The sequence below is a fragment of the Pinus tabuliformis genome, chromosome 2_1, assembly GCF_031772625.1.
Source record: "Pinus tabuliformis cultivar Carrire ecotype Pingquan chromosome 2_1, CPIR1, whole genome shotgun sequence".
Lineage (NCBI taxonomy): Eukaryota > Viridiplantae > Streptophyta > Pinopsida > Pinales > Pinaceae > Pinus > Pinus tabuliformis.
The window spans coordinates 728,216,215-728,504,572 of NC_142299.1; the positions used below are offsets into that span (position 1 = coordinate 728,216,215).

The 288,358-nt window shown below is 38.5% G+C and overlaps 1 long non-coding RNA gene across 1 annotated transcript; it reads left to right on the forward strand.

Moving 5' to 3' along the window:
- Positions 1-31,311: 31,311 nt before the first annotated feature.
- On the forward strand, positions 31,312-180,060 carry LOC149202660 (uncharacterized). The gene is made up of 3 exons (XR_016253558.1): positions 31,312-31,432; positions 31,529-31,646; positions 179,642-180,060. It is a non-coding gene; the product is annotated as an uncharacterized LOC149202660 (long non-coding RNA).
- The last annotated feature ends 108,298 nt before the right edge of the window (positions 180,061-288,358 follow it).

Below are 288,358 nucleotides of genomic sequence, written 5' to 3' on the forward strand. Positions count from 1 at the left end.
GCTGCTGCCAAAACTCCTTCCTTCCGGTCGAGCATTCTTAAGTTCCACCCTTTACAGGGGGTATATAAATATGGCCGGTTCGACTCCCCATCCGAGTGAAATTCGGACAATCTTCATCGTGATCGAGTTCCAAAATAGTTTCTTTGCTGTCGGTCCCCTGCCCAACACGCACCAACTGTTTCTCCGGAAGGAATTTGTTCATGCATCCGGACCTTCCTTGCCGATTAGTCTACTGTTACCAGGGGGTGTGGGTAGGCAAGCAAGCAAGCGAGTAATGCCAGATCTCGTTGTACCCGTAAAGCAGAAGGTCGAAGAAACAAGAAGAGGGTTGGCATCTCCCTCGTCTGTCACTGACACAGCAGATGCGGCGGTAGGGGATTTATTCATTCACCACTCTAAGTACGGAAATGCCAAAATAGGTGTTTTCAGGTGGCCTGCCCGCTTCAAAGCAAGCAGACAGAAAAAATGGCAGGTGCGTCTCTCTGCTTTCAGCATCGTATATTCTCCGCAGAAATAGAATAGAATAATGAGCAAGCAGACCTCTCAGCAGCAGGAAACTATCTGATCTGAAGCAGGGGTACCTATCCGCAGGCCTCTCTTCTGTCCATTTTCTTTCTTATGATACTAGGGATATGGATAGATATGGGAAATGAATATCTATCTTTTATAAAGAAACAAATTATTGTCACCATCGTCTTCCTGACTGGGTCTTATAGACCCCTTACATTCCAGGATGTAACCTTCATTGGGAACCTAGGAAGCGATCCTGGGGCTTGGAGGGAGCACACTCGAAGTGAGTGGAATGTTGGCATGTCCAGAAAATTCTGAACTAGGTCGAAAAAACTTGTTCGGTAGTCACAAAACTCCTCAATGGAAAAGCAGCATCAAGCGAAGATTGTTGCATCGGCTCGACCACTTCCACTTCATCAACCAATGGTTGAATGGTCTGTTGGAAAACTGTAGGTCGTTTTTAGGAGCCAAAGACCCTTCACCCGATCAAATAGTAAATAGGAACCCAGAGCCTATGCGAACGAACCAACTCTCAACTGGCCGGATCCTGAGGGCACGCATCCAATGCATGCACGTATAAGTGGGTCGAACAATGAGGCCATCTCGCAGCTGCATGAAATGCTCCTAGTATAAGGCCATCTTAGGGTGGTCGAGGCCCTCCAGATAGGACTTTCCCTGTTGATGCCTATATCAAGGTCAAGATCAAAGTCGAGCAAGGTCCGAACCCTGACCTTTACGAACGAACCCGGAGCCACGACTTAAGCCGGCTTATTATACTTATATGAATTCTTGGAGGTCACTTTGCTTACTGAATTTACCACCTTATTCTAAGGTCTCGTAAGTGAAGGGTAACCGTTGCATCATTGCTGTGTGAACTGTACCTCGTATCGCACCTAAAGCAATCAAATACTAGTGCAAGCAACCTTACCGGCATACAGAGATTGATTGAACCAACCATCCAACCTAGCTAAACTTACAAGCCATACTGCAAGCTACTTACCCCCATACTCACACCCATCAATCCACGCATACCAGACATACAAGCTAGCTATCCTTATTACTAGAACTACTACCATCCTTATTACTAGACCTACTCACAAGAGCTATTCTCCCTAGCTAACTCAACCAACCCAATCAAACAGACATACACTTAGTTACTGGTACAAGGAGAGCTCAGGAAAGCTATAGGTACTAGTACTGGTACCTTTGAGACTGGTACAGCTACTGCTAGTTAAGGTCAGATGCTAGGAAATCTTATTCTGGTAAGGTGAGCAAAGAAAGGTAGCTATTGGTTGTCCTGCAGAGCCCGGCCCCCAGGAAACACTCCTTTTAACCTAATGATGCCTTCTTTATGCCCTAATAACCGATAAACCTCCTTACCTAATGCCCCTAATTGAAGGTAAGCTTGCCAAGAAAAGAGCTAGCTCTCTTGACTTTTATGGGTTGAAAGGCTTATGTCGGATTTGGTGGGGCTGGAGACTCTTTCCCCTATAAGCTCCGGTCAGTGCTACAACTCTTATCAGTGCAGAGGAATGGAACCTGTTGTCCATGCGGGTAGCTCTTTTCTATGCAGGAAGCTCTAGACGACGGTGCATGAATGATGCTGATTCTCGGTCAAACTAGAACTCTAGTTAGTGCACGAATGAAGCTCTAGAACGTGCCCATTACTCATCCAGGAGTCAATGACAGGAATCGATGCTGATACTCAATCAGTTGATGCCAAGAGTACATCATTCAGGAGGTACCGATTAACGGTTGCCCATAGATTGATTTCCGGCTGCCGATACCCGGGAGACCGTGCCCCCCTCATTCCGGTCAGTGCCAGTTGTTGACGAGTTGAAGGCCCAGTGCATGTAGAACAAAGACAAGTTGATCGCTTTAAAGACTTTAAGTTCTTATTGGGTAGGGGGCAGACTAGTTAAGCCAGAGTTGGCCGAGGTGGCTGGGATTGAGAGTAGTGATAGATTGGATAGCCCACATCTTCCGATAAAGGCGTTCCCACGGGCAACAGGCAACATCTTCCGAGAGAGGCGATACCTCATCTCGGGATAGTTATTGGCCTGATAAGCCGTGAACCACACCTCGGGCTAGTTGAGGAAGAATATAATATAGACAAGCAAGTTGGTCCTGTGTGACCTAACAAACAAATGGAAAGGATTACTTTAGGCCGGAAGCCGCAAGCTGGAAGCGGCATAGAGATTCTGTTATCGAACAACAGGGAAAGGGACATAGTAAAGTGAACACACAACAGCCAATTGCAATCTATAAACCCCCAAGGGACATTAGGCCGGAAGCTACAGGCTCAAAGCGGCATAGAAAGGCAAAGATAAGAAAAAGGATTGTGACTGAACAAGGGGAAGGAGCTTTTGGTCATGGTGTGACCACACAATAGTAAGCTTTAGGCCTGCACGAACGAAGTGATGCAGCCAAGTAAATGGGTGCGAACAATGAAATGGGGCCCACCAAAGTAATGGGATCATGGGTGCACTAGACCTGTATCGACTATCGGCTACCTAAATGGGATCCAGTTTGATCACTCTTTTTTTTTGTGTAGATTAATTTGCCATGCTGACAAGTGACTATATTTTTTTTTTCATTTTATAATTTCCATCTCTTTTAACCTGGAAAGTGACTATATTTTAGTCATTCTATAATTTCCATCTCTTTTAACGGAATAAAACTATGAAATTGTTTGTCTTATGTTAATTTCAGGATGTCAGCTACTATAGCTTAATTGGGGTGGGGAGCGGAGCGGGAGCCGGAACGCGTCGGGACGAGGATGCCATGCTCACAACCAACCAGCGATCGACATCCTTTGTATGCACACCAATCAGTCTTAGCCAGGCTTTGAACCTACGAAGGCCCGGGTCTACTACACAGGATGATGCATGGCCACCTTCTTTTATGCTGAACACGTTCACAGGCGCTCTGACATGCAGAGAGACATATGTAATCCTCATTTCTCCTCCATCTATCTTAGCTAACTCTTTATATATAGTTCTCCGTGGAACGGTTATCGTTTTCCTCCCGGGCCGCTCTGGCCAGATGGAGGAGAGCTGATCTCTGGTTTTCTTTTGCCTTCCCTGCTGTTTCTATGCTGGTTTTTTCTGTCTATACTGGATCTTCTGTCATGGCTCCGTGGTCCCTGGACGTGCTTCCGGATCTCTCTCCCGGGTTAGTATTTCTTCCTTAGTTTGGTTCTTTTTTTTTTATCATTTTTATGACAAGGATATGAGATAGATATTTACAGAGACTAGAAATGTCTGTATTAATCTCTGTCAAAATGTCTTTGATATGTCTCTGTAAATTTACTCTTTAAAGATGCTGAAAGCTATAATAAATAAGATAAAGGCGTCTATTTTTATTTACAGTCCTTGTTCAGACATAAGATTTCGCATAGGGAGGTGGTGGTGTATTATTCACGTCTATTGCTGCTGTATTGACTGTCAAAACGAGCCTATAGAATAGGTATCAAGTTCCTTTGTTTCTGCCTGTTCGATTCCTGTTAGGCTCTCAGGTTTTTAGGAAGGTAGGTTCGCCGGATTTTTTTGCCGGTTTTCCATTATGGTCCTATTTTCAAATGCGTTCTCCGGCGACTGTGCAGTTCATAAATTCTAATAGACGCCAATTGCAGATTTCACATCATTTCTGCTCAGAAGGTTCTCGATCCCATGCAATTTGACATTTTGACGGTGGTTCTTCTGCCATCACTCTTAATTCTAGATGATCCTAGAATTGCTACTCTCTCTGTCCTGATGTTTCTTTATCGGGTCTTCGGTACTTTTTACCAGGATAATCATAAAGTCCATATCTAGCTCTCCTGACAAAATCCATCGGAACCTCCACGCTGTACTTTCTCCAATAGGTTTTCCTTCTGGGCATCTTGTCATCCAGGCTCTTATCGCAGAACGTTCTCTTTTGTCTATCATATCATCATATCCGTATCGTCCCTCTTCTTCAGTAACATCTGAGCATTCCATCTGTTCCATTAAATGTCGGCCGACAGTGATTCCCCTGCCACGCAGGCTCTTTTCAGGGCTGCCATCGAGGCGGAAAAAGCACGTGAATCTGCCACCCTTGACCCGAGCTGGCATGCCTCGGTGGAAGAGATGATTCATCCTTCTTGTCAGGCCTTTTCCCTCCATGCTGGACCGATGCTGGCATCGGACAAAAAAGATCCTGCCTCCCCCAAATATAATATAGAACTAGGAAAAGGGGACCGCTCTAAGAAATCTTGGAACCCGGTCAAAACAACTCCACCTCCTAAGGCGGTTTCTGTCACAAGCGCGACTTTGTCTGAACGTATTGATAGCCTTCAAAAGCTAGCTCTTATTGGGAAGTGGCATTTTCCGGAGATGACAGAGGATGAAATGAGAACATGGCTATCAACTAAGTGGATTCCTCTGATTGGATATACTCCAGTCATCTCTCGACTGATGAAAGACTGGTTTTCTTTTCACTTCTTGAAATCATCGGATCTTGAAATGATTCTCAATAAACCTTGGGTTTTTGGCAGGAGCTTCTTGTCTTTATCTCGATGGTATATGGGTTTCGACCCTCTTAAAAACACTCCATCAAATTGTATGATCTGGGTCAAGTTACCCAATCTTCCGTTGGAATTATGGTCTGTCGAAACCCTCATGGATATTGGTAACTCAGTTGGTAAATTTATTTATGTTGATCCATGGGTCAGAGGGGAGAAAGATAAAAGGATAGCATGGATATTGATTGAAAAACCCTTCAAAGGTGGTTATCCGGAGCACATTGAGATAACATGGGAAGGGACCACGATATGTCAAAGACTTGACTTCTGGGGCATCCCTTTTCGATGCTCTCTCTGTCATCGAACAGGCCATCTCATTAATAATTGCAGGCTTCGTTTTAATCGGAAAATAAAGCGTCGCCCTCTCCATAGGGGAAGAACCTCTGCCGCGGAATCTCTGTCGGAAGACGCAGGTATCATTCACAAACATGTTCCTTCTCAGGTAAAGGCCTCCTGCCATTCTCAGTTCTTTTCTCATGATCAATCGGATGAACCACTCTCTCCGGTCATAGAATGCCCTCTCATTCCTGAGCCACTAGATGATAATCCGGTGCCCTCTCCATCTCCCATGAAAAAAGGGGATTTTGTGGTGGGGTCACACCCCATTTTGCTAAGCTCATCGACACCTTCATCGGTTACTCCCCCCGCTGGCCACTCTAGAGGTAAGGAGCCTATGCCATCTCCTACTCCTTTTAACTCACCGACGGAATCCCCGGTGAACAAATCTGATAGCGATATCGATAATCTTCTCCAGAGGAATCCCCCAGTCCTTGAACCTTTAACCATCCATAAACCCTCCTTCCCCTCCATCAGCCCCAATTCTGCAAAGAATATCACCGTCCGGAAAAAGCAGAGAGGAGGATCTCGCCATTTTAGAGGCAGAACAATTGTTTCAGATTATGGTATCACGAACCTCTCCCTCGTTGAAGTTCCAATCGCTGATTCCTCTGCCCCCCAGCCTCTTAGAGCATGTATGGTTGGTCAGCCTTCAACATGACTTTCTTGACTTCACTGAATATCAGGGGGTTGGGCGCCTCCCCAAAATTTTTGGCGCTAAAAGAGATATTCGTATCAGCTCATTCACATATCATCTTTATACAGGAAACAATGCACTCTAGTAAGGCTGCATTAGCCTTCTTCAGAAGAATGTTTCCGTCCTGGTATATGGTTGCTTCGGATGCTGACGGTATGTCGGGTGGTCTGGCAGTCTTGTGGGATCCGACATGGGTCAAAGCAAAAGCCTATAAATGTTGTGCAGGCATCCTAATCTCAGCTTCGGTCAGAGGTCGGCCCAAGATTTTACACATTTTGAACATCTATGCGCCTTACAGGAACAAATCTTCCTTTTGGGATTTGTTGTTTGCATCGAAAATCCTTGACATTGAATCTTTATTGATTGCCGGGGATTTTAATGTCACTCTAAATTCTAATGAATGTTGGGGCAACTGCAGGAACTATGACTCTATTGCTGATAGACTTTGCCTGGAATTTCTAAATAGAAATCTGGTTGATGTTATTCCCCTAAAGATGTCTCCAACATGGGATAACAGCAGAACTGGTCTGGCTTTCATCGCTAAAAGACTCGATCGTTTTATCATCAATGCCAGTATTATAGAGGAATGGGGAATGCCAGTCGCTAGCACCGGAAGTGATTATACATCTGATCATCGTCCCATCTATCTTGACTGGAGGGAATCGGAATCTAGGCTGGGATACTCCTTCAAATTCAACAGAATCTATCTGTCTGACAAGTCCTTCAACGAGCTCATATCAAAAAAATGGGAGGAATTAAAGCAATCGGAGAGGGCTCCCTTCATGACCTTTCGTGAAAAAATCCAATCCTTGAGGGAGGCGGCAAAGGATTGGATAATCAAAAAGAGGAAGCAGGACAAACAGGAGCTTGATGATATAAAAAAGGAGTTAAGTTTTTTATCTGCTACAGTCAATTTTGACTGTATGTCTTTTGATCAAAAAAATCATCTCAGAACCTTGGAGAGAAAGAAACAAGCGTTGCTGCAAAAGGAAGAATCATCATGGAGGCTTAAAAGTAGAGCGATTTGGCTCAAGGAGGGCGATCGAAATACAAAGTTCTTCCATAATTTTGCAAATGCAAGGAGGCGTATAAATTCGATCTGGAAGATAGAAGATGGTAAAGGGGGCTTCTTATATTCTCAACATGATATTTCGTCGGAAGCCACAAGGTTTTTTCAGGAGCAATACAAGCGGCGGACAATTGAGATAAATGATGTCTTCTGGATGATTGATCAAGTTCCTGTTATGTTTGATGAAGTTGCTAATACGGAATTCTTTAAGCCCATCTCGGAAGTGGAACTTCATGAAGCCATTAAGAAATTTAAAAAGGACAAAAGTCCTGGGACGGATGGTTGGCCGATTGAATTTTTCTCACACTTCTATGATTTATTCAAAGATGAAATGCTGGGGATGGTCGATGCTACTCGTATGTCAGGGAATGTAAACAGCGCTCTTACAGCCACATTTATAGCGCTTATCCCCAAAAAGGATCAGCCTGAATCGTTTGCGGAATTCAGGCCAATTGCTTTATGTAACATTCTCTTCAAAATCATATCTAAAATCATTGCAGAGAGAATGAAATCGGTCCTCAACTCTTTCATTTCCAGGGATCAGCATGCGTTTTTAAAAGATAGGAACATCCTCGATGCAGTTGCCTCGACTCAGGAATGCTTATTCTCAGTCTTAACAAAAAACATAGATGCTGCTATTCTAAAGATAGATCTGGAAAAGGCATATGACTGTGTGGATTGGGGGTTCCTTCGTATCCTCCTTGCAAAAATTGGTCTGAGATCTCATGGAATTAACTGGGTGATGGCATGTGTTGAGAATGTCAAATATTCTGTTATCATTAATGGATCCCCCTCATCTTTCTTTCAGGCGGAGAGAGGACTCCGCCAAGGCTGTCCGCTCTCCCCACTTCTCTTTATCCTGGTCATGAATGCTCTCAGTACTCAGATAAACAAAGCAGTGGCTGATAATCGATGCGCTCCTATCAAGATTTGTAAGAATATTTTTCTGTCTCATAACTTGTTTGTTGATGATATTCTTATATTTGCTATGCTCTGCAAATCAAGCTGGACATGCCTCAATGGAATATTTCAAAAGTTTCAATCGGCATCGGGCCTTGTCATCAACAGAGCCAAATCTATGTTATATCATAACGACTCAAATGAGGAGTTAGCACAATGGATTGCGGCATTATTTGGTATCAATCTGGCTCTAATTAAAGACGGCTTTAAATATTTGGGCTTTCTCCTCAAGCCTAAGGGGAATCGCAAACAGGATTGGACTTGGTTGATTGACCGCTTTTACAAAAAAATTTCAAGATGGGAGATGCGATTCTTATCTCTAGGTGGCAGATTTATCCTGGTTCAGTCTGTCCTATCTCAGCTTGCGGTATACTGGGCTCACCTTTATTATCTTCCTTCTTCTATTGTTAGCAAAATGGTTTCTTTATCTGCTAATTTTCTATGGGGTGGCAGATCTCATCTTTCTAAGATTCACTTAGTAAAGATGGATTCTATCTCTAGATCAAAGAGGTCTGGCGGATGGGGTCTTTTACATATGAGATCTTTCGGCAAGGCCCTCCTCTGTAATTCTCTTCATCGTGGCATCTTCGGTGTTGGCAAATGGAGTTCCATTATCAATCAAAAATATCTGAAAGGAAGGTCTGTGGTATACTGGTACAGGAGGAAGTCTCTGGGCTCTACAAGGGGATCTGCTATATGGCTCGGCTTCAGAAAGATTCAGGATCTCTTCTTCGATTTCCTTAGATGGCGCATCAATACTGGCTCGAGTATCCTTATCGGTCTGGAATCAACCGTTCTTGGTTTGGAAGATTCTCTCACTCCCGAACTAATTTCTTTCCTGCACACACGGGGTCTCTTCACATGGAATAAACTGATTCAGTCATGGTCCTCAACGACGCCAACCTGGAAGGATGCAGAGGATCTCGGTATGCCTCCCTCTCTGCGACATATATGGGTGTCCGCGGTAAAGAGTTATGCTGATAAAGGTATTAAACAGTCAGGTATCAACGATGAATTGGTATGGTCGAAGCCGAACTCCTCTCAGCCTGTTAGTGTAAAAGATTTGTATGCAGCTGCCTCGACTATTCTTCCGCCGCTTCCCATGCCCATCTTTCCTTCCAAGCTCTGGAAAGCAACATGCCCGCTCAAGGCAATTTTATTCTCTTGGTTGGTTTTTTCCAATAGGAATCTCACATGGGAGGTCCTTCAAAGAAAAGGATGGATGGGTCCAGGTAGATGTGTCATGTGTTGTCAGGCGTCCGAATCAAATGTCCACATGTTTTTTCAATGTCCGGCATCGGCCCAAATCTGGTATGATCTCTCCTTATCTCATGGTTTTCCTCACCAAGTTTTCTCCTCTGTTCAGGACGGCTTCAAGTGGTGGAGTGACCAACGTCCAGCATGGAGATCGTTATTTATCTTCACGTGTTGGTTTCTCTGGAAATGGAGAAATGCCCGTATCTTCCAGGAGTCCAAGGCTCCAATTGCCTCTGTGCTGGTTTATATATCTGCTTTGGTTGTTACGGATTGATAAGTTTTTCTTCTCTCTCCGGTTTTTCTTATGGTCTATGTGGAACTTCTCTCATAGGAATCATCTCTCCTTTTTTGGATGGTTATCATGAACATGTTTTGATTTATGTTATGGTCTTCTGGACCTCTTTTGTATCAGCTCAAATCTTATTATCTGCTCAGAACAGCCACATCTATATGTCCCCATCTGCTATCATCTACAGCATTATCATCAGGATCAGTCGGCCGGAATGTTTATGGCCTTTTATGTTACAGCTCATTATATTTTCTTAATATAATATACATGATGATTTTCTCTCTGAAAAAAAAAAAAAGCTTAATTGAATTCCTATAATTTCAGAATTTGCAACAGATTTATACTGTATTTTACATTTTTTCTTTTTATTATTATCAACAAGTGAGCATTATTTTTTCTCTAAAATGATTGAACTTCAGACTTTTGCATTCTCTTATATCAAAACATAATCAATTTTTTCTAATAGTTAAGTTTACAAATTCTTTGTAAAAAATAAAACTCTATATAATATTTTTTTTTATAATGTGATTAAACCTCATACCAAAATATTGAGAAAATTAAACCTGACCTTTCAATAACAGATAGAACTCGTGACATATTAATAACAAAAACACTTAACAACTCGTTAAACTAATCCCTAAGACTCAACCTATTTCTACTTTTGTACTCTATTTTGTATTTTATACTTCGTCGCAATGCTTTTCGGTCTGGAGTAAGCAGAAAACCAGAGCTCCAGCAATGAAAAGAATGATCGGATTATGCATATTTGCTTCTCTTAGTTGATTAAATGTTGTATATGGTAGTTTTTTTTGTTTGTTTTACTTTTCCATTGCCGGCTGGCCCTGTTTTCTTTTTCGTTTGTTGTACAGTAATTGCCCTTTTTTGTTCTCTGTTTATCTCAATTAAATGTTAATTTCTTTTATTTACATACGGAACTTGTGGAATCCACTCTAGCCTCAACCAAAGCCAACACCTAAACTCTGATCAGGGTATTATTTGATTTACTGAATTGATTAAGATTTAATATAAATATATTTTTCGTTGGATATACATATGGTACGCAAATTGATTCTGTTAGTGCAACACTATTCGTACTCAACGCAGTGATATTCGTACCGGTGGCACAATGAATGAATTAATTGAATTGAGGGTGAATTCAACTTCCAATCTTGTACCAGCTGAAGACAAATTCATTTCACAGCATTAGTGTAATTTCTTTGCATATCGTGTACATAAACATTGGCATTCACTCACACAAGGAACACATCATTCAGGATTATGCTTCACTAATCGAGAGATAAAAGAGCTTTGACTGTGTTAGATTTAGTTAATGTAGGTTTTGTTAGTACTCTGTTTTTATAATTTAGAGCAATTATAATGGGAAGGATTTTAGGTCAAAGTCAAAACCATAAGGGAAAAATTAGTATAGTTTTATTGTTTTATATTTATATAATTTTTTATATCATTAGCTTAACACATTTTCTTGCAGTACGAAAAAAGTTTGATTGTATTATTCTAGATAATCATAGAAAGTCCAAATACATCTGAATAGTCTGATACGAGAGATACTCCTTAACCTCTACAAAACTGTAGAGGAAACAAAAATAATGCAGAAGTGTCTGAAAGCCAATATTCCACCAGTACTAGTGAAGAAAATGAAGTATATGAGCTGCTAAACAGCTACAAACCAGAGGAGAAGACAATGCTTAATCAGATAGATAGTCTAGATAAGTCAAAACCCCATTTAAGGGCATCTTCTGTAACCGAGAGTAAGATATAAAAAATGTGTAAAAAAGTGCAAGAGAAAATATTAGTTTGAAAACATAACTGGGAATTTTGAAATGAAGAATGTAAGATTATGTGCCGGGTAGAGAAAAATTGTGAATCGAATAAGTTTCAGCTTCTATTTTTATATCCATTTTCCATTTGCCCATTTGAGATAGGAGTCCTTTCTTTGATAAGACATCAGCTTGGGTATTTTGAGCTCTGTTGACATGCTGAATAGAATAATCATTCATTCTCCCCCAAAGAGAGTCAATTCTGTTCATCCAACCAAATAAATGTTGTTTTTTAATATGATTCTTTGTTGTGACATGATTTATTATGATTTTGGAGTCACCGAAGATCTGTAGGGACTGTATATCGAGGAATATGCTGAAAAAAAGAAGTTCTGATAGCGCCATTGCCTCTGCTTTGTTATTAGTTCTTTTTCCCCCATTCTAGTAGATTTCAAACCGCTGATCATCATCCATGACAATGAGGACCCCACAAGCACATATACCATTTTGTGCCGCCCCATCAAAATAAGCTTTTGGGAAAACCATGTGATCTGTCGATTGCTCTTTTGATATCTCCTTTTTGTTCAGAGAAGACTTATAAGGAATAGAGTTATAAACAAAGATAGTGTTCTCAAAAACTAACCCAAAACCTTCCTTTTTGTTTTGAAACAAAATGTTATTCCTCCATTTCCATATAGATCAGAGAACTAGTAGAGGAATTGGTTTCCAGGATTCTTTCTGGATACTCCACCAATTAAGTGCTTCTTTTAGTGAAGATTGTAGAATAAAATTAAACCCAAAATAAGAAGCAAGGTTTCTCCAAAGTTGTTGGGTGATAGAACATTGTAGAAACATGTGAAGGTTATTTTCTTCTGTTGTTTGGCAAATTAAACATATTCCAGGTCCTGACCACGTCAGATTTTTGTTATGAAAAACTACCCATGAGAATATGATAATTTTATGAGGACAACCAGTTTTCCATAATGATAAAGGAAAGATGTTAAGTGATTGAGAAATGTTAATACCGATAAGATTTGAGTAGATATCTTTAACACTAACTGTGTCCTTTCCACTGATTTTCTTCCAAATAAGGACATTATTATCTTCGATGCGAGAAAAGCCTCTGTTCCTTAAACACCACTGAATCTGAGTCCACTGTTGTGTTAAGGATCCTATCAAGCCCATAGACGAAGCATTTTTCCAGGTGGGGAAAGGGCCCTGCCAGTCAGCAATGACCTGATTCCAGGTAAAATACCCTTTTCTATGAAAGAACTCCATTAGCTGATGAGATATATTAATGTCGTCCCCCCCACCCAAAATAGGATCAAGACCAATAAAAACCTTTTTACCTGTTTGAAGACTCCAGACAAGGTTTTTGAGGAAAATAGATTCAATTTTACAGAAGCTCATCCATATGGTTGAGCCCTGTAAAGACTATCTTCCCCTTCTTGTACCAATATGAGATATCTCTGTTAGCCATATATTTCTTTTTGATAGTTATGCTCCATGAGCTATCCCCAAAAACTCCCCTCCATAAAGACTTACATAGCAAGGCCTTTCCAAATGTCCGGAGATCCAATATTCCCCCTCCGCCTTGTTTCTTTGGAAGGGTGAAGTCAGATAATTTTGACAGATGATATTTGCTTTTCTCCTTATTACCTCCCCAAATAAAATTTGCAGTCATTTTATTCAGCAGATGAATGATACTCGCTAGAATGTAATAAAGATGAGCCCAATACATTGCTAATTGGGCCAGTACTGATTAAGCTAATACCGCTCTACCTGCCATTGGGAGACATTTATATTCCCATCTAGATATCCTTTTGAAATATCGATCCGAAATCCATAGCCAGCCAGTTTTATTATATCCCTTTGGTTTTAGATGAAACCCCAGGTATTTCATACCATCCTTTATGGGCTTCGCTTCAATCCCAAATAGTTGAATCAGAGGTTTTATAAATTCCATATTAACTTCCCCATGATAGAAGGAGGATTTTGAATCATTAATGAGAAGACCTATAGCTCTTTGGAATTTATTCAAAAATCATGTAAACATTTCCAAGTAAGTCGAGAGAGCATTCCAAAGATCAAGATATCATCCACAAATAAGTTGTGAGAGATGAAATTACCCTCATTGATCTTCAAAGGCCAACATCTTTTTTCCATGACTGCTCTATTAATATGAAGGCTTAAGGAGTCCATAGCTAAAATAAACAAGAGAGGGGATAGCGAACACCCTTGTCTCAAACCTCTAGCAGCCGAGAAAAAGGTGGAAGGCATACCATTTATGATAATTGCATAATTAACTTTTTCAACGCAGGCCATTATCCAATTTGCACACTGAGAATTTAAATCAATTTTTATAAGAAGACATCTTATAAATCTCCAGTCAAGGCAGTCATAAGCCTTCTTAAGGTCAATCTTCAATATGGCCGCTTCAATTTATTTTGTATGCATAGAGAATAGGCTTTCTTGAGTGTTTGCCACTGCGTCTAGGATATTCCTTCCCTGGAGAAACCTGTGTTGATCCTGAGACAAGAACCTGGATAAAGTACCGCGAATTCTGCCCGCTATAATTTTTGATATAATTTTATAAGAGATATTACAGAGGGAAATAGGTCTAAAATCTAGGAAAGAGGATGCTTCCGTTTTTTTTGGAATGAGAGCAATATAAGTAGATGAGATGAGTTGATGAATTTTCCTTGAGATTCTGGACTCCTCTACCATCCCCAATAATTCATTTTTTATCAGGTCAAAGAAATGAATGAAAAACTCAATCGTCCATTCATCAGGGCCCGGACTCTTGTCTTTTTTAAAAGACTTCATTACCATTAGGAGTTCCTCCTTAGAGACAGGTTTGAAGAGGCAAACATTTTGTTCCTCGTCAAACATTTGTGGGTATAAATCAATTCCCCAGAGGATATCCTCAATCCCACAGTCCCCAGATCTTTTGTATGATTTTTCAAAATATTTTATTGCCTCTTTTGTGATGTCTTCCTGTGTGTGAAGAAAATTACTCTCTTCATCATTTATCCCCCAAATAGTATTTATTTCTCCTAGAGTTTGCAAATCTATGAAAAAATTTGGTGTTTCTATCACCCTCTTTTAGCCAAATTGCACGACTTTTCAGTCTCCAGGAAGCTTCTTCAATGTCCAGAAGATTATGTTTTTTCTTTTCCAGCTCCTTTATACGACAACGCAATTCTAATGAAATGGAATTTTCTGACAATCTTCCAGCCGTCCTGTCCAACTCCTTTTGAATGACATCAAGGGCTTTTCTATTCAAGAGCCTTTTCTTGTATTGCCAATCTTTTACACTCTTCTTGAGAGATGTAAGCTTATCTATGAAGGACTTAGAGTGAGAAATTTGGACCTGAGAAGGAAAATTAATCCAAGATTTTTGAATAAGTTCATTCAATTCAGAATCCTCCAGCTAAATTCTGTTAAATTTAAAAGGATAACCTTTCCTGAAACCCTGATTCCTCCATTGAAGAGAGATTGGTCTGTGGTCAGAGATGAAACATTTTTCAATATTTGATACTGGTAAACCTAGTCTATCTAATATACTGTCATGGATTATAAACCGATCTAACATTTTTGCAATATATGTATCTTCAATTCTACCGTTGTCCCAAGTTGGTTCCATCTGGGAGGGACAAATATCAACAAAATTATGATGAAGCATCGCATCTTTTATGGGGCCTGCCAAAGGATCATTTTTCCTACCTCTGCCCCAAATTTCGTCTGAATTCAAAGTGCAATTCAGATCACCAGCTATCATCAAACATTCAATATCCAATAACTCTGATGCCAAGAGTCGGTTCCAGAAAGTGAACCGATCTTTATAAGGGGCGTAAATATTCAAAATATGAAAAGATCCAGTATATCCCCGAAAGTTTTTCAGAAGCAGGATGCCGACAAAACATCTGAATGCTCTTGTTCTAATCCAACCAGGATCCCATAGAACAACCAAACCCCCCGATTGACCATTTGCCTCTGTAGCCACAATGTGCCAAAAATGAAACATCATTCTAAAATAAATTATGGATTCAGGAATACCATGCATAGTCTCCTGAATGAGGATAATTTTGGACTGCGATGAATAAAACAAATTCTTTAGGGCCAAGAATTTATGGTCTGCCCCTAGACCTCTTATGTTCATAGAGAGGATGAGAGTCATGATGGCCTATTCTCGCGCTGGCTTGCTCTAAGAGGCCCATTTACAAACATATCAATAATAGGGATATCAATGAGAGAGAGGTCACGAATCTCTATGCCAGACATTTCCTTCCTGCCCCTGAAATGCCTATTGCCCCTGTTTTGCTTTCTCCTTACAGTAATGTTCTTTGCCGAATTAGGACTAATAAGCAGAGAAGATGGCTTATCAAGGTTTGTGATCGTAAGAGGATGTAATTCAAGTGATTTTTTCCTCAAAATAAAATCAAGGTCACTTCCCACAGAGTTTATGGGGGATGAGACAGACGAATTTTGTAGAGTGACAGTCGTGCAAGGTTCTTTTCCTTTAGCTGATGGTAAAATTTTAACGGGGGATGGAGAACATGAAGGGATGTAGGTGATGTGAGAAGTAGATGGAATATCATAATAAGGAGGAGGAATAGGTATAGGGGAGCGAATTTCTTTATCAGCAGGAGGCTCCGGGGGATATTGGTTAAAAAGGTTGTGATCCACCCTCCCAGATGGAGTGGCCGACCTTCGGGATTTTTCAGATGAGAAATCATTCTTCAGAGATTGATTTCTAGGAGAGGAATGATTCACTACACAATTCTCAAGAGGAGATATAGATTTCTGTGGAAAATGAACATCAGAACCAGTCTTCATGGATAGGCTTCTAAACAATTTGGGAGATGAACCGAGTGGAGTAGATAAAATAGACATACCTGTTGGTGAAGACCTCTCCTGCTCTTTTTTTGAGGATTTAGTAGGGAATTTCTCCTGTAAGATTCTCCCATATGGTCTATTACTAGTACGACGAGAACAATTTCTTTTTAAGTGTCCTATTCTGTGACAAGCCGAGCATCTGAAAGGGACCCCCCAAAAATCAAGTCTCTGTGTAATATTTAAATTTCCCCAGAATAGTTCAATATGATCAGGAAATCCTCCTCTATATACTTTTTCAATTAAAATCCATGCTACTCTTTTGTCCTTTGCCCCGAGACACTTCGGGTCCACATAAACAAATTTACCTATAAAATTTCCTATGTCAGTCAACGTTTCCTTCGTCCATAATTCAATGGGAAGTCCAGGCAACTTCACCCAAATTAGATTGTTTGATGGAGTATTCTGCAGAGGGTTATATCCTATATACCATTTATGAAGAGCAAGAAAACTTTTTCCGTGAACCCATGGAAGAGTCTGGATAATTTCCAGGTCTTCAGCACTTAAGAAATGAAAACTATATCAATCATTCATTAGTTTGACAATCGTTGGAATGTATCCAAGTAAAGAATTCCACTTAGTGCCAAGCCACTTTCTCATCTGATCCTCATCCATTTCTGGAAAAGCGAGCGACCAACAAGTGCTCAATTTTGAAATTGGCTATGCGGTCCGAGAGAAAAACGCTGTCCAGGTTAATAGCAGAGGGTGGCAGGATAGTTTTAATGGGATGCTGGTTATGTTTACGTCTCATGGGTTCATGTCCGCCACCTCTTAACTCATGTCGCACGAAATCCTGGCTACCACCTTCCCCTCATGTGTCGGTTGAGTAGGAGGCATTAATAACTCTGCCAGGGTGGATTGCCAGTCACTTGGGGGATTCGATCTGCCGTGGATCGCTTCCACCTGGATGGTGGCTCGCACCATGGTGGACGAGGCAGACACGTTCGAGGAGATTCCCATGAGACTGGAAAGGACAGAGGAAAGGACGTTAGCCACGCTGAGCTGTGATGAGATCAATATCCGGGTGCTGATTACCAAGGGCTAACGACTTAAATGGAAACTGACAGATCTGAGTACATCCAGATAAGGGATGATTTGGCCAGGTTATGCGAGATAATTCCCATGACATGAGGACTGACAAATCTTTGCATCGGAGAGTTAAATACACACCTTTCCAAAAAAAATCTAGGCCAAAGTGGACTTATGCTGACAGAATTTTAATATGAAAATGACATAGCGTCAGAAAAGGATACGCTGCAGACTGGAATGTATAAAACGACGACTACTTTTTGACATTACCAAGACATATCCCTCTAAAGTCTACTTCACACATCACCAGGTACCGGAGAAACAGAGATTTGAAATTTTCAGATCCTGGAAAAACCAGATAGTAAAGTCTACGTCACAATTCACCAGGTACCAGAGAAACAGAGATTTTAAATTTTCCGATCCCGAAAAACCAGATAGTAGGGAAAAACAATAGATCGGCCCTTAGAGGCTAAGACTCTAAGGATGATTAACGAGCTTGATGATAGAAACTCCCCTAAAGATTTCAGGAAAAACTTGATAAACTTATGCAGCAACAGTGACAATCTTTGCATTTACACCACCAATTTCCAATTCTAAAACTGAAATCTACACATGGCCTAGATATTACACAGATTTCTGATATTTTGAAGGGAGAATTACAAAAAGAATTTAAAAACGATGTTTTCCTGACAAATATAGTTTTCATAACCTCAAAGGAACTGTTAAAACATATCAGAGACATCTACAAAACCCTTTGCTTCCCCTCAGATACGGAAAAATAATGGTAAGCATAAACAATAGAAAATAGGTTCTCCTTTCTTCTTTTTCTTTGTATTATTTCAATCTGAAACTATACTGAATTCACTAAGATGTGGGTCTATCTTTACTTACCTTAACCCCATGAACCCCACGAGAAAACTGAGCCGTCCCGAGAAACTGCCGTCCTAAACGTACTTCTACAGATCAAGAGACACCCACAGGAAAGTAGCCTCCAAACCTCAAACCAGACTGGTAAAGATGGGCGGAAGACCTCTGATAGTCCAGAATAAAGAGGGAAAGACAGATGATAACCATGCAAAGGTGCTGATCTAACTAAGTCTGAGAAAAAACAAGACAAGCATTTGCCTTAGAACTAATAGATACCAAAGGGAAGATCTTCTGGTAGGATATCTCAGAGACTCGCGGTAAAAAGATATAGAGACCATATCTGTAGATGTATATCTTTGCCGGGACCATACTGTTCTAGGGAAAGTTGGTCTGATTTATTTTGCATAGAAGTCCTGTAGGGGTAACCTGATACCAATCAGTCTATCTTCATTTCCCTGTTTTTCTGATCTTCGACATCAGCATTGGGGTTTCTTAAGTCTATATCACTTGTTTCTGGTCCTGGTTGGTCTGCATAAGGATATGCATCTGTTACTTTCGAGGAAGGCTCGTGAATGAACGAAGGGAGCGTGGGTTCTTGGGGTGGCTCGGTCGCGGCTTCTTCGTGGTAAAGAGGTAAGCTGTTTACAGCCATAACTTACAGTTAAATCCTGGGAACTTCGAAAAGCTTAGTATATATGGAAAAATCTATCATGGTTCCTACTTGATGTTTCATTTTTTCTATTTGAGACGAAATTTAGAGATCAGCGTATGTCACTGCTTTGTTTTAACAGTATCTTTGAGGATATGAAAGCATTTTTTATTAAGCAAGCAAAGTTTCTTAACTCAATCTTTAAGATATCAGAGTTTTGTTTTATATCTAAGCCATGTAAATATTTTAGTTTCAAAATTGGAAACTGGTGGTGCAAATGCAATGGATGCTACATTTGTTGCATAATACTTCCAAATTTTCCATAATCTGGAGTTCAAGTTTATTCTTAAGAGACTTAGCTACTCTATTGGACTTGCCTCCTGAAGGCAGTACTCTCTGGTTACCTCCTCTTTGGTTTCTCGACCTATCTCCTGAAGGCAAACCCCTCTGTTTTCTTCTCTCTGGTTTTTCCGGGGCCGGTTTCTTACTAGCCTCTATTTTTCCGGGACCGGGGGGGTTCAGTGATGTAGGCTTATGTCCGATATTTTCTTGGGATCTGTCCTTTCTCGCCATCGTTCTCTTCATCTTAGTCAGCACCTTCCTTTCTTTATTAGTCGCTTACGTCATTACCTTTTCACTTCTGTCAGCCAAAGTACTCTCGGACTTGTCCTTTTCTGGAAAGGCTGAGTTCCGTTTTTCCAGATTCATCGATTTTTGTCAGAGTTCAGGTAATGGGAATATTTCCCATAACTTGGACAATCCTTTCCTGATCTGGATCGTACTGGGGTCTGTCAAGTTTCATTAAGATCCGGTCGCATCTTTGTAATCTGTTCGTTCAAATTTCTCACATCATCTGTCAGTGTGGCTGACGTTTTCCGGGAGCCTCGGTCTTATGGAAATCTTATCGGATGAGTCTGACACATCCGCTATGGTGCGGGCTGCCATTCAAGCTGAATCAATCCATGGGGGATCCTATCCCTCATGTGACTAGCAGTCCACGCTGGCGGGTTTATTAATCTCTCCTTCTACCTTGCCGGCATGTGAGATGAAAGGTGGTGGACATGAAAACATGCGACGTGAGCCGAAAGGTGGTGGGAATGATTTCACCCGACGTGAACAGATTGACAAAGGGCATGATTTCCCGCGACGCAAACAATCCCAGCGTCCCATTAAAACTATTCTGCCACCCCAGGCTATCAACCTGGACAGTGTTTTCCTCTCGGACCGTATTGCCAGTCTTAAAAAACGAGCGCTGGTTGGTCTTTGGCATTTTCCGGAAATGGACGATGAGCAGATGAGGAATTGGCTCGACAGTAAATGGAATTCCTTATTGGGATACATTCCCATGATAGTCAAGCTCATGAAAGACTGGTATAGCTTTCATTTCTTAAGCGCTGAAGACTTGGAAGCTATTCGGACCCTTCCATGGGTTCATGGTAAAAGCTTCTTAGCCCTTCATAAATGGTATATAGGATATAATCCTCTGTTGAATACCCCGTCAAACAATCTTTATTTGGGTGAAGCTGCTGGGCCTTCCAATTGAATTATGGACGAAGGAGACGCTTACCGACATTGGTAATGTTATAGGAAAATTTGTTTATGTTGACCCAAAGTGTCTTGGGGCAAAGGACAAAAGAGTGGCATGGATATTAATAGAAAAAGAATATAGAGGTGGATTTCCAGATCATATTGAGCTTTTCTGGGGTGACTTAAATATACATCAAAGACTTGTTTATGTTGACCCAAAGTGTCTTGGGGCAAAGGACAAAAGAGTGGCATGGATATTAATAGAGAAAGAATATAGAGGTGGATTTCCAGATCATATTGAGCTTTTCTGGGGTGACTTAAATATACATCAAAGACTTGATTTCTGGGGGGTCCCGTTTAGATGCTCTGCTTGCCATAGAACTGGACACCTAAAAAGGAATTGTCCTCGTCGTCCGGGTGGTAGAATTAAAGAGAAAAATCGGCAGGATAATTTCTTCACTAATCACTTGAACAAAGATCTGAATGGGAATGGGGGCAATAAATCTCAGTTTATCAGAAAGACAATTCCTTCAGGTATGTCTCATTTATCATCCTCACAGGTCTCTTCTCTTTTATTGTCTAAAAGCTTATCTTTAAAGGAAGGGTCTTTCACTTCCTTTCCCACGATACCAATATCTCCTCAGGCGAATTATGATAAGCATCTACCCTTTCCTAAAACTCAATCTTTGAAGAAAGTCTTCTCGGTTGTCAATATCCGGAGAGCTGTTACTCCTGCTGGGAGAGTAGATCATCTTAAACCCATTCCGTATCCTCCTGAACCATCTGCTGATAAAGGAATTTGTTCCCCCTTACCTATTTCTCCTCCTTTTCTTGATGTTCCATCTACTTCTCATATCACTTACATCCCATCTTCATCTCCATCTCTTGTAAAAATTTCATCTGAAGCTAAAGGGAAGGCACCTTGTATCTCTGTCAGGCCTCAAAATTCTCCTGTCTCATCTCCCATAAACTTTGTTGGAAGTGATTTAGACTTTTTGTTGAGGAAAAAATCACTTGAGTTGCATCCTCTCACTATCCACAAACCTGATAATCCTTTCCCTATTATTAGTCCTTCCTCCGCAAGGAATATTACTGTTAGAAGAAAGCAAAACAGAGGTAGTAGGCATTTTCGAGGCATGAATGATAATTCCCAGATTGATTTCCGCGACCTCTCCCTAATTGATATTCCTATCATTGATCTTGCTGATAACGGGCCTCTTAGAGCAAGCCAGGCCGGGAGTAGGCCTTCATGATTCACATCCTATCTATGAACATTAGAGGTCTAGGGGCGGACCATAAATTCTTGGCCCTAAAGGATCTATTTTTGTCTTCTCAGCCCAAGATTCTCCTCATTCAGGAGACCATGAATGGAGTTCCTAAATCCATATCATATTTTAGACGTATGTTTCCTTCGTGGCATATTGCTGCTACTGAGGCAAATGGTCAATCTGGGGGGTTGGCTGTTTTATGGGATCCTGTTTGGATTTTGGCAAGGGCTTTTAGATGTTTTGCGGGCATTATACTTCAGGCAAATTTTCGGGGTTATTCAGGCTCTTTTCATATACTGAATGTATATGCACCATACAAGGATCAGTTTTCCTTCTGGAACCATCTCCTCACTTCAGAAATTATGGAGATAGAATCAATGATGTTAGTTGGGGATCTAAACTTCACTTTGACCTCAGACGAGGTTTGGGGATGTGGAAGGAAGGATGATCCGCTGGCAGGATCCATAAAAGAGGCTATGCTGCAGCAAAATTTTGTGGATGTTTGCCCTGCACAGATGGAACCTACTTGGGATAACAGTAGAACTGGAGCAACATATATTGCAAAAAGATTAGATCGGTTTCTAATTCATATCAGTTTATTGGACCGACTAGGGGTACCTTTTTCGAATATTATAAAATGTTTCATCTCAGATCACAGGCCCATCTCACTTCAATGGAGAAATCAAGGTTTCAAAAAAGGCTATCCTTTCAAATTTAACAGAGTCTGGCTGGAGGATGTAGAATTTAATGATCTTATTCAGAAACATTGGCAAAGTAACCTTCCTTTGGACCATCCTTCACCCTCTATGTCATTCTTGAGTAAGCTTGTGACTCTTAGGAAGAGAGTTAAAGACTGGCAAGCCAGAAAGAGACTCTTGAACAGGAAAGCACTGTCTGACATACAATTGGAATTGGATAGAACAACTGCGAAATTGATTGATAATTCTATTCCTCTAGAATTACGCTGTCATATCAAGGATCTGGAAAGGAAAAAGCATAATTTACTGGCCATAGAAGAAACGACTTGGAGACTCAAAAGTCGTGCATTATGGCTTAAAAGATGGTGATAAAAACACAAATTTTTTTCCATAGATTTGCAAACTCCAGGCGGGAAAGGAATACTATTTGGGAGATAAAAGATGAGGAGGGTAATTTGTTTCTCTCAGGAAGACATCACAAAAGAGGCAATATTTTTTTTGAAAAAGCATACAAAAGAAATGGGGACTGTGGGATAGAGGATATACTTTGGGGAATTGACTTATTCCCTACTATGTTTGACATGGAGCAAAATGATAGGCTTTTCCAACCTGTCACTGAGGAGGAGCTCCTGATGGTAATGAAGTCTTTTAAAAAAGACAAAAGTCCGGGTCCTGACGGATGGACGATTGAGTTTTTCTTGCATTTTTTTTATCTAATGAAAAATGAATTATTGGGTATGGTAGAGGAATCTAGAGTCAAGGGTAAAATTCACCAGCACATCTCATCTACCTACATAGCTCTCATTCCGAAAAAGATGGAAGCCTGCTCGTTTTTGGATTATAGGCCTATATCTCTGTGTAATATCATTTATAAAATCATATCCAAAATCATTGTGGGAAGAATTAGGGGTACTCTATCCAAATACTTGACTCAGAAACAACATGGGTTTCTTCAGGGAAGGAATATCTTGGAGGCGGTTGCAAGCACTCAGGAAAGCCTGCATTCGATGCATACAAAAAAATGGCAGAGGCCATTCTAAAAATTGATCTCAAGAAAGCTTATGATTGCCTGGACTGGGGCTTCTTAAGATGTATTCTCATAAAAATTGGCCTAAATTCTCAATGTTCAAATTGGATAATGGCTTGTGTGGAAAAAGTAAATTATGCTATCATCATCAATGGTTTGCCATCATATTTTTTCTCAGTTGCTATGGGTCTGAGGCAGGGGTGTTCTCTATCTCCTCTCTTGTTTATTTTAGCTATGGATTCATTAAGCCTTCATATCAAAAGAGCGGTCATGGAAAAAAGATGTTGTCCACTGATGATCAGCAGAGGAAATTTCATATCACATAACTTGTTTGTGAACGACATCTTGATTTTTGGCATGCTCTGTCGGCTTAATTGGAATTGCTTAAATGAGAATTATGTTATCATCATCAATGGTTTGCCATCATCTTTTTTCTCAGCTGCTATGGGTCTGGGGCAGTGATGTTCTCTATCTCCTCTCTTGTTTATTTTAGTTATGGATTCATTAAGCCTTCATATCAAAAGAGCGGTCATGGAAAAAAGATGATGATCAGTAGAGGAAATTTCATATCACATAACTTGTTTGTGGACAACATCTTGATTTTTGGCATGCTCTGTCGGCTTACTTGGAATTGCTTAAATGAGATTTTGGAAAAATTCCAAAAAGCTACGGGCCTCTTTATAAATGATAGGAAATCCTCTTTCTATCATGGAGAAGTTAATAGAGAATTTATAGAATACCTGGTTCAACTATTCAAGATTAAAGCAAAGTCCATAAGCGATGGCATGAAATACTTGGGTTTTCATCTAAAACCAGCGGGCTACTCAAAATCAGATTGGCTATGGATTACAGACCGGTTTTTCAAAAGGATAAATGAGTGGGAATATAAGTGTCTCTCCATAGCAGGAAGAACAGTTTTAGCTCAAGCAGTGCTGGCTCAGATATCAGTTTACTGGGCTCACCTATTTCATATTCCGGCCAGTGTCATTCATATGCTAAACAAAATGACTGCAAACTTTATATGGGGAGGAAATAAGGAGAAAAGCAAATATCACTTGTCCAAACTATCAGACCTTACCCTTCCTAAGAATCAGGGGGGATGGGGAATAATGGATCTCCGAACTTTTGGGAGGGCTTTGTTATGCAAATCATTATGGAGGCGTGTTTGGGGACAGTATATGGAGCAGATCCATTAAGAAAAAGTATATGGCAAGTAGAGATATCTCGTTTTGGTACAAGAAGGGATCGATAGGGTCTTCTCATGGTTCTGCCATCTGGATGAGTTTTAGGAAAATTCAATCTTTTTTCCTACAGAACCTGGCCTGGAGCTTTCAAACAGGGAATAAGGTAATTATTGGACTTGACCCTATATCGGGTGGGGAAGATGATATAAATATAACAAGACAACTAATGGAATTTTTCCATCGAAAGGGGTTTTTTACATGGAACCAACTCATCTCAGATTGGCAGGGGCCTTTCCCCATCTGGAAATTTGCTTCGTCATTGGGCTTAAAAGATTCATTAGCTCAACAGTGGACTCAGATCCAGTGGATTATAAGGAACAGAGGAATCTGTAGAACTGAAGCCGAGGATATTCTTATCTGGAAGGGGAATGGTGGAAAGGACATGGCTACTGTTAAAGATATCTACTCAACTCTTATCAGGTTTCAATCTTCGCAATCACTTAGCATTTATCCCTTATCTTTATGGAAAACTGGAAGCCCTCATAAAATCATCATTTTTTCCTGGTTAGTATTCCATAACAAAAATCTAACATGGGAAAACTTGCAAAAGAGGAACTGGTCAGGCCCTAGAATATGTTTAAGTTGTAAAGCAGAGGTTGAAAACAACCTTCACATGTTTTTGCATTGCATTCACTCTCTCCAGCTTTGGAGGAACCTTGCTTCCTTTTTTGGTTTCAATTTTGTTCCGCATCCTTCACTAAAAGAAGCTTTGTATTGGTGGAGCAACCAGAAAGCAATTTGGAGACCTATTCCTCAACTAGTGTTTTGGTCTATCTGGAAATGGAGAAACAACACTTTGTTCCAAAACAGAAAGGAATCTTTTGGATCCATTTTTGAAAACATCATCACTCTTTATAACTCCATCCCTCTCAAGGTTTCTCAGCATAAATCGGAAAAATCAAAGGAGCAGACAACAAGCCAAATGAATCTCCCAAGAGCTTATTTTGATGGGGTGGCACAAAATGGTATATGCGCATGTGGGGTTTTCATAGTCATGAAAGAAGATCAACATTTTTCTATATACTGGAATGGGAGAAAAGGAACTAACAACAAGGCTGAGGCTATGGCGCTATCAGGGTTACTATACTTTAGCTTATTCCTAAATATTCCGTCTTTAAAGATCTATGGAGACTCTAAAATAATTATTGACCATGTCACAACAAAGAGTATTATAAAAAATCAACACCTTTCTGGATGGATGAACAGAATTGACACACTATGGAAAAGGAGGAAGGATTATTCTATTCATCATGTCAACAGATCCCAGAATACACAAGCTGATGAATTGTCAAAGAGAGGACTCCTAACTCAATTGGGAAATTGGAAAATGGACATAAAAATGGAAGCTGAAACATATTCGATTCAGGACTTTTCTCTACCTGGCTCATAATTCTCTTGTTTCATATCATCTCCCAGGTATGTTTCAAAGCAATCTTTTTTGTACATAAGGCATTCTCTAGCCCAGCTAGCAGTTATCGACCTCTATTGAGGTTTTTTCTTATCCAGGCAATCAATCTGGTAAAAGCACTGCTTTTTCCCTTTGATGTATTGCACATGAATATTTCCTTTTTTCGGTACACTTGGGTACTTTTGGCTTTCAGGGAATTTTGCTTCTCACTATTCCCAATCTGGTTGTACAGCCATGTTATTTCTCCCATCTCAGACTATACTCATGTATTTATATGATTATTGGTTTTTAATACTATCAAGCTTGGTTTTTAATACTATCAAGCTTTCTTCGTACTGAAAAAAAAAAGTTCTATTTCGTTTCTGAGAGTTCTGACGAGTCATATTCATTAATTAGGAGTGACACTCTGGCTCAATGTTGCATTAATTGTTATCGGGATAATATTGGCGCGAGGAAAAAATCGGGAAAAAATCGTTTGGCACAAAAAATTCATCTTTTTTCATTTTTTTCAATTTTTTTAATATCTAAACTATCTACAACATAAAATAAATACATTGACACATAATATGATAAAAGAATTAATATATAAGATGTTTAATATCATTTCTAGTGCTAAAATCACACATAACAGTGAATCATGTCCTGAATAGTAAGTCCTAACTCCTGAATCCCAAATCAGCTTCAAAATATCAACAAAAAGTATAATAATGTATCTCATGAGTCATAATGTCATATACAATAAAATGAAGAAAATAACTAAAGTCTAGTACTATTGATTTCCTCTGCCCCTCTTGCGAGAAAATGCCACAGCTTTCCCTTTCCCTCTAGATGTAGATGTTGGTGCTGGTGGAGTTGGCAGTGGAGTCTGCTGTGCTCTAGAAGCTGAATAACTAGAAGTAGGAGCTATAGGAGGTAGGCCACGTCCTCTACTGGTGGCAGGGGTAGCCCGAGCAGGTGGTGTCAATTCCATCCAATGAGATGGCCTCCATATCAGGTGTCCTCTCAAGTTGCCTCACCCACAATCAAAGATTGTAATAGATGTAGACCATGTCATTAAGTCGCTTGGACTCCAACCTGTACAAAGATCATGAAATAGTAATTAATAATTATAAAAAAATATTGTTTAATGAATTCAAAAATTTATTTGGAAATTTGCAATATTTTAAATGTTTAAGTGTTAACCTGTTGCGCTTCTTGTTGTGTATTTTTTCAAATACACTCTAGTTGCGCTCACATTCTGAGGAGCTACATGTTTGGCTGAGGATGCGAATGGAAAGCTTTTGCAAAAGGGGTACCCTGCCACCATACATTCTCCACCATGCATCTACAATAAAATTACAAATAAAATTTTAAATAAACATAAGAAAAAATGGAATTTGAAGAGACAATGAAATTTAAAACAAAGTTACAAACTAAAAAATACATGGCATTTTAATCGTCCTATCAGTGACAACCATTTCAAAGCCAAATGTGCCACCTGTCATCCTATATGTCTCAATTTCTTTAGAGATCTCTATACGTTCTGCTGGAGATTGCACCATCTTCTGGACACAGGATAAGATAGACAGGATAAGAATCTATCTATGATCTCAACATCAAATACAAACCCACATGCGTAAGAAAATGCAGGGTTCAGGAAAAGCCTAGCAGCATGAATGGGACGATGGAGTGTGTTGTTCCATCGCTCATCAATCACTCCCCATAGGAGTTGTCTCTGAAACCCATCATCTCGCTTATCATCATAGTAGGCCCGAATGGCTTCTTTGGCCCTGTCCATGGCCTCATATAAATAGCCCATTGCAGGCTTCTCACCATCAACTAACCAAAGAACCTTTACCAAAGGTTCAGTAACGACGCACACCTCCTGCACTCCTGCCCAGAAGTCTTCCTGGCATGAAACTAGTCTGCATACGGTCTCTCCCTCTGGTTTGCGGCTCATTGGCAAAGCACGCCACTCCTCTGAAAGAAAAATTCTCTTCACATCCCACATAGAATTCAAGAGGGATTGAAGAGATATGAAACTGGTGGCAAATTGTGTAATGGCGGGGCGCACTAACTCTTTGTTGTTGGTGAATCTTCTCATCAAGCTAAGCATAGATGTATGGTTATATATAAATTTTGTAATGCTTTTGGATGACTCAACAATATCTTTGACAAAGGGAATTTTCCCTATGTCCTCCAACATCAAATCAATACAGTGTGCAGCACAAGGTGTCCAAAATAAAGTAGGATGCCTGTCCATAAGCATCCTGCCAGCAGCAACATAATTTGCAGCATTGTCCGTTATGACTTAGACAACATTTTCTGCACCCACCTCCAAAATAAACACATCTAGCAAATCACATAAAGTTCTTGCATCTTTGATTTGTGCAGATGCATCAACAGATTTGATAAACATAGTCCCCTTGGGACAACTAACCAAGAAGTTTATAAGGGTTCTCCCCTTTTGCTCAATCCAACCATCTGACATAATACTGCATCCTGTTTGTGCCCATGATGCCCTAAAATCCTTCAATTTTTGGGTGCAGTCAAGCTTTTCATTTTGAAAAATCCGGCCTCTGAAATCATGATAAGAAGGGATTTTGTACCCTGGGCCAACAGTTGCAATAGCATCAATAGTAGGTTGGAAAAATGGATTATTCCTTACAATGCTGAAAGGAATATCACTCCAAAGGAGAAATTTTGCCAGCAACTTGTCAGCTTGTTATTTCTCAGTTCTTTTTAGCATTGAACTGATAGATGGCTATGAACCAGGTGTGGTTCGAGGAACAAAAAATGATGTGGCAGCTACCGGATTGGTTGATGCTGCAGTAGAACCAGTGCCACTTGCTTCAGCTGACTTTTTTAGTTGCCTCTTCACTTCTTCTTTGGCCTCTTTATTCTAGTCTAAAGCTTCCAATGCTTTCATGGCTCTTTGGATGAGTTCGGGATTTGTATTTTTGCAAGGCCCTATATCAAATCCAAGTATTTTTGCAAGGTGATACTTCAATCTGTACACTCCTCCGGACATATGGAACCCACACAACTTGCAAGTCAAGTTTAGTCTATCATTCGAAGCATAAGGTTCACCAAATTCCCAGAAAGGGTCCAATTTCCTTGGCATGTTTGTTTTTGAACTTTGAAGTTGAAAACTTGAATGGTGTTTTGGTGAAGTTGTGAATCTATGGAAAAATAAGGATTACAATTTAGTATTTACAAGTTACAAACTTACAAATTAGTATTTTAATTTTTACATTGTACAAAAATTAAAAAAAATGACATAAAATTTAAGAAACCCCATTCCAAATCCAACCAAAAAAACTAAAAAAACAATACATTGGACAAATGTCAAAAACCCCATTCCAAACCCAACCAAAAAAACAAAAAAAAATTACATTGGACAAATGTCCAAAACCCCATTCCAAACCCAACCAAAAACATTGAAAAAAACAAAAACAAAGTTTCAAAACAATGAAAACAAAAAAAAGTTGGTGCCCATACTGTTTTTATGGAGATAATCGGTCTCCTCCTTAGCATACTCTTTGATTTTCTCCTCCACGCAGTTGATTTAGCTCCAAAACGACAAAATCTCCAAGCCTTTCCAACTCTCCAAGTCTCCACAGCCCTCCGCACGCTCTGCTGTCCAAATGAAATAAAAAAAATTCGTGTTTTTGCTTATAAAACCGCGCTGCCCCGACTCTCCACGATAAATTCTGAAAAAAACCGCGTATAAAAAAAATGCGAGTACTACTCGTGATATTCTCGTTTTCATTAAAAAATCGCACTACAACAATAAAATTGCGATTTTAACAACACTGCTCTGGCTAGTCACTTTCAGTAATTAGAGTGTTAATTTTCCCGATTTAAAGTGCTATTTTGTTTCTAAGAGTTCTAGCTAGTCATATTCATTAATTAAAGGTGACGCTCTGGCGAGTCATTTTCATTAATTAGGGTGTTTACAAGATAGGTATGTCACAAAAGTAATCTAATCCATTCGAAGTGAACTGGCAATTTCTTTTTAAAGAGTTATGGCTAGCCATATTCATTAATTAGGAGTGACAATCTGGCTAGTTTTGCTAGTCAATTTCGTTTTAAAGAGTTCTGGTTAGACATATTCATTAATTAGGAGTGACACTCTGGCTAATCTGGCTAGTCATATTTATTAATTAGGAGCGTTTAGAGGATATATATGTAACAAAAAGGAATAGATTCGATGAGAATGAGATTGTTGGTATCTCATTGAGATTGTTGGCATCTCATTTCTTCCGGTCTGATTAGTAAATTTTACAAGTACGGGCATAATTCTGTATAATTTTATTTATGTTGTTATATGTTAGAGAATATGTATGTAACAAAAAGTAATCCTTTCGATGAGAATGAGATTGTTGGTATCTCATTGAGATTGTTCGCATCTCATTTCTTCTGATCTGATTAGTAAATTTTACAAATACGGGCACAATTCTGTGTAATTTGGCTCAATTTTACGTTTAAACTTCAACTAGAGCTCATGCAATGTAACCGAATTTTTGTGGTTTCGAATAATTTGCTTCTGTCAGTTGATTAATTTGTGGGTGAGAGTTGTGTAGGGTAGTTTGTTTTTTGTTTTGTTTTGTTTTTTTTTTAATTTGTAGTTGTTAATAAATCAATGAATGAGATTTTAAAGTTTATTAGATTAAAAATAGATTATGAGACTATTAGTTTCTATGTTTTTTTGTCTTTTGCAATTCAATTATTTTCTTATTCAAATTGATGATGAGCTGATCTATCTTTCTCAAAGTCCTCTCAATGAAAAAGAAATGCCAAGAAATCATTGCTAACATATTGCCATAGCTGTCCCTGATGTCCTTGAAAGCATTACATTCCAAACTGAAATGTCCAAGCTTTTTTAGGTATTTTCCACATATCGTTTCACACAGAAGTTGATGTCAGCTAGTTATTAATTAATCAATAAGAGTCTTTTCTCTCCAAGGAATGTTAGCTCCAATATACTCTTTTTCCCATATATGCTTGTAGAACTTTTCCATAACAAAATTCTTTAACTACTTGCTATTTATGAAAGCCGCATTAAAATAGATATTCCATTTATGCATCCATTTGTTGTTTTGTCTTATCCATATTTTCTTTCTTTTACATAACTTCAATGAAAACTGCCCTATTTCACTCCATTTATCTCATTAAAAAAAACCAAAAATTTTGTCTGAACTTACTCTTACTGATACTCATGTATATGGTTTTAATACGTTATCTCATAAGAAACCAAACATTTTGAAACATTTTGTCAGAACTTGCTCATGCTCCTGTATATTTGTTCTTATTAAGAGCTACTTTCTTTAGTTGACATCTGGAACTATATCTGCGGGGTCCACTCCAGCAGCAACCAACATCAACACTGAATAATCAGGTTATTAGTTGCTGTCCTGAGTTGTTTAAATCTTATATAAATATATATTTCGTTGAATATACATATGGCTCATCTTCAATTGATTCTGTAGTGCAGCACTATTTGTATTACTGACGCACAAGGATGAATTAACTGATTTAACAATGAATTCAGTTTCTAATTATGTGCCACTGGAACTAATGGGAAATTCATTCCGTTTCTTCTGCGCTTTGAGGTAGGCAGCTCGATATGTCATGACCTTTTATTTTCAATATTAATGTAATTTCTTTGCTTTCATTTACATGACATATTAGACGCCATTCATACACGGAATACAACATTCTGTATGCATGTTTAATTGCCATAAGGAGTTTTGATTGTGTTATGCTTTGTTAGAGTTTCATGGGTTTACTATAATTATGATTTTAAGGTTTGAGTGTTTTAATTCAAAGTTTAAATGGAAAAGGCACAATTAATACAGTTTTATTTTTTCATAATTCTCTTTATATGTGTATAATTTATATTTTTTTTATAATTTTTTATATGTGCATAATAAGATTCCATTTAGAATTTAATACACTGAACACAACATTTTGATGTACGAATAGAAGGAAATTTGATTAGGTTGGCCTGTTTAAGAATTTGTATATTTTTATTATAATAATAATTATAATTTTAAAGGTATTTTTATTATAATAATAATGTATAAATATAAATGTGCAAATATAAAAGGTATAATTAGTATTTTAATATTATAGGTTTATATATTAATATTATTTTAGTTATGCAAACAATATTGGTTTGTTTTTTGATATTATTATTAAAAACACATGAGTAGAATCACATAATCTTATCTCGAAATAGTGGTTAGGAGACTTAATGAATCTTAAATGTATAATTTGGTTTGTTACTCAATCATTATAGGGTTCATCTTCTAATTTTTCCTTGATAGATTAATTTCTAATACTACAAGGCCAATTTCATTAACTTTTATAAGGCTACTTTCTTTAGATTTTCTAGATAAACTTGATACTTATGGTTGTCAATTGGGTTTAGCCTTTGCAATGGTGAAAATGAGTGTTATCCTCCCCACCCAAGTTCAATTTTCACAAGTAACATGTTGAGCTCTTAACGAGTATAGTGTTGTAATGGCCTTAAGCCTTGTGTCGACAAAGCTTTGGGCTTCTATAAAATGTAGTGATACCATCATCATAAAAAAAAGAGATTGATTTTATGATACTTGTTGCTTAATTAATTGTGTGAATATTATTCCTCTATATTATAATTGTTATAAGATGGTGTAGGAGTTTATTTTGGTAGCTAAGTTCAAGTGGTGAGTTAGATAAAAACATGGTTTTGACCAACAACTTAGCAATGGTCTTCGTGGGGATCCCAATATTGATGGTTGGACCTTTGACTGACTTTGCTATGCAAGACCAATTAGAATATTGTATTTGATTACTTTGTTCAATGTGTAGGACAAAAACCATTTAGTTAACTTAATTTATGGGAAGATCCATTGATTTATTTTACCTTCATGTTTATTAGTGAGCACACTCCTTTACCCTTGACCTCAATTTTAATTTTTTGAGTTTTTCCATCCTTTGATATTTCTGAATTTGTAAATTGTTCTACACTATTTTTCTCCTTTTTTTTTCTTTTTTTAATTTGTAAACGTTTTACACCATTTATATCACATTAATTTGTGATAGTCTATTGGTTTCTCATGGAACATAGAATTGATTTTTTTTGTTTTTCACACTATTGGTTTCTCATGGAACATAGAATTGATTTTTCTTGTTTTTCACACAATAGAAAGTGGTTTTTGCTAAAACTTGAGATCCATCCGTTGCCACATTTTTCTTTCCATTTTCCAATAAATTAGGCACATTTATTTTTAATTTAAGGGTATTTTTCCTTGTCTTGAGCTAACTCATGTTCTGAATCATTTCCACCCTTTGGGGACTTCTAATTTACTTTTTCTTACATTTTCATTATTGTTCATGGAGCTCTTACTCCTTTTTTGGAACTTTTTCTCCTCCCTTTTGATTTATATACTTTTGTAGTTTAATTGGTCATCCATAGTCCCTCCACTTTGCTTCATTGCTTTATTTTGTAGTTTTAGGAGTGAAGGAGTGGTGTGGGGACCTCCATGGCTTCCATCATAACAATTTTGCACAAGGATCCATATTATCCACCATTTACTTAAGGTCATGTCCATTGTTTGTTTCTCTAACGAAGAGAACCCTTTATTTATGGAGGTTCAATTAGGGTTCTTACCCTCATTTCTTGTTTGTGGTTTGAAACCTAGCATCCTTGCACCATGCTAATGCTCCTGCCAAGCGCCAACAATTTCCGACACATTTACTTCATTTTAGTTCTCTTATTTCCTTCTCCTTCTCTTGTCCTTAGTCTCCATCCACCATATCCTATAGGTCATATCCATTGTTTGTTTCCATAATAAAGAGAATACTTTCATCCCCTTATTTGTGTTGTTTAATTAGGGTTTCTAACCCTCATCCCCTTGTTCGTGGTTTGAAACCTTATCGTTCACTTTCTCCTATTTCCTTTTCCTTCCATTGGTCTTAGTCTCCATGTCTTGGAGCTATAAGCAACATGTGATGAGAACTGAGAAGACAACATTTCCATTAAGCAGACAAAGGAGGAGGACTAGTGCATTAAAATCTGGCATCCTTGCATCATTTCTATGCTCCTCTTACCCCCTTCCTACTTTGGGTTGCATCATCTCTTGCCTACACATATACTTCATTCACTTTCTCCTATTTCATTTTCCATCTCACTGCCTTTGTTTCAATGTCTTGGAGGTGGGAACAACATGGAGTGAGAAGACTATATTTCCAGCAAGCATCCTAGAAAAGAGGATTAATGCGTTATGAGTTGGGGCATCCATAATTTTCAATTGTAAGGGAACTTTATGGATACCCTCTCTTTGTTTTTCTTCATCTTAAATCTAGGTTTTTATTTATACTATTTTACTTTTCATGCCATATCATTTCACTTTATTTGCAATATTATGGAGTCGGGGAGACTCACCCTTGTTTCCCCTCTCCATGAAAAATACAAGTGCACAATAGGTCCCTACCCCTTTTGTTTATTTTACTCATTGTGTGCCTATGTTTGGATTACTTACTACTTGTTACAATCTAGATTCTTATCCAACTCATAGCCAACCCTCTCTTCCTTAACTCCTCATAGCTTAATAATTTTTATTTTGCAAATGGAAATCAATTAACATGTAGGAAACAACATAGCTATCTATCTCACTAGATACGGTGGGTTGAAGAACTATTTTTTTTGGGGGGCGGGAGAGTATCACTCTTTTAATTTCATGCACTAGTCCAAACAAGCTAAAGGAACCATTTTATCTTCTTTTGTAATGGCACATGGAAAACATATGAAGCATGAAGCTAACTCCTTTCGATCAAGCATAAATCTATCAATCTAGATCAACAAACCCTCTCTTCTTGGTATATATTTTCTCTTTCCCATTCTTAGTCTTAGTTATATCCTATGGGACTCAAACTAGCTCTTAGTCATTTCACTCATTTGAGGTGTGACAAGCAATTTGGTTCCCAAAATATTTGTTACTTTTATGGTTTTTGGTGGCTTCATCATGGCCCAACACCAAGTCCCAAGCTAGTTCATACCTTTGATGGTTTCTTGTGGTTTGAACACACAATTCATGGGTTGTATTTACATTTTTATAGAAAGGATTCCTTCTTTGCTCCCTTTTTTGAGTGCAAGTATTCTTTTACCCACTTCCCTCCTCTTTCCCTTCCTAGTTCCTTCAGTCTCCCTTTTCATCATTGGTTTGTTGAATTTTGTAGCTATGGCCAGTTTTCATAATTAATATTTTAGCCTTTTGACTATGTACGACATGTTATTCATGTCATTTTTAATTTAGCCCTTGAAATACAATTAATATAAGACATGTTCTTCAAGTCGGTTACAAAAGAGAAATTCTGAATTTTCAAATTTGAATTTTTGGCTCCAAATAAGGTCAAGTCGGCTCTCCTTAAAGTCAAGTCAGCCCTCGACAGAGGGATGCCCATTTGGCCAAGCATAATCACTATATATAAGACGTTCGACCTCCTTTTGGGAAATTAAGATTACACAAGACAAAAGACGTTTTCTGGGCATCTAAATGAAGAAGAAGATAAGGAGGACAAAGATATCTCCTGCATTCTCTCTCTTTTGAACTCACATGTGTGAGTTTCTAAGGGTTTTCTGGGCAACAGTTTTTGGTCAGTAGTAGGGCGAAGTTTCTGGGCAATTCTGGGACACTGAACTTTAGCATATACAGATTAGACTAGGCCAAGTTGATTGGGCATTTTTGTGACTTGACCTAAGGGCATTTTGACTGGGATTGACCATAGTGACATTACTAGTCTATTTGACCTTGTTCTTGGCTAGAAGAATTAGATGTATCTTTGTTGAATTGAATAATTTCTCTAAGGAAAAGTTTGTTGGGGTTTTCCCCCTTGTGGGTTTTCCAAAGGTAAGCTCGTGTGTCCTTTGTTTGTTGTCTCTTTGTGTTCTTACTGGTATTTTGTTTCTACTATTGAGATCTTCTATGTATTCGATTTATGATGAAATTGAATTCAATAAAATATTAATGTAAGAAATCATAAGAAGTAATTATTAGTTAGAAGATCCTATGAAAAATCAACATGGCCGCCTCCTTATCTCTCAGTTAGGCGTTTTCCATGAACATTCACCTATCTCCTTGAGCCTCCCTTAATCCTCTCTCAAGTATACGATGAATTCTCTTGGAAAATAATCCCTATTATTCCTTGTCTTTTGAGAACTCTATCTTCCTCATACCTCCATTAGGCGGTCCAAATTTCTTGTGGCAACCTTGTTCTTGTAGTTAGAATCGTCATTATCTAAATAATTTTCATGGGTTGCTTCCACCTTTGATTTTTTTTATCAGTTCCTTTTTATTGATCTCTTAGACCTTACGATGTAGGTTTTACTACAAGCCCTCTCTTGGCCTTTCTCTTTTAAGTGCTCTTTCTTTCCCCTTGAATTGCTCTCTGTTTAGACTTTTCACTTTTGCAAGTGAACCCTTTGTTACAACCAAATTTTCCCTCTTAATTTTCTTTATTTTACACATATTTTTGGGAATGGATCAACTTGGTAGCTTTCTAAGTCCGTTTTATTGTAGTGGTGGATAGTTTTCTCTTGAATCTTCTACTAGTGATCTTGTATTCTCCTATCAATAGTTGTCTTGCATCTTCTTGAGTATGTGTTGATTTTTCTTAGAAGTTAGTGCTTATTGTTCTTTGGCTTTCGGGGGATATATTTCCCCATACCTCCCTTAGGTGGTCCACATTTCTTGTGCCATCCCTCTTTTGTAGTTGGCCATTGCTGTAGAAATTTTGCTCTCTACACATCTTGTAGAGAAACTGTAGATTAGACTGATTATGCAATGTACTAAAGCAAAATACTTAATCTTCTTCTATAATCAAACTTACATAAGCTTAATCAATTTTGAGCAAGATCAAATAGAACACATATAACAAAGAAGAAGATTCAATCACACATGAAACATAGAAGAATACTCTGGGGAAAGCCTCAGCTAAAAACCCCGCTATTTGTATTATCATATAAGTGGAAATATCTTAGGATTACACAAAGCTTTAGCTCACAAGCTATCCAGCTCTCAGTACAATCCCTCACTACAGCTCATAGATAGAATAGACAACACGTATGCCTTCCTTCAGTCCTCCAAGCCTCCTATTTCCTTTCGCAGTTTCTCCTGGGTCCTCTAGCTGCAACCTGTGTGATTCTCACCTCACACACAACACTGACCTCTGAAATAACTGCGCAATCTTGAAGGAGATAATTCCTTTTGCATGGATGAGTTTCCTTTATAGGAAAGTTCCTCCAACTGATAGAACAATGTCCCTGTCTTTAATTTCAGTCTTTCTCTGAACTGACATGCATTGGTTATTTATGAGAGAATATTCAGTTATTTGGAGAACACTAGTTGCATGCATGCATGCATTAACTGACTGAACTCACAATTAGTTATTCCAATTGTTTGGAACTAATTTAACTAGACTTAACTCAGCTAACTGAGCTAACTAATTACAACTCAAATACAACTCATCCTTATCTTCTTAATTAAGGGATAACTTTTTCAATCAAAGGGATAATTGTTGCATGTCTTCACAAAGACTTCATGTTTGAATTTCTCCAACTAATTAACTCAAGGTGAATTAATTAATTATTTTTCAAACAGCTAGTGAGACTAAATTCGAATTTTAATTTTCAATTTTGATTCAAGGACAAATCAAAATTGGAATATATCTCGAAATGCTATTTTTAGCATTTCTATTTTTTGCTATTTCCAACAGAGTTGGAGTATATCCTGAAATTCTATTTATATAAATGCTATTTTTAGCATTTATTGTTGCTATTTTCAACACTCCCTCTCAACAAGAAAGACATTCAACTCGTACCCGATCCTGAACCTTTGGAATGTTCTGCATGCAACACTTCTCTCAAGTGTTGTTTCTCCAGCAACTCCAGAAACAAAAAATATCCAACCTGAATCAGTATGATGCATCTGTCATCAAAGTCTCTAACTGCTATTGTCTTTGTCGAGTGATTGCTCTAGCCTCTGTCACTTTGATCTCTGACTGCATCAATCACACTGATTCCTCCTACTGCATCCACGCTGTCGCTGGTCCTATCTCCCAACACTGCATCCACACTACACCTCCTCTCATCATGTTGCATCGTGCTGCCCAATGCTGCACTGCAACTCAATTACTGAGAAGTAAGTATCTGATCTAATTATTGAATTTAGGCTTCTGTGATCCATATCAATTTAGAGAAGAATCTTCGGCGAAAATCACACAGAGATAATTTTTTGTCAACTGACTTCCCTGTTGGGCTAGAAACACCCTCTGATGTTGAAGCTCCATCTGCCGCTCCATCCGCGTCTTTTCTACCCACTCAGCAAGTCCTGCTACTCCTCGTCGGGGCTCCCGTAGCAAGGTCTAATCAAAGAGGCTGGGTACCTCAAAGATCCTGCCCCTATTGCAGCCTTCTTGGGACTATCTCTTCACATCGCCCCACCTCACACCTGGAGGTATCATTGCATGTGATCCCTCTGCCCACTTGGCTCGAAATTTCCCCCTACTGGAGGTCTCTGCATGAGTGGATGCCTCCACTCGATCTCCTCTCGGCTTCTCCAGTTGTGGCTGCTCCACAACCTCCTGAAACTACTTCACCAATTGTGGCTCCTCCACAATTGTCTGAGACTTCTTCTGAGGCTGCATGTTGAGAGGTAATATATTCTCGCTTTCAACCACCAAGTCTCCAACATTTGCCTTGCTCCTCAAGGTTTTGCATGCATCTTGAATGTAAGGCTCTGAGTTATTTTGCCAGAAATGTAAAGCTCTAAAACATAATATGTGTTTTCTTCAAATCTGTTTGTAGCTTAAATGACTTAACCAACATTCATATAACTAAATTACTCAGTTTGGTATGGAGTACCTACCTGATTCCTGCGGTTGATGATGCCTCAAGCTACTCCCGCTTCTATTACCAAAAGACAGAAACCACCCAACCAAACTGAGCATAACCTCGATACTCAGTCCAGTAAGCTTTTCAATTGAAGCAGACTGTTCCCCCGTGCCCAGAAACCTCATAACAAGGCTCTCCTTCTGTTGGTAACTCCGGTTTATAAATTTCGCCCCTCTTCAGTATGTCTCTTCCCTTGGTTCTTTCTTCTGCTCCTGATGCCCCTCCAAAATTGTTCCCTGCCCCCTATATGTTATTTCTTGGCGGTGGGTGCCCCCTCCACCAGCAACCCAACGCTTCTCCTTATGGTGACACCCTTACCATGTCACGTGATATGTATTTTATTTTTAAAGGTATATTGATACGTATTATGGGTTTTGGTTTAATATTCTTTTTTATTTGTTTTTAATATAAAGGTCCTAGGTTCATACTAGGTACCTTATCTTTAATATATATATATTTTTTTCATCTTATAATCATTTTATTAATTTATTAATATTCTAAGATATATTATGATATAACCATCTTTTAAGATTAGCTTAATTTTTAACATCTATCTCATTATAATTATTTTTATGTTATACATTTTAAATTTATATCATTGTTATTTGCCCATTAATCATGATGCATTAAGCAATATGGATGTTGATGGGTGAATATAACTTCTATTTGAAGGAATGTCGTTATATTTTATACTTATAGTTAATTTAGTATATAAATATTAGTGCGTTACATGCGATACATGCATATGTAGCTATCATATGCATGCTAATATTCTTGTGTTCTCTATATTATAGATAGGTCGTTACATACACCCCCCCTTCTGAAAACTTCGTCCCGAAGTTGGAGTTTTTATCTTATATGAATACTTATGATAGCAATTACTACATTCTTCTTAGGATTTTGTATCGAGGTTAAATTATCACTTAATGTGAGGACACTATAAAATTGGTGTTTTGAATACTTCTAGCTTTATAGCTTTAATGATCATGCCTTACTTCAATCAGGTTCCCAAGCTATTACAAAATCATCCTATCCTTCCTAATCTCTTCCACCCCCATCCTATCCGTCCTCTACTAGAGTATGCCATGGCGTCAGTTATACTGACCTAACCATTCATAAACTCTAAGGATGGAAGCGTCGACTATACCGACCTGATTCCCAGAGGGCATTCGACAGTCATCATCACACGTCTAGGGGAGTGTGATTCACATAGTCCTTTGATGACTCTAGGGTTCGGAGGATAAACGGTGGGCAACACCTCCACCCCTCCCAGTAGAATCAGGGTTAATACCCTATCATGGAATCTCTTTGAGCCTTAATTGTTCTGAAGTTTCTGTCATCACGTGGTCATTTTGGTAACGGATATTATCTGCAATCATAAACACTTGTCCATGCATTTATAAAATGTGCATTAACATATTCAAAAACAAATAGCTTATGTATAATTCATACATGTCAACTACAGTATAACATACTTTGCCATATTCTATTCATGTCATTAGCTTTCATATTAAAATGTAATCATTCTTTGATTTCTATCTCATCAATCATATTGATATGCATAAATGAAACAAAATTTTAATATCTTAATTCCCACCAGAAGCAAAATTACTCAAATATGTAAACTTTACTTTGATACCTATAATTTAGTAAGATCAATAACATATTCCGTCTTGGTATCCACGTACTAGTGGGATTAAACAGATAACATATCATAAAAAAAATTCACGTTTATATGTGATCATTCCAAAATGGTTCAGAGTCTCTAATTTAAAGTAAAGTAAATATATACAAAACATGGTTTAAAGTTCTTCAAAATTGACACAAGTTGGGGTATTTTTGACATATGATTTTCGTATCTTCCCAAGTAGCCGATCCAGGACTATACTTGTCCCACTGGACCTTAACTTGGTCTACCAGACGATTCCTGAGCTGTCGAACCCTATGTTCTAGTATACGTAATGGTTCGACCGATATGATTTCTTCGTCCGATACCTGCAGTTCCTTCCATTGAAGGTTATGAGATTGGTCAGCTATGTAATGCCTTAATACAGATACAAAAAATACATTATGAAATTTATGCAAGTGAGGTGGCAGTGCAAGACGATAGGCGACAGGTCCAACTCTTTCCATGACTTTAAATGGTCCAATAAATCGGGGTGATAACTTTGTCCCTTTTCCGAATCGAATAATACTTTTATTCGGTTTGATGCAGATGAAAACCTGATCCCCTACCTCATACTTCCTATCAGTTCTGTGAGTATCAGCATAACTCTTTTGTCTATCCTGTGCTTCTTTTAACCGTTGTCTAATTTGTTTTACTTGCTCTTCCATTTGTTGGATTAATTCTGGCCCTACTATCACTCAATCTTCTAATTTGTCCCAACTTAACAGTGTTTTGCAAGGTCTGTTGTATAATGCTTCAAATGGAGGCATTCCGATTGAACTGTGATAACTGTTATTGTATGCAAATTCGACTAAGGATAAATACTTTTCCCAGTGCGATTGCTGATCCATAACATACATCCTCAACATATCTTCAAGTACTTGATTTACCCTTTTTGTTTGCCCATCAGTTTCAAGATGATAAGTTGTGCTTAAATTTAATTGAGTTCCTAAGGCTGACTGCATGCAAGTCCAGAATCTTGAAGTAAACCATGAATCTCTATATGATATAATCTTCTTAGGTACTCCATGAAATCTGATAATTTCATTTATGAATATTCGAGCTATGTCAGCAACTTCGTAAGTATCTCTTACAGGAATGAAGTGGACGCTTTTCGTTAATTTATCCACTACTACCGGAATGACATTGTGTCTTTGAGAAGTAAGAGGTAGCCCAATGATAAAATCCATAGAAATGATCCCCCATTTGGTCACAGGAATGTCGTGAGGTTGTAAGAGACCCGCTGGATGACAATGATCTGCTTTTACTTGTTGACATTCCAAACATCTTGCAACGAATTGAACGATATCACGTTTCATGCCCGACCAGAAGAAGAGTTTCTTGGTATATGTATACATTTTCTTTACTCCAGGATGTGCACAATATACTGCTCTGTGAGCTTTCTTAAGAATGGTGTTTCGAAGATCCCTATTATCAGGAATATACATCCTTCCATGAAATCGTAAGATTCCATCATCTTCTAGTTCATATTCTTCAAACTTAGATTCTTTTGGCTTTTTATTTGCAAGACTAGATCTTACCTTTAAATATCAGCTATCTTTTATGAGATTTTCTAGTATTTGTTTCCTTAAGTCTGCTTTGATAGGTATGAGGGAGAATGTCTGGGGTCTTCTGCTTAAAGCATCTACCACTACATTTTATTTTCCTTTAATATATGATATTCCAAAGTCATATTCACTTCGGAATTCACTCCATCGTCTTTGTCTGGCATTTAAGTCTCTTTGGGTGAACAAATATTGTAGACTTTGATGGTCACTTTTAAGTGTAAAACTTCGCCCCACTAGATAGTGTCTCCAAATCTTTAAAGTTAGTACTACGACGGCTAACTCTAAATCATGAGTAGCGTAAAGTTCTTCATGATGCTTTAACTTTCTTGAGACATATGCTATTACTCCTCTATCTTGCATTAACACTGCACCTAGCCCATGTTTGGATGCATCAGTACATACTGTAAAATTTTTGTCCATATCAGGGACTTTTAAGATTGGTGCACTTGCACTGGTCAGTGGTCTTTTGAGTTCAGAGAATGATCTATTACATTCCTTAGTCCATTCATACTTAATACCTTTACGCAGGAGGGTTGTAATCGGCTTTGCAATTTTGGAGAATCCTTTCACAAATCTTCGGTAGTAATCGGCTAAACCCATAAAGCTTCGTACTTCATGTGTGTTTTTCGGTATTGGCCATTCCATGATTGCTTTTACCTTCTCTGGGTCTACTGAGATCCCTTCATTTGATATGATATGACCTAAGTAATGAATCTTTTCCTGAAAGAACAAACACTTGCATAGTTTTCCATAAAATTGGTGTTTTCTGAGGCAGGATAACACTATCCGTAAATGGTTTTCATGCTCTTTCTCATTCTTGGAATAGATGAGTATATCATCTAAAAAGACTTGTACAAATTGATCAAGATATTTGCGGAAAACATTGTTCATAAGATTCATAAATACTTCTGGTGCATTTGTTAATCCAAATGGTACCACAGTAAATTCATAATGTCCAAAGCGTGTTCGGAATGCAGTCTTAAAAATATCGCTTTCAGAAATCCTTAGCTGATGATAGCCTGATTGAAGATCAATTTTTGAAAAGACAACAGCTCCTTTCATTTGATCGAAGAGATCATCAATTCGAGGCATAGGATATCTCGATTCAAGTCTCGATAATCTATGCATAATCTTAAGGATCCATCTTTCTTCTTGACAAAAATTACAGGAGCACCCCAAGGTGATACACTGGGTCGAATATGTCCTATATCCAGTAGTTCCTTCAATTGAATTTGTAATTCTTGAAGTTCCGGAGCTATCATTCTATAAGGTGTTTTAGAAATTGGTTGAGTACCAGGTTTCAATTCTATTGTGAGATTTAGCTCTCTTTCAGGGGGTAATCCTGGTAGTTCCTTTGGAAATACATCTGGAAATTTGGCTAACACCAGATATTGTTCTAAGGATGGTCCTTTTTCCTTACTTTTTGAATTACATATGCCTGACAACCTTTTCTTAAGCAACGCTTCATTTTCATTGTTGATATGTAGCGTAAAGATACTCTTCTCTTGATATCTTAAATTTGGATTGCTTCTCCTTCATCATTTATACCTAGAATTCTTTTCCCATAACAGTGTACCCAAGCTTGATGAATTTCTAGCCAATCAATACCTATGACAAGATCATAAGTCCCTAAGGTTGTGACAGAAACTTTCAATTTAGTTGAACAGACCCTTAGTGTTGGGTTGTGTTATATTCTTTCCACGTAGTTAATAGGGGGTTTGAAGGACACCCGTAACCCCACTTTATGGGGTCCGGGGCAGCGCCCCAGAAAATTTTGGTTTTGGACCATATGTTAGGTTGGGCGGACCCACCTATGGTTTTGTGCATGATTTTCGCACATGTTTTTTGGACGCAATGGTTTTCGGTCCATGGTATTGGACGCGATGGTTTTCGGTCCATGGTATTGGATGCTTCGGCATGTATAAATATGTATTGTAACATTGAAAGGAACATAATGAAAAATCAAGCTGGTAGTCCCGGTTTTGGGATCCAGGGAAAAATCTCTGTGCATATGTGTTTTATGGGTTATTCTCTCGCATTGTTTATTTTCTTTGTTTAAGAATTCGTATGCAGGTAATTTCTGTATAGGGTTAAAACCTACATTTGGTATCAGAGCTGTTTTGGCTTCAAGGGGACGCCTTTGTTGCTGAGGGGTTTCGCTCGGGCCTGTGGTAGACCCTGTTCAGTGGGAGATCTGCGACATCGATTCTGGTGGTGAAAGAAGATGGCGAGCAGTGGAAAGATAGAGATTGAGAAGTTCAATGGTCAGAATTTTGAGTTGTGGAAACTCAAGATGGAGGATCTGTTGGTGGATAAAGATCAGTGGATCGCGGTAGATCCGGGTACTAAACCATCGGGAGTGACCGATGAAGAATGGAAGAAGTTGGATCGGAAGGCAAAGAGCACAATACGATTGTGTGTCTCGGATTCAGTATTGCTGAATGTATCAGGGGAAGCTACGGCAAAGGCTTTGTGGGAAAAGTTAGGGACTTTGTACCAATCTAAGTCTCTGGTGAATAAACTGTTCCTGCGGAAAAAGCTGTATAACCTGAGGATGAAAGATGGAGACTCGGTGACAGAGCATCTGAATGCGTTTAATACTGTGGTAAGTCAGTTATTATCTGTTGATATTAAAATTTCAGATGAAGATAAGTGCATCAGTCTGTTGTGTTCTCTACCAGATTCGTGGGATAGTCTGGTTATTGCAATAGGTAGCAATGCAACTGCTTTGCAGTTTGATGAAATAGTCTCAGCCTTGCTGACGGAGGAGATGAGACGGAAAAATATGGACAACCAGAATGGTGATGCTTTGTTTGTACGAGAACGGTCCCAGAACAGAAACAAAAATTAGTCATCGAGTGGGAGATCTAAATCTAGAGGGAGATCTAAATCTCCAGGAAAACCTACAAAGGTGGTGTGCTGGAAATGCGGAAAGGAAGGGCACTTCAGAAGGGATTGTAAATCCAGGAAAACCTACAAAGGTGGTGTGCTGGAAATGCGGAAAGGAAGGACACTTCAGAAGGGATTGTAAATCTAAAGCTCCTGATAAAGGAAAGGGATCTGATGATGCTCCTTCTGCAGAGGCGAAAACCACCTCAGATGAAGGTGGGGATGTGTACCTGGCTTCTTCAAGTACACATGTGGATCATGAGGCATGGTTGATTGACTCAGGTGCATCCTTTCACTTCACTCCCCATAGAGAGTGGTTCTGCGAGTATATGGTGGTGATGTCTTCTTAGGAGATGATAGGAAGGCTAGAATCATTGGTTGGGGAAAAGTAAAGTTGAAGTTGCAAGGTGGAAGGGTTAGAACACTTCCGAGTGTTCTACATATTCCTGCATTGGCCAGAAATCTGATTTCTGTAAGCAAGTTGGATGATGCAGGTGTAAAGACGGTGTTCGGGAAAGATACCTGCAAGATGGTTCGAGGAGCACTGATATTAATGCGGGGAGTTCGGATTAGAACTCTGTACAAGCTGCAAGGTAGCACTGTTGTTGATGGGTGCAATAGTTCTATGGTTCCTGAAAATGGAGTAGAGAATCTAGTGGTCTCTGGAGAGAAGACCATGTTGTGGCATCAAAGGCTTGGACATATTGGAGAGAAGGGCCTTCAAATACTTCATGGTAAAGGTATGGTAGAAGGTATGAATAATAGCTCTCTGGATTTTGATTTCTGTGAAAATTGTGTGTATGGGAAGCAGAATCGGGTGAGTTTCCCCTCTGGTGGTAAGAGGACGAAACAGATATTAGAGCTTGTGCACAGTGATGTGTTTGGACCTGTGAAGGTTCCATCACTGGGTAAGTCTGTGTACTATGTATCATTCATAGATGACTTCTCAAGGAATACATGGATATATTTTCTTAAGAAGAAATCTGAAGTCTTTGATAGGTTTAAAGAATTTAAGGCTCTGGTGGAAAATTAGACAGAGAAGAAGATAACGGTGCTGAGGACAGATAATGGTGGAGAATTTTGCCGCAAGGAATTTGAAGAATTTTGTAAGAAGTGTGGTATAGCACGGCAGAAGACTACTACATATACACCTCAACAAAATGGAGTTGCAGAAAGAATGAACAAGACGTTGATGGAAAGGGCAAGAAGCATGCTCAGTGGTGCCGGGTTAGGACATGAATTCTGGGCAGAGGCGGTGGATACTGCATGTTACCTGATCAACAGATCACCTTCATCAGCGTTGGAGGATAAGACTCCACAAGAAGTATGGACTGGTAAGAAACCCTCTCTTTCACATCTAAGGGTATTTGGATGTGATGCATATGTACATGTTTCAAAGGAGAAACGAACCAAGTTGGATAGTAAATCTGAAAAGTGCATCTTTATTGGGTATAAGGATGGTTTAAAGGGTTATAAGCTTTGGAACCTAGTCACACGGAAGGTTGTGTACAACCGAGATGTGTTGTTCAGAGAGGTAAAAGATGTTATTCAACATGAAGTCCAACGAAAGGAACCTGAGAAGATAGAGTTTGAGCCAAAGGAGGAAGAATCAGACTCTGCAGCAGAGGAGGAATCAGAAGATGAAGAGCCACAAACTCCGGCTGTGAGAAGATCAGTTCGAGAAAGAAGGTAGCCAGAAAGGTATAGTCCATCTGCTTTCAGTTCAAATTTTGCTTTGTCTGTTACTGATAACGATCCCAGAACTGTGAAGGAAGCAGTGGATTCAAAGGATGGAAAACTCTGGAAACAGGCCATGGTCGATGAAATGGCATCTTTGCACAAAAATGAGGCTTGGGATCTGGTGGAGTTGCTGGCTGGAAGGAAACCCATTGGCAGCAAATGGGTGTTCAAGAAGAAGACAAATGCAGAAGGAAAGGTGGAGAAATACAAAGCTCGGTTGGTAGCAAAAGGTTATTCCCAGGTGCCGGGAATTGATTTTGGTGATATTTTTTCTCCTGTTGCCAAGGTAACTTCTATTAGATTACTTTTATCTGTTGCTGCTGCTTTTGATTTTGAGGTAGAACAGATGGATGTGAAGACAACATTTCTTCACGGGGATTTGGAAGAGGAAATCTACATGAAGCAACCTGAAGGCTTTGCGGTGAAGGGTAAGAAAGAACTGGTATGCAAGTTAAAGAAGTCTCTGTATGGGTTAAAACAGTCACCAAGGATGTGGTATCAGAAATTTGATACATTTATACGGGGACTTGGCTTTGCCAGAAGCAAAGCAGATCATTGTGTGTATTTTAAATTAATTGGTGACCGTATTATTTATCTGGTCTTGTATGTGGATGATATGTTGCTGGTTGGAAATGACAGAAATTATCCAGGATTTGAAGACCCAATTGTCCTCCAAATTCGACATGAAAGATCTTGGTGCTGCAAACTATATTTTGGGCATGGAAATTAAAAGAGATCGGTCAAAGAGGAAGCTCTGGTTAAACCACAGGAAGTATGTCGAGACAATACTCCAGAGGTTTAATATGCAGGATAGTAAACCGGTGAAGGTTCCTATTCCTGTAGGTGTGAGGTTATCTGCTGAACAGTGTCCCAAGACACAAGAAGAGGAAGAGGACATGTCCCGTGTTCCATATGCAAGTGCAGTGGGTAGCCTGATGTATGCAATGGTCTGTACTAGACCAGACATTGCACATGCAGTGGGAGTATTGAGTAGGTTTATGTTAAAACCTGGGAAGGAGCACTGGACAGCAGTGAAGCGGGTTTTAAAGTATTTGCGTGGCACTAGTGATTATGGTTTGTGCTACCAAGGAAGACCAGGATTGGACAGAGTGTTGGATATTCATGGCTTTGTTGATGCAGACTGGGCTGGAGATCTAGATCAGAGAAGATCTACAAGTGGGTATGTGTTTAACCTATTTGGAGTTGCAGTCAGTTGGATGAGTAAGAAACAATCTTTAGTGGCACTATCAACTACAGAGGCAGAATACATGGCAGCCACTCATGCAAGCAAGGAAGCAGTTTGGTTGCAGAGATTGTGTTCAAGTATGGGGTTAGTACAAGGAGCTATAAGAATAGACTGTGACAGCCAAAGTGCAATTTTCTTGGCAAAGAACCCTGCTTATCATTCAAAGGCAAAGCACATTGATGTTCAGTATCACTTTGTGAGGGATATGATAGAAGACAGAAAGGTGTTGCTGGTAAAGGTGGACACTTTGAAGAATACTGCAGATGCATTGACAAAATCTGTGAGCTCTGAGAAGTTCTCTTGGTGTAGAGAAGCAATGGGAATCTCAGGGCTGAAAAAATGACTAAGCTCCCCTGTGGCCCCCTGTGGAAAGAAAACAACAAGTGGGAGATTGTTGGGTTGTGTTATATTCTTTCCACGTAGTTAATAGGGGGTTTTGGACCATATGTTAGGTTGGGCGGACCCACCTATGGTTTTGTGCATGATTTTCGCACATGTTTTTTGGACGCGATGGTTTTCGGTCCATGGTATTGGACGCGATGGTTTTTGGTCCATGGTATTGGATGCTTCGGCATGTATAAATATGTATTGTAACATTGAAAGGAACATAATGAAAAATCAAGCTGGTAGTCCCAGTTTTGGGATCCAGGGAAAAATCTCTGTGCATATGTGTTTTATGGGTTATGCTCTCGCATTGTTTATTTTCTTTGTTTAAGAATTCGTATGCAGGTAATTTCTGTACAGGGTTAAAACCTACACTTAGGTTAATTTTGCATTGATCCACACTTAAGTCTACGGATTGGAGTTCTCCTCAGGCCATTTCTACCTGTCTGTAATCATTTTGTCTGCGCGCTGCCAACCCATATTTGTTTAATGCATATGACGAAATGAAACTATCTGTGGCACTAGTATCAATTAAGATTTTGAGTTTTATACCATTAATAATACCTGAAGATTCCACTATAGTGGATTGATGTGTTGCTTGATTGTTGTTGACTAATGCATGAATTCTATGATTGCCTTGGGTATTTGGTATTGGTTCCTTTACAGTCCTATGCAATATATTTGATGAAGTTTCTGGACAATCACATTGAAAATGTGGTCCTCCACATCCCCAACAATTAACCTGGGTCAGTCCTCTTGAATCATTTTGTGAGTTTCTAGATAAAGAGCTTCGCCCTCTCATACTGATTCCTCTCGAATTTCTTCCTCTATTAGTAGTACCATGAGATTTCCATGGACTTGTGTTTGATGGTTCAGCGGCTATAGTATTTACTGCCATGGGAGCTCTTGTTCCTACATTTCTTGGGGTAAATCTATTACCATAAGGTGGTCTTGAGTTACCTCCCCTGGAGAAATTTCGGGGAGTCTTTCCTGAAAATCCTGATTGTGGAGGTTCTGCTGGGCCAACATCCTTTTTGATTCCTAGATGTTCTTTTGCATAGCGGCCACATTCTACTGCCTCGGTTACTGATGATGGTTTCCACATCCTAACCAAGGCCCTGATGTGAGGATTTAACCCAAATATGAAGCGTTCAACTTGACGTTCATCAGAATGTAAGTAGTGAATGTATTTCACAAGCTCCATAAACCTTATCTCGTATTCCTCCATTGTTTTATTACCTTGCACTAATGTATGAACGGCTTCGGCTTGTTGTTCTTGAAAATATGGAGGTAAATACTTCGCACGGAATCTTTCCTCGAACAATTCCCAAGGAACATTATCTGTTGTGAGGTGTAGTTGTTTTTCCAGATTTCCCCACCAAATCAAGGCACTTTCCTTTAATTGAAATACAACAATTTTTGTTTTTGCAGAAGAAGAGTATTCTCTTAATTTAAAACATCTATTCATTCCTTCTAACCATGCCTCAGCACGTTCTCCAGCTCGACCTCCTGAAAATTCTGGGAGTTTAATTTTCTGAAGCTCCTTAGAAATATCTTCCTTTGATCTTTTATACTCAAAATTCTTTGGTTCTGCTGAATTGGTTGCTAAGGGTTGAGGTTCTTCTTTGGTCTTAGCCATTGTTGACCCTTTTAATGTTTCCAATAAGGCTTCTAATGAGTGCATTATCACGGTCAACTCTGGTGCTGGAGCGATTGGTGTTGATGATGGTCTTGATGGAGGCGATGATGATGGTGGTGGCGATGGAGATGGTGATGACAACGGTGCCGGCATTAGTAACGGGGATGCTGCCCGATCACGTCGTTGTCGTTGGTATGTCCTTACCATCGTAATGTTTCCTGTATACATAATAAGATTTGTAAAAAATTTGAGGTATACATTCGGATTTAACATATAATTTTTTGCAATTTCACATTTACAAACGGGTATAGTTTTTTTCTATTTGTATCTGCTAGGCAGATCTTATTGGTATCGGGGTCAAGGAAGGTGGTCTTGTGACCTCCTTCTCCTAATGCAGGGAATCCTATCTTAATGCATAATAATACTTATTTTAATGCATGAGTCATTATAGACCTTGGTTTTTTTTTGTTTTTTGTTTTTGTTTGTTTGTTTTTTTTTTTTTTAAACATTAAACTAAGAGAACATTGAGTATTTGAATATAATCATTTTATTGTTAGAGGCCAACTTAGTCTATTTTCTCTTTATAGTAAACAATATACATAATATCACTACTTTACATAATCTAAAAAAATAATAATAACTAAAGTTCTTTACTGATTAATCTAACAATATTTTTCTTCATTAAAATGAATAATTTTCGTAAATGGAATGTGGCCCATTAAATTATAATTCATCAAATATAATTCTTCATTATTATAAATTCATCAAATATATTATATATTACGATATATAATATATATCGTGTATAGTTTATATGATAACCACGTATTTAACATGTTTCGGATTCTGTTCAGCGGGCTTACGCTCCTTAATAAAAATATGTTGCAAAGATAGAAATCCATAGAAGGCTTGCTAATATTTGAATGGTTGTTGAATAATCGAAGTTCTTATGTAGGTGTATGTGATAGCGTGATAACGAGGTTTGGTCTAAGGTCCATTTTTAGACTCTGGTCCGAAAAAGGTGTGGCCATGTGGGTTAATGGCAGTGCCCGATGGATTGTGTGGAGGTGGTTGGGTTCCAACCAGGCCTGTTCCATTTTAATACAAATGTGGGCATGTTTTGATATGGTTTCGTGTGGAGTGTAGCGTTTTATATAATGATTTTTTTGGAAGGTTGGTGGTTCAAACCTGTTATAGACATTTTTGTGCCTTACAACTCCAAGCATGAAATGTCCATAAACCAAGGGCTCCTAAGTCCCTAAAAGTGTTGTTCTAACCCCTAAAGGAACAAGGTCAACAGATTACAGCTTCTCCCAGAGGTTTTCCACCAGAAACTGCTCAAAATAAGTCAAAACAGGATCATTTCAGCTGCTCCACTGGCTAGGTGCATTGCATTGCACCTAAATACACTGGCTGGGTGCGTTGCAATGCACCTAAATACACTGTGAGGGTTCGTTGGGCGAGAAATGACAAATGGCAGTGTCATTCCGCGAGGTGGAAAGACAATGGAAGCTTCCAGAATCTTCTCCTGTAACACTTGCCTCACTGAATTCGACCAAGGATGAGTAAGAGGCTTTCAGTCTCCAAGTGGAAGCAAGAACTGACAGAGAGAAGACACTAATCAAATCACAAGCTGACTCATCCTCCTTACACATATCTATATATGGATCCCTCATCCCAGAGATCTAGAGGTTGGAATTTCGCATATTGTAAGGAATAGCTGTTGGTTTTGAGGCAAACATCAAAGTATTGGGTGATCTATGCTTTGTTGGAGGTGAAGATGGGCTTCTTTGCTGGGAGGTTGATGCTGGGTCAGGAACCATCGATTGTAACTCCTCCTGGATCTTTTCTTGTTTATCAATAAAAACTATTTGAGCTTTTCCTCCATGCTTTTGTATCATTGATGCTTGTTACGTTTGTATGGTTAACTTAAATCTGATCCTAAGTTGTTTATGAATATAGATCCATGTCTTTGTATAGTGTTCTTCTTCTGTGATCTTATAGGTACTTGGTGAAGCTGGGCAAGTAAGGGAGCAGGTAGTTGGAGACTGTCAAAGAAGAGAGGGATTGGATCAAAGGATTAGCGCAAGACACAGGTTGGTTCTTTCTATTCCTCTCTATCTATAGTTCATAAAGGAAATACAAAAGTAGTTTTTCTCTATTTGTTTCTAAGGCAGCTGTCACACCTTAGTGGGATAGAGCAGTTCTAAATAGACACTTTTCCCGGTAAAGACTTAAGGCACAACATTTATAGGTCTAGGCTAGAGACGTATTCCGGCGTCGTAAAGCCTGGTAACTGTTGTCCTCACTGATGGTTGGGTGATTCCTCCACTTTGAGACGATAAGTGCCAGTACGGACTTGTGCTCCCACGTATCGTCGAGTATATTTTGGGAGACCCCTACAGGCTTAAATCCTTTATCCATAGGAAGCCGTGTCTGCCGCCCTATCGATCGCAATGCACTGAACACAGCATTCGGGAAGATTGACTGCCGTACCGTAAAAAGTATTCTGCAGTTTTGCGATTGGTTTGGTACTCCCTCTACCTAGACTTCCAGAGCAGTCTGTTTCGTTCCTTTTCAGACTCCTTAACGGAAAAGGTCTATCTGAGCACTTGTCACTTCAGGCTCATTAAAAATCGAAGGAGACTAGAGTCATCTTTTGTTTTTTCTCGACTCTTAAAAACTGAAAAAACAAGTTGTGTCAAAGCGTCTAAAATTTATTTTAAACGGAATAATCATCACCTTTCCCTCGTTGGTCTTCGAAGTTAGTCTCCCTTCATCGCAAGTTCTTGTAGAATCGTTAGGAAATCTTTTGGATAGACTACATATGTCTGAACAACCGTCGACATCTAGGACTGTGTCATAGAACCTCCTGCTGCTACTCCAACAATGTTCGCCGGTATACCATCTGTCCCGGCAAGTTATCAACAACAAGCCGGAGTCCAATCAGGGACTGTTTCGACGACATGGTCTGTTCCTATTTCTTCATCCAGATTATCATCTGGTATTTCTTATGTTGAAACTCAACAAATTGATCCAATGTGTCTTCAAAGGCCAATCTACCCTTTAAGTACTGGATTTCCACCATATGGAGGGCAGTATGCCTTTTCATTGTTCCCTCCCAGAGAACAACCATATGGGAGTTTACAACAAAGTTCAGGTCAAACTGGAATTACATCCAGCGGTTGGGTACCAATACTGCCTCAGCAACCAAGGGTTGTATATTCAATGCAACCAGTCCACCCTGTGTCGAATATTCCCACTATACCTGCTATGGTGACTTCGTCGCAAGTACAAGCACTACCTGTTGTATGTCAACCCCAAGTTTCTCAGGGTGTAATACAACAGCCTCTTGTCTCAACGACTCAATCACAACCTCAGGTTAGTGCCTCCTTATCTATAGCGACTCAGGCTCAAACAAGTACTGTGACTCCTCATCTTGGTCAATCATCCTGTATTGGTCAACAACAAATGGTCCAACAACCAGAGCTGGTTCAAACTCAACAACCCCCATTCCAGCAATCATATCGAGGACCTGAGCAACAAGTCTTTGTAAGTAATGGGCAATCGCATTTCCAAAGCGGTTATCAACAACCATATTATAATGGTTATGCCCATCAACCTTGTGAAAGTTGCCAGCATCAAATACATTATGCTGGTATGCAAAGACCCACTGCTCAGGTGATTCCATCTTATCCTGGGCATGCTTCGCCTAACTTGAATCAACAGTTGCCCTTTGTAGCAACTCTAGAATTACCAGATCTAAACCGACTGACGAATGATCCAATTGCTTATGCCCCTTGGTGGCCAGCGATTTCGCATAAACTTCCGTCAGATATTCCTAAATTTAATGGAAATCCGGGTGAAGACCCGTCGAATCATGTGATGACATTCCATCTGTGGTGTTCATCAAACACCCTAAACGATGATTCGATTAGGCTTCGCCTTTTCCAGAGGACGTTAACTGGTCCGGCAGCAAAATGGTATATTATTAAGTCATTATTGCCTTCCATCACGGAAGATGTGGCAAAAGGAGGAGTCGTCACCGAAGAGCAGGTTATCGCTCGTGCGCAATATTTGGACTTGATTTACACTCAGTCTGGCATGCTCTACGATAAAATACCTGACGCTCCTAGACCAGAATTCTCAGTCCCTCCCCCTCCTAAATCAAACAATGACTCTCATGCCGGCGATGGCGTGATTGGCGCAACAGACACGAAATCGACAAAGGCTACATATAAAAAGGCCCGTAAGATTTCTGGTCAAAATGCAAAAGAGGAACTTCTTGCCTCGGAGGTAAATGTCGTGTCGACCGACAAGGGCAAACGACTGAAGCAACCAGGGGGCAAGAAGAAAAAGAAAGGGAAGAAGAAGAAACGGGATGAGTCATCTCCTGAAAAACCTTCTGCAAACCCTTCTGGGCAAAGGAAACCCCCTGCAGGGTGTCATATATGCGATGAGGATCATCGGACAAGAGATTGTCCACATAAAGCTGAAGTTAAGAAACTCTTTAAGAGTTCAAAAACCTTAGCAGTATTGACTGATCCGTTTCCAAAACCGGGAACCAAACTGGTTGCTAATCAAAATGCTTTCCGATCCCAAGTGCTTATGTTGTCTATCTCAAAGTAGCAAAATGAGGCTTTGACAAGGAATAAAGATTACGGGAATCCACAGCTGTCGAATAACAAGGCTAATGAACAACCTAGCAGTTCGACAACAACTTTAACCGAAGTTGTGCCACCCATCATTCCTGAACCAATGATAAAATCGCCAAAGGGAGTAGTACACAAATCGACATTTAATCCTCGTGCAAAAGTAGCACAGAATTATAATATAGTAGAGGACCTAGCCCAATCGCTGTCTGCTATGTCGACACTTGAGGTGCCGCAAAATTGCCCCTCCCAAAAGCAAGCTTTATTATCAGCAATAGGTGGGATTGGTCCAATGGATTCCAATCTTGTGGCCTTTGATCATAAGGGATATGACCCTCAGTTACCAGCTCAACTAGCTTTCCTTATTCAAGTGAAAGCCCTCAACAAAACTGTTCATCGAACAATTATTGATGAGGGGGCATCTACATGTACTATGTCAATGAGTTGCTGGAAAAATTTAGGCTCACCACCCTTGTCGCGATCATCAACAACGTTAAAAGCATTTGATGGGCGATCATACACTCCATACGGGATTTTAAGTAACTTGCAAGTTGAACTGGGGGGCAAAACAGTAGAAATAGATGTTGAAGTAATCGACAGAAACCTCGATTACAACATCCTATTGGGAAGGCCCTGGATATATGCCATGGCCGCAGTTGTGTCGACCTACTTCAGGAAGATTGCATTTCCCTTTCAAGGAGGAATTACAATCGTCGACCAACAAACATTTCTCCCCAACAGTTCACAAGTTACAGGAAGCATTCCAGTGATCCATGGAAGCAATCATTCGCTTCAAAATATCGGAGTAGGCCTCCTAAAAGACCCTGCCTTAATGGGTACTTTGGCCCTACCGCCTCCGAGTAATCTGGCGGAAGTGGCCACAGTGGAAACCTACAATATGAAATCTTCTATATCTAATGGATTCAGAAGATTCCTAAACATTTTGTCAGCATGGATTATCGCCATTTAGAAATATTGTAGCAATCAATTTTCTTGGCCTGGGGGCAAACCCAAATCAACGCTCATCGAGTGTTTGGATAGATAGGTCTAAGGAATATGGTACCTCTTCAGATCCTTGGTCGCATGTACATTCTATAGACGAAGGAATCATTCAATCAATGATGATAGGAGAGGCACCTTGGGAAGATTACCACCATCTCTCCCATCTTCCGGATTACCACGAAGATTATTCCAGCAACCTTAATCATCCATCAGTTTTTGATTTCCTATCAAATACTGTAAATATGGTGGATTTCGAGGATAGTTCTTATTTCGTGTCGACCTCGTTAAAAAAATGAAACAAGGAGTCATGAGGATAGTTCTTTTAAAGTGTCAACCTCATTAAAAAATGAAACAAATCCCCTTTCCAAATCTCAAAGGTAAACCTTCATTCCAACCACTGAGTTGAATGCAATGAAGCTTGGGGGGCATGCACCTCGATTTGCGTTATTATGCTGGGGGCATGCAAACTTATCACGAGCAGTGTTACTGCAGGGTTCAAGCTCGTTAAAAAATAAACCTGCCACGAGCAGTGTTACTGCAGGGTTCAAGCTCGTTAAAAAATAAACCCGCATCGAGCAGTTTTAGCACATAGTTCAAGCTCGTTAAAAAATAAACATAAGACACGAGTAGTGTTACTGCGGGGTTCAAGCTCGTTAAAAAATAAACCCGCCTCGAGCAGTGTTACCGCAAGGTTCAAGCTCGTTAAAAAATAAACCCGCATCGAGCAGTGTTACCGCAAGGTTCAAGCTCGTTAAAAAATAAACCCGCATCGAGCAAATGTTTCCACCCGCGTTTAAGCTCGTTAAAAAATGAACTATTCCCCGGTAAATAACCACCGTGAATGTAGTACTTCAGCCATTAAATCCTTGGTCGTGTTTGCACCATCACCTCCACTTTTTCATTGGCCGATCATTCACCCCCATTTGATTGTTTACCCATTTTGAGGAACAGCTGCGAAGAGTGATTTCACTAGCCATCCTTGTGACACTGCCGTGATTGGAAAATTCCAAACCTTACCTGGAATCAGCTGCTACCCGTTTTATCACTCGTTCCTCAAAAGACGAGTCTACTTTAAGCTCTTTTCAACTGACTCGTAAAATACGAAAAGATTGCCGAGTCCTTGGCCTTCCAGCTCGTTAAAGTGCTATCCCTCCTCTAGATTTTAATCTTTTTGGACCTGAGGGATTATTACACAAAAAGATCGAGCGCTTGTTTTGTTCGGCTCGTTAAAACTATTGAAAATTCATCCCTTCTGTGGATTAGATGACGAAAAAGCAATTTTGGAGTTACCTTTACGTACCTTTTCAGACTCTCTAAAATCGAAAAGGACCGAGTTATCTTTGTCGTTAAACTCGTTAAAAAGATTAATAGCGACAAACTTGTCTTTAGACGAGAACGAGTTTCACTATCGCTAGGCTCATTAAAACATAGCGATGGGTTTGCCCGAAGGGCAAATTATAGAACAAGCATATGTTATCCTCCTCAAGCTTGACAAAAATAAAGAGAACTGGTCAGCAATGACTGGGAAAAATTGGGAAAAAAACTCAAATAATCTTTATGGGTAGCAAGTCACTCTTGAACATGACACTTCCACTCCGTGTCTGAGTCGGGTTGGGTTGTTTCATCCACCGGTCACATCGCCATGGTCACACCATACCATCCACATTTGGGGTTAATGCTACCAATCCATCACATCAGTGTCGCCGACATGTTCAAGAGAAGTCATCCAGAGAAGCCACCTGTGTCTCACCCACTACCATACATTATACTCCATTCTTTCATGACCGCCACCCTGAACCGTATATCATCAGATCGTTTTCACCTCCATCAAAATCATTTGCTCCGTTCCGTGTCATTGATGTGGGATTCATTAAGGCCCTCCTTTGACGGATCACTTCTTGTCGACATCAGCTCATTATCCAAGAAGTTGGTCTAGGAACACCCCATTCAGTACTTTGAAGCTTGCATGCCTCAATGGCAAGTTTCTCACTTCCGGCGACAGGTTTACATCAATGACCTTCGACCGAAAGATTTTGCGTGGTGTTCGACGCCAAGTCCTTTATTCACACCACGTGAATTGTACGACAGTACCCTTGAGGATCATTATCATTATCGGTGATTGCTCTTGCGCTTGTTAACAGTTTACATCATTGACTGGTAATCAAGCGATGTCTTTCCATGTTCGACTTCAGAACATTTCTCACATGGATTGACTTGTACTTCGAGTGAAGATCGGGCGAGATTGAAGACCCCGGATCTAGTTTCATCCATCCGGGCTGCAATATATATTCAGGGAAATAAAGACATTAAATGTACAAGCATTGCAGCACAGATAATCATCCTACCAAAAGGATGATGGCTCTATCAGAATCATCAGTCTACACTCAGACGATTGTCTGTCCTATGTACATAAAAATGAATTTATAAAGCTGAGCATGGGAATGCCCGCCTCAGCTAGATCATGAAAACGTATGAAGATAATGTATTGTATTGTATCTTATTACAGGTCCCCTCCCAGCATTGAAAGAACTTCGGATCCTCATAATAAAGCATTTCACCCGACACCAAAAGGTTAACGGCCTCATACTTTAGGGGGCAACTGTTATAGACATTTTTGTGCTTTACAACTCCAAGCATGAAATGTCCATAAACCAAGGGCTCCTAAGTCCCTAAAAGTGTTGTTCTAACCCCTAAAGGAACAAGGTCAACAGATTACAGCTTCTCCCAGAAGTTCTCCACCAGAAACTGCTCAGAATAAGTCAAAACAGGATCATTTTAGCTGCTCCACTGGCTGGGTGCGTTGCATTGCACCTAAATACACTGGCTGGGTGCGTTGCAATGCACCTAAATACACTGTGAGGGTGCATTGGGCGAGAAATGACAAATGGCAGTGTCATTCCGCGAGGTGGAAAGACAATGGAAGCTTCCAGAATCTTCTCCTGTGACACTTGCCTCACTGAATTCGACCAAGGATGAGTAAGAGACCTTCAGTCTCCAAGTGGAAGCAAGAACTGACAGAGAGAAGACACTAATCAAATCACAAGATGACTCATCCTCCTTACACATATCTATATATGCCTCATCCCAGAGATCCAGAGGCTGGAATTTCGCATATTGTAAGGAATTGCTGTTGGTTTTGAGGCAAACATCAGAGTACTGGGTGATCTATGCTTTGTTGGAGGTGAAGAGGGGCTTCTTTGCTGGGAGGTTGATGCTGGGTCAGGAACCATCGGTTGTAACTCCTCCTGGATCTTTTTTTGTTTATCAATAAAAACTATTTGAGTTTTTCCTCCATGCTTTTGTATCATTGATGCTTGTTACGTTTGTATGGTTAACTTAAATCTGATCCTAAGTTGTTTATGAATATAGATCCATGTCTTTGTATAGTGTTCTTCTTCTGTGATCTTATAGGTACTTGGTGAAGCTGGGCAAGTAAGGGAGCAGGTAGCTGGAGACTGTCAAAGAAGAGAGGGATTGGATCAAAGGATTAGCGCAAGACACAGGTTGGTTCTTTTTATTCCTCTCTATCTATAGTTCATAAAGGAAATACAAAAGTAGTTTTTCTCTGTTTGTTTCTAAGGCAGCTGTCACACCTTAGTGGGATAGAGCAGTTCTAAATAGACACTTTTCCCGGTAACAAAACCTCTGCCCGACCCTTCCGCCTTCTACACGGTTATCATATGACATAAATATTGCATATTTTTATATGGTAAGTTTTATGCTGGATATGGTTGGATATATTTCGCATGATATATTTACGATACATAGTTGCGGGGGAGTGCCCCCCCCGAACTCGCTCCTGAATCGCCCTCCGGGCGGGAGCGGCTCCGGAGCGTGCTCCCGAAAAAAATTTGCGCTCCCTGCCACTTTCGGGAGCGCTGTAGGGAGCGGTCGCTCCATTGCTCCCGGATCGAAATTTTAAACCCGGGAGCGATCGCTTCCGATCGCCCCCGGGCATTAAAAAATCGCTCCGGGAGCGTTTCGGGCGGCGCTGGGAGTGATCCGATGGAAAAAAATTCCGCGGACCTAAAAAAAAAATTAAATTTTAATTAAATTTTTTTTGTTTTAAAAGCCCAATGGGCCTAAAAAAACTTCATTATCACTTCATTGAGTTGAGTTTGTTGGAGAGCAAGAGCAAAGGAGCAAGGAGAAGCGAGGACCAAGCCTACAGAGGTAAGTAACTTAGTAATTTAATTAGTTTAGTTAGTTTAATTTAGTTAGGTAGTAATTTAGTTAATTTAGTTTAAAAATCATGATTTTAACTTAAATTAATAAATGAAATTAATTAATCCCAATAAATTAAATTAATTTGCAGATTCAAAACCCTAACAAACATGAAACACCATGGACCTGGCTATATTTCTTGGCATTTTCCTCTTCTTGGTCACTTTTATGGTTATTATGGTGCTGGAGAGTAGGAAACGGAGGGGCCAAACTGAAGAGGGGGATGAAGAAGCTGGAGAAAGTCGAATTGGTGAAAACCTCGGTGAGGAGGAGCTGGAGGAGGGTGAACATGACCCTCAAAAAACTAAACAAGACCAAACCCCATTGTGGAAATATGTTAACAGGGCTGAAACAGGGAGAGGGGGTGGAACCACTAAATTTCATTGCCCCCATTGCAACACTGATTACACAGGTTCATACACCCGTGCTAGAAGACACCTCTGCGGGAAAAGGGCATGGGATGGAGACAAACAAATAGGAATCAAAACTTGTACAGCGGTGTCAGCAGCGGATGGAACCAAATACATAAGGGAAGAGGAGGAAGCCCAATACAAATCAAAAAAATCAAGGGGTTTCTTTGAACCAAGCTCACAATCACAAAGAACTCCTTCAGCATCCTCCCAAGGCAGTGGATAAGGAGGCACAGGGTCATCATCTTTAAGGCGTAGAACCATATCAGATTTCCTTGATGAGGGGTGTAGGAATGATGTGGATTCAAAGGTTTACAGGTTTCTCTATGCATGTGGGATACCATTCAATGTTCTTTGCTTACCTTATTGGCACGAAATGGTTTCTGCCATAAATGATGCCCCTAAAGGATACAAGAGCCCTGGGTATGACAAGGCAAGAACCGTTGGCCTTGATCATGAAAAAGGAAAAATATCACATTCTTTGAATAGAATGACAAGTTCTTGGACTGACCATGGGGTGTCCATTGTATCTGATGGATGGACAAATGTAAAAGGCAAGCCATTGATAAGTGTTCTTGCTGTGTCTGTTAGTGGTCCCATCTTTCTAACTGCACATGAGTACTCAGACAAGTTCAAGACCGCCATCAACATTGCAGAAGCATTACTTGAAACAATTGACCGTATTGGGCCATACAATGTCATCCAAGTCATCACTGATAATGCTCCTAATTGTAGGGCAGTGGGAGCAATTATTGAGGATAACTACCCCAACATATTTTGTTCTGGATGTTTGGTTCACACATTGAACCTTCTGTTGCATGATATTGTCAAGAACAAAAATGAACAATACTAATGGATTGGTGATTTGTACAAGAAAGGCAAACAAATGATAAAATTTATTAGAAATCATAGCAATACCCATGGCCTTTTCCGCAGTCACTCGAGATTGGAGTTGTTGAAGATTGCGAAGACCAGATTTGGTAGCTATTACCTCACCTTCATGCGCCTTTTGAAGGTAAGAGAGTCATTGGCTAGCATGGTATCAAGTCCACATTGGCAGGTATTAAAGGAAAGGGCTACAAATGTAGCTGACAGGAGGTTTTGAAATGGTGGAGGAGGTCGCTCTTGATGGTTAGTTATGGACAAGTGTGAGGCAAGTATTGGATTTCACCAAGCACTTTTATCACATGATTCGGTTTGCAGATACAGACAAACCAGTGATTGGCGAGGTGTATGAGCAGATGGATACCATGTTGGGGCAAATAAAAGATATTGTTCATAACAGAGATCCCGACTTGTACAAACTGATTCACGATTGTGTGTGTGAACGGTGGAATAGACTTAATCTTCCACTGCATTGCTTGGTGTATATCCTTACGCCAAAATACTACTCTACATCTTGGTTGGGCCAACCTGCAGCAGGGGGTGGGGTTAGTACCAAACCCCATTTAGATCCAGAGGTAAGTAGAGGATATTTGGAAGCATTAGAAAAGTTGGTGCCTGACAGGGAGGAATGTGCAGCTGTGCGCCTTGAAATAGGCAGATAATTCAGTGGCACTGGTTTGTATGGTAACTTCCATGCAATGGACGACAGAGATAGATTTGATACTCTCACATGGTGGGAAACATATGGCGGCCAGGGACTTTTTGCCAAAATTGGCAAAAAAAGTTCTTTCACAGGTTGTAAATACTTTTTCTGCAGAGAGGTGTTGGAGCACCTACAGCTACATACATAATGTGAAAAGAAACAGACTCAATGAAAACCGAGTAGAAAGCTTGGTTTATGTGCACTACAACTTGAGGTTGTTGAGTCATTATTGTGATCGGGCTTATAAGGATCCCACATATAAAATTTGGGACAATCACCCAAAGGATGACAATTTGGAGGATGGCATTGTACATATTGAAGAACTGGAAGAGGAACTTGTAAGGGATGAAGATGAAGCAGCTGCAGCAGCCATGCCACCTCCACCTCCACCTCCACCATCCAGTAGCAGTGCTCGAGGTCCGAGTTTTGTTCCTTTGTTGTCGCCAACTCCATCTACAAGACTACACCCTCACGTGGAGGTTCTAGTTTTGGTCGTCAGTCTGTGCGGGAGACTCCTAGAAGACCACCACGACCTGCTTATACTCCTGGAGACTCTCGTGGCAAGGGCCACATGTAGATTTACACTTTACTTGTCTTTTTTAGTTTCTATTAGACTTTAGTTTTCATAACTGTTGAGTTTTGAGTCCTTGACTCTTGACTCTTTCATATCATAATGATATTTTTTGTAAACAATATATCACTGTGACGATGAAAATTTGAAGTTTGAAGTTGGGCCTTGGCAATTATAACTCATTGGTAATGATTGGGAATTATGAATATGATGCTTCGTGAAAGACTAAAGTTGTTTCATTCCATTTCATTATTCATGTTTCATTTTATAAATTTATAACATTTCATATCATGTTAACAGTTAGAAGTTAGGACTTAGAAATATCTAAGATATTACTTCTTGTAATGGTTAAACTTAGCTTACAAGTACAACTTTGGTGATCAATGATGATAAATGTTATTGAATTTTCAATTTTGAAAGCTTGAAGTTGAAACTTTAAGATTGAATTTGATGAATCATGATTCATGAGACTCAATATGTTGCAGTTGTAATATGTATTTTACTAACTTGTGGACATGGTTGATGACGATTATAATTTCTAGATGATTGATGTGATATGGTTCAATGATCAATCCATGTTTTTTTATGTTTTTTATGTCTAATTCATCATTTTACATGTTTTTGTTGACATATATGTATCAAAAATTAAAAAATATAAAATATATATATATATATATATATATTTAAAAAAATCGCTCCCGGATTCGCTCCCAAACCGGGAGCTTCTAAAAATGGTCGCTCCCGCTCCCCGCTCCCAAGCAACATTGTTACGATATAATATATGATATATGGCATATAACATTACCACGTTAACATCATTCTTATTCCCAGTGGTTACTTACATATATTTGACACCTGAACCTTAATAAAGTTATTTCCTCGGCCACGATAATCCAAGTTTGGTACATGCGTCTACATAATAACACGCTGGCATATTTTACAAAGGTGATTGGCGTCTGGTTGTTTTATGATATTTCCTTGTCGCTGAACGCTTAGTTTGTTAACTGGATACTTGACACCGTACCCAAAACATTTATAAATTTTCAGTGGCCCGTATTGTTGTAGAAACATAACGCATCCACCTTCACTACTTTGCCTTATTGCTTGGAAAATGGTGCGAGTAATTGAATCTAACGTGTGATCTTGCAATCTCACGGTGCAGTGGAACTCTCTGGCACCCAAGACTTTGTTATATTCCATAAATTGTGTGAGAAATTTCATTTCGGCTCTGATGATGATGGCAACAGGAAGAGATCTTACTGCTAGACTGTCAAGCAATAATTGTCAAAGGCATTCTCTATCTGGAAATATATGCCATAATTTGCCATTCAAAGATGAATTTTCACACTGGGAATACTACAAAGGCCTCATGAAATCATTGCAACAAACTGGCTGCGGTCATGTGCTTGATCTTTATTCTCAGGGCCTGGCTTCTCAAAAGGACTTCCCATAGCTAGATTTGGAATTTATCGAATTGCAGTATGAAGCAGCTTGAGCAGGAAAGTGGGATTTCTATCGATTTCCCCTGAATTTAATTATGTCCAATGTGGTGGCCAAAGCAGCAGCCTACGAATTACTTTCAATGCAAATTTACATAGGTCTACTAATAATAGATTGACTATCTTCTAGCGGCAAAACTGCAATACGATGTGCTTCATATTTCACTTCTGTTTTATATGTTGAGCACTGGTGTGAAGAATATTTTGGATCTCTCACATTAGGTGATCCTGAATTTTTTCTCATCATGAGCAGTTACCAGATCATATAGCAGTGCTGATGGCAGCAACCACAAATATTAATGAGCCTGATGGTATCTACGGAGTTCGCTCCCATAAGTTACCTCCGATGTCTATAAGAAGGTGATGTTTACACGTTCAGATTGAAGCTAAAGAATCCAATAAGATAAACTCTACAGTCAAGAAAGTACAAGTTCTGTTCAACTTGTGAACACCAAGCGGGATAGGGATGACAAAAAGGAAGATTGTCATCTAACCATATTGCACCTATGCTTAGAAGTTGCTGCTGATGGTTTTGAATCATTGGACAAGGATTTGAATTAGTTCACTGATGATGGAAGGCCATCAATGAATTAGTTATTCAAATTTTTAGCTAACTTGATTAATGATGCACTCTTCTTTTAGATAGAGTTCATTTTAAGGACTGTATGTTTTCCGAGTGAACTCTTTGTTTTTAGAGATTTTTAAATCAGGCACCCATATCTTTAACAAACTTAACAGATCCGAGAGTTTGAACCTCGCTCTGATACCAAATTTAAGGCTCTGAGTCATTTAACCAGAAATGTAAAGCTCTAAAACATAATATGTGTTTTCTTCAAATCTATTTGCAGCTTAAATGACTTAACCAAAAGACCGAAACCACCCAGCCAAACTGAGCATAACCTCGATACTCAGTCTAGTAAGCTTCTCAATTGAAGCAGACTATTCCCCCGTGCCTAGAAACCTCAGAACAACAAGGCTCTCCTTCTGTTGGTAACTCTGGTTTATAAATTTCGCCCCTCTTCAGTATGTCTCTTCCCTTCGTTCTTTCTTCTGCTCCTGATGCCCCTCTAAAACTGTTCTCTGCCCCCTATATGTTGTTTCTTGGCGGTAGCAGCCCCCTCCACCAGCAACCCACCGCTTCTCCTTATGGTGACACCCTTCCCATGTCACATGATATGTATTTCTTTTTAAAGGTATATTGATAAGTATTACGGGTTTTGGTTTAATATTCTTTTTTGTTTGTTTTTAATATAAAGGTCCTAGGTTCATACTAGGTACCTTATCTTTAATATTTTTTTTATCATTTTATTAATTTATTAATATTCTAAGATATATAATTATATAACCATCTTTTAAGATTAGCTTAATTTTTAACATCTATCTCTTTATAATTATTTTTACGTTATACATTTTAAATTTATATCATTGGTATTTGCCCATTAATCATGATGCATTAAGCAATATGGGTGTTGATGGGTGAATATAACTTCTATTTGAAGGAGTGTCATGATATTTAATACTTATAGTTAATTTAGTATATAAATCCTAGTGCGGTACATGCGATACATGCATATGTAGCTATCATATGCGTGCATCGTATGCATGCTAATATTCTTGTGTTCTCTATATTATAGATAGGTCCTTACATTGAACCTCAAGAACATACTGATTCTTGACTCATGAACTGATCTGCTTCACCTGTCTTGTGGTGATGTGTCTAAGGAAAACCTTTCCTTTACTGAAGACAACATCATAGCCTTTGTCCTCCAACATCGCGATCGATACCAAGTTCTTCTTCAGTCCAAGCACATAGTTCACATTTGTCAAGGTAATGAGAGCTCCATGCTCCCTCTGAAAAGCAATCGTGCCCACTCCTGAAACACTATACTTCTCATCATTACCCATCTCTATGTGCATCTGGAGGTCTTTCTCCTCTAAGGTACTAAACAAACTCTTTTCGCCGGTCATGTGGAATGAGGCTCGACTGTCAAGAAACCAACCGCAACCCATCATCGATGAAGCCATGCATGCGATGAGGGTAAAATCCAATTTGAACTGAGAGGCCAATGCCTCACCTGCAGATCCTTCCGAGGATCCCTTCTTGGATTTTTTCAATGGACAATTAGTTGCATAATGGCCCACCTCATGACAATTAAGGCATCTCACTTTAGATTTGTCAATCTTCTTCCCACCATGGGAAGAACTCGATTTGGAATGAGAATCCTTCTCCTTCACTTTCCTTGCCTTATTGGCTAAGGCTAGATTTTCTTCATCCTCCTTAGCTGAAGAACCATCTCTGGTGCTCCTCCCAATTTCCTCCTACATCAGATCCGACCACAGTCGTTCCCAATCTGGCAGTTTCTCTCTTCCATTCATTGAGTCCTGGTAGCTATGCCAGCTCTTAGGAATACCGAGGAGAGCAAGACTCACCATGTCATCATTGGCTGTCGTGATTCCTACACTTCCAAGCTCATCTCTACAGGTGGTGAGTTTGTTCAGATATGTAGAGATCGTGCTGCCCTTTTCACACTTGATTTTCCGAAGCTTGTCCTTCAGCGCCAGCTTCCTCTGGTTGTTGTTGTTTTGATATAGATCCTTCAATGTCTTCCATATTGATAACAAAGTCTCCTTCCCATGGAGACTCGAGACAATGTGGTCTCAAACTCCCTCCAGAAGAATCCTCCTCGCTCTCGCCACACCGCCAATTCTTGGGCATTAGCTGCTGCTGGCTTGGGGACTTCTTGATCAATGAAGTCCTTCAAATCGTAGTCCTCTAATACCGCTTCCATACGATCCTTACAGGCTATGTAATTCGAGCTGCCATCCAGGGCATACTCGAGTCTCAAGCCATTGAACACCATTGGTGAACTTTGAGATGTGATAAGAAATCGATTATGTACCTACAATCAAGAACTTCAAACTTCGAACTTCTCCCTTCTTTGTACACTGTTCTCTGCTTTCATCACCTTTGCTCCGATACCATGTAGAAATTTTGCTCCTTACACATCTTGTAGAGAAACTGTAGATTAAACTGATTATGCAATGTACTAAAGCAAAATACTTAATCTACTTCTACAATCAAACTTGCGGAAGCTTAATCGATTTTGGGCAAGATCAAATAGAACACATATAACAAAGAAGAAGATTCAATCACACATGAAACACATAAGAATACTCTGGGGAAAGCATCAGCTAAAAACCCCGCTATTTGTATTATCATACAAGTGGAAATATCTTAGGATTACACAAAGCTTTAGCTCACAAGCTATCCAGTTCTCAGTACAATCCCCCACTGCTGCTCATAGACAAAATAGACAACACATATGCCTTCCTTCAGTCCTCCAAGCCTCCTATTTCTTTGCGCAGTTTCTCCAGGGTCCTCTAGCTACAACCTGTGTGATTCTCACCTCACACACAACACTGACCTCTGAAATAACTGCGCAATCCTGAAGGAGATAATTCCTTCTGCATGGATGAGTTTCCTTTATAGGAAAATTCCTCCAAATGATAGTACAATGTCCCTGTCTTTAATCTCAACTGGGTCTTTCTCTGAACTGACATGCATTGGTTATTTATGAGAGAATATTTAGTTATCTGGAGAATACTAGTTGCATGCATGCATGTATTAACTGACTGAACTCACAATTAGTTCCTCTGACTGTTTGGAACTAATTTAACTGGACTTAACTCAGTTAACTGAGTTAACTAATTACAACTCATCCTTATCTCCTTAATCAAGGGATAGCTTCCTCAATCAAAGGGATAATTGTTGCATGTCTTCACAAAGACTTCATGTTTGAATTTCTCCAACTAATTAACTCAAGATAAATTAATTAATTATTTTTCAAACAGCTAGTGACACTAAATTCGAATTTTAATTCTCAATTTTGATTCAAGGACAATCAAAATTGGAATATATCCCGAATTTCTATTTATAGCAATTCCATTTTTAGCATTTCTTTTTTTTTGCCATTTCCAACAAAGTTGGAGTATATCCTGCAATGCTATTTATAGCAATGTTATTTTTAGCATTTCTTGTTGCTATTTTCAACAATTTCCATTGCCTAAATAACTTTTGTGGGATTGTCCCACCTTTATATTTTTCTCTAGTCCTTTATCTTGATCTCATGGACCCTACAATGTAGTTTTCACTACAATTCTTCTCTTTGTCTTTCCCTTTCAAGTGCTTTCTCTTTCCCCTTGGATTGCTCTCATCTTAACTTTTTCATATTTGCAAGTGAGACCATTGCTACAACCTATAATTCCCGCGTTCTTTTCTTTATTTTACAATTCTTTTGGGTAATGGATAAACTTGGTAGCCTCTTTTTTATTGTAGCGGTGCACTATTCTCTCAAGAATATCCTAGTGATCTTGTATTCTCTTATCAATAGATATTTTACATCTTTACTCAATCGTGTTGCTCCATAAGGCCTTTTGTTTTTGCACTAATCTCTTTTGGCTATTTTATTTTTTCTTTGTTTTATTTCATAGGTTCGTTGACTAATGGAGCAATTTGGCATTCTCCTTCAAACCTTTTCACACTCACCAAGCACACTACCTTCATGGAGGTATAGTAGAGGAATCCTCTCTCCTCTTTAGTTTCTCTAATTATCAAGGTTCTTTTTTGATTCCTTCCTATTGTGGTGATGTATCAATGGTTAATGAAAGTTTTGTTGGAGGATTTGTTTCTTCTTTTTGTTCCATGTTGTCTTCATCCACTCCTCCTCACTATATTTTAGTTCCTCCTTTTGGTTGCCCCTTTCTGTCAATATATTCTTAACCCGCATACCCTTCACGATGCACCACACTCCAACTAACCATAGCTCTAGAATCATTATATGCCTTACCTTTGACCCTTTTGCATCCTTAACCCCTAGTATATTTGTCTTGCTCTTCCTTTATAATTTTCGTAGTTTTTCCTACAACCTACTATATTTCCCTAGGAAACGCACATTGCCATGTTTGTATCATTTGTCACTATTGTATCCTACCTTTTCTTAGCAAGTAGCCGCATCCACAAGTCATTTCCCTCTACCATAGATAGTGTGTTCATAGTCCATGGCTATCAAACCCTGCTTTGGTGCTAACACTGATTTGATTAGCTGGGTTGCTAAGGTCCCGACAATTTGCTAGATGGGCGCACATAGGGTGGGGGTTCATTATGACCTTGGCCCAAGCCCCCACTGTTTAGACTGAACAACCTACTAAATGGTGAAGGGAGGAGACCCAAATATCATCCCAAACCATCCCAAATAAAATCAGTGCCTTAATGGGGTCACTTGGGGTAGAGGTAATCTCTCAAAAATTGTTTAGCTGCCATTGATTTTACTGTACAACAGAAAACTAGATAGGAGATTTAGCAGAACCAAAATATAGAAGATACATAGTGTAACCAATCGATTCTGATCTACAAAATTTTTTCTAACCAAATATGTAATTATGTTCAGTTTATGCCACTGTTTAGAGAGTTATAGATCAGAATATTTGCTTCCCTGTAAGTTAGACTATAAAGTCTGCGTAAAATCAGATGGTCAATGACCTGTTAAGTCCACAACAACCACCCTACAAAACTCTAAGCACTTCCAAAGTTTATGTGTAGGGGTGGAGAGGTATGAGGATCAATTTGAGTTGTGAGGCCCCTCCTCAACCTAAAACAACTAAGAAAGGTCAATTTCCAGCAAGCTGGATATTCTTCTCAAAATTATGGGTGAAACCCTCTTGGGCAACGTGCCAAAGAATATATAGATTTTAAATTGTACCTTTAAAGTAGTTGGAAATTGCATGAAATTTACTATAAAATAATTGATGATGATGTAATTAGGTGCAATAGAGTAAATAAACAGGTTTATGGAACATATGATTTACTTGGAATGCTAAAACCCCTGATTTTGTAGTAGATCCTGTAAGTTGTACAAGTAATTTTTTGTATTTGCAAGACAATTTAACTAGATACAAGCATAAAATATGCACAAAAAGTTACTTGTAGCTGTCCTTCATTATATCTATATCAATTTTACCATTTTTCCACAAGGAGGTGCTTGCTAAATAAAATAAACAATGAAAAATCAGCAAGCAAATTAATTGTAAACTAAGTGCTGAAAATAAATAATTTTGAATGTTTTAAGAAAAGAGTGGTTGTTGACTTTTACACATGTGCCTTACTTACCTCATCTTTGTGGGAGCGCGGAATTGACACCGTAATTTGATATTGATTTGTGACTCAAACGAGTGGGTTTTCTCTTGACAAGAATTCACCCCCACTCTTGACTTAATTCCCTTGCTAATTTTTGAATTCACTTAGGAACAACCCCTTTGGATATCTTCATATCTATTGTTATTTTAGGATTTTCTAGATTGATAATTACATCCAATGAATTCTTCATTAACTTATCTTGTGTCAAATTCATGATTAAGCAATTATACATAGAAAAGCTCAACTGTAAAACAATAATGACAATAGGATCAAGAAGAGACAACCAAATACAAGGGACACAAAAAATTATCTCGGGAAAACCCTACGTAGGGAAAAGCCAAGCAACCTCTTCTTATAGAAATTATTCCAATTCAACAAGAGTTCTATAGAATATCCTAGAAATTCCTAGGGCTAGACCAACCCTTCATCGGTGTCAATAGTCCCAATGATCTTGGCCTTGCCCTTTTTGTCAAACAAAAGATACAAGGTTTCCTTCGAGGGTTTCCTTCTAATTAGGCCTCCTTCAAGCAAAACCTTCTTCCTTCAAATCTGCCTCAAGACAAATACAAAACAAGTTCATTCTTCAATATCCCATAGATTCATCCTTTAAGTCTGCCTTAGATTTGTCCTCTTATTCTACCTCAGATTCGTCCTCTTATTCTCACACATGTGAACAGAGACAATAGGAGATGGTCATCCGAAATTTGTCTTTTGAGGGGGAAATCGAGTGGCTTTATATAGTGAACTAATGAACCCGAATATGTGTGTCCTTTGGGGGTAGCTGACTTGAATACCGATTGAAGCTACAATAAAATAAACACTTTGTCTTAGCTAGGGAGGTATTCACTCTGACTTCGTCAGATGATCTCTTGTTGAAAAAATTCTCTATCCCAAGAAAAGGTTGAATGAGATAGCTATGTTAATGATTCCATCCACCTCATTTTCTATACCAGAACCACATGGAAAGGATCTCACATCAACATCATGCAAAGGAATCTAGTCACCCACTAGACATATCCCCTTTGCAAAGGATATAGTCACTCACAAGGAAATTACCCATTGGCTAGTTAGGCACCCCTTGACATAAGACTAGCCCTTGTTTCAACAATCCACCAAGTCATCACTTGGAATCAGGCACTTCTGACACATGGTGAAACCCTGGGCCCATTTACCATTCCCACATACTTGCCTAATAATATAGGCACTAAATCAACCCCCTAGCTAAGTAACCCTTGGTAATATGGTCAGGTAACCCTTGATGGGGGGAGCACTCCAGGCCGTCATGCTCATTGGGCCAATCTCCCTAGCCATCTTACATGGCACCTGATCATTACCCATGACTTGTCATATCTTGACCTACGAAGAATCTTTGCCCCTTGATGCTACAACATCACCACTCCCTTTAACCATGGCAAGCATTCTCAACCACTCCAAGCTTGTCCTTGAAGCATACAAACTTCATCCCAGGTAGCTCCCTCTGCCACTCAGCGTCTTTAAGTTAGTAACCATGGGAATTTCCATGGACTGGCTCTTCATCATCCCAAATATTTGAAGGGTATGCTTCCTTAGACCAAGGAAGATCTCACCTAGGCCTTGGCTTTTGCCACACTTCTAGTCCCAAAAAGTAATATATCCAACCAAGATCCTTCATCTAGAACTTAGAGGTCAACTCCATTTGACATTGAAGTAAGGCTTCCTGTGGTAATCCCAATTACTCCCTCTATCACGGAAGGATATCCTTTTGTCATTTTTGATTCCTTTGTCATGTGAATCATTCTGCTCCTGTAAAAAACAATTCATATGGTAACAAGATCAACCAAGACTCATCAGATATCCATCCATCTGGGAATACCTTGCCCGAGGTCTGTGAAAAACCTTCTTTAGTCTGCAAACATGAGAATTCCCTCCAATGTACCTCAAATCATTGAGGTAGCTCTATGTACACTCCTTCTTGTTCAATTAGTCCATTGAGGAAAGTTGTTTCCACATCCACCTGATGTAATTTCCAACACAAAATAGAATCAACATAATTAATAGTTCTAACAGATGTGTACCCAACAACTTGAGAAAGTGTCTCTTCATAGTCCTCTCCCTACTTTTGGGAGAATCCTCGCTTTGTACTTCTTTATGTTGCCATTTACTGCATACTTCATCTCGTAGATCCACTTGGAAGTCACCATTGACTTCGCTCTGGCATAATTTCCTCCATCACGACATCCTTCAAACTTGTTGGCTTGCCTGCTTCCTCTAAACTAGGAGATTTTCTGTTCACCAGACACGGTTTTATATGTCAGTACAATTTCTCCCTCTTGAACAAAAATCACTCTGGGAGAATCCTCTTGTCACAAACTTTTCTTCGTTCTTCCGAATGCTTCAATTTTCTACCAGAGCCTTGGAAGCCTTTATGATGTACCTTTTGATCTGAGGATTGTAGGGAATCTTCATTTCGATCCTTGCCTTCTTGCATCCATCTGTGAACTCATCATCCTTGTTCTCATCATCAACGTGTTGCTTTACTTTCCGTCCTTGCATGAGCTAGGGTTTCTTCATTAAGTGGAATCAATGATTTAGGTCTAGCTCTAAGGTTTTATCCACAAACCTTAGTGATTTCATATCCATGACTTCCAGTCTTCTAGGGTTTACAAACACTAAGATTTCCAAATTTCATCTACACGTTTTGTAAATCCAAAAAACGTTGTGATGTGAAAATTATCCTTCTATAATGAAACCAATCATTGTTCCATGAAAAGAATTTGATGCAGGATGCCATCATATCATTTTGAACCTTTCAGGATCATAGACCACCTGTGTATCTCATCATTGGAATTTTTTGCTTTATAGATGAAGAAACCTTTTCTTCTTTGGCTCAATTTGTTCTAGTAACAACAAAACTCAAGTAATGGCACCTTGGAAATATATCTTTTCTACCATAATCTCAATAGTACAATATATGTAAGGCTTCTTCCTACAAGAAGATAATTTGATGGCCCTGTATACTTCTTTCCCTACAACTCAACTTTCTAAGTAGTGGTTCTCAATCTAAGATTACTTTCTTCAAGCCTTATTTCATTGAACTAGAAATTTGCAATAGCTCCAAACGAAACTTTGGTACAAGCTTCAAATAAACAAAATAATCATCTACCATGGCACCATATCTCAACCTCAATATATACAAACATGAACATCATTCTTGAAACTGGTTTCAAATTTTTCCTAGAGGCTATCTAATGAGCCTTTATATAGGGCTAATTTTGGCCCTAGCTATTAGGGTTTTGTTCATATTATCAATCTCTCAAGGATGTTTACATTTGATCAAATTCCATTATTAGTCAAATGTATCAAGATCGATGATAACCTTTTTAATATTCCTATTAGGGGAATTAACAATGATATTCAAGCAAAGTACACACGCAACACAAAAAATTCAGATAACAATTAGCACCCATAAAATATGCCAAAATTGTGCCAAGATGATCCATTTTATTATCAAGAGGAGTGAGTACAAAATGTATGTAATGTGTGCACCTGGGCTTGCCAAAGCAAGCTAGACAATCCCAAGTGAGAATGTGTGTTGCCCGGATGCAAGGAAGTGTTTTCTCCTCTAGCTTTGCGCTAGCCCTGGAATTCTGCGATTGCTGATTGGAAGAAATCCCTGTTTTAGCCTCCTAGAATGCTCAAAAAATTCAACCAAATTAATCCGAGGCTACCCACCATAAACCCAGAAAAACATACAAAGGGTTGGGTCTAGTTCCAACCTTCCAAAATCATCCACAATTCTAATGAGCTCCTCCACCAACTGGGTAATTTGCACCACAAGAAATTAGCACTCAGGAACCCCTCCAAAATGTTGAGCAAGTCCCCCAATAATCCTCCTTATACTCCCCTAGCAAGCCCAACCCCAAACTCTCAGCCAAGTCTCAAACACAAGCAACCTCTTCTATGAACTGCGTAGGTCCAGAAGCTCCTCTATGCAGGCCTAGGAAGAATAATTCGACTCGGGTGATGGTCACACCCTCAGTCCATAAATCCACTAGAAAATTATTGCAAAAATGCCCAAGAATTGAGCCTACAAAGCCCAAAACTAGCTCAGTCTGTAACAACCTCTCCCAAGAGTATGTGGTCCTGTTATGCACCCAGATTGCTCCACAGTGTAGCTCAAATTTACCTGTAATATCTCTAGAATGCCTCCAAGGATGTGTCAAGGCTCCCCTAGGGTGGCACTCAAGGTCCACCGAAAGAGTGAGATTTCCCCTTAGAAATCTCTTGTGCTGAACAACACTTTGTGACCCAGCTAAATAGCTTGAGCAACAATGGTTTAGATGTCAAATTAGCAAAAGGTCCCAAATGTTGCATTCCATCCTCTATTTATAATTGTTGCCTCACCTTTCCCTTGTGGGTCCCTCATCCCACTATTTCGACCTCCCTACCTTACCTCATTTCCACAAATTCGAATTTCCTCCAAGGGGTGTGTATTTCCTTGAGGGGTAGCCCCCACAACCCACCAAACTTTTAATTTTTACCCACTTCTCCTAAATCTGTTAACTCCAAAATTTGCAAAATTGTGTTAACTCCAAAATTTGCAAAATTATGGAACTCCATCAACAATTTATTAAGAAAGGACATTATAGTCCTCCCCTCCCAATTTTTGCTTGTCCTCAAGCAACTGTAACGCGGGATATTGCAAAATCTGTTCACCCTCTCATGTAGCGTCCTAAACTAACAAGTCCTTCCACTTATTAACTATTCTTTGATGATCCTACTCCTCAACCTCCTTTCCTTGGTCTCCAAAATGGTATCTGGTGTCAGTTTCAGGTGCCCCTCGTAATCTAAAGGAGGCAATTCGGTGGCCACTGTAACTGGCTCTCCCAAAGCCTTTTTTAGACACCAGACATGAACCAAATTATGGACCTTGCTTCCTAGGGGAAGCTCCATCTCATACGCTACCTCCCTAACTCTCCTGGTCACTCTGTAAGGCCCATAGAAACGTGGTTTGACTTTTTTTGTGCCCTTCTGTTCGAGGGTGGACTGCCTATAACGTTGGAGCCTCAAGAAGACTAGGTTCCCAACCTCGAAATGTCTCTCAACTCGGTCCCCGTTTGCATAAATCTTTTTCTGGTTTTGTGTTATCTGTAGGTTATCCTTGAGGGCTCTAAGGATATCCTAGCTCTCCTGTATCTAGTCCTTGGCCCTTGGGGCCCTTCTGTATCCAAAAACCACGTCAACAAATGTTAGGGCATCATAACCATACAAAGCACAGAAAGGAGTCATACCTATGGACATGTGGTGGGTGGTGTTGTAGCATTTTTCGCCCAGATGCAGCCACTTCACCCATGCCCTTGCTGCCCAGTCACATAATTACGCAGGTAGCCCTCTAGCCATTTATTTACTATCTCTGTCTGACTGTCCATTTGGGGTGGTATCTCGTGCTAAGAGTGACATCTGTCCCCACAAGCTTAAACAACTCCTGCCAAAAGCCCCCCATAAATCTGTTGTCCCTGTCACTCACAATGGTCTTGGGGAGACCATGGAGCCTAAACACCTCTCTGAAAAACAACTCGGCTACTTGTGAGGCTGAATACCGAGTCGAAATAGCGAAGAAGTGGGCGTACTTAGTTAACTGGTCCACCACCACATAAATACAATATCGACCTTGTACTTTTGGCAACCCAGTCATGAAGTCCATTGAGATGCTCTCCCATTTCCTCTTAGGAATAAGGATTGGCTGCAACAGCCCCGTCGGATGCATCTGCTCCACCTTGTTCCTCTAACAGGTATCACAGTCCTAGATGTGCCTCAATACGTCCTCCTTGAGGCCCTTCCAAGTGAAGCATTTGCTAGTGGCCCGGTAAGTCTTTAGGAACCCCTAATGTCTGGCCAAAGGTGAGTTGTGAGTTCCCTGTAAAATCTTCTCCTTCAGCGGGGATCCAGGCACCAAGTAGATGCCGTCCTTGTAGTAAATCACCTCATGCATCACCTTGTACTGCTCATCATCTCCCACACCATCAAGGATATCGTATGCATTCTTATCCTTGGAGTACTCAACTAATAGTTGTGCTCTCCAGTCAGGGGTGATACTCATGAATGAGAGGGTTGCAGTCCTCCTAGACAATGCATCTGCCACTGCATTCAGTTGGCCCTTGACATACTCTATGGCAAAGTCATATGCATGGATCTTGCTGACCCATTTCTGTTGCCTTTCCTCCAGCTGCTTCTGCTCTAGGAAGAATCGAAGACTATTGTGGTCAGCCTTCATCTTGAACCTGTTACCCACTAAATACTGTGTGAACTTGGCAAACGTCTCCTTGTCATAAATGGAGTATAACCTCTCATGTGATTGTAGCTTATGACTCTCGAAAGAAATAGGATGGCCACGCCGTGTCAACACTACTCTGATGCCCTCCCCTGATGCATCACACTCTAACACGAAGTGCTGAGAAAAATCTAACAATGCCAAAATTGGGCAAGTGCTCATGACCACCTTGAGGCGCTCAAAGGTATCCTGTGCAATATTTTACTAACTAAAAGCCCCCTTCTTTGTGAGGTTTGTAAGGGGAGCGACCAACTAGGAGAATCCCCTCACATATCACCTGTAGTATGTGCATATGCCCAGGAACCCCCTCAGCTCCATAATGTTCTTGGGTGTGGGCTAATAAATGATGGCGCGAATCTTCTCCTAGTGGACTTTGACTCCATCCTCGCCTATCACATGCCCCTTGTATACCATCTGAGTCGTCCCAAACTCACACTTGGACATCTTGGCATAGAATTTCTCCTCCTCCAAGATGCTCAAGACCTTCTCTAAGTGCTCCTCCCATATCTTGTTGTAAATGAGTATATCATCGAAGAACACTAAGACAAATTTGCGTAGGTGCTTGCGGAACACATGGTTCATGCAAGACTAAAATGTGGCAGGAGCATTGGTGAGTCTGAAAGGCATCACCATGAACTTGAAATGGCCATAATGGCGTTTGAATGTTGTCTTCAGAATATCCTGCTCATGCACCCTGATTTGATGATACCCCGAGTGAGTCTATCTTAGAGAAGTACTTGACTCCTCTAAGCTTATCCATCAACTTGTTAATCCGGGGTATGGGGTACCGGTTCTTCAACGTCTTCTTGTTCAATGCCAGGGAGTTAATGCACATATGAAGAGATCCATCCTTTTTCTTCTCCAGTCCACTGATGAAGCAAAAGGGTAGTACTCAACCTAATATGTCCCAACGCCAACAACTCCTAGATGCTCAATCTCGTCCTTATATGCCTTGGGATGTCTGTACATGGTAGTGATAACTGCATGAACCCCTTCCTCCAGCGCGATGGTATGCTCAAATCCCCTATCTAGCGGCTTTCCTAGTTGGATCTCCCCAAACCCCTTGATACCTAAGTTGCCGGAAACATCAGTCTGCAACCCCTGAAACACTGGATCCTGTTTCGGATCCGGATCCTTGTACAAAACGGGAAAAAAAGGTCAAAAAATGTATTCAAGCCGTTTTGAATTTTCGGAAACGACGGGGTTGGGTCTACATCGTTTTTGAAACGTCTTTTGAAAAAGACCTCCCGGATCTGGTTTAGGGTAAAACGTTTTCCATTTTTCGTAATCCGTATTACCATAAAGAAATACGTATCCCAATCTAAGTCCATCTCTTCCAGTTGGGAATGTTATTTGGTTTTTTTTTTTCTTGGTTTTTTTCCATAATTCGTCAATCTAATCTATTAACTTAAGTTGTGAACTAACCTAATCTATTATCATTTGAGTGTTGGAGTTTGACTTTTCGGTTTTTCCGCCAACTAGAGTTTATACTTTTCACTGCCCGCTGGAGTGGACTCTTCGACTACAGATTGTTGTCGACTGGGGTGAGCTGATGTGCTGATTGTGCAGAGACTGGATGAGCCACCGCGCTGACTTCGCAGAGACCGAGTGAGTCGCTTGTCAAACTCCTCCTTTCTTTAACGCCCTGGTGCAGTAAAACAATACTCGTATTCATTATACTCATCTGAAACTAATCCTGATAGGCTTAATGGATTCTTTCCATGCTCAAAAAAGTTGAAATTCGTATGTTATTACTCCAAAAAAATTCTTGAAATTCATTCGTAGATTTTTATCTTAGTTTCCCTAAGAATCTACGACCATTGTGAAGTGCGTGGGCCTTTATTGTTTCTCTCACAAGGTCGGTTTTACCTTTGCGGGTTTGTCTGCAGTCATAATATCTTTCCCCACGAATTGCTATTGAGGGCCAGGTCCCGACATTTGCTGTAAAATCTTAAGATATTGTGACTAGGTAATGCAGGCCAGTTTAATAATTTTATTACCATGCATTCCAATTTCCAACTCCTTAGGATTAATTACGTTTTATTATTAATATTTTAATAAGAAGTTTTATTAAATATGGTATGCTAATAAAATTCAATAATGACATTATTGATTAGTAATATTAATAACAACAAAAAGTTATATTAGTAATAATATTTGTCTTTAATATTAGTAATAAAAACTTGATGATATGTTGAATCATGAATGTTATAATAATCATTAATGATGATGATAATGTTTATGCTGAATTGATGATGATGAATCATGATAGATCATAGATGATAATTGATTATGTATTTTTAGTCGTCATATCTAATCTAGATTCTAAAATATGAATGTTAGTATGAAATTTTTATTATATATATATATATATATGTTGTTTCCTGCCGTATCGTATCCAGATTTTTTGAAAATTTTCCGTATCCGTTTCAAACCTTGTATCCATTTCAGTGCAACATAGTTTGATACCCTCTCCAACAAGGCTAATATGTCAGGATGCACCGGTCGGGCATGTGTCTTTGTCTCTGAAATCCTGAGCTCCATTTCCTACTCTATATCTCTGTGCCGCAAGTTTGCCTCCATCCGGTGAGCTGACACCGTTTTCTGAGGTCAGTAGGAGTGCATACCCCTCAATACTACCAACTTCCTATCTGGGCTCGTGAACTCCATCTCCAACTTCTGCTAGTGAGTGGTAACCCGTCCCAATGAGTACGACCATTGGACACCCATCACCACGTTGGTCTCTGGCACATCAACTATGAAGAAATGGTTAGTGACAGAGTAGTTCCCTATAGTTAGGGTCAAGCTAGGAACATACTTTGTGCATTGCAACGTCCTGACTTCGGTTACCAACACAAAAAATCTGTCAAATGTCTCTATGTGTATGCCCCTTTGCTCCACCATCTTGGCATCAAAAATTGTGGGTAGCCCCATTGTCCATTAGCACTGATACACACTACCCCTGGACTGTGCCTCTGATCAGTAGTGTCAAGTACTTCGGGACTCCCTGAAGTGGAGCTAATACATCCCTAGATGGAGTGAATGGTTCTCATCCCTGAGGTGGTGGCGGTGCTCCTCCTACAGACTGTGGCCCCTCATCTCTGTGGCCTACGTCTAACTCAGTCTCCTCCTCCAATTCACTAACTGAGTACACCTCGATGTAATGGACCTTCCCCTTGGTGCACTTGTGCCTTGGTGCCCAAGGATCCTGGCATGTGAAGCATAACTTCTGCCTCCTGCAGTGCCTCCTAGTCTCCTCATCCAATTGGCGACGTCTAGTCTCCCACTGAGGTGGGTGAATATCTTGGATCCCTTGAGGAGCGGTAGGTCTAGTGGGTACAAAGGTCCTAGTTTTGGGCACTGCATCAATCATGTCCCACTTCCTGGAGATAATGTCCATTAATGACGTGGGCTTGGAGGCCCTCACTCATCCGCACACGGGTTGAGCTAACCCTTACATAAACAACATAATCAACTGAGCCTCTGAGATATCTGATACCATCATGACCAACCTCTAGAACTCTAAGATGTAGAACTTTATGCTACTTGTTTGCCTGATGTGGGCCAACTCCCTGAAATGTAGCTTAGGGTCCTTCCTTTCGAATCTCTCAATCAGTCACCTACTAAAATCGGTATAAGTTATATGGATGTGCCCTAGTGTGATTAGGTTGTGGTACCATCACTCCTGTGCATGCCCCTCTAGATGCAATGTAGCAAATCGAATAACGTCCTTCTCTCGCATGGGGTTCAAGTGAAAGTAAGTATCTAGCTTATGAACCCATGCTCTGGTTAAATTTTTAGCAGACCCATCATAATCGAGGAGTGTAATCTTCCCTGCTATCTTATGCACCTCCTGACTAGACTTCCCTCCTCTGAAATGATTCCTAGCTCCTGTGGCACACCTCTCCTTAGGTGGAGGTATCCCCCAAAGGACTTCACCCTCTTGATCTTGGGGTCTAGACTGACATACTCTTCAATACCTGAGGCTACTGAGTTCACCAGATCTGCTGCAGGGTCAGGCTCCCTCTCCTGCTTAGGCTTGTCCACAAAATGCGGCATCGTAGGATGGCTTGTTTGGCCACGCAGAGGGGTATGAGGTGGCGGTATGTATGAATTCCTCCCTTGCTCTGGAACCCCCATCACCTTGGGGTTCTGCTCTTGGCCTATCATTCACACGTAAGCCCATCACTTGCAACATCATGTCCATCATGAATTGGCCTTGCTCAACATCTACTAGTTGGTCCTCAGTTACTCCTCTAGAATCTAGTTATATACTCCCTATCTAGGTTGTTTTGTATGCAATGAGAATGTGTGCTAACTGAATGCAAGGAAGTGTTTTCTCTTCAAGCTCTACGCTGGCCATGGAATTCTGCAATTGTTAGCTGGAAGAAATCCCTGTTTGAGCCTCGTAGAGAGCTAAGAAAATTCTACCAAATAAATCTAGGGATCTCCAACACAAACCCAAAAAAACCCAGAAACAGCTAGGTCTAGTTCCAACCTTCCAATATCACCCCTAATTCTAGTGAGCTCCTCCACCAACTGGATAATTCACACTATAGAAAATCAACCCTCAGGAACCCCTCTAAAATTTTGAGCAAGTCCCCCAATAATCCTTCTTATACTCCCCTAGCAAGCCCAACTCCAAACTCCTAGCCAAGTCTCACCCACAAGCAACCTCCTCTATGAATTGTGCAGGCCCAAAAACTCCTCTTCACAGGCCTAGGAAGAATAATTCAACTTGGGTGATGGTCACACCCTTAGCCCACAAATCCACTAGAAAATTATTGCAAAAGTGCCAAAGTGTTGAGCCTACAAATCCCGAAACTAGCTCAGCCCAGAACAACCTCTCCCAAGAGTATGTGGTCTTATTCTGTGCTTAGATTACTCCACAGTGCAGCTCAAATTTCCCCGTAATCTCTCCGGAATACCTCCAAGGATATGTCAAAGGCTTCCTTAGGGTGGCACTCAAGGTCCACTGAAGAAGGAGTGAGATTTCCCCTTAGAAATCCCTTGTGTTGAACAACACTTTTTGACTTAATTAAACAACTTGAGCAACCATGGTTTTGATGTCTAATTAGCAAAAGGTCCCAAATGCTGCGTTCCATCCTCTATTTACAATCGTTGCCTCACCTTTCCTTTGTGGGTCCCTGATCTCACTATTTCGACCTCCCTACCTTACCTCCTCTCCACAAATTCGAATTTCCTCCAAGGGGCATGTATTTCATTGAGGGGTGGTCCCCACAACCCACCAAACTTTAAATTTTTACCCACTTATAAGTTTGGCATCCAAAATTGTGTTAACTCCAAAATTTGCAAAATTGTGGAACTCCATCAACAACTTATTAGGAAAGGACATTACACCTTTGTAAGGCTTGTACTTTGGCTCTTTAGGGAAACAATGCCTTCCAATTACCATGAAAGTATGCTTTATAAAATTACTGAAGCAAAGAGAGAATATGGTATTTCAATATTTTAAAATCTTTCAGGAGAACATTCTTCATCAATTGATCCTTAATAGATGTGTAAACAACAACCTTCATATGAAGATAAAACATACCTTGTTTGAATTTAAACTTGTTGAAGCCTTACTTTTTAAATAATGATAAGAGCAGATGAATAACCCCTTTAAACTAGAATTTTTTCATTGACAACTTCCATCCACCATTCTGGCCTTCTGAGGCATTTCGGTCTTGAATTGAAAAAAGGTTTAAGGCCTCTAGTTCTGTGGCCTAGTTTGCCCAACTTTTTGGCCTTGATCAATTTGTCCTGAGGTTTCTTGGCCCTTTCTTCTACCTACAACCTTTCTCAAATAGGCTAAGGCCTTTTTCAGTCTCTTCTAGTTCTGTGGCCTAGACCTGAGGCCTTTCAGCCCTCCAACACATGGACTGAGGTCTTTTGGCCTAGAATTTATACTTGTCTTCCATAGATCATATAGACAAAATATAACATAGGTCTTCTAGGGCACAAACAAAAAGGCAGATCTAGGCCTCTTTTGGATTATTCTTTTAACTTATTTTAAATTGACTTGGACTTGGGCTAATGATAGAATAAACCTTTGGTGATAACTTGAAACAAGGTGGCTTCTTCAAGGATGCACTTTAACCCATGCTCTGATAACAGTTGATATTTCATCATTTTCTATACTGATAATTACTTCCAATGATTTCTTCATTAATTTATCTTGTGTCATATTCATCATTGAACAATTATACATAGAAAATCTTAACTGTACAAAAGTAATGACAGTAGGATCATGAAGAGACAGGGAAACACAAGAGACACAAATTTATCCTAGGAAAACCCTAAATAGGGAAAAACCCAACAACCTTTTCTTAGAGAAATTTGTCCAATTCAAGAAGAGATATAATCTAAATTCTATAGAATAACATGGAAATTCCTAGGGCTAGACCAATCCTTCATCCATGACAATAGTCCCAAAGATCTTGGCCCTGCCCTTTTTGTTAAACAAAAGATACAAGGTTTCATTCTAATTAGGCCTTCTTCAGGCAAAACCTTCTTCCTTCCAATCTTTCTCAGGACAAACACAAATTCATCCTTCAATCTCCCATAGATTCATCCTTCAAGTCCACCTCAAATTCATCCTCTTATTCTGCCTCAGATTTGTCCTCTTATTCTCACACGTGTGAATAGAGACAATAGGAAACGATCATTTGAATTTTGAGTCCTTTGAGAAGGAAGAGGAAGTCAAGTGCCTTTATATAGTGAACCAATGAGCTTGAATAGGTGTGTCCTTTGAGGCTGGCTAACTTGAACAATATGGAGCCGACTTGTATTTTTGGATGTGAAAATTCAAAATTTAAATTTCATTCTTTTGGGCTGACTTGAATACCGACTGAAGCTACAATAAAGTCAATAATATCCTGTGTGAAATGAATACAAATTCCTACACAGATTGAAGCTTCCCTTTGGAATGGTCTGGTTGCTTGGATCCATTTACCTGCAAAACAAAATCGTTAAGTGGGGTTGCCCCCCTATTTGGCCCTTTCCATGGGACTATGTAGCTCCTCAATGGAAAGAATTTTTAACCTTTGTGTAGTTTTACTTATTAACAAAAGAATTATACTACACCCAATAGCCTATAATTAGGATAAAGGATGAAAATAAAATACACTCCACACAATGTATATAAAAAGAAACAAAGTTTTGTAAAAAGTGAGCTCATTCTATCAATGATGGCACCAATGTCAATTGACAACAACAATACAATGAGGAGAGGCTAACCTTTAATAGAGAAATTTGTAACGACTAGAAAATGGCTAGAGAACAGCTAGTTTTGACGACTCCTCAAGAAATTATTTTACTAGTCATCTGCAAGTTGGAGATGTTGTCTCTCAAATTATACACGAGAATTCGACAATGCTCAAGGCATGCTCTCTCACTCTGATCGTTGCCCTTTTCGTTTAAGTTTTCTCCTAATTGCAGACTAAGTGGGGTAGTCCCTATGAAAGAAAAGTGAACTACTTGTTGGAAATCAACAAGTAAAGGAGACAAATCTGAATGGCCTAGCAACTTGGTTAAGGATTAAGTAGCAAGTGTGATTATTAAGCACAATTTGATTAGATTTCCCAAGATTAAATTTAAAGACCAGTGCCTTAGGATCATTTACTTGCTTAAATTAAATTTAGCTTCCAAGTTACCCGATGAACAGTTGCTGCAGGATGCAAATTTATCCTAGATGAATTGCAAGTCCTAGATCTAAGTGAAATGCAAGATCTTGGTAAATTTTAGTTAAATTCCCTATCTAGATGAGTCCTTACTCTCTACTGTTTTGAAGTTAGTATCAAATGTAGGTTGTAGAGAGATGTCCAAAGGAAGGAGGCTAAGGCCTCATTAATGATACCTCTCATGGAGTTCTAACCATCCAACTGCTTTCGTTCCTACAAGGGACTGACCGTAAGGGAACTGCAAGGTCACCTAAGTTAACCACAAATGAGGGTCTAAACTTCGCAAGTTGGGTGAGAAAGGTTGTCCTATCTTCTTACAATCAAGCTTATTCTTGGAGGTATATTTTAAATGTGCACTTCTAGTCCTAGAATGAAATGAAGGATGTGAGTGAATGACTTAATGAAATTATTAGCCAAAACAAAATGCCTCAATGTGATTTATTTGATTCCAAACACTTATTGTAATGCATGATTAGCAAGAGGAACTTGAAATCACAATGTCTTAAGATATGATGCCCAATTTGCAAAGTGAAAAGATCTTTCAAAAGGAATATACTTTGAATTTATCCAATAAATCAATGCTTATCAATGATATTCAACCACTTAGAAATCTTGCAAATGAAACGACAAATGACAAGATATGTTATGAGCACAATAACAATATCCAGTGTTGTTAAAATCGCGATAAAATCGCGATTTAATGAAAAAATCGCGATTTTTTCAGCTTGCCGATCAAATCGCGATTTTTATATGAAAAAATCGCCTACTTTTTTTTTGCCGATTTTTACTGAAAAAATCGCGCTTTTTTCAAAAAATCGTGATTTTTTCGAAAAAAGCGCGATTTTTAACGAAAAAATCGTGGGGGCTCAGGACAGCATAGTTTTATAACTTTTTTTGGGTTTTTTCATGCAATGTTTTTTGAAAGAAACAAATAATTTTTGAGTGGGGTAGCTTAATGATCAAGTCTAGGCCCTAGTATGGATATGCTATTCATGGTAATGTTAAATTCTTAAAGTAAAAGTGACATTCTCCTTAATCTTCATTTTCATCCTTTTACTTAAATTTTTAACATTACCATGAAATGACTCAGGATGTTTGAGAGTGGTTCCAGCCTCATTGGATTTCATATGGAGAAAGTAGAATTTTAGATTTCATTTAAAATCCAGCAGACTTATCAGTTTTTCAGGATTTCAGGATTGGGAGATTGTAATGTTTCCAGGTGACACCACCTGCCCGGGCTACCCCTGCCACCAGTAGAGGACGTGGTCTACCTCCTATAGCTCCTACTTCTAGTTCTTCAACGTCTAGATCACATCAGACTCCACTGCCATTTCCACCTGCACGGGCACCAGCATCTACATCTAGAGGGAAAGGGAAAGCTGTGGCATTTTCTCGCAAGAGGGGCAGAGGAAATCAATAGGATTAGACTTTCATTTTATTGTATATGACATTATGACATGATGAGATACATTATCATATTTTTTGTTGATATTTTGAGGCTGAGTTGGGACTTACTATTCAGGACATGATTCAATGTTATGTGTGATTTTAGCGCTAGAAATGATATTAAACATCTTATATATTAGTTTTTTTATCATATTTATGTGTCAATGTATTTATTTTATGTTGTAGATGGTTTAGATATTAAAAAAATTGAAAAAAAATGAATATTTTTGTACCAAACGATTTTTTCCCGCTTTTTTCCGATTTTTTCCCGATTTTTCCGATTTTTTCCGATTCGTTCCCCGCGCCGATTTAATCCCGATCGCGCTTTTAACAACATTGACAATATCTCTTCAAACTTGATATATCAATTAGAGGCAAAAGACACAATAATGAAATTCACCACAATGATTATCCAAGATTATTATTTATGCCAATTAAGATTGCCTTCTTGCAATAATGAAACCAATGCTTATTATGATAACCAATTAGGGCACAATTATATTGAAATGAGATTGCCAACAGTGATTTTCCAATGTGTAATGAGATTATTACTTCGAATATAAACAAATTTTCATAGGAGCAACAAATTCGACATTTTGCCACAAGCTTAGAAAAAGAGAGATGCTCTCAAGACTTAGAAATACGTTCTTATGAATGTTAAGCCTTAGCAATGTGTTTCCTTACCACTGTTAGCTTATATGTTAGAATTTTATATGCTCATATCAGACCATAGAAAAATTATATCAGACCTCAAGAAACATGTAGAATGTCATCAAATGAAAAGCACAAATGTTGCTTGGCTTATACAATGTCTTAGATATATCTTAGAGTGATTATGGATGATTAAAATGAGAAATTATACCGCTCTTAAGAGCTACTTCAGATCTGATTATGAAAACAGACAGGAGAAAAGGGGATAAGAGGAAAACCCTTAGGCCTAGAGGCCTTATTGGATGGGTAGATGAAATTCTTATATGCACTAGAGCTCCTTCAAACACTTGCAACACAAATTTTAGTGTGATAAAATCCCAAGATGATAGATTGACCCTCTTGTGATTGAAGTTAGGGCTTCTAAGGCTGATTGATGAACAAATGAGACTTCAAACCCTTGAAATCCTTCCTCAAATCAATGGTAGGTCTTCAAGACAAAACGTTAGCTCGAAAATACAATAGATCTATGGAAAAATGATATGAAAATCAACTCCAAACCTTTGCCAAGCTTAGCATAAGCATTCAAACACAAAGACTAGTGCCAAAATCAAATGCCAAAGCCACAAATAAACCCACAAATCACTGCGGCTAGGGAACTAAGGGTTAATGAGGCTTGCACTAGGGAGAAAAGGGACAAATAGGCATGCAGCCTAGGGCTAGAAGTCCTCTAAGGCCTATGACCATAAGGGAAATTCCTCAAAAGGACTACGATGACCAATAAAAGCCCTCAAAGGGCTACGACTAAGGGAGAAAGGCCCCTTGGGGGCTGCAGCCAGGCCTAAAAGGCCTTAAAGCCCTTACAGATAGCCTCCAAGAGGCTTCAAATCCTCATAACACCCCTGCAACAACAAAATTAGCCCAAAAAATGATGAAAGTCACATCCAAAAACCCTCCAAGGGCTGCAGCCTTTCTTCTTTGGTTGAACGTTTAGAAAATGGAGCTTGGGAAGGCTGGATCTAGCCCTCAAGACCTTGGATCAGGGCCTCACACTTGGACGCTTTGCTTCCTTGGGCTAGGCGACTTCTCTAGAGGCCTAGAAACCCTCAAAACCCTAGCCGTCTAGGCTAGGTGAGGCTAGGGCTTTCCAAAAACCAATTTTCACTTCAATTCCTTGAACTAGCACCATCATAAAATTGAAAGCCCAAATACCCAATATATACAAAAATTCAAACAAAACCCCAATGCTATACAAAATAGAAACAATGGGTTAGTATTAAAATACAAGGGTTAGATTAAAAAAGATCTATTCTCAAATATTTACAATATTTACAAAAAATAAATTGCTCTTATTAGCATATCAAATCTTTGTAGCACGAGTAAGTAGATGAGAGAATTTAATTAAGTTTAAATTTTGGTAAAATCCCTCCTGTATCAAATATTCGTTAGATCAAGACTTGGAGCCAAACAAAATGTTATCCCCTCACGGTTTGTGAACTTGTGGTTTACAAGGGTTGGAGCAACCTGTAGTTCAATGCACTTCGAAAAATATATTATTAGATCAAAAGGGGTCCGATTAACACAAGAGATCTAGAAATCTGGAGATATTTGCTAGATTTAACTAGAGTGTTTACTCTAGCCCAACACCTAAAGCAAGATACCTGTGTTAATAGATGTACCCACTACTAGAAATTGAAAAAATAATCATGCAATATGATAGCTCAAAGAATATAAAAATAAATCTTTCAGCACATACCACAGATCGACAAATGAGAGACACCACGATTGAACCCCAAAGTCTTATGCTTGTATTACAAAAAATCTAGCAGAGCCTTGCTCAGTACATCAAAAGATTTCCAATTAGTACATCACGATCCAATGAGGAGCTCAATAGCTTCCTTATATAGAAAAATAAGAGAGAAAACCCCTCCAAGTGGAAATAACGACTAGTTCCCTTGATTTGTGGCATGATCCTTGTCAAATAAATTTGATCCCTTGATTAACTGACACAGATCTCTAAAAGAATTCGATTTCCTTGACTAATGGGATGAAAATTCGTATTTGTTGATGAAGCCCCTTTCTGCTGGTCTAGAAATATTATATTGACCTTTTTTCCTCAAAAATTTACTTTTGATTCAACCACCTAGGTCCCAAAGGTCGATTTCTCTTAAAAATTTGTTTTTTTCCTTGGTGGGAGACCTTAAAAATTTAATTCCTTTTGGACCCATTTATTTTTGATGATTTTCCACTTGGAGAGAATTTAATTTCTCTTAAATTAATTTTTGACTCAAAATTAATTAATTTTCTAGCTATTTTTTTCTTTTTATTTTGCCAGAGAAATTAATTAAAAGACTCAAGATGGGAATAAATATTTTTCCACCCTCTAAGTGGATCTAAAAAATAATTTAGCCATGGTGTCTAATTATGAGTAACCATGCACTAAACTATTCCTAGACACATTTTTACATCAAAATATTACAATATCAACCCTTAGAAGGGGAAATACACATTTGACATAGACCCTTAAGACTTTACCCAATTTTGTGACAAGACACATAATCTAGTATGAAAAATACATAGACTCGATAAACATTAAAACTCACCTAAGACCTTATCAACGAAGTTCACCCTAGCTTTGTGGTATATATGGGAGAAAAACTCTACCAATTATCTGTGTTTACAAACACAGATAATTTGGGGAGTTTAAAAATCTCCTTTGGATGAAACCCTTTGACAAAATCATAGGCTAGGTGTTGTTACATGACTTAATAGTCATACTAGAACCATTTACAATATAAAAGCAAAACTTGGGCCTACAATGATAAACTAAAGCCGAACGATGACAATGATCTCTGAATTTTTTTTCCATTGCTTTGTATCTCGTTTCTTGGATCGTTGACACATGTGGGGTCAACAAGAGACTTAGTAAATTATTCATAAAATATTACATTAATTTTTAATTCATCCACTAGGGGGGTGACTTAAACAAATTCCTTCGATTTAGCCAATGATTCCCTTTGCGAATGGTCGAAAATGTTCAATATTCAAAATAGTACAGTTAGTTTGCTCAACATTCCATTCCCTCATTCCATGAAGAATTTGACTTGGTCCTCTAGTTGGTGCAACTTGGACAAATAGATTCAAATTTGGTCTTTGGTGGAGAAATTCATCTTTAAACAACTAATTTATTGGTCCAACATCTAACTTGGTCCATTACCTGCCAATGGATAGTTGACTCATCCCAACAGCTACCTCAACTTGACCTTTTTCCCTTTTGTAACTTGACTAAGCCACCTATCTACTAGATCTTCAATGCTCTTGCCCTTTTGGACATATTGGAACCTAGGCATTGCTATGCTAGCATGGATCTCTAATGGGTATCTCTTAGATTTTGCATATCCTACAAGGTGTTGCCATATCATCACTTGCTCTACGACATCATCTGCTCCATTTACTGCTTCTCTAATGCCCTAGTTTATCATTGAAATTTGGCACATGGGTATTGTTTGTCTCTTCTTGTTGATCATTTTTGAAGTAGTGCATGTCTGATTCTACCCAATAGTTCACTTGAATTCTCACTTGGAAATATGCTTTGACTTGTTGATGAAGTTTTACCAAGTTGTAACTAGCCACTGCTTGCTTTGATTGGAAAACTTCCATGTGGCATGGAATCCTCTCATCCAATTGCACAATTTGAGACCAATTTGACTTTTTGAACGTCGAGACCACTTTGCATTGGTAATCATGAACTCCTCGGGAAAAGTGAAAAGTTTTCAAATGAGACTGCCATGCTCTAAGAGATTTTTAACGAATCTTGCACCAAGGATAAGGCCACCTACAAACACTATAGACCATAACCATGTGAAATGACATAAGTGCACCTTGATGTTGACTAGACTGGCTCATACACCAATGATCAATCCTACAAATGCAACCACCCTCCAATAAAACCATGTGTCCTCAAGAGAGTTCACTCAAGGCCCTCCAATCCTATACTAGACAATAGTAACTCGAAGTCAAACTTTGAGGGACTGGTCGTGATCCTAGAAAGACAACAAGATAAAGACTCATAAGACGCAGGTCTAGGATACCTAATATAGGGCCTCACATGGTTTTTATGTCACTTTTGACTTATGACCTCGGGCGTATACTTGTGGTGATAAATATTACAAAGTGTTCATATGTACCCTGTTGACATGATGGGTAACAGGTGCTTTACTTATTTTGTTTTAAGTCATCCTTAACACTTGTCCTTTGTGCCTTGAGGTAATCCTCCCTACTTTATCTACTTTACTATTTTTTCTTCAATCCATTCATTTTATTTCCTTCGCTTGCTCCTTGAGGGTAATTATTTTTTTCCTTATTAAGGGACAAATCCTTTGGTTCTTCCTTGAAGGTTTTCACAAAAAAACGTTGGGGTTTAGTGTTGTTGTTTGCTTCCTTTGACCTTTCAACCTCCCTTCTTCCCTCTTCACTCTTGTTTTGGCCTCTCCTCCATTTAGAATGTTGACCCTTCTTTGGCCTTTTCATTTCCCTTTTGGTATTTTCCCCCACTTTTAGGTCTCTCGATATCACTTTAACCTCTTGGCCATCCTTTTTGGCTTCTTGGTTACTTTATTAGCCTCTCATCCTACCTTTGATTATAGTTAGCTTCCATCTCTCCTTTTCTTCTCGTGAAGGTCTTGCCTATAGCCTCTATATTTTCCTTTTTGTCCAAGGGAAATTTTTTAAATACTCTTTAGTGAAAAATGCTTTGGCTCTTGCTCAAAAGGTTTTCTTGAAAAATCTTGGGGCTTTGTGTTGTTTCTTGCTCCCTTTGACCTCTTAACCTTTGTTTTAGTCTCTTCACTCTTATTTTGGCCTTTCATTCCCAACATTTTGCTCTTAGCCCTCTCTTTGCCTTTGTTGTAGCCATTGCAACATGCCCCCAAAATTTTTACCCTTTTCAAAATTTAGTGACCCCTACTCCAAGTTTGTACTTTTCTCTCACCTCTCAGTCTTGCCTCGACATCCTGGTAGTAACTCAAGTCTCTTTGAGCCCCCCCAAAAAATCCAATTCTATAAGACTTAAGGTTCATCATTTGTTTAAGTCGCAAGTCGCACAAAATTGGCTCTCATTTTGTTAAAAAATAGCAACCTGCAACCTGCCTTTTCAAAGCTATTCCTCGATTAAGTGAAGTTGCAAGGTTGCACCTGACTAGCCTGAACTTTCGCGACCTTCACAGTCTTGTGACTTGGCGACCTCTCACCCCGAGCTCGCCGGGTCGTGAGGTAGTACTATTTTCGTCCTAAAAATGCAACCCTTATTGTTTTGCAACCTTGCGACCTTGACCTTAGATGTTGCTAGGTTGCGAAGTCGCACACGACTTTAAGACATTCTTCGTGACCGGTACAACCCAACGACCTATAATGACCTCGCATGATCCAGATTTATGCAGGAACACAATAAAGTACAGAAATTACCATAAATACAAAATGCAGCAGAAATAATACTTCATTTCATTAATGTAAAACACTGAAATATGCTTACAAACAAAAATGAAAATAAACTAGCTTGGGTGATGGTAGCTTATCTCTGAGGAGAGATGTCGTAGCTACATGCCTCTGAACTGCGTTACAATGAGGCTTAAGGACCTTTTTATTATTGAACAATAAGAGCAAACCCTAAACAACCAAAACCCCAACGCGAGGAGATGTAACACCAAGAGTTTATGGGCCCTGTTGGGGTTAGTTGGGCAGTGAACTTCCCGGGGTCGTGACTTGGTCATATTATCTCCGTTTGACATGCATGATACCCAGTTGGAAAGATCTCTCGGAGGACTATGATGGAAAAAATGACTTGTAATAAGTCCTTGGTGGTAGATTGCCAAAAAAACATCGTTTTGGGCCTCAAAACGGCTCTGAAAGTTTAGGACTCGAAAAATTGCTAAAAATAGTAAACTATGCTACAATTAAGGAAACTGAAAAACTGAAAGAAACAATGGTGGGAGTCCAAGTGGAATTGGCGGGTGGCCACCAATATCCACCTGGATCATTCCTCCCCCCTTAGGAAGAAATGGTCCCCATTGCGTTGAGTGCCTCCATGAGATGGGGAAACTTCTGCTAAACTTGGTCCCTGGTGAGCTGTTCTGCAATCTCTGATGTGTCCAGTAATGGTGGGAAGCATGGTCGAGGGCGGTCCACATTGAACACTCGGTGCAAGCCAAGGAATGGGGGAATGTTGTGCTCCAAAGCATTGTTTCCCACATCTTTGTTAATGGTGTAAGGACCATATCAGAGTGGTCTAAGCTTCCAATGGGCTCTGGTAAGGCATTCTTTCTGCAAATGCAACCAAACTTTGTTGCCCACCTGAAACTTGTGTGACACCTGATGTTGATCATGTTGCTGCTTGTACTTGGCATTTTCTAGAATGGAGCAGCGATATATCGGCCCGTTGGGTAGAGGTGCTTCGGGAGTCAGATCGAACGAATGCTTGACTTGACAATGTAACAGTACCCCTGTTGGTGAGGAGAATATGTCCCTGTATCCTTTCATGATCGTATCCACCTACTTCTGCTGCGTGGAGGAACCCTTCCTGGGGGCCATGGATGTGGCTATGATCTTCCCCTTACTTTGAGAGCGAACCAGAAAGAAAATAAATTTCCTAGTCTGGGAGATGATCTTACTGCCTTTCTTAGCAGAGATCAAAGAAGTGGCGGTAGGTGGGGCTACCTCCAGTATCCTATATAATGTATTACACAAAGAAATAATAACAGCGCGAGGCCTTGACTCATACACAACATGTCGCTTCCACAAGTATGGTTGGCCTAATAATACATCACAAACATCAAGAGGTGCAACATCACACAATACCTCATTTGTGAAGGGCTTGATGTTGTAGGGAAGGCGGCACTGTTGGCGAACTCGGAGATCTCATCCTTGGTGAAGCCACCCGATGTTGTACGGTTGCGGGTGTGGTATGGTCGGTAGTCCCAGCTGCTTCACGACCTCTATTGAAATGAGGTTCTTTTGGCTCCCACTGTCAACAATGAACTGCAGCGGCGAACCCTTCACCCACATCTGTGAGTGGAAAAGACGCTCCCCCTCCTCTGGATCTTCGGGCTCATTCTTCTAGATCTTAGTGGTGGCAACAGTGGCGCTGGGCTTCGCATCAATGATTTGCTTCCCTTTGTCATTCCTCTTGTCAGGTTCTGACTCAGGGTCGGAACATGCATCTGATTCTGAAGCCTTCAACTCGACCACCAGCGACTGCTTGGCTTGGCACTCACTCGTGCTGTGAGTGGGGCTCTTGTGGAACTCACACCACTTTCCTGTGTCCTCCTTTGACTTCGTGGTGTTGTTCTTTTCTTCCGGCTTCGACGGGTTGCCTTGGGTCACCCCGCCTTGGATTTGTCTTTTGTTCTTTGATTTCATAGATCCAAAGTCCCGCTTCTTCTGTTTAAACTTCTACTCGATCTTGACGACGTATCGGTATGCCGTTCCGAGTGAGGAGATGTCGAGGAACTCTGTCTCATCTTGGATGTATCTATGTAGGCAGTCGTGGTACTTGATGAGCCCCGAATTGGATAACTTATTGGGCTCATTTTGCCTAATTATCCTTGTTCAATCCTCCATTTTTCATAGATTATGCATGTTTCTCTAGTATGTTTATGTTATTTGAACGAATAAGGGTTGTCACTCTACCTAGGAGGCTAATACGTGGTCATCTAAGGTTTTTTGGACAAATTTTGGAGCAAAACCAAGCAATTATGGCCCAGGTGACAGCCAAGCTTGAGGTGAGGATTCTGTTGGAAATAATACTGAGAGGGGGGGTGAATCAGTATTATCTAGCAATTTACCAAATCTTCCTTATTTGATCTTTTGAATTATTCTTGCATATCAGTACCATAAAACAATGAGCATGAATAAAGAAAATAGACAGTCACACCAAAGAACACAAGATGTAAGGTGGAAACCCAATGTGGGAGAAAACCACCTGCTGCAATATGTCTCTATCTTCTTTCAAGAAATTCTTTTTACAATGATTTTGTACTGGTGCAGTCCTTTACCAGCACGCAGGCTGCAACCTGCAGAGAGCTACAACTCTCTCTCGTTTTCCAGTCTGTCCTGGAAGGGAGCTACAACCCCCTACTTCTTTTCATGAAGAATCAAATGATCAACAAGTATACAACAGATACAGTCTATTACAGATATCAGATCAATAATTACAGAAACAACCCAGAACACTTTATGAACAGAAATATACAGTCAACAGATCATCTTAAGACAGGGACGCATATTTTCTTTCTGTGGCCTGCGACTGGACGCAGTCTACCTTCTGCTGTTCTGCGTGCAGACGCACTGTTCCTCTATGCTTTGCTGCGACCGACGCACCCAGCATAACTATCGCGCCGCGTCTTTTGCTTCAGAGACGCACCCAATAACACAGTCGCGCCGCGTCCTTTGCCTCAGAGACGCACCTGAGCCTTTACTGTACTGCGTCCCGGCGCACTTGCCCTTCACTGAACTTGCGTCCCTTCAGATATAAGAAATATGAGGACTTCAGAACCAACCCAAACTCTCAGATCCACAGATCTGATCATGCGCCATAAAGATCATAGTCCATTAGAAGATTCGCCCTTATAGATCTGGACTAGATCTCACCAAGAGATATTCAACCAAGATGATACTTAAACCAAATGAATTCCTCTGCTTTATATAGGCAAGCTTCTCCCCAAAACATGGAACAATATCACGAGCCGACACCATAGAAACACAAAACCGTCGGCTAGATACCACACAAGAAACCCCCACGTGCTTTTCTCTGCCTTGAAATGTGTGCACTGGGCGGACGCACCTCCTGAACGGCTGGCCTGCGTCCCTGGACGCGGGTTCTGCATGGTATGCCTGCGGGGACGCACTTGCTGAACATATTTCCTGCGTCCTTCTTGATTTATCACCTGAAAGGGTTTGCCATCAAGGACAACACCTGAATCATAATGCCAACAATCTCCCCCTTTGGACTTGATGGCAACCATATAAACTTCAGCTTCATTCTCCCCCTTTGACATCAAGGGCAAAGGGTATGCTCCCCCTATGCTCATGCTTCTCCAGATCTGTAACCAGAAATCCATCATGAAGGAGATAGAGACATATTGCAGCTATTTCCAAGATCTCCTTCTCCATAATGCCAACAATGCATTATGTGCTCCCCCTGAGCCTATACCACCAATAGGAAGATGATCAACAATAGGATGATGCATCAACAACCCCCAGCTTTTGCCTGAGGTATTCAAAAGTGTCCCTGGGCAACGGTTTGGTGAAAATATCAGCAACTTGTTCCTTCGAAGGAACATACTCCAACTTGACCTTCTGTTCAAGTACTTGTTCCCGGAGAAAATGGTACTTGATTGGTATGTGCTTGGTTTTTGAATGCATAACCGGATTCTTTGAGATGCTGATTGCACTTGTGTTGTCACATAAGATAGGGATTGGAGGTGTACAAGTGATTTGATAATCCTGCAAAGTCTGCATCATCCAAAGGAGTTGGGTGCAACAAGATGCAGCAGCAACATATTCTGCTTCAGCTGTAGACAAGGCAATTGAACTCTGTTTCTTGCTGAACCAAGATACCAGTCTGGGACCCATAAAGAACGCACCACCACTTGTGCTTTTCCTGTCATCCACGCTTCCGGCCCAATCTGCATCTGTATAAGCATGAAGAGTGAGATCTGTATCTCTAGGATACCATAAGCCATAATTTTGAGTCCCTTGAAGATATTTGAAAATTCTCTTCACTGCTTGAAGATGAGTCTCCTTTGGATTTGCTTGAAATCTTCCAACTATTCCAACTGCATGCATGATGTCTGGTCGGGTACCTGTTAAATATAGTAAACTTCCAATCATAGATCTGTAGGTTGGTTGATGTACTGCTGCAGACTCATCATTTGCACTGAGACTACATCCTGTGACCATGGGCGTACATACTGGTTTTGCATCTTCCATGCCATATTTCTTCAAAATCTGGTTGAGATACTTGGTTTGAGATAAAAGGATTCCTCCTTCCTTTTGTTGGATTTGCAAACCAAGAAAGTATGTCAGTTCTCCTAGCAAGGACATTTCAAATTCTTTCTGCATGACTGAGGCAAAGCTTTGACTCATAGCTTCTTCATTGCTGCCAAAAATAATGTCATCTACATACACAACAAGTATTAGCAATTTGTCATTTTCAATTTTTATATATAGATTGCTATCTGCTGAACCTTTTGAAAAACCTTGTTGATGAAGATATTTGTCCAACCGGTAGTACCAAGCCCTTGGGGCTTGTTTGAGACCATAGAGAGCCTTTTTCAATCGGCATACAAGATTTGGATCATTTCCAAGAATGAACCCATCTGGCTGTTCAATGTACACTTCTTCTTCCAAGTCTCCATTCAGAAAGGCTGATTTTACGTCCATTTGAAATACTTTGAAATTCTGAGAACTTGAGAGAGCAAGGAACATTCGGATGGCCTCAAGTCTTGCAACAGGAGCAAAAGTTTCTTCAAAGTCTATTCCTTCTTGCTGTGCATACCCTTTACAAACAAGTCTGGCTTTGTTTCTAATTACTTCTCCATTTTCATTCAATTTATTTTTGAAGACCCATTTTGTTCCGATAACATTCTTATCCTTTGGTCTAGGAACCAGCTCCCAAGTGTTGTTCTTTTCGATTTGCTCAAGTTCTTCATCCATTGCTTTCACCCAACATTCATCTTTGCATGCCTCTTTCACATTTTGTGGTTCAGTAGAGGAGAGTAATGCCAAATAACTTGAAGCTTCTGCAACTGTTCTTCTAGTTTGTATACCTGCTTCTTTCTGTCCCATGATCTGAGATTCTGGATGGTTCTTTTGAACATATCTGGATGGAGTCTTTTCTTCTATTCTTGTTCGTTCTTCTGCTTCTTCGTGAGGTTCTTCTTGAGATTGTTCTTGCGGTTCTTCTTCTTCATCATTCTGTCTTTGAGGGTAGCTTTCATCTTCTTCGATGTCTTCACGATGTATTTGCCTAGGAATGTATCCCTTCTCATCAACCACTACATCAATGCTGTCAACAATTCTGCCAAGTCTTTTATTGTAGCATTTGTATGCTTTGCTATGTGGAGAGTAGCCAAGAAGAATACCTTCATCTGCTCTAGGATCAAGTTTGCCAAGCTGCTCCTCAGTATTCTTGATATAGCATTTGCTCCCAAAGATTTTGAAGTGCTTTACCGAAGGAGTTTTACCACTCCAGAGCTCATGAGGAGTTTGAGTGCTGTTCACTCGGACATTTGTTTTGTTGAGAATAATAACCGCAGCATGTGCAGCTTCACCCCAGAAAGTTGCGGGAGTTCCTGATTCATCAAGCATAGCACGAGCCATTTGTTGGATTGTTCTGTTCATTCTTTCAACTACTCCATTTTGCTGAGGAGTTCTAGCTGTAGAGAATTCTCTCCTTATCCCATGTTCATCACAGAAATCGAAAAATTCATTTGAAGTAAATTCCCCACCTCTGTCAGATCTGAGGCACTTAATTTTGTGACCTGATTCATTTTCAACCAAAGCTTTGAAGGATTTGAATTTTTCGAATGCTTCATCTTTGTGCTTCATAAGTCCTAACCAAACAAACCTGGAGAAATCGTCAATAAATAATATCAAGTATTCCTCTCCTCTAGGTGTTCTTTTTCTGAATGGTCCACATACATCTGTATGTACTAGCTCAAGAGGCATGCTGGCTGATCCTTCTTTCTCTGGAAAGTTAGTTCTGGTTTGTTTTCCAAACTGACATGATCTGCATATGGTGTTGTCAGGAATTTTGATATCTGGAAGATCGCGAACTGCCTGATATTTGCAAGCTTTCCTTATTTGTGAGAAGCTTAGATGTCCCAACCTTCGATGCCATAACCAGTGCTCTTCATCCTTGCTTAGATAGCATTGTTGTTGTCCTTCATCAAATATGTATAGATTATTTGGAGTTCTTTTTCCTTTGAGAACTGTTTTACCTGTATCAAGATCACGAACAAGACATCCATTTGATCTGAATATAACCTCGGTTCTTTGATCACACATCTGGCTGACACTTAGTAGATTATGCTTCAGTCCATCAACAAACAAAACATTTCCAGCCTTAACATCTTCTTTTAAAGGAGCAATACCTTTTCCTTTTATAGTTGCAGGAGTATCATTTCCAAAAGAGACTTTCTTTCCCTTTTCTAAATTAGAATAAGACTCAAGTTTTTCTTTATCACCTGTCATATGCTTCGAACATCCACTGTCAATGTACCATAGATTTTCTTGTCCTTCTGCATAAAATGCTATCCCACATCTTTCTGTTTGAGGTTCCTTTATTCTCCATGTTTTGGTGCCTGAGGCTTGTTCCTTTTTCTGTTCTTGTACCTTTCTTTCCGGAAACCTGCTTCTGCATTCAAAGTCTTCATGTCCAAAATTATTGCAAATAGAACATTCAACTTCATTTTCAAGAGCTGAAAAGTTGTTATAGGTCCTTTTTGCAATCCCTGTCATACTTCTTTGTTTTTGAGCTTCCCTAGTCATGATTGTTTTATACGCAACACATTGAGCTGCTTTGTGACCAAAGTTATGGCAAGAAAAGCATTGTCCATTGAAGAAGCTTCTGCGATTATTGGATCTACCAGCCAACTGATTGTAATTTCTATTTTCATCTATTCTTGAACCAAATTGAGAAGATTTTACCTGTGGCTGGTTGTGGCTTTTGTTCACCCTTAAGCTGGATTGCCCCTGATAGTTTCTGTTTGACATTTGTCCCTGCTTTACCTGATGATCTTCCTTGTGCTCTTGCTCATTTCTTCTTGCTGCATCAAGATAACTTTTTGAAGTGGATGCTTGAGAAGTTTCTCCATTATAGCCCAAACCTGTCTTATTTAGTGGAGACCGCTGCACACTGATAATCTCATCCAAAGTTTTAGATCCTTTGACAAACTTGAGATTAATAGTTTTTGTTTTCTCAATTTCTTTTCTAAGACCAACAATTTCACCTTCTAATTTTTCAAGATGTTTTTCCTTTTCATCAATTTGGAATTGTAGAGTATCAATAATCATGTTCTTTTCTTCTATACATCTCTTGAGTCTAGTAATTTCATCATAAAGGTTATCCACATCTACAGCATCCTCATAATCATCATCTTCAAATGCCATTAACAGTCTATATTTATTACCTTGTTCATCTTCATCACTGTTTGATAAGCCATCACTATCTTCATGGGTGTAGTAGCTTTTCTTATTTGCACTTTGTTTCTTGTTCCATCTAACTGGTTCCTTTCCTTTATCCTTATAAGAGCATTTTGCAGCATAATGACCTACTCTTCCACAAGCAAAGCATTTGAAAGGTAGCTTACCTCTGAACCTTCCAGAACCTCTTTGAAGATTTCTGACAAAATTTGATTCTTCTTCTTCTTCTTCTGGATCATGGCTTGCTTCATAGTAATCTTCTTTGCCTGATGCTTTAAAAGCAGCCTCCCTTCTGTCTGATGGTCCTCCCTTTCTCATTTCATAAGCAGTTAGAATTCCATGTAGCTGAGACATAGTAAGAACACGGAGATTTTCTTTTTCTTCTATTGCAGATACTTTGGATTCAAACTTGGGGGATAATGATCTTAGAATCTTTTGAACTACTATAGACTCCTTTACTTCTTCACCCAAATTTTTCATACAATTTACAATCTCATCTACCCGAAGAAAATAATTAGCCACACTTTCATCATTATACATCTTGAGAGTCTCATATTGAATCCTGAGAGTTTGAAGTTTAGCTTGTTTTACCTGTTCATCTCCTTCATAGCTTGTGATCATTTTGTCCCATATTTCTTTTGCTGATTTGAAGTGCATTACCTTCATGAATTCTGTTTGGGATATACTTCCTAATAGAGTACTGACTGCTTTTGCATTTGTTTCATACTTCTTTTTCTCAGCTGGATCTGTAGGAGTAGCTGAAGGAAAAGCATAGCCTGTTTCTACAATGTCCCAAACTTCAGTACCAAGAGATTGAAGATATGCAGTAACTCTTACCTTCCAATAATTGAAGTTTGTCCCATCAAAAACTGGTGGCCTGATTGATGCTTCTCTCTCGTAGTTGCTCATGATGAACGATCTACCTTCAAGCGATCAAGCTTTTCTGAAGGACCTGCTCTGATACCAATTGTTGGAAATAATACTGAGAGGGGGGGTGAATCAGTATTATCTAGCAATTTACCAAATCTTCCTTATTTGATCTTTTGAATTATTCTTGCATATCAGTACCATAAAACAATGAGCATGAATAAAGAAAATAGACAGTCACACCAAAGAACACAAGATGTAAGGTGGAAACCCAATGTGGGAGAAAACCACCTGCTGCAATATGTCTCTATCTTCTTTCAAGAAATTCTTTTTACAATGATTTTGTACTGGTGCAGTCCTTTACCAGCACGCAGGCTGCAACCTGCAAAGAGCTACAACTCTCTCTCGTTTTCCAGTCTCTCCTGGAAGGGAGCTACAACCCCCTACTTCTTTTCATGAAGAATCAAATGATCAACAAGTATACAACAGATACAGTCTACTACAGATATCAGATCAATAATTACAGAAACAACCCAGAACACTTTATGAACAGAAATATACAGTCAACAGATCATCTTAAGACAGGGACGCATATTTTCTTTCTGTGGCCTGCGACTGGACGCAGTCTACCTTCTGCTGTTCTGCGTGCAGACGCACTGTTCCTCTATGCTTTGCTGCGACCGACGCACCCAGCATAACTATCGCGCCGCGTCTTTTGCTTCAGAGACGCACCCAATAACACAGTCGCGCCGCGTCCTTTGCCTCAGAGACGCACCTGAGCCTTTACTGTATTGCGTCCCGGCGCACTTGCCCTTCACTGAACTTGCGTCCCTTCAGATATAAGAAATATGAGGACTTCAGAACCAACCCAAACTCTCAGATCCACAGATCTGATCATGCGCCATAAAGATCATAGTCCATTAGAAGATTCGCCCTTATAGATCTGGACTAGATCTCACCAAGAGATATTCAACCAAGATGATACTTAAACCAAATGAATTCCTCTGCTTTATATAGGCAAGCTTCTCCCCAAAACATGGAACAATATCACGAGCCGACACCATAGAAACACAAAACCGTCGGCTAGATACCACACAAGAAACCCCCACGTGCTTTTCTCTGCCTTGAAATGTGTGCACTGGGCGGACGCACCTCCTGAACGGCTGGCCTGCGTCCCTGGACGCGGGTTCTGCATGGTATGCCTGCGGGGACGCACTTGCTGAACATATTTCCTGCGTCCTTCTTGATTTATCACCTGAAAGGGTTTGCCATCAAGGACAACACCTGAATCATAATGCCAACAGATTCATAGGGAGGTTGTCTGTGGCATTAAATGGCCCTTCTTCGAAATCTTCACCCTCAACTCCGAGCTCAACAGACCACCAAAACGAGTTCTAAAGGCAGCCAAGTAGCTTTGGAAAGAGTGACTGTTCACTGCAGTTGGAACAGCCGAGTCCCTTGAATCTAGGAGGGCTGCTAGCCCCCTCATATTGTATAAATAAGAAGGCCTCAGCCTTCGTAGTTTACTTTTGGAACTGTTGGTATTTGCACTATACTGTTGTCCTTTCTTCAGCTTGTTTTTTCTTAGCTACTGCTGTACAAACTTTCTTGTGATGATTATTTTTGAGTAATGAGAAGCAGCTTTACTTGGCATCAGATCTGAGTTCTTTATAGGAGCCTGCAGCTCTTGGGGTTGGGCCCAACCCGAGTGCTAAGGCCTCCTTTATGTATTGTTATTTGTTCTTCATGCATTTACAAAATTATTTCTGTTAAGTAGATTAAATCTTGCTGATTAACTAGGTCACTGTTAATGGTTAGAAGGACTTTTGATGCTCAGATTTAGTTGATAGGTTGTTAACAGGGAAAAGCTTCAAAAAAGGGCCATCAAACATCACTGGTTTCACCTCTCCCTCAGTGGGATCAGGGACACCTTGCTGCCCACAAAAACACTGATTTTGCTTTGGCATGCAATCACTAGTGTTTGATTTTCATGTGTAGAAGTTGGTTACAAGTTTAGACTTTTGCTTGCTTAGTTGCATGAGTTAGTATACATGGTTTCATTGCAGTTCAGACTTCTGTTCATTCTTCGTATTGACAGTTAGATCAGATTAGGTCAACGTAACTAGGTTTTTGATTTTACAAGTCTTCATCGGTCCAGTTGGAAAAATAACTTGCAGAGCACCTGTACCACTCCTCTACCTGCCCATACTCCATCAAACCCACCTGCTCCATTCCTCAGCTCAGCGTCTAGCCTTTCGTTTTCCATTTGCTCACATAACCCTAGTTTTTGTGCATCATTGCTTCAGTCTTCCTTGAACAAATCCAGCCATCTACTTCTATCCTCAACTCCATCCACCAAGTCCTGGTCCACCTCCAACCCTTATCCTACCTCCATACCCACTCCTTCATCTTTCTCCATCCATCCATCCTCCAAAATCCCATTTCTGAACATCCTGTAGAAAGTTATAGAACATCCTGTAGAAAATCACAGACATCCTGTAGAACCCCTCCAAAGTTCTTGTAGAAGCTCACGAATGAGGTTTCTTGATAGCCAAACTCTGTGAAACTCTCTGGAAGGGTGTTCGGGACCCCTTAGGCCCTCTCTGAACCTTCTCGACCTCATCCAAGCATTTCCTCTCGCCAATCCACCCCTGCACAGTCAAAACAGTCAAATTGCATGCATGATAATTCTGACAACTTATTCAAAAATACAAAAAGATGTTTTTTTCAGATGTTACTGTAGAAGTAGCTTAGATACATGTATTTACCTTCCTAGAAGTCAATGGCATCTATTTCAGTAGCTTGCATCCTCTTTCTTGCATCGGTAGGGATAGCTGGTAAGATTAGGGTTTGCTAGGGTTTACATTGCCTTTCAGCTTTCTAGTTTCTTTCTGCAAGTAGATTAGCCTTCTTTGAGTTAGCTTTCGTCCATCAGTTAAAAAGCTTCCTCTCCGAGCTCATAGAAGTTGGCTTGAGCCCCTAGCGGACTTGTGTCAGCTGACCAAGTGACAGTTGCGGCAAGAGCTAGTACTTGTGCATACAACATCGTCGCTTCCAAGTTTGTTACGAACTACCGGGTTGATAAAAGTAAAGAAGGGAGTCCCAGGAGTTACAACATTCCTTTGATTCTCAGGACAGGGTTTCTTAGATGTTTTATCTCCCTTTTCACCAATTCCCTGGTTATAATGCTGCTGCTACCCCAAAACTTGACTGTCAAAATGAAATTAGGCTCTCACAGATAGAGTGCAGAGCTTAATTTTCACACCCACCATATACAAGTCACATTTTTTTATGCATAGATCAGTCCTTACAGAGTTTTATCGTTTCTATAGGAGGGATTCGTTAACAGGCACCGTGGAGGAGAATGTAACCTTGAACCAACTGAAAAAACTCCGTGTATCACCCAGGCAAACGACAATTCTTAACCCACAGGCAGACTTGTTTTAACTTTCCCGACTCCAAACAGTTTAATTTACCACCTTTTGTAATTTCATGCACGGGTATGGTGTTTTCCGAGCCTACCTCTCTTCGAAGCTCCAATTTCGACGCAAAAGATTCGGATTTCTCTGCTCCGGGAGGCAATGCTGTGCTTCCTATAGAGCTCCTTCCTGTAGAGAGCTTTGCCGGCTGCTGGAGGACGTCACGACGCTTCTGAGCAAGCTTGGGACGCGGGAGGAGTTTGAGACGGGCCGAGAAGCTCGGGCTAACGAACTGCAGAGGAGGAGGATGCGTACGCCACTGAAAACCGGTTGCAATAGTAAATGCCAGTGGTTAATGTGAGTGTTATGGCCGAAGAATTTTGAATTATGGCGCAATTCATGGCGCGGGGGTGAGGTGTCCAGGCCGATCCGTTGGCCAACGTCACAGCCATCATTCTCCGGCGTGTCTCTGACTGCCATCTTTCTAGCTCTGCCATTACCCGCCGTCATCACTGCCCATCCGTCGATTTTCCTCGACTGGACACTTCCCACGTGTCGACTTCATGTCCCTTTGGCGGATTCGAGCGTAACCGAGCTCGTTCGGATCCCACAAGGCCATTCGACTGACTGTGGGTGGCCAGTTGACTGGCCACCGAATTTGTTCAATCCGCACCATTCACAGACATGCAAGTTTCGTAGTATAGTTCATGCAATTTGACAAAATAAGGTTAGGCACTTACCTGTGTGGCCGTGGACGTGCTCTGCAGGTTTCTGGACGTGGAACGATGGCTCTGCTCATTGCTGCTTCGTGCACAGGCGCTGGAATTCCTTTGTTCATTGGCTGATGCTGCATGCAGGCTTCGGAATTCGATCCACTGGTAGTGAACGTTGCATGCACGGCTCTGCCTTTTCTCAGCTGTCAAGGAGGTGATCACGTTCAAGCGGAGCTGGTTGCATGCCTCCTGCGTTGATTTCAACTGCTATTGACTCCATAGTGTGTATTCCAGGCGGATCAGTTGCTACAGGATTCCTGTAGGACATCTTGTAGCTGTTTCTCCTCTTGTGTTGCATGCTAAAACGAGCAGGGTTGCATTCACGATTGAAGGGTCCCGATGAAGCTTTAACAGGTAGAGTGTGCGGGCCTTCATGTACTTGATTTGTCCCTTGAGGAAAAAGAATTGCAATCTGAGGAAATCATGATTTTTGCATGACTGTGTAGGAAACAGGTCCAGATTGTGGTAATGGTGGTGGAAAAATATGAAACAGGGGATGGATGGGAAAAAGGGGTGTCTGCATGTCTTATCAACAGATTCCAAGCTTTAAATCCCTCTTCAGAATCGATTTTGGCCTGCCCAAAGGTTCTACAGGATGTTTCCTATAGAAATGCAAAACTTCTTGTAGAAAGCTCTGAAACTTCCTGTAGGAGGTCGCATCTTGACCCAAATGTGTCCAAATCCTGGAAAAAGTGAGTGGTCATGGAGGGAGTGTTTGTGAGGATGTCTGGTGACTTGGTACAGACCCCTGTCCTCATTTTGCACGACCTTCTTTCTCTGCACTGTATTCCCTGCAACCTGCAATAATTTTTTAGAGATTAGACCTGTTTCTTTTATTTTTTCTTTCCTCTTTTTTTTTTTTCCTTTTTTTTTTGAAAGACAGCAGGGGTGCCTTCATGAGGTTTTCACTCCCACTATTTGCCTTGGGCGCCTCAGAGAGGTTTTCACCCAAGGATCTTTTTATTCAAATTCTTTATTTTCTGAGAGACAACAGGGGCGCCTCCCTGAGGTTTTCACCCTCATTGCTTGCCCTGGCCGCCTCAGAGCGGTTTTCGTCCAGGGATTTTTTTATTCCTCTTTTTTTTTTGTTGATGATCAAGGTGTGGCCGGAACAGAGGCAGAACCCTGCTCTATTACCAGCACTGATTTTTCCACAGTTTCAATGAACTCCTACCTTGAAAGGGGTTTCTTGTAGATTTTCAGTCGATGCCCATTGACAAGCATGGGGATGGCTTCTTCATCAATGGTCCTGATAAGGACTGAACCATTGTCATTGCATTTCTCCACTGTATATGGTCCTAACCATCTTGTCCTTAGCTTTCCTTTGAAATCCTTGTATCTTGAGTCATACAGCAGCGCCCAATCTCCCGGCTGGAATTGCTTTTCATTAAGGTGCCGGTCATGCCATATCTTCCTCTGGAGTTGAACTACTTCTGAGTGGAGGAGGGCCTGCATTCTTTGTTCATCTAATCCATTCAGCTGCAATAATCTTTCACGTTGAGCATGGCTGAGATCTAGGTCCAGTTGAGTTGCCACCCTTAATGTATTGTACTCGAACTCTATGGACAACAAAGCTTTCTTTTCGTAGACCAGCTCATAAGGTGTGAAACCGGTTGTGGTCTTCCAAGTGGTGTTGTAAGCCCAGGTGGCCTCAACCAGGCGATCTGCCCAATCCTTTATGCTGCTGCTCACAATCTTAGTCAAAATTCCTTCCAATGCTCTATTCATGACCTTCACCTGCCCATTTGCTTGAGGATGATAGGGGGTGGAAGTCTTGTGCTTGATCTTGTGATGAGCGAGCAAATCTTCAATCAGGTTGGAGGTGAACTGGCTTCCTTGATCTATGACTAACTCTCTTGGGTAGCCATACTTGTAGAAGATATTTTCCCTCAGAAACTCAGCCACCTTTTCTTCTGTTGCTGCTTTGATTGCCTTCGTTTCTACCCACTTGGTCAGATAGTCGGTGCACATAATGATGTAAGACCGTTGCTTTAAAGGAGGGTTGATAGGACCCACAAAATCCATGCCCCACTTCTCAAATGGCTCGAAGGTCACTTGAGGTTGGAGAGGCATTTCATCCCTTGGAGTCGGTTTTCCCATCCTCTGACATCGGTCACATTGGCTGATGTATCTTCTGACATCTTGATGAAGAGTAGGCCAATAGTAGCCTACCTGTAGAATTTTGAAGGCAGTCCTTTTGGCTGCAAAGTGGCCTCCACGAGGTCCATCATGACAGGTTAGGAGGATGTCAATGACTTCTTCCTCCCTAACACAACGTCTCAAGATCTGATCTAGGCCAAGTTTAAACAGGTTGCCCCCGATCCAAGTGAACGGGGCACTCTTTCTTACAATTCTGCTCTTCTCCTTTGAGGATAGATGCAGAGGGAACTGTGTTGAGACCAAGTAATTCGCTATATCAGCAAACCATGGAGAGAGCACTGGGATAGCAAAAAGATGTTCATCTGGCATCTGGTCATCCACTGTTCCTTCTTCACCTGTAGGCAAGTCCAATCTAGACAAGAAGTCAGCAACATCATTTTCCTTACCTGGCTTGTCAACAATCGTCAAATCAAATTGCTGCAACAAAAGTAACCATCTAATGATACGAGCATTGACATTAGGCTTATTCATTAAATATCTAATCGCAACATGATCAGTGTGTACAAATGTTTGATAACCAGTGATGTAGTGTCTGAACTTGTTCAGGGAATGGACTACAGCCAGGAACTCTTTCTTGGTTACAGTATAGTTCATTTCTGCCTTGGACACGTTTTTGCTGACGAAGTATATGGCATATGGGAGTTTATCCTCAACTTGTCCTAAGGCTGCCCCTATGGCTTTGTTTGAGGCATCAGTGTGGATGTGGAAAGGTAGGGCCCAGTTTGGACCTCTCAAGATCGGGGCAGACACCAGTTTATCTTTCAACTCATCCAATGCCCCTTGACAGTTGTCAGTCCATTTAAACTCAACATCCTTCCCTAAGAGTCCAAACAAAGGCGAGGCTCGCTTACTGAAGTCTTTAAATGAATCTTCGATAATATCTTGCTAAGCCTAGGAAACTCCGAACATCTCTTACCTTTTGAGGAGGTGGGACCTTTTGGATGATAGCAATTTTATTAGGGTCCACCTGTAATCCTTGCCGAGAAATGGTATGACCTAACACGGTCCCTTCAGTCGTCAAGAATTCGCATTTTTCAGGACTAAGGGACAGGTTCATCTCAATGCACTTGGTTAGAACTTTCCCAGATTGGTCAATGCTTCTTGGAAGTTGGACCCATAAGGAGTAAAGTCATCCATATAGATTTCTTCCGAATCATGGACCAACTCAGAAAAGATGCTCAATACTGCTCTTTGGAAAGTGGCAGGAGCATTGCATAGCCCAAATTGAAGGAATCGGTAGGCAAAGGTACCCCAAGGACAGGTGAAGGTGGTTTTGTTCTGGTCTTCTGGGCTGATTTGGATCTGGTTATACCCGCTGAACCCATCTAGGAAAGAGAAGAACTTCTTCCCTGCCAGTCCATCCAACACCTGATCTATGAAAGGAAAAGGGAAATGGTCTTTCTTGGTGGCTTTGTTAAGTTCTCGGTAATCTACACAGATACTCCACTTCCCGTTCTTTTTGGGCACCAACACTAGAGGCGAGACCCACTCACTATCAGAGATAGGATAGATGAATCCTGCATCCAAAAATTTTTGCAATTCTTCTTTGACAATGTCCTTAAGGGCTGGATTCATTCTCCTCTGAGGCTGCCTGACCGGTTTACAGTCTTCTTTAATGTAGATGTGATGGGTACAGACCGAAGGATGGACTCCTTTCATCTCCTTATAGCTCCAGGCGAAAGCATCTAAATGATTCAGTAAGCTACACAACTCTTTCTCCTGGGAAGGAGATAGGGAGGAGCTGATCTTTAAAGTTCTTCCGGGACCAAACTCCACATTCTTAACTCTGGGAGAGATTGGATCAGTCACACAGAGGTCCACTGAGGTGCTGGCTTGGGTATCTTCCACCAGTTCCTCTAAGGACAGTGCACTGGGAGGTGGATTCTGAATCAAAGTCTTAATCAAATCATCCTCGGTTTGAGGACCTCCCCTAGTGGTTTCTATTGTGCACAATGGTGCAGAGTAGACCTCATCCTCATCTCCTTCTTCCAACCAGAGCGGTAAGTCATGTTCTAGCAGAGGTTGGGCAGGAGGATATAGGACTAGCTGCTTGGACATAGGTCCATTCTTGATGGTCATGCTTCCAGCTTGGCAACTGATGTAAGCATCCGCAGTGGCTAACCAAAATGAGGGGGTATCCAGTGAGCTTAGCCTTTGGCTGAAGGACAAAGTAAGTCCACAGGGTACTCCCAAGAGTCAACAGAGACAAAGACATCTTCCACAATCCCTTCGGGAGTCATGGTGGAGCGATCTGCCAACTGCAGGACTGTCGAGGTCTTCCTTAAGGAATTTTGAAGGTTGAGTTTAAGCATGATGTCCCTAGTCATCACATTAATGGCAGCTCCTAGATTAATCAAGGTATGGGGAATTATGGTGCCATTGATGTGGACATCAACTACAGGACTCCCATGGTCGAAATACTTTGGACAGATTACTTGCCCCAACATTAGATCGGACAGTTATCCGATGACATTGATAGTTGAGGCATCTCTCTTTCGCCTGCCTGGGTGCCTGAAACACTTCTCCTTAATCAATTTGTTGTATATCGGTACATTTTTGATGGCCTGGAGAAGTGGTATTTTCACACACAACTGTTTCAGTTCTCCCAGAAGTTCAGTCTCCTCTAGGTTTGGTTGCGTGGTTACTGTTAGTCGCTCAGGAAAGGGTGGAATGCTTTTGGATTCACTTTCCTGTTTCTCTTCCTCGTCCTCAGGGGGAGGAGGTTGGCGATCTGGAAGGGTCTTTCCTGATCGCATGTTGATCTCCTGGATCTCCACAGCATAGGTAGGACATGTTGTCTCCCTAGTGTATACCTGCTGGGCCTGTCGGTTGTTGGGGTTCGGGTTCGGTTGAGCAGGCATCTGGGGTTGTCTTGGAGGAGCAGGAGGTAATGGTTGTGGTTGAGCCGGTGGTGGAGGCAGAATGGCGAGAGGAGAGTTGTATTGGGGCCTCCACTCCGGTTGAGGTGCATTCCACTGAGGCTGTGGCTGGACATGTGAGTGAAACGAATGAGCAGTGGGTTATGGTATTGAGGTGGATAAGACTACGGAGGAGGTGCAGACCAGGAAGGATGAGCAGGGGGACCCCAAGAAGGTATGTGAGCAGATTGGTTGGGGCTATAATAAGCTTGGGATGTCCCTTGCATCCCCTGCTGGTAGGGTCTAGGTCCATGCGGCCTCCTTTGGTTGAGGAAGTAGAGAGGTTCAGTGGGTGCCTCAGTCCCTTGGTACATGGCTTTGAATCCGGGCAAGGTCGGGCATTGGTTTGTGGGGTGGTTCTCCTCACAAACGAAACATACCTCTACTGAGTGCAATGGACACTCGTTCTTAGGGCGCTTCCTCGTACATCTGGGACAGAAAATGGCCAAAGCCCTCTCAGCTTCCTCTTTCTTTTGTTGGATTTGGAAAGTATCAAGTTGCATGGCAATGGTCTGTCTCATCTCACTTTTGAGGTCCTCCATCTGATTAACAAACTCATGCTTGGAGAAGGTAGTATTAGCTGAAAGTGGATTCCCCCTACCTCTTTTCCGGGCTGCCCTAGAGTGGTTTCTAAACACATTCTTTATGTCTTCATAAGGTAGTTGGTAAATGTCTCCTCCAGCTAGCATGTGAAGGGTATCTAGAAGGTCTTTAGGGACTCCTCGGAGCAGAACCAGCTTTAGAGATTCAGGGTCAAGTGTGCACTTGGACCATTTATAGCTAAGTTGGAATCTTTTCTCATAGTCCTCTAAAGACTCATCATTTCCCATGGTCATCCGAAAGATTTCTCCCTTGGTTTCCTTTGACCTACAGTAATCCCGGTATTTGTTGTTAAAGGCTTGCTGCATCTGAGCCCAAGTAGTGATACCATTTCTAGGTAACCCCATGAACCAGCGTAATGCTGCATCCTTGAGGGTAGAGGGAAAGAGTTTAAACTTTTGCTCATCTTCTGTATAGTCATAAGTTCGACAAAGGACAACAAACTCAAACAAGAAGCTATCATGGTCTTCAATGGTCAATCCATGGAAATGAGGTAAGGCTGAGGCACTGATGTTCTTCATTTGCATGTCCCCGTTGGTCTCTCGGATGGGGAAGGTACCTTCTATTCTCTCGTCATCGTCTCTACCATTTCTGTTGTCAGCCATGGTCTCAAAATGAATATTTTCTTGCTCTTCTTCTGTTATAGGTTCTTCTGGATCATTGCCACCAAAGAAGAGAGAAGGGTGACTCAGTGAAGTGGTGGGGGTGTTGGGTAGGAATTTTCCGGTATTGTCTCTGTTCCTACGAGGCATGAAAGGATTTTTGGTTGCTTTTGTTTTTTTCTCTGCTTGTACCTGCAAAACTGAAACAGATGGAATTGCAACTAACTAAAATCTATCTTGCAGAAATGGAAATGCGGCATTGAAATGAAAGCAGGAAAGGACTAATCTATTTCGCTGAAATCAAATTGTGAGAATGAAATGCTAGACTACGCTTGTAGAATTGAAATTCTATTCTACGCTTGCAGAATTGAAATTGCGGGATTGAAAGGCTAATCTATGAAAGCAGGAAATGTCTAATTTACTTTTATAGAAATGAAATTGCAGAATGGAACTGAAATAAACTACTTAGCAGAAGGTTAGAATAGGAAAATAGAAGAAAAGCAACAATCACAAATACTCTAATGCTTCCCCGGCAACGACACCAAAAATAGTGAAAACTTTTTCTACAGGAAGCCCGAAAACTGCTTCTACAGGAAGATAGAAAACAGTCAGCACAGGACTTTCTACAGGAAGTTTGAAGACAGAGCAACAGAGGGAAAAATCACCGGAAATTTTAGCTAGGGAGGCAGCAGCTGTGTTGGCCACCCTAAGCACATCTCCCAAGCAGAAGGAAAAGTGAAAGAGGGAGCCTCCCCTGTATTTTAAAGCAAGGAGGAGTGTGAGGATTAAGACTGGCAGACCCCAGCCTCCGTCAAAAGAACCAATCACAATTATAGACATCCCTACCACACAAAAGGAGAGGTCCCCATCCAAGGCATCCATCACTTATGAACGAGGAAGCCCGAAGACATCCACCTGGAGGGAGAGAATGAAAATGTTGGACACAAAGGCCTCTCTACAGGATGCTGAGACTATTCTACAGGAAACACTGGCTAGGTTGAAGGAGACCGAAGCAATGGAGGGTGAGGCAGCTAAATCACCACAGGAGGAAGAAAAGGTAGAAAACATTGTGGAACCTAGCCCCCAGCCCAGCTTGGGCTCCTATTATAACTTTTTGGAGGCCAGAAAGATCATTCCTGAAAAATTCACAGTGCCACTTTTCCTTGCACTAGAAGAAGAGAGAGTGAGGACCCACACTTGGATGAAAATCGTTAAGTCCAAAGGTGTGGCGGATATAGGTCCTTTGGAGGAACAACTCAAAGAGGCAAGGAGGGAATTGGCTCTAGTACAGCATGTGGAGAGCAGCCAGCCGGTCAGGCTACAAGAAGAAAATAAGCTGCTTAGACAGCAGCTACAATTACAGGGATAGAGCAAGGAAGACAGGCCTCATATCTTGGGAGAACAACAGCAACAGGAGGAGCCCACAACAACCAAAGATACCCCTGATGAATAGCAGAGAAAGGAATGGGTGCAGACTGAAATTGAGATACTGAATCGGCAGCTACAGGAAAAAGAATAGGAGACACAATCTCTGAAACATCAATGGAAGCTCTGCAGTGTAGGCAGCCTGCAAAATCCTATGCCCTATACCTCAAGGATCAGTGGTTACAGTTTCATATCAATACCTTGGCTCAAAGGGGCATCACCCCATTCCAAAATTATCATCAGTTTGCAGCTCTATGTGGCAGTAGTTCATCTGAGGATAGGGCCAAATTATCAGAGTTCTACTTGCACAACTTTGCCCTTCCGGACATGAACGCATGGGATCCCAACACGGTGATAGGAGATGTCCAGCTTATGGCCATGGCCTCTTGGATGAGCCATGAGGAGAAGAGAGCAGCAGAGGTCCGCAGTATCATAGGCAGAGAGCTCAGTGAGCCTCTCATGATCAGAGCAGAGCCAGATGACCCATCAGCAGTGATAAGCGCCCACCAGCACTTGGCCAACAGTCCTCAGGATCTACCGGAATACATTGAGCAACAGGCTCAAGCCATTGCCCATTTTGAGGACATGGAGAGACTGTTGGGAGAAAACTGTATGCATGCCTGCACAAGGCGGTGGAACACACTGCCTCACAGCCTGAAGATAAAAGAATACCACTCTCCCACCAGGATGAGGGAAGCCTTGGCAAGGGTACCCCTCTACAAACAGTTGATGCAGAACTTGCAGGCCAATTGGATTGGCTTGAAATTCAGTCCTCCTTTACTTTTGGGATTGCTAGAAGGAGTGAAGGAAGAGGAAGAAGGTAGACAATGGGAGGAAGTGGAAAGGAAGGCAGGATTCCACGACCAGGAAGAGGATATCACAACAGAGGCTTGGGACGTGAGGGAGGCGATCAAAGCCATAAAGGATGATGAGCTGGACTAGTTGCTCAGAGGATGAGCAACTCATTTAGCAGGGGGTGATGATGAGCCCCGAATTGGGTAACTTATTGGGCTCATTTTGCCTAATTATCCTTGTTCAATCCTCTATTTTTCATAGATTATGCATGTTTCTCTAGTATGTTTATGTTATTTGAACGAATAAGGGTGGTCACTCTACCTAGGAGGCTAATACGTGGTCATTTCAGGTTTTTTGGACAAATTTTGGAGCAAAACCAAGCAATTATGGCCCAGGTGACAGCCAAGCTTGAGGTGAGGATTCGTAGGGAGGTTGTCTGTGGCATTAAATGGCCCTTCCTCGAAATCTTCACCCTCAACTCCGAGCTCAACAGACCACCAAAACGAGTTCTAAAGGCAGCCAAGCAGCTTTGGAAAGAGTGACTGTTCACTGCAATTGGAACAGTCGAGTCCCTTGAATCTAGGAGGGCTGCTAGCCTCCTCATATTGTATAAATAAGAAGGCCTTAGCCTTCGTAGTTTACTTTTGGAACTGTTGGTATTTGCACTATAGTGCTATCCTTTCTTCAGCTCGTTTTTTCTTAGCTACCGCTATACAAACTTTCTTGTGATGATTATTTTTGAGTAATGAGAAGCAACTTTACTTGGCATCAGATCTGAGTTCTTTATAGGAGCCTGCAGCTCTTGGGGTTGGGCCCAACCCGAGTGTTAAGGCCTCCTTTATGTATTGTTATTTGTTCTTCATGCATTTACAAAATTATTTCTGTTAAGTAGATTAAATCTTGTTGATTAACTAGGTCACTGTTAATGGTTAGAAGGACTTTTGATGCTCAGATTTAGTTGATAGGTTGTTAACAGGGAAAAGCTTCAAAAAAGGGCCATCAAACATCACTGGTTTCACCTCTCCCTCAGTGGGATCAGGAGCTGGGATCAGGGACACCTTGCTGCCCACAAAAACACTGATTTTGCTTTGCCATGCAATCACTAGTGTTTGATTTTCATGTGTAGAAGTTGGTTACAAGTTTAGACTTTTGCTTGCTTAGTTGCATGAGTTAGTATACATGGTTTCATTGCAGTTCAAACTTCTGTTCATTCTTCGTACTGACAGTTAGATCAGATTAGGTCAACGTAACTAGGTTTTTGATTTTACAAGTCTTCATCGGTCCAGTTGGAAAAATGATTTGCAGAGCACCTGTACCACTCCTCTACCTGCCCATACTCCATCAAACCCACCTGCTCCATTCCTCAGCTCAGCTTCTAGCCTTACGTTTGCCATTTGCTCACATAACCCTAGTTTTTGTGCATCATTGCTTCAGTCTTCCTTGAACAAATCCAGCCATCTACCTCTATCCTCAACTCCATCCACCAAGTCCTGTTCCACCTCCAACCCGTATCCTACCTCCATACCCACTCCTTCATCTTTCTCCATCCATCCATCCCTCCAAAATCCCATTTCTGAACATCCTGTAGAAAGTTACAGAACATCCTGTAGAAAATCACAGACATCCTGTAGAACCCCTGCAGACTTCCTATAGAAGCTCACGAATGAGGTTTCTTGGTAGCCAAACTCTGTGAAACTCTCTGGAAGGGTGTTAGGGACCCCTTAAGCCTTCTCCGAACCTTCCCGACCTCATCCAAGCATTTCCCCTCGCCAATCCACCCCTGCACAGTCAAAACAGTCAAATTGCATGCATGATAATTTTGACAACTTATTCAAAAATACAAAAAGATGTTTTTTTAGATGTTACTGTAGAAGTAGCTTAGATACATGTATTTACCTTCCTAGAAGTCAATGGCATCTCTTTCAGTAGCTTGCATCCTCTTTCTTGCATCGGTAGGGATAGCTGGTAAGATTAGGGTTTGCTAGGGTTTACATTGCCTTTCAGCTTTCTAGTTTCTTTCTGCAAGTAGATTAGCCTTCTTTGAGTTAGCTTTCGTCCATCAGTTAAAAAGCTTCCTCTCCGAGCTCATAGAAGTTGGCTTAGCCCCTAGCGGACTTGTGCCAACTGACCAAGTGACAGTTGCGGCAAGAGCTAGTACTTGTGCATACAGCACCATCGCTTCCAAGTTTGTTACGAACTACCGGGTTGATAAAAGTAAAGAAGGGAGTCCCAGGAGTTGCAACATTCCTTTGATTCTCAGGACAGGGTTTTTCAGAGATGCAATAGGAATAGTACTTCATTTCATTAATGTAAAATACTGAAATATGCTTACAAACAGAAATGAAAATAATCTAGCTCGGGCGATGGTAGCTTATCTCTGAGGAGAGATGTGGCGGCTACATGCCTCTGAACTATGTTACAATGAGGCTCAAGGGCCTTTTTATTATTGAACAATAAGAGAAAACCCTAACCCGAGGAGATGTAACACCAAGAGTTTATGGGCCTTGTTGGGATTAGTTGTGCAACCAACTTCTTAGGGTCGTGACGTGGTCATATTATCTCTGTCTGACGTGCATGATACCCCGTTGGAAAGATCCCTCGGAGGACTACGATGGAAAAATGACATGTTGTAAGTCACCGGTAGTAGATTGCTAAAAAATTGTCGTTTAGGTCCTCAAAACGGCTCCGGAAGATTAGGGCCCGAAAAGCTGCTAAAAATAGTAAACTATGCTACAATTAAGGAAACTGAAAAACTGAAAGAAACAATGGTGGGGGTCCAAGTGGAATTGGCGGGTGGCCATCAATATCCACATGGATCACCGCACTTGCGACTTTTCTATTTAAACCACCCGCCCTCTTAGTTCATTTGTCATTTCACTGGGGCGCTCGAGCAACGGAGAAGGCTAGGCAACTGGGCAGGGCGTGCGACCTCCTCCAAGTGGGTGACCCTTCCTCTCCCTGTAAAATCATTTTTCTGTGCCATTTGTCCTCCTTTGCTTGTGCGATCCTGCCCCTTCCCTGATGGGTAGGGTTTTATTTGGATTCATTTACCTCTTTGAACTCATTTTTCCCTTGAAACCCTCCAGCCTAACTTTGTTCCATCTAGTTTCCCCTTTGCCCCAACATTTTGGATGACCTCTAGCCCATTTAGTGTCGTTTCTCAAGTATCCAAGTTTTAGGATCCAGGGAGGTCCCAAAAGCCACATTCCAAGCTTGGCTTCCATGCCGCACCACCTTTAAGAACAGGGTGCATGACCCAAAATCACGAAAGGCTAAAAATCGCAACCTTTGACTGGTGTGACCTAGTAACAGCGACTGGTGCGACCCAGTGACCTATGCGACCCTGCGACCCACGCTACCTGCAAATTGTCCAACCGTGTGACTTCTCCTTCCCTGTGACCTTGCGACTTGTTTGAGTCTATGACTCAGTCAGCACAAGTTGCCAAGTCACTGATTTGGCATCCTTGTTTCTTCCGACCTCCTCTGTCGTTCGACCCATTGACCTGCCTCTGAGCAGGGCTTTGGCCCAAGACTTTGGCTAGTGCTCTGAAGCTCTGTTCATGATTTGATTTTTGTTCTACATTATTCATGTCGTCTCTCTCATCATGGGATTGCTTCTTTGACATGCCAGGGGACGACGACCTCGAGTGCATGTCGATCTCTTCTTTCTCTGCAGAGATGACGCCTCCAGTAGCCAAAACCTCCCGTACTATTGCAGAGAGCAATGCTCAAGAACGCCACCAAGGTCCACTGCCTCCTATCTACCGGGACACTACTTGCAATATCAACAAAACCACCAAGCTTTCATGGTTCAACCTATATGCTGAGTTTTCTAAGAAGGACATCCTTGAAGACTAGGAAGACTTCAATGTGTACATCAATATCAAGAGGTCTTGGCTCCACAAAGTGGCCTCGCATCCGCCTGTTTTCCCTTGTGTGGAGACTATCGACTGGATCCTATAGAACACTGACACAACTTGGTGGGTGATAAGGAGTCACACAATCGAGGCCTTCGCAACTATCTCTTCCACATACATTGTTGCTTATTACAGGTTTTCGGAGAAAGAAGAGACCTTTAACACCAAGTGGTTGTCGGACTTTCTAGTACCAACTAAGGACATTCTAAGGTCGTGGTGGCAAGACCCTTCTAAGTTCCAGGTAAAGGTCGACCAAGTATACATGACATAAGGCCTAAGGAAGGTCTATCAGTTTTTGGCTGCGATGATGAATCGATTATACAGGAGATTTGATATTGATACCTTTCTTGGAACAGGGTTCCTATCACGTACATTGTCGCCACTAGGGGCACCATCTTCAACCAGGCAAGCATCCTAGCTTCAGCACTCAAAACCGCCATATATGTGGCAAAGAATCTGGAGGCAGGTGAGCCATCAGAATTCTACATGGTGTTAGACTCTGTCTTATATCAGAGATTGATTCTTCTTCAAAACAGGGTTTTGAAGAAGAAATCATTAATGTGTGGATTTAAATTATGTAATTTATCTTCAGCTTTCAAAAGACGGCAGTGATTTCAAGCTCCTATCCCTGCAAAAACACAAACATTTCATATTGACTTTGTGGTTTTCACACCAAAGATACAGCGGGTATAAGTTCAATGCTATATGTGAGAAGGCGTAATCTCTTGTCATGGGGTGACGATGATCATTTTATTAGCAATGACAACATGACTTCTGATTATGAGGATTGGATGGCGGGAAGCAATTGTCCAGGCATCAGTTCTTTCTGTCGATCTACATGGTCTAGCTTCCCAACTTGCGAAATTGGATCTCTGCAAAAGGCTTTTCATTGAAGATGACAAATTACCGGCAGAGCTGCGTTCAAGTGGTTCTCAGTCTACAACACACCAGCCTGTGGAAGGAAAAGAGCAGGTGGATTCGAATGAAAATGATAGGGGAGTGCTGAAAGTACAATCTGATAGAGAACTTGAGCTTCCACCAATCAAGTTTCCGGTTATTGATAAATCCACTGAAGAAGTAAACCTTAAAGATGATTATGAAATTCAGAAACGTGCTTCTACTCGAGAGTGTATGCTAGGAATGGAAAAGGAAGTAACTATCCCTGAATCTGTTGGTCGTGGTATAGTTCGTAGCAGTGGAGAAGCAGTAAGCATTAATTTCCCAGCATATTTGGAAAGCCAATCAAGAGTTGGTGCAGTATCATACAAAGCAGAATCAATTACTCCTTTTGATAAGACGAGCAGCATTGATTCTAAGAAGTCCTGCATGATCCACCTGGAAAATAACCAGAAACCAAGTGAAGTCAGAATACATGATGTCATAACAGAGGAGGTTCGCTTAAGGTACCGTTACCTTGATCTACGGTGTCAACAAATCAATCTAAGGCTCCGACACAAAGTTTCTAAGGTTATAAGGCGATACTTAGAAGATGTCCATGGTTTTGTGGAGATTGAAACACCAATTTTGTCAAAGTCTACACCTGAAGGTGCCCGTGATTATCTTGTTCCATCTCGGATTCAGCCAGGGGAATTTTATGCTTTGCCACAAAGTCCTCAGCTGTTCAAGCGGATGTTGATGGTGTCAGGATTTGATAGATATTATCAAATAGCAAGGCGTTTTCGAGATGAAGACTTGAGAGCAGATAGGTAACCTGAATTTACACAACTAGATATGGAGCTGGCTTTCACACCATTGGATGACATGCTAAAACTCAACGAGGATATGATAAGACATGTTTTCCACGAGATTCAAGGAATTGAACTTCCTGTTCATTTTCCAAGGTTAACATATGCTGATGCCGTGGATCGCTATGGATCTGACAGACCAGATCTCTGCTTCGAGATGGAGTTGGTAAATGTTTCTGAAGTCTTTAGTGGAACAGATTTTCAAATTTTTATGAATACATTACAATCTGCTGGAGTTATCAAGGCTTTGGTTGTGCCTCTGGGATCAAGCAAATATTCAAATACAAGTCTGAAGAAAGGAGATATCTATAAGGAAGCAATCAAATCTGGTGCAAAGGGTCTGCCTTTTCTCAAGGTTCTAGAGAATGGTGGGCTTGAAGGCATTCCAGCTTTGACATCAACTTTGGAGAATGGAAAAAGCGAGGTTGCGTGAAGGAATAACCATTCTAGTTGCTACTCCTGGCCATGAGCTCTGAGCGAGGTGATAAGGCATTGGTTTTCAGCCAAAGCTTGAGTACATTAGATCCTATTGAGTCATTCTTGACTAAATTACCTCGGCGTGGAAAGAAAGATGAATACTGGAGGCAAGGTAAAGAATGGTACATGCTTGATGGACGCACTAGTGGCGCCCAAAGACAAAAACTAGTGGAGAAGTTTAATAATCCTTTAAATAAAAAGGTCTAGTGTGTATTGTACAGATGATGGGAAGGGATATTGTCTATGATCGTTGGTCATGTGATTTGATTTGTGCTGTTTCTTCACCAGATTTATATCGCATCAACTTGGAACAGGGTCGTTTTTTTTTTGCGTCTTTAAACACTCACTCTCCAGCAGTCAATGTAATTTGCCGAAGCCCAGTTCATGGATTGTTGGCTTGTGGTGGAGAAGATGGTGCCTTAGAATGTTTTGATTTGAGAGAAAAAGCTTCGGTAGGAAGAATTGATGTAGCTACACATGCAGGAGATACTGATCAGGAGGTCACTGCGATACGATTCGAGGAAACTGAAAGCTTTCAGATGGCAGTTGGAAATAGTTCTGGACAGGTGCTAATATATGATCTGCGTTCTTCAAGGCCTTTTCGAGTTAAAGATCACATGTATGGTAGTCCTATTTTGGATATCAAGTGGCATTCAACTCTAAATGCTTCGAGGCCGAGAATGATCACTGCTGATAATCGAGTAGTCAGAATTTGGGATCCAGAGACGGGAGAAGGTATGACTAGCATTGAACCAGCAGCGTTGGAGTATGGATGAAGCAACACGCCTTGATGTACTTCGTTTGGCTATAGAATTGGATGCCGACTATGTTGATGTGGAGCTCCAGGTGGCATACGATGCTGTTTACACACCAAAGTTACTAGACTCTTACAAGAAACAGAAGAGTGCCAAGGGTAAACGTGTAATGCCACCGCTATTCAAACGGTGCCAGAACAACAAGATAGGATTCGATTCCTATTTCCCAGATTTTAATTAATATTGCAAACTAGATATGCGCTCCAGTTTTGGTCAATCATCAACAGAATTCAGTGGAAAGAGCGCCATTCTCCCTTCAGGAAAGCGCTGATTATTTTTAGTTTATTTTGTTAATAAGGATAATAAAACAAATCCCTCATCTTGGGGTCGACTTGTTTTCCCCCAGCTGTAGTTTGTTTGATATTTTTGTAGTTAGTTAAAACAGCGCCCCTGTTGGGCAGCATTGTATTAAAAAATTCATTTGTAGAGGAGTTTTTTGTAGAGAGGGGAAGGAGGGAGAGTTTTTTCTGAGCGCTGGGAGCTGCTGGAGAAGCAGAGAGCTTTTTATTGTACAGTTTTATGACAGAGAATTTAATGGAATTTCACAGCTCTGTTTGCTGAGATTCATGTGGTATGTTGATTTAGCATAAGTTTTTCCCTTTGTCTCATATGTAATCAGTTATGTTCCATTTCATTTCATGACCCTTTCAAGCTGAACAAATGAAGTGATTAGGTAGGAATTCATAGTATTATATGCTCCTCCTATAAGTTTGTTCGCATTCGATGTTTTCTACTGTTTAAGGAGGATTCAGAGTTATTGTCTGCCCTCCTTAGCTCCTCACCAGTCTTGCCATCCCATTTGAAACCAGATTTGGTGTTAAATTGCATGCCTACCTTGCCTCAGTTGATAACCTGTGTAGTCATTATATTTCTCTGTTTGAAGCTGTGATTTTGCCCATGCAGCCCAGAAAAGCCCCGTCATTCCATTAAAAAACCCCAAAAATCATTAAATCCAAACCCCCTATCAATTTACTAGCCTAAAATCCTTATTCTTAATTGGTCAGCCTAATCATATTGAAAGATCTATCAAATCTGACCCGAGAGAGCCTTCTCATACCTCGTAGGGCTAGCTACGAGGTGAAATGGTTTGATGTAGCCTTGAAGGTTTACCTTTTCAGCCTGAGGTGAAATCTCAAGCGCTAACACATGGCATCATACCTATTGGATGCTATATGTGCAAGATGTAATTTTGATGGTTGGAGCTATAACTGGACAACAATTGCGTTGGAGCTTGTCCATCTACAATATAAGATCTCTTGGGACCCGGGCTATAAAAGTGTGTTGGAGTCTGCCCCTGAATTGTTTATCGCCCCTTTGTACTAGTTGTTCAGAGAGGAGCCTCATTGTATGTCTAAGAAAGCTATGGAGATGATTACCAGAGTGGCGGACTAGTTTCCCATCTAGGAAGGCACATTTGTCAGAGTCTTTGGCTCATATAAACCTCCTCACGCACTACCAACGTTTGTCACAAACAAATTACTGTTGTAGGAAGTATGTTACCAAATGACCACAGGGTTCTCAAAGACATTGAATAAAGGTAAGTAATAGCCTTGGCCCACCTTCCCTTTCACTATTGGGGCTTACTTTGTGGCTCAAAGTCACCGAAGGTATGACCCCAAGGGGATGGTAGCGACACACTATAAGAAAGAAAACTTTAATTGGTCATACCCGCATAGCAAACACTGCCATGAGGATAAAGTCAAGAATTGGTACAACACGGCTAGAGAACTCGGTCCAAGTGACCAACAGGAGAAGGACTAGCAGGCTGAACAATCACGAAAAACATAAGCCTACAAGCTAGGTTAACCTTGCTTAAGAGAAAGAAGGAGCAACCAAAGATGGGGGGGAAGCTAAAAAGCACAAAGGTGAAGAATCAGAAGACCCTCCAAGTGAGAAAGAAGAAGATGAGGATAACGAAACTTTGGAAGAAAGGAATGCAACCTTGGCTAGGAAAAAGCAAGAATTAAAGAGGAAAAGGGAAGAAGAGCTAAGGAGGTCACAAAAATAAGGGAATCAACAACCTGAGGACCTTCAAAAGCAGTAAGAGGAAGAGGAGAGGAAAAGAAAGCAGCGAGAGGAAGAAGAGGAACAAAGGGCCCAATGCGAAGAAGAAAAGAGGAGGCGAGAGAAGGAAGAACTCGAGATGAAACACAAGCAGGAGGAAGAACTAAAGAGAAAACAAGAGAAGGAAGAGCAAGAAAAGAAAATAATAGAAGTGGAACAAGGAGGTCAACTGAGGAGGAAAAGAGAAAAATAGAAGAAGAACACAGGAGGAAAGCCGAAGAAGAAAAGAGAAAGAAGGAAGAGGAGGAGATGAAGAAGCAACAAGAAGAAATCAACAAGAAGGTTGAGCAAGATCTCCACCAACAACAACAACACCAAGAGTTGGAGGTGCAGGTAGAACTTCCTCCATTAGATGTTCCTCCATCAACCCCCATCACCAGAGGGAACTTTCCCCTTAAGGAATTGGGCATTCCCGATGAGGCGGAAGAAGAGGTATTGGACCTCAAGAGACTTACTTTTGACCAAGTCAATTGTAATATTATGCAGGAAAGAAGGAAGTACTATGCTAGGAACCCTGCAAAGCCTCTGTCTGTGACCACAGAGAAGGAGATCATCTTGGATACCACAATAAATCCTGAGATGATTGCTTCGATTGGAACTTCCTTTGTAACCACAACTGAGTCGAATGTATGGAGAATGAGTAAGTAGATTGCAGAACTCCGGGGCAAGGTTTATGCATTTGAACAAAGGATCGCCAGGGTAGAAGAAGATAAGAAGAGGCTTGAAGAAGAGAATAAATCCCTTCACGTAGCTCACTCTAGCACAAAGGAGGTGCAAGCATCAATCAAGGAGGAAGTTGAGACTGTGAAAGAATCCATGGCAGTGGTCTATGAAGAGATGTCGAAGCTGCATCAGACCGTGTCTCCTTTCTTGGCCGTACAGTCTGACACGAAGGAAAAGACCACCATGCTAAACTAAGCTAACACAACTATCAACAACATTAATGAGTGGACTAATAAGTATTCATAGGCACCGACAGTTCTCCCTAGGAAGGATTGGATAACCACTCATAACGACAGATTCCAGATACGCATTAATATCCAATCACATGATAAGATGGGTAGAGATGATGACAAGGTTCTTGCCTCCTATATGCATTTGTTGAGTGGGTTGGAATCTGTGATCGAAGTTCATGGGGTTCGTTCCATTGGAGCAGTTGGAGTAGGAAGGAAGCAAGAAGAAATCCTACAGGAGATTCAAGCATTCTTCAACCCTCTCAGACAAGGTTCTAGCAAGGGAGACTTATAGGTCACAAAGGAAAACATCACACGATATGTGGTGGAATTAGTAAGGATGTATACCAATATGGTAACTCTATCAAATCAAATCAAGGTCAAGAAAAACACTCTCATACTAGATGCCCTTGAGTGCCTCCACAGAGATGATGAAGAACAATAGAAGGTGGCCACAATTGTGGGTTTTAACCCCGTACATAAATTACCTGCATACGAATTCCAAAACACAGAAAATAAACAATGCGAGAGCATAACACATAAAACACATATACACAAAGATTTTCCCTTGGATCCCAAAACTGAGACTACCAGCTTGATTTTTCATTATATTACTTTCAATGTTATAATACATATTTATACATGCCGAAGCATCCAATACCATGGACCGAAAACCATCGCGTCCAAAAAACCATGTGTGAAAATCATGCACAAAACCATAGGTGGGTCCGCCCATCCTAACATAGAGTCTAAAACCAAAATTTTATGGGGCGCTGCCCCAGACCCCATAAAGTGGGGTTACGGGTACACCTCAAACCCCCCGTGACCTACCCCCTCTATGCCCCAGTTAACTACGTGGGCTAGTCGTGGAAAGAATATAACACAACCCAACATTCTCCCACTTCTTGTTTTCTTTCCACAGGGGGCCACAAGAGAGCTTAGTCATTTTTCTAGCCCTAAAATGTCCATTGTCTCTCTACACCAAGAGAACTTATCAGAACTCACAGATTTTGTCAATGCATCTGCAGTATTCTTCAAAGTGTCCACCTTTACCAGCAACACCTTTTTGTCTTCTATCATATCCCTCACAAAGTGATACTGAACATCAATGTGCTTTGTCTTTGAATGATATGCGGGGTTCTTTGCCAAGAAAATTGCACTTTGGCTGTCGCAGTCTATCTTTATAGCTTCCTATACTAACCCCATACTTGAACACAATCTCTGCAGCCAAACTGCTTCCTTGCTTGCATGAGTGGCTGACATGTATTCTGCCTCTGTAGTTGATAGTGCCACTATAGATTGTTTCTTACTCATCCAACTGATTGCACCTCCAAATAGGTTAAAGACATACCCACTTGTAGATCTTCTCTGATCCAAATCTCCAACCCAGTTTGCGTCAACAAAGCCACGGATATCCAACACTCTGTCCAATCTTGGTCTTCCTTGGTAGCACAAACCATAATCACTAGTGCCACGCAAATACTTGAAAACTTGCTTCACTGCTGTCCAATGATCCTTTCCTGGTTTTGACATAAACTTGCTCAATACTCCCACTGCATGTGCAATGTCTGGTCTAGTATAGACCATTGCATACATCAGGCTACTGACTGCACTTGCATATGGAACACGGGACATGTCCTCTTCCTCTTCTTGTGCCTTGGGACACTGTTCAGCAGATAACCTCACACCTACAGGAATAGGAACCTTCACGGGTTTACTATCTTGCATATTAAACCTCTGCAGTATTGTCTCGACATACTTCCTCTAGTTTAACTAGAGCTTCCTCTTTGCCCGATCTCTTTTAATTACCATGCCCAAAATATAGTTTGCAGCACCAAGATCTTTCATGTCGAATTTGGAGGACAATTGGGTCTTCAAATCCTGGATAATTTCTTTGTCATTTCCAACCAGCAACATATCATCCACATACAAGACCAAATAAATAACACGGTCACCAATTAATTTAGAATACACACAGTGATCTTCTTTGCTTCTGGTGAAGCCAAAGTCCCCATATAAATGTATGAAATTTCTGATACCACATCCTTGGTGACTGTTTTAACCCATACAGAGACTTCTTTAACTTGCATACCAGTGCTTTCTGACCCTTCACTGCAAAGCCTTTAGGTTGCTTCATGTAGATTTCCTCTTCCAAATCCCTGTGAAGAAATGCTGCTTCACATCCATCTGTTCTACCTCAAAATCAAAAGCAGCAACAACAGATAAAAGTAATCTAATAGAAGTTAGTTTGGCAACAGGAAAAAAAATATCACCAAAATCAATTCCCGGCACCTAGGAATAACCTTTTGCTACCAACCGAGCTTTGTATTTCTCCATTTTTTCTTTTGCATTTGTCTTCTTTTTGAATACCCATTTGCTGCCAATGGGTTTCCTTCCAGCCGATAACTCCACCAGATCCCAAGCCTCATTTTTGTGCAAATATGCCATTTCATCGACCATGGCCTCTTTCTAGAGTTTTCCATCCTCTGAATCCACTGCTTCCTTCTCAGTTCTGGGATCATCATCAGTAACAGACAAAGCAAAATTTGAACAGAAAGCAGATGGACTATACCTTTCTGGCTGCCTTCTTTCTCGAACTGATCTTCTCACAATTGGAGTTTGTGGCTCTTCATCTTCTGATTCCTCCTCTGCTGTAGAGTCTGATTCTTCCTCCTTTAGCTCAAAATCTATTTTCGCAGGTTCCTTTGGTTGGACTTCATGTTCAATAACATCTTTTACCTCCCTGAACACCACATCTCGGCTGAACACAACCTTCTGTGTGACTGGGTTCTAAAGCTTATACCCCTTTAAACCATCCTTATACCCAATAAAGATGCACTTTTCAGATTTACTATTCAACTTGGTTCATTTCTCCTTTGGAACATGTACATATGCATCACATACAAATACCCTCAGATATGAAAGAGAGGCTCTCTTACCAGTCCATACCTCTTGTGGAGTCTTGTCCTCCAACGCTGATGAAGGTGACCTGTTGACCAGGTAACATGCAGTGTCCACCGCCTCTTCCCAGAATTCTTGTCCTAACTCGGCACCACTGAGCATGCTTCTTGCCATTTCCATCAACGTCTTATTCATTCTTTCTACAACTCCATTTTGCTGAGGTGTATATGGAGTAGTCTTCGGTCGTGCTATACCACACTTCTTACAGAATTCTTCAAATTCCTTGCTGCAAAACTCTCCACCATTATCTGTTCTCAGCACCTTTATCTTCTTCTCTGTCTGATTTTCCACGAGAGCCTTAAATTCTTTAAACTTGTCAAAGGCTTCAGATGATTTCTTAAGGAAATATATCCATGTATTTCTTGAGAAGTCATCTATAAATGATACATAGTACACAGACTTACCGAGTGATGGAACCTTCACAGGTCCAAACACATCACTGTGCATAAGTTCTAATATCTGTTTCGCCCTCTTACTACCAGAGGGGAAACTCACTCGATTGTACTTCCCATATACACAATTTTCATAGAAATCAAAATCCAGAGAGCTATTACTCATACCTTCTACCATACCTTTACCATGAAGTATTCAAAGGCCCTTCTCTCCAATATGTCCAAGCCTTTGATGCCACACCATGGTCTTCTCTCCAGAGACCACTAGATTTTCTGCTCCACTTTCAGGAACCATAGAACTGTTGCACCCATCAATCACAGTGCTACCTTGCAGCCTGTACAGAGTTCCAATTCGAACTCCCTGCATCAATACCAGTGCTCCTCGAACCATTTTGCAGGTATCCTTTTCGAACACTGTTTTTACACCTGCGTCATCCAACTTGCTTACAGAAATCAGATTTTTGGCTAATGCAGGAATATGCAGAACACCCGGAAGTGTTCTAACCCTTCCACCTTGCAACTTCAACTTTACTTTTCCGCGACCAATGATTCTAGCCTTCTTGTCATCCCCTAAGAAGACATCACCACCATCGTATTTCTCATACTCGCAGAACCACTCTTTATGGGGAGTGAAGTGAAAGGATGCACTTGAGTCAATCAACCATGCCTCATTATCTACATGTGTACTTGAAGAAGCCAAGTACACATCCCCACCTTCATCTAAGGTGGTTTTCGCCTCTGTAGAAGGAGCATCATCAGATCCCTTCCCTTTATTAAGAGCTTTAGATTTACAGTCCCTTTTGAAGTGTCCTTCCTTTCCACATTTTCAGCACACCACCTATACAGGTTTTCCTAGAGATTTAGATGTCCCTCTAGATTTAGATCTTCCACTCGATGACTTATTTTTGTTTTTGTTCTGGGACCGTCCTCGTACAGACAAGGCATCACCATTCTGGCTCTCCATATTTTTCTATCTTATCTCCTCCATCAGCAAGGCTGAGACTATTTCATCAAACTGCAAAGCAGTTGCATTGCTAGCTATTGTAATAACCAGACTATCCCACGAATCTGGTAGAGAACACAACAAACTGATGCACTTATCTTCATCTGAAATTTTAATATCAACAGATGCTAACTGACTTACCACAGTGTTAAATGCGTTCAGATGCTCTGTCACCGAGTCTCCATCTTTCATCCTCAGGTTATACAACATTTTCCGCAAGAACAGTTTATTCACCAGAGACTTAGATTGGTACAAAGTCCCTAACTTGTCCCGCAAAGCCTTTGCTGTAGCTTCCCCTGATACATTCAGCAATACTGAATCTGAGACACACAATCGTATTGTGCTTTTTGCCTTCCGATCCAACTTTTTCCATTCTTCATTGGACACTCCCGTTGGTTTAGTACCCGAATCTACCGTGATCCACTGATCTTTATCCACCAATAGATCCTCCATCTTGAGTTTCCACAACTCAAAACTCTGACCATTAAATTTCTCGATCTCTATCTTTCCACTGCTCGCCATCTTCTTTCACCACCAAAATCGATCTCGCAGATCTCCCACTGAACAGGGTCTACCACAGGCACGAGCAAAACCCCTCAACAACAATGGTGTCCCCTTGAAGCCAAAACAACTTTGATACCAAATGTAGGTTTTAACCCCATACAGAAATTACCTACATACGAATTCTAAAACATAGAAAATAAACAATGCGAGAGCAGAACACATAAAACACATATACACAAAGACTTTCCCCTAGATCCCAAAACTAGGACTACCAGCTTGATTTTTCATTATATTCCTTTCAATGTTATAATACATATTTATACCTGCCGAAGCATCCAATACCATGGACCGAAAACCATCGCGTCCAAAAAAACATGTGCGAAAATCATGCACAAAACCATAGGTGGGTCTGCCCATGCTAACATAGAGTCCAAAACCAGACTTTTCCGAGGCGCTGCTCTGGAACCCATAAAGTGGGGTTACGGGTACACCTCAAACCCCCTGTGACCTCCCCCCCCTCTAACCCACGGTTAAATACATGGGCTAGTCGTGGAAAGAATATAACACAACCCAACAACAATAATTGTCGAATATAAGCTTTAGCGCACCTACCTCACAGAGCAGTTGCATGTAGATGTTCTAGAATTAACCATTACCAAGTTGTTAGAGTAGGATCGATTTGATTTTTGGTTGTTCATAGCAAGGATAGAGTAGGATCATGTAGGTACCTGAAAAGTCATGAGGAAGTCCAAAAGTCATGGGTAGACCAAAGGTTGCCCTCTTTTCTATAAATACACCCTCATGACACATTATACAAGACTACTAGCTTTGGACTTATTCTGGTATATGGTTTAGAGAACTTAGGACCCTCTACTGAATGCAAGGAGTAATTGTCTATTTCCAATTTTGGATTTGATGGAGATCATGTATGATGGTACCATGGATATTATCAGCGTAATGAGTTGGAAGCTCCTATGAGCTTTGGTGTGCCATCTTTTCATATGTATCCTTATGATGTAAGACTTTTCTTGCAACAAATGGATGATATATGTTATGCGTCAATTATGCTTGTGTCGGTAAATTGTTTTATTGATGTTGGCGTTATATCATTCTACACTGTGCGTCTACTTACGGTTTATGTGATTATTGATCGTGAACTTATTCATGATTAGTAATTTACTTTTATATGTGTGAATCTCATTTAAGGTCTTGCTAACATTACATTTCTTGATGTTTATGCTTTGTAATTATGTTGTTTCTATTCATGGGATCTATCCTATTTTATATTCATCGGTTATCGACTTGCATTTGTTGAAGTTTCATTCGTTCTCTTTCAAATGATACTTTCCCTTTCGTTCGAGGAAAACCTCAATCAATGAAATGGCATTCGAGCCTACATACCAGATGGGACCCCTAGACCAAACACTGTAGAGTATGATTGGGATACTGAAATGGGGAGATCCCCAGCTGTTGGTAGCATCCAACCTCGTCAACATATTTTGGTGCTAGAAGGAGTGTGTGATTGTTGGCACTAACAGTCGTCCTCGCCCTGAAACCTCCCAACAAGCTAGTAACCAACTTTGGCCCAATTCTCCTGAAACACCTCTTCTCCCTACCTTTGGTCCACCTTTTGATGATGTCTACATAGGAGACTCAACCCCTTCCACTCTAGGATGCTCCGGTGGAAGAGGAAGCCCCTCTCTATGAAGTGACATATGAGCAGATGAGAGCTTTATGCCCTATTACCCGACAGTTCGCTAGGTGTCTTAAGTGCATGCCCGCTACAAGTTCACTCCCTAACCCACGCACTTCCAAACCTCACCATACCCGTAAAGGCATCTTGGTTAACTCGGTGCCGCATTTGATTGGAATGATTTTGGATGATTATGTAGATGTTGTTGAAAGACTCTCTATTGAAGGATTGGAGAGCCCCCAAGATCTGAGAGAGGAGGCCTTAGGAGTACGATTACATATGATGATAACCAACAACGGTAGGAGAGCATGATGCTGTTGAAAGACTCTCTATTGAAGGATTGGAGAGCCCCCAAGATCCGAGAGAGGAGGCCTTAGGAGTACGGTTACATATGATGATAACCAACAACGGTAGGAGAGCATACAGGGTGATAACCAACTGCGGAAGGAGAACATATGAGAGGCAATAACCAACTGCCGCTAGAGAATGCCAGGGGTGATGACCAACTACCTAGGGGGAACCCTAAGATGGTCCAGAGGTCTGGGGGTGATGAGAATATTAGGAATCAAATTAACCTTTATAATGAAGATCCCCCCCCACAACGAGAGACAACTCAAGTTCTTGAGGAACTAGGGAAATCGCATAAACGTCAGGAAATTCAGGGATTCAAGACATCTAAGAAGGTAATGTCAGAGAACCTCCTCACAATAGTGAAGGATCTCGGTCGGGAACTGAAAGTGATACTGAAGGCAATGCCAACCACATTTTATTTCCACCACCACCAAGAGAAAACTGCCACCAAAATTTAGCCTGGATGGCCCAGTCCCCTTTAGGCATTCGAGGTCCTCTTCATGACATGCCTCGACACCCTGAGAAACATCTCCCAAAATTTAACCCTGAAAAGGGAATCACAACTGAAGATCATATTAGTAATTTTTACTTAGCCTTGCAAATTATGAGGGTGCAATATGATGATGCTTCTTGCAGGCTTTTTCCGTACACCTTGGAGAATAAATTTGTTGCATGCTATCACTCCTTACTAATGGCTTCCATATGAAATTTGGATGAGTTCTGAAAGACATTTCTCGATAAATTTTCCGAAGATAAGACACCATCCATGCTCAATGAATTAAGCACTTCAAAGTGCCAATTGAAATAGAAGGTCAAAGAATTTAATCATCGATTCACTACCATTTTGAATAAGTTACCAGCGAATGTGGCTCTTGATGATTCTATCACTATTGATTATTATACCAAGGCTCTACTGCGCGATATCGTTGTGTTTGTCAAGCGAGAAGCTAAAGCTACTTTAGTTGAAAATTTTGCAGAAGCTCTCGCCGTAGAGAAGGATTTGATGTCCATTGGAGCACTTGAGCATGACAGTTGGGAAGAGTCTAAGTCGACAAGCAAGAAATCCCAAGCCTCAACTAGCAAGTTTGGTGATAAGGATAAGGACTCTTTTGATTTTGAGGGTTTAGCCAAATCCTTGAAGAAATTAACCAATGAAGTCTCTGAATTGAAGAGGAAAACTAGCAGGAGCTCATCAGGTAGTAAACCGAATAAACCTTTCTTTAGAAGGAACAACAATCCCCTTACAAATTCAGCTCAAAGCTCTAATGCGAATTTCAACGTAGAGGAGCTAGGTACAGAAAATTACTGCACCTTTCACCAGGTCGCCCATTTAGAAAAAACGTGTGTACAATGGATACACAACGTGACTGCAGTGGTTACCAAGGTACTTGAGGATCATACCATTGGAGATGACGAAGAAGAATCCAACGATCCTGAGGAAGAAGTTGTTCCTCCTGATGAGAATGTTGGTTCTGCTGTACTAGCTTTTGAGGTCATTCGTGAGGGAGAAGTCCAATCCATCCAAGAAGCTAACATAGGAGACAACCCTCCCCCTAAGCCATCAAAGACCTATAACGTAAGGAGTAAGGGGTCGGTACCAAACCCCACACTGGAAGAGAAGAAGAAGGCATTGTTGAGAAGGATCCTTCTACCGAACAACTCAAATCAATCGTCAGCCTCAACTCCCAAGAATTCGTCTAGCCAAACTCCAAAAGATTCTTCGGTAAGTGGTAAGGGCAACTCCTCAAATCTTGAAACCATATCTAAGTACGTGCAACATCCCACAAGCATCCATAGAAGACATTGCAACGTCAGACCTGGGGTACAACATCATAGAAGATATGAAGAAGACGTGGGCCAACATTTCGCTGTATGAGCTTGCCAAGATAGCCAACCAATGTGAATTAATTATTAAAGCCTTCACTACCTCCTCTACCAGTAGGTCTACCTCATCCTTGAAAGTTAGCCCGCCCGACCAATCCCGGACCTCGATTAACCTCCAATACATTATTAATGTTGTGAATGCAAATTCAGGAGACTCAACCCCCCGTTCCTTCTAACGTTTGATATCTTCAACTACAATGTACACAATTGTCTTGTTGATTTCGACGCGTCAACTAATGTCGTGCCTCTATCAGTTTGTAAAAAGTTGAACATCCATCCTGAGAAGACGGATGCCAAAATCATTCAATTGGATAGATCTCAAGTCCCTACGGTGAGAGAATTAAACAATGTGATAATTAGGTTGTCTTCTGATTCTAGGGTGCATCAATGCATTGACATAGTGGTTGTTTACATTCTAGAAGCGTATGGGTTGTTTCTTAGTAGAGACTAGTCAAGCAAGCTCCAGGGATACCTTTCCACTGACTGGTCCCACTTGTGGTTGCCCTATAAAGGTAAGAACAACTAGATCAAAGTCAACAACGAGCCTTATATGACGCATACGGTCACTGATCTGGAGGCCCAAAACGAACCAATTAATTTCGCTTAGGAAGAGTTGGGAATGTGCTTTTTAGAAACAAGTGTTGGGTGCTACGAAGCTTTTCCATCACCTATCCCACCTGACACATCACTGTAACTCCTTCCTTGCCTTCCAGCTGATACTAATGAACCTTGTACTATAGATGTAAATACTTTCAACATACATGTAACTAGTAATGGAATTTGGACCTTATATTATGACGGCTCTAAGACTCGGGACGGAGCCGGTGCTGACTGTATCCTAATGGACCCCCCAAAAAAAAATAATTTCTTGTAGGTTAGAATTTCAGTGCACTAACAACACTGTAGAGTATGAGGTGCTGATCCTTCGGCTCAAAAATGCTATTGACCTAAAATTTGAATGTTTGAAGGTGATTGGTGATTCTAAAATCATCACGAGGCAGGTACGAAATACTATTCATTGTTTATCACCACATCTAAAAAATTATCAGCAGGAGGTATGGCGCTTAATCTCTTCTTTTAAAGCTTTCGGTATTAATTTTGTTCCTAGGATCAATAATGTTGCCGTTGACACTTTAGCTAATGCTGCAGCTAGGTTTACACCTTTAAGAGATGGTTTTTCTATTGAGATTGTTTATAAACCTGTTGTCCTAGATAACGTAACTAATCTGCGTGTTTTCAATGATGATCAACAAATACTCGATTTTATGGCTAACGCCGATGTGTTCAAGGATGTGGCGATAGATGAGGAAGAGCATGATAGAGCCTTACAAGAAGAAGCTTATGAGCTCAAGGGAAACCCCATGCCCAAAGGTGTTGTTACGCTGGAAAAGTTATTCAATTTGCAAAACCGTTTTCGGGGCCCCCCAAATACCAAGACTCAAAGTTCCACACTCTCACATGAGCAAATCAATCTTGGAACCGAAGCTAACCCCAAGTTTATCAATCTGGGTGTCGGGTGTTCGTCGGATGAGAGGCAGGATTTGTTAGATTATTCAGGAAATATCAGGATGTGTTTTCCTGGACGTATGATGACCTGAAGACATATGATACCTGGATCATTCAACATGTTATACCTATAAAGGAAGGGGTTAGTCCGTGATGAGAATGAGATTTTGGGGGCTAATCAAAATCCCTTTCCCTAAAGATATTGATCTTGAGGCCTGTGGGTTATGGCCCACAAAGCCTATCGGAAGCGTTTCTTAGGCCTTTAGCCTTTAAACCATGGACTTACATACACCCGAATCCATATAACATATCGGGGCTTTTACACATATTGACATTAAGCCTTAACCTTTCGTCTACAAAGATTACATGGGAAAACAATGTAAAACTCGCTCCGGAATACATACCGGACATCAAATATTATAAACCGGCACCCATAACTATCGGCGGGTCCGCCCTCCGTATTAACTCTGAATCCCCCGATCCTACCGATGGCCTGATCGTCGATTGCTCCCACCTCCGATTGCCGATTAGTCTATCGGCGATATCACCATCGGCATATCGCCCTTCGTTGTTCTGCTGCTCTTTGATCTCTCTGACATGCGATCGCCGATCGCATATAAATCGTCGATCTGGATCCTCGATCTGACGGTTGCGAGTTAATTGCATATCGCTATCGCTTTATAACAATCCGCCTTATTATAACAATCTGCCGATGCGATGAAGGATCTGGACCATTGATCTTTCAGATCCAACGGTTCCAGGGCATTCGACAAGTTTTCCCTTTAACTTGATTTTCCGCCATTTGAAGGAGTTCTGTGTTAAAACATAGCTCCGCCACCGTCTACCAAAGCATGCATAAGTTCATAAATATCTCTGGATCGCCATCACGCCTGATGGTCGATCAACCCACTCAAAATTGGGATTTAAACCCTCGGCACACACATATGAAACAGAATTGAAAAGAGCCATTAATGCATATATATATATATATATATATATATATATATATATATATATATATGAAACACAGACATGTTGGAACCACAGAACACACACTTTCTATTATAAATATATAGATGATTACAAGCTAAGGCATTTCAGCCTTAGAGCAGAGTCTCCTCTCGACTACATTATATCTATATCACTCTGTCTATCTCCTCTCTGAGCACGCAGGTTCGTTTTATATAAAAAAACATTGTTGGATTATTGGATCGTATCACAGAAAGGATCCGATCATATCCTCTAACAGAAAGCCCTTAAAGCTCTCATTACATGCATGCTATAACACATGGTAGATTACAATTATACCAAGTCTTCGAGACTTATCGCTTCCATCTTTAAATCTGTTTTAAAACAAATTTTTCCCTGTTTTGCTCCCTTGGTCCACGCGCTCCTCTTCGCTTCTCTTTGGATTCCTCCCTTTGTCTAAGGGTGCTGGATGCTCCTACATCAGACTCCCGAGGCACAAAAATTTTATGACCTCCTGGTTATATGCTTCTCCTGGTCCTTACCAATTCTACCCACTGATACTTCACTTCATCAGTGGAACTGCCTTCATGGTCTTCTGTGAGCTGCAACCAAACCTCTGTAGTAACAGTCTCATTCTGCTACATGATACCTCACCAAGCCCTCCACACTTGGTCTTTTGGCATCCTTCAGGTTCTCTCCTCTAGAACCATATGAGCATTCCTTGCTCTAGGTTTGCTGCAAATCTTCTCACATTTCGCTCTCGTTCTCTGTGTGACAATAAGACCATAACTCTCCAGCTCTATCAACTGTACCTCCTGCTCCTTCTTCTTTCTCTCTGGAATCCTTTAACCTTCCCTTGCACGCAGAATCTTCTTCTGCTCTGATACCAAATGATGGGAATGAGATTTTGGGGATTAATCAAAATCCCTTTCCCTAAAGAAATCGATCTTGAGGCCTGTGGGTTATGGCCCACAAAGCCTATCGGAAGCGTTTCTTATTTCTTTAGCCTTTAAACCATGGACTTACATAGACCCGAATCCATATAACATTTCGGGGCTTTTACTTCTATCGAGAGCATTACACATATTGAAATCAAGCCTTAACATTTCGACTACACAGATTACACGGGAAAACAATGTAAAACCCGCTCCGAAATACATACCGAACATTAAATATTATGAACTCGCACTCATAACTATCGGTGGGTCCGCCCTCTGTATTAACTCCGAATCCCCCGATCCTTCCGACAGCCCGATCGTCAATTGCTGCCACCTCCGATCGCCGATCAGTCTATCGGCGATATCGCCATCGGCGTATCGCCCTTAGTTGTTCCACTGCTCTTTGATCTCTTCGACATGCGATCGCCGATCGCATATAAACCGTCAATCTGGATCCTCGATCCGACGGTTGCGAGTTAATCCACCGATGCGATGAAGGATCTGGACCGTTGATCTTTTAGATCCAACAGTTCTAGGGCATTCTGGCAACTTTTCCCTTTAACTTGATTTTTCGCCATTTGAAGGAGTTCTGTGTTAAAACACAGCTCTGCCACCGTCTACCAAAGCATGCATAAGCTCATAAATATCTCTAGATTGCTATCACGCCTGATGTTCGATAAAACACTTGAACACGCAGGTTCAACACATCTATATATGTAAAATGAGATTTTTGGGGTTAATCCAAAATCCCTTTCCCTTAAATAAATTGATTCTCATGCCTGTGGGTTATGGCCTGTAAAAATTTCTCATTTCCCACCCCGGTTTTTAGTTTCACCTTATTTCTCCAAAATAGTTAAATGCCCTTTCCCATATCCATACATTCAACAACTGAAAATAAATTTTACTGAAAACACAAATTCTGGAAATATTACAGAATGCTGGAAAATGCAGAAATAAATATCAGCACATACAAACAGCCATTCAACACATTTAAACACAGTGATTTTTGGTCAAGGTGACCCTGGAAAAACCCCCTACAACTCTTGGGGAAAACCAGTTCGAAAGCTCCTTCTTATTTTTGGAAAATGCTTTTTACAGTGATAGAAATATTCAGCAAAAAAATCAGCAAGCAAACTTTTACAACTTATGTCGTTTTTCGTGCCTCACAGCCAACTGGAAAAGACTTGCAAATAGCAAAACAGAACAGCAATAAATGTTGTACGGCCTCCTCGATTTCTGTGCCCAAATTTTAGCCTTAAATGTTGCTGTACGGACTGCCTAGAAAAGCATGCAAGCTGCCATAAATGCTACTGTACGGATTTTCTCGATTTCTGTGCATAAAAACAGCAGTATTAAGCCATTGAGAAATGCAGTCTTCACATCCATCTGGTGGATCTTCCAACCCATCTCTGCTGCTGTCGATATAATGGAGCGAATCGAAGTATATCGAGCCACGGGAGCGAAAGTCTCCTCATAATCAACTCCCTCTACCTGGGAGAACCCTCTAGCCACAAACCTCGCTTTGAATTTCTCAATCCTGCCATCTGCAGCATACTTTACCTTGTAAAGCCATCTGGAAGTAACCACGGATTTGCCCTCAGTTCTCGGCACCATCTCCCAAACATCATTCTTCATGATAGAAGAATACTCCTCCTGCATGGCCTCTCTCCAGACCTGCTGGCTAGCTGCCTCCTCATAGCTAAAAGGCTCGGAGTCAAGGACACTGGTAGCCATTGCCATATAGCTACAAAACCTCTCAGGTGGTCTACTCTCTCGGACCGGCCTCTTAGGCTCAGCAACAGATGTGGCATCTCTCAAGGTGTCCTGAAGCCACTTGGGCTTCCTCTTCCCTGAGCGCACTTCTCCCATTGGAGAATGAAACTCCTCCTCGTCATCATCATCAGGAGCCTGAACTCCTGACTGTTTGTCTGCTGTCCTCCTGCCTGCACCTGAACCTGTAGAAGCTGAGGTACCGTGTGAACTGTCCATCAGTGGACTCCCTAGTGAACTGCTCTGTGGACTGCCTCTACATGCTGCCCGGAGCACCACCCCTCTGGCTCGGCAAGCCACTGCTCAGTGACGGACCTGACATCCTCATAGATGTACCTCCGGATCCTCCTAATCCCTGCGACTGACTCAATTGCTGCTGAGGGTCTGGCTGATTCAGATACTCTAACTCCCGTGACCTCCTAAAGGCCCTGTCCTCCTCGAACTTCACATCCCGCCTGATAACAACTTTCTTCTGTGCAGGAATGTAAATCTGAAAGGCCTTTGAGGTCTCACTGTAGCCCACAATGATACCCTTTTCTGCGGTGGGCTCTAGTTTGGTCCTCTTCTCCTTGGGTATGTAGGAATATGTAATGCACCCAAAGATACGAAGATGACCAATATCAGGCTTCTTCCCAGAAAAAGCCTCCTCCGGAGTGATGTGCCCCAAGGCACGATGCAGACTCCTGTTCTGCAAATAAACAGCGGTGTTGTAGGCCTCTGTCCACAAGAACAATGGTAACCCCTGATCATGTAACATGGCTTTGGCAGCCCCTCTGATGGATATGTTCTTCCTCTCCGCAACCCCGTTCTGCTGGGGGTTGTAAGGAACAATGAACTCCCTCCAAGTGCTTGCCTCCACACAATAGTCAACAAACTCTCCAAGGGTGTACTCTCCCCCATTGTCCGACCTCAGGGACTTGATCTTCCGACCTGTCTGTGTCTCCACAAGAGCTCTAAACTCCTGAAACCGCTTGAAGACCTCACTCTTGGTCTTCAAGAAATAAATCCAGGTCCTCCTGCAGTGATCATCAATGAATAAAACATAGTACTCATATCCACTCAAGGAAACATGAGACATCCGACCGCTCACATCAGAATGAATCAAATCAAGTATCCCAGTCACTCTGCTGTCACTGCTGGGAAAAGGGGATTTGGCAAACTTGCCCATCGCACATCCTCTGCAAGTATCAAAGTGATCAGTACTGAAATCTGGCACACTTGTAATGATCTCCTGCAAGGTCCTCAAGGCTCCATGATACATATGCCCCATCCTACGGTGCCAAATCTCACACAACTCAGCACTGCTAGCTCTGTTGTCGGTACTACAGCTCAATGCCAAAAGGGGCTGAAATGCAAACTTGTACACCTTTGCATGGCATACACTTATCACTCTAGCTGAATCAGCTGGAGTGCCCCTAGGATACATCAACACCTGTCCTCCCCTGAACAGTACCTCATATCCTCTGTCCTCCAAAGCTGAGATGGATATGAGGTTCTTCCTCATCCCTGGCACATAAAGAACATCTGACACCTTCAAGGGAGGTTTGGACTCCCTCTGAAATGTTAGTGTCCCCACCCCGACTGCTCTAACAAGTCTGTCATCACCAATTACTATCTCTATATTAGTGCCACTCTTTGAAAGCGCTCTGAGAAGTACTCACGGACTCCTGTCATGTGACGTGAAGCCCCACTGTCCACATACTAGATACCCGAAGATGCTGCGCTAATCAAGGGAAAAGCATGCTCCCTCTGAACCTGTGTGGCAGGGGATCCTACACTAGAGGACTCACATGCAGTGAACCCAAACTCCCGGTCAAAACGATCTGCAAAGTCCTCAACCTCTGTTGAAGCTGCCATGCTTTGGTTCTTCGCCTTCTTCTTCTTCTTCTCCAGACACACAACTGCATAGTGTCCCATCTTTTGACAACTCCAACACTTCACCTTGGAATAGTCCTTCTGTGTGTTACCCTGTTTACCTTTACCTTTGCCTTTGCCCCCACCATTGCTTGTGGAAGCCTGCTTCTTCCCTTTGCCTTTCTTGCCTCCTGCAAACAGTGCTACATCCTCATCCTGCTCAACTGGCTTGGCTGCCCCAAGCTGACCTTTCTTGATCTCTATCTGAATGCAATCATCCCAAAACCTCTCCCAAGTGGGAAGGGTCTCACGTGCACAAACCCCATCAAGAGAGTTCATCCATGAACGGGGAAGGCCATTCACTGCAATCCGCACCAACTCAGTGGGTGGAATGACCTCTCCAAGTGCTGCCAACTCATCTCTCACATTAGTAATCTTTGTGAGATATCCAGCTGCACTATAATTACCCATCTTAATGGTCTTCAGCTTCTCCTTCAGGACCATTTTCCGGTTCTCATTGGTACTCTGGTAGAGATTTGACAATGCTGTCCACATCTCATGGGCATTTCTCTTTCCTCTCACATGAGGAATGCAATGGTCTTTGACTCCATCTAGAATCAGTCTCTTACCCTTGTTGTTCTTTCTATTATAAGCAGCCAACTGAGTAGCATCAGTAGGCACAACAACAGGGTTCTCTGTGGTATGCACCATAATGTCCCAGACTTCTGCCTCCTCAAAGATACTCTGCATTCTTTCCTTCCAAACGCTGTAATGTGTGCCAAGCTGCTGCCTCCTTCTCCTCACTGTCCAGAAATCTCCCTTGCCCTCTTGCTCTCCTTCTCTCAATCTGCTCATGAAAAAAGTAATGACCTTTTCCTCCTTTAATCTAACCCTAAGTGACTTTTGGGGAATCCTTAAATCCAATGGCTGAAATAGATTGAGATCTAGGGCTGAGATTAAATGCTCATTTAAATCTCACTTTCTATTTTTTTAATTCACCCCAATTTAATAAAGACCCACTTAGTCATTTATTTCCAAAGTCACTTTTCCTTTCTAATTTTACATTGACTTTATTAAAGTCACTTTAAAATTAGACTTTAGTAACTTTATCACTTAAAGTCACTTTTAAATTAGATTTGACTTTATAAGAAATTATAAAGTCACTTTAGGAGAAAAATTAAATTCGTTTGCAACTGACATGCATGCTTGACCAATAAATATCCCATACAGTCTGAGGGGTGAACCATGCTCTGATACCACTTTGTAACACCCTCATCCCACATCCACCCAAGCAATCGACCAGCAAGGGTAAATATGCGATTAGAGGCCACTATGATATAATTCAACCTCCTAAGTCACATTAAGGAAGTGGAACCGATGGAAATACGCCATACAAACATCCAACATCATCAACAGAACCTTCAGAGGACAAGTCAACCACTCAAATAGCTTGTCCCTGGGTCCCACTGTTGTTTTAGGTCTCTTGGGCCATAGTCGCTCTCATGCTATGGGCAAGGGAGCGGCCAACAACCTAAAGTCGCTCTCACAAGCCTGCCTGCCAGCGACTGTGGACAGAATTATTAGTGTTGTGCCAGCGTCCCCGGGATTTAAGCCAATTTTTAGGCTCAAAGCCCAGGTCACTGCCCAGAATTGACCCATCTCTTTAAATCAGTAAAGTAACATGGAAATGACAGTACTAAAGAAAATACTTGTTCAAGACCTTGACTGGACCCCTATTAGCCATGACAGAGATTTCGTCAAACATATTGCCAATGTGTAATTCATAGTTCTGAGCATAGAGGTCTTGTACTTAAATGAGAATCGTTAAGAACCATTGATGCCTCAACGCATCAACTGCCATTCCATCCATTAGGTCATAGATACATTGATCATTCGATTATAAGTAAAAAAATGGTGAGATCCACACATGGCTGCTGTCATAAAACATATACATAATCAACATAATAACAACAGAAAATACTCATGAAAGTATAGTCATATAAACCACATATAATCGATCAAAATGCTCATAGAAATACAAGGAGAAATAAACTTTCGTTAATGATACAATATCCAAACTCGGGATGGGACTTCCATGTTCCGCCCGACCATAGAATGACTGAGCCAAATCTCTCTTCAAATATTCACCCCCATGCCATATTCCAAGAATGAATGTGGGATCTCATAGAATACATCAATCAAAACTCATTCAAGGCTTCTAGAGGCCATCCACCTTAACCCATCAAACAGTGATTCCACTTCATGGTCGGAAATCACCAAAAATATCATCAGATCGGTCTCTATCCTAGCCATCCAGCGCTCCAGAGTGTTTTTCCAACCCGACTACAGGACTAGTAACTCAACCCACAACTTTTACTGGGCTCGAGAGCGTTTGTCCAACCAAGGCTACGGGACTAGTAACTCAACCCACCAAGAGCTCTAGAGCGTTTCTCCAACCCATGCTATGAGACTAGTAATTCAACCCAAGCTATTTCGGGGCTCCAGAGTGTTTGTCCAACCAAGGCTACGGGGCTAGTAACTCAACCAAGCTAAGGAAACATGAGAACCAATCAAAACACAACAAGGGAATAAGCCCACAATCACCATGGCTATCCAGGAAATGGCAAGTCTAAGCAATCCACTGTCAATCCCAACCATCCTCCATGCCAATGACATATCACAACCAACAAACCACATGCATATGCCATGCATGCCAAAACTAGTGAAGAAATCATACATGCAACTCGGTACCTGCAGACTAATCTGATGTAGTTGTTGATGTCGATGCCTTCTTGCGCTTTCCTGCTCTTTCTTTGCCTTCTTGCTCCAGGAATCCAAGTATGCCACACCCTCCAAGAGTGCTCCAAGAAAAATCTAAGTGTCCAAGAGTATGAGAGAGAGAGAATAATGAGAGAGCTCCAAAATTGAACTGACAAAAGGTTACCAATTGATCCTCAAAAGCCTTTTTATGGATGAAGCCTCCATTTTCTTCATTTTCCATTATTTGCTTTCATTTTCCTCTTCATGTGCAAACTGTGACCTTTCACCTCCTTTTTCTCCTAATTTCCTTTATTTTCAAAAATAAATGTGCCAAAAATGCCATTTTGCCTTTCCAAAGTTTTAGCCATTGCCTTTTCCAATTTCCTTAGTCATAAACAATCACATGTGATCCCCATCACTAGGATTTTTCCCAACATTCAGCTTTGAATAAGTGTCCCATTCATCCTGGTTATTGCTTTTAACTTTATTACATGGAAGTTTCACCTAGGCTGTTACAATAGTTAAGTCTAATTGCTAAATTCAGAAATATAAAAGCTAATGCTATCTGATCTTGCAAAAGGGAAAGGAATGAAAATGATGGTCTAGGTGGCACTTCTGGTCATGGAGTCCAAGCTGGAGGGCTAACCTACTCCTACACTAGGTTATACTACCATTTCAGGTCAAAACAGTGTCAAAATAGGTAGCTATAGGTTTGCTACAGGATGTCCTGTACTACTACAAGAAGTCGACTGAGAGGTTCTGAAGGACAATAATGGTGAGATGAAGTGTTGGAAAGGTGCATGACAGTTGTGTAAGGTGTAGGGGAGGTGAACATCACCCAAGGCCAAGCCCAACACTCCAAGAAGGTTGGATTTGCCTAAGACAACTTGCTCACGGTGGTTGGAAAATAGAGGTTCGGAATATGGTTGGTATGCATCAATAAAAGGTGGATGAGACCTAGGTGGAGTTGGTTGGAGGTGTCCCTGCCTGCAGATCAACAATCCCTACAATAAAACTCGCCTGTCTTAACATTTACAAATTATTAGATGTCAACATGGAAAAGATGAGTTGAATTTAGAAAGTCTGATCTAACTATTATTAAAGACTAGACCTATGGAATAGACTACCTTCTAAGCTATAACAATCTTAAGAAGCAAACTAACCACTGCAAATATTTCCAAGGAATCATAAACAATTATCTAGCTAAGAATGAAACTTAACCTAGGCAATGAATAAAGGAGAACTTTGTTTTGGGCTATGAAAGTGGGGTCCCCTAATCATGATCTCATAAGGGAGATGGGATAGGGGTCACTATCACAAGATTTTTTGGTATATTTTCCTTCACTAGATTGCAACACTAATCTACTCTTTAAGCTAATGAAAGCATGGATAAGCAATAACTTAATCAACTTTCTAAGCTAAACAGAAAACAGAAATAAACTTCAGCAGTAAATCAACATTCTAAGCTAAGAATACAATATAAAAGAGAGGAACTTCTGCCGCTAGGGTTGGGCCCTAACCCAAGAGTTTCAACCCTCTGAGTCAACTCATCGTTGAATCAAAACAGAATTTGTCATTATCATAAAAATGTCAAATACATCATAATAATAATAGTCAAATGCGCTTTAGCTTAATGGCCTCTTGTATACAATAAAACTTTGAATCCTAATGAGTCCCTTAGCTTGCTTATTTATACAAAATTGGAGCTACCAATAGCCCCCTAGAAAATAGGGATACTAGGCTCCCTAACTCGAGAATAACTCTTCCTTGACTGGCACTGTCTTGGCTACTAGTGACACCGAGCTGATGAGATAGAGTAGGAGAATCTTCAAATGATCTGAGGAGTTAAGGAAGAAGACCGCTTCCTATAACCTCTCTTGCTTGTCTACTCTGAGTCCCTGCACTGAAGTCAACTCAAAACTGCTCCAATTTCCTCCATTTAACACACGTTAAGCCATAGGACATAGTAGCTCACTTTTACTCTTCTCATTAAGAAAATATAATAAAATCTTTAAATAAATGTGAGAAAAGACAATTTAATAAGTTGGAGAGTGGCATTGTGACCCATATAGTTTACCTATTGATGATTCTCATCAACAAATATCTCCATTTTAAGCTTCTTTGGGCTATTTTCCAGAGTTTCCTTTGGATTTCATATTTGTTAAAGATATTGCAGTCAATGTTGCACTGAATTTTTCAAAAAAAAGATAAAGTCGAGTTTTTTTTAGCCGATTTTTATGAAAAAATCTTGGAAAAAAAAAGAGTTTTTGTTTGTTTGTTTGTTTGTTAATGAGGAGGAGGAGGTGACCTAAGCTACCCTTGTCACCAGTAGAGGGCGTGGTCTACCTCCTATAGCTCCTAGTTCTTCAGCTTCTAGAGCACAGTAGAGTCTACTGCAAACTCCACCGACATCTACATCAAGAGGGGCAAAGGAAATCAGTAGTATTATACTTTAGTTATTTGGTTCATTTCATTGTATATGACATTATGACTCATGATATGAGATACATTATTATATTTTTTATTGATATTTTGACGCTGAGTTGGGAGTCATGAGTCAGCTTACTATTCAGGACATGATTCACTGTTATGTGTGATGTGGCACTAGAAATGATATTAAACATCTTATATATTAGTTCTTTTATCATATTTATGTGTCAATGTATTTAATTTATGCTGTAGATGCTTTAGATATTAAAAACATTGCAAAAAAATGAATATTTTTGTATGTTATGATTTTCCCCGATTTTTGCCGATTTTTTCCCGATTTTTACGATTTTTTCCAAAATTTTCCCTGCGCCGATAATATCCCGATAACGATTAACGCAACATTGATTGCAGTAGATGGACATAGTGATGTGGACAAAGCCAAACATTTCATTGAACAAATTCAGCTAGTGCATTAAAGGGTACAAAATAGTTGGAGAAAAGCCAAGTCAAATACAAAGCAAGACATGATAAGCATTAGTTTGATCATAATTTCCAAGTGGGAGATCAAGTTTGGTTGTACATTAACAAGGAAATACTACAAGGTGAAGGTAAAAAGCTCAAGCCAATCAAATATGGTCCTTTCAAAATTTTGGAGAATATTGGTAACAATGCTTTCCGATTAGATTTGCCACCTTACATGCAAATTTATTTTGTTGTGAATGTGGAAAACTTGAGATTGTATGAGCCTCCTATGATTATTGATCAAGAAGAGAATGTTCAGATTCCATCTATAGAAGATTTTGCTCCTAAATATTTAAATGAGTTGCAGGAAGACTCAATTCTTGACAGGAGAATAAGAACTTCACACAAAGGCAATGTGGAGTATCTTCGTGTGAGGCTCAAAGGTACCAATCCAAGCAAAGCAAGGTGGATAGAGATGGAGAAAGTGAGGGAGTTGCACCCTCACTCCCTGAGTAAAAACAGAGTTTTGGTGGTCCAAAAGCTTCTAGTGGGGAGGAATGATCCAGGGGATCAAAAATACACTCAAAATCTCCCAAAATTGATGCCAAATCATAGATCTCGTCATTTTGATTCCAACAATGCTTGAATCACCTCAATCTGACACCGTATGAAAAAGTTACCACGTCCTGAAGTTTTTGACAAATAACGAAAAAGTCAATTTGCAGGGTTTACTGTGTAGTGTATGGATGCCATGTGGCAGTGCGTATAATGACATCATCAACTGACTGGGATGTAAGAATGGTAGGTGGACCAGTGGCATGAGGGCACATGGTGCACGGTGAATGGGTGTACGGTTGATGTGATGGACCAATCATAGGTTATCATGTGGGCCAACTAGAGGGTGCCATGTGGCCCTATGAGAGGTTGCCAAGTGCAGCTAGTTTTGACGCCAAAATATTTTCAACGAACCAACAAGCCTCTAGCGGAATCGAACCGCTGACCTCCAACATACCGACAGATCATCTAATTGTTAGGCCATGGGTGTTTCTCATTATACGTGGGTGGCGGATTTATATTTATTGTCGTATGGTTTGAAGGTTGGGGGCAGGCCTGGAAATTGACGTCCTACAAGATGTATTTTAAGTTTCAGCACGTATTTTACAGTTGGTGAAAATTTTTGCACATCAAATCTGATGTCTAAAATATATTGGGGTCCCGTCATTCTGACGTTTAATTAAAAATCCAAACTGTAAAAATCTATTGTACCGGAATTTACTAATCCCCAAAATTATTTATTATAACTAAGGTTGAGTTTACAAAAATCTAATCATGGGTGATCCAATCGGATTGCTCTGTACCTACAGAGTCAAGATCTGGTTGTTGAGAATTAATGGAACATTATGGGCATTGGGCAATGGGGACTACAGGGCTATGGCACGCGGCACAGCTGGCTAGCGTGTTATATTCTTTCAAGATCTGGTTGTTGATGACATAATTTAATGACCTATTTACTAGCATTACTCTCTTGTGAAACAACTACCAAGGTCTAACTACCACTTTCGCCTTTAGAATTTACCAGGGTCCACTTAGTCCACTTACCACTATTGCCTTTAGAATTTACCGGGTCCAGTTACCACTTTCGCCTTTAGAATTTACCAGGTCCAGTTTAGAATTTACCACGGTCCAGTTACCACTTTTGCCTTTAGAATTTACTATGTGTTTTATGGTCTTACATTTTCCTTTGTGGTTGCTCTTTCTTACTAATTGGGAAAAGCAATAACATCCCTGCAATCTTTTAATTTACTCTACTTCATTGTTGAATTTGTTTTTACCCTATTGTAGTGTTGAGCGTTGAATTTGTTAGCCTGTGAATATGGCATGCTTAAAAACTGTTAGATTGGTGATATACTTATGCCATTAGTTTATTGTAAAACCTGAAAAATACTTGCAAGTTATGTAAAATTTGATATGGTATATAACCCTGGGGAAATTTTGAAGTAAATTATGGCGTGGTTGCTTTTGATTTTGTTTTTATCCTACTGTAGTGTTGAATTTGTTAGCCTCTGAATATGACATGCTTTCTCGTTCAAAACTGCTAGACTGGTGGTATCAACCTATGAGGTATGTACTTTTTATTTACTTATGCCATTTGTTTATTGTAAAACCTGAAAAATACTTACAAGTTATGTAAAATTTGATATGGTATACAACCCCTCACAAAATTTTGAAGTAAAATAAGGCATGGTTGCTTTTGAGTTCGTTTTTACCCGAAGTAAATAAAGGGGTGGTTGCTTTTGAATTTGTTTTTACTCTACTACAGTGTTGAATTTGTTAGCCTCTGAATATGGCATGCTTTCTCGTTCAAAACTGCTAGACTGGTGGCATCAGCCTATGAGGTATGTACTCTTTATTTATTGTAAAACCTGAAAAATACTAACAAGTTATGCCAAATTTGATATGGTATACAGTCCCTGAGGAAATTTTCAAGTAAATTAAGGCGTGGTTTCTTTATTTACTTATGTAGTTAGTTATTGTAAAACCTGACAAATACTTACAAGTTATTTGATATGGTATACAACACTTTACGAAATTCTGAAGTAAATTAAGGCGTGATTTCTTCCAACCAGCTTAGGGAGCCCCTAAAGAAATTTTGACGTAAATTGTGAAAATTTATAGTTGAATGGTTAACTAAAAGTCCATAATGTCCATATTTACTTTCAAGTTTTCTGTTGCTTGAAGATTGTCCAGATTGGGGATCACCTGTTGATATAATTGTCCAGCTTAGGGATCACCTGTTGATATTTTAGCCATTTGTTTTTGTTAGAGATGGATATATCTATGTGAAGTCTGAAAGTTTGCAATTATAAGCACAACTTTCATAATTTGGTTTAAAGAATGTTGTGTTAAGAATGAATAAATGCTAGTAGATGTTACTTTTAGTAAATTACCATAATTTCACTATATTTTCAACATCATACAGTGTAAGATGATTACTATTATACTCACATTGGAGGCTTGGATGACCATGCTCACACTGCGGATGTTGTACACTGCTCACTAGCATCTATCTGAAAACTATATGATTTCACTTTGAAGCTTTATGAACAAACATAGAATTATTTCTTGATTATTACATAGAAGAGTTCAATGAGGGAAGATCCAATGCGATTAGTTTAATTTATTAGTATGAAAGGTGGTTTATTGGCGTAAAACGTAAAGTGAAGGGCATGTAAAATGTAAAAACATCATGAAATTTTCATTTGACAGGCAGAGGGAATTTGAAATTCCAGCCCTGGTTAGGGGGATGGGCAGGTCGATAGGCGCCCCTGACCGACTCAAGCCACGATTTTGTTTATTCCAAGTGACTGCCGACGAGGGCGTAGGATAAGCACACATAGATAAGCATCGACCTACAGTTTATTTGGTGTAATACGACCAAAGGCAGAGCTGAAGGGGGCGGGGCACGTGGCATCCTACTCATGCCTCAGCCCCATGTCTTATTAATAACACACAATTGAGAGCGAGGCCAGGGAGGCGTGTGGCCTATGGTCCACGCCCCTCGGTCATATGTTTGCCACATGACCACAATGCATTAAAGGGTACAAAGTAGTTGGAGAAAAGCCAAGTCAAATACAAAGCAAGACATGATGAGCATTAGTTTAATCATAATTTCCAAATGGGAGATCAAGTTTGGTTGTGCATCAACAAGGAAAGACTACAATGTGAAGGTAAAAAGCTCAAGCTAATCAAATATGGTCCTTCCAAAATTTTGGAGAATATTGGTAACAATGCTTTCCGATTAGATTTACCACCTTACATGCAAATTTATTTTGTTGTGAATGTGGAAAACCGAAGATTGTATGAGCCTCCTATGATTATTGATCAAGAAGAGAATGTTCAGATTCCATCTATAGAAGATTTTGCTCCTGAATATTCAAATTATTTGCAGGTAGACTCAATTCTTGACAGGAGAATAAGAACTTCACACAGAGGCAATGTGGAGTATCTTCGTGTGAGGCTCAAAGGTACCAATCCAAGCAAAGCAAGGTGGATAGAGATGGAGAATGTGAGGGAGTTGCACCCTCACTTGCTGAGTAAAAACAGAGTTTTGGTGGTCCAAAAACTTCTAGTGGGGAGGAATGATCAAGGGGATCAAAAATACACTCAAAATCTCCCAAAATTGATGCCAAATCATAGATCTCGTCATTTTGATTCCAACAATGCTTGAATCCCTTCAATCTGACACCGTATGAAAAAGTTACCATGTTCTGAAGTTTTTGACAAATAACGAAAAAGTCAATTTGTAGGGTTGACTGTGCAGTGTATGGATGCCACGTGGTAGTCCGTACGATGACATCATCAACTGACTAGGATGTAAGAATGGTAGGTGGACGAGTGGCATGAGGGCACATGGCGCACGGTGAATGGGTGTACGGTTGATGTGATGGACCAATCATAGGTCATCATGTGGGCCAACCAGAGGGTGCCACGTGGCCCTATGAGAGGTCGCCAAGTGCCCCTAGTTTTGATGCCAAAAAATTTTCAACGAACCAACAAGCCTCTGGTGGAATCGAACGATCGACCTCCAACATACCGACAGATCACCTAATTTTTAGGCCACGAGTGTTTCTCAATATACGTCGGTGGCGGATTTATATTTATTGTCGTATGGTTTGAAGGTTGGGGGATGGGCGGGTCGGTGGGCGCCCCTGACCGACTCGACCCACGATTTTGTTTATTCCAAGTGACCGCCGACAAGGGCATAGGATAAGCACACATAGATAAGCATCGACCTATAGTTTATTTGGTGTAATACGACCAAAGGCAGAGCCGAAGGGGGTAGGGCATGTTGCATCCTACTCACGCCCTAGGCCCATGTCTTATTAATAACACACAATCGAGAGTGAGGCCAGGGAGGTGTGTGGCCTATGACCCACACCCCTCGGTCATATGTTTGCCATATGACCACAACGCAGGAGGCCTCCAAGTTCCAAATGGAGCGCTCTCACCAATACACCACAGAACCATATTATTGCCAAGTTGGCAGAGGGAACCAATTTTGTAGAGTTGTTTGCAGACAATTTGAAGGAGGAGGCCTATCTTGGCCATTTTCAGCCTTTTTGAGCCCAAGAAGAGCCTACACAAGGGTTTTTGGGCATTCTGGACGCAATGGCAGTGTTATTTTTGCAAGTTGAGACTTGTATGTTGATGTATTTGAACATTTGAGCATATAATAAAAAAGGCCACCATTGGAAGTTGGACCCAGAGACGTAGCCCAGGAGGGGTGAACTCCATCATCAATTTGTTGTGTTTTGATGCTGCTTATTGTCCATTTTAATTGTTAAAAATCTGCAAAATTTACTTTAGTTTGTGTGCTTTTGCAATCACGATCCATTGCCTAAAAGACATAAACTAGCTTGCAAAAAAATTCATGAAACCTTCATTTTTAATTTTAGATCACATAATTTAAACCAATGGTTCTTGTTACTGTCTATGGTTTTCAGAGGATGTTGTGACCCAAGAACAACAACTGCTAGTTATAGTTTGTATGTTAGTAATTTTGTGTAAAGTAGGTTATTTTGTAAGACTTATTGTTAGATGCATTCAATATTCAGACATCTTTCATATATGATTGAGGAACGCAGTGTGGTATGTCTTCATTAGACGAGATTTTGTCTATGGAATGGTTCAGTATGGACACTACTTCCTTAGCACAACGACCGATTGGAAGCATGTTGAAAAGTGTCGCTAATACAAAGATGTCAATGATGGTCAGAGGCAATTTTGTCTTAAATAGATCAAGTGGTAATCTCGAAGTTGTGGTGGAGAAATAGCATAGCTTATGAGATGCCATAGTGGGTGAAATTGCTAATGATGACCAAGTTAGAGGCAAAATTGTTGTAATTTTAGTATTGTTATTTGTGATTCTAGAATTATTATGCATAACGTAAGCATGAAAGGAGGGCGTTGAAGATAATGCTTCCATTAATAAAGTATGCTTATATTAGAATTGGTTTGGAGTTAGGTTGGCTGGTTGCATATTGTTGAGATATTCTCTCAATCACAATCTCTCCTAGTTTAAAATTAGTTGGATCTAGTTCCAACTATATATGTATCATATTTGTAATTGAATACGTGAAAAATATTTTGTGGTGTGCAAATAATATAACTTAGTAATAACTTAGTAAAACCTTATAGCAGGTGGACTCAAATTAGATTCTAATTGTAAATGTCTACTTGAACTCGTGTGAGACTCCAATAAACTGTTGAATATGCAATTCATGTTTAAGGGAATTGCTGGCACTATGATATGTATGTTTTTGGATGAATAATATTTATTTTCAGTGGTGGGTTTGGAACTCTAGACCTACAAGTTATTCGTGAGACATTTTCGATGGTTTTATCATGCTGTCAAACCATGTTCTCCTTTCGACAGATGCACATAAAGGAGCGACACCTTCTTTGATGATCCAATTTTAATGAGGCATATGCGAGGGATTCACATAGATCCCGCTCTTACTGGAAAGTTTGGCAATTCAGAATTTTATAGTTCCAAATAGATACATCTTTATAATTTCCCGTCAGTGGAATATTCAGTTCATCTTTCAGGCTTATATAATGTTTATTGACGAGATTTTTGACGATTGTACTCACATAGAGGTGGCCAACATTTTTTGCCATTTTATTGGTTATAAGCAAATCAATATCCTACACAAGGTACCTCGAGGTTGCCTATCCATAGGAGTCTGCATTGTGTAGGGAGTAGATTGATAGACGAGAGTCATGGGGGTGGGTCTCTTGAATAACGAATCGGTGTAAAGAACCATCACGTGAGGAAGTCTATGTTGGAGCTACATACTGGCATGTGGAAGCGTACATCGAATTACAGAGGCGAGGCTTTGTTTGAAGCATAACAAAAGGGAAACAATAATGCATACTCCATATCTACCTGCTCAGACAGGTGGGTTGTGATGCAACCAACAACAAGTGAAAGGCACCACATAATTTTTCAAACTCTCAGGCATGCATTTTAGAAGTGGTACTATTCTTTGGACCGGAATATACCTATGTAGTTCGAAGTAGTTGAATGTTGACAATTTAGTATTCATCGATAATGAAATATGAAGAACCAATCATATTAAAAGGGGTAACATAATTTAAACTAGCGGTTCATGTTGTATGAGGTGCCACAAGAGCACTTACTAGTTCAAATGTTTATAAGTTTGTTATGATCTAATGTTCTTGGAGGATGCGTGACCTGGGAACAACGGTTGTTGGTTATAGTTTGTATGTTGGTAATTTTGTGGAATGCATGTCACTTTGTAACACTGATTGTTGGATACATTCATTATTCAAACAAATTTCCTATATGACTGACGAATGTAGTGTGTTATGTTTTCGTCAGATGTGACTTTGTCAATAGAATGGTTTAGTATGGAGATTGCTTCCTTAGCACAGAACCAGTTGAAAGTCTGTTAAGAAGCATCGGTCCTACAAATATGTCAATGATAATTAGAAACAAATTTGTCTTAAATGGGTCAAAAGGAAAACTCAAAGTTGTGGTGGAGAAAGAGGGTGGTCTTTGAGATTCCAGAGTGGGTGAAAGTGCTAATGATGACCAAGTCAAAGAGACAACAATGTTGTAATTTTAGCATTGTAATTTGTGATTCTAGTACTGTTATTTGTAACATAAGCATTAAGGGAGGGTGTTGAAGATAATGCTTCCATTATTGCGGTATGCTTATATTAGAATTGGTTTGGAGTTGATTTAGATGATTGGAAATTATTGAGATATTCTCTCAACCAAAATCTCCTAATTTAGAATTAATTGGATCTAGTTCCAACTATATATATGTATCATATTTGTAATTGAATATGTGATAAATATTTTTGGTGTGCAAATAATATATCTTAATAGAGACTTATATGTAGTAGACTAAAATTAGATTTTAATTATAAATGTCAAAATCAAATTTAACTATATTTTAATTATATATATATATATATATATGTAAATACTATATATATATATATATGTTTTAATTTTATAAATGAATAAAAAAAGTATATATATATAAGTTTTGAACCAATATCCTTAATATTAAGGAGATCCTTAAGAATATATACAATCTCTATCTATTCCAAATCTATGAACCATAAAAACATATACAATTATTTGAATAAGTTTAAAGTTAATTATTTCTTTAAATATAATAAATAATAAATATTTATTTTTCTTTTATGTTAAGTGTTATATCATCATGATTAAATCAAAGTGTATAGTAAAAAGTAATATATTCATACTCTTTCGATTGAGTTATTTTCTTTGCCGCATTTTATTGGAATGTGTTTGAGTAGGCCTGGGAATTGACATCCTACAAGACGTATTTTAAGTTTCAGCACATATTTTATGGTTGGTGAAAATTTTTGCACGTCAAATTTGACGTCTAAAATATATTGGGGTCCCATCATTCTGACGTTTTAATTAAAAATCCAATCCGTAAAAATCTATTGTACCGGAATTTACTAATCCCCAAAATTATTTATTATAACTAAGGTTGAGTTTACAAAAATCTAGTCATGGGTGATCCAATCGGATTGCTCTGTACCTACGGAGTCAAGATCTAGTTGTTGAGAATTAATGGAACATTATGGGCATTGGGCAATGAGGACTACAGGGCTATGGCACGCGGCACAGCTGGCTAGTGTGCTATATTCTTTCAAGATCTGGTTGTTGATGACATAATTTAATGACCTATTTACTAGCATTACTCTCTTGCGAAACAACTACCAAGGTCTAATTACCACTTTCGCCTTTAGAATTTACCAGGGTCCACTTAGTCCACTTACCACTTTTGCCTTTAGAATTTACCAGGGTCCAGTTACCACTTTCGCCTTTAGAATTTACTATGTGTTTTATGGTCTTACATTTTCCTCTGTGATTACTCTTTCTTGCTGATTGGGAAAACCAATAACATCCCTGCAATCTTTTAATTTACCCTACTTCATTGTTGAATTTGTTTTTACCCTATTGCAGTGTTGAGTGTTGAATTTGTTAGCCTGTGAATATGGCATGCTTAAAAACTGCTAGACTGGTGGTATCAGCCTATGAGGTATGTACTCTTTATTTACTTATGCCATTAGTTTATTGTAAAACCTGAAAAATACTTACAAGTTATGTAAAATTTGATATGGTATACAACACTGGGGAAATTTTGAAGTAAATTAAGGCGTGGTTGCTTTTAATTTTGTTTTTATCCTAGTGCAGTGTTGAATTTGTTAGCCTCTGAAATGTGAGATGCTTTCTCGTTAAAAACTGCTAGACTGGTGTATCAACCTATGAGGTATGTACTCTTTATTTACTTATGTCATTAGTTTATTGTAAAACCTGAAAAATACTTACAAGTTATGTAAAATTTGATATGGTATACAACCCCTCACGAAATTTTGAAGTAAATTAAGGCATGGTTGCTTTTGAATTCGTTTTTACCCGAAGTAAATTAAGGGGTGGTTGCTTTTGAATTTGTTTTTACTCTACTGCAGTGTTGAATTTGTTAGCCTCTGAATATGGCATGCTTTCTCGTTCAAAACTGCTAGACTGGTGGTATCAGCCTATGAGGTATGTACTCTTTATTTATTGTAAAACCTGAAAAATACTTACAAGTTATGTCAAATTTGATATGGTATACAGTCCCTGAGGAAATTTTGAAGTAAATTAAGGCGTGGTTGCTTTATTTACTTATGTAGTTAGTTATTGTAAAACTTGAAAAATACTTACAAGTTATTTGATATGGTATACAACACTTTACGAAATTCTGAAGTAAATTAAGGCGTGATTTCTTCCAACCAGCTTAGGGAGCCCCTAAAGAAATTTTGACGTAAATTGTGAAAATTTGTAGTTGAATGGTTAACTAAAAGTCCAGAATGTCCATATTTGCTTTCAAGTTTTCTGTTGCTTGAAGATTGTCCAGATTGGGGATCACCTGTTGATATAATTGTCCAGATTAGGGATCACCTTTTGATATTTTAGCCATTTGTTTTTGTTATCTATGTGAAGTTTGAAAGTTTGCAATTATAAGCACAACTTTCGTAATTTGGTTTAAAGAATGTTGTGTTAAGAATGAATAAATGCTAGAGCTGTTACTTTTAGTAAATGACCATAATTTCACTATATTTTCAACATCATACAGTGTAAGATGATTAGTATTATACTCACATTGGAGGCTTGGATGACCATGCTCACACTGCGGATGTTGTACACTGCTCACTAGCATCTATGTGAAAACTATATGATTCTACTTTGAAGCTTTATGAACAAACATAGAATTATTTCTTGATTATTACATAGAAGAGTTCAATGCGGGAAGATCCAATGCTACTAGTTTAGTTTATTAGTATGAAAGGTGGTTTATTGGCATAAAACGTAAAGTGAAGGACATGTAAAATGTAAAAACGTCATGAAATTTTCATTTGACGGGCAGAGGGAATTTGAAATTCCAAGACTGTGTTTGAGTATATATTTTGCTTACATTTACATAAATATCAACCTTGAGGTAAATGATAAAACTAAATTAATTAGTTATAAAGTTAAGGAGATTCTCTAATTAGGGTGGTGGTTCTGGTTGATAATATGAGTAAGGAATTAGACGTGATCATGAGTTAAATTATTTTCCACCTTTGCATGCTATTGTCTTAACACTCACCTCAACGATCTTTTTCAAACAAGGTGCCATCATCAGTGCACTATGGCTATCTGTACTACCACTAATGTTGGACATTCCAACAACTTTGTGGGAAGGGATTTCCGCTGGTGCAATGTTCTATGTTCTATCGCATTATAGCTCCTCTCATCCGTAATGTTCCTCCTCTCTCGCAATGAATTCTAGTGTTTGGTCTCCTTCTAGTGTGTCTATGCATGGTTCCCCCCCTTGACTTTTCTCCTACCTTGTTGATTTTGTCAGGAATGGAGGAATTTGCTTTGGTTTCCTCTCACTCCAACTTATGATTGTAGCATAGTTCAATTTTTTTCTAGGGCCTTCGCTTACTCTGTTTCTCCATTTTGAATCTCTTGAGCCCATTCATCTTTGTCCTTCCTCTTATTGCCATGAATAGACAGTGAGACTACCCTCGTTGAGGAAGGGTTGATCGTGACTTGGTTGGTGGATGTCAGGCCCAATTTCACACTAAATATTTGGCATGCAACTACCAAAATCATACCCCAATTGAAATGTGTTCCGAGATTCATGAAGCTAAGGATTAGGTGTGACAAGATCATCAAAATAATTTGGATTTAGAGATTTGAGATGACATGGCAACATGTATTTCAAACACTATCAATACTAGAGGGCACCATAATCATTACCTATAAGCGATTGACCTCTACTAGCACCTAAGACTTCTTCTTGGGTAGGTTCTTGTTAATATACAAGAGGCACCTGACAACTTCCTACATAGGTAAGAGGAACTAAGGATGCTCATGATGGACATGGAGGGTTATTTGGCATGTTTGGATATGGGTTTGCATCCAAGGTCTTCAGTCACACCTCACAGCAAGGGAGGGGACCAACCCATCAATTTGGATGCATGCTTGTCTTATTGATGCCTAGGTTTTTCATTTTATTATTATGTTTATGATGTTAACTACTCCATTTTTCCTGCTAACTCACGAAACATTCATTCTCTTATTTAAGAGACGCATGCTTTCAATTTTGGTCATCCTATGTCTAGTCTAGTTTGGTAGTTATATAGGTCTACTTTTATGTTTATGTCTTTAGTAGTTGGTTTAACTCTCAGTGGGTTAGTGTTACTAGTTAGACATGTGCATGCTGGGTATGGTTTTCCTCTATCAATTTTTGGTTTATGGAGCAAAACGTATTCTATCTCTGGTTTGCTTTCCCTTGTGGTAGGCCAAAAGCACTCAATATTTTGAGCATTTTGTAAATTTTTGTTCTATTGATATAATCTTTAAGCTTACAAAAGAAAAAGTTTGCAAGATGAAAATACCCAAAGAATTGTAGATAATTGTTAAAGTTATAAAAACACACTATTCTTAAGATATATTGCGCAGTATGATAACTTGTGTATTGAGGTTGAATTTATATTATTGCTAGCATAGATCCATATTGACCCCAGATATATCAAGCACCTATAGGGATCAAATCTCTTGGGGTGCAAGGTTCTTTTAGAGTACACAAGTTGAAAAAATATTTCACTTAATATTTTCATTTGAACAGATTTGATCCCTCTCAAAGCTTATTAGATTTGAGGTTAATATGAATCTATGCTGGCTCTTTTTCTTTTCTGTAAATCATAAAATGAATACATCATAGTTTATGCCTATTCGTTTGCCATAGGGAAACTTTACCAACAACATAACAATAGAGCTTTTGTCCATATAAACTGCCTGAACTATATAACAAAACATAAAATATAATGTAACCTAAAATAGTTTTTGATTTAAAAAAATGTAGCATAAAATAGTTTAATAGTTTGTACTTAATAATATATATGATCTAAATTAGGTTAGTACTATCAATATCCCTATATATCTGTTTATTTTTAATAAGGCTTCTAGAGTTTTAATTTAATTATCAATAATATGAGGTGCATGGAAGAGATTTAACCTCCACAAAATATTCTAGAATATTCTTAGTAGTCATAAATCAAAGGTTGAAATTTATCTCAAAAGTAGTTATACTCCTTTTGAATCTATATTGTAAAGAAGTGGTGAATCTTCATGGTGAGGAATCTTCTTACTTATTTTTTTAAATGTATATCCCAAAAGAACAAAATTTCGTAAACAACATAGGGGAAGAACGAAAGGAGTATCTTACCGCGACAATCACTTTATGTTTCACTGATATAATAATTCCTTTTAGAATCGACAATAATAACATAAATGTTTTTCTAAAAGAGGAAGTAGTAATTTAACTATTTTTAATGATTTCTTTTGATATTGGTAATGTGAGATGTCTCATACCCGGATGCGGGTGCTTCAGCTGACAGTTAAGGTGATGGGATAGGCGTGCGGCAAAGCTGGACGACACCTGCCAGCGTAGCACCACCTGGTTAAGGACAGGACGCGTCTACTACAGAGGAAGGGGAGATCACATGGTTTCACGCATTGGGAAGACGACATGCACAATCTGAACATGGAACGGACCATCACCTCCGCATGCTTCAGGCCAAGTTGGGCTTCGGCTCCATTCAATGCAGGAGTAATGGCGGGGGATAGCCGAGGAGAGGCGGTTGAAGTTAAATTCATGTATTGCAACAGACTCGTCTGGAAGCTCCATATGCATCGATGGTCTGGCGAAGGTGGGTTATGGGAGGTTGCTGGGTTATGCTTGGCTTCTGAGTCGCGCCCTCCGCCTGCTCCTAATTTGCTCTTCTTTCCACTCTCAGAGTACCTTTGCGCTCTCTCTGTTCCTTATCCCATCATGGTGCGACAACGTTTGATCAGTAGAAGGGGCGGCTCGAGGGGTGGAAGCTCTCGACAACAGGTCAGGAGGCGAAGCACCTCGGGCTCTCCCTCTTCCTCGGCGGAAAATCCTCGCTATCCCAATACCAGAAGTGGACGGGGTAGAGCAGGCCTTCGCTCAGCTCCCTTCCCTCTGCCCCAGCATCACTCCCCCCATACCACGCTCTTCCACTTCCGCAACACTCTCAATCAGCCAATTATCACCGCAACCATTTCCATCTCCTTCTCTGAGGAAGCGGTTCAGAGCACCCAGATGCCCTTCCCCGGGAGCGATACGCTTAAAGCGGAACCCAGTCAACACAGAGCTCAGCAGAATGCAAACAAAGACAAGGAAATTGTGCATGGTGGACAGCCCAAATGGAAAGGGAAGGAGGTTGTGGGGGAAAGGCATGAGGATTCAGAGCCTCAGCTTGCCACGCCAGCCATGGAGAAGCGCAAGATGAACGAGGAGGACACGCAGCTGGTTGAAGGAAGAGGAGAAGGCGAGCAAAAAGACAAGGGCCAATCTCAGCCAGACAACCACGAAGATTGGAGCTGCCCGATAGTGGAGGAACCTGCCACGGAGGAGTTCATCAACAAAATTACCAATGCCAGGTGGCACTTCATCTAACTTTTGGTTCTTCTTCTTTTTTGTCCACGTAGGCGCACCCAGGAGGATGAATTGCTGGTTTTATGTTGTTTTCTTAGCACTTTCCAGAAAATTGTGGCAAATTTTCAGTGATGTCCTCTTTTTTGTAATTCCCACACTATCAGACTGGTTTCCCCTCTGTTGGGGCAGTCTTAGAACTAGTTCTTTGGCAAGCTGAGATAGGCTGTTTTCCTTTACAGCCAGAACTACTCTGTAAATATCTTTTTTCTTCTCTTAATAGATTAAACTTACTTAGCAAAAAAAAATGTGAGATGTCTCATGAATTAATGTGACATTTCTTTAGAGGATAAGAATATCTATGGTAAAAGAGTGGTGAATCTTCATGGTTAGAAATCTTCTTACTTATTTTTTTAAATGTATATATATGTTTAACTGATATATTAATTATTTTTTGAATCAACAATAATAACATAAATGTTTTTGTTTAAAAGAAAGTAGTAATTTAAATATTTTTAATGATTTCTTTTGATATCGGTAATGGGAGATGTCTCAAGAAGTGTGTGTTTTGATGTTTGTCTTTTGATATTGGTAATGTGAGATGCCTCATGAATTGTTTTGATGTTTGTCAACATTTAGTGGTCATTTAATTTATATGGATGTGCTAGTATATCATTAAAAAGAAAGAGTAAGAACATCTACTTCACAAAGGAACTCATCACTCACATAACTTTACATGACATGGGCTTGCCAAATAAGATATTTTTCATTGCTAACATTTTTTAAATATTAAATGTCAATTCAATGTTGATTATGAAAGGAATTGCATATCTCCTTCATACTTTGTTGTAATATTAATAATTTATTCATAATTTATCTATGTTGTCATATTAATAATTTATTGATGTTTACCAAATAGGTATATTCATCTTTAGTTTTTATTATATTTGACAATCTTTTAATTTAGCAATTATTTTATTTATATTTTAAATGGACACATGTTAACTCTCTGGTTGAGCATTACACATCTCCCTTGCACTCAATTGTAGAATGCACCTCCCAACACAATGATTCAATAAACAATCCACATGCAATATAAAAACCGGGGTTTCTTTTATCTTGTAAGGAAAGCAATAGAATTCCATAGTCAAAACCACTTACATATAAATAAATCACATTGTTCTCTTTAAAAAAAAATAATCTCACTTGGATATTCTCACTTGTATGCATACCTGGGAGACTATAAATTGTTGACTTTAGAGACCTTTATATATGAGAGGACATAGTTCCTCTCTCTTTTTTTTTATGCATGTTGAATCCTACTAAAGATTTTGAAGATTTTATAGTAATAGAATCTATTCTAATAGACTAAAAGATGGGAATACTTGATTGTTGTTTCTCCCCCTTTCATGCACATATAATATGTCTCATAACAAAGATAAGAAAGAAAAGATTTTCTCACTTGTATCCATACAGAGGAGACTATAAATTGTTGACTTTAGAGACCTTTCTATAAGAAAGAATATAGTTCCCCTCTTTTTTTATCCATGTTGAATCCTGCCAAATATTTTGAAGATTTTATAGTAATAGAATCTATTCTAATAGGATAAAAGATGAGAATACTTGATTGTTGTTTCTCCCCCCTTTCATACACATATATAATATATCTCATAACAAAACTAAGAAAGTTAGAACAACACAACACACTCTTCTCCACACAATAAAATCCTTAGCAAACACTAAAGAAAACAATATTACTCAATTGATCTTAGTGTTATTTAAATGAAAATATTTTTTTATAGAATTATATATATTTCAAATATATTTTATTTTTCCCTGGTCGGGGTGCGAGTGGGTTAATAGCAGTCATAGTACAATGTGATGGACATTCCCTGGATCCCAAGGCGATCCTTGCCACCCTCCACATGCTCGTATCACATGGAGCAGTGGCAGCACGTCTGGAAGCAATCAATGCAAATAATGAAGGTGGCAAGGTTGGTTTAACGTGGCATGCTCTCGACCTTTTCGGTGTTCAATCTGGTAAGTTTTTTGTTTGTGTATGGGCTCGACATAAGTTTGGAATTGAGCATCCTTGCAACTTGTGGCAGAATTCCGTGGCGGCAATTCGCAGGGCTTTGGTTCATTCACCATGGGTTCAAGTCATCGGTCTCGGGTATGTGCTCAGTCTTCTAACTTATTTCTCTGTCATGACTCACTCTTCCTGTCTAAGGGTTTCATGGGAGAAGGGATATGCATTGTATAAAATGGTATGGGAAATGTATTCTCTGGAAATGGCTATGGTCGTCTCTGAATTGCTTGAAGGTTGTCTCATTTTCTATATTCCTGTGTTTGTGCTCTATGGAGTTTTATTGGCTCGTATGGGTGTTCTGTTGATTAGGACGACGGGTCGCTTATGGTCTCTCTGGTTCTGTCACTGGTGCCCCAACCGTAGTTTTCCTCTGGCATTTTGTGGCTATGGTTCTGATATCCTCAAGTCTTAGCAAAACACTAGTTTGGTTGTTAATCAATCGCTCTGATTATTGTTGGACTTATGGTTTTGAGCATCTGGATGTCTTCTTTTTAAGGCTCCGGGTCTGCAATTGGGGCCACCATTAGGTGATGCATGGGTTGCGGTTTTCACTTTCGATTACCTTGATAGGTCCTCTCAGGTGTGACCCCCGAGAACACTCTGCTCTTGGGTTGTGGCTCGTTTTGGGTCGGCATTCTGGGTATCAATTTGTGGGTTTTAGTTTGTTTTATCTGTGTCACCAGCGCTGCATCATGCCCCGTGCTGCTTCCGGAAGAGGTCGGACCATTCGTGGCTCTCGTGGGCACGAAAAGAAGGTCAATTCAGCCACAACCTCCAACACTCGCAGTAATTCCGTTGGTAAATATCGTGGACGCAAGTTCACCTCCAATATCATTGATGAAACAACTGCAACGTATCACATAGGCTTGGCCTTGGTTCGTCAGCTCATCGCCAAATGGGAAGCAGAGTTAAATGAGACAGCGGGACTATTGGACCTTGACTTAGATGATTGGCAGACCTTGGTGCCTGATCCGGGGCATTCTTGGGGTCAGGCTTCTCAGTATAAGCAAATTGTTCACTTGTATTGGTTGTTGAAGAGCCTCCTTGTTAAAGCCCTGGAACACATCCCTCCAGGATTGGCCACAACTGCTCAGGCTTTCGCAGACTATAGAAAATATTTTCAACAAATCAAATTTCAGTTACAGCAGCAAAACAACCACCTTAGCCGTATCGAGAGGCATATCCCATGCATTCTACAATCTAAACTTCCTGGGTCAAGTGCAAAGGATCCGGCTCCGGTTGACTTAGCAGATGACGAGTAGTTTAGCGTATCACCTCTCTTTTACTTATTAGTATATGAAACAATTTTTATCTTTTCAATACTTTCAGTGTGTATACAAATATCTAGATGTTAGGCAATTTAAGGACAATCAAAGTTTTTTAGCATGGATGGATAGACTTATTCTATTTTGTTTTTGGACGGCTTATCATGCCATTAGGTGGCTAACAAACTTTGTTTTCCTCTAAGCAAGTTAAGGCCACCTAACTATTTAGCATATGGATGGAACTTACCTATTTTTAAAGGATAATAAAAAAAAAAATTCTACCAAACTTACAAAATATATATATATATATATTATTTTTTAATATAAATTGTTAAAATAAACTCTTTATTTTATTTTTTTCCTATCCATAATTAAAATATAATTAATATTTTAACTATAAATAGACAGTGATATTTCCACCGAATTAAAGAGGTATTGAATTTCAACTATCCCAATATCATTAAAATTGCAAATCAAATTATATAAATCTGGCTTTGCGAATTTATGATTCTGGTGAAAGGGGATAACTTGAAGGACATCAAAATGATTCCATGTGGGGAGATGATTCGTGAGCGGTTAGTTACGGCTGGAGCTAATCAGCCATATATTGGGTATTTAATGCCCTCATAGCAGCACGCTACTTAGCCCGATAACACGGGAGCGGGCAAATATTATTTAATGCCGAATTTGCCCGCTCCCGTGTTATCGCGTTAAGTCGCGTGCTGCTCTGAGGGCATTAAATACCCAATATATGGCTGGTTAGCTCTTTCCGTTAGTTACTATTTCAGCGTACCAAAAAGCGAAAATGAAAAAGAGTGGTTAGGTTATGCATTCAAGAAAACAAAAAACGCTGTTAATATCATCTGTTCGCTGTGGTTTGGTGGAAACCAGGATGAGCCATTCGATGTGGGCATGTGACTAGTATAATATCATCTCATTTGGGTTTGCATAACATCTTTATTTGGGTGAATGTGCTTCAACTGTCTATACTTCTATTCATTCTATAATTTCCACCTCTGCATTCCCAAGAATTGGATATTTTGAGGCAATAGGGTGCTGAAATTGTCCGTGTTTACATTACTTTCATGATTTGCATCTTTGTAACTTAATTGAATATCTATTTGTGCTGATAATATGGTATTTCATACTCACACAGTGTGTACTATGTCACTGTGAATTTATGAGATAAGAATTTCCATCATCTCATGATTTGCTACAAAATATATATTGTACTCTATTTTTTTTCTCATATCATATCAATGCATAATCATTATTTTTTTGTTGGCTGCAAATAATGAGGTATGATTAGTTACATCCCATTTGGATGAATCAATCATTATTTTCCATAATTTCAAGGGGGCAATTTAGTTTCAAAAGAGTTCTCAGTAGGAGTGTTTAGAGGATGCAGGGCATGTATTTCCTGATTTTATGTGCAATTTCGTTTCAGGGCTTTCGGGGCTTTCGGTTAGCCATATTCGCTATTTAGGAATATCTAGGGGAGATGGGATCTGCATGTCATAGCGAAAAGTTGTTTTTAATAGCGTTTGTTTGTTCTTATCATTTATTCTAATAGCTGAGAACAAAGCTTTAGAAGAAAGCAATAAAGTTTTAAAAGAACAAGTGGTATTACTACAGGAAGCTCTCTTGATAAGGAAGACAGAACGGCAACGCATGAAGGCGGATGTGCAAAACATAAAGAAATATGTAGTGGAAAGTATAGAGGTGGTGAATGTGAAATCATCCCAGGATAAAAGAAAAATGATTTCCCAAATAAACAACCATGAAGTGAACGCAAGAGAAGAAATGAAAAGAGATTCCACCAAAGTTACGAAAACTTGGGCTCAAGTTATTAGCATTTTTCCTAATAAGGAAGGAGAAACAATTATTGAGGTTGACAACATGCAAGATAGTGAAGGCAAGGAAAGACAAAATTGGGCAGCAAACATAACTATTAAAGGGGTGAAAGATTATGGGAAAAATGAATGTATTCTTGACCTTGCAAGAGACTTTTTGAAAGACAAGTTGCAATGGCAAGGACAAATATGCCAAGCATGGAGGGTGGGTAAGTTTAACGGGGAGAGGGCCAGGCCCATAAAAGTCATTATGCCTAGCTTACGTGATATATCATTCTAAGCAAGAAACATCTTTTGAGGGGTTCTTGTTTTTTCCTAGAAGAAGATTTAATTGTAAAACAACAGGAGGAAAGAAGGGAGGAAATTTTAAAGGATAGGGCAGCAAGAGATGAAGGCAAGAGAACATGGATTTATAAAGGAAAGGCTGTGATAGCGCGATTTGGACCTCCTTCCAAAACAGAGCAGCAAGATAGTAATAAAAAAAAGCAACAAACTATTCAACAGGAAATCAGAAAGCAAGGTCAGTATGGGAAAGAAGGGACAAAGACTCAAATGTGAGTCTTGCATGTCAAAATAAATAGCAATCAAGTCATACCCAGGTTTCCATAAGATTAGTTTGTTGGAACTGCAGAGGTTACCCATGGAGACGAGGACCTGGGTTAGGGCCAATTGCGGAAGATAGAGTCATAATTTGCCTCATAGAAACACATGAGCATGAAGGGTGCAAGACACCTCTGTTTGAAGGATACTGGAAGATGGCAGTGTGGAACAAGCCAACAGGGAATGGCAAAGGGCACGGGGGTATCATGGTTTTAATAAGGGAGAAAGAAGGTCGTCTCATTCAGTTAGAAAAAGAAGACTCAAATAAGCAATTCATTTGGTTTAAAATATCAGAAAATGGAAACCACATCGGAGTTGCAGCATGCTATTTTGCATCGCAGGTTTCAAAAATCTACAAAGGTAGAGAGCTTGACCACAAAGATCCATTTGCAGCCTTAAAAGCGGATATTGCAACATATTCGCAGCGAGGTGAAGTCCTTATAGTGGGTGATTTCCATGCTAGGACTGCAAGTGAGCAAGCTAGCATTCTTTGTTGTAAAGATGATTGTGACCCTATTTGACTTACAGAAGAAAGTAATCATCAGTGGGAAAGAATTTCAAAGGACAAGGGCTGCAATCTCTCTGGTGAACAATTGCTTACTCTATGTGGGGCCTTTGATTTAGTCATTTGTAATGGCTTGACTAGATGGGCAAAGTTTGGTAATTTCACTTGCAATACGTACAATGGAGCAAGTGTGGTATTTTATGTAATTTGCTCGCATGGTTTGTGTGAGAAAATGGAGAAAGTTTTGATTGGAGATCAACTGTGGGACTTGAAATCAGATCACAAGCCAATTCATTTATGTTTCTCTTAGATTGGAAAGAAACAACTAGAGTCAAAAATTCGGCATGCCCAACAAAATCCCCCACACCGCAGAATTCTTTTGACCCCAGAAAATTGTAATACCTTCAAAATGATGCTAGAGAGGCTCTTTGAGAAGGAGAAAATTACAATTGACAGCCTTCATAGCCATGAATTAACATATTTAATTCAATGCGCACTTGCAAAGTGCAAAAGAGCAAAAATTAAGAAGTTTGAAACAAAATGCTTTCCGGTTAATGCTTGGTTTGACGGGGAATGCAAAAAGGCAAGGAGAATGTGGAAAGAGTCAAACAAGGATAACATAAAGCTCAAAGCTTACAAACAGTTATTAAGCAAGAAAAAGGCCGATTTCATGGTTTCAAGGAGGGAAAAACTAATCTTCCTTGGGAAAAATAATCCCAAATTATTTTGGAAGGAGCTCCAACCGAAAAATATACAAATTGGAAATAATATTACATCTTCTAAATGATTTGACTATGGAAGACAACTCTATGAGCAGGTTCCCAAGGTTGACCCTCCGCCCTTGGTCAAAACTGATATTGAACTCTTCACGGTACAAGAGGTAGAGATGGGTATCAAGAAGTTGGGTGTGGGAAAAGCAAAAGACTTAGCCGAACTCCAAGTAGAATATCTAAAGTGGGACTCAATGATTCTTGCACCTCACATTACAAAAATATTCAACAGCATCATACAACAAGGGCTCCCCACAGATTGGACAACTAGTCTGGCAATACCTCTTTTCAAGTGCGGTGACGTCAATAACCCCTCCAATTATAGGGCCATCATGATAAACCCTTTGTTTGCAAAGCTATTTGGAAGCATGCTAGAAAACAAAATTAGCAAGTGGGCAGAAGAAAAAGATAAGCGTGCTAAAGGGCAAGAAGGTTTTAGACCTAAACATTCCACAGTTGATCATTGTATAACTTTAAGGCACATCATTGAAAAAGTTTGGGAGAAAAAGGAAGAAGTCTTTTGTTGCTTTGTTGATTTCAGAAAAGCGTTCAACTCAGTTCCTAGGGATAAGCTTTGGCATAGAATGGAGAAACTTGGGGTTCCTAAACATTTGAGAGCAGCGGTGCACAGGCTGTATGAAGAGGTGAAAGTCAAAATTAGAACTTCAGCAGGCATTTTTGAAAGTTTTAGAAGCGATATTGGGGTCAAGCAAGGTTGCTCATTGTCTCTGATGCAGGAGCATCTGGTTAACAGGGCAGTGGTTTCCGAAAAGGACAGAGGACACAGTTCGTTGGATGGACAGTAGATCTGTCTTAGTTTTTATTTATTTATTTATTTTACTTTACCCTTTAAATTGCCAAAAAACAAAGAAAAACAATACTGTTATGGTTTTTAATTTTAATTAGGAACAGTAGTGATTAGGTAGCGTTCTTTGTTTTCCAAACAGCCATATTACGGTTGAGAAATACATGTAAAACAGAATGTACTAACTAGCTATGGAAAAGCCGCATATGAAACAACTGTTATAACCAACAACCCAACTGACAGCAGTTACAAAACTGTTTGTAAACAGTATTATAAAATGGGTGAAACAAACCATTGCAGGGGTTCGACTTCTTGTAAGAGAACAGAGAAGTAATAATAAGAGAAACATTCTGTGCATATATATATATATATATATATATATATCCCTATCGTGTTTCCAGAAACTGTGCATTTGTGCAAATAAAGTATCATGCAAGACTGCCGAATGTGTTTGCTACAGGTTTCGAGCCCAGAGAGGAGAATAACAAGCTAGACGACAAGCAATAGCCAAAGCTCATACAACAAAACCATTAAAGAAAGCCTCATCACAGGTATGTGAAAAGAAATGATACAAATCCTTGCCGTTCACCTTAAATAAAATTCATATGAATACACCGCACAGTCGGTCAAAATATATATGTATAGATTTCCAATAAAAGTTTTCTTTACATACTGTCCGCATTAAGAGCCTAAATTAAAACCACAGTCGAAGACATTAACCCTACAGCAAACAAGAAACCGACTCGCACAAGATTCAGCATCATACCCACGCCCAGCAACTAACGAAGGGTCAAGCACATATGGAGAGCAGTCTAAGACCAGTAACCAAGTTCAACAGTTGAAGTCGAAACACCCTAAGACAAGTTGCCAAACACCAAAAGGAAAACTACCCGTGTTTGCCGAACTGCCGGAAGCTCAAACACCGGAACCACGAACAGTCACACCTGCAAGAACATGCGCAGGAAGGATTAGATTAGGCGACAGTATAAACCGGGTAAAAGAAAAAACCCTCTGAAAAGGCGAGCAGACAAAAGGCGACGGAGCCCTACCTGTTCGAAGAACCATAACTTCCAGCCAACCCCGAGAGGACCCCTGCTCACGAAGGAGCCACAACATTAGGAATAGGAACAGAAGGTTACAAAAGAATGCCGGCATAGAACCCAAACTTACCAAATAAGCATGCAGAGATTCCAACTGAGGACACCGCCATCGAGTTATCAAGAACCGTGAAGAGGAGCCGAACCGGTGCCGGAAGCAAACAGTAGTCACAGGGGCGGACATTGTCAACAGAAGAAAATCGAAATCATACACAGGGTACAAACAACATATGCAGAGATGGGAACCCTCTAAGGAAAGAAAATAATGAAAACTCAAACCACAGCGACGTTCGACATGCAAGTCGAGAAGCAACGCCATCCAGACTTACCAAATCAATTATAAAACGCCGGAGGAACAGGGCCATATCGGACCAAACAACAACGACTGAAGCTGAGAGGGTAACCAGGAGTCGTAACAGCGAACCGAGCAAACAAGTAACAGGAAACCGCACCCAGAGGAAAAGACCGCGAGTTACAGAGCTTGCAGAGCAAAAAGACTAAGCGAAATAACAAGAGTGAGGTGGGCGCGAAAGGGTGAAAACCCCAAACCCTGGACGGATTCGTGGGATCCCGAGGAGGACAGATGTTCAAAGGACAGAGCGTTAAGGTACAACCCTCATAAAAACAAATCCATACGGCGCCGATTACAAATCAACCCACATAACTATCCAACAGATCCACCACATTATTATAATCACAACGGTTGTTTACACCTCAGCACTGCAGCGGCGGGACCACGTGGGCTGGCCCCATCAAGTGGTATCAGAGCAATTTTTTTTTTAAGGAGGTAGAGAAAGATGGAAGTACAACGACGAGGACGAGGAAGAGGTGCACGTAGAATAGCAGACGAGGGTTTGAGAGAACAGTTGAGAATCCTTACTGCTCGCTTGGAAGCAGTAGAGGCAGGAAGGCGAAGAGACCCGGAACTTGGAGATGACAGTGAAGACGAGGCAACAACTGTTACAAATGGGTCAAAGGAAGAAGCCTCGGAATTAAGACTGTTGAGGTCAGTATTGTTAGCCAGCAGCAAACCCAAACCGGAAATCTCGAATTATGATGGCAGTCTGTCCGCTGAAGTTTTATTGGATTGGGTGAGTGAGTTAGACAAGTATTTCGAAAATGAGGAGATTAGTGAGGATAAAAGAGTTAGATTTGCTGCGACTAAGCTAAAAGGACACGCTGCCCTATGGTGGGATAGCGTCCAAGCGGACAGAAGACGGATGAACAAGTTGCCGATAAGGAAGTGGCCAAGGATGGTGGCAAAACTGAAGGGCAGGTTTTTGCCTAAAGACTACCAGGTTGAACTTTATCGGCGAGTACAGAATTTAAGGCAGAAAGGTATGACTGTAAAAGAGTACACAGAAGAGTTTTATCGAGTAAATTTACGTGCTGGTTATACGGACGATACTCCAGAAAAAACAGCGAGGTATGTGAATGGCTTGAGGATGGAAATATTGGACGAAATCAGTATTCTCTCTCCCCGAAATATTGAAGAAGCCTTCCAGAGTGCTGTAAAGGCTGAAGAGAAAATTAACAGGAAACAGAATAATAGGAGAGGGAGAGGGAATGGCAGAGGACGAGGCCAGTCCTATGGCAGAGGGAGAACTGCCACCAATAGCGAAGAAGGCAGCAGTTCCAGAACTTCAGGGACAGCGGAGAAGGGAGAAAGCACTAGAGGAGGTCGACCATATCAGCGGGGAAGAGGAAATGGTCGCGGAAGGGGGACTAATGTCCAGTGCTACAGGTGCCATAAGTGGGGGCACAGATCCTTCGAATGCCCGGAAGCTGAACGCGCTGGCCAGAGGGGAGCATTTGTTGCGCAGCCTGAGGAAGCTGAAGCACAACCCCAGGAGATCGAAAACGTGGCAGAAACAGGGGAAGCTTTAATTTTGAACAAAGTGTTGTTGAAACCAGCCAAGGAGGTGGCTGAACAGACCCAGCGAAAAGCGCTATTTCGAACAGTTTGCAAATCACAGGGGAAGTGCTGTAAATTGATTATAGACAGCGGAAGTACAAACAATTTGGTTGCCACCGAAATGGTGGAAAAGCTGGGATTGAAGTGGTTAAAACACCCCACACCTTACAGGGTGTCGTGGCTACAGAAGGGCCACCAACTACTAGTAGATGAACAGTGCGAGGTAGAATTTTACATTGGCAAATATCATGACACGGTGGTCTGTGATATTATGCCTATGGACGTGTGCCATATACTGCTTGGGAGACCGTGGCAGTATGACCGGAAGGTGACACACGATGGGAAGACAAATTGTTATAAATTTGTGAAAGATGGGGTCAAACACACGCTTGTACCCATCAAAGAGGAAGACACAACAGAACCAAGCGGAACAAAAACATTATTAATTGGAGGAAAACAGTTTGTGAAACAGATTGAGGAAAATGAGGTCAATTACGCAATTGTAAGGAGGACAAGACCGATGTTGCTGAATACAGAAAAGTCAGAACTGCCTGTGGAAATTCAGGAGTTGTTGGAAGAATTCCAAGACATTGTAGTTGACGATTTGCCAGATAAGTTGCCTCCCAAGAGGAGTATTAGCCATCATATTGATTTTATACCTGGAGCGAGCTTACCAAACAAGGCAGCGTATAGGATGAGCCCGAAAGACAATGAGGAAATTCGTAAACAAGTGCAGGAGTTGCTGGATAAGGGACTGATCAGGGAAAGTTTGAGCCCTTGTGCAGTACCAACCGTACTTGCACCCAAGAAGGGTGGAGAATGGCGAATGTGTACAGATTCGCGGGCTATAAACAAAATTACGATTCGATATAGATTTCCCTTACCCAGGATGGACGACATGATGGATTGTCTTAGTGGAGCAGCTTATTTTACAAAGATTGATCTGAAGAGTGGTTATCATCAGATCAGAATTAGGGAAGGAGATGAATGGAAAACAACTTTCAAGACTAATGAAGGGTTGTACGAATGGCTGGTCATGCCATTTGGATTGAGTAACGCTCCTAGTACTTTTATGAGGCTGATGAATGAGATGTTAAAGGAATTTATTGGTAAGTTCGTGATAGTTTATCTTGATGACATTTTAATTTTCAGCAGAACAAAAAGAGAGCATCTTCAACATGTTCGAAAGGTGTTAGAGAAGTTGCAGCAGAACAAACTGCTGATAAATTTGAAGAAATGCACTTTCTTGCAGAAGGAGCTGGTCTATCTGGGATTTGTAGTTGCAGAAAATGAATTGAAAATGGACCCAGAAAAGATTGCAGCAATTATAAATTGGCCGTCACCGAAGAGCTTATTTGAGGTACGTAGTTTTCACGGACTGGCAAGTTTTTATCAGAAATTTATTAGAAATTTCAGTGAAATCTGCGCACCAATGTTAGAGACCATCAAAAAGGCCAGTCAGCCTTTTTGTTGGACCAAGGCGGCAGAAGACAGTTTTCAGCTTTTGAAGCGGAAGATCACGGAGAGGCCAATCTTGAGGCTGCCCGATTTTAATAAACTCTTTCAGGTTCGATGTGACGCAAGTGGAACAACTATTGGCGCTGTGCTCAGTCAGGAAGACAGACCAGTAGCATTTTTCAGTGAAAAACTGAATGAAAGCCGGCAGAAATATTCCTCATATGACAAGGAATTTTATGCAGTGGTCCAAGCTTTAAAACATTGGAGGCACTACCTGCTGGGAAATGAATTTGTTTTGTTTTCTGATAATTCGGCATTGCAATACGTAATGCAGCAACACACGCCAAGTGGGTAGAATACTTGCAGAGTTTCACTTTTGTGTTAAAACACATAAGTGGGCAAGCCAACAAAGTGGCAGATGCTTTGAGCAGAAGAGCCTTGCTCTTACAGGAGAGTAGCATACAGGTATTGGGATTCGAACATCTGAAGGATTTGTACCAAACGGACACAGATTTCAAGGAAGCTTTTGAAGCCTGCCAAAATCCCGTATTAAGGAATGCGAGCCCGTGGTTGGACTATAATTTACAGGAAGGATTATTGTTCAGAGGTGGGCAGTTATGTATCCCGGACTGTTCGATGAGGGAGAATATTGTACGGGAAAAGCATAGTGGCGGATTAGCGGGACATTTTGGCATCAACAAAACTTTGGAGCAACTCGGACATTTTTATTATTGGCCTAAAATGAGCAGGGATGTACAGAGATATGTAACCAGGTGTAAAGTCTGCCAACTGTCGAAAGGACACAGTCAGAATACTGGACTTTACACACCACTACCTGTTCCAAGCAGGCCATGGGATTCAGTCAGCATTGACTTTGTCCTAGGACTGCCTAGAACGCAGCGGGGATATGATTCAGTAATGGTGGTGGTAGATAGATTTTCAAAAATGGCTCATTTTATTCCTTGCCGGAAAACTAGTGACGCCACGTACGTGGCACACTTGTTTTTCACGGAGGTTGTTAGATTACATGGCCTACCTAGAACTATCATTTCAGACAGAGATGTAAAATTCACAGGACACTTTTGGCGCACCCTGTGGAAAAAGTTGGGCACGCAACTAAATTTCAGCTCTACGTATCATCCGCAGACTGATGGACAAACGGAAGTGGTGAACAGGAGCTTGGGGAATTTATTACGGAGTTTGACTGGAGAAAATTCACGATTATGGGATCGAGCTCTCGCCCAGGCAGAATTCGCTTATAACGATTCGCCCAATCGTAGCACCGGACTTAGCCCATTTCAGATTTTGTATGGCATGCATCCTCGGGGAATACATGAACTGCGAGATTTGGGAAAGCTGGAACGGAGAAGCGCGGATGGGGAAGATTTTGCAGAAGCAATGAGCGAGCTTCACGAAAAAGTCAAGCTAAGGTTGCAGGACAGCGTACAGAAATACAAGCAGCAAGCAGACTCAAAGCGACGAGAGGTACATTTTAATGTTGGGGATGAGGTCCTTGCGCATCTGCGCCGGGAACGGTTTCCTAAGGGCACATATAATAAGTTGAAATATAAGAAAATTGGTCCATGCAAGATCCTACGAAAATTTTCAGCCAACGCTTACGAGATTCAGCTGCCACCTGACATAGGCATATCACCTATATTCAACGTGGCAGACCTGTTCCCATATAATGCCCAGGCAGAGGATGATAGTGTGGTACAGCCAGAACGGGACACCCAATTTGGAGACGGTTCTTGGAAGAAACAATTGCCTTCGGCTCAGTCCCATGAGATTGAAGGGATCCTCAGCACCCAGGTAGCCAAGAAGACACGCAGGAAGGAATATCTGCGTTACCTCGTCAAGTGGAGAGACCGTCCAATGGAGGACAGCTCATGGCTCGACGCGACGCAGATACGGAAGGCTGGTTATTCGGTGGAGGAACTCATGGAACGGAGCCATGAATTTCTTTTACCCCGGGAGCCTGATGCAGGAGCATCTGGTTAACAGGGCAGTGGTTTCCGAAAAGGACAGAGGACACAGTTCGTTGGATGGACAGTAGATCTGTCTTAGTTTTTATTTATTTATTTATTTTACTTTACCCTTTAAATTGCCAAAAAAACAAAGAAAAACAATACTGTTATGGTTTTTAATTTTAATTAGGAACAGTAGTGATTAGGTAGCGTTCTTTGTTTTCCAAACAGCCATATTACGGTTGAGAAATACATGTAAAACAGAATGTACTAACTAGCTATGGAAAAGCCGCATATGAAACAACTGTTATAACCAACAACCCAACTGACAGCAGTTACAAAACTGTTTGTAAACAGTATTATAAAATGGGTGAAACAAACCATTGCAGGGGTTCGACTTCGTGTAAGAGAACAGAGAAGTAATAATAAGAGAAACATTCTGTGCATATTTATATATTCCTATCGTGCTTCCAGAAACTGTGCATTTGTGCAAATAAAGTATCATGCAAGACTGCCGAATGTGTTTGCTACAGGTTTCGAGCCCAGAGGGGAGAATAACAAGCTAGACGACAAGCAGTAGCCAAAGCTCATACAACCAGACCATTAAAGAAAGCCTCATCACAGGTATGTGAAAAGAAATGATACAAGTCCTTGCCATTCACCTAAATTAAAATTCATACGAATACACCGCACAGTCGGTCAAAATATATATGTATAGATTTCCAATAAAAGTTTTTTTTACATACTGTCCGCATTAAGAGCCTAAATTAAAACCACAGTCGAAGACATTAACCCTACAGCAAACAAGAAACCGACTCGCACAAGATTCAACATCATACCCACGCCCAGCAACTAACGAAGGGTCAAGCACATAAGGAGAGTAGTCTAAGACCAGTAACCAAGTTCAACAGTTGAAGTCGAAACACCCTAAGACAAGTTGCCAAACACCAAAAGGAAAACCAGCCGTGTTTGCCGAACTGCTGGAAGCTCAAACCCCGGAACCACGAACAGTCACACCTGCAAGAACATGCGCAGGAAGGATTAGATTAGGCGACAGTATAAACCGGGTAAAAGAAAAAACCCTCTGAAAAGGCGAGCAGACAAAAGGCGACAGAGCCCTACCTGTTCGAAGAACCATAACTTCCAGCCAACCCCGAGAGGACCCCTGCTCACGAAGGAGCCACAACATTAGGAATAGGAACAGAAGGTTACAAAAGAATGCCGACATAGAACCCAAACTTACCAAATAAGCATGCAGAGATTCCAACTGAGGATGCCGCCATCGAGTTATCAAGAACCGTGAAGAGAAGCCGAACCGGTGCCGGAAGCAAACAATAGTCACAGGGGCGGACATTGTCAACAGAAGAAAATCGAAATCATACACAGGGTACAAACAACATATGCAGAGATGGGAACCCTCTAAGGAAAGAAAATAACGAAAACTCAAACCACAGCAACGTTCGACATGCAAGCCGAGAAGCAACGCCATCCAGACTTACCAAATCAATTATAAAACGCCGGAGGAACAGGGCCATATCGGACCAAACAACAACGACTGAAGCTGAGAGGGTAACCAGGAGTCGTAACAACGAACCGAGCAAACAAGTAACAGGAAACCGCACCCAGAGGAAAAGACCGCGAGTTACAAAGCTTGCAGAGCAAAAAGACTAAGCGAAATAACAAGAGTGAGGTGGGCGCGAAAGGGTGAAAACCCCAAACCCTGGACGGATTCGTGGGATCCCGAGGAGGACAGATGTTCAAAGGACAGAGCGTTAAGGTACAACCCTCATAAAAACAAATCCATACGGTGCCGATTACAAATCAACCCACATAACTATCCAACAGATCTACCACATTATTATAATCACAACGGTTGTTTACACCTCAGCACTGCAACGGCGGGACCACGTGGGCTGGCCCCATCAGTCTCCTACCCTTTTTTTTTTTATATATCGACAAGCTTGAGGAGTGGTTAAATTCGCAAGGGGGTGATGGTATCTAATTGGGCAAGTTTGTTATACGGCTTCTTTTGTATGCAAATGACCTTATCTTGATCGCTAAATCGGCTCTTGTTTTGCAAGAGCACTTACTATCCCTTGAGCATTTTTGTAGAAGTGTGGGGATGCAAGTGAATATCAACAAAATGAACATAGTGGTCTTCTCTAAGAAAAGAAAACATAACCAACATAAGTTCTACTTTGAAGGCAACATTGTGGAAGAAGTTGCGGATTACAAATACCTCAGAATTGACTTCAACAAAAACCTAAGCTAGAATGGTTGTAGAAAGAAAAGAACTTTGGGGGTTGGAAAGCAATTTATGCTTTTCAAAATAAGTGTAGAGAGGCGAAGTTATGAGATTGGAAAACCACTTAAACTCTTTTTGGGCTTTTAGTAATTCCAGTGATTTTCGATGGTTGTGAACTATGGGCCAGTAGTACATCCGATATGCAGTGGAGACAAATTGAGAAAATTCAGAAGCGTTTGATTACAAAAAAATTTAAGATTAAAAGTGCAGTTCCTTATGATGTCTTGTTAAGTGAAATAGGGACTACTCCTATTGAAGCAATTGCTATGGTGCGAGTCATAAGATATTTAAAAAATCTGAGCAAATGGAAGAGGGTAGATGGCCTAAGGTTGTCTTTAATGATAGATTGTGCAAGTGAAAAAAAACTTGGATGCAACAAAATAACAAATGGTTTAGTAATGGGGTATTTGCTCGAATACATGTCCCATAAACAGCAAAGGGATAAAAGTTTTTGTTATGGAAAAGTTCCACAAGCGTACTTGGGATAAGGAGCTAGGAAGAAAGAAAAATTACTATATTGAAGTGTTTAATCCCATTCATAGCCATCAACCAAAAGCATACATAGAGGCCAATATCTCTTGGAGAACCAAAATTCTTATTTTTCAATTAAGGACTAATTCTCATCAACTCCGTTGTGAAACAAGGCGCTAGAAAAGGCCAAAGGAAGTGTGGGAGGAAAGAGTATGCATTTTTTGTTCATCCAGAGAAGTGGAAACGGAAAAACATTTCATTTTAGAATGTGAGGCCTTCAAAGACAAAGGCAGATATGCTGGTAGCTAGCTCTTTGGATAATCTATTTAGCGAGGGGTTTGTCTAGAAGCTCGGAGCATTTATTTTGAAGCTTCAGAGAAAAAAGATCGAATACATCAAGCAGATGAAGAAGCAATCTGTCCCATAGGCTATCTTTAGCCTTGTGGACGTTAAAACGATTTCTTTCTTTCTTTCTAGATGATCCATCCAGAGGAAGCTGAAAAACTGGAGCTAATGTATTGAAAAAAATGGACTAGACTTTTTCTGTTCAATTAAAAACTGCCACGTGGATAGACTAAATGACAACGGACAAGAGATATGTTGAAGCCATTGAGGCGAGCTGGCTTGGGAATACAGAAGGCGGATTCGACATCATTGAGGAGGCTGGCATGGACATCATTGTTGGCTTTTGGGTGCTTGAAGCCCCGGCGGAACCAGGGGACCTCCATCAGCTACACGACGATGATCCTCGTCCGAGCTTATGGGTTAGTACTGGGAAATTTTCTGGAACATTTCAGAGCTAGACAAGTCACATGTTCAGATCTTAGTCAAACAGAAATATTAGTCAAGTATGTTAATGTGTCATTGAATGCGTGAATTTGATCAGAGCAAATGCAGTGGTTTTAAATTCACTCTGCACCTATATATTTTATGAACTGGTACAAGTCCCGGTCCACAGCTACTCAGCTTAACAATGACAAGAAGCATAAGTAACTTAATTCTGTTGTACAGGTAACTAACTAGTTATGTGCCTATATGCCCGAGTTGAACAGTTATTTGTATTAGGGCCAACATCATGAAAACATTGCTCATATTTCTCATACTTCGATAGAATATCTATTGTGTATTTCATTTTTTCAGTATTTCACTAAACTAAATTGAATTGGTCCTTTCATATTTTCATGGCAACTGAAATAAATCAGAAAAAATATTTATCGTACCTCGTAACGAACCTTGTGTGAAGATGAACCTAGGAAACCATCCATCCTTTCTGCTCTCTCGCCCCACTCCTCTCTCTCAACCTACGACAACTCTGGTAGAATGATTCATTAAATCATGACCTTGTTCTGATAACTCTACTTGCCATTCTCTCTCAATCTACGACAACTCTGGTAGAATGATTCATTAAATCATGACCTTGTTCTGATAACTCTACTTGCCATTCTCCAGGAAAACACTAGTTCAATGGTACTAATAACCCAGCTTCTAGCCCATCTCACTGGAATTATGTTTAGGAGGTTTGGTGAGAGACCCTACCATCGGTAAAGACAATTTGCAGGCAGCCTCCTTATCCTCTGTATGAGCAGAGGATGACCAAATTATAGAGCAATTCAATGGAAGCCAATTCACCCAACTAAAGAATTAGTGAAGCTAGCCGGTTAGCTTAGATAGGATACGTGGCGCTCAGAGATCTGGACCATGGATGGTCTATCTACTCTCTATGTTGCCCTTTCGCCTTTGGAAACACTTCTGGCCGTGAATGAAGGGAGGGGATAGAGCCCTACTTGCATGCATTTTGTTGATAAATTACTCTTGAATCTTGAGATAGCTATGACTTGCAATTGACATTCTTTTGTAGTACTACAAATCTTAGGTGGGTCTACAACATCACATTTTCACACCCCGTGTTTCGGAGAAACCACCGAACACTTGGGATCTCAGACAGTGATACAGCGACACAATGGAGACCTAAGGAAACAGTGCAGCTGCATCGTTCAGTGTTCCATCGATGAATGAAATCAAGGCCAAAATAAGGCCGTTGGGTGCCATTCTCGCTCTGGTCAATGTCCTTAATGACAGTAATCCCAAGGCCCTACTTTCAAATGCTTGCATGTGAAACAATGTACATATGTCAAATGTGGGACATGTGGAAAGTGGCTTTGGACATGTAATGTCTTCGCATGGAGCACCTGGAAAGTCTGTAGTCCATGAGCTTTATGTAGGATGACGATATGTGTTCCATAAATGAATTGATTAATGTGTGTGCTAACTATGAATCGTGATAGGGGTAGATTATTTCAGTTTTAATGGTTGTTGGACCACATAATTTACACGGTCCAGGGAACCTCATTGTTCTCTGAAATTGTCTAGTTTTCAAAAACTTTGGGTTGTTTAGTGAAATTGTCGAGTTTTCAAAAACTTTGTGCTGTTTAGTTTTAAAATGAAAGAATCCAAAGTAGTTGTTCTCGTCAAAGAAGTCTTACCCGAGCGACCTTATTGCTGCAATTGACAGTGTAATAGCCTTATTCTTACAACTTCTAAATCTCACAGGTTTTTCTTAGCATTTTTTAAAAATCTTTTGGAATTTTCATCATTATATCCACCACTATGTCATAACTAGAGTCTCCAGACAAATTTTGGTCATTGATCAAAATTTGAGTAGAAACCGGTAAAGAATAATGATGAGATGACAAATAATAGCACAGATAAACAAGTTCCGAGATATTAGCAATTGGAACAGATCTTTAAATTTAATCAATGCAATTTCCGCCATGTCAATTTTGAGCAAAACAAAGCCGCGATGAAATCTTAGCAAAGGCGGGCAAAATTTAATAAATATAAAATAATATAATGTTGACCAACGAATCAAATCTAACAGCGAGGATATGATGAAAATTGTCACGGATAAGGAAACGTTCATGCATGGAAAAGACTCTCGTTGAATCACATGATTCTGTTGAACCTGGGGACCTTCATTAGCCAAGGAGGCATGTGCATGTCATAGTGTGTAAGTTTAGGTAGGAGGAAAAACTTGTAGATTGATACATTATTATAATTTGTATTTTCTTTTTAAAAATGCTTTGCTAATTTCCTGGTGTTGGGATTTTGTTGTTGAGATACTGTGTTGGAATTTTCAAAACTCTGGTGGGCATAGAGCCTTGAATTATGGGTTAGGAGGTTAGGGCAATGAGTTTGATGGATTTTATATGTACCATTGATCAATATGTCTTAATATAACCTTTCGGTCAATTTTTGAAGTTAGTTTTCTTTTTACAACTTGAGATGGAGCCATCGTTTCTCCAGTTTCACAACTAATTCTACATTAAAGTTTTGATTTGCATATGTATGTTGATGTTGCATAAGTTGATTGAATTGTAAGTTTAAAGCAGTTTCAGGGCCCTCTCCTACAATATGTTCTGTTAAGGTGTGTTTCAGTAATTTAAATGGTGAATATTTGTCATCTTCTCCTCTCCTACAATATGTTATGTTAAGGTGTGTTTCAGTAATTTAATAGGTGAATATTTGTCATCTTCTCCTCAGACCTGGACTGATAGAACAAGGAAACTACTTAATTATTATAAGCATTCCTCGACATTTCCATTGCGAGCACTTTGATGGAAATACTCTCCCTTCTTCAAATTTCTATGTTCTGGTATGCATATAAATATTTGTTTGTCTCTGTATTACTGAAATGTTCATTCTTATAAAAACTAGAGGACATGGCCCTAAGATGTACAATGTGTATTTTATCGTCCCATGTTTGATCACAGCAAGCAAAGATGCATAATTGTAGTGCTACTTTCATTGTCCTATTTCTCTTTGTTTTTGTTGCAAAATTTTGATTCTTTTATTAGAAAAACACTATCCAAAAGCGGGAGGTAATGATTGTCAATCATTAGGGGCGACTGTCATGATTATTGTGCACATTGTTATGTAGATTGGAGTTTTGAGAGCCATCCAGTTCCGTAACTCATCTGAAGCCCTGTTAAACAAAATTTGAATATTGAATTTCATGGGCAATCCTTTGGATGTTCTGCTTCTGGAGAACGACTGGTGTCTGCAGCTAGAGACGAATATTTGCAAGAAGCTAAGGTTTTATTGGAATGCAACCCACGTCTCGTAAAGTATTCGGCCTTGGTGTTCGAAATTCTCTTTTTTGCATTATTCAACAGCTCAAGGACACAATGAGGTGTAGGATAATTATTTTGAATTACTCTGGCACTGTCAAGCTATGATAAGTGATTATTAAATGTTTGTATATTTTAACAGGTTTTATCTCTACAAATTGTCTCTCTGGCTTGAATCTGGGGTTGATGTAATATCTATTGTGGTCAGGTGGTATAAAATTTTTGTAATTTTTTTTCGGGACTTTATCATATTTGGAAAATTTGATTGATCAAAATTCCCAACCAAGTCAGTTCTATCTTGTTTAATGAGTTGCAACTTGTCTGCCAATGGTTCTGTTAAATCCTATAGGTGTTTGGGAATTACAGTGGTTATAAGTTGTTTTTGTCTTGTTTAATGAGTTGTAACTTATCTGCGGGCTCATCAGTCAGATCTTGTGGATGTTTGGGAATTGTGGATTGTTTGTTTTTCTTTATTTCTTCTTTGCTTTTTATCTTTCAAGAGAAATATCTTTATATTCCATAATAGGAATATAAATGTTTCTGTCTCCTTGATCATGCTCAACAACAAAGATCAAAGCCATTACAACGAAGTTCATCATGTCACTTGCGGGAATTGAACCTAAACGGGAAGATAACAAATATTCCTCCCAACCACCCGAGATAAATCCAATTGTTGAAATTATAACAAATATTCCTCCCAACTACTCGAGATAAATCCAATTGATGAAATCGCAGAGTTGTTATGTCACAACATGGGCTCCAAGCTGTGGTGAATGCGTAATTGAAGACCTTCATCAATGCAGAAATGTGGATATGAGAATTTTGTTTTGTTTCAAGGTAAATTTTCACGGAACCGTGGATATTATGACATGGTTTACCAGAAAGTTAATTTGTAAAATAACTATTGATTCAATAGCTTGGTTCAAGTAAGTTATCTATTTAGCCATGGTATTGAACAACCTCAGGGTCACTTCTAACTACTACATAATTTTTTATTTTTTATTTATTTATTTATTTATTTTTTATTCAGGCAGAAAAAAGCAAAATTTTATTTATATCAGAAATATAAATATTACACAAAGAACAGCTCCTCTAGACCAGAAACACATAAAAAACTTTACCCCAGGCACGCGCCAGGAGTAAAAACAAAAAGGATCCACATATAAGTCCAAAACCGCCCATCGAAGCAGCATAGGCTAGAATAAACAACATCATGACAATCTCCATATCAAACCTAGGAAAATTGTGGCATAGAAACATCATATGCCAGGACAGAATCAGCGAAAACAAGCCAAAGAAGCAGCTTCGTTGACAAATCTCCAAGCCACACCAGGAAAGACTATGGCGGGCAACGCAGCCCACAACGAGCACCAAAATCCAAAAAAGAAATCCAAATCTGTCAAAAAACAACGACCATCGCCAAGGAAATGGAGGCATCACCTGCGATCACTAGAAAAGCATATTAGCAAGACAAAAAACCTTCATCTTACTTGAAACAAAAACCAGGGAAAGAAAGAGAGGCTAGGATCGAGAACAAGATTAGAAGTCAGGTGGAAGAAAGTCCTGAATGGGGATAACGTTTCCCTCAAAGGAGATCTGCAAGAACCATAAACCTGTGGGCACCCTGAGACCCATTTTGGATAAGCCATCTGCAACTTGATTAAGATCCCTCTTGATATGACAAATGGATGCCCCTTCTGATCTGTTCCAGAGGAAATTAATTCTCTCCAACCATCTCGAAAGCTGCAGATTTCTAATAAAGACCTTACCACTGAGACTATCAATCAAGACCTTTGAGTCACCGAAGATGGAAACATTATGTAGATTGAGAAAGAGGCAAAAATGCAGGAGACCAGTAAGGGCCATTGCTTCCGCCTTACTGTTTGAGCCATTGCCCCTGTTCCAGAACAACTGAAAGCTACATAAATCATCTACCACAATATGGACCCCGCAACCACACTGGCCCTCCTGCTCAGCCCCATCGAAGAAGGCTCTCGGAATGACAGATTGGGTCTGCCGAATCCCACACTCTTTTTGGAGCGGCATCTTAGGAGGACTTTGCGGGATTGATTCAAAAATAGAGGAGATGGAGGAATAAATGTCCATGAGATGGGAGGGCAATTGAATCTCAGATGCATCAGGGCCGCCTATAAAACAGTCTTTTCCAATGAGAATAGATTTGCCTCATTGAAAATGCCAGGTGAGATTTTCCAGAAAAAGCATTCCAATTTTCCGTAAGCTTTGCCATATTGGCGATCCTCTTAGAGAGCCCAGTTGTTTTCTTCCAAGCCAATATGCTAAGCTCCTCCTTCTTAGGTATTTGCCTCAAATAATACAGCTCCACGGCCCATCCTCAAACACTCCCCTCCATAGAGTCCTGCATAGTAATGCCTTGTTGAAAGATTTCAAATCTAAAAGGCCCCATCCTCTGAGAGCCTTTGGTTTGGATAAATTGGCTAAGGACGAAAGGTGATATTTTTTCCCCACTGCACGGTCTCCCCAAATAAAACTCGCCGTGAGTTTATTCATTTCCCAGATAATGCTAGCAGGAATGGCAAATAAATGTGCCCAGTAAACCATCATCTGATTTAACACCGACTGGGCAAAGATCACTCTGCCTCCAAGAGAAAGATATCTGTACTGCCAACCAGAAATTCTCTTATGGAAGTTGTCTAAGATCCAACCTCAGTCCTCCTTTCTGTGTCTATCGGCTTGAAGCAGAAAGCCCAAGTATTTCAAGTACTACATAAGTTATCCTCTAGGAACTGGCAGTTTTGACTAAGTTTTGTTATTGTTTTCAGTTAAGGTTAAGTCAACTAATGTTTGACTAAATCCTGCACATTTTGATGCACTTGCCAAAACTACCTAAGATATTTATTGCAACCCACTTCAGTTTAGTTCATGCAACTATCTTTATTTCACTTAGTTTAAGATATGTACTAGCACAACATTTTGTCTTACTCAATTGATAGGTAATTTTTAGCTTAATTCACATTTTAAATTCTTTAAAATGCCACAGAGAACCTTGATGTAAGCTCGTAGATATGGTCACTAGGAGGTGGCTCTGGAGTCTCACAACGTTTATTTCTGCGATATGTCTTAACCAATCCCTATAGAAATTTAATTCAATAGTTCAAGCTTCACCTGGGACAGAGTAGACTATCTTAATGGTCGAACTGCTCTCCATTTTGTAGGCGTAAATGGTCATTCTCGATCTGTGAGGTTTCTTTTTGCCAATGCTGTACACTATGTACCTGATTTCTAGAATAGCTTAAGTGAAGACCAAAGGCAGGAAGAATCATTAGTCAACATTGATCTAAGGCAAGTATTGATGCATGAAATGGTTGCGTTTTGATATGTGAGTTTCTAGCTATTATTGAGATATGCATGGTTTTATTGTAGTGCTTGCACTAGGATTGCAAACAAACCAGCAAATAGAGGTATTACTGCCCTTCACATGTCAACATGAATGGGCGTGCAGAGTTTGTACAGTTACTCCTAGATTCAGGGGCCAATATATTAGCTGTGGAAGTTCAAGATGGATCAACAATTGACCTTATAGGTAATTAACACTGTAACATGTTTAGACAATTCCCCTCTGGTGTGGTTCTTTTTGGTTGTTGATAATTGACAACTAATTAATGTAAATTTGGGTACTAAATTGTATTAGTTATTGACAAGTTAGTTTCATACCGAATCAGTAGTAATGTAACTGAGGAGGCTCATATATAAAATTGACGAATGCCCGAACTATTGTAAGGAGAATCATTTATTGATTGAATAAAGATTCCAATACCTTGCCCCATGGATGTTTCCTTGACACTGTGTCAGGGTTTTACCACATAAATTCTGAGCCTTTACTTGTATGGTTATATTCAGTTTCATTTTTCCTTTCTTGTTAAGTAACCTCCAATAACTACAAATGGTATCAGAGCAAGTGATTTGAGTTGGAGGTCTTGGAGAAGTCGGAGCAGTTGAGTCAAACCATTGCTCTCTGATCTTTGTGTGTGCATGAAGCCAGAGGCCGATTGCTGCCTGAGGCCATTACATGCTGTTAAAATTGGCAACCAGGGAAAAACTTCATGTGGGTCATCTTATTCATGGCTAATAATATTTTTATTAGATTCCTCTCGTCGAGAGGTGTAGGATTGATATAAAAATCATCCAATTTCGATAAGTATTCATGGAGATATGAATTTATTTTGATTATGGAATTATTATCAAGCCGACCTACAACTCATGTAGGCTCAGAAGCCCAACAGTCGCATCTATTCACCCACCAACGTTGTGTATAAATATAAGAGGACTTTTACTCATTTGGACTCACTCATCTCATCGCATCTCTCTCTCTCACTACTACGCAGAAATGAGTCTCTTCTCTACTGCGCTGAAATGGGTCTCTCTCTCACACATGTGAAGTCGGAAGCTGTTGAATTTGAAGCTACAACTGCAGAAGTAAAGATTGACTTGCGTGGCCTAGAAGATCTCCTCTTTGGAACTGTGCTGTAGGTTCATCTGAACCTCCTCTGAAATCCGCAACTTTTGGTGGTGGAATGAAGTCAATCCGATGAACGGTTTGCAAGATATCGACTGCCCTAGTTTGAAGCCAGAAACTGTTGAAACTGAAGCTGCAACTGCAGAAGTAAAGATTGACTTGCGTGGCCTAGAAGATCTCCTCTTTGGAACTACGTTGTAGGTTCATCTGAACCTCCTTTGAAAGCCGCAACTTTTGGTGGTGGAATGAAGTCAATCCGACGAACGATTTGCAAGATATCGACTGCCCTAGTTTGAAGCCGGAAACTGCTGAAACTGAAGCTGCAACTGCAGAAGTAAAGATTGACTTGCGTGGCCTAGAAGATCTCCTCATCTGAACTGCGCTGTAGGTTCATCTGAACCTCCTCTGGACGCCGAAACTTTTGGTGGTGGAATGAAGTCAATCCGACTGTCGGTTTGTGAGATATGGTCTGCCCTAGTTTGATAATGAAGCCGCTAATGCTGATGCTACTGATCTAGGGTTTGCTACTGCTGATATGAATTAGATTTATTGTACTATTTCTCTCTGCTGAATTATTGAAGATAAAAGAAGATTTGATCAAAGGGTTTCCGCACACATTGTGGGGTTTGTCCCTGGCTAGCCGCCACATCTTGTGTCTCTTGTCTTGGCTTGTTTTTTGTCGATCGTTTAATGTTCTATCTGCACTTTACTTTATGTATATGTGATTGCTAATCTGTGGAATATAATAAGAAAAAGAAGTAAACTGTTATAAGCATAGAACATACCATAACTTAACATGGTATCAGAGCTGAGGTGAAGACAATGCCCGAGCAAGAGCAAGAGCAATCATGAAAGAGAATATTGGCAAGGCTATCCTAAAAGAACTATGGGGTCCTCAACACTCTTTGCTGAAGACAAGCTCCGTGAGAAAGCTGACTATAACGGATGGAAGATGTCTATTGATCTAACCCTTGAGAATCAAGGAGTGTTGGATCATGTGAGAGGAAATATTGTTGAGCCTCCATCAAATGCATCCGCTGCTGCCTGGAACAAATGAAAAAATGGAGAAGTCAAAACAATAGAAGATCATCCGGGACTCTATCGACAAGCAGTTGGTGGCCTACATCTCTGAACTGGACACCTCCAAGGAAATCTACGATAGACTGGTGAGTTTATTTAAAGTTAATGATGCAAATCAAGTTTTGTTTCTTAGAAATAAGCTGAGGGAAATCAAGAAGGGTAAAGATGAAAGTATGCAAGCATACTTCTTAAGAATCACCGAGATCAAGAATGATCTCCTATCTATTGGGGAAACTATTACTGACAGAGAAATGGCACTCACAACTCTTGGAGGATTGCCATTTGAATGGTATGTGTTCCGGACTACTCTTTTGAACTATAATGTAATTCCTGGTTTCGAGGAATTAATGGCTAGATGCATTCAAGAAGAAACAAGGGAAGAAGTGCAAGAAATGCCCATGCCTAAAGGTCCTCCTGCTGCCTTTTCTTCTCATGCAGAGAAAAGAAATAATTCCGGGACTAAATCAAAAGGAAAGGCTGGACCTAAGGCTAGAAGAAAATGATGATGTTACATTTGCGATAAAGCAAGTCACTATGTATGAGATCATGAGCATCATGATGAATGAGATCATGGACATAAAGGGCAACATGAGATCATGGAAATATAGGATAGCATGATGATGATGCACACTAGTTTGAGCAGCATTATGATGGATAAAATCATGGACATGGGCAGCATGATGATAATCATGATTAGAGAAGCATGGTACAGTATGCAGTGGTGCAACTCGAAATTCCTCTGATGGCAATCAAAGGAATGACAAATTCAACAACAAAGGTAAGAGGAGCGCTGGTTATCAAGGAAGAGGACAAGCATTCAAGAAGGCTAGAAATTATAGGATGTATTAAATTCACCTGACCTCAAAAGGAACCTAGTGTCCATCTTGGCAATGGAAGACAGAGTCTACAAGGTAACCTTCAGCAATGGCAAGGTATGTATATGGAAAAATAATGTTAAAGATGCCTTTACTCTTGGGTTTAGTGTTGATTCATTATACAGGTCGATGGAAGTCCGCTAGGTGTCATGTCTTGTGACATAACTCTTTAGTCCAAACTTTGGCATCGGAGGTTTGCCCACCTTCATTACAAAGCTCTACCCGATGTAAGATAGATGGTAACAGGGATGCCCGAATTCCAAGTAGAGAAAGAAGGTGTATGTCCGGGATGTGCCAAAGGAAAACTCAAAAGGGGACCATTCCCCTCAAGCCAAAGCAAGACCTCCGATATATTACAATTGGTTTACTCAGGCATACCTGAGGTTGGCATTAAGAGGGAGACTACTACACCACATACTCTTGAGCAGAATGGTGTGGTGGGAAGGAAGAACCACACGATGATGGAAGTTGTCCGGGCCATGCTACATGATCAAAGACTTCGAAAGTTTCTATGGGCTAAAACTACAATCACCGCCGTATATGTACAAAATCGATGCCCTCATCAAGCATTGGGTTCCTAAACTCCTGAAGAAAAATTCACCGGTAAGAAACCTGATGTTTCTCATTTTAAAATTTTTGGAAGCCCTGTATACTTTCATGTGCCGAAAGAGAAAAGAAATAAATTGGGAGCATTTGGAAAGAAGGGAATTTTCGTGGGCTATGGTGAAAATACTAAAGGCTATAGAATCTATGTAGCCGATCAAAGGGAAGTCATAATTAGTCATGATGTCACCTTTGACGAAGATATGGCTCTCAGCAAGGTGATCAATCTTCTGACTTTGAGGAGCTCTCAAGAAGCTGACACCAGGGAACCGAAAGAAAAGGATGATGAATCAATGCCTGATGTAGAAGAACCCATGGATCCGATTGATCCTCCTCCATATGAGCCTTCCTCTTCTAGGAAGAGGCCTTCATGGCTTAAGGGGTTACTTGATGATGCTGAAGGACATGCTGCACCCCTAGGAACCTTTCGTGAAAGTAAGAAACCTAATAGGTATCAAGGATACCTGACCATCATGAGCACGATCATACAAAATGAGCCTTCGTCATTCTCAGATGCCGTCAAGCATCAAGTATGGAAGGATGCTATGACCGAAGAATATGAGTCTATCATAAAGAATGATGTTTGGGAAGTAGTTCCCAGACCCCAGTCAAGACTGTTGTTACTTCCAAATGGCTTTACAAGATAAAGCATGCAGCAGATGGAAGCACGGAAAAGTATAAGGCTCGTTTTGTTGCTCGAGGTTTCTCCCAAAAGGAAGGTATAGACTATGATGAGATATTTGCACCTGTTGCCAGATATACGACCATCCGCTCGATCATAGCCTTTGCCGCTTCACAAGGATGGAACCTACATCAGATGGATGTCAAGACTGTGTTCTTGCATGGCTCGATCAAATAAGAGGTCTACGTGGAGCAACCCGAAGGATTTGAGATTTATGATCGAAAATCTCATGTATGCAGGTTGAAGAAAGCTCTCTATGGGCTGAAGCAAGCACCCCGAGCATGGTATGAGAGGATCGATAGCTACTTGATGAAGCTGGGATTCACTAGGAGTTAAGCCGATCCTAACCTTTACTTTAAGGTTGAAGATGACAAGCCTCTCATACTGGTGTTGTATGTGGATGACCTCTTTCTAACAGGTGCAGACCCTCTCATTCACAAATGTAAGAGGGAGCTGGCCTCTGAATTTGAAATGAAAGACCTAGGACTGATGCACTACTTCCTAGGACTTGAAGTATGGCAGAAGCCAAGGGAAATTTTCCTACCTCAAGGGAAATATGTGGTAAATATATTGGAAAGATTCAGTATAATGGACTGCAAGCCTGTGACTACCTCGAGGATCTTAACTTTTAGAAGTTATATGGTAGTGATGTCGGACCAAACTTGGGAAATGCCTCTGAGTTTCAAAAACTCATTCGCATTGATGTTCTTGGTGAACCTCCGTCCGAACATATGTTTTGCAGTTAGCATTGTGAGCTCATATTTGGTTGAGCCTCACTGGATTGATGCCAGGAATCTTCTGAGATGTCTTCAGGACACAATCTCTCATGGATTAAGATACACTGCCGGAGATGTGAGACTACTTGGATATACGGATGTTGATTGGGCAGGCAGTGTGGTGGACCGTAAGAGCACTTTCGGGTACTGTTTCACCTTGGGATCTGCTTCGATATCCTGGATGAGCAGGAAGTAGAAGTCGGTGGCTTTGAGCACCGCCGAAGCAGGATATATTGTTGCTAGCATAACCTCGTGTGAGGCAGTTTGGTTGCGAAAGCTCTTCAGTGAGCTGTTTGGATTTACATTGGATACCACTGTGATTCTCTGTAACAACCAGAGGTGGGATTCGATTATTGAGGAATCTTGTATTCGTCAATTGCTCCAACAGATAGACATCATCTAGGATATGGTAAGTCGATGAGCAAGGAAGCTCCATCACATTAAGATGATGTACAAGTTGATACACCTTGTCAAAGCCCCGAGGAAAGATCTAATCTGTGATTTTCCCAAACGACTTGGAGTTGGCAAGAAACCCTTGTACAAGGGTCCTGCATGTTGCATACATTGAGCTCTGGGAGCTCTGAGGGCTTGTGGTTCCTACTGGAGCAACATATGACCACAGGGTGACTCACCCTCCCCTGGTGGTGCACACTAGAACAAGATGATTCGCTCTCTTGTGGGACAAGATGATTCTCTCTCTTGTGGAACAGGATGATTCGCTCTCCTCTGTAGCAGGATGATTAGTTCTCCTGTGAGGCCTAGATTGATGTGTTCTCCACGACAGCCTGGATTGATGTGTTCTCCACGACGATTGTAGCAGGATTGATGTGTTCTCCTGTGAGGACAGGATTGATTAGTTCTCCTGTCGAGGCATCCTACCCATGCAGTCTGGGACTCATGGGAAGTACCTCTCATCTGATCAATGAGCAGGGAAATGAAGTTAGGGACCATAGTAGTACCGATGGACGCATCGTTGTAACTACCGTACTCCCTACGTTAGGATGACCTCCATTGATCTGGGATCAATGATACTGGTCTGGGACCAGTGGTAGGAGTTGTACCATACTATGACGCTGACTTCGGGTCGGTTGAGACTGGTCTGGGATCAGTGGTACATACTCTGAGACTGACTTTGAGTCAGTGGAGGATGATATTGGTCTGGGACCATTGGAGTTGTACTCACTATGACGCTGACTTTGGGTTGGTTGAGACTGGTCTGGGACCAGTGGTACATACTCTGACACTGACTTTGAGTCAGTATGATACATCCTCGATCATTTCTTCTTCTTCATAATTCAGACAAAAGCAGAGTCGAACAGAACAATGCAAGAGCAGAGCAGAACAGAACAAAACAATATAGATCAATGCAGGGCAGAACAAGACAAAGCAGAACAGGAAAAATAGAGCAGAGCAGGGCAAGGGTCAGGCTGTACAAGGCAATGCATTTGATGGATGAATAGTAACGACCGATAGACAGATTGCAGATGAAGTTTTCCATGGTTGAGAGGGAGTGTTAAAATTGGCAACCAGGGCAAAACTTCATGTGGGTCATCTTATTCATGGCTAATAATATTTTTATTAGATTCCTCTCATCGAGAGGTGTAGGATTGATATAAAGATCATCCAATTCCGATAAGTATTCATGGAGATATGAATTTATTTTGATTATGGAATTATTATCAAGCCGACCTACAACTCATGTAGGCTCAGAAGCCCAACAGTCGCATCTATTCACCCACCAACGTTGTGTATAAATATAAGAGGACTTTTCCTCATTTGGACTCACTCATCTCATCACATCTCTCTCTCTCACTACTACGCAGAAATGAGTCTCTTCTCTACTGCGCTGAAATGGGTCTCTCTCTCACACATGTGAAGTCGGAAGCTGTTGAATTTGAAGCTACAACTGCAGAAGTAAAGATTGACTTGGGTGGCTGAGAAGATCTCCTCTTTGGAACTGTGTTGTAGGTTCATCTGAACCTCCTTTGAAATCCGCAACTTTTGGTGGTGGAATGAAGTCAATCCGATGAACGGTTTGCAAGATATCGACTGCCCTAGTTTGAAGCCAGAAACTGTTGAAACTGAAGCTGCAACTGCAGAAGTAAAGATTGACTTGCGTGGCCTAGAAGATCTCCTCATCTGAACTGCGCTGTAGGTTCATCTGAACCTCCTATGAAAGCCGCAAATTTTGGTGGTGGAATGAAGTCAATCCGACTGTCGGTTTGTGAGATATGGTCTGCCCTAGTTTGATAATGAAGCCGCTAATGCTGATGCTACTGATCTAGGGTTTGCTACTACTAATATGAATCAGATTTATTGTACTATTTCTCTCTGCTGAATTATTGAAGATAAAAGAAGATTTGATCAAAAGGTTTCCCCACACATTGTGGGGTTTGTCCCTGGCTAGCCGCCACATCTTGTGTCTCTTGTCTTGGCTTGTTTTCTGTCGATCGTTTAATGTTCTATCTGCACTTTACTTTATGTATATGTGATTGCTAATCTGTGGAATATAATAAGAAAAAGAAGTAAACTGTTATAAGCATAGAACATACCATAACTTAACACATGCGAACCCAGAGTGTCGTATGCGACCGTTGCTGCTCATTTAAAGTCGTGACCCTTTGCGTGCTAGTTTATGCCTGTTCTAGAACCATTGTCCAGAGGGACTTGCGTGCTGGGTGGTTGCCGTTTTTTTTTGTCAAGGAGACAGTGCCTGCGTGCTGGTTAAGGAGGCCCGTTCTTAGCATGCTAGACCTGCGTGTGAAGGAAGCCCTGCGTGGCTGTAAAGAGGCCTGTTCTCAGCGTGCTAGCCACCTGCGTGTGAAGGGTGGAACCTCTGTTTTTCGTTTGCTGCCAGCTGCAAACCGTGCTGGCCACCTGCATGTGAAGGAGCATATGAAGGCTGCCCCTGCGTGTGAAGGGAGGGACCTGTGTGCTGGCCAATGAAGCGAGCAAAACTGCAGCGAGGAAGAGTGCTGGCCATCTATGTGTTAAAAAAATGGTATTTTTGCAAATTTGTTGAAGGGTTTTTTGTCTGGGTAATTGTTTTTGCAGTGAAATAATTCGAAAGCAAATTTTTCCAAAAATTATTTGTTGTGGATTAAAGAAAACCAGTGAAATTTTTTTTCCTCCAGAAAACTGTAGTGGTTTTTTAAATTAAAGAAAAGAATTTCCCAGTTTATTGTAGTAGGTTTTCTGTCCATTTAAAAAAAAAAAAAGGAAACTCAAGTAGCAATTAGTTAACGGATCACCTTCAGTAGCAATTAATTGTAAAATTACTGAAGAAGTTTGGTCAGGTCAGCCTTGTGATTATTCACATTTACGGATATTTGGTTGTGATGCTTATGCTCTTATTCCTAAAAATCAGCATTCAAAATTAGATCCAAAATCGAAATGTTATGTCTTTGTTGGGTATGACTATGCGGTGAAAGGATACAGGGTGTGGGATCCTACATCGCGGAAGATAGTCATTAGTAGAGATGTAACATTTGATGAATCTTCTTTTTTAAAATAAAATGTTGAAAGAATTGAACAGGAATAGGTATCGCCAAATCAACAAATTCAGTTGGAGGCTAGACCTTTCAATGACAGGTAAAAGGAAGAAGAGACTTCTGGAGAAAAACGTGTTGAAGATACAAAGGAAACTGCGGAAGTTTCTCAACCAGTTCAACAACCAGTCACTCTAAGAAGGTCTACAAGGGAAAGAAAAACTCCCAAAAGGTATGAAAATTCTGTTTCATCTTTTGCTTTGATTACTAAAGATGGGGGACCTTCTTGTTATCAGGAAGCAGTAGATGATACAGATAGCGAAAAATGGAAAACGGCTATGGAAGAAGAAATGGATTCCTTAGCCAAGAACAATACCTGGGATGTTGTATAACTTCTTGAAGGGAGAAGTGTTGTTGGATGGAAATGGGTCTTCAAACTGAAATGGAAAGTTGATGGAAGTATCAAAAGTTAAGGCGAGACTAATAGCAAAAGGGTATTCTCAGATTGAAGGTATTGACTTTCATTAGATTTTTTCACCAGTTGTAAAACTTGTCTCTATTCATACTGTGTTGGCACTAACTGCATTACTTAACCTTGAGTTAGAACAGTTAGATGTTAAAACAACTTTTCTACATGGTGATTTGAATGAAGAGTTATATATGGAACAACCAGAAGGTTTTGTACAAGATCACAACAGAAGATTAGTTTGCAAGCTCAAGAAATCATTGTATGGTCTGAGGCAGTCACCCAGACAATGGTACAAGAAGTTTGACTCCTTCATGGTGAGCCAGAACTTTATTAGAAGTGAGTATGATCATTGTGTATACTTCAAAAGTTTCAATGGCATATTCATTATCTTAGCTTTGTATGTTGACGATATGCTTATTGCAAGCAAAAGCATGGAAGAGATCAACAGGTTAAAGGCTCAGCTCTCTAGGACGTTTGATATGAAGGATCTTGGAGCAGCAAAACATATCTTGGGCATGGAGATACACATTGACAAGGAAAAATGGTAAGCTTTGGTTATCACAGCAGAAGTATGTGGAGAAAGTACTTGAAATGCTCTGTATGAACAATGTGAAACCTTTTAATGTTCCATTAGCTTCCCATTTTAAGCTTTCTTCGGTTTTGAGTCCTAGAACTGATGAAGAAAAGGAGTATATGTCTCATGTACCATATGTAAATGTTGTAGGCAACTTAATGTATGCGATGGTATCTACAAGACCTGACATTTCACATGCAGTTGGAGTTGTCAACAAGTTCATGGCAAATCCAGGTGAAGAACATTGGCGAGCAGTGAAATGGGTGCTTCGATATCTAAGAGGCAAAAGTGACCATTGCATCATCTTTAATGGTAGTGAAGGATTAGTCTGCGAGTATGTAGATGCTAATTATGCAGGTGATTTGGACAAAATAAGATCTACTACAGGTTATGTCTTTATTCTTGTAGGTGGAGTAATTAGTTGGATGTCAAAGCTTCAAGAAATAGTTGCGTTGTCCACTACCGAAGTAGAATATATAGCTGCTTTAGATGCCAGTGAAGAAGCAATCTGGTTAATGGGTCTACTTGATGAGATTGGAAGGACACAGGAGAAAGTGAATGTACTTTGTGGTAGTCGAAGTAATATTCACTTGGCTACAAATCCTGCTTATCACAACATAACCTAGCACATTGATGTAAGGTATCATTTTATGAGACATGTGATCGATGGCAGAAAAGTAGCTCTTCAAAAGGTCCATACATGGGAGAATTGTGCAGACATATTCACAAAGCCAGTTATATTAGAGAAGTTGCGATGGTGTTTAGCTTCTCTTGGCTTGCAGAAGAAATAATGAATGGGCATGGGCAAGGGATTAGGAAAATTGTGTCAAGGTGGAGTTTGTTAGTAATTGACAACTAATTAATGTAAATTTGGGTAAATTGTATTAGTTATTGACAAGTTAGTTTCATACTGAATCAGTGGTTATGTAACTGAGGAGGCTCATATCTAAAACTGATGAATGCCCGAACTATTGTAAGGAGAATCATTTATTAATTGAATAGAGATTCCAATCCCTTGCCCCGTGGATGTTTCCTTGACACTCTGTCAAAGTTTTACCACGTAAATTTTGAGTCTTTACTTGTATGGTTATATTCAGTTTCATTTTTCCTTTCTTGTTAAGTAATCTCCAATAACTACACCGCTGTAGATAATTTTCACCATGGTTTACTGATTTGATCAAACATGCCTTTGATATGAAAAATGGATAGATCATTGCATACAAATGGAAATTTTCAATAAGTTCTTTAAAATGCAATTTTTGTATTTTTCGATAGTACTCTCCACTAAGTAGCTTGTGGTGGCAACATTTAGTGTTGACAGGTGAATTGGTTATTTCCAGATCCTGATCAAACTTGTATTATTTTAGTCTTTTCTTGTTTAAAAATAAAAAAAAGAGTGCATTTATGATTAAATGTTCAAATTATACATCTGGCATGCATATTTTGATTGCTCGTGGAGCAAGTCGTTGAGAATGCCAACGGGTATTTGATCTCTTGATAACAAAACTTTTAAATTCCATTCTTATCTGTGCATTTCTGGATTTAGACCACTCTGATTGTTGAAACAGCTCAATTTCTTAATAATTTACAAAGAAAAAATAGTCGTGGAAAGAATGTTCACAGTTAACTCTATAAACTTCTGTGAATTTTATCTACAGAATAACTCACCACTTTTAAAAAGTCTCCGGACACGTATGGGAGGAGGAAAATGTTAATTGTGATTGAGGAAAAAAGCTGAATGATGACATCTTTCCAGAAATTTGTACTTTGAAAACCTTCTCCCAAGTCACATGTGGGAGACGAACTCCAAATCTCTGCAATTTAGAATAATGTAACACCATATTTGAGAAATAAACTTTTTCGCATTCCCCTCTATTTTCTACCATACACGGTGATATCAACAATAAGCTTAACCCATAAAGTACCATTGTTTTATTGTTTATAATATTTTACAGCAATAATTGAGAAAAAAGCTTTGTAGCGTTCCTCTCTATTTTCTTCTAGAGATGGTGTCGTCAACAATAGGCTCAACCCATCAGGCATTAGGTGACAGTTTTGTAAAAATTCTAACTTGTTCATATGTAAAGTTAGTGTGCCAATAATAATGAATCATTATCAAACACTTGAATATCGTATTATCAAACTATGAATAAGTACACACTAAATCGAACTACAATGAGCTCATCAAAATGTTGACTTTAGAAGGAATAATTAAGAAGATAAATAGAAAAGAAAAATTATAGTAAAGTCAATTTGCAACTATCTTAACAATAGAAACTCATATCGAAATTTCAGAATGGGAAATCATTAATTTGCAATTTATAGACCCAACCTTAGCAATAAGATCAGTTTTAAATTAGAACACTCCTAAGTTTATTTTGCAGAGAAAATTTTGATTCAAGTGACTCCCATATTGGAAGACATTTTTTTTAAGCACCATTCACTTTTTGTGTGATCTAAATTGGACTAAATTATTATGTTATTTGTCATCCATCTTTATGTTTTCAGAGTGGAAAAATTGGAGGAATCGCCTCACAGGACCATTTTAAATAGAGGGTCTAAGTTTTGTGAATTAGGGTTTAAAACTCTGTAGTTCTAATAGGTGAATGAATAAAGAATGAAGATTATACAGTGATACATTGACCAAGAAAAGAATATAACTAACTGTAAGACTGAATGCACACACAAGAAACAACAGGATTTGCGCGGTAAAACCCTGACAGAGTGTAAAGGAAACATCCACGGGGCAAGGGATTGGAATCTATATTAATTCAACAATGATTCTCCATGATTACATTTCTCAGGCATTCACTAGTTTTATACAAGCCTCTTCTGTTACATAACTGTTATTTCGGTATAAAACTAACTAGTTATATTTTTATCCAAATTTACATAATTTGTTGTCAAACTTTCAACAAACTCCACTTTGGCAACAATTTTCCTAATCCTTGCTCATGCCCATTCATCGCAGCTTCTCTACTGTAACTGGCTTTGTGAATATGTCTGTACAATTCTCTCGCGTATGGACCTTTTGAAGAGCTACTTTTCCGCCATCGATCACGTCTCAGAAAATGATACCTCACATCAATGTGCTTGGTTCTGCTGTGATAAACAGGGTTTCTAGCCAAGTGAATAGCACTTTGACTGTCACAAAGTACATTCACTTTCTCCTGCATCCTTCCAATCTCATCAAGCAAACCCTTTAACCAGATTGCTTCTTTACTGGCATCTAAAGCAGCTATATATTCTGCTTCGGTAGTGGACAATGCAACTGTTTCTTGAAGCTTTGACATCCAACTAATTGCTCCACCTACAAAAGTAAAGACATAACCTGTAGTAGATCTTCTTTTTTCCAAATCACCTGCATAATCATCATCTACATATCTGCAGACTGATCCTTCACTACCACTAAAGATGATGCGATGGTCACTAGTGCCTCTTAGATATCGAAGCACCCATTTCACCGCTCACCAATGTTCTTCACCTGGATTTGCCATGAACCTATTGACAACTCCAACTGCATGTGAAATGTCAGGTCTTGTAGATACTATCGCATACATTAAGTTGCCTACAACATTTGCATATGGTACATGAGACATATACTGCTTTTCTTCATCAGTTCTAGGACTCAAAACTGAATAAAGCTTAAAATGGGAAGCTAGTGGAGCATTAACAGGTTTCACATTGTTCATAGAGAACTTTTCAAGTACTTTCTCCACATACTTTTGCTGTGATAACCAAATCTTACCATTTTTCCTGTCTCTGTGTATCTCCATGCCCAAGATATGTTTTGCTGCTCCAAGATCCTTCATATCAAACGTCCTAGAGAGCTGAGCCTTTAACCTGTTGATCTCTTCCACGCTTTTGCTTGCAATCAGCATATCGTCAACGTACAAAGCTAAGATAATGAATATGCCATTGAAACTTTTGAAGTATACACAATGATCATACTCACTTCTTATAAAGTTCTGGCTCACCATGAAGGAATCAAACTTCTTGTACCATTGTCCGGGAGACTGCCTCAGACCATATAATGATTTCCTGAGCTTGCAAACTAATCTTCTGCTACAACCTTGTACAAAACCTTCTGGTTGTTCCATATATATCTCTTCATTCAAATCACCATGTAGAAAAGTTGTTTTAACATCTAACTGTGCTAACTCAAGATTAAGTAACGCAGTTAGTGCCAACACAGTACGAATAGAAACAAGTTTTACAACTGGAGGAAAAATCTCATGAAAGTCTATACCTTCAACCTGAGAATACCCTTTTGCTACCAATCTCGCCTTATACCTTTCGATACTTCCATCAATTTTTCGTTTCAGTTTGAAGACCCACTTGCATCCAACAACACTTCTCCCTTCAAGAAGCTCTACAAGATCCTAGGTATTGTTCTTGGCTAAGGAATCCATTTCTTCTTCTATAGCTGTTTTCCATTTTTCGCTATCTGTATCATCTACTGCTTCCTGATAACAAGAAGGTTCCCCATCTTCAGTAATCAAAGCAAAAGATGAAGCAGAATCTTCATACCTTTTGGGAGTTTTTCTTTCCATTGTAGACCTTCTTAGAACGACTAGTTGTTGAACTGTTTTAGAAATTTGAACTGGTTCAGAAGCTTCAATGGCTTCCTTTGTGTCTTCAACACCTTTTTCTCCAGAAGTCTCTCCTTCCTTTTTACTGTCACTGAAAGGTCTAGCCTCTAACTGAACTCGTTGATTTGGCAATACCTATTCCTGTTCAATTCTTTCAACATTTGATTTTAAAAAAGAAGATTCATCAAATGTTACATCTCTACTAAAGACTATCTTCTGCAATGTAGGATCCCACAACCTGTATCCTTTCACTGCATAGTCATACCCAACAAAGACATAACATTTCGATTTTGGATCTAATTTTCAACGCTGATTTTTAGGAATAAGAGAATAAGCATCACAGCCAAATATCCTCAAATGTGAATAATCACAACACTAACCTGTCCAAACTTCTTCAAGAATTTTACAATTAATTGCTACTGAAGATGATTTGTTAACTAAATAACAAGCAGTAGATACTGCTTCTACCCACAACTCCTTTTGCAAGTTAGCATTTTTGATCATGCTTCTGGCTCTTTCCATAAGAGTCTGATTCATACGCTTAGCAAAACCATTTTGTTGAGGAGTATAAACAACAGTTTTGTGTCTAATAATTCCATCATCCTTACAGTATTGTTCAAATTCAATTCAATTGAACTCACCACCATTGTTAGTTCTTAAACATTTAATAGATTTCCCTGTTCTTTTCTATACCATTGCTTTAAATTGTTTAAAGACATTGAATACATCAGCTTTCTTTTTTAGCATAAAGACCCAAAATTTACGGGAGAAATCATTAATAAACGTTAAAAAATATAGAGCACCTCCATATGACACAACAGGGGATGGTCCCCACAGATTAGAATGAATATAGTCTAAAATATCTTTACTATTATGATTTCCAACTTTAAATCTCTGTTTACACTGTTTTCCATACACACAATGTTTACAGAAATCTAACTTCAAGGATTTCAGATTGGGAAGAGATTTACGTTTCATCAGTATCTAAAGACCTTTCTCGCTCATATGACCTAATTGCTGATGCCATAAATGAGTACTTGCTTCTTCCTTTTCTGACGCAACCACTGCTTCACTGACTTGAGTACTTCCTTTTAACCTGTAAAGATTTCTGACCTTTTCTGCTTTCATAACCATTAGGGCTCCTTTAAAGACTTTCAAGACGCCATCCTGACCTGTAAACTTATAACCATCTGAATCCAACACTCCTAAACAAATCAAATTTTTCTTCATATCAAGTACATATCTAACACTAGTTAATGTTCTAACTGTGTTATCATACATCTTAACCTTGATATTCCCCATCCCAACACTCTGGCATGACACATTATTATCCATAAACACAAAACTACCATTTACATTTTCATATGAAGTAAACCAATGTCTGTGTGGACACGTGATGACAAGCACCAAAGTCTCACAACCAGCGTTCTAAAACCTGAGAGACATTACATTCAGGTGAAGTTTCATCTATCAACATAATTTTTCAGCAGATAAAACTTCATCTATCATACCTGAATCGACCTGATTCGCTTTATTCTTCGGGTTATCGGATTCTTTTCGTTTCCAACAGTGTTTCTTCAAGTGTCCAATTTTATTGCAGTGCCAACATTTTGCCTACACTTCTTTCCCTTCGATTTAGATTTGGAAGACCCCCTTGGTTTTTCTCCTCTTTCCTTTGAGCGTCCTCTAGCTACCATGACTTCTGATGCAGTTGTTTTAGTACAGGGTTTCCTTCGTACTTCTTCAGACAGGAGAGCTCCCACGATTGATTCAAACTTCAAAGAATCAGCAGTGCTCAAGCTGATTTAAGTTACGAAGTGATCCCACGATTCGGGCAGAGAACACAGCAAGGTTATGGTTTTATCTTCTTCCTGAATTTTAACTTCCATATCTGTTAATTGGCATATAATTGTATTAAAAACATTCAAATGTTCTGCAATTTGTGAACCTTCTTTCATTCGAAGACTATACAATTGTCTTTTCAGATAAATCCTATTGGTTAATGACTTTGTCATATAGAGTTTTTCCAGTTTTTCCCACAATCTTAAAGCTGTACTCTCTTCAACAATGTTGAAGAGAACCTCATCCGCCAGGCATAACCTGATGGTACTGAGAGCTCGGGCATCCAAGTCTTCTCAGTCTGAATCAGTCATGGTTGTAGGTTTCTTAGTTGCCTCATCCAATGCGTTGTGCAACCCTTGTTGCACACGCAGATCCCTAAACTTTAATTTCCAAAGAGCAAAATTTCTCTTTCTGGTGAATTTCTCCACCTCGAATTTCACATTCAACATTTTGGCCATTTTGTTCTTCTCCTAGGGTTTCAGTCTTTCAGCTAGGGTTTATATTTCCTTATTTATCCAAGAAAGTTTTTTTTTCTTCAACTAGGGTTTATATTTCCTTATTTCTCCAAAAAAAATTCAATTTAAATAGAAAAAATCCTTTGAAAAAAAAAACTTTTTTCCTTTCCTTCAATTAAAAAAAAAAAAAAAAAAAAAATTGTCTTCTTTTTTTCCCCTTCAATTTACACACATCCACCCCTTTATTTTCAGAATTTCTTCAATTTACACACATCCACCTTTTATTTTCACAACTTCCTGAGAAAATAAAATTTCTGTGACAAAATTTCTTTTAAAAATACCCGGATCCACATTCGCTGATCAGGCTCTGGCAGCACGCAGAGCAGAGGGTCTTCTCCACCACGCAAGGCAGAGGGTCTTCTTCAGCACGCACCTCACGGATACACGTTTGTTGATCAGGCTCTGGCAACACGCAGACCAGAGGGTCTATGGCTTTGGTCTTCACCGTTCCAAACTAACACGCAGCAAAACCACGCTTCACTCCTTCCATGCAGCAATGGAGTTTTGGCAGCAATTTCACGCCTTCCACGCAGCAATGGAGTTCTGGCAAGAATGGGCTTTTCTCCAGCGATCGTCTTCCTCTACAGCGGCAAGCTCACGCACAGCAATGGCCTCACGCGGTTATGATATTCTTAACGCACAGCAATGGCCTCACGCTGGTCTTCACGTAGGTCTAGCAACTTTTTTTTCCCTTAGACTATTCACGCAGGTCTGGCAGCTTTTTTCCTAAGACTATTTTTCTTGCACGCAGAGGTCAGTGTTCACGTAAGTCTAGCAATGTATTATTCTTGCACGCAGAGGGCACGTAGAGGTCACAGTCCTCCCGGCATATTTTTTTCTTGCACGCAGAGGTGTTCTAGACTCCTCGTTCCATGCTCTTTCTTCCCAGCACGTAGCAACTCAAGTAACCTCGCTCTGATACCATTTGTAGTTCTAATAGGTGAATGAATAAAGAATGAAGATTATACAGTTATACATTGACCAAGAAAAGAATATAACTAACAGTAAAACTGAATGCACACACAAGAAACAACACAGGATTTACGTGGTAAAACCCTGACAGAGTGTCAAGGAAACATCCACGGGGCAAGGGATTGGAATCTCTATTAATTCAACAATGATTCTCCACGATTACATTTCTTGGGCATTCACTAGTTTTATACAAGCCTCCTCTGTTACATAACTGCTATTTCGGTATAAAACTAACTAGTTACATTTTTACCCAAATTTACATAATTCGTTGTCAAACTTTCAACAAACTCTATGGAGACAATTTGGGACATTTATTGAAGATTTTTTGCGCTCCAAAAACTCTTTCTTGTGAAAGACCTCAAATAGCGCTGGCATACAATAGTTATGCTACGTGGAAGTTGACCTTCCTATTTTGAATACGATGATGAAGACCCTAGTAGTGTCAATGCTGTAACTCTAGTTAAGAGTTAAAGGTTCAGGATAGCTAGGATTCGATTTATCATTGTTCATTATCATTAATCAATTAGGTATGTATGTCTTGTGCTATACTGTATAATAAATGAAAAGCTAATTTATTGTGTAGAAACTCTTCCTAAGATTAATCATCATGATTGTAGGAGAGTTTTACTAACACCGAAACTATATTTTGATTCACAATGACTACAAACAACATTTCAAAAAAATATATTTATTTTTGAGTAGTTGAAGCTTAGATATCAAATATAATTGCATGCTTCCAAATAGTAATATTCGTTATCATTAATCAATTAGGTAGGTATACTTTATAATAAATGAAAAGCTAATTTATTGTGTAGAAATTCTTCCTAAGATTAATCATCATTATTGTAGAAGAGTTTTATTAACAACGAAACTACATTTCGATTCACAATGACTACAAACAACATTTCAAAAAAAAATCTTTATTTTTGAGTAGCTGAAGCTTAGATATCAAATATAACTGCATGCTTACAAATAATAATATACATATGGTTTCTGAATATTAATATAGGGATGGTTTCTACTATAATTTCCAATTTCCAAATTTGTTAATTTTCTTTTCCCACAATATTTTCATGCATTTTGTTGTGAATATTGTGTTTCCATAAACAAGGAACCACACATACTGAAAGTATCGCAAAGCTTTTCATTATATTGAAGTACAAAAATATATGTATCAAAAATTGCTTATTGTATTGTATCTCAAAAAAAATTGCACACAACATAAATGACATAAAGAGTTACGCCGCATTTTTTTTCCTTCAAACTAGAGTACAAAATAGAATAGTGGGCACCATGATGCATGGAGATCAATTTAATTGTAAGTGCCACATTTATTATTTTCTAAAGATGATGGAACATTTGTGGATTTGAGTCATCTCAACCAATATTTCAATACTTTTGCAAAGGATTATGTATATAAATTGGCCATTCATCCAACAACCTTTTAAGAGAGATGCTAATGCAAGCTTTCTTAAAAGCCATGTCTACTCAATTGTCCCCATCAAAGAGATTTTCACAAGTATTTTCACAACATTATTTGATACAACAATTCTATCTGTAATTTGATTTTTGTTCATCTTCACAACAACTTACTGATAAAAGTCATTTCTCTCGAGAACCAGTGATATCTTTAATTGATAGATACATCAATATTTTTGTGCTCAAAATTGATTTCATGTCATTTTTAAAAACCCCAAAGAAAATGAACTCCTTTGCTATGTACCTTGTGCCGGCAAGGATTGTCATTGTTTCAAGATATTTATGTTAGCGTAGCTTTCTTCTTAAATTTAACCTCTTGCTACATTTTTTAGAAAAAAGATAGAAACTGAAATTTCTATTGTATTTTATTATCCATATATTTTGCTTCATTATTACCTTCCACATTCCCCACTCCTATCAATGTTCCTTTACACCTTTTAGTGTAATTGCTAATTGATACCTTCTCTAGTTTACATCTTAAACCAACCACCTAAAATCCACTTCCACAACAACCAACTCCAACACTAAACTATAATCATGTTATTTTTTATTTATTAAATTAGTTTAAATGTAATATAAATATTATTTTTTTCAATATACATTTTTTAAATTAATTTTGGTAATGCAACACTATTCTTATTCAATGGTAGCGCAGTGCTATTAGTACTGGATGGATTAATTGACTTAAATGGATGCGGATTTTGCTTCCACTTGTTGGGTAGGTAAACTATTGCATATGATCTTTGAAGTAGGCAATTCGATATATGTTATAATTTTTTATTTTCAATTGCATATGATTTATGTAAGCATATATTAGGCAAGGGCACCAGATGCACGTTGAACAAATCTGCCATAAAGAGGTTCAAGAGACCAGGAGTTTTGATTGATTGTACTAGTCTATTATAATTTTTTATTTTCAATTGCATATGATTTATGGAAACATATATTAGGCAAGGGCACCAGATGCATGTTCGAACAAATCTAGAGACCAGAAATTTTGATTGAGTGTACTAGTCTATGTTAGTGATTAGCGTTTATAATTAGTTTTGATGTGAGTTTTTTCTTATGTTAAAATCTTGTCACAATTATAGTATGGTTTTATTTTTTATTTTTGTAATTTTTTTTAACAGTTATAGTATGCTTTTATTTTTTTATTTTTGTATTTTTTTTAACATGATTCGTATAACATGACACTTCACTTATACACAGAACATAGCAATCCTTGTAGAAGACTTAATAATTATTATGATTTTTAAATTTTAATTTAAAATTTAAACAGAAAAGGTATAGTTAATATTATAGTTTAAAATAGTTTATATTAATATTATTTTAGTTATAAAAATATTGTTGGTTTGTTTTTTAACATTACTACTAAAAACACAAATACATGTAAAATCATATAATGTTTTTTTTTTAATAATGGTGGTGTGTCTTACCTAATCATAATTATAAATTTGAATCTTAATGAATCATAAATGTATAATCTAAATTGTAACTCTTTTTTTTGTGGTGTGTCTACCTAATAATAATCATAAATGTGAATCTTAATGAATCATAAATATATAATCTAAATTGTATCTCATTTTTTATAGGATTAATTTTCTAAATGGTTATCTAATACGACCGAACATTGCACTATATAGTGGACCAGTTAGCACTCCCTGATGGAAACCAACGATACATGGACCCACACCACCCGATTTCATGTTGGCCTTGCAATGATGGATAAGCCCCAAGACCCTACTCTATAGTCAAAGGGGGTAATTAGACGTTGGATTTGAGTTTATGATTCTTTGGTTGATATTAAAATGGCTATGTTAACATTTGTGAAATGCTTAGGACCTTATTTATTTTTGGTTGGCTCATAATGAGGTACAAGTAGCTACATCCCATTATAATGATTGAATCAATAAGAACTACTTTTCTTGATTTCAAATGTAGTTTATTTTCAGAGTTTGGGTTATCCATATATATTAATGAGAAGTGTTTAAAAAATGCAAGATCTATTTGTCACAAAAAGAATTGATGCGAAAAGAGTTTGTTTGTTGATACCATTTATTGGTAATGTTGGCATCTCATCTCTTTGAGTCTAGTTAGACGGAAGAATTTATAATTGTAAATTTTAGGAATGTTGGCAAAATTGTATATAGTTTTATTTATATGGTTATATGTAAATAAATAATGGTACCATTTCACTCAATTTTTCATATAAACTTTTTTCGATTTGATCGAGAAAAATTGAAACACTGGATTTCATGCAACGGAAAAATGGGCCCCATTTTTGTGGTTTTTGAATATTTTGCTTTTGGTAGTTGATTAAATGTTTTGATTTGTGCTTAAGCTCTATGCAGGGTAGTTCTTTCTTTCATTTCCATTTTTAATGACCCTATTTTCTCTTTTCCATTGTTCTCTCTTTATTGTGGGAGGGTGGGTGGGTTGGTTTATTGAGATGTTATCCTCTCCATTTGGTTTCAAATTCCACAAGGGGACACCTTTGGCCCACACTACTACATGAGAAGGTATTTTAAAAACATTAGTTTGAGATAAAAGAATAATCTCATCTCAACTTGTCTTTTTCTACTTCTAATTTATTTTAATTAATAATTATTTTTCTTTATTTTTGTCTCTCTAACAAAATAATAGGTTTTTAGGTTTCCTTGTACTAAAAAAACGCAGTAAAAGAACTCATTTATCATATGCGAGTCAATTTCCTCTACCAAACACACATTGGTAAACTAATTGATCCTTTGCAGTTGATGTGCATACAATTCTACCAAATCTTGTAGAAATCATCTGTAATCTTTAAATAATTAGTTGAATTTTCTTAGTCAACCTCTCCATGCTACTATAGTTGTATGTAATCCATTCTTCATTTTTAGTGGTATTTCATATTAATATTTACCTTAATCATGCTCTGGCCATGAGCCTGCTTTTGCACTTCACGAAAGCGCTGCATAGGATCATAATTTCGTGTGGGTGGTCATATGACCAGCGCCATGAGGAGAATAATGGCGCAGATCCTGCAACGATGGAAATTAAAGAAATGCCTGAGTATGTGTTCTATGCTGACATTCCATGCTTGACCAAGTATGACATTTAAGTGTATGTGGAAGAGGAGAAGGTGTTGCTGATATAATTTCCAAATTCCAAATTTGTTAATTTTCACTTCCCACAATATTTTCGTGCATTTTGTTGTGAATATTGTGTTTCCATGAACAAGGAACCACACATATTAAAAATATCGCAAAACTTTTCATTATATTGAAGTACAAAAATATATGTATCAAGAATTGCTTATTGTATTATATCTCAAAAAATCTTGCACACAACATAAATGACATAATGAGCTATGCCACAATTTTTTTCTTCAAACTAGAGTACAAAATAGAATAATGGGCACCATGATGCATCGAGATCCATTTAATTAAGTGCCTCATTTCTTATTTGCTAAAGATAATGAACCATTTGTGGATTTCAGGAGAATCATCTCAACCAATATTTCAGTGCATTTGCAAAGGATTATTGTATATAAATTGGCTATTCATCCAACAACCTTTTTAGAGAGATGCTAATGCAAGCTTTCTTAAAAGGCATGTCCCACTCAGTTGTCCTAATCACAGATCTTTTCACAAGTACTTTCACAACATTATTTGAAACAACAATTCTATCTGTAATTCAATTTTTGTTCATCTTCAAAACAACTTACTGATAAAAGACATTTCTCTCAAGTGCCAGTGATATCTTTAATTGATAGATACGTCAATATTTCTATGTTCAAAATTTATTTCATGTCATTTTAAAAAACCCCAAAAAAATTGAATTCCCCTACTATGTACCTTGTGCCTCCAAGGATTTCCATTGTTCCAGGACATTTATGTTAGCCTAACTTTCTTCTTAAATTTAAGCTCTTGCTACATTCTTTAGAAAAAATACAGAAACTCAAATTTCGATTGTAATTCATTATCTATATATTTTACTTCATTATTACTTTCCATATTCCCCACTCCTATCGTTCTTTTGCACTTCTCAGTGCAATTGCTAGTTGATACTTTTTGTAATTTACATCTTAAACCATCTTTGTGGGGTCCACTCCAACACTAAACTCTAATCATGTTATTTTTTTTATTAAGTTGGTTTAAATTTAATATATATATATATATATAAATTAAATTAAATTGATTCTGGTAGTGCAACACTATTCTTATTCACTGGTAGCGCAGTGCTATTCGTACTAGATGAATTAATTGACTTAAATGGCGAATTTTGCTTACACTTGTTTGCTAGGTAAACTAACCATGAATTCATTCTTTCTCGGCCCTGTCTTTGAGGTAGGAAGCTCTCAATATGTTGTACGTTTTTATTTTCAATTGCATATGATCTTTGAGGTAGGCAACTCGATATACATTATATTTTTTTATTTTCAAATGCATATGATTTATATAAGCATATATTAGGCACCAGTCATACACGGAACAAGGCACCAGATGCATGCTAAACAAATCTACCATAAAGAGGTTCAAGAGACCAGTAGTTTTGATTGACTGTACTAGCCTTTGTTAGTGATTAGCGTTTGTTAGTGTTTATAATTAGTTTTGATGTGAGTGTTTTTTCTTCTGTTAAAGTCTAGTCACAATTATAGTATGGTTTTATTTTTTTATTTTTGTAATTTTTTTTAACATGATCTGTATAACACATGACACTTCACTTATACACAGAACATAGCAATCCTTATACAGGACTTACGAATCTGCCTGGGGGTTTTGATTTTTTTATATGATTTCAGTGTTCATATTTTTAATAATTATTATGATTTTTAAATTTTAATTTAAAATCTAAACACAAAAGTATTTTTAATATCATAGTTTAAAATAGTTTACATTAATATTATTTTAATTATAAAAATATTATTGGTTTGTTTTTTAATATTACTATTAGAAACACATGTAAAATCACATAATTTCTTTTTAGAATAATGGTAGTGTGTCTTATCTAATCATAATCATAAATGTGAATCTTAAATATATAATCTAAATTGTAACTCAATTTTTATAGGATTAATTTTTTAAATGGTTAGTTAATGCAACTGAATATTGTACTATATAGTGGACTAGTTAGCACTCCCTGATGGAAACCACTAATCCATGGACCTTCACCACCCAAATTCATGTTGGCCTTGCAATGATGGATAAGCCCCATGACCTTGTTGTTTAGTCAGAAATCGTTCATTATAATGGTAACACACATTTGTAAACTAATTGACCCTTTGCAATTGATGTGCATACATTTCTACCAAATCTTGTAGAAATCATCTATAATTTTTAAACAATCAGTTTAATTTTCTTAGTCGACCTCTCCATACTACTATAGTTGTCTGTAATCCATTCTATCATTTTCAATGGTATTTCATATTGATATTTACCTTAATCATGCTCTGGTCATGAGCCTGCTTTTTCACTTCGCGGAAGAGCTGCAAAGGATCATAATTTCGTGTGGCTGGTCATATGACTAGTGCCATGAGGAGAGCATGGGCGCAGATCCTGCAACGATGGACATTAAAGAAATGCCCAAGCAGTATGTGTTCTATGCTGACATTCCATGCTTGACCAAGTCTGACATTTAAGTGTATATGGAAGAGGAGAAGGTGTTGGTGATAAAATTCTAGGGAGGCAAGTGAAAGCGCAACGCAATCGAGGATGAGGAGGGTTGCAAGTATCTATGAATGGAAAGAAAGAGAAACCCTAAGTTCACTAGGAAATTCATGTTACCTGGTGATCCTAATGTTGAGGGCATCTTTGTCTCGCGTGTGGATGGGTTTTTGACTGTTACAATGCCTAAGATTTTTCCTTCTGTGAAGTCTAAGACAATTCCGATTTCTATAAACTAATGACAACGGAAGGCATTTTGCTTAACCCTTCTTCTTTCCTTGTTCTCGAACTGTAACTTTGATGTTAACCCTAAAATTGATAAAAACTCTGTAACTGATAATCGAAACATTAGGGTTGGGGTTTTGTAGTCATGCTTCATGGTTCAAATGCACCCAGAATAGATTCCTATGACATGACATGACCCTAAGAGTAAATCCAGTTGTTGCCAACTTTGACTTGAGTAGGATTATTGTGGACATTTTTACATTTTGGATCATGACAATGTGAGATTTAATGGTGTTCTTATTGTTGTCACTCTTCAGGCTATGTTTTTGGCATTTGGCACTAATTTATGCGCTTGAGTTAAAAGGAAGAGTTTTAGGGTGGAAAGAAATTAGTATCTCTGGCATTGAAAAACCATCGGTGGAAGTAAGTGCTTGGAATCTTCAAAGGTTGTGTTGTCAAGTGGAAGCTCCGGAAACTAGTTTTTGTTAGGAAAGGTTGTATGCATGGCCACCTCTAGTAATCACGTAGAGGAGGTTGATTTTGTGTTCCATCTTATTTCGACAATGCCAAGTTAGTGGATTCTAAAGCCTTCTCTTTTTTTGTATGATGTAAAGATTTGTTGTTAAAGCTTTAGTTTCTAGAATAAATTCCAATTTTGGTGCCTTTGCAAGTAGAGTTTCTGTGACTCTGGGGTCTTGTATCAACTTTCTTTTTTCCTTATTCTTTCTTCAAAAGTTATCACGTGAGACCGTAATTTGTGTGGTAATGTGTCTCAAGTAAACACATTTAATAGTTATCAATACTGCCTACAAATTAACATCCGTTGAACTCCAATTGCAATTTCAATAATAGTGAGAATTGCTATTTGTTTTTGGGTAGACAATATATCTATATATAGACTTCTCTGCTACTTTGAACTAGAGTGTCTCAACTACAGGGTGAATACAGCAGGGCATTGATCAAGAACCTCAATAACAATACAAAATATATAGGCTTCAATCAAGGAAATAGTTTGAGTGAAATTTATCACTGATAAGACAACATATATAAAACTCTGAGGATAGTAATGTTAAAATATGAACCAAAATTTTGATATGCTTCTAAACCACTGGACTAAATGACTTCTATATATAGAAAACCAATATGTAACTCATTAGTATTGGAAGGCCAAGTATGTAGGGTAAAGAAGTCGAGGTTTTCTGAGTCATTAGCCTAGAGCACATCACAATGTGTTGTTGCTAACCACCAAAGGAGATTAACAGAGTGTAATGAGAAATCATCCTTGCTTTTAGAGTATGTCAAAAAGACCTAGGATCTCTAAAGTGGCTTGGGGGAGAGGAGAAGTCCCTTGGATAATTCATCAATTTAGAGTACACCACCACACTTCTTTGCTAGCCACCAATTACCATGAACAAAGTGATGAGAATTTTTCTTTGCTTTTACAGTCCATCGAAAAACCTCAAAGCTCCAAATGGACATCCTAACAATAGATTATATGAATGACAAATTAATTTGTATGCCAATATAATTTCAAAGCTTTGAATAATTTCATGTCACTAATTAGAACCCACATCTGAAATAAAACTATATATAAGCCTTCATTTCTTTTAGTTCTCTCTGCTTTGACCTCTAGTCCCACTAAATTGATTCCACTAACTAAGGATGCCTTTATGGGAACTTAATTGATTCCACTAACTATGGATACCTTTACGACAAACATTACATTGTGCATCCAACCATTAAGATGAAGAAATACGTGTTCGCAAAAACACATAGGTGGAAAGAGAATGATGAATGAGAAGGAAAAAGGAGGATCAATAAGAATTATGAACTAGAAGGAAAAGGAACAACAATATTGATGAACTAGAAGGAAAAAGGAGCAACGAGGTGACTAGATATTTAAAGTATAGATCCATTTTCCTTGGAGAGAAACAGATACTCCATAATGACAAGATGCTTCTATGATGGTTGATGATCCAAACCGACATAAGCTTGTTCATTAAAACTTGAATTGAGATATGCATGAAGGGTGTGACCTAATAAGACATTTTTGTAGATGAGAGTGTACCATCTCTTAGAAAAACAACATCATCAATTACCCTCTCATGGGAATACTCATAATCTTTATTGCATTAATCTTTCTTTTGGGATTCCATCATCATGTCAATTATGAGTAACAAAGTTGATGGTAGTTAGAAATATGCATATAGAGTTACACAAAAATTTTCAACAAAAGCCATATTTGTTGAATCTTGATTAGAAGGAAGGGGATTGAAAATAGTTTATACTCTTTAACTTATTGTATAGTTTTTTGTATTAGGGTAGAAGCTTTGAAAAGGGGATTGAGAAGAGTTTCTACTCTTTAACATAGTGTAGAGTTTTTTTATTAGGGTAGAAGGTTCAAAAGGGGATTGAGAAGAATTTATACTCTTTAACTTAGTGCATATTTTTTGTATTAGGGTAATTAGAGTAAACATGACTTAGTTATAGACTCAATCTACAAGTGGTGGTTTACAAGCTCTAGGTGTTTTTGTAACCCATGGTTTTTCCCATAGTATTATTATGTAATGAAGCCTATTAAAAGGCATGATGACGCCATTGTTAAGTTCTTTTAGGTCATTGTGAGGGCATGGTAAAAGGTATGATAATATAAAAGTGTGGAAGGGTTTTATATTATATAATAAACTATATGGTCATTTTTAGTGAATGTAGTCATATTGGGTGAACCACTACATGCTTAATATATTTTAATGAATCTCTCATTTTTTATAACAATTGTTATAAGGGCCATTGTGGCAATAGGAGAATGAGTTATATAAATGGTATAGGTAGCTCTACCATTTGGATACCTACATATATGTAAAAAAATGCATACATCACAATAGATGGAAAGATTAACTATATGGATATTTTAATCTACATTGGTGAAGTGAAACCATAACTAATTAAAGGATATGGATCTATTGTTTGGGTTAAAATGTTGGTTAATGGCCACATGCTAATTAGAGAGTGCATGGATCTCACCAATGCAAATGAGGTTTGGAGGCCATACCAAGGTGACTAGAGTGTAATCAAGGCACAATATAAAGGTGCTCAAAAGCATGGGTAGTGAGAGAAAGGTCAAGTAGAGTGCCAAGCCCTAGTGAAATCATCATCATATTATGAAGAACTATAGTAGCACCTTAGCACATATATTGGGTATGTGGCGATTAGTGTTGAGGCCTAGTGAAGGATTCATCATGTTATGAAGAACCATAGCATACGATATGTCAAACTGTGAAATGAACCAATTAAATCAATAAGAAGTGGTAGGTGTAATTGTATATTAGATTGAGGTTAGCTTGTTACAAGAATAGTTGTTTAGACATACTTCTTGTAGTGAAGTGGAGCATTGAGTTATGTTTGTTCAAGTTGTGAAAGGGACCACTTTAATAGAGGGTGGAAATGTACTCATATGAATGTGAGATGTAGGAGGAAAAATATCTTAGAAAATTAACTTACACAATATATGGTTACCCATGTATTTCAGTGGACGGTAACTTTCTTATATGGACTTCAACAAAGATATGGGGATCATGTTAATCTCCCAAGTCAAGTTTAAGTTTAAGGGGGATTGTTAGCATAGTTAGAATAATGTTGATTTGGTCATAATGTCAATTTATAGTTGGCAACTTGAGGGCTCCAATTTTTGGTAAACCATGGTTTTTCCCCATGGTATTAGCACTTAATGTAGCATGTTTAAGGCATGATGATTCCATTGTTAATTTCCTTTGGGTCTTTTTTAGGGCATAGTTAAGTGAGGGAAATTATAAAAGTGTAGAAGAGTTTGCCTAATAAAAGGTCTGGTCATTTTTTAGTGGGCTTAGCCCATATTGGATAGAAGTGAATTTTGTCTCCTTCTAATTTGCCATAATTTTTATTCATTATTTGTGTGGCTATTATATTTTAATAAATATCTCCTTTTTATATAACAACCTTATGTTGATAACATAATAGAAAGGCAAAGATAATCTGATTTGTTTCTTTGATGAAATTGATTTACACTAAAAATCAAAACTCTCAAGAGTAAGCATAACACTAATAACAAGTCATCCACAACCTACAACAAAAATATGGATTAGAGAAGGATCAATAGAGCATGCTAATTTTTCCTAGATAATAATGATTGTTGCCACTCCATTCTCATTGTACAATCATGGACACATATTCAAGTAGGTTAATGATAAAGTAGAATAAATCACAATTCATTGCACCTTTCTTATCTAAATTTTAATGAATTATAGATTTGAGATCACATGTTATCTACACAAATTTATACCCTTCTATCAATGCTTAACATCATGACTATATTAATTTCATTTTAAAGATAGCAATAGATGTCAATTATGTTGAATACAAGAGGTGAGTGGCAAATACAAGTGCCAGAGGAACTAGACAATTATTTGACAGGGTGACTGCTAGAGAAGTGTTGTAGATATTTGTGAAAACTCATTAGAAAACTATTAGTTTGGATGGACACCAATGATGTTCTCAATGTTGCGACACAACATATCTTAGTTAGTTAAATCTCAATAAACATATCCTTAGATAGATAAGAGCCTTTTGGACTTCATGTTTGTTCCTCCAAAAAATCTTCCTCTGTAATTTTTTGTCCAATAAAATCAGCCAAACATGACATATATCCTATATTCATACTTAGACAATTACTCCATCACTCTTCCAACTATTTCACCAACAATAAAGCCTATTAGGTTATCCTATGAACTCTTATATGCAACTCTCATATTATATACAAACCCTGGAAATTTCAGTGCTTTAGTATGTTAACTATTAGAACACCCTTAAGCTCTGATCTCTCATCCAACAATTGTTTGCAATTCAAGAATAAGTCGCCCAACACAGAAACTCGCATGTCATGTGAAAATTTCTTCCCACGAGTGCCCAAAATCAAATGCACAAAACAAAAGTCTCAAATAAAAAGGAAGAAACAACCATATTAATAATTTCAAAATGCTTTATATGGGACGCATTGGGGTTTAGGACCTTGTTGTCACTTAGATTATGCAGGCACTACAACAACGACTCAGGTTAGCGGTTGTCACTCTGATCCTCGACCTCTCTGTTCTAGTTGTCTCCCAACAACAGGCTATGGGGGTAGTCCCTATGGAAATGTGAAGATGAAAGAAAAGTTGGCATCCAACAAGTCCGAGAGACATGATTGAATGTCCTAGCTACTTAGTTAATTTTAGCAAGACTTAAATATTATATTGAATAGAATTGCGAGACTAGTGCCTTATGGAATCAACTTCTTACTTATTACCAATCAAATTCCAAGTAACTAGATGGACAATCACTGCTTGAATACTTCACTGACCTATATGCCATGCAAATCCTAACATCTCAGTATGATGCAAGAATATTGGTTACTTTTAATTATATGTCTATTATAGGTATAACCTTCCTCTTAACTATTTTGGAATGAGTCTCTAGAGTAGGTTGTGGGATGGAAGCCAAATGGAAGAAAGAAAAGGCTTGATTAATTATACCTCCCCCTGTGTTCCAACCACCCGATGCCTCTAGTGCTGCAGAGGCTATGGCTCTAATGACTGTAATGTCACCATGTTAACCACTAAAGAGGGTCTAAGTTCCTCAAGCTAAATTGAGAAAAGGGGGCCCAAAATATCTATCAACCAAGATTATGCTTGGAGGCAACTGATTAATGCAACTAGATTTAGAATTCTTGTACAAGGGCTATGAGTGATTCTTAGGTTAAGATTTCTTAATGTTTAAGTACTTTAGCTATGATTAGCCTTCAATTATGACAATGAGTACTTATTAATGAAAATCAAGAGGCAATATTTTAACCACAAGAAGAATGTGTCAACAAGATACAACAATGCCCACAATTATTCAACAACTACGGGATGTGCTCAAATCCCGTAATAACTTGTTCAATGATAATTAGAGCACTTAGAATAATTTGATCAATGCTTAACAAGATACCACAATGCTTAATGATTCACCAAAATAGAGATACCACAATAGGTATCTACTTGCAATAATTAGATCAATTAGAACAACACAAGATGCCAACCAATTTGAAATTCTCAAGATATGCCAATTACTCAAGATACTTGAAATAATTAGAAATCTCCAAGATAAATACCAATGTTTCCTAACTCCAATTATCAGGAGCTATTTAATTAAATTAAAAGCCTTTAAGTAAATATCACTTAGATGCCCAAAATACTGCAAAGATTGCTTAATGAAAATTTGAAATAAGATACTCCAATGCTTAAACCAAGAAAAATTATATCTTTAGATTCATTTCACTTACTCCACCAATATCATTAGATTATGATGTTAATGTTCTTTAGAGAGTGAGCTAATTAGTGAAAACTTGACAAGATTATGAGTATGCTCACAAAGGGCAAACAAGTGTTAGTATTCTTATCCGATATTACCAATGTCAACAAGCACATAAGATAACGAAAAAAAAAAAACTTTCTCACAACAAGGCATCAATCATTTAAATCACTTCAAGTTACTTATGATCTTATGATATTTAGTGACATAAACTAGAAATTATAATAGCAGTGAGATACTCATGAAAACAGTGAGCTACCAATGCGTTTTTCTTATGCCAAATGCATTAAACAATCCCAAATCACTTACTGCCTTAAGAACACTTCAAATGAAAATGTAAACCATGAAAATTTACTTGTCATTGTTAAGATCAGATATGGTTATGTTATGACAAAACAATGTAAACTTTGAAACAGGAACTATAAACTCAAAATGGGAACTCTAGCCAAAAAAACCCTGAAAAAACATCAAAAACAGTGCTAAAAACGAAAAGTGTGTATACTGGAACGATGGTTTTTTTTTTTTAGGGTCAATTTTGAACATGTTTTAAAAATGGTAGTGAAAACGAAATTTTTGTGCAAAAAACACCTTGAAAACGAAAAAATGATGATACTGGAACGATGATTTTTTTATGGTCAATTTTCAACATTTTTAAAAAATGCTAGTAAAACCGAATTTTTATGTGCCAAAAAAAGTTGTTTATGAGGAAAAAAACACACTAATGTTTTTGGTAGAATAACATTTTTCTTTCCTAAGTATAAATTCAACATGTTTTCAACCATAACATGCTAGATACAAAAGAAATTGGAATTTTTTCAACCATAAAATTAAAAAACCATGACATTATGAACAAATTACATGACTAAATGAATTCAAATGTCATTATTTGTATATTGAATGAAACATACATTATATCTCTAATTTAATGTTGCATTGTAGATATTCTAAACAATAAAAATTATCATAATTAAGACACATAATCCAACAACATAAAAATGACTCATAAATTTTCACTTAACATTGGAAATCAAAATTTTTATTTCAAGATACAATGAAAACATCAGTTATATAAACTATCTTAAACAATTATTCAAAATCACTCATATTTTCTTGCACACCATTAGAATTCACATCTTTAGATGAGTGACTGGATGTTGACGAAGATGTTCCATATTCTTCTCTTTCATCAACTAGTGCCCCATCTGAGTCCACATGCATGCCCACCATTTCAGGTTTCAAAATTCTTCTAGATCTACGACTGGTTTCAGCAGACTCCCATCTCAACATTGTTCCTTCTGGTAACAACCTTTTCAGAATCTCTATCGTCTTGAAGCGAAGAGTTCCTCTCTTTGTTAAATTGAAGTCATAAACAAGTATGTCAACATCTTCCAATTTTAATATGTCTGTGCGACAGCGATTTATATTTGTACCCTTTCTTTTTCTCTTTCCGCCATTTTTTTGTCAACTACCATCTCTGGCTTATACACACCATTGAATGGGTGTGTATTTGTGGCATACCAATGTACTTCAACACCTGTAACATCCTCATTTTCTGTAAAGACCTTTATAACTTTAGCAACCCAGAATGGATAGCCATTGGGATCTCCATCTACTAGCACTGCGATCATGCAACCCTCCTTAATATCCTGTACTAAACCCCTGTAAAGGTCTTCCATGGCTTCACGTTGTGCACGAGATCTTCTGGAACCAATATACATCTCTCTTTCCTCTGCCCGTGAAGAATTAATAATACGTTGAGATTGTTGCTATTTAACAATGTTTATTTCCTCGTGTTCATTCGACACACTTTGCGGCAAAATAAATGGATTTTTCAAAGGTATATCTTCATTTGTTGTTGTTGAAATGATATCACTTTGATTATTGAAAAATGACTCCCACCAAACTAAATCAGCAATGTCAAAGTACTCATATGTATATCTAACACATTTTTTAATTTCTTCTAGGCAATCAGAATAATTTATATCTCTATTCTGTCTGCGTGCATTATGAACTTCACCAACTGATTGTAATAAGAATATTTTTGATGCAAATATTGGATGATCTTGAATGAACTTCAAAATTCCAAACCTGATGACGGTGCCCATTCTGCAGCGGTTGAATACTTCCTGCCTCATATTAGTGTTTTCCCATCAATTTTTTTGATACAAAATTGATGTTGGAAGATAATGTCATTAAGTTGTTCAATGCATTTCCCCTCACCATGCGATACTAGAATAAACCTTCGCATGTCAATAGTTTATTCCAACACATCAAAAGTAGGCTCTGGCATGTATGATTTCTTAATACATTCAATTAATGATGGCAAGCTCCCAACTTCCTTCCTCCTCATTGTGACTGAAAAACGACTGAACATCTAATCAATATGGTCATGAGTGTGCCCAACAAGAAGGAAACCAACCTTTACCTTCTGAAAAATTCTCATTTCAACAAGCATGTTTAGATATCCAAAAACAACCTGATTTTTGTTTTCATGGCAAGTGTTGTCCAATTGTAGATATAAAACTTCGGGAAGATTACCAGACCAATGAGAAAGCACATCATGAATTATGGTTATGGTCATATTTGCATCATTATGAATATTTGGAGCTGTGAAGTACACCCGGCAACATTTTCCCATTGAAGACCATACAACCGACCAAGTGATACTAAATAAAATTTTCCTCCTGTAAATTTTTGGATGTGCAAACAAAATGTGGTAAAAGTGCTTTCTTCTGGTCCATACCATCAATTATCAAACCCAAATATTTATTCAGATTATCATAACACTTCTTTCGATGCTTGTACAACATTTTCCTTTCACTTGTTTGTTGTTCGCGATGCTCCTGAAGTTCTTTGACAATTGAATCTACACAACATAAAAGAAAGACATTAAGAAATATGTTTGCATAGTTGATGACTATACAATTTTAAAAGTTAAAGTTATGAATGCTTACCTCTTTCTGACCCTTCACATTTGTCCCTTTTTTATTTAAGAGAAGCACATGTACTGCAAATCCCCATCCTTGTCTTCTTAGGAATACGACATTGTTGAATTATTTCTTCCATACCTTCACAAATTATTGATATGTAATCAACCAGCCATGTCCCTCAACACCTTCTGCATATTCTTTGTATAAGTTGTAGATTTCTCGTCTTGAAAAATTATTTGGAATATATATTGTCTCTCTATTTGGCATACACTCTCCATGCTTTGAAAAGAAATCTTTCACCCATGACATTGCAGTATTTGATAATGGCCCAAATTGTCTTTTATGACGTACTTCTAAATAAAATGTGGGATCCTTTTCCAAATTTTCTTGAATTCTCGAGAGACGAAAATTCTCAATTGAATGAAACATTTTGAAAGCCTTTCTACAGATAAATAAAGACCCAATATGATAATCATAACCTAAAAATGTAGATTGCATGCACCCAACTAAATATGAATTTTGCATGCTTTTATTCATTGACAAATATCTCTTCCTGCTCTCTAATGCAAATTTGAAATCCATATGTTTCAAGCAATCTTTTTGACAACATTCACTTGAAATGAGAGTGTTGATAGAACTTCTTCTCGTCAGATATTCTGCTCTACCCCTTGTATAACTAGAACATCTTGCATTGATACGAAAAGGTTTGCTCCTACTCCTCGATACAATATTTCTTGGCAACATCTCCATCATTGGATCATCATTTGTATAAGGATTTCCATCATCATTAAGAGGAATGTTATCTAAACTATGATTAGTTGTGCTTTTCAAATACTGACTTGGAGGATATTCTTTAGTGCTACTGTCATAGAATTCACATTGAATGGAAAACTCGACTTGATGTTTATTGGATATTCTTCCTCATGTGCATTTTCAGTGATGCTCTCATAGTCCATATAATTAGGACTACGTCGAAAATGTGACTATTTACTTATTGAAAATGCTACATCCTGTCCTTTGTCACTGCTACCTTTATAGTCATTAGAATTAGGACTGAGTGCATCATTATGTCCTTCATCACTGCTGCTCTCATAGTCCATAGAATTAGGACTAAGAGAACACGTGACATTCCATTCTTTTGAAATTCATCATCACGCTCTTCATCACTGCTGCTCTCATAGTCCTAAGAATTAGGACTAAGAGGACACCGTGGTACTCCATTCTTTTGAAATTCATCATCACGCTCTTCATCACTGTTTCTCTCATAGTCCTTAGAATTAGGACTAAGTGGACACCATGACACTCCATTCTTTTGAAATTTGTCATCATGCTCTTTAGCACTACTGGTTTGATAGTCCATTGGATTAGGACTAAGAGGACACCGTAACACCGTGAAAAAAGATGAGAAGACTTAGGAGGAGGATTTGGTTACAACTAAATATGATTCAAAATTCAAATCCTACATACTCATATAAGCCCGCAATAATGGTGGATAAACATAATATTCGTCAGGATAATGGTCAAAGAATAGCATACCAATATGGTTTTGGGATTGACATTTCTCTTCTTCAAGCTTCAACAATTGACCATTTGATTATCCTGGGTTAATATCTGAAGATGTATGGACTAGAGGAACTGAAAGATTATCCTATCCTACAATTGGAGATTGAAAACCACTCAAATCGGATTGTAGTTCTAAGTATTTTGAGGAAAACAAAAGATCATTTACTACGCTTGGGAAAACGTCAATTATTATATTAGAAGAAACATGAATATCAAGGTGATTGTTGTCCAAGGTTTCAGCTTCAGTGAGGATCTTTTAATCATTTAACTAATCACCAAGATCACAATATGGTTTATTAACATTTTGATATAAATGAATATGAAAGAGGGAATCAATGTAGAAATTATCTTCACCCTTTTTCTCCTCCACCCGTGAGACATAACTACTTTGTACCCGATCATTATGTAAACCAACAAATCGAGAATTATAATTATCTGGAGAGATTACTGGTGGGGCGAATTGATTAAGTGAATCGAGGTACAGGGAAGCATGAGGTGTAAATGATAGATGATGACAAGTATTCCTTAAAGAAGCACTATTTTCAATTAAATTTGATTCAGGATTAAGATTATGTGCATTAATGTCATCTTGGAAAGCCAAGGGATCAACCTTATAACTAGGTTTCATGGGATTAAGATAACATTCAAGGTTTTCCTCGATAATACCTTGCTCATGGTAAGGAAATATAGGTAAGATAAATGGATCAACAACTCGATTTCTAGATTTTCCAATGGCAACATCGAAAGGAGGAGGAGTGGGTATAAAACAAGTGGTATATTCCTCCTATAAGATTAAATATGTGTCATTATTGATGAAAGTTGGAAGAGAACAATCAACCAAGGATTCAACTTTAGATTGTTTTAAGGAGGTTTGACCTAGATGTTGAAACTTCTCATTAAAGAAATCCTAATCCATGTCTCATTCAAGAAACTCATAACGTAGGTGAATAAATCTATTAGCGAAATCCTCTATTGATTCATCAGATTTCATTCTAAGCTTATTAATTAATTTATAAACATATAGATAATCATATTTGATAAAGGCTTGGTGAAGCTCCTTAAAGAGTTCTTCAAATAGATGAATGCAAGCAGTTGGTAAAGTATGACACCACAATTTAACTCTAGATTCAAGAGTGAGGGTGAATAATTTACAAGCAACATCTTCACAATTAATTTCATGAGATTCACAAAACTTGAGAAAATGAGATGTATGTTTGGCTATAGATATTTCACCCTTGCCATCAAATCCTAATTGAGACAGGTTGTAAATAAATTCCGCAAGGATTGAAAATATAAGATTAGATATATTAGAAAAACATCTCGGGAGTAAGATTTGGGAATGAGCCATTGCATATATGAGATTTAAAACAAACTCAACGAACTCAGCTTGTCATCTGCCCCACCTTCTAGTGCCAAATATTGACGGTGCTAGAAATCCATCAACCAAGGGGGTATCCCTGGTATGAAGTCCCAATCAGACCTCACACCATTTGGAGTAGGATCCCCAACCAGAAATACTGTCAATTTCCATTACTCTTAGGAATATTCCTTGGTCTATAATTGTTAACATAAGATATTATACAAAGAATATTTGAAACAAGCCAGTAAGAAGTTCAAAATATCGTTAGTTAACCTATAAAGTAGTTCACAAGATAAAAATGATCATAAAAAAAAGTAACAATGCACATTCAAAAAGATGCATACTAAAGCCAAAAAAATAGTTCATTTTCATTATTATGTGTTAAAACAAACATACACCATAAACAATGAAAGAATAGTCACACAATCATTCATGACATATACATGAAATTGTTCGAGCTCTATGAGCTTCATATATTAAGTGAAAGTCCCAAGATATACAATTATAATGTTGCCACACTAGCCCCAATAGTGGAATAATAAGTCACTACTTTCTCCTCCAAAGAAATATCTTCTCTCCTATGCCAAGCTAGAGAAGCCAAGGTGTACAGGTCATGATCCATATGGATATTAGTGGGAACCCCCCTATTCCACCTGGACCTCCGACTGCTTTCATCAGTTTCCTTTATTATAGCACAATTTACTATTTTTAGCATTTTTTCGAGTCTTGAACTTCCAGATATGTTTTGACCCCTTAAACGATTTTTTTTTGGTTCATGGTAGGCTTATAATTATGGCCACAAATATTTTAGTACTCGGAGAGACCTTTCTATCAGAGTACTGTACACAGGAAATGGAGATCATATGGCCAAGTTACGACCCAAGGAATTTGGTTGTCCAAATAACCCCAACGAGGCACACAAACTCTTGGTGTTCCATCTCCTAGGGTTAGGGTTTTGGTTGTTTAGGGTTTCCCCTTATTGTTCAATAATATAAAGGCCCTTAAGCCTCATTGTAACACAATTCAAAGTCAAGTATTTACCACATCTCTTCTCAAAGATAAGATACCATTTCCTGAGCTAGTTTATTTCCATTATGTATGTAAGTCTCTTTGTCTCTTCAGCTTCATAAGTGTGTTCTTGCATGATCTCCTTGGCATCCTCCTGGAGCATCAACCTGTCATGTCAAGATACAATACCTATAGATGAAATTCACTCATGATAAGATGCAATCATTCCAGAAATCTCGTTATCTAACTTCTTCGTGCAATTCACTGATTGAACCTGGGACTAAGTGCAGGTTTGATAAGGAAGCTCGGGGATTGTGCACTGCGTAGTTCTAGAGTGAAGTGAAGGAGGCCTGGTCACTGCGAATATGAAATGCATAGTGGCTAGGGGACAAGGAGACAAAACTACGAAGTTGAGGGAGATAGTGACATAGTAAGGCAGACTTACTCATTATGATTGTGCAATGCGTAGCTCAGGGAAGATTGATCCATAAGATTGCGTAGTTTCAAAGGTCAATGAGGTAGTGAGGCCCGCATTTTTACTAAGACTACACAGTGGAAGACTGTCTGGGAAAGAGAATTGTGCAGTTTACAAGTACAGGAGACAGGGACTAAGCATTGTGAATATGCAATGCCCAGTACTTGGAGGAAATGGTTGCACAATGTGCAGTTCCAAGAGACAATGGTGCTTCACTATGACTTAATATTATGTAACATGGAGTTCCAAGATAGAGAAAGGTTCAGCAAGTTGCAAAGACAATGAAAGCTCTGAAAAGCACTAAGTGTGGGATTAGTCAAACAAGAGAGAACAAGAAATGCAAACCATGAGATCTCACACTTAGATAACATCATCACATGCCAAAGGAATTCTCAGTACCCAAAATCAACAAGCATACCATGAAACAATAGCAAAGCGACACTTATTTCTAAGTGTGACAGTTGAAACAACGTGCAACACTTAGAATGCAAGTTATGATAAGAGCGTCAATTGTAATAAAAAGGTGTGTTGAGATGTGGGAGAGTCTCTAGCACATATCCTTACAATATATATGATCAACTAATGCAAATTATTGTGTTATAGTTTCCTTTGGTGATGCGCTAAAGTGCAACACATGTAGGAGTGCATGAATCAGTTAAAAACAACACTTGTGAAAGTAAGAAAAAGTGAAAATGACACTTGCAAAAGCTAAAGAAAGTGGAAGTGACACATGCTAGGGTGAAGAAAAATAAAAGTCAACACTTGTTAAAGTGAAAGCAAGAAAAAATTGACAATCAAAAAGTAAAAGTGACACTTGTGAAATAAAAAGTGCGCAAGAGCAACAATTTAGAAAAAATCACTAGAATGATGATACAATTGCAATTAGGAGTGAAAAGATTGTCAATTGAGGTTGTGCATTGAATTTCGACATGGATTGCATAGTTATTGTTCTTATCAGTTGCACAAACACTGTCATTAGAAGTTTCACAATGCCTAGGAGCTGTGCAATGTCTACCACTGATTATTTCTAAGAATACACAGACACGGTTTCTAGAGACTATATAAACATTGTTTTTAGAGATTACACAGACACTAATTCCAAGGAATATGCAAGCATTATCGCTAAGTACTACACAATGTATGTTATCATGGGTAGACATTAATCGCTTAACTTGCATACGAAAGGTGCGCTTATAAATACATCAAGAACTATGCATGTGTAAGCAAGAGGTTTCGACAGTTAGAATCTCAGAAGAAGAGTGAACTAAACATGAAGTGAACATGAAAAACTTGAGGTGATAGATCATGAGAGCATAAGTAAGCTCCAAAATTAAAGTGTAGGCAAAATTTTGGAGGGTGTTTGTTGCAATGACAACCGAAAGTTATATAGTTATAAGCACATGCAACCTATAACATCATATGGTTAAGAAATAGCCCAAAGGAGGATCTTCCCTTTCGATGTCATAAGAAAAGAAAAAAATAAATAAATAAAATAAAATAAATTTCTTAAATCAAATTATAAACCTCTAGAAATTTTCATTAAATGGTATTATTTGTAACGAATTTTTCAATCAGATCCCAATTAGAGAGAAATCCAAAAACTGGCTATCTTAAAGTTGAATGAGTAATAAAGGACAAGATAAAATTTGTTAATACTAGTATGCAAAAATAACCATTAGAGACCAATTTATCTATTATTACAAATTTAGATTAAAATGGTTGGATGCACATATTAGCTGAGAATACAAGGTTGAAATGAAATATCATAACATGAAGAAGGTGAAGAACTTTTGAAGGTAACGAAGAAAATGTTAATTTTTCTTAGGGATATATTGTTCTTTGCTTTAGATAATTGCATTTCATTATACACATATTGAATTTACCCCACATCATCATAACAATATTCAACAACATATGCAACTATATAGAAAGAACAATATCATCATCAATGGAACAAAACATAAAGGAACAATAGAAGAAAATCATTCACACATAGACACACCAGGATTGGTCGAAGACCAAGGAAAAACCCCACAAGGGGGAAAACCTTTCAAATTATTCTTCTTATTATATTTTCAATGAATGTTTTAGAAAAGAGAGAGTACAATAATTCAATTCTTTTTCGATAATACTATCTAGCAAAAATCAGCCAAACAATATTTGAAAAATGAACCCAACAATAATCCTGAATAATATCATTATTCAAAAGTTTGCAGTCAACTGTCATGAATTGTCAAAATCTGCGATCAACTGCAACAAACTGTCAAAAATCAAACCCTAAGTTCTAACTGCACGGAGAGATATGTGCATGTAGCTGAAACGCTCCAACCACACGCATAGGCTTGTGTCCCTGTGATTGCAACTAAAAATTCCCCGTGGAAACCCTGCGACTGAGAACGAAAACCATAATCACACGCGTGAACTTCAGACCAATTTCAAACCTGTGCGAACCAACTTCTGTGAACCAACCTCAGACCTGTGTGAGCCAAAACAAATAAAGAAAAGTGATTAATGATCTCTAAATGAGGGTCACTTGACTTGTATTTATAGCCATCCAAGTGTATCCAATTTCTCTTTTGGGTCGACCTGTCCTTTTGTGAACATGTGGGTTTCCATATTAAAAATATCTTTTTACTTAATCAAATTAAATTCTTAATGAGGAAGACTTTACAAGGGAGGGAATTTGTCCATGAGCTTCCAAATTAACACTCCCTCCAAGCTAGGGAGAAATTACCGACTACAACATATGTCTCATCAGAAATATATTTTCATCATCAAATGTTGTCTTTGCTCATATCGGCTCATCCCTTCTCTACTCATATGTTGAACACTCTTGAATCTAAAACAAGAAGAATTTGATATTGTATGGGATTCCAAGTTACCACCCTCTATTCATCGGGAAGCCACTGCTACCTCTCAGAATCACCTCTAGTGGGGAGCTCAATGATACTACCAAGGAAACATCAAATATTTTATCATCAGCGAGCCCTTCTCAACCTGGAACCACATCGAGGAGCACATCTCAATCTGAAATCTAATGAAAATGAGGAAAGTCTTCTGGGACACTCTCACCTCAAGTCATCTCATAGTGGAGCACATGTCTTCCACCCAATCTTGAGCAAGAGGCAAGATATAATATCTCATCCATCATATTTCCTACTGATCTTGCTAAAAATGACCCTCAAGAGTCAAAGGTGAACACCTGCATCATAATCCATCTTGGGTGAGATACCTGATTTACCAAAGGTAAGGATCACACGCCCCCAATCTCTCTCAACCCATTGGCCAAATGGGGAGCGACAATCCCAATGAGCCCAACTTGTGGGTATGATACCAACTGGGGTATACTCTACATATACCAATATAGGGTAGCTACATCTTCCACCCTATGGATTATAGATAAGGGTGATACTCTATTGTCTAGAGATCCCCCAAACCCATGAGCCCTACATCTCAATTCCTCACACTGGGAGCTCACACAAGGGGGGGAGAGTTGGCTTAATGTCCTCGATTAACCCTACTCTTTGTATATCATAAACATATCAACTTGCTCATATCTTATACTTGCTTATATAGTTCACTGAAAAGTTCAATCATAATGCCTCATATATTACCAAGAGCAGCAGTCCTTTGATTTCCTATTCATGCAGGACATTACATCAAATATTATGTTTGAATAAATACATGTCACAAATGGATACCTTATTCATCCTTCCTCTCATGAAGGCAATAACCTCAAGCCTAAGCTTTTCTCATACAAAAACAATATCTCAACACAACTGGAGATATTTGAGTCCCAACAATATACAGGATTTTCTGCCAATCAGATCCCACCTTTTATTGTCACAATATATCAATGTCATATCCAGAGCCTCCTCAAACAACTCTCCATAGAGCTTCCTCAACCAAACTTCCCCACAACTATCCATGCTAGTAACCATGTACTCAACCTTGGAATTTCTTAAAGCTACGAACTTCTATTTCCTAGTCATCAAAATGTCATGGGAAATCCCAGCTAAAGCAATAGCCAAATGTGCTCTTTCTGTCAATAATTGTTTACAATCTAAACAACATTAAAGTATCTATGCAGTCATACATCTCTAGAAGTATATCTCAAACCAAGATTGATCATCCCATGCAAATATTTCAAAATGTGATTATCGATAACCCAATGTGTATGAAGTGACTTAATCATGAATTGAATCAAGACGTTCTCTACACAACATATGCCTAGATGGGTGTTACAAGGAACATCAACGCTTCAATAAATTTTCAATTTCCATGTTAGGTTCAACAATAGCTCTTCATAACTTCTTGAAATTCAATTTCATCAGGGTGTCCAAGGATTTGTATTCCATAATGCCAAAAAAAATTACGACGTCTTTTCTTTTTCCAAACTTCTTATCCCAAAAAGTAATTCATCATGCCAAGATTCTTCATCTTGAACTTCAGAGGTCATCTCTTTCTTAATTTGGTCATTAGAGGCTCATTACCTGTCAAGAATAGATCGTTAGCATATAAAACCAAATTCAAGGGCATATCTTGGACCACTTTTGAAGGAGAGGTTCAATCGACGCACCTTCCAAGCTTCACTAGTTAATTGTCAATACGAACATGCTAGGCTTGAGAAGCTTGTTTCAAACCATATGATGGTTTCTGCAAACATAATACTGACCAAACTGGTGTACTCGGCTTCAAACAAATCAATATCGTGAAATTAACCCAATCTACTTGTTAAGCCTTAAATGTCAAATCAAAGCCATAAAATTTCTCGCCAATATCATTATCAAACTCTTCGGACCATGTGTCAGGTAGATCTCACACCCAAATACCAAGTTACAACCTTATCTATTTGTCATGTTAGAAACTACAATTAATCAATATCAAAATTCATCAAGCCATCCACATAATCATGATATGAAACATTTATGTCATTATACATCAAGGATAAGTTGTATAAGTTTCATCCATTCATTGTGAGATTTCTGCAATAAAAACCATTTCATATTGAATCACAATTGTTTACACTTCAACCAATGTGCCAAGTGCTAATGATGCCAATACATAATCAATATTGAATACCAATATTAGTCACTGAAAGTCACTACACCCATATAGCACTGTCATTTCACATCAAGGCAAATCACTATTATCAAGTACCAAATAAAAACCTTAACTTGTTATCACTGTGAATTCAATCAATCCATAAACCAAAACATATCTATGAACTATGAAGCATCATGTCAAAATTAAATAATCCTCATCTATATTAATCCAATAAGCCCAATCTTGTCAAACCCTTGCAACTTTTAACAAATATTGTCATATACTTGCTTCAATGATCAACTCGAGACAAATAACATACTATATGCATATTGTAGTTCCTTTCAAACACAAGATTAGTAACAACATTCATATTCTTTGTAATAAGTCAAACATTAGGTAATATTTCCCTATTCATAGAACTCTCCATCATATGTTCCATGTCTATAGTTCTATCATACTCTTAGTGAACTCCTAGTCTCATGCATAATATTTTAGTTTTTGTCTCCTACAGGCTCAACCACACCCATAGGCCTTCTTTTGTGTGGTTGGGAGGCTTATAACCACACCCTTAAGCCTTTCTCCTAGCGGTTGGGTCTTGGATTAGGAGAAAACTTCTTTGCTTAGTTAAAAACTTTCCAAACCTTTTTCCACAACATCAGATGTTTATGCACATCCAGAATCCTTCATTTAACAGAGAAGTGTCTTCTATTCATTTTCTACAAATAATAGGTATTGGGATATTTGTTAGAAAATTATATATTACGGAGCAATGGAACACATAAAATATTGCAGAAATATAAACACAGAAAACGCACAAAACAAGAGAGACACAGATATACGTGGTTCACCCAATTTGGGCTACGTCCACCCCGAACAGCCAGTCCTTCCTTTCTATTATCCAACAAAATGAAGAGACACAACCTACAACAAATCTACTGTAATATCCTCTGTTTTCTCTCACAGTCTCACCTCTCTGTTTCTCGCTCACACAGAATACACATCTATCACACAACCTCAAATACAATACCCTCATACAAAGAGAGGGGTTGCCTTCTAGGGAAAAATACCCCCCCTGCAGCGAATATTTTACGGGCGGCGTTGCCGCCCCCATTTCGAACTGGGGTCCTATGTGGCGATACCTTTGAATATAGAAGATAATCAGGCTCCACACCCAACAATCTCCCACTTGGAGACTGATTGTAGCAACTCCACCGCTACTCCATTTGCTGGACAATGACTCCTCTTTGGACCTGGTTGTTTCTCATCTTCATCGTCATCCCTGAAGACCAACTGAAACTGAGCATATTCTCAGTTTCTCCCTGGTTACAACTTTTGTTAGCATATCTGCAGGATTCTGGCTAGTGTGTATCTTTTCCAGCTTCAACTCTCCATCTTCCAACACTGATCGTATGAAATGGTACTTGAGCTGTATGTGTTTAGTCCTGGAATGAAATGCTGAGTTCTTTGCAAGATGAATGGCACTTTGACTATCACTGTATAACGTGCCCATATCATGCTCCTTACCCAATTCGCCCATAAACCTTTGTAACAAAATCATTTCTTTACTAGCCTCTGTAGCAGCAACATACTCTGCTTCTGTTGTTGAAAGTGCAACAACACTTTGGATTTTTGAAACCCAAATGACAGTTGTTCCTCCAACAGGAAATACATATCCTGTAGTGCTCCTCCTGTTATCTCTATCACCTGCCATATCTGCATCAACATATCCTTGTAGGGAGATGTTTGAACCACCAAAGCATAATGCTTGATTTCTGGTACCTTTCAAATATCTGAGAATCTATTTCACTGCCATCCAATGTTCCTTTCCTGGATTGTTCATGTACCTACTTACAACTCCCACTGCATGTGCAATATCAGGCCTTGTGCAGACCATTGCATACATTAAGCTTCCAACTGCTGATGCATATGGAACTTTAGACATATAATCCATGTCTTCTTGGGTCTTTGGGCACATTTCCTTGCTAAGTTTGAAATGGCTAGCAAAAGGTGTACTAACTGGTTTTGCATTGTGCATGTTAAATCTTTTCAACACCTTTTGTATGTACTCATTCTGAGACAATGTTAATTTACGATTTTTCCTGTCTCTAGTTATTCTCATACCAAGGATTTGTTTTGCAGCTCCCAATCCTTCATTGCAAATGAATTTGCCAATTTTCTTTTGAGCACATTTATTTCCTGCATGTTAGATCATGCAACAAGCATGTCATCTACATACAATAACAATATAATATATCTGCCATCATTTTGCTTTTTCAAATAAACACAATGATCAGAGTGACATCTAGTATAACCTTGTTCAGACATAAACTTGTCAAATTTTAGATACCACTGCCTTGGAGCCTGTTTTAAGCCATACAAGCTCTTCTTCAGCCTGCACACTAGTTTCTCCTTCCCTTTCACCTCATATCCTTGTGGCTGCTGCATATATATCTCTTCCTCCAAATCCCCATGGAGAAAGGCTGTCTTTACATCTAACTGCTTAAGATGCAAATCTTCAGCTGCTACAATACTTAAAATGGTTCTGATTGAAGTCATTTTAACAACAGGAGAAAATATTTCATCAAAATCAATACCTTTCTTCTGTGCAAACCCCTTTACCACAAGTCTAGCTTTATACCTCTGTTTTCCTCCATCTTCTTCCTTTAGCCTGTAAACCCATTTATTCTTCAATGTAGTTTTTCCTACAGGCAACCTGACTAAATCCCAAGTCTGGTTATGCATTAAGGAGTCCATCTCTTCTTCCATGGCTACCTCCCACTTCTTCCTTCTTTCAACCTGCATTGCTTCTTCATAACATTCAAGTTCACCGGAATCAGTCAACAATAAATAATATAATGAAGGAGAGTATCGTTCAGGGGTTCTACTTATCCTGGTAGATCTTCTAACACCACTTTCAAGTGTTTGGGATGCTTGTTGTTGTTGTGGTGGTTTCTTTTGTTGTGGTTGTTGATTATTATTATTTTCAGGCACCTTTCCTTTTTCAGTGATTTCATCAAGAACTGCGTATTCCTTGTTTTCCTTTTCCTGTTTCTTTTCCTGCAACTGATTCTTATACAAGACCTTTTCATTGAATATTACATCTCTGCTCCTAATGATTTTGTGATTTTCGTAATCATATAAGCGATAACCAAAATCATTAACACCATATCCAATAAAGGTACATTTCTTTGACTTTGCCTCAAGCTTTGTTCTATTTTCTTTATCAATATGGACAAAGGCCTCACAACCAAAAGGCTTTAAAATAGAGTAGTTTACCTTTTTACCTGTCCATGCTTCCTCTGGAACACCACCATCCAAGGAACTTGAAGGCCCTCTGTTTATTAGATAAACAGCAGTATCTACAGCATCTGCCCAAAACTGTAAAGGCAATCCTGCATGCAATCTCATGCACCTTGCACGCTCCATGATTGTTCTGTTCATCCTTTCTGACACACCATTTTCTTGTGGTGTTCTTGGAACTGTCTTCTCTCTGCGAATTCCATGCTCTGAACAGTACCTATCAAACTCTTTGCTGCAATATTCACCTCCATTATCTGATCTAAGACACTTCAATTTCTTTCCTGTCTCAATCTCAACCAAAGCTTTCCATTTCTTGAAAGTATCAAATACATCAGATTTATTCTTAATACAATAAATCCAAGTTTTTCTAGTTGCATCATCAATAAAAGTAACATAATAACGAGAGCCACCGAGAGATGATACCTGAGCAGGTCCCCATACATCTGTATGCACAAGCTCTAATTTTTCATTCTTCTTTTCTTTCCCAACTCTGAGAAATCTGACTCTCTTTTGTTTTCCATAAATGCAATTCTCACAGAAGTCCAAATCAACATTCTTCAAACCCGGCAACAAATTCCTTGAGCGAAGAATCTTCATCCCCTTTTCACTCATGTGTCTGAGCCTATGATGCCATAATGCTGCATCTGTTGCTTTGGAAGTTAAAGCATTAACAGAGTTAGAAATACCATTGCATAAATACAATGTACCAACCTTTTCGTCTTTTGCTATTACTAGGCTCCTTTGGTGACCTTCCAAGCTTTATCTGTGAAAGTTGTCACACAACCTTCACCGCCTAACTGCCCTGTTGAAATCAGATTTTTCTTTAGATCTAGAACATGCCTTACCTCCTTTAATAGCCATTGGTTTCCATTCTGCTGTTTTACAAGAACCTTACCCATTCCAACGATTTTACAGGGTTTATCATCACCCAGACGAACTTGTCCAAAATCTCCTTGAACATAGTCATGAAAGTATTTCTTATCAGGTGTGGCATGGAATGAAGCCCATGAATCTACCACCCAGGAATCAGTAATATTTTCGAAAGAAAGAATCAAAGCATCTTGTAACACCTCACCTGTCACATTTGCTTCATGATTGTTTTCTTGCTGTGCATCTCCTTCTTTTCCCTTTCGAGATCTACAATCTTTCTGTAGGTGTCCTTTCTTTCCACATTTCTAGCACACTATCCCCTATCTGGACTTGGAACTGCCTTTCCTTGATTTACTGCGATATCCAGAGCTCTTTCCTCTTTCCATTTTTCTTCCTCTAGACACTGCACTCAAAGCATTTCCCGATGTCTCATCGGAGCTTTTCCGTCGCATTTCCTCGCTAAGGATAGCACCGACAACATCATCAAACTTTAAAGTACTAGATCCAGAAACGGAGTTACTAATGGCCATTACCAAACCATTCCAACTTTCTGGTAATGAGCACAAGAATAACAGAGCTCTAACTTCATCAAAGTTTACCCCTACAGAACTTAATTGACTTGTAACTGTATTAAAATCATTTAAATGGTTTGCAACAGATCCACCTTCCGACATATTCATATTAAATAACCGTTTCATAAGAAATACCTTGTTTTAGGCCAAGGGTTTTTCATATAGTTTCGACAATGTCTGCATCAAACCCTCTGTCGTGGTTTCCTTCGAAATGTTGAAGGCGACTGACGCAGCAAGGCACAACCGTATTGTTCCGAGTGCCTTTCTATCGAGAAGGCTCCATTCTTCGTCTTTCATACCCGTCGACATCTTTGTTTTTCCGCCCAATGGTAGGTATAGATCTTTCTGATACAGATAATCTTCCATCTGCATCTTCCATAGAAAGAAGTTTTGGCCGTTAAATTTCTCGACCCTAAACTTACCATCTTCCGCCATTGTTCCCACTCGAACCAGGAACCCTTCTTTCCTGCGAGTTTATCAGCTAAATAGACCTTCGGCTCTGATACCAGTTGTTAGAAAATTATATATTACGGAGCAATGGAACACATAAAATATTGCAGAAATATAAACACACAAAACAAGAGAGACACAGATATATGTGGTTGACCCAGTTTGGGCTACGTCCACCCTGAACAGCCAGTCCTTTCTTTCTATTATCCAGAAAAATGAAGAGACACAACCTACAGCAAATCAGCTGTAATATCCTCTGTTTTCTCTCACAGTCTCACCTCTCTGTTTCTCGCTCACACAGAATACATATCTATCACACAGCCTCAAATACAATACCCTCATACAAAGAGAGGGGTTGCCTTCTAGGGCAAAAAACCCTAAACTAAACATAAGTTCTACCGTCAGATCATCCGCCTAATGAACAGCGCAGATTGACTAGAAATTACTATACTTTTACAAGGCAATTTTATAGCTGTTTTTAGCTTCGGGGGCGCTGCCCCCTGGACCCCCCCTAGACCCCCCCTGCAGCGAATATTTTACGGGCGGCGTTGCCGCCCCCATTTCGAACTGGGGTCCTATGTGGCGATACCTTTGAATATAGAAGATAATCAGGCTCCACACCCAACAATATTATGGAGAGTTTTTCCCTCTCAATGGGAAGCACTTCAATCAACATTAATCAAGGCATCAACCACAATATCATAATATTGTCATGCATCAACAGCATAGTTAGATCATGAAATCAAACTATATCATATTCTAGACATATATGCATCATAGTCATAACAAATCAGCGTCAACTATATTACATATGAACATGACATCAAACATTCATCAAGGGTTAGTGTCATATAATTAGGTATTTGACAAGTGTATCATCATATTTCAAGGATCATAATCACTCCTTTATCACATTAGGGCATCCATTCATATTTCCTAAGCTTATCATAAACTAAACAAGGTCAAAAAGAAGATCATGAGTATCCATCTTATTGTTACACATTCATCATTAAGGTTACCATGTTTATCATAGGGATTAATAGTATCAAGTCACAATATATCCAAATCAATACATTTAGGAAATTCATCATGTCTAGAATGCACCAATATATCACATGTTTTAGAGATCAAACTTACTTTCATATGCATGCATGAGTCATTTTTGAAGGTGATATTCCCATCATGCCTTCGGGCTTAGTTTGCGTTCCATTCTCGCAACTAAAATAATATACCATACATACCTTGTAGAATTTATATACCTATGCACCTTGTAGCTCTTGTTTGTAATTGAAAATTGTAGCACTTGCCTATTGCAATTTCCAGATGTTACTTTTGAAACCTTTTCATAAGGTACCGCCAGCTCTTTTATACATGCACTAGCTTCCTTTTCCTACACCTTAGATGATCCTCAAGAAGTATCTTCTTATCACATCTCATCTAGAGGTTAGAAGTATTCATATACTCAAATATTCATGTAAGAAGTATAAGCAAAACAGTAAATCTAATCGAGAAATAACATAAATCTAAATGGTACTTATCTTTCAATGAGAAGTGATCGTCTCCCTCTTGTAGAGTCATTACTATCCATTATCCATATAACATTGTTGCCTTCAATATATTTCAACCAATTTCATCAGCAACCATACCTAATTGAGACTATCCCATCTAGGGTGTCATCAAACCTCTCATAAGTGTTAGAACAACTTCACATTGATCATGCTAGAGTTTCTAGATTTCACATCTCAAACCTTTGTCATAATCTAGGGTTTCTTCCAAACCCTAACCTCATAATATCCATCAAACCCTAATAACAAAATTTCCTAGGGTTTCCTTCAAACCCTAGCATTATTTTAGGTCTCCTCCATCTTCTCTTGCTTCCATAAATGGTGTCTTCATAGGGGTGATCTTAATGACTTTTCTTCAGCCCAACTCTGATACCATGTTAATTTTTCTTAGGGATATATTGTTCTTTGCTTTATATAATTTTATTTCATTATTTACATATTGAATTAAACCCACAACATCATACCATTATTCAACAACATATGCAACTATATAGAAAGAACAATATCATCATCAATGCAACGGAACAAAAAGAAATAATAGAAGAAAATAATTCACATATAGAGACGTCAAAATTGGTCGGAGACCAGGGAAAAACCCCAAAAGGGGAGAAACTCACTCAAATTCTTATTCTTCTTATATTGGCATTAAATGTTTCAGCAAAGAGAGAGTACAATTATTCAATACTTTATCCACAAACTATATAGAAAAAATTAGCCAAACAATATCTCAAAAATGAACTCAACAATAATTTTGATTAATATCATGATTCATAATTCTGCGATGAATTGTCATCAACTGTCGAAATCTGTTGTCAACTGTCAAAATCAAACCCTAGGTTCCAATCACATGGAGAGAAATATGTGTGTGCAGTTGAAATTCTCCAACCACACACATAGGCTTGTGTGCCCACAGTTGCAACTGAAAATTCCTTGTGGCAACCCTGTAGCTGAGAACCAAATCCCTAATCACAAGTGCGAGCTTCAGACCCTGCAATTTCGTACCTATGTGAACCAACCTCAGATATGTGTGAGCCAAAACAAACAAAGAAGAATGATTGATGATCTCCAAATGAGGGTCACTTGACTTGTATTTATAATCATCTAAGGGTGTCCAATATATGTTTTGGGCCAACCTATCCTTTTGTGCACATGTGGATTTCCGTACTAAAAATGTATTTTTCCTTAATCAAATTAAATTCTTCCAAGGGTTAGGAGGGGTCTTTCTTCATGAGGAATATTATCCAAAGGAGGGAATTTATCCTTGAGCTGCCAAATTAACTAAAAATGATGAGGGGATTATTGAAGATGAAGAAGAATCACATGGTGAATCATACTTTTATTGTCATATGCAAACATACTTGTGATAGCAATGATGAAATTGAAAATCATTGTAAGGTGAGCACAAGATTTTAAGAAGGTTTTTCATATCTCAAGCTTCATGAAGAAAGCTAAGGGGATATGCCCAGCATGGAAGAAAATCATCATAATGTTTCAAGTGATTTTCCAGACCTCGATTATAATTTTGATGTCCAACAAGACATATAATATGCTACTATTGTTATAAAAGAAGCTTGATGTGTGAAAGAAAACAATGTCAACCAAATACATTAAGTCACCAATGAAGAAGGTAACCTAGACCTAAATAAAAAGGAATTTGAAATTTTGCTAAAGCCATGTCTCAGGTCACATATCTTGAATTTTAAAGGAAATCCCATCTATGACAGGTATGACCATGAAGATGGAAATGTTTTCAGGCATGATGATAGTAGAAATATCACTCCCCTGGGAGGAAAAGGATGTCAATTTGATGATGGTTTTATTCTTGTCCTAGTTGATGAAAATATTGATCATCTAAAGCTCAGTGAAGAAGATGTTTCAAACTTAGGAAAACGGGATGCTTGTTCATTTGATATTGTTGAAACAAAATATGAAGAGCCCATAGGTGATCCTACATATGAGTTTGGATAAAGCTCTTATTTTGGGAAGGACGTGAAGAAAATGTTGTGTATACATACATGGGAAAATCGTTTTGAGTTCCAAATATTTCACATGTTTAAATCTTAGAGTAATAAGGATAATGAAGGTGCAAGGGACTTGTACACAATGCATCTATGTATAATTCATAATAGTCATCTACATAAGATAGTAGAAAAGAGCATACGTGCATTCAATATCCATATCAATTCAAGTAGGATGAAAATTTTGGAGAAGAGTTCAAGGATACCATCCTCTGTGAAAACTTGCACCGAAGCTATATAACTAAGAAAAAATATTAATCATGTGAATATGCAAGTCATGTTTCCCGAGAAGATGATGACGTTTTTAATTTTTCAAAAATCCAGCGCCTTTGTGATATAAATGAACGTGAAGAATAGGTTACGACTTCTGGCGATGTTGTGAAGTGTGTTAACAATCTAAATACTTTTGAACAATTTGATTGGTTGAAATATAGATGGAATGAGTCCAATTTCATTGACTATGAAGAAACCACTCAAAGATACACGACTCCATCAAACTTTTACCTCAAGGTTGTCTTAATAAATAGGAAAGTTGGTGGGGCCACATGGTTTAATACTCCTTTGACAAAATTCCTTGCATGCGTGAATTTAGAAAACATAGAACTGTTTTTCAATGGTAATCACACAAGGGAAAGGGGCATTACACAACTAAAATTTTCAGGTGGCTTCACTGGACTACAGATTTCACTTTAAGAGCCTCATGGAGTTTATGAGATTATGAGATTATTGAGCCCTTCCAAGTGGAGCACTTGTTGTCCCCAAATTGGCTATCCATCATTTGTTAGGTACTCGATTTATTTCCTTTTTCCTTTTTGAAAAGATGGAATAATCTCATGTAATTTTCATTCTATCACCTAATTGAAAGCAGTTTTAACACTTTTTGGGTAGTTGTTGTTGAAAATTGTTTGGTGTCCAGGATTAATGGAAACCTTATTTCTCTCTGTTGGCAGGGATACCATTTGTCTCATCAAGCAATAGTACCATGTGAATACAGTCTGTAGACATGAAAATGGTCATTTTACTCTGAAAGATTTTGAGTTGGTTCATGAAAAGGCTCATAAACTCTCGTTATTCTAGTCATTCGACTCAAGGGTAAGGGTACCTACTTCATGCAACCTTATTTCCTATGCTTGTGCAAAGTTTTAAAACAAGTATCTATGAAGAAGTCGATGGTAAAAAAGCCATAAAAAATTTCTTTTCTAATGGATTTTAGAATGAAGACATTATAAAACAAAAAAAAATTTACGAATGTGTTGTAAGGAATGTTATGTTCTTATGTTCTTAGTGGAAAACCTAAAATGTCAGTCTATGATCTAGTCATGCTTCAATATTGAGAATAATTCCTAAATAGTGTATCAAAATCCAAAACATGAGAAAAAATTACAAGTGGTTTTGTGAATACCTTTGAGTTCTATTAGCATATAAAAGAAGTGGATTAAGGCTGAAAATATGAGTTTATACCTAGCATAACACCATATAGAAAGTGCATAGCGAGCCAAATGAATTGAGCTCACTCAAGGTATAGGTAAGCTTTAGCTCAATATGAATTATCATAGATTGCATGATACTAGGGTTGCAATCAGTTGCAATGTCTCATTCATACTTTGGTTAGAATTAAGCTTGTTGCAACTACAAAAGATGGAGGGCTAGGAGTTATTAATGTGCATAGACAAGGAATTTCCTTGTGTGTTTCATGCCTCAATAGATCCTTGGAAGAGAATAAAGCTTGAAGTTGTTTCTTCGCAAAAAAATATCTTTTGGTGCTTCCTATGGTAAAAAAGAGTGGAAAGGCCTTAACTTTTGAGCCCTTTTTATTACCCTTGCCTCAATCAAGATGGATTATTTGGAAGGCCTAGGAAGCAATCAAACACCATCTCTGTTAGGAACCAAATAACTTCAAAAATGACCTTTTTTCTAATGATCACTATGATTGATGGTATCATGTTATTCTCGAGGAAGGAAATCCTCTTGCTAAGAACTCTTGGTTCTCCATTTTGTGATCCTATTTTAAAGGAATTAAGACCCTTAATTTCTCCTCAAACTTCAGAGATTGGAAGCCTTGAAATCAATTGTGGCAAACCTTCAGGTGAAGTCTAAGAAATTTACTTTTTGAAAAAAAATTAGATATTAACTCTTTGATTTTTATTCAAAGTGGGAATCAACCTCTAAAACATTGGTGAAAAGTTTGGCCTTAGTAAGAAGAAATACATTTGTCAAATGCAAACCTATAGATGGATATAAATGATTCAACTCAACTCTGGTTTTAAGTTTGAAGATCAACAAGATATGGCAATTTTGATTGAAGCACTTGTCATGCTTTTTTCCACTTCCAATGATATGAAAAATGTTGTTGGAGCTTGTAACACCCTCCTCCCACATCTACCCAAGTAACCGGACAACCAGATACACATGTGACGAGAGGCTATTATGATTGAATTCAACCTCCTATGTAACCTTAAGGAAATGGAATTGACAGAAACACAACATACAAAACTTCCACATCAGCTACAAGACCCCTGAGAACCATGCCAACACTTTAGGCAGCTTTCCCCTGGGCCCCATTGAAGTTTTTGATCACTTGACCTCATGGTAAATTTTAGGGGTGAATTTTAGCCCAAGGGTGAAATTTAAGGGGTTTTTCATTTTAAAGGGGCGAAATTTTTATAAAGCACCCATTTCATATATTTAGCCCAACTTTTATTTAAAATATATATATATATATATATATATATATATATATATATATATATATATATTATTTTATTATTATTATTATTATTATTTTTTAAGCCGAAAAAAAGGGGTCGCATAAACTATGAAAAGACTCATTTGACTCCATTCGTTTGGTTTGGGAGGTTATATTCCATTACAATCGCACAATTTTGTGCTTTTCAATGTTAAATTCATTTGCAATCTCCCATTTTCTGGTTTTGGAGGTTGTTTGGAAGGTTGTATTTGGTCCCAACAAACAAAAATATAGATAAAGTGGAGGTATGGTAAATAAATAAAACTTTTTTTATACTTACTCCAAAAAGTATGCTAAATAAATAAAAATATAAATAAACTAGAGGTATGGTAAATAAATAAAACCTCTTTTTATATTTAGTCCATAACCCTCTTTCTATTTAAGAAGCTTCAAAAAAGAGGTTTTATTTAAGTGAATCCTATGGGCCAAATACCATATTTATAAAAGAGGTATGGTAAAGTAATAAAAATATAAATAAACAAAAGGTATGGTAAATAAATAAAACATTTTTTTATATTTACTCCATAAGTCACCTTATATTTGAAGGGTGTAAATAAATAAAAATATAAATAAAGTGGAGGTATGGTAAATAAATAAACCCTATTTTTATACTTAATCCAAAGATATGATAAATAAATATAAATATAAATAAACTAGAGGTATGGTAAATAAATAAAACCTCTTTTTATATTTAGTCCATAACCCTCTTTCTATGTAAGAAGGCTCAAAAAAGCGTTTTATCTAAGTGAATCATATGGGCCAAATACCATATTTATAAAAGAGGTATGGTAAATTAATAAAAATATAAATAAACATATGGTAAATAAATAAAACATTTTTCTTATATTTACTCGCTAAGTCACCTTATATTTACGAACACGCAAGGGTTTATATAAATAAAAATAAAAATAAAGTGGAGGTATGGTAAATAAATAAAACCTCTTTTTATACTTACTCCAAAGGTATGGTATATAAATAAACTACAGGTATGATAAATAAATAAAACCTCTTTTTATATTTAGTCCATAACCCTCTTTCTATTTAAGAAGGCTCGAAAAAGAGGTTTTATTTAAGTGAATCCTATGGGCCAAATACCATATTTATAAAAAAATGTACGGTAAATTAATAAAAATATAAATAAACAAGAGGTATAGTAAATAAATAAAACATTTTTTTATATTTACTCCATAAGGCACCTTATATTTACGAACACTCAAAGGGTGTAAATAAATAAAAATATAAATAAAGTGGAGGTATGGTAAATAAATAAAAATATAAATAAACTAGAGGTATGGTAAATAAATAAAACCTCTTTTTATATTTAATCCATAACCCTCTTTCTATTTAAGAAGGCTCAAAAAAGAGGTTTTATTTAAGTGAATCCTGTGAGCCAAATACTATATTTATAAATAAGTTATGGTAAATTAATAAAAATATAAATAAACGAGAAGTATGGTAAATAAATAAAACATTTTTTTATATTTACTCCATAAGTCACCTTATATTTAAAACACTCAAAAAATGGGTTATATTATGGAATGTAGCCTATTTAAAGGGGGGATTAAACCAGTATAGATCCATTTTTACTGTGAATCTACTAAGCGCCGGGAGGGATCAAATATCGTGATATGCAAACTAGCATAGAGTGAAAAAAAAATTTGATCCCTCTGTAGATCAAGAGTAAAAATGGATCTTGTTGTTTAATATCACTTAAACATTTTAACTTGGTTAAAAAAAAAAAAAAATAAAAAAAAATAAAAAAAAATCAATTATTAATTTTTATAAATTACTAATAGTAGTTTTTAAGCTCCAGGTTTATGATAACCCATGGTAATACCATGGTATTCATGTGAGCATAGACTATTTATGATAACCCATGGCATTGACCCATGGTAATACCATGGTATTCATGTGAGAATAGACTATTTAAAGGGGAAATTCTATCAGGTTAGATCCATTTTAATTACGGGTCAACCAAGTGCTGAGAGGGATAAATAGATTTCATCCATCTAAGAGTGGTAGATGTGGATTTAAGATGGATATAGGTTGGTTTTTATGATAATGAAGATATTAAATAGACTTAGGAAATTATATTGTAAAAAACATCTTAAGGTGAATGGTTAAAGCTACATTTAGTCACTTCACAAAACTTAGTAAAAAATACCAATATCTCCATTAATATTGGTTTTTCTGATTTAACAACAACAAAAAATTCAAAACAATGAAATCTTATCATTCTTTCCGCATCACCCTCACAGAAGAGAGATAGTAGCTGCCCAAATTTGCCACCATTTTTCAAACGTTTTCAATATGATATCTTCATGAAAAAGTTAAGGTATTGATGTTGGATTAGTTGTTTGAAAAATATGATGGTTTGTACAACCTTTCATCTTCTCTGTTATTCTTAATTTGTCGTAATGATCTGTAGGGATTGGGCCACTGCACCATATTGTCCTAAAAGGCGGAGATTGTGCACAAAAAAGGAAATTAATCCACATGTTACAACGTTGTTAAAAAATGCAAGACGTATGAAGGTAGTGAATTATGCTAATAAGCAATTTAGATTGGGAGAGATGTAATTAAATTTTATTATTTAATTGAAGATTTCCAATTAAAATAATAATAAATCTACATTTATATATTTATATATTGATTGGAAGGCTTCTGACAATGGTCACTTCTTTCCATTAGATTCCCTTCAGGCCTTTGGGATACATACTACTTTCTTATATTATATAGTTGGGGCTTGCTACTTGTTGGTGTGTTGGGGTAAACAAACTTGATGTGTTTTTTTTTTATCTCGCAGTTGGAGTCTATGGAATAAGAAAGAAATTTGATAGCTTGACAAAAGTGGTAGAGAAAAGATTAATCTCTCCTACCTTGACAAAACTAATGGTCAAGATCAACACCTATAAGAACTTTTTTGTGGAATATTATGAAAACTAATAGAAGGATATGAAAGAGTGTATAGTAAGAACCTTGACAAACACGGTCACTGAAACTTGCAACATTGTTTGTAGGAAGAGAAAGTTATGTTTCCTTTTTCCAAACATGTATGTTAGTATATTACAGTTTAATGAATACGTTTTCCTATTATCATATATGGTTTCATACTTTAATAAAACATTCGCCAAGACTTCACAATTTTTTATTATTCAGTGAAATATTTTCCAAGATCTTACAAGATTTTATATAATTCAGTGAAAGATTCGCCATGAATTTACAAGATAATATAATATGGTGAGAGATTCACCAAAAAATTATTTATACATACTATGTTATTGATAAAATCGCCTACCGTTTTTCCTATGTATCATGGGGATTCACCCATTTATTATACATATAAATTTAGGGTGGTTTTTAAAATTTTCCCTGCTTGACCTTTGGACGCTCTCATGCTATGGGCATGCCAACGTCTAGGCACCTCTAGACACTCTCATAGACCTGCAAGTCGACGTCCAGGGACCATTTTGTCTAGTTTTGTGCCAACGTCCTCAGGATTTGAGCTGCTTTTTTAGGCTCAGAATTGAATGACATCTTCAAAGCAGTAAAATAACAATGAAACAATGATGTAAAATAAAATAGTTGAGCAAGCCCTTAACTAAACCCATACTAGCCATGACAGGCACTTTGTCAAACATATCACAAACATGTAATCTACAAGTGTAAACAACATATTTAATAATAGGGATCTTGTACTTATCTAAGAATCGATAAGAACCATTGTTCCCTCATGTCATTTGTTGCATTATCATCTATTAGGTCATAGATACATTGTCCATTCATTTACAAGTAAAAACATGATGATAGCCATACATAGTTGTTGTCATAAAACATATACATAGCCAGCATAGTAACAACAAAAATACCATAAATACATCAACCATAGAATCCACATATAAACCAGTACATTTACAAATGAAAACCAAAGGGATGAATTTCTCATTAATGAATGTAGAAACCAACTAGGGATGGGACTACCACGTTCCCCCCAACCATGGATTGGCTTATCCAAATCTCTCTTTGGCCAATCATGCTCGTGCCATATTCCAAGCATGAATGTGGGACTCATAACCAAACTAAAAGAACTAAACAAATATGGATGCTACTAGAGTTCTCCACCTACATTGTGAGGAATTTGGGTGCCTCCTAGTCTCTCAGGCTTTACTATAATCCACAGTCTAAACTAGAGATCACTAGGCCTACACCAAGACCCACTCTCTAGTCTTTATTGTACATCCCATTTCGGGACTACTTGGCCCAATGAAGAGCAATCCACCTCTTGGATTTATGGTATATCCCGTTATTCACCGACAAGGATTCCTAGGTCCACTGAGGCACACAATCTTGGATTTACCACAACCCATAGTTTGTCTCATGGGTTACTAGGCCAATGGCTTTATCGTGATCCACAGTCCAGTTCAGGGACCACTAGGCTATGTGTTTGTCATTTCAGAGATCCACCTCACTCAGCTTCGAGTCCATCCATTAATCCATTTCAACCAAAGTATGAGAACCCAACTCATCAAGGCTATCTGGAAATGGCAAGGTTAGGCTGAAAACACTATCACACCTGGCAAAACCCATGCCATGACAGAAAAGAACCACATGCAATACCATGCATGCCAAATCTAGCAAGGAAATCACACATGCAAATCAATACCTGCAAAGAATCATGTTGTAGTTGCTTGATCTTGCTCTTCCTTTCTTGCTCCTTCCTTCTTCTTGCCTTCTTTTGCTTTCTTGATGCAATGAAAAAGTGCTCCAAGAAAATCTAAGTGTCTAAGAGTGAGAGAGAGAGAGAGAATAATGAGAGAGCTCCAAAACTGAATTGACCAAGCTTATCAATTGATCCTCATAAGCCTTTTTATCAATTAGGCCCCTATTTTCCTTCATTTTCCTCCTCACATGCAACTTGTGACCTTTCACCTTCATTTTCTCCTAATTTCCATTATTTTCATAAATAAATGTGCCAAAATGCCATTTGGATTTCTAAAGCCTTTTCTTTTTCCTTTGTCATTTTCCTTCAGCCATAATAAACCAAATGAACACCCACTAGGATGTTTTGTCCAACATTCAGCTTGGAATATGTGTCCCATCAACCGTGGTTATTATTTTTCTTTTATCAACTTTTATTACATGGAATTTTCACTAGGTCTATTACAGAACCCTCCCCCTTGGGGGACACCGTCCTCAGTGTTCAATGACACCTACAACCAACAAAACCATTGAAAACAAAACATATTGCCCATGGAGCTTTATAACATAGCTCGTTGCAATATTTATAATGAACATTTTCTAAAACATGACAAAATACCATTTACTGGAGCTTTATAACACAACTCATTACAATATTTACAATAATAACCACATATACACACATACACATTTTCTTAACCAGCAAATAAAAGGATACGATGCCTGCATCTGCAACAAGGGAATCTAGAGGCTCACACCTGCACCCTCAAAGTAATACCAGGACTAACCTCCTTCCAAGGAAGTCCAAAATCCACTGCAAAAGTCAAAACTGCATCCAATGTCCAACGTTATAATCCTGTGCCACTTGTCTTCTCAGTGAACAGTTACCGGCTCATTTTTCCAGAGCGCACTCCCAATGTGCATTTAATTCCATTTGGTAATGTCAATGACCAAAAAAATCCATCCCCAACCTTCCCTTCTCTGCTACACAGTCCCTCAGAAAATCTGGTCACCCCCTTCCATGCATTCACTCAACTTCTAAGTTCCCCGGCATCCCCTATGTCGAGTGATCCATCCCTTGGAAAGGATTCCTCACATCAGAAGGTCAACAACCAAGGGATATACCTGTCTCAAAACCATCATATTGGTCATAGCATGCTCATGGAAATCAATGGACAATATTGGGTACCCATGTCCCATAATGGTTGTGCTCCTAAAGTGTTTTATCAGCATACTGTTTCTTGTTCCAATTCTTTTCACGGTTGTTGTTAATTTTTGTAGTCAGTTTCAGCCACCCAACCAGGAATTTCTTTGCTTCCTATACCAAGCACATAACTTCCATTAGATTTAATATTAATTGAAATAAATTTACATCATACCTCATTGGTAACTCATCAATAAAGTACACTTGCAATCTTGTTTACTTCTTATCACAATAATTCAAACTAGCATCTTTGATCAATTCATCATGTACAAACATATCACATCAGGTTAGCTCAAAACAAAACCATCATAGATCAGAATCATAAATCACATGTAACCATCATAAACCAGAATATAATTCACACGCATAATAAAATTGAAATAAAATATTGATACTTATCCTTTAATCAATCCTTATATTCTAACTTTGTCCTTATTACGTATGCACTATGGATCAGTTTCCACACCCGACAAACACCCATTTCCTTCTGCTCAACCATGTGCAAAACACATAGTGTGCATCACACACATGCAACCACACATGACATACAACACCATGCAATACATGCACCTACCCCAGACGCACAATACATACACCTACACCCAGTGTTCAACACAACATAATACATACTCCTACGTCTAGTGTACACCACAACACAATACATACACATACACAAAGTACAAGACAACGAATACACTCATCATGATACCACGACTACACAATGCACATACATAGTACCACATGCCCACAACACAACATGTATGGCATGCACACAATACCACATATACACCAATACCATATGTACAACATGTGTACAGTACCACCTATACACGGCACCACCTACACAACGTGTACAAATCATCACATGTACACGGAACCACCTGCACAACATGTACACAATGCCATATGTACACCGCACCACCTGTATAATGTGTACATACTATCACATGTACACAACACCACATGCATGACATGTACACGACACCACATGTACACAACACCACATGCACAACATGCTTACAACACCACGTGCACACAACACATGTATAGTCATGTACACAACACCTTATGTACATAGCATCGAATGTACAATCATGCACACAACACCATATGTACATAGCACTACATATATAACATGTACATAACACCACATGTACACAACATTGCATATCCAACATGCACACAACACCATATGCACACAACACCACATATCCATCATGTACATAGTAGAATATGTACACAACACCACATATCCAACATGTGCATAGCACCATCTATACCCAGCACTACATATGCAATATTCACACAACACTATATGTACCACCCTATACATAACATTGCATAAACAACATGTACACACACTATATATACACAACACCGCATGCACACAACATCACATATGCAACATGTATAACATATACAACATATGCATAACAATAGTACTACGCATCCAAAACCACATTGTCTCTGGCAAGCAACCTTGCTTCCAGTATCTTATATATTCTTGTCCTAGCATGTTGCAGACCACACCAATTTCATTTCGCTAATGTATTTGACCTCATAGATATTTCAGGGCTACTCCTCCCAATTGATTCCTCGTAAGACCAGGAACCTCTTCATGCCATTCACCTACATAAGCAATCATTCTTCCACAAGAATGATCCCTGATGACCCAGTCGGACAGTGACATAGATACATGGATACATACATACATGTACATAAGCATTAGCATAAACAATCATGATCTTGTCAGACAACAATATGCATACATACACATACATACATATGTACATATCAACATTAGCGTAAAATAACCATGATCCATGATGACCCTCTTAGACATGACATACATACATGTATACACATATAGACATCAACATAATCATGATCACAATGTAATTACTAGATATCATAAGGTCAAGGTTAAGAGAACTCCCTTTATGCATGCAACAAGTGCAACGTTGAGAACAATCATTCCCAACATAGCTAAGGCATATGATGCCTAAGATCCATTTACTTTACAATTCATGTTACATTTCTCATGATTGTACTGCCACTGTCTATTTATACCAATGGACCAAACCAAACCAACTGATTGTCATATTCTTACCTTCAACTGCCCTTACTCAAGCACTCGAGCTTCATCCAGGGCTTACCTTACCTTTCAGGTACCACACAGCTCTCCCAGAGCTCCATTAACTTCCTCTTTTCCCAACCAATTCCAAAGACTTTTCAAAAAAATAAAGGCAAGACCGAGAAGCAAACAAGAGAAAAACCAACAACAATACGACACCACAACCAAAGTGGCAAGGCCTTGCACCAAACATTATAAAAAAAAATGTAAATCAATCTCAAAAAATCACAAAAGACCAAAGGCACAAGACTAGTAACAGACACCATGACTCAACCCCCATGGTTCCCAGTACTTTCGAGGGAAATCTCAACTTGATCCTTCTTTAAGATTCCACGACAATTTATTTTCCATGCAATCTCTTGCATCATACTTCCATCAACACATAACTTCTAGTGCTTAAATAAACATAACAATACATTGGTTACCTTACCTTGTTGTGTCAAGCACGTTGCTTGCAATTGAACACATCCACACCATCTCTCAAGAGACTCAAATTCCCTTTACAGATCCACCTGTAACTAGAGACTAGCTAATATACTTTTCGAATACAAGTTCATGAATCTAGCACATATCCACATAATGTCAGACAAGATTAAAGTTAAGAAGGCTTCATGTATGCAAAGCACTCATTCATTTGGATTAGGGTTTCCAAACATAGCCAAAAGAATTCTTGTGCAATTCATTTCTTTGACCTTTTCCTTGCTTCAATTTAGTGTTACTATGCACTCTCACATCACCCAACTGTTATTTATATAAGCACATCAACTATTACCTTGTCATGTTAATACCAAGCACATTTCCTGCACTATTTACACATGTCAAACACATTTTCCAAATACCAAGGCAATCATATCTATAAATTTGAAATCAAACTTTACCAAGACTAGCAATCATGTCATAATTCATAGTCAACTCATAGTCACTAGACATAATACTACAATTGTCACCTATTACACTCAAGTACATGTCAGCTATCTCCACACATATGTGTTAGTACAATCATATTAAAACAAGATCGTTCATTCAGGCAATCTTATAGACACATACTCATATCATGCAAGTAATAAAAAAATTCAGACAACAGATAGGCGCATAATAGACACCAACACTCAAACACCAATTAAACGACATAATAAAACATTCAAGCACAAAGTAGATGACATAAGAAAGCTCATACCTTAATGTATCTCAGGGGAAGCTATCTTGTCTGCAAAATCAATCTAGTTCACACAATATATCTTCACAACGCATCAGTTCAAACACAAATAATATCATGATATCCATAAGAATAACTAACTAACATGTTCACATCATAAGCTCATAAAAATTTGCCATTTATGCATAGAAATCACACATGTATGATCAATCTATATTAGTACAACACAATGTCACAAATAAGTCGACTCATACCTGAATGTCATTACCCTAACCATCTACATAAGCCAATGCATTCTAGCATGATACATATAACATTAATATCTTAATGCTATAACCCTAATCATCAAGTTAACTAACATATAACAACAAGAAGTTATATATCATGCTCATCAACTACATATAACATAATCATCAAGTTATCTAACATAAAACAACAAGAGCAATGCATACAACCACATGTTACTACCACTCATGACTATCTAACACATGTGCATATGACTACACTAATCAACTAGCATCTATCATGTATGTAACCATAACATCAATAGACATGTACATAAACCTAATGTATATAACAATCCATTAACTAACATACCTACATGCCCAACATCCAAACCTGTATGACGACATGCTCTTGCCTCGAGGTCCAATGTTGCAACCACACTTTGATGATCTACATTTCTAGCTCTATCTCAACCAACACATCAGCATCATAACATACCAACAACATCATGATTACATAAAATGACCTCATGGACAACAACCTTCACCATGAAAATGCATGCATAACAACACATAGACACCGACATGCATAACAAATGCATATACAACCATACACTCATGATGACACATTCCACAACAACACCATCCACCTTCACATGGCGATCTCACTACAACCATGCTCAACAACATGCAAAATGCAACAAGCACATGGACGACATGCATAAGGAACACCTATGAAACTAACATGAATGTATGACCAACACACCGACCATCCTGTCTGAGGGGTGAACCATGCTTTGATACCAATCTGTAACAACGTCTTCCCACTAGGCCATGTGTTTGTCATTTCAGAGATCCACATCACTCAGCTTCAAATCCATTCGGAAATCCAGCTCAACCGAAATATGAGAACCCAGCTCATCAAGGCTATCCGGAAATGGCAAGGCTAGGCTGAAAACATTGTCACACTTGAAAAAACCCATGCCATGAGAAAAAAGAACCACATGCAATACCATGCATTCCAAATATAGCAAGGAAACCACACATGCAAATCAATACCTGCAAAGAATCCTATTGTAGCTGCTTGATCCTACTCTTCCTTACTTTATCCTTCCTTCTTCTTGCCTTTTTTTAACTTTCTTGCTCCAATGCCAAAGTTCTCCAAGAAACTCTAAGTGTCCAAGAGTGAGAGAGAGAGTAATGAGAGAGCTCCAAAACTGAACTAACCAAGCTTGTCAACTAATCCTTAGAAGCCTTTTTATCAATTAGGCCCCAATTTTCTTCATTTTCCATTATTTTCCTTCATTTTCCTCCTCACATACAACTTGTGACCTTTCACCTTCCTTTTCTCCTAATTTCCATTATTTTCATAAATAAATGTGCCATTTTTCCTTTCCAAAGCCTTTGCCTTTGCCATTTTCCTTTAGCCATTATAAACCAAATGAACGCCCACTAGGATATTTTGTCCAACATTCAGCTTGGAATACGTGTCCCATCAACGGTGGTTATTGTTTTTTTTATTAACTTTTATTACATGGAATTTTCACCAAAGTTGTTACAAAGCCTAAGAAGGCCAATTTGTGTGGTCACTGGGTACATGGAGATCTAGCCACTAGCCAACACTTGTGGCATCTAGGAGTAACCTATCATATCTAAGCTTTCTATGATTTGAGACCATATATTTTGGTTTTTTATAAAGCATAGGCCACCTAAGAATGGACAGTGGACCTATGCACAAATTACAATTGTCCTCATATACCCTACCTAGCAAAAAATGAACATGGATTAGATTTTTTGATGCCTTTGCTATCTTCAAGGTGGAAGTTCTATTTTAACATTGGAACAGTGAAGATCAAATTAAGTTTAAGGAGCAGGTTATTTCCCTTACATAGTCTAACATGGTTTAGAATATCTCAATTGCTCGATGCAGGAAAGGCCCAAATGTACATCTCAATGGTTCGATGCAAGATTTGCATAATTGAGTAGGGTATTCTTCAAATCCGAGTGTAACAACCTTTTCTCCGAAACAACACTATTGATGAAAAATAAAATACATATTATTTGTCTATATACTATTTTCCAAGTGTTAACTCCATTAATTCATATATCGCTAAGATACCTCGTGGATATATATTCCTTTGTATTGGAGGACTCCTCCAAGAATGGTGATCGCAGGTTTTGCGCAATTATGCAGGGTATTGTTTAAATTCTCATGCAATGAACTTTTCTCCATGACAGCTATAGGAAGACAGAGGGGATGATTTTCTCTTTTCCATAAGATCTTGTAAGGTTTGTAATCGATTTGGAATCAAGTAATGTTTGAAAGGGGGGGGGGATATTGATTTACGAGCGCACACGAGTGATGGAGCTACAAGGTGGTTGTTGAGGGTGGCAGTGCATCAATACACATCGTCTAGATGGATGGGAGTCCAACCTTTAGCCAAGAAACAAGTGCATAGGGAGCCAACACAACACCAATGGGATAGGACAAGACAAGACATAAGGGACACTAATGTTGGCCAACAGACAATGGATAGGGCCGAAATGACGACAGACGGGGGCGATGTCATATTTGTCAGAATTGTGCATTTTCTGACATCCACCTTTCCAAAAATCCTCATAAATAGGCTAAACCATCATTTATTTACTAATAATATTGATATATCATATTTTCCATTCTTATTAGACGTTAGAATTTATAAATACAAATTCTATTCATGTTATTATATGTTCATAAATAACCACAAGTTGTGTTCATATCTACTTTTATGTTTTTCTGATATGAATGGAATAGGGTTTCTTCTTTTACAAGTGATTCAGAGAAAGCGAAAAATTTAGAGCTCATTCAATGAAAAGAATGGACTCGATTAATTTTTAGGTTTTTGAATATTTTGTTTCTGGTTCATAAAACACTTTTATTTGTGGGTGAGTGTTAAGTAAGCTAATATTTTCTTCCATTTATCTTTATTTATTTTTTTGGTTAATGGGCTCTATTTATTATTTTGTTCGGTTTTGCAGGCTCTATTTATTCCTTTGATAAACAATAATTTCCCTTAGTAGTTTGGTTTCTCAATTAAACACTACCTATTTCATTTACATCCGGAACAACCGAGTGATGATTTTATCTTTTGCTTTGTTTTGTAGTAATTACTCGTTTTTGTTTTAATTAAACACTACTTTCTTTTGTTTCCATCTGAAACCATACCTGTAGGATCCACTCCAATGGAAATTATCAATACCAACATTGAACTCTAATAATGTTATCATTTGATTTTTTGAGTTGGTTTAAATTTAATATAAATAGATTTTTAATTAAATATTCATATGGCTAGTTTTAAATTGATTCTGGTAGAGTGTAGCACTATTCGGACTCAATGGTAGTGCTATTTATGTTGGACACACAATGGATGAATTAATTGACTTGAAGGAGAATTAAACTTCTACTTCTATGCCAATTGAACTACTGGCAAATTCATTTTGTTTCTTCTCTCTGTCAACTTTGAATTAGGCAGATCGATATGTTGTAAGTTATTATTTTCAATATTTACCTAATTTCTTTGCATATCATTTTTTAAATAATATACCATATTACACTCCACTCAGTGATGGAACAAAGCATTCCATATGCATGCTTTTGTTTCTTCTCTATGTCAACTTTGAATTAGGCAGATCGATATGTTGTAAGTTATTATTTTCAATATTTACCTAATTTCTTTGCATATCATTTTTTAAATAATATACCATATTACACTCCACTCAGTGATGGAACAAAGCATTCCATATGCATGCTTTTGTTTCTTCTCTATGTCAACTTTGAATTAGGCAGATCGATATGTTGTAAGTTATTATTTGCAATATTTACATAATTTCTTTGGATGTCATTTTTTAAATAATATACCATATTACACTCCACTCAATGATGGAACAAAGCATTCCATGTGCATGCTTCACTAATCGGCCCCAAGGAGTATAAATAGATAAGGAGACTTTAGAGTTTTGGGCGTTTATAATTATGATAATTTTAGAGTTATACGAATCCAAAGGCATTTTTATATTTGTGTAAAAAAAAATTAATATTGTTTTCATAAGGCTCCATTCTGAGTTTAATATCAAGAGGTTTGATTGTATTAGTTCCTTGTATATTTTTAGTGGTTAGGGTAAATATATTTTTGAGTTTTTAGGAGAATGTATAAACAGAAAAGCATCCAATATTGTTAATGTTATAGTTTTTATTAATATTATTTAGTTAGGCAAATAATATCGGTTTGTTTTTTAATATTATTATTAGAAACAAATGATTATAATCACATATTCTTATCTCAAAATAGTGGTTATTAATATTATTTTAGTTATGTAAATAATTTCGGTTTATTTTTTAATTTTATTACTAGAAATACATGATTAAATAATCATGTACTCTCATCTCAAAATAGTGGTTATGAATGACAGCTTAGATGCCCCTTCGTTGCGGCTCCTCAATTCATAGGTCAAGCCTAGAGGATCACAGACAACTTGATAGACAAAAAAAATAGTGGTTATGAGTGTTGATGAACCATAAATATATAATTTGTTTTGTTACTCAATCTTCCTAGGGTTAATCTTCTAAGTTTCCTAGATGGACTAATCCCTAGTACTATGGGACCAATCAAGTAACTTTTATAGGGTCAATTTCTTTAGTTTTTCTAGATAGACTTGATACATATGGTTTTCAATTGGGTCAATCTTGGGATGTTGTGAGAATGAGGGTTATCCTCCCCTCCCAAGGGAAATTTCCACAAGTGACATGTTGAAACCTTAATAAGTATATTGTTGTAATGGTCTTAAGCCTCGTGTTGACAAATCCTTGAGCTTCTACAAAATGCAGTGATACCATCATCATAAAAAAGATCAATGCTTATGACTTAATTAATTGTCTGAATGGTATTATCTACATTGTAATTGTTATAAGGTGGTGTAGAAGTTTATTTTGGTGCTAAGTTCAAGTGGTGAGTTGAGAACATGGTTATTTTTATGCTAAGCTTAGGTGGTGAGTTAGAAAAGAACATGGTTATGATCAACAATTTAGTAATGGTCTTGATCAAGACTTGCCAAGTCAGCGACCCTAAGGACTAATATTGATAATTAACATAAATATTCAAATAGAATATATATTATATATGATAAAGTTATGTTGCTTAATATGGATAATGAAGTATTTTATTCATTAGTTTTTGTTATTATTAATATATATTTTTTAAATATCACTTGTCAATTTTATATTGAGTTTCAAGGGAATAATCTCCTTCATATTAGCCCTGTAATATTAATAGTTTATTAATGTTTATTAAATAGGCATATTTATTTTTATTTTTTTAGTATAATGTAAATTGTTTTTTATTTTGTTTTTATTTTAAAGAGATATGTACCAATTCTAGCTTGAGCATGGAATGAATTATACATTTCCCTTCAATTCAGTTGTAGAATACATCTTACGAAGAAATAATTTTATAGATAATTTAAACACCATTTAAAAACCAAAATCCACTTGCATATAACAAATACCATTGTTTTCTAGAGAAAATATCTTTTGTCACTAGTATCCATGCATGGGAGACCATAGGTTGTTGAATCTAGATATCTTTCCAGGTCAGAGAATATAATCCTCTTTTTTGATGTATGTTGAATCATTTTGAAGATTTTATAGTCATAGAATTTATTTTGATACATTACAAGATGGGTATTGAATTTTTTATTGAGTTGTATGATATTCTTGGTAAGGATCTCTTGAAATTGGTTGATAAATCAAGATAAAATGGTAGAATTCATGACCCCTTCAATGAAAATTTTATAACTTTAATCCCAAAATATGACTCTCCCAAGTCTCTTGATGATTTTAGACCCATATTGCTATGCAATGTTATATACAAGTTTATTGCCAAAATAATTGCAAACAGGCTCAAGCCAATTCTCTCAAATAACTTGTCAAAGGAGCAATTCACTTTTCTAGAAGGAAGACAGATTCATATGGCTATTGAGGCCACTCAAGGACTTCATAGCCTCAAAGCAAGGAAGCTTAAAGAGTTGGTTATCAAGATTTCTCTTTCAAAAGCTTTTGATAAAGTAAATTGGATACATCTTCAGAGGTTGATGACACACTTAGGCTTTGAAGTTCCTTTCATTAGTTGGGCCATGATTTGCACACATCTATTTCTTTCATTGTTATAATCAGTGGAGTAACTACCTCTTTTTTACACACTTAGAGAGGTTATAACAAAATGTACAAACGAGAAGTAGCATTGATTCTACCACCGACCCTTCATAGAGGGCATGCACTCTAGACATTGATCATTGTAATCTATATTTTAGTTCTCTTGTTGATTATATATCTCAATTAAATGTCTTTGCACAGTCTCTGTTGGGTTTTTTGAGGACATACACTATGTTTGCTGCTTATTTATCATAACATAATGTTATTATTTTAGATATATGTATGGATGTATATATGAGGGAAAATAGTCAAAACTCAGAAATTTTATAACTGCAACCACATGTGGTTGCATTTTCTAATGTAATATATGCACATTCAAAATATAATTTTCAATTCTAATGAAAATTGTAATTTAAGAAAAAAACAATACAAAAAACAAAAAACAAAGCCTCTACATTACAAAATAGGCATATTTAATTGTTGTTTCTCTCTTATATATACATAACATGTTTTATAAAAGAGGCGGGAAAATTAAAACAACAAAACACAATGTTCTCCAAAGAATAAAACCTTTAATAGAAAATAAAAAGGAAACAGGTATTACTTAATTTAGCTAATAATACTTATTTTAAAGGTATTAAAATAAATATTATTTAATTAAATAAAAACTATATATACTAGTTGAAAATTGGTTAATTTTTAATATATATATATATATATATATATATATATATATATATATATATATATATTAATTAAAATATATATATTTATAAAATTTTCAATACTTTTTAAAATAGTATTTTTAAATTTAAATATAAAATTCTAATTCTAATCAATTAAAGATGTATTACATCGCTAATTTTAACCATCTAAGTGATCTCATTCCAACCATCTCAATGTATTCAATTTAGAATTTTAAGCCTCACAACATAATTTAAAATTGCAAATCAATTTTTTTTCTTTCAATCGAAAAAAAAACCAACAACTTTCTATTATAGAATATGTTTACATATAGCATACATATCACTTTTATATATCTCATATCCACATACCCATAAACACATTTCTCACATCTAATCTACTAGCATAACTCCTATATTGTTATCACAATAATTTGAATATATACATAACATTATAATGTCCAAATACACATAGCAGATCATTTAAACATATCATTTGAAGCATTGCCATTTTATAGCCTTTCCATATATTATATATATGTCTCACCCACACAAAAAGCACAAAAATAAAATAATCAAAATTGATTGAAGAGATCCATATAAGTAGATGACTATATCATTTGAATATAACCTATCTTTGGAACCTCTCATTGTAAAAGGCGGAGTACTAGCAATTGCACCACATGTTGTAAAGAAAATGTTGTAAGACAGTAGAATAGAAGAAAGAAGTTCGTAGTGGTCATTGTAGCTTAAATTATGTGAATAACATATTAGAAAAGATTTATTGATTGTTGTCAGATGTTTACCCTTTTCTAGTTTAAAAGACATAATAAAAGGTGAAGCATCACTCTGGTTAGTAGATGTGTGATGACATTTTTTAAAGCTAAAGAATCATACGACACTCATCTGTCTTCATCAACTCTCAAACCAACTCATAGAAGAAATAATGAAAAATATACCATATAAAATTACCTCCATGATTCCAAATCATAAGCTCGGGTTCTAGCTACTATTGGGTTACTCAAAGAAATCCATCTACCTGTCTTCTTGTTTTCTAGTTTTTTTTCAAGAGAGACATGGCCAATAGAAAGTGCGACAACTTGGTTTTCTTCATACTGTAGAAAACCTTTGATATCTTCCTTACTCTAGACAAACATAACTTGAAAATGAAACCCCATACATAGTGTTGGACCTCACAGGTATTTTAATGCACAGAGAACACCACCCTAAAAATTCTATATGATTGTTAACAAAAACAGAATTGTGACAACATGTTGGAATTGATATAAAAAATTACTCGAAATGCACATACGTTATCTTGAAGCCCTTCCTCCGAAGAGAAAAATTTCACATGGAACTCATTTAATAGTCCCATTTTACATACATCAAATATCATCTCATAAAACAATGAAACATGACAGAACTGAGGCATACTTGGACTTCACATACACTCTAAAAAACATTACTAATCAATATGCCAAAGGAAGAGAACTCTAACATAGATAATATTGGATTAGCAAGCAAGGTACATGTTGAAATTGATTATGTATTGGAATCCAAAAACTGTAGTCCACTTAAATTTTCCTTTTCATACACAAATAGCATTACTACTCACAGATATTCAGATAATGTTATGAACTGTCATTAATGAACTGGATACAATAAATGGTATGGGCTATAATTGAAATACATGGGATAAAAATGAATGGTAGAGCATAGAACCCCAAAATAGGGATGCAACGATTAACTTTCCAAATTTTTAGATGTCAGCATTGCAGTGGAATTTGATTTGTGGCTGAGCCAACAAACTTGATATGGATTTCCTGGGGCAACAAATGGTACTGAATGTCAAGTTCCTTAAAAACATTTGCCATCTCTAATACAAGCTTAGATCTCCGATTCTATTTCTCACCCATGTTTTGATGGTCTATGTTCTGTTGGGTATACAAGGCCATTTTCATTGTACTCGAGCTTTGTATATCTAGCACCGCCATGCTATGATTTGGATGCTAGTGTTGTGGCTTTATTTCGAGATATCCACAGAGGAGGAGAATCGAGAAAAACAATTATATTACTAAAGAGAAAATTTTCAAGTCTAGACAATGAAAGTTACATGTTTCAATTAGGTGCCAGGATCTGGATTTATTGAACATACCATTAACTTCATACTATCATCATCATTTAGAGAGAACTATGATAAACACAACAACTCAACCATTTGATTTATTTCACTAAATCAAATCAGTTGGGTATGCGCACCTAGAGTACCAACAATTATAAGCCGAAGAAATGAAGGATAAAATTAATTACTTTGCTATTCTCTCCTTGAGTGCACCAATATTTTCAATTTAGGTGGAAGCATCCATAGTGAACTCCACAGAGTCATCCATCTTTGGACTTAGATAAAAATTATTAATGGATAAAATTGTTGTGGGAATGTTCATTCTTCTACGATCATTTGCAACAAAACAAAGTACTCAATACTAAAAACCAAATTGGGCAAGATGAATTTCTTTGCAACATGACCATAAAGAAAAAATGATTGTGGCAAACTAAACAATGATGATGCTCGCTATTCTTAGCCTTCTTCCCTTACCTGAACACCATCAACAATGCATCGGTCACCAACATCAAAGGGATGCATAATGAAAAAAAACATAATTGCTTCAAAGACTGTTTTGCAAGTATTCCTCAACATGAAGCCTAATAATACTAACTGAGATGATACCAACAAAATGACATGGGATGTGGAAATCCCCAAAACAAGTAAAATGACAATTATCATGACTACAATAACAATCACATTGGTAATTTGGTGTAGTTGTTTTGCAACAGTTTTTGTGTCATTGAAAGAATGGACTAGCGATTTCCTTTCTAGATAAACATTCACCTAAAATATAAGCCCAATTGTGGGAGGTCTAAAACATATTGACATGGTAGAAATCACATAATTCTAAATGTAAAACAAGAGACTAATTTATATCTTTAATCTTTTTTTTTTTTTTTTAGTTAAAGAAACTCTAGAGAAGGACAATCACAGAGTCATTTGGAAACGCTGAGAGCATCAAATTCAAGGAATCATGCATTACAATGGAGAAAAGTATAGGAACTAAGGATCAAAGTTAAAAATGCATACCACCCAGTGTCAATTTCTCCTTCAAATTGGGGAAATATTGGCTCCACCTCATTCATTTTCAAGAACCTCAAAAGGTCTTCTTCCTTTATATACCTGTAAAATATGGAATCACATTAGAAAAAAACCAATATTTTTAGTACTCAACAACAAAACACAAAATATACCATGCAATATGAATAAAAACTATGATGTATATACTAACTTGGCCCCTGGCTTAGCAACATTTTTTTAAATGCTCTTTACTGCAGTTATTGCTTGCAATTCATTTGTTATCTCAGTATCACCATGATGCTTTGCCTATTGACTGATCTATTTTCTACAACTAGAATTTATGCTTTGATCTAGATTGTGTTGATTATTTGATGTTTTATTGCTATAATTATGGGACAAATGTTGTAGCCACTTCAAATACCATACATAACTAATTTCTTCTTATTCCTCTCCAAAATTACCCATAGTAGATAATTTCAAATCAAAACCACCAATTTTAGAGAACCTGCATGTGATTATATAGCAATGCTTAGTAGTTGCAACATGCAATATCTTCTATCACTCCCTTAAGGTAAATGTTATCCAAGCAATTAATTTTCTAAATTAACTATGTAATTGCTAAGGTCCCAACAAAATAGGATCACATAGACCAAAGTAGGACCTATGATGATGCAGTTTTCTTGGAAAATAAATAAGAGAAACATATATCAAATACTCAGTTTCAAACATAGAAAATAACCCACAATTAGACAGAATTAGGCATTAGTTTTAATCTAGCATTTCCTTGGAGTCTCGTAGGCTTCACAATTTTTGGTGGTCCTATGAAACAGGGACAAAAGCATTGACTTAAACAAACCAAAACTTACCCTTAAAGAAATTAATCCTATTATTATATGGTTATTTTTTTTCTTTACTTTTTTCCATGCCCCACTGGAATAAGGGCATTGAAATCAAGTCCTGGACATTGGAATTTTTCTAACAATACTTGTCAATATTCTATATCAAAATTTTATGATTTCACTGTATAACATTCCCACCAAACTTTCATTCTTATTTAGCAATTTTTTCTCAAATGTTTATGCTTATTTAATAACTCGTGGGTTAGAGAAAGATGAATGCGAGCCCTGTACTATTTTTCCTGGGCTAGCTACCCCATCCGTTTTCTCAATGGTTGTTGCTGAGAAAATTGAAAGTGAGCACTATGGGACCATGGTGAAATGGTTGAACTATCACATAAGAGTTTTAATATCCTATAAATGGGGACATTTTTAATGCAATATTTAAAATTATCGTCCTTATTTTAGTTCAAATCACAAAAGCGGTAAGAATAGTTGCCTATAAAAGTTGACTGAATCCACAATCTAAATAACAAATAAACACTACCCTTAGTTAACCAACAAGTGTAAACTACAATTCTCTTAATGCACATTTCTGTAACAAACCATGATCTCATACCATTTGGTCTCATAACATGAAAACGTCTCTAATTTAAGTTAAAGCTTAAGATTATATTGGAATATATATGTTTTTTGGCTTCTCTATTAAATCCTCTTTTTCATATTTCGACATTTGGGTAGTGTTTTTGGTTGCATTTATGCTTTTGGGTTATGTGTTGAATGCACCTTTTGACCTTGGATTGTAGTTTGAATGCCATTATGTATTCTAGTTATTAGAGAATGTGTGGACTTTTTTATTTATTTAAAAGCTTTGCAATAGATCTGGTTCGACATATATGTTGGGTTGTGTTATATTCTTTCCACGTAGTTAATAGGGGGTTTGAAGGGCACCCGTAACCCCACTTTATGGGTTCCGGGGCAGCGGCCGGGAAAATTTTGGTTTTGGACCATATGTTAGGTTGGGCGGACCCACCTATGGTTTTGTGCATGATTTTCGCACATGTTTTTTGGACGCGATGGTTTTCGGTCCATGGTATTGGATGCTTCGGCATGTATAAATATGTATTGTAACATTGAAAGGAACATAATGAAAAATCAAGCTGGTAGTCCCGGTTTTGGGATCCAGGGAAAAATCTCTGTGCATATGTGTTTTATGGGTTATGCTCTCGCATTGTTTATTTTCTTTGTTTAAGAATTCGTATGCAGGTAATTTCTGTACAGGGTTAAAACCTACATTTGGTATCGAAGCTATTTTGGCTTTAAGGGGACGCCTTTGTTGCTGAGGGGTTTCGCTCGGGCCTGTGGTAGACCCTGTTCAGTGGGAGATCTGCGAGATCGATTCTGGTGGTGAAAGAAAATGGCGAGTAGTGGAAAGATAGAGATTGAGAAGTTCAATGGTCAGAATTTTGAGTTGTGGAAACTCAAGATGGAGGATCTGTTGGTGGATAAAGATCAGTGGATCGCGGTAGATCCGGGTACTAAACCATCGGGAGTGACCGATGAAGAATGGAAGAAGTTGGATCGGAAGGCAAAGAGCACAATACGATTGTGTGTCTCGGATTCAGTATTGTTGAATGTATCAGGGGAAGCTACGGCAAAGGCTTTGTGGGTCAAGTTAGGGACTTTGTACCAATCTAAGTCTCTAGTGAATAAACTGTTCCTACAGAAAAAGCTGTATAACCTGAGGATGAAAGATGGAGACTCGGTGACAGAGCATCTGAATGCGTTTAATACTATGGTAAGTCAGTTATTATTTGTTTATATTAAAATTTCAGATGAAGATAAGTGCATCAGTCTGTTTTGTTCTCTACCAGATTCGTGGGATAGTCTGGTTCTTGCAATAGGTAGCAATGCAACTGCTTTGCAGTTTGATGAAATAGTCTCAGCCTTGCTGACAGAGGAGATGAGACGGAAAAATATGGACAACCAGAATGGTGATGCCTTGTCTGTACGAGGACGGTCCCAGAACAGAAACAAAAATAAGTCATCGAGTGGGAGATCTAAATCTAGAGGGAGATCTAAATCTCCAGGAAAACCTACAAAGGTGGTGTGCTGGAAATCCGGAAAGGAAGGGCGCTTCAGAAGGGATTGTAAATCTAAAGCTCCTAATAAAGGAAAGGGATCTGATGATGCTCCTTCTGCAGAGGCGAAAACCACCTCAGATGAAGGTGGGGATGTGTACTTGGCTTCTTCAAGTACACATGTAGATCATGAGGCATGGTTGATTGACTCAGGTGCATCCTTTCACTTCACTCCCCATAGAGAGTGGTTCTGCGAGTATGAGAAATACGATGGTGGTGATGTCTTCTTAGGAGATGATAGGAAGGCTAGAATCTTTGGTCAGGGAAAAGTAAAGTTGAAGTTGCAAGGTGGAAGGGTTAGAACACTTCCGGGTGTTCTACATATTCCTGCATTGGCCAGAAATCTGATTTCTATAAGCAAGTTAGAAGATGCAGGTGTAAAGACGGTGTTCGAGAAAAATACCTGCAAGATGGTTCGAGGAGCACTGATATTAATGCGGGGAGTTCGGATTGGAACTCTGTACAAGCTGCAAGGTAGCACTGTTGTTGATGGGTGCAATAGTTCTATGGTTCCTAAAAATGGAGTAGAGAATCTAGTGGTCTCTGGAGAGAAGACCATGTTGTGGCATCAAAGGCTTGGACATATTGGAGAGAAGGGCCTTCGAATACTTCATGGTAAAGGTATGGTAGAAGGTATGAATAATAGATCTCTGGATTTTGATTTCTGTGAAAATTGTGTATATGGGAAGCAGAATCGGGTGAGTTTTCCCTCTGGTGGTAAGAGGATGAAACATATATTAGAGCTTGTGCACAGTGATGTGTTTGGACCTGTGAAGGTTCCATCACTGGGTAAGTCTGTGTACTATGTATCATTCATAGATGACTTCTCAAGGAATACATGGATATATTTTCTTAAGAAGAAATCTGAAGTCTTGGACAGGTTTAAAGAATTTAAGGCTCTGGTGGAAAATCAGACAGAGAAGAAGATAAAGGTGCTGAGGACAGATAATGGTGGAGAATTTTGCAGCAAGGAATTTGAAGAATTTTGTAAGAAGTGTGGTATAGCACGGTAGAAGACTACTCCATATACACCTCAGCAAAATGGAGTCGCAGAAAGAATGAACAAGACGTTGATGGAAAGGGAAAGAAGCATGCTCAGTGGTGCTGGGCTAGGACAGGAATTCTGGGTAGAGGTGGTGGATACTGCATGTTACTTGATCAACAGATCACCTTCATCAACGTTGGAGGATAAGATCCACAAGAAGTATGGACTGGTAAGAAACCCTCTCTTTCACATCTAAGGGTATTTGGATGTGATGCATATGTACATGTTCCAAAGGAGAAACGAACCAAGTTGGATAGTAAATCTGAAAAGTGCATCTTTATTGGGTATAAGGATGGTTTAAAGGGTTATAAGCTTTGGAACCCAGTCACACGGAAGGTTGTGTATAGCCGAGATGTGTTGTTCAGAGAGGTAAAAGATGTTATTCAACATGAAGTCCAACCAAAGGAACCTGAGAAGATAGAGTTTGAGCCAAAGGAGGAAGAATCAGACTCTGTAGCAGAGGAGGAATCAGAAGATGAAGAGCCACAAACGCCGGCTGTGAGAAGATCAGTTTGAGAAAGAAGGCAGCCAGAAAGGTATAGTCCATCTGCTTTCAGTTCAAATTTTGCTTTGTCTGTTACTGATAATGATCCCAGAACTGTGAAGGAAGCAGTGGATTCAGAGGATGGAAAACTCTGGAAAGAGGCCATGGTCGATGAAATGGCATCTGTGCACAAAAATGAGGCTTGGGATCTGGTGGAGTTGCTGGCTGGAAGGAAACCCATTGGCAGCAAATGGGTGTTCAAGAAGAAGACAAATGCAGAAGGAAAGGTGGAGAAATACAAAGCTCGGTTGGTAGCAAAAGGTTATTCCCAGGTGCCGGGAATTGATTTTGGTGATATTTTTTGTCCTGTTGCCAAGGTAACTTCTATTAGATTACTTTTATCTGTTGCTGCTGCTTTTGATTTTGAGGTAGAACAGATGGATGTGAAGACAACATTTCTTCACGGGGATTTGGAAGAGGAAATCTACATGAAGCAACCTGAAGGCCTTGCGGTGAAGGGTAAGAAAGAACTGGTATGCAAGTTAAAGAAGTCTCTCTATGGGTTAAAACAGTCACCAAGGATATGGTATCAGAAATTTGATACATTTATACGGGGACTTGGCTTCACCAGAAGCAAAGCAGATCATTGTGTGTATTTTAAATTAATTGGTGACCGTATTATTTATCTGGTCTTGTATGTGGATGATATGTTGCTGGTTGGAAATGACAAAGAAATTATCCAGGATTTGAAGACTCAATTGTCCTCCAAATTCGACATGAAAGATCTTGGTGCTGCAAACTATATTTTGGGCATGGAAATTAAAAGAGATCGGTCAAAGAGGAAGCTCTGGTTAAACCAGAGGAAGTATGTCGAGACAATACTCCAGAGGTTTAATATGCAGGATAGTAAACCGGTGAAGGTTCCTATTCCTGTAGGTGTGAGGTTATCTGCTGAACAGTGTCCCAAGACACAAGAAGAGGAAGAGGACATGTCCCGTGTTCCATATGCAAGTGCAGTGGGTAGCCTGATGTATGCAATGGTCTGTACTAGACTAGACATTGCACATGCAGTGAGAGTATTGAGCAGGTTTATGTCAAAACTTGGGAAGGAGCACTGGACAGCAGTGAAGCGGGTTTTCAGGTATTTGCGTGGCACTAGTGATTATAGTTTGTGCTACCAAGGAAGACCAGGATTGAACAGAGTGTTGGATATTCATGGCTTTGTTGATGCAGACTGGGCTGGAGATCTGGATCAGAGAAGATCTACAAGTGGGTATGTGTTTAACCTATTTGGAGGTGCAGTCAGTTGGATGAGTAAGAAACAATCTGTAGTGGCACTATCAACTACAGAGGCAGAATACATGGCAGCCACTCATGCAAGCAAGGAAGCAGTTTGGTTGCAGAGATTGTGTTCATGTATGGGGTTAGTACAGGGAGCTATAAGAATAGACTGTGACAGCCAAAGTGCAATTTTCTTGGCAAAGAACCCTGCTTATCATTCAAAGACAAAGCACATTGATGTTCAGTATCACTTTGTGAGGGATATGGTAGAAGACAGAAAGGTGTTCCTGGTAAAGGTGGACACTTTGAAGAATACTGCAGATGCATTGACAAAATCTGTGAGCTCTGAGAAGTTCTCTTGGTGTAGAGAAGCAATGGGAATCTCAGGGCTGAAAGAATGACTAAGCTCTCCTGTGGCCCCCAGTGGAAAGAAAACAAAAAGTGGGAGATTGTTGGGTTGTGTTATATTCTTTCCACGTAGTTAATAGGGGGTTTGAAGGGCACCCGTAACCCCACTTTATGGGGTCCGGGGCAGCGGCCCGGAAAATTTTGGTTTTGGACCATATGTTAGGTTGGGCGGACCCACCTATGGTTTTGTGCATGATTTTCGCACATGTTTTTTGGACGCGATGGTTTTCGGTCCATGGTATTGGACGCGATGGTTTTCGGTCCATGGTATTGGATGCTTCGGCATGTATAAATATGTATTGTAACATTGAAAGGAACATAATGAAAAATCAAGCTGGTAGTCCCGGTTTTGGGATCCAGGGAAAAATCTCTATGCATATGTGTTTTATGGGTTATGCTCTCGCATTGTTTATTTTCTTTGTTTAAGAATTCGTATGCAGGTAATTTCTGTACAGGGTTAAAACCTACAATATATGCCTCACAAGATGTCTCTTGGTACTCATATACACAATAAGCAAAACAGAGGTTTTGGGAGTATAAAATCAGACACAACTTCAGTACGGACTGGTAGACTTTCGTTGGACAAGATCCCCTCCAAAATACCAAACCGTAGATTACCTAGGAGCACATTCCTTGAGGTAAGAAACATGAATTTTAATTCTCAATATGCTTGTTTGCTTGCCTCTTAACATGCCTGTGATGGTTGGGTTTCATAAGGTGAATGTGGATTGCATTATGGGGTGGTTTTGTTCATGGTATGTGTAAAATGAAAATGACCAAAGTGAGTTACCAAAGGACTTGATCTTCAACAGCTACTAAATCAAGCTCAAGATAATTTGAAGAGTGCTAAGAAACAATAGGCTTTGGTAGAGAAAGTTAAGTGCAGGGATCTTAAAAGTTGGAGGAGAGTAAGAGGGCATTTGATGAAGCCAATGTCAGATTGAGTGAGTCTCTCGTGGTTGAGAAGAGAGATTTGGAGGAATATGAGAGTGAGAAGTTTTGGGTCGATGAGCTTGAGCAGGATACCATTGAGGCTACTTAGAAGAGGGATAAGCCTTGACATCTGAACTTGAAGTTGTGCAAAGACAACATGCTCTTGATGTGGCTACCTTGCAATCTGCAACTCAAGAGCTTTAGCAGGTCAAGAATACCTCTCCATTGCAATGGAGTCTAAGGACATTGTGGAAAAACAGGCCGAGGATGTTGTCAATGCTTCAAAGGCCAATGCCAGAAAAACAGAGGAACTATTTGTAGAGATATGTTCTCTGAAAGAGGATCTCGATTCAGCATATGCATCATGGTCAATGGTTGAGGATGAAAAGGTTGCCACTACTGCAAAATGGGAATCAAAAGCCAAAGAAGCATCTGTAATGGAAATAAAGGCTAATCAAGAAGTTCAATTATTGAAGAAAGAATTGACCAATGTCAAGGATCTTGAGTTGAAGTTGTATGATGCGCTCAAATTGAGGCTAACATAACCAAAGAAAATGCAACTAAATTATTAGATTCCCTCGAAGAAGCTGACGCTGAGATTGTTGCAGCAAAATAAGATGCGCAAAGTGCTAAGATGGAAATTTCTATAGTCAAGGATGCTCTTCTGGACAAAAAAATGAGCTTCATCTAAGAAATCAGATGACAATTCTATGTCAATTACAAAAGAAGAGTATGATTTGTTGCAGAAGAAAGCACAAGAGGGCGAAGAACATACAAGTAAAAGAATAACAGAGGTCCTTGCCTAGGTGGGGGATGCTAATATCAAGGAAAAGGAAGCCTTGCAGAAGTTAAATGTGGTGAATTCAGATATCGAGAAGAGTAGGCAATTTGCAGATCAATCTTCTAAGAAGCTTGAGGTTGTTCGAATAATCAAACTAGCCATGGAAGCAAATTTGAAGAATTCAAAGGAAGAGGCAAAGTATTGGAAGAAGGCTACTACAATAATGATATCTCATAATGGATAAATGAGTGGAAAGATAGTTGACAAATCCACTTCTTTTGTGTGACACTCAACATATGAATCTTTTAGGGATGCACCGAATGCGGATTTTTCATCACCAATGCATCAAGAAGTCTTGGATTAGACAAAAACCGTGAATTCAAAGGAGATATATTATATCGAGATCTCATCAACAATTAAGAAAAATAAACCCATGTTGCACAAATTTGGGGAGCTTATAAGAAAGGGAAGTGTACATAAGTAGGGTTTCAGCCTTCTTCCCTTAATTGAACACCATCAACAACACATAGGTCACCAACATCAAAGGGATGCATAACGAACACAAACACAATTTCTTCAAAGATTGTTTTGCAGGTATTCCCAAACATGAAGCCTGCTAATACCAACTAAGATGATACTAGCAAGATGACATGGTATTTGTCAATCCTCAAAACAAGTAAAATGACAATTATCATGACTACATTGACAATCACATGGGAAATTTGGTGCAACCACTCATACCAAGATCTCATCAACAAGTAAGAAAAAGAAACCCATGTTGCGAAAAAATGGGGAGCTTATAAGAAAGAGATGCATACATAAGTAGGGTTTCAACCTTCTTCCCTTACCTGAACACCATCAACAGTGAATCGGTCACCAACATCAAAGGGATGCACAATGAATACAAAGATAATTGCTTCAAGCAGGTATTCCCGAATATAAAGCCTACTAATACCAGTTGAGATGATACCAACAAAATGACATGGAATGTGGCAATTATGCATCGGTCACCAACATCAAAGGGAAGCACAATGAACACAAACACAAAGTCAATTGCTTCAAACGCCATTTTGCAGGTATTCCCAAATATGAAGCCTGCTAATACCAGTTGAGATGATACCAACAAAATGACATTGGATGTGGCAATCCCTGGAACAAGTAAAATGGAGATTATAATGAATACAAGGACAATCACATTGGCAATTTGGTGCAATTGGTTTACAATAGTTTTGGGGTAAGGAGAATAGTGCCATTCCTCACAGCCGAAATAAGCCTGCATAAAAGTATAAATTATAAGTTAGGGTTTGCACCACAGAGCAAGGGTTAACATAAAAGCCCTCAATTTTTCCTGAAGACTTTGAAAATACCAATATCAATGCAGCCAATAGCCTGGTCACATAGGCCAACACCTAATGGCTCTTGGTGGAGTGCTCACCCTGGGGATCAAGCAAAGCGAGCCAATTACAATTCTATATGCTCTTTAGAATTCCTAAGATGAAGTTTCTTTCGAACATGAAGACAAGAATACTAATAAACCAACCTGAAACCAATCTCGCACATAAGACAACCAATACCATCAAACACCATTTCCAAATCTCCAACCCCAAGACCATGTGATGCTCTAGGCGACCCACTGTCAAGCTCGAAATCAACATTCCCAACAACACAACGAAGGGGGAGAAGCATGGGGAATAAGCTTTGTTGGGTGATTATTTCAAGAAAGGAATGGTTCTCCCTTCGACAACATTCAACAGACTCTATCCAGCGTCAACAAATCTTGATTTTGATTTTGAGTACATCGATGTAGACAACGTAGGAACTATGTTCCTCGTTATCTCTACTTCTTCTTCTACTGATCTCTGTTTTTCTGGGCTTTGAGAATTCTTAGTTCCCAACTCCATTTCATCTCTGCTTATTTTTTATGCGCTATCATCATCTCAGTGTGTTTTTCACGCATGTGGTTAGGGTTTAACAAAGCTTCCTTCCAACTACCTTTGATCCAATGACTGAACATTCTCCAATCGTCTAACATATAATCGAACGAGGCAGATTAATGACAAGTGGGCAAGAGGGAAGTTCTTCTCAAAAGGAATGCCTTACGGCGTAAATATATGTCCCAGTGGTTTTCTGAGTCCTTTTCAACAACTAAATTATGTTACATTATATATGTGAAAATGACAAGTTCGGAAAATCATTTATAATAAATTTTGTTTATCTTCATCTAATTTATTAGCTTGGCCCGAAAGAACATCGACCTTGAGTGTCCATATACTATCATGGTGTCAAATTATATAAATTTGTCGTTGCAAATTAATGATTAGAGTAAAATGGATCATTTTAAAATACATCCCATTCAAATCGATCTAAAGTTTGAGGATTCTATTTTGGTTTGGTTTTTTGATGATGACATATGGGCACTGAGTCTTGAACAGTTAGTTACTATTTCAGGGCAACAAAAAGCAAAAAGAGTAGTGGGCAGCTTGATACATTCCAAAAGCAAAAAGACTAGTGGGCAGGTTAATACATTCAAGAAAACAAAAAAGCAAAACGAATAGTGAGTATTGGGCAGCTTGATACATTCAAGAAAACAGAAAAGCAAAAAGACTAGTGGGCAGGTTAATACATTCAAGAAAACAAAAAAGCAAAACGAATAGTGAGTATTGGGCAACTTAATACAATCAAGAAAACAAAAAAAGTAAAACGAATAGTGGGCAGTTTGATGCATTCAAGAAAACAAAAATGCTATTAATATAAGCCGTTAGATTTGGGTAGGTGAAAAAGCAAAATCGAGCATTAACCGTTCGATGTAGGCATGCTACTAGTATAATATGTTGTCATCTGGATCTGCATAACATCTTGATCTCCGCGGACGTACTGCAATGGTCTGTATTTTTGTTCACGCTGTAATTTCCACTTCTGCAGCCCTAATAATTGCATTTTCTGGAAGCGGGGCACTGAAATTGCCTGTAAATTCAATACCATCCTTTCATATCGTGCGTTGTACTTACACGGTATGTACTCTGCTAACATGAATTTCCATCATCTCAGAAATTGCGAACAACATATATTATGTTGTATTCGACCTCTCTTCTTTCTCTCGTTTCAATGCATATTCCTCATTTTTTTCCCTGAGTTACATTTTTTGGTATTTTGTGGTATCAACCTTTCATCAATGTTTTTTAAGTTTTCCCCTCATGTTTGAGTTTACAATTTTCGCAGGACATAAAATGATTATTCTACCATCTGTGAAATGCTCAGGTTGTTGATTTTTTTTCGTTCTAGTAGTGGTGGCGGCAGACAATAAGGTATTAGTAGTTCCATCCCATTTGGATGAATTAGTTAAAAATATTTTCCCTCATTTTAAGTGCAGGTTTTCAATCTGTATGTCACAAAAGAATCGATCCAAGGAGAGTATCATTTATTTGTAATATTGGCATCTCACCTCTTACAGTTTGAATAGACAGAGACATTAGGCTGAACAGACATTGGAATTTATAGATGTAAATTTTACAAACACTCGCAGAACTCTTATGGTTTTATTTATGGTATATTATTTTAATAACAAGTAATGATATAGTTCGGCTCTTTTTTACGCTTAAACTTCATTTGATCTCATTGGAATGGGTTTCCTTTTTTTCAAGTGATGCAGAGAAAGCGGATAAAGTGGAGCTCATGCAGTGAAAAGAAGGGACCAGATTTTTGCGGGTTTTCGGAAAATTTTGTTTCTGTTTGTTGAATATTTTGTTTTTCCTTGTGATTGAGTGTTGTGGATGGTAGTCCTCTCTTCGGTTTATTTTTCTGTTTTTTCTTTTGCTCTGTTTTGCAGTAATTGCCCTGTTTCGCTTGTGTGTTTGTTTTAATTAAACGCTACCTTCTTCGGAACCATACCTGCTAATTCTCTCGAACCATCCCCGCGGGGTGCGCTCCAGCGGCAACCAAAGCCAACACTGAACTCTACTCAGGTTATCTTTTGATTCACTGAATTGGTTTAAATTTAATATAAATATGTTTCCCTTCAATATACTCAATTGATTCGGTACTGCAATACCATTTGCACTCGATAACAGCGCAGTGCTATTTTTCGTACTGCACTCACAATGGACGAATTAATCGATTTAATGGCGAATTCAGCTTCCACTTTTATGCCACCCAAACTAACTAACGGTGAATTCATTTCATTTATTCTCACCCTTCGCTTTTATGTTTTAAGTTTTTTTTTCGAATATTCATATAATTTCTTTCCATATCATCTTAATATAAATATGTTAGAAAACACAACATGCAGGGCCATGCTTCACGCTACCATAATGGGTCTCGAGAGTTGAGTTATGACTATGTTAGATTTTGTTAATATTTTGTATATTTATAAATATTCGAGTCTTTTAGGTTAAAATTCGAATACGAAAATATAATTATGGTAGATTTTTTTTTTTTTATCAGTATCATTTTTTATATTATTTGTATAATATATTTAGATTCCACTAATCAGCAGAGTTTTTTATTTTTCTTTTTTAAATATTGGTATAATATTTTTCGTATTATTTGCATAACACATTACATGACATTATCTTTAGAGACGAAACTCAACATTTTTGTTTCTAAGAATATTTTTTTAATATAATTGGTAAAATTTATGTGAAATTTTAAACATAAAAATTATGATTCATACCATTAATATTATTGTTTATATTATTATTTTAATTATATAAATAACATTAAATTGATTTTTAATATTATAATATGATTGATATGGTTAATATTATAATTGATATTAATGTTATTTTAGTTATATAAATAATATTGTATTTCAAAATTATTTATGTATTTACCTGGGACAAGCTCATTCTCACATGGTCCTCTCAGGAGCCTATCTGGAAAAACGACCTCCAATTGGCCTCACCCCCCCCTCCGCCCCCTATGGCTCTCTTTTACCAACCGATTCACTCACAGCGGAATCACTCAAATGGGGACAATGGATGAATTGATTTGGTCAATTGGGAAATCAATCCATCCAATCTCTGGCAGGAACCTCTACACAGCCCTATCCCCTCACTCTCCGCCTTCCTCCCCTACCTTCCCTGCCAAGCTCTGGAAAGCCCACTGCCCTCTCAAGTCCATCCTATTCTCATGGCTTCTTTTCTCCAACAATAACCTCACCTGGGAGGTCCTTCAAAAAAAAGGTTGGCACGGTCCTAGCAGGTGTCAGCTATGCTCAGCTGCGGCAGAATCAAATTATCATATGTTCTTCGAGTGTACCGCCTCCACTGCAATCTGGTATGAACTCTCTCTGACTTATGGTTTTCCTCACCGATCTTTTGCTTCTGTACAGGATGGTTTCTTATGGTGGAGCGCCCAATGTCCCTCCTGGCATGCTCTTTTCATTCTCACCTGCTAGCATCTCTGGAAGTGGCGGAATGGTCGTATTTTCCAAGGCTGTTGTCTGCCTCTTAACTCCATCTTGACTACAATTTCGGGGTTCATGCCTTCTCTGGACTAAGCGGGCTCTCCTATAAGCTCTATCATCTTTTTATGCTCCAGCAATGCGCTCCAATATGTAAAATCTTTGCGCTCTATCTGAATGAGCTCCCTCAGAACTTTTATATTTCGTTACATTTTTGGACAGGTTTCTACAGAACCTATTTGGGGAATCAGTTATTCCCTTTTCACAATGATTTCTCTATTATGGCTGAGGTTTTGAACACATATGTATATCTTGATCTTTATATATCCTTAATATAATCCATACTGATTTTTCTCTCTGAAAAAAAAAAATATATAATAATAAAATTCATTAAAAATTTTATTGTCAATATTTTTTAAATATTATAGGTCAATTTTATATTAAGTTTGAAAGTAATTATCTCTTTCATACTAACTTATAATATTAAAAATTTATTAATCTTTATTAAATATGTATATTTATTTTTGTTTTTTTAATTAGAGTCTATATTGTCAATTCTAAGTTGAACATAGAAAAAATTACACATTTCCCTTATATTAGGTTGTAAAATGCATTTTTCCAAACAATAATTTTATAAATAATCTAAACACCATCTAAAACCCAAAAACCACTTGCATATAAACAAATAGCATTGCTTTCTCTAGAAAAAATCCTTTGTCACTTGTAATAATGTCGGGAAGACCATAAGTTGTTGAACCTTGAGATCTTGCCATGTAAAAAAATATAGTCCTCTTTTTTAATGTATATTGAATCATTTTGAAAATTTTATAATCATCAAATTTATTCTAATATATTAAAATTTAATTATTGTTTATTTCTATCATATATACATAACATATTCTATAAAAAAAAATAGAAAAAATAAAACAACACTAACACATTCTTTTCCACACAACAAAACCTTTAATAAACCATTAAAGAAAAATCAATCCTAACAAATCTAATAATACTCATTTTAAAAATATTAAAAATAAATATCCTTGAATCAAATAATAATTTCAACACCAAAAAAATTATAAATAAATAAATAAATTATATATATATATATATAATTCATTCATTCATTCATTCTAATTCCATCGCTAATTTCAACCATCCCTGTCTTTCCCATTTAAAATTCGAACCCTCCGAACATCTCATTCGAATTGATTTAAATTTTGCGGATTGTATTTCGGTTTGATTTTTCCATGATTACTATATAGCGAGCCGAGTCTTGAGCGATTGCTACTTCAGGATTACAAAATGGCGAAAAGAGGAGTGGAGCGGTTACTTACTATTTCAGGATTAGAAAAACGAAAAGAGGAGTGCGCAGGTTGATGTATTGAAGACAACAAAATAGGTACACCTTGATCGTTTCAAATAATATGAATAGGAATGATATAATATATAATATAAAACGTACAAAGTGGGTAGGTGAGAAAGCAAAACCCAGCATCAGCCGTTCGATGTAGGCAACTGGATCTGCATAACATCTTTATCTCGGTGAACGCGCTGCTATGATATGTATATTTGTTCAAGCTGTAGTTTCCACTTCTGCAGCCTAATAATTGCATTTTCTTGAAGCAGGGCGCTGAAATGGTCTGTAAATTCAATTCCATGATTTCATATGGTCTTTTATATTTACACGGTATGTACTTAGATACCATAAAATTTCAATCATCTCAGAAATTGCAAACAACATATATATTGTATTTGGTCTCTCTTCTTTGTCTCTTTCAATGCATATTTCTTAGTTTTCCCGAGTTACAATTTTTTGTATTTTCTGGTATCAACACTTAATTAATGTTTTTAAAGTTTTCCGCTAATGTTTGAGTTTACAATTTTTTGCAGGACATAAAATGGGTATGATACCATCTGAGCATTGGCGGCAAATAATGAGGTACGAATAGTTCCATCCCATTTTGGATGATTTTTTTTTTTTTTTTAAAGTACAGGTTGATTTGTAGGTCGCAAAAGAATCGATTCAAGGAGAGTATCATCATTTATATGTAATATTGGAATCTCACCTCTTACAGTCTGAATAGACATCATGGCTGAATAGACATTAGAATTTATAGATGTAAATTTTACAAACCCAGCGAACTCTGTATGGATTTTATTTATGTTGTTATCTGTTAATAAATGATGGTATAATTCAGCTCTTTTTACGTTTATACTTCATTTCATCCTTGATTGGAATGGGTTTCCTCTTTTTTCAAGTGATGCAGAGAACGGAAAAACTGGAGCTCATGCAATGAAAGGAGGGACCAGATTTTTGTGGTTTGTTTTTATAATATTTGGTTTCTGTTTGTTGAATGAACCGGATTTTTGTGGGCTTTTTTTTGAATGTTTTGTTTTTACTTGTGGTTCAGTGTTGTGGATGGTAGTCCTCTCTTCCACATTTTTTGGGTTGCCGGCAGGCCCTGTTTTCTCTTTTGCCCTGTTTTTCAGTAAATGCCATGTTTTGCTTGTCTGTTTGTTTTAATTAAATGCTACCTTCTTTGGAACCGTACCTGCTGCCTTCTTTGGAACCATACCTGGGGTCCACTCCAGCGGCAACCAAACCCCAACACGGAACTCTAGTCAGGTTATTATTCGATTTATTGAATTAGTTTAAATTTAATATAATATGTTTTTCCTTGAATATAAGTATGGCTTCGTTCCAAATTAATACTGCAATACCATTTGTACTCAATGACAGGGCACTCAATGCGTGATTAACTGACTTGATGACGAATTCAGCTTCCACTTCTATGCCAGCCGCACTAGCGTGGTAAGTTCATTTCATTTATTCTCTACCTTGACTTTGAGTTAAATTTTAAAATAATTAATATTATAGTTTATATAATAATTATTTTTTATATAAATAATATTACTTTATTTTTTAATATTATTATTAAAATACATCATAAAACTTTATAAACTTATTTCAAAATAATTATAATGATTTAAAAATATATATATTTTTTTATTCAAAGATTAAATAGGATTAATCTTTTAGATTTTCTTGTCTAGATTTGGTTTAGAAAAAATTATGCATAAATTGATATTTGGTTGTTAATTGGATTTAGGTATTGTTAAGGTGTTGCAAGTGTCTATGTTTGTTCATTTTATGATTTCTATTTTTGCACCTTGAAAATTTGGATTTTCTCATAATAAGGTTTTGAAATTTTTTGTATTTATATTAATTTCATGATTTTCCCTACTACAGTGAATATTTATTTGTTCAAATGATACATTCATACTCACATCATGTATATTACTATTATGAATTTCCGTACCCTCATCCTCAAATCATGTATATTGCTATTATAAATTTCCATTGTCTCATAATTTATATTGTACCGATTCTCTCTTCTTTTAATCATATCAATTCATGACCATTATTTTTTTTTTAATAATTGAATTTCAATTTTTTTGCATTCTCTAATATCAATGTTTTTTAAAATTTTCCTATAATAATTTAGTTTACAAATTTTTCCAGGCATAAAATAATTATACTACCATCTATGAAATGCTAAAGACATTGATAAACGTTTTTTTAGACAAATAATGAATTAATCTTATTGGGATGAATCAATAATAATTATTTTACAAATTTAAAGTGCAATTTCGTTTAAGAGAGTTCTGGCTAGTCATTAATTAGGAGTGACACTTTGGCTAGTCATATTCATTAATTAGAAGTGTTTAGAGGATATGTATGTCACAAAAAAATTGATTCGAAGAGAAAAATCGATTCTAAGAGTGTTGACATTATTTATCAACAACATTGGCATCTCATTTTTCAGGTTTGATTAGTAAAATTTGTGGTTTTGAATATCGATTTTTGTGGTTTTGCTCAGGATGTTGATTTTTTTTTGTTCTGGTTGTGAAAATGGCGCAACTGTATGATATTTGACTCCAAGAAGGACCCGTTTTATTTAGTCTATGAATCCATCCTTTCGCTATTTGAAGCTATTGCTCGGCCACATCTCCCCACAGTCAAACAGCGAAGGAACCTGCTGCCCAATGATTGCTATGAATATCCTTATGCCTTTTTTGATGGCGCTGCCCAACGAAACATATGTGCCTGTGGGATTCACATTACTCCAGAAGAAGGACAATCTTATGATATCCATTGGAACGGAGGTCCCGGTACAAACAGCAAAGCAGAAATTATGGCCCTGGCTGGTCTCATTGCTTTCTCTGATTTCCTTGGCATCAAAAACCTTCACATTTTTGGAGACTCCAAAGTCACCATCGATCATGTTCTGTCCAAAAATAGAATCAGAAATATACACCTGGCTGGTTAAACAGGATTGAGGATTGGTGGCACAATAGGAAGGACTACACCATCTCGGTGGCACAATAGGAAGGACTACACCATCTCCCACATTGCCAGAGGAAAAAATTGAAGAGCAGACATTTTGTCATAGCAGGGACTGACATCGCCGCAGGGCATATGGAGGCTGCAGATTACTGTGGACAACTTCACCTGCCAGATCCAAGATTTCTCCATGACGAGTTCACAATTCACTATTTTGTGATGACTACCAGATAAGATTTCTGTTCCCCAACTTATATCTCATACATATGTGGTTTTTCATACAATACATTGGCTCATTGAAATCTATTTGAAGATAGGTCTGATGTTATTTTTCTCCTCATACTCTCTATGTAACAGTTTTTTGATCAGGATACACACATCCTTCACCAGGAAGTTTACGGTTTTATTTTTCTCCAACCAGAACAGAGGCCATATCTATAATGATGTAAAACCAGAACAGAGGCCATATCTATAATGATGTAATGTTTGCTGTTTTGATTAATACAAAATATCTATATAGCTTTTTTCGTGCTGAAAAAATAATAAGGTACGAGTAGTTCCATCCCATTTGGATAAATTAGTAAAAAATATTTTTCCTGGAATCGATCCAAAGAGTATCATTTATTTGTAACATTGGCATCTCACCTTGTCCAGTTTGAATAGGAATAGACATTAGAATTTATAGATATAAATTTTACAAACGCCCGCAGAACTCTGTATAGTTTTATTTATGATGTTATATTTTAATAACAAATCATGGTATAGTTCGGCTCTTTTTTACTTTTAAACTTCATTTGCTGTGATTGGAATGGGTTTCCTCTTTTTCAAGTGATGCTGAGAAAGCCGAAAAACTGAAACTGGAGCTCATGCAATGAAAAGAAGGGACCAGATTTATGCGGGTTTTCTGAATTTTGTTTGTTTGTTGAATATTTTGTTTTTCGTCGTGGGCTGAGTGTTGTGGATGGTAGTCGTCTCTTCGGTTTATTTTTATTTTTTTCCGTTGCGGGCCGGCCTGTTTTTTTCTTTTACTCGGTTTTGCAGTAATTGCCCTGTTTTTCTTGTGTATCTGTTTTAATTAAACGCTACCTTCTTCGGAACCATACCTGCTGGGTCCACTTCAGCGGCAACCAAAGCCAACACAGAACTACTCAGGTTATCATTTGATTTATTGAATTGGTTTAAATTTAATATAAATATATCTTACCTTCAATATACTGAATTGATTCGGTACTGCAATACCACTTGTCCTCAATGACAGCGCAGTGCTCTTATTCGCACTGCACTCACAATGGATGAATTAATCGATTCAATAACGAATTCAACTTCCACTTCTATGGTAGCCGAAGTAACGGTGAATTCATTAATTTCTTCTCCGCCTTGGCTTTGAGCCCCATATGTTTTAAGTTTCTCTTTCGAATATTCATACAATCTCTTTGCATATCACTTTTACATAAATATACTATACTCGGAAACACAACATTCAGGGCGCAAGCTTCACGCTACCATAAAGTTAGAAATAATGGAGAAATGGTTATGTGGTTGTAACGTACCTTCTTAGTTTAGGAGTTGTTCCTAGAATTTAGGAGGTTGTTTTCAGCTACCTATTTTCCAGTCATGTATTTAATATGTAATATTCATTCATGTAATGTAGAGTGAACGAGAGAGAGAGAGTCTCCTCCTTGTTTGAGTGCAGTCTCCAGGTGATGTACACACCTGTGAGCTGCAACTCCTTCTGTTAATTCAAAGTTTGATTATTTTTATCTTGGTATCAGAGCTTAGGGTAGAGGTAGCCTTAATTTTTTTTTTTGGGATGTATCATTAGTTGCACATCTGTAGTGGTAGGAGTACATGTAAAGGTATCTGTGTGATCAGGTGGAACTGCAGTAACACCTGGAGCGAAAAGGCGTCAGATGACTGATCATCTCTGAGCCGAAGGAAGGGTTGGAGCGAAATTTTTTTTTGGAAGGTGCAGCAATTAGCGCGAGTTTTTAAAGAACAGTCGCGCCCATTAGCGCGGGTTTGAGGCTGATAAGCGCGCCAGAGAAATCAACGACCAAATTGGCGCGGATCCGTGGCTGTTAAGCGCGCCAATTTTCCTGCACATCATAAATTTTTATTTTCCGCAATTAGCGCGGATTCGGCGCTGTTCAGAGCGCCAGCCCTTTCTCTCTGCAAATCTGCAATCTTTGTTGCAGATCGGAGTTGCCCGGTGGAGGCACGTGAAGGTTTCTGCTCGGTGGCAGCAGATTTGATTTGCCCGGTGGTGGCGAATTGAGGATCCTTGATCAGCTCGGAGGTAGCAGATCGGATCTGCCCGGTGGTGGCGAGTTGAGGTTCTGTGATCCACTCGGTGGTAGCAGATCGGACCTGCCCGGTGGTGGCGAATCAGAGCTCTGTGATCTGTTCGGTGGAAGCAGATCGATTTTTGCCCGGTGGTGGCGCAGTGCAGCTCCTCGGTCTGTCTGGTAGAAGCAGATCGTTTTGCCCGGTGGTGGCGTGTTGGAGCTTGTTTGTTGATCTGTTCGGTGGTAGCAGATCGGTTTTGCCCAGTGGTGGCATAGTGAAGTCCCTGATCTGCTTGGTGGCAGCAGATCGGACTTGCCCGGTGGTGGCACAGTGAAGTTCCTGATCTGTTCATTGGTAGCAGATCGGACTTGCCCGGTGGTGGCCGATTAGAGTGTTCAGTTGCGCGAAAATGAACAACAGTTTGGAATCATACCTCCACGAGTCTGGCAAGCTCGATGGAATGAACTTTTCCAACTGGAAGTTCAAAATGCAAACCTTGCTGGAGAGTGCGAACGCATGGTCGATCGTCTTGGGAAATGAACAGAGATCCGGAAATACAACCCAAGAACAGGACTGGGATAAGAGAGAAACAAAGGCGAAAGTCATACTGAAGATGTCTGTCAAAGACAACATTATCCCCCATATCCGAGATTGCAAGTCGGCCGCGGATATTTGGAGCACAATCAAGGGTCTGTACGAGACACAGAACACAAATCGTGTTCTGGCACTCAAGGGAAAATTGTTTGCATTAAAGATGGACGAGAATGAATCTGTTGGTGGATTCATGGCCAGAGTCAAGGATCTGAAAGACAAATTGGGATCCATTGGAGAAAAGGTATCAGACTCAGATCTGGTTACACTCACACTGAACAGGATGACCGATGAATATCAGACATTCATCTCAGGGTTGTCAGCGAGGGAGAAAGCCCCCTCTTTTGATGAGCTGACAGCGATTCTGCTCCAGGAGGAGGAGCGAAGACAAAATCTAAAGACTCAGAGCAATGACCTTGCTCTGATGGCAAAGAGGCGACAGCACAGAGGAAAGCAACACCAGTACTAGCAACCGCAGCAGCAGCAGCAGAAAGGAGCCAATTCCTTTCAAAGGAGGCCATCTAGAGGTATGAATGATAACTATGTTAAGAGATGTTTTTACTGTGGAAAGCCTGGTCACCAGATTAAAGAGTGTTATAAGAGGCAAGCAGATGAAAGGAGAAGTAAACAGAAGAAACATCAGGGCTGTTTTGCTGAAGAAGAGGAGGACCACAGCTATGATCTTCGGCTATTCACAGTCGACTGTGCACTTTCAGCATCGAAAGGAGATGAGGACAATACATGGTATGTCGATTCTGGTGCATCCTCGCATATGACCGGTAAGAGAGAATGTTTTGAGTTTCTTGAAGAATCTGCATGTGGATCAAAAATTTATTTAGGTGATGACAGTGGGTATGAGATCAAAGGTTGTGGGGATATTCCTGTGAAGCTACCTTGTGGCGACATCAAGCATCTCAAAAATGTTTTATATGTTCCAGGAATTAAAAAGAATTTGATCTCTGTCTCTATGATAACAGACCAGGACATGCAGGTGCAATTCTTCAAGAATGGATGTGTCATTCAGGATAGCCAATTGGAGACAGTTGCAACAGGAGTACGCGTGGGGAATTTGTACAGACTGGATGCAAGGAGCATGCCACGACAAGCGATGGTTGCAGCAACATCAACAGTTGAAAATCTCTTGCATCAGAGATTTGGACATCTCAATCTACAAGATCTCATCTTACTTAAAAAGAAAGGTATGGTCGATGGACTTCCTGCTTTACATAATATCAAACTGGAATGTGATGGATGTGCATTAGGGAAGATGCATAGAGATGAATTTCTTGTGCATGTCAACAGAAAAGAAAGAGACATCCTAGAACCAGTACATACAGATATTTGTGGACCTATGCAGACTAGGTCTTTAAGAGGTGCATACTACTTTCTACTGTTTACAGATGATTGCACTAGGTTCTCTTGGGTGTATTTTTTAAGCAAAAAGAGTCAGGCTTTTCGGTATTTTAAAGAATTCAAATCTATGATAGAGAACCAAACAGGAAAGAAGATAAAGATTCTCCGCTCGAACCAAGGGGGGGAATACAGGTTAGGTGAGTTCATGAACTTTTGCAAGCAACATGGGATTATACAGCAATTCACAGTGCCACACACTCCACAGCAGAATGGAGTAGCAGAACGCAAGAACAGGACTCTTGTGGAGTGCGCGAGAAGTATGCTTCAAGGTAAGGGTATTTTTAATGGTCTTAGCGCAGAAGCCATTAATACTGCTATTTATTTAAAGAATAGGAGTCCCACCAAATGTCTAGGCTTCAAAACCCCCTTTGAAGCATTGTTTGGACTCAAACCAGCAGTCGGTCATTTAAGAATATTTGGATCTAAAGCTTTTGCTCATATACCGAAAGTAGATAGGAAAAAGCTAGACCCCAAAGCCTTGAAATGTATATTTGTAGGATATGGCACAGAGTATAAGTCATACAAGTTATATAATCCTGTGACTCATAAAGTGTTTGCAAGCAGAGATGTCATTTTTCATGAACAGACAGAAGATGGAAAGGAAGACTCTAACAATGACAGCCACATTCCATTCCTGATAGAACTGAACAGTGAAGAAGAAGAAGAGCAGGAGCAGGAGCAGGAGCAAAAACAGGAAGAAGTAGCAGCAGATAGTGTAATAAGTGATGATGCAGGCCCGGACAGTGTTGAAACAGATAGAGTTGAGGTAAGTCCTTTACCTAGAAGATCTGGTAGGAAGACTAGACTACCTGCAAGATTGAAAGACTATGCTTTAATGTCCAAAATTTTAAATATTGTAGAACCCTCAAACTATGAAGAAGCAAGTAAATCAGATGAATGGAGGGCTGCAATGCATGAAGAAATGGAATCAATATATAGAAACCATACTTGGGACTTAGTTGAGTTGCCAGAAGGAAAAACCCCTATAGGTTGTAAGTGGTTGTATAAACCTAAGATAAATGCAGATGGGAGTGTAGAAAAATTCAAAGCTAGACTGGTAGCAAAGGGTTATTCACAGCAAGAAGGAATTGATTTCGATGACACCTTTGCCCCTGTAGCTAAACTTAATACAATTAGAATGCTAATCTCTTTAGCAACAAAACATAAATGGAAGCTACACCAGTTAGATGTTAAATCTGCATTTCTGAATGGAGAATTAAAGGAAGAAATATATTTGGTACAACCTCCTGGTTTTGTGAAAAAGGGGCAGGAGCATTTAGTGTGTAAACTGCATAAGGCACTTTATGGATTGAAACAAGCACCCAGGTCATGGTATGACAAAATTGATTCATTTTTTATTCAGCATAGCTTTCATAGGAGCCTCAACGATCCAAACCTGTATACCAAGATAAATAAACAGAGGCAAATCATTTTGATTTCTTTGTATGTGGATGACATGATAATAACAGGGAATGCAAATAATTTGATCAAAGAAATCAAGCAGCAAATGTCACAGGTATTTGAAATGAAAGACCTTGGTGATCTTCATTATTGCCTAGGACTGGAAGTGTGGAAAGATTCTGGTCAAACTTTTCTAACTCAAGGAAAGTATGCCAGAACCCTGTTGGAAAGATTCAGAATGGAACAGTGCAAAACAACAACAACACCATTGCAACGGAATCTCAAGTTAAGCAGTGACAATGGCACAAAACAGGTGGATGCCACTTTGTATAGACAGCTAGTGGGAAGTCTGATATATCTTACGACAACTAGGCCTGATTTGGCATACTCTGTTAGTGTGCTGAGCCAGTTTATGTCCAGACCACTTGACAGTCACTGGAATGCAGCAAAATGTGTGTTGAGGTACCTTAGTGGTACTTGTAATTATGGTATTTTATACACTGACATTTCTGATGTTACTTTAGCAGGTTATTCAGATTCTGATTGGGCAGGCAACCTGGATGATCGTAGATCCATCACAGGTTATGCATTTAGTATTGGATCTGGGGTTATTTCATGGAGTAGCAAAAAGAAAAGCACTGTAGCATTATCATCATGTGAAGCAGAGTACCAGGCGTTGTGTGCAACTATATGTGAAGCCATCTGGTTGAGGAGATTACTCAGTGATGCAGGCGAACGAAAAAAAGAAGCAACCAGCATCAAAACTGACAACCAAAGCACAATAAAGCTCGCATACAATCCAGTTTTCCATAAGAATACTAAACACATAGATACTCAGTTTCACTTTGTACGAGAAAAGATACAGTCTAAGGAAATTTGTGTGGATTATTGTAATACTTGTGATAATTTAGCTGATATTTTTATTAAGCCTCTAGGGCGAGTAAAGTTTGAGTTATTTAGAGGGATGTTAGGTGTGCAAAATAACCCTTTCTCCATTAAGAGGGGGAGTTAGAAATAATGGAGAAATGGTTATGTGGTTGTAACGTACCTTCTTAGTTTAGGAGTTGTTCCTAGAATTTAGGAGGTTGTTTTCAGCTACCTATTTTCTAGTCATGTCTTTAATATGTAATATTCATTCATATAATGTAGAGTGAACGAGAGAGAGAGTCTCCTCCTTGTTTGAGTGCAGTCTCCAGGTGATGTACTATAATATTCATTCATGTAATGTAGAGTGAACGAGAGAGAGAGTCTCCTCCTTGTTTGAGTGCAGTCTCCAGGTGATGTACACACCTGTGAGCTGCAACTCCTTCTGTTAATTCAAAGTTTGATTATTTTTATCTCATAATGGGGTCCAAAGTTGAGTTATGACTGTGTTAGGTTTTGTTAATATTTTATACCTTTATAATTATTAGAGCAAATTTAATTTTTATATATGTATAATTTTTTATATTATTTATATAACACATTTAGATTCTATTTATATAAGTATTGTTTTTATTTTTTATTTTTTAAATATTAGTGTAATATTATTTTTTATCATTTGTATAACAAACGCATTAGATTAAATTTAGAGATGTAACCACAAGAATTTTGTTTATATTATTTTATCCTAATTTAATGGTAATTATGATTGAAAAGTTTTATGTGAAATTCTAAATGCAAAAGATAGTATTCATACGGTTAATATTATCGTTTACATTGATAATATTTATATAAATAATATTGAATTGGTTTTCGATATTACAACAAGATTGATATTATTAATATTATAATATATGCTAATGTTTTTTTTTTTTTTAGTTAAGACTAACCTAAGTACCCACGGGGATTTGAACCGGTGACCTATCGCAAGGAGTGCCTTAACAGCGCACCCATTCACCGTCAATCCAAAACCCCGTGGGCATAATATATGCTAATGTTATTTTAGTTATATAAATAATATTATATTTTAAAATTATATATATATATATATATATATATATTTATTTATGGATAATGAAATATTTCATTTATTAATTTTTTGTTATATATATATATATATATATATATATATTATATGTCAATTTTATATTGAATTTGAAAGGAATTATCTTTTTTCATACTAGCTTGTAATATTAACAATTTATTAATCTTTATTAAATATGTATATTTATTTTTGCTTTTTTTATTATAGTCTATATTATTTTTCATTTTATTGATTTTTTTTTGTTTTTAAAAGATATTTGTCAATTTTAAGTTGAGTATAAAAAGAATTACATATTTTCCTTAAATTGAGTTGTAAAATACATCTTTCAAAATAATAATTATAAATAATCTAAACACCATCTAAAACCTAATAACCACTTGCATATAAACAAATAACATTATTTTCTAAAAAAAAATCCTTTCGACACTTGTAACCATGTATAAGAGACTATAAGTGGTTGAACCTAAAATCCTTGCCATGTAAAGAAATATAGTTTTTTTTATGTATCTTAAATCATTTTGAAGATTTTATAGTCATAAAATTTATTCTAATACATTAGAAAATAAGCATAATTGATTGTTATTTTTATCTCATATATACATAAACTATGTTTTTGTAAAAAAATAAAAAATAAAACAACAGAACACACTAAAACTTTTAATAAACAATAAAAAATAAAACAACAGAACACACTAAAACTTTTAATAAACAATAAAAAAGAATATTACTTTATTTATTTAATAATATTTATTGTAAAAATAATTTTTTTTAATAAAGTAATAACTTCATATTTTTGTTTTTAAATTTTCATATATATATATATATTTCAATAATATTTAAAATATAATTTTAGTTATAAATATAAAATTAATGAATTCCAACCCTCTCAACCTCATTTAAAATTGCGAATCGAATTATATAAATCTGGGTCGTTGCAAACTATTGGTTCGACTAAAATGGATCATTTTAAAAGAGATCTCATACAAATTGATTTATATTTTGCGGATTGTATTTCGGTTTGTTTTTTTCATGATTACTATATAGCGAGCCGAGTGTTGACGGGTTGCTATTTCAGGATTAGAAAAAAAGGCAAAAAGAGGAGTGGAGCGGTTACTTACTGTTTCAGCATTAAAAAATAAAAAATAAAAGTGCGCAGGTTGATGTATGTAAGACAACAAAAAGGCTTTTAACATAAACCGTACAATGTGGGTAGGTGAAAAAAGCAAAACCCATCAGCCGTTCGATGTAGGCATCTGGATCTGCATAACATCCTTATCTCGGTGAACGTGCTGCAATGGTATGTATATCTGTTCACGTTGTAGTTTCCACTTCGGCAGCCTTAATAATTGGATTTTGTGGAAGGAGAGCGCTGAAATTGTCTGTAAATTCAATTCCATGATTTCATATCGTCCTTTATACTTACACGGTATGTACTCTGCTACCATGAATTTCCATCATCTCAGAAATTGCGAACACCATATATATTGTATTCGGCCTCTCTTATGCATATTCCTTATTTTTTCCCAATACATTTTTTTTTGTATTTTCTGGTATCAACACTTACTCAATGTTTTTAAAGTTTTTCCATAATGTTTGAATTTACACATTTTGGGACATAAAATGGTTATGTTACCATCTGTGAAGTGCTCAGAACGTGGATTTGTTTTGGGGGGCGGTGGCGGCAAATAATGACGTACGAATAGTTCCATTCCATTTATATATATTTTAACTGATTTTGACTACAAGTTGATCTGTATGCCACAAAAGAATCGATTCAGGGAGAGTATCATTAATTTGTCGGTATCATTTATTTGTAATATTGGCATCTCGCATCTTCCCGTCTGAATAGACATAGACAATAGGCTGAATAGACATTAGAATTTATAAATGTAAATTTTACAAATGCTCTGGAACTCTGTATGTTTTTATTAGTCCTTGCCATCTGGCAATGGCTAGGGACTATAGTAATCGGAAACGATGTACTTAACATTACTTCACCTAATTGAACGCGCTTGTTTATCGAGTATAAACAAAGTTTTTTAGATCATAGTGGTTTATGGTCTTATTTGGCCTCTTTCCGAGGAAGAGGGGCTGCAACCATATATTATCTTGCATTTTTCTGGGTCTTTCTCATTCATTTTCCGGAGCTGTTGATTAATGCTAACATTAATCTGGCAATATAAAATGCTAGCTCTTATTGCATTTGACTTATCACGAAGCTGAACTGGTTGATATCACGTGGGGTAAGGATTACTGAAATTGCCATTGTTGCAATGTGTCACTCTGCATGCTGTTGTGGTGTCTATAGAACAGATGCTCTGCACGCTGCGGTGTCTACAGAACAGATGTTGCTGAGGGGAGACAGAACAGATGTTGTATAAGCATACCTAGAAGCCCATATCGATATGCATAACCAGTTGTTTCAGGTGGTGAAGAACGAGACCCAGATCCAGATCGAACAGTAGTTTCAGTAACAAATTCATACGCATAAGATGTTGCTGAGAGGAGACATAACATATGTTGTATAAGCATACCTAGAAGCATATCCAGATCGATATGCATAACCAGTTGTTTCAGGTGGTGAAGAACAAGATAGAGATCCAGATCCAGATCGAACAATAGTTTCAGTAACAAATTCATACGCATAAGCAGTAGCTTCAAGTGAATCGTTGCGGTCAACCTAAATAGCACTTGGTACGGTCAGCCTAAATAGCACTTGGTAAGTCCTAACCCGCTTGCCAAAACATAATGGTTCAGCAAAGTAAATCCAGGAATCCAAGGTTGACCTTATGATGTTAAATTTTTGATATAAAATGAATTTCATTAAAACCAAGATAAGGGTCTGTCAATAACATATTTTATTTAAGAACATGAAATCCACTTACTATTAGAATTCTTTATACAAAAAACATGCCGAACTAAATCGAACATCAATAGCAGCGGCACAATTATTTAGGAAAAATCGATTAAAAACAACCAAAATCTAGACTTAAATAGCTGTCACGGGCATTACCTGCTCGACAAAACCATCTTTAACAAGACACACAATGCTAGTTAAATTTAAGGAAATCTCAGTATGTGATACATAAATTTCATAGTGGTAACGAAAAGCAAATAGGAAAAAATATATAACTCACCTTGTGGAAGGAACTCCTCAGCGTTCATTTTCCGCCAAGACAACATCCAGTTCCACTTGCTTGTCGCTGAGAGGCTTGGCCGTATAGAGGCTCTTCTGCCCATCATACCAAAAAAGAAGCGAATCTCAATCTTTACAATTTTAATAGTATTTTCTAGTGGAAAGGGTTTTCATCTTTTTCTTTATAACTGCTTGGTCCATCTGCTTCTGAGCAGCAGATTTCTGCTCCTCAACAGTAGTAGCCGCTGCCTGACGAGCGGCGAGTGCTGCTGCTTGCTTACCACCTTCTTGCTGTGCAAACAGCTGCTCAGCAGCTCCCCGAGCCTTATCTTGAGCTTCTAATTGCTTGGTATAAGCACGCTTGATTACTTCCTGAGCTTCCTGCTGGGCTACAAATGCCTCTTTTGCTGCCTCTTTTGCCTACAAGTGTCTCAAAAGAGAGAATGGTACCTTGTAAATATGAGAAGTAAGACACGTGTTTTTTCTAAAGAAAATATATACTTATTTTTGTGATGGTATGCTGCCAGTAAGGCTAAGCCATGGACAAATGTGTGAACTGTTCTTATATTCTGCATAAAGCTAAGTCATAAACAAAGTATGTGAGTTACTCTTTCTTTTTCCCTTTTTTTTAAGAGAGTCAACCGAAAAATTATCTCTTTTACAACTAAACATTCAGCACATCAAGGGAAAGAATTAACTCTAAGAAACTGTTATTCAAGCCGGGGTTTATTTGGTAGACACAAAATTTATAAGATTTACTGTACCAAAGACAAAAAAACAAAATAATATTGATTGAGAAATAATTAACCCTGAGAAAATGTTATGCAAGCCGAGGTTATTTGGTAGCCACAAAATTTATAAGATTTACTCTACCAAAGATAGAAAACAAAATAATATTGATTACACTTATTCGTCAAATAGCAGATGTGCATTCAATATTTTCCAAGTAAAACAATATACCGAAGATTACAGAAAGGGTCGAGAAAATACAATTTCTTATAACTATCAAATTTCTTCTCCATAAATGAAAAGCCCAAAAGTAAATTCACAGATTTACATATCAACTTTGAAAAAACAATAAATTGTTAAATGATGCTTTATAGCAAACAAAGTGAAATTTTATGATAGAGCAAGGGACACATTCATTCAAAACTTTAACTTCTGAGTCTGAGTCATATATAGAGCTATATACGAGATGAGTCATTCCTCTTTAAATCCCAAACTTTGAAAGAAAATTTAATTAGAAAAATGATCACGGTTACGAAGAAAATTATGGAATTCAGATATACCTCTTCTTGGACTTGGAAAGGATAGAAATTCTGTGCATCTTTTGATTCACCTGCAGTTTGCTGCTGCTGTACACCCTTTTCTTTTTCTGTAGCAGATGGCCGTGATGCTTGCGAGTACTGGTCCGTTGTCTTTGCATTTGCCTGTTGCACTGATGCCATTTTATGATCTTAAGCTCGTGTCGCAGGCTGCAGCTTACAGCAAAAGGCTGAAGGTCTCCGACAAGGGTAATTGAAACTGAAAACAATATTAACAAGATTTCTGAGATAAGCCTGAGACATAGTTGCAACATAATGTAGTTCCAGCATGATTACATTTATTTCAGAAATAGTTCAAAGAGGTCGTTGTCTCAGAAAGGGGGTTCCTCGCTGCCACAGAGAATGAGTCCCTCACCTCCCTGCTGCCTCAGAGCATTGATCTGTTATCTCAGGTTTCGCTATGACGCCTGCGTTACCCAACATATGTTTTACACAGGCCAACACATGTAATGTATGCGGCGAGTCTAGAGTGTATGATAATGGCACACACAAGCACATGGCTTGCATGCAATGCACGTGGTAAGGCCATTTGAACGCGCTGTGCTGTATGGCCACTTTCACCCTTTTCAAGTAGGAAGCCTTATCGGGCATATGGACTGGAATTTGTTGTTAGCGAAACCTAACAGTTTTTCTCTAGTTTCGCACCCCGGCAAAAAGAAAAATACACAAAAGAATTGTAACTTTATGAAATCGTGAAATAAAAAGATTCACGCATCCCGTCAATGGAAAGAGTGCGCAACATTGCTCACAAAAACACATC